The 227,255-nt window shown below is 46.4% G+C and overlaps 1 protein-coding gene and 1 pseudogene across 3 annotated transcripts in view; both read right to left on the bottom strand.

Moving 5' to 3' along the window:
- Nucleotides 1-15,383: 15,383 nt before the first annotated feature.
- Nucleotides 15,384-172,830, bottom strand: LOC142295458 (transient receptor potential cation channel subfamily V member 6-like; annotated as a pseudogene).
- Nucleotides 172,831-209,224: 36,394 nt separating this feature from the next.
- Nucleotides 209,225-227,255, bottom strand: part of GOLIM4 (golgi integral membrane protein 4) — a 200,489-nt gene continuing 182,458 nt past the window's right edge. For all 3 annotated transcript variants that reach the window (XM_075340652.1, XM_075340653.1, XM_075340654.1), the window contains one exon: nucleotides 209,225-213,937. In XM_075340652.1, the coding sequence (XP_075196767.1) occupies nucleotides 213,791-213,937 (147 nt within the window). In that variant the 3' untranslated portion in view covers nucleotides 209,225-213,790. The remainder of the gene's footprint in view (nucleotides 213,938-227,255) is intronic.

Genomic DNA, 227,255 nt, shown 5'->3' with positions numbered 1-227,255 from the left:
ACATCTAGCATGCAGACGTGACTACATATAAAACAGTTCTACATTACATCCATTCAGTTATGTCTGTGTGTACTATCTGGCTATAGAAAGAACATGACTAATGAGTAGACAGGGGTCGTTTAGAAAATCACAAAAAGTCTTAAGTAATCCCAAAATCATTAAGGAAGGGATCATAGCAGGATAAAATAATATTGAGCTGTTCTATGGTACATTTAGCACATAAAACATTGTTAAACTAAAAACTAGAAATATATTGTCTATGTGGGGGTTCAATTACATCTGCATATAAATACGGCAAGTGCAATGCAATAAAAAGTCGTAAATGATTGTAGAGTAATAGTTTCAGAGAAAAAAAAAGCATTTGACTGGCCCACGGGGTCTGGGGGGTTATTTGTCACCGAGTCGGTGTATTTACAGGGGAGAAGAGTTTGTATTTGTGATGCCACTGTCTGCGGCTAATATAGGAGCCGCCACTGCAGGAGGCATCAACTGTGGCAGATGGTAGCGCAGCTCGGTTGGTACAGCTCTCCACAGGCAGAGCTCAGGCCCTGGCCCCAGGGATGATTGGGTGGTAGTCTTGGTGATTTTACGTTGGGGTGCAGGACTGAGGACGCCAGTAATAACTGGACAACACAGGGGCTGTTGTTTCCTTTACCTTTACTTGGCAGGTGTTATTACAGGCCCGGGAGTCTGGTCCAGAAGATAATGAGGGCCCAGTTAGCCTGGAAGCAATGAGGGGATTCACCTTGCCAGGTGGGTTGGAGGCCTTCCTTGTTGCGCTAAGTGTGTGAGTGTCTGTGGCTTGCAGCTGCAAGTGGCTCTCTTCCTAGTTGTTTGTCCTTTCCCTTTTGGCAGGCAGTGCAAGCTGGTCACGGGTACCACCTGTGTAGCTGCGGCCCCAGGCTCTAACTTGCTGCTTCACCTTTGGGTGTTCTTTTGGGCCAGGGGACATGAAATCTCCTGCCCTCTGGGCTTCACTGATGGGGTTTTAGCACCCAACAGTCTAAGGGCCGGGGTCCTGCTTACTGCGCCTGGTCCTGGGAGAGCTATATGAGACAGCTCTCTTTCAGCCACCATCTGTACTGCTGGTCTGATGGTAGGAAGTGTTTCACTTTCTGTTTTCCTGTATGTGTGACTGTAACCCCAACTCCAGGCCAGTATACAGAGGGCAGCTCCCCTCAAAATGGGTCCTTGAGCTCCCCCTACTGGTCTGGAGTTAGGAAATGTTGTGTATTAGTGGACCTAGCATGGGAGACCACCTCCTTGCCTCAAGGCATGGCATCACCCCCTGTGAGGAGGGCAATACCACTGTGGCTCCCAGACCCCTGGGGTGCCACACATTGTGTACGGATAACATACAGATTCTAGGAAAGAAAAACATTGCACACTTGCATAACGCTCACATGACAAGGAATGCCAAATTCATTTAATTTATCCAATTTGAGTGAACCCTAATTATGTAAGTTCTTTGTCTACAGTTAGGCTTAAACTGTTATTTTCAAATTGTTTCTTGACAAGCCCCTACTTATATCACTATGTTTACATATAGATTATAGGTCAATCAAACAAGCACATGGCTCAGGAAAATGAGAGCAGTGATGAGAACTGCTCTGGAAAGTCACAATGCTGGGGACCAAGGGAATATGATTATGCAGGACTGATACTGATAATAGCAGCTCCATCATGTGCTGTGAGAGAAATGGGAAAGAATTAGACAGCAAACTGTTGTACAGAAATCAATGGGCTGGAGAGAGGTGACTGGGCTCACATGAGTTAACTCCTCAGCTTAGAATGTAGTTACTGCAGAATCTCAGTTTCTCAGGTACTGGTGTTCAATCTTCTTCTAAACAAACTGCACTCTAGATAACGTAGGTTTCACAACAGGAGTATGAAATCATATAGAAAAGCAAGTTTGCAAAGGACTTACTTTCTTTGCATGTTGTCTAACTAAAGCAATTTAATAACATGAAAATACCCTTTTAATCAAATCAACCTCTCAAAAAATCTGGCTCTAGTTTTCTTTGCTATGTATTTTAGACACATTGATGTTGTATACAAACAAAACAAGTTTCACATTCAAAAGAAATGCTGAATGTATTTTTTTGATATTTCTTTTTCACACATTTGCTTACCAGATTTTTCGGACTATAAGACGCGCTTCCCCCCCCCCCAAATATTGGGGGAAAGTGGAGGATGCGTCTTATAGTCTGAATGTAGGGCTGCGGGGAATGAGGGTGCTGAGGTGGAGCGGGTCATCGGCGGCACAAACAGGCTGTAGCAGCCTGCCGTGACCATGTGGACCCGCTCATTTAATATGCACGCCCATCCTTCCGCCCATCATCTCTCAGCGCTGAAGCCAGCGCTGACAGGTGGGCACGGTGATGGGTGGGGAATGCGCGCATACGAAACAGCCTGCCCGCATGATCACCCCTGGCAACTACAGCCTGGAGTGATCATGTGCGGCTGTATTCACTGCCCCCCGCGTATCATCATCATCAGCGCGGGGTGCAGTGAATTAGTATAACTCACCGGCCATGATCCTTGCAGCACTGTGATGTCCTCCTGCCTGCCGGCGGCGGCTGTGTGAGGAGACTAGCGGTGCGCACAGCGATGACGTCATCGCTACGTTCACGTGTCCACATGCAGCCGCCGCCGGCACAGCCAGGAGGACATTGCGATGCTGCAGGGATTGTGGCTGGCTCCACACTCCAGTGCTGCTGCTGACACAGACAGAGGAGGAGCGATGCTGCAGGGAGTAAGGTAAGGTGAGTATGAACGTTTATTTTTTTTATGTGCCACAGGATGCGGGCCATATACCAGGATGGGGGTATATGAGCAGGATGGGGGTGTATAGCAGGATGGGGGTATATTATGAGCAGGATGGGGGTATATGAGCAGGAAGGGGGTATATTATGAGCAGGATGGGAGTATATGAGCAGGATGGGGGTATATAGCAGGATGGGGCCATATGCCAGTATATAGCAGGATGAAGCCATATGCCAGGATGGGTTATATAGCAGGATGGGGCCATATGCCAGTATGTAGTAGGATGCGGCCATATGCCAGGATGACGGTATATAGCAGGATGGGGGCTTTACCAGGATGAGGGACATATACTGTATATACAAGGCAGGAGGATTATTACCAGGCTGGGGTACCTTAGTAGAGAATTTCGGGACATTACCCCCATAACAGTGTCAGAAGCAGATCCTCGCCCCTTAACAGTGACTCATGACCACATTTTTTTTGCTTAAAATTTTATTTTCCTCCTCTAAAACCAGGGTGCGTCTTATGGTCCGGTGCGTCTTATAGTCCGAAAAATACGGTAATATGCATCACGCCAAAAGGAGGGGAGCCAGCACTGCTTATGAATGGCATGCAACAATGAAGAAATAAAAAGTGTAATATTCACAAATTCATTCCTACTGTAACAATTCAATGAGATTTTTTGCAAATGATTGATCAATGATTTGAGCCCCCCTGCCCCGTCACGGCAAATCTCTATAGGGGGGTCCCTACACTATGTAATTAATTATTATCGTACCATAAGGTCTCATATAATGAGCAGGACCAAATAATTTTTTTATTTTTTTTATTTTTGTTTACCTCCCCTTGACCCGTCCTTGTTAACTTTACATTTCCCAAGAGGTAAAGCTCTAGTGCTTTGTAAGTGGAGTGAGATGGAATTGAGGATAGGAGTGAATGAGCTATTGGACAGATAGCTATAGACCTTCCATACAGTCTTGAGATGAATAGAGTAACCTGTCATTCAGAGACTGGAAGCCGGCGGTGGGTGGGGAAATAAGTGTGGCGCCCCTGAGGCGTCAGGTGCCACAGGGTATTGCATCCAGTAACAGGTGCAGTGCTAACCCCAGTTTCCTGGAGGACCAGTGCCAGTAAATACCATTCAAACACAAAATTCTGCCCTTTTTCCCAGACTGGGTAACAGGCTAGAGATGGATCTGATGGATGGCCACCTATTGGTCGGGATTTATCCAATCCGCTAGTCAGAAATCCGGGAGTAGGATGAGCTAGTCAGTGCAGTTGACAGTAGACAGACATCTTGACAGTCAGTCAGAAGTTGGCGTTCAGACACAGAGAGTAAAGTGGCTTGCTGGGCTAAAGGAGTACAGTCGCCAGGAAGAGTACGAAGTGAGTACACATGGGACCAGGCACCGGCAGGGTGCAGAGCCCTAGTTCAGGAAGACGCTTCAAGCTCACCTGATAAATCTGCCCGGTGAAGTAATCATCTGGGTTCCTCACCAATGTTAGTGTCCAGGGCACAGCAGCAAAAAGGGAACCCGGGAACGGGGACAGAGGTCCAACCCAAGAGAGGTTCAAGCTGCCTGCCATATGGGCCAGGACTGTGACAACAGGAGGGGGGCCCAGAATGCTTCAGGCCATGAGGACCCACCAATTACAGGCAGGTGCATGGAAGTAAAGCTCACCAAGTCACCACACCAGCACTGAGATCAAGGGAATACTGGATTACCTGAGGCCCAGATTGGTAGAGACCAGCACCAGCTGAGTTGCAGCTTCACAGAACCAGTGAGTAAAGAACAAGTTAAACCGCAGTGTTGTCTGAATTCTTCCTGCACCTCTGCATCACCAACTTTCACCATACTATAACCACCATCATTCTCACCTGGGGCTTAGCTCTACTAGTGGAGAGCGATAACATCCAAGATGCTCAATACTTCCAGCCCCAGCAGTGAGAGATTTTGCAGCAGCGGCTTTCCCCACCTAGCCGCATACCGCAAGTGGCGACATGAAAAACATTTTCCTTTTATTTCCTCCTTTTTTTTAAGCGACCCCCAGGGTCATGGAACTGGGCACCAGCCATCCGTGATTCAAAGCCCAGGACCAAGTTCCCCAAAGGCCCTGGGGTGTGTCATAAGAGAACGAACAGCAGAGCTGGCAGTACAGTGCCTGCCCCTCTGCACTTACAATTAAAACTTCAAGAATGGATTTCTCAAAAATGACCCAACTAAATGCTACAAAAAAAGTACAAGTGTAATAAGTCTTAAAGGACCCCTAGGGGTCAAATTTCCTGCTAACAGGTTCTCTTTAAGGAATGTATTAGATGGATCCGATCCTTTACCCTAATGTATAGATTACGCTTTTCTCCCAGTACCAATTTATACATCTCACTGCGATTGTGTATGTGGGTTTTCTTTTAATGCATAACTTTTATTCAATAAGAATTTAAAACAATCCTAAATGTTAATATTAAAGTATAAGGGATCTTGCAGCTCGCCATTCAAGTGCCTCATTAATTAGTCTGTATTTAACACATAGGCGGGCACGATGAGCCTCATACTATTGGAAAGCTACTTTCCAGCCCATCCATCACATCCTATGAGCAATATGAAGACTAATTAAGGCTAGAATGGCTAGCTGCAAAACACCTTATACATTAATAATAATATTTAGGAATGTTTATTTTTAGTCCTAATTTCTAGGTTACTTTTTTTAAGTGATTTTAACAAATTAGTATGTATAATTTCATAGGGACAACTAAAATGAACAAGTCTCTCGTCCCACTTTCTTATAGCCTTACAATAATGCTACTGGAAAAGAAAGGTCAGACATTGGGATTCTTAAAAACACATGTTACTGTATAATCCGAGACACACACACTGGACTGTTTTTTATTCTAATATCCAGACAAAAAAACTTGAAAATCAACAGCAAAACATTGCACTTTAAGGAAATTCCATATAGTGTGACGTTTCCAACTATTTTACAAGCAGTATGAATTCTATTGTATATATTGTATATTTCATAGATATTAACCCCTTAAGGATGAGCCAGTTTTGTACTTAATGCCCAGGCCATTTTTTGTAATTTTGACCAGTGTCACTTTATAAGGTTATAACTCTGGAATGCTTCAATGGATCCCGGTGATTCTGAGATTGTTTTTTTCGTGACACATTGGACTTCATGTTAGAGGTAAATTTAGGATGATTTTTTTTATTTTATTTGTGAAAAAATCTGAAATTTGAAAAAAAATTAAAAATTTAGCAATTTTCAAACTTTTAATTTTTATGCCCATAAACCGGAGAGTTATGTCACACAAAATAGTTAATAAATAACATTTCCCACGTCTACTTTAGATCAGCGCAATTTTTGAAACAAAATTTTTTGGGGTTAGGAAGTTAGAAGGGTTCAAAGTTCATTAGCAATTTCCCATTTTTTCAACAAAGTTTACAAAACCATTTTTTTAGGGACCACATCCCATTTGAAGTGACTTTGAAAGGCCTGGGTGAAAGAAAATACCCAAAAGTGACACCATTTTAAAAACTGCACCCCTCAAGGTACTCAAAACCACATTCAGGAAGTTTATTAACCCTTCAGGTGCTTCACAGGAACTAATGTGGAATGAAAAAAAATAAAAATTAACATTTTACCTAAAAATGTTGCTTTAGCATTAATTTTCTTACTTTTTCAAGAGGTAACACCAAAAATTGGACCTCACACTTTGTTACCCACTTTCTTATGAGCGCGTCGATACCCCACATGTGGTCAGAAACCTTTGTTTGGGTAAATGGAAGGGCTTGGAACGAAAGGAGCAATATTTGAATTTTGGAAAGCAAAGTTGGCTGAAACAGATTGTGGGCACCATGTTGCATTTACAGATCCCCTAAAGTACCTAAACAGCAGGAACCCCCCTCAAGTGACCCCATTTTGGAAACTAGACCCCTTAAGCTTTCTATTGAGGGGTATAGTGAGCATTTTGGACCCACAGATTTTGATAACGTTATGTTGTCATATTGAAAATTGTAATTTTTTTTCTCAAAAATGTTGCTTTAGCATCAATTTTCTCACTTTTTTAAGAGGTAATTCCAAATATTTTACCCAAATGTTTGTTACCCACTTTTTTATGAGCGTGGTGATACCTCACATGTGGTCTGAAACCTTTGTTTGGACAAATGGGAGGGCTTGGAACAAAAGGAGCAATATTTGAATTTTGGAAAGGAAATTTGGCTGAAAAAGATTGCGGGCACCATGTTGCATTTGGAGGACCCCTAAGGTACGTAAACAGCAAAAAAACACCACAAGTGACCCCATATTGGAAACTAGGCCTCTTAAGGAATTTATCTAGATGTTTGGTGAGTACCCTGAACCCCCAGGTGCTTCACAGAAGTTTATAACGTTGAACCATGAAAATAAAAAAATAAAATTTTACCACAAAATTGTTACTTCAACCAGGTAGCTTTTTTTTCACAAGGGTAACAGGAGAAATTGCACAATACATTTCATGGTGATTTTTTTCCTGAGTTTTTGGTGATATCTTATATGTGGTGGAAATCAACTGTTTGGGCACACGGCAGGGCTCGGAAGGGAAGGAGTGCAATTTGACTGCAAAATTGGCTGGAATCAATAGCGGACACCGTGTTGCATTAGGAGAGCCCCTGAGGTGCCTAAACAGTGGAGGTCCTCCACAAGTGACCCCATTCTGGAAAATAGACCCCTCAAGGAATTTATCTAGATGTTTGGTGAGTACCCTGAACCCCCAGGTGCTTCACAGAAGTTTATAACGTTGAGCCATGAAAATAAAAAAAATACATTTTTACCACAAAATTGTTACTTCAACCAGATAGTTTTTTTTTAACAAGAGTAAAAGGAAAAAAATTAGCATAACATTTATTGTGCAATTTCTCCTGAGTATGCTGATACCTTATGTGTGTTGGAAATCAACTGTTTGGGTGCACAGCAGGGCTCGGAAGGGAAAAAGTGCCATTTGACTGAACGTTTGGCTGGAATAATTAGTGGACGCTATGTCGCATTTGGAAAGCCCCTAAGGTGCCTAAACAGTGGAAGTCCCCCACAAGTGACCCCATTCTGGAAACAAGACACCTCAAGGCTTTTATCTAGGTGTATATTGAGCATTTTGAATCCACGAATACTTCACAGAATTTAATAAGCTTAGGTTGCCATATTGAAAATTTTTATTTTTTTCACAAAAATGTTTCTTTAGCATTACATTTCTCACTTTTTCAAGAGGCAACAACAAAATGTGGACCCGACAGGTTGTTATCCAATTTCTTGTGAGTGCAGGGATACCCCATATGTGGCCAAAAACCTCTGTTTGGATAAATGGGAGGGCTTGGAATGGAAGGAGCACCATTTGAATTTTGGAAAAGTTGAAATAAATTGCGCGTACCATGTCACATTAGCAGGGCCTCTTGCGTACCTATACATCAGAAACCCCCCACAAGTAACCCCATTTTGGAAACTGGACCCCTCAAGGATTTTATTCAGGAGTATAGTAAGTATTTTGAATCCACAGGTACTTCACAAAAATGTTGCTGTAGCAACAATATTCTCACTGTTAGGCTATGTGGACATGATCCAGCGCCACGGCGTCTAGTACACAGTGTCAGCCTTCATGCAGAGATGTGAGTGTTGTCCACGGGAGAACGCAGCTGCCCATGCCCAGGATTTGGATTCAGGCTGCTGTGGACTTTAGTTCTATTCTACCTGCAGAGAACACTTATCTCCGCAGCATAAATTGACATGCTGAGGCTCAGGAAGCCGCGCCACAGGTCGGTTTATGCTGCGGAGAAAAGAAGCAGTGGGCATGAGATTTCTAAAAATCCTTCCACTGTGCTTCTACTGCACAACGCAGCGCTATGGATGCAGGGAAAACACTGTGCCCAAAACGCTGCAAACCCTGATTGTGGGCACATAGCCTAAAATGCTGCAATGGATGAATGGATAGATGTCAAACATATATAACGTCCCACCCCCTGCATATTCTAAGCTGGCGCCCTTCAGTGCCTTTCATGTGGCACTAATGGATGCCTAGCCTTGTATTTAGCCCAAAAAGAAAAAAAATAATTAAAATAAATGACGTGGGGTCCCCCCTAGTTTTGATAGCCAGCTAGGGTAAAGCAGATAGCTGTAGCCTGCAAACCACAGCTGACAGCTTCATCTTGTCTGGTGATCAATTTGGATGGCTCCCCAAGCTGTTTTGTTTTTTTTTAAATTATTTATAAATAAATAATTAAAAAAAACAAACAAACGTGGGGTCCCAACAAATTAGATCACCAGCCAAGGTGAAGCTGACAGCTTGGGTCTGGTATTCTCAGGGTGGGAAGAGCCATGGTTATTGGACTCTTCCCAGCCTAAAAATAGCAGGTCGCAGCCGCCCCAGAAGTGGCGCATCCATTAGATGTGCCAATCCTGGCGCTTCGCCCCAACTCATCCCGTTGCCCTGGGGCGGTGGCAAACGGGGTAATAAATGGGGTTGATATCAGATGTGTAATGTCACCTGGCATCAAGCCCAGCAATTAGTGATGTCACGGCGTCTATTTGATACCAGACATAACTGACAGTAATAAAAAAAAACAATTGACAACAAAAAAAAAATTTATTTGAAAAAACACTCCCCAAAATATTCCCTCTTTCACCAATTTATTGAAAAGAAATAAAAAAATCAGGTCCCCTGTAATCCATTTTGGATGTCCCGCGGCGATTCTGGACCTTCTAGAATATGGGGGGCACGTTCAGGGAACATATCCCCCATTTTCTAGGAGTGCAGACCCTCCATTTGAGGAGTGTGGGTGCAAAGAATTTGCACCCACCCTCCCTGGGTCACAGCTGCAGTGTGCCGAGCAGCAGCAGCCAGCATCTCTGAACATGGAAAGCTGAGCTGTCAGCTGCTCTGCACGTGTGACCAGCGTGCACTGTGAAGGAGGAGGGGGCCGTAGGCGATCAGAGTTGAGACAGGTACAGGGGACACCGGGGAACACCGGGGGGATATAGGGGGTGACCTGGCAGGGTCTGGGGAGCAGTTTTCTGTCATATGTGTCATAGCACATGCAACAGAAACCAGAGGAAAAGGGTAAATGCGGCCGGCGCGCTGCTGTGCGCGCCCGTGTGCGCACGGCCATCTTGGATTTTCGGGAGGGGAGAGGGTCGGGGGGGGACACTTTGGCGACACCGGGGGACTGGAGGTGACCGGGGAGGAGATTTATCTCCCTTCTGACATGTTTGTTTATGCCAGATAGGAGATAAATAATTTTTTACTGGCGCAGTCATTTGCTGTAACCTGATCATTGGTATACAGTGTATACCTGTGATCACGTGAGCGGGGACTGGAAAAACCGGCCCGAATCATGATCACCAGGGTCTCAGGTACCCCCGGCAGCTGAGACCCTGGAAATTTTCCAACTCTGAAGGGCGCTAGACCCTTTTTTCCGCCCGCAGTTAAAAAGCAGCGGATCGGAATAAGTACCCTAATTTGTCGCCGTTAAAGGGCGTATCGGTGGTCGTTAAGGGGTTAAAGGGATTTGTCATCAACAAAAATAGGTAAAAGTGTAGTGTCATTGTAAAAAGAAGTAACTTCGCAATTTGACTTTTAATAAAATGTCTTCTTCATTTTCATGAATAGAAGGAATTTTTTTTTTTTAACCAACTTTATATTTTATTGATTTTGATTAGAAAAAGAACAAATCATATTACATATCTATTCCATATATGTTTTACATTTGCGTTTACATAAACATTCACATAAAGTTATCAGTGTTTCTGCAGGCTCAAGAGACAAAAAAAAACCGAACCCAGGAATAGGAAGGTAAATATGGGGGGATAAGAGTCCAAATACAATTAGGTAGGACACGTTGTTTAACCATCTAAAAGACATGAAGCCTACAAATAACTTTATCACATATGAAGATTTTCTGCACCACAGACCCTGCAATTGCAAAACCAATACAAAAGCATCCCAATCGCTCCATACCTGTAAGAAAGCATCAATGGTATTATGAAGGGAGGCTGTCATTTGTTACATTGTATGTACATCTTTGATACGTGCATATAGATCCTCTTTAGAGGGAAGTGATACCTTTTTCAATGATAAAGAGATAAGACATTTAGCAGCCATGAGCATATGTAATAGACACTTTATTTTATATTTAGTCAAACCCTGAGGAAATATGTTTAATAGGTAAGTTGCTGGGTCTAAAGGTGGCTTTAACGATATCGTAGCGTGTAATGTTTTATGGTCGGGGTCACGTTGTTAGTGACGCACATCCGGCGTCATTAACGATATCGCAGCGTGTGACACTGACCAGCGTCCTTAAGTGACCTCAAAAATGGTGAAAATCGTTCACCATGGAGAGGTCGTCCCAAACTCAAAAATCGGTAAGGGTTGTTTATCCATGTTGTTCATTGCTCATGCGGCAGCACACATCGCTATGTGTGACACCGCAATAGCGAGGAACGTCTCCTTACCTGCCGCCGGCCACAATGAGGAAGGAAGGATGTGGGTGGGATGTTACGTCCTGCTCATCTCCGCCCCTCCGCTTTGATTGGCCAGCCGCTTAGTGACGTTGCGGTGACGTTGCTGTGATGCCGAACGTCCCTCCCCCTTGAAGGAGGGATTGTTTGGCAGTCACAGCGACGCCGCCGACCAGGTAAGTACGTGTGACGCTGCCGTAGCGATAATGTTCGCTACGGCAGCGATCACAAACAATCGCATGCGCGACGGTGGCGGGTACTTACACGCTCGATATCGCTAGAAATTGCTAGCGATATCGCTACCGTGTGAAGCCCGGAATCGCAGAAGATAGGACTGTCCCTACCAATGACTCCACTTCTTTCTAGTACCTTTTATGCTTGGGCAGGTCCAAAAATTATGGAATATTGAGGCTCCTGGGTTGCCACACAGCCAGCATGTATCTGGGATAGTAGGATTACATTTATGCAGTAGTTTCGGGGTATGGTACCAGGACATAACTATCTTAATTTGATTTTCCTTATAAAAGGCATTCTCTGATGAGTGATGCATTCTCTCCCAGACCACTCTCCACACTCGTTCTGGAAATCTTCTACCCAGCTAACCCTCCCATGTCTGCATGTATCGATGTGCAAGAGCATCTATTACTGATTCCCCATTGAGCAGTGCGTAAGTGTGGCGCCCCTGAGGCTTCCGTCGCCACAGAGATATTGCACCTCAGCCAGAGGTGTGATATCCCATCCTGGGTAAGAATGAGCTCACCTACCGGTCCACAGACTAAACTTGCACACACCCTTTGGTAGGCAAAACACCGGGTCAGGGATAGTGGCAGCAACCCCCATAGATGCATGGGGCCGTAAGTCCCATTTCTGGTCCCAATAGTGTGGGTGGGGCCTAGTCAGTGGGTGTGTGGGAGGAGTCAGAAAGTGAGAGTAAAGAAGGGAACTGGGAAGTTCAAAGTTAGTCAGAAAGGCAGACAGAGGGAGAAGGAGAGGGAGGTAGTTACCTCAGGAGAGTGTAAAGTTACCTCAGGAGTAAAGTCTGAAGAGGTGACAGAAGGAAGTTCCTGGTGGAGATCCTGGGGTCTAGTTAGGCCCAGGTGACACCGAGAAGAAGGGATTCCAGGGCCACGAAAGGGCATATTGGCTCGTGCCCTGTTCCACTGAAAGATCGTGTGAAGGGATCTGGCTGCATTCAGGGACGGTCCCTAGACTGAGGGAAGAAAGACAATTCCTCAAAAGTAACACCGAAGGCCCGGGGGTGGTTGTAAGCACCCAGGGCCACAACCCACCACAGATTCCCAGTGAAGGGGCAAGATACAGCTGCGGTTAGCCCCCTTTGTACAGGACCTGTGGTGGAGGCCAAGACCAGCTCATTTAAAACAGTCAAGGCTAAGACGTCAGTCAGGAAAGAGACACAGGAGGGGTGCACCGGTATTGACCTCTGAACTACCTGGGATCGGCGAAGGCCCTTGACAGTGGATCCCAGCATACTGTGGGCAACTGGACAGCTGCCGAATTGAGACCAAACAGTGAGTAAAGACCTTAACTGCAAGCCTTGTGTCATCTCCTTTATCCTGCATCCCTTCTACTGCGTCCACAAACACCATAGACTTTACCAAGTACCAAAGGTTGCCCCGGGGTACCCGCTCTACCTGTCGAGACCAAGCAACATCTCTGCTGCTATAACATCAGCCCCGGAGGTCCCTTCCAGCAGCTGCGTCCATAACGAGCTGCAATTTACCACAGGTGGCGTCACGAATCTTTCATAAACTTTATTATAATCATCTCCCCAATATCGCCACTTTTAATTGACTCCACCAGGGTCACGGAGTCGGGCCCCGCCACCGCTGGCTACCCCGGACTAGTCCGGCCCGACACCAAGTTACCTAAGGCCCTGGGGTGGGCGAGTCATATATATCTGAGATCAGGCCTCTAGTAGTAGTACTGTTCATGCATATATACTCAAATCGGGTTGGTTTAGGTATGTTCAATAAGCCCACCAATGTCGTAAAGTAGTGTGTGATTTGTTAATAGAAGTATTGAAGATGAGGTGGGAGCTCATGGTGTGTGGGTCAACTATATCTCTGAGGCAGAAAAGGCTCATCTTCTAATTACCTCAGAGCTCATTATTTTCGAAAAATTGGGTGTGAATAAGACCCTCAAGGACACCCCAAAAATAGAGCAGGCAGGAAGGACTCCAGTCGGGGATAGGTAGAAGGTCACCTCCATACAACAGTCGTGAGTACCAGGCCAAAACTCTAGAGAAGATTCTCGGGTTGCAACTGACTCCAGTGGAATAAGTTCTAAAGTGGGGGTTTGGTATTGTTCCGGGGCTAACAGGTCAGCACAGAATCACCAGAAGATGAGTCTTGTCCGACAGTGGCCGAAACAGTTATACAGAATGGGTCCCTGTGGGTGGGATGAGATCATAGTCATGACTTTATTGTGTGAAACTATAGTGTCAGACAGTGAGGAGAACATACAAATAGCAGTAATAGCATCAGGAACTATGGAGCAGCCTACAGTAAAATGATGCCTTGAATTTAAATGTACTGTACCGAAAATGTTCAAGTGTTTTGCTCGCAGCAATGGTGTGATAGAAGTACTGCATGTAACTGTTAGTAAAAGAATGTTGAGAAAGAAAACAGAATCTGTGTCCTTGGCTCCTCAGTGGGAAAATCCAGGTCTGCATGATGGCCTAGTTACAGGTATGGCTTGCACACGAAAACCACACACCCAGCCAGGACCACCAAGACCAATAACTTTTTCCTTGCACTGTGGATGTTGCTGGGGGGCAGATAATCGAAGGAGAACTTCCAATAAGCAGTATCACCTCCTCACCAAAAACTAAATCCCTGCACCACCCCCACACTTTCAATAGAGGTGGCTGTACTGGACTTTCAGTCCAGTTTCCTTAGAAAACTACAAGTGGGTTCTCTTACTACTCAGCCAATGGAGGACAGCTTTTTACTAACAGGGTGCCCTGCCTTGATGCATACTAGCGCTTGGGAAAAACAACCCTTAAAATCATGGTTCAAATCATGTAGGGCTAGAAAGAAATGCAAGAGGCACTTTAAAGAGGTTGGCCACAAATTTAACATTGATGGCCTATCCTTTTGATAGGTTATCAATGTCTGATTGACCGGAGTCTGACAGACAATATCCCCACTGATCAACTGTTTTTGGTGCAGTGGCTGCCCTATTAACTGATAGTGGCCACGGCAGGATACTGCACATCTGTCGCGTATTGATTTGAATAGGAGACAGATGAGCAACACTTGACTGCTGCAGAAGACAGAGCATCTCCAAAACAGCATTTCCGGCCATCAGCTGCCACTGAGAACAGCTGAATGGCAGGGGTGTCGGGCGTCGGACCCCGGCTAATCAGACATTGATGGCCTATCCCTATGACAGATCATCAATGTAAAAGTAGTGGCAAACCTCTTTAAATATGTTGGCCCATATATTATTAGCACTGGTGACTGTACTTCCATATTTTGTTCTTTATCATAGTGGGATTTCTCCCATCTATATTGGGTGTAATAATGCTTGGACCCGAGTTCCTTGGGCTACTAAGAGAGATTATGCTGGTAGCCACTATTCAGTTATGTAGCACATATGGGTGTTCACTTCACTTCTAAATCCATCATGTACTTTGTCGTTATCATTGTGCAGGCAGAGACAATGCAAAATAACATCTGTGAAATCTGCAGAGACAAAACTATTGCTTCTACAACACATTTAAATAGATAGAATTAATTAAACCTTCATAATAATTTTTTATTTGAAATTCCTCCAATTTCCTATGATAAAGAAATATTTCCTCCTTAGGCACTGATATCAAAAGGCAGAATATCAATGACTTAAAAGTACCATGTCTCAAAACAAGAAGAAAAATCAATGTGCTGTAGACCAATTGTTCTACAGTTTTGTCTAATTGTCTAGCAAGATGCCCCAAATCTATCCCATGACATCAGCCACTGTCAGACATTTGGCACATCTTCTGCCTGGTCTAGGTTGAAGCTGTCCAAATGTAAGACAGTAATCAATCTGCACAGTGTGTTCACATATACCAATAAAGAGAACAATGTGTCAATGATATGTTATTGTAATAACCAGGCTTGTAGCCAGGCGGCTTATAATGCGGTTATTTCCGAGATATCGTGCATGCTGATAATCAGAGAAATGTTCTTCCTAATCATATCCCAGCATAACACAGACTTTTTACACAGTTTCACTGGAAGTTTCGTTTTTTCCATCTCATCCTCATTTAATATTTCTTCTACCCTAAAAGAAAAATAATAAAATATTCTGAACAAAGGATTATGCCATTATTGTAAGAAACAGTAAATACATGAAAAAAGTTCCTATCACTTACATGTTTCTATATAGATACATATTTTATATAAACATGCTGAAGATTGATGGGGGTCTGGTTCCAGAGATGCCCACCATCCATAAAAAACTGCTGCAAAGCCTTCATCAAGCAGAATTGCTCAGCTCCCGCATGTGTGTGCAGACAGAGCAGTGTACGGACCCATAGATCTTCATTGCAGCCCACACACTGCTCTGTACATGTGCCGATGCAGGAGGCCGGTGATTCTGTGTGATTTGGCTGCGCACTTCTGAGCCATCTTTTGAGCAATCAATGAGGGTCTCCGGAAATGGACCCCATCAATTTGAAGAGCAAGATGTAACATATCAAAAATCTTAATATTTTTAGAATTTAATGGTTTTATATAGGATTAATACTTAGGCTCTGATACATTAATGTGTAAAGCACTTTAATAAGTCACAATAAAGTTGCGCAAAAATAATGTGATATTTGGCATTTACAAGTCAGTCTTGGCCCATGTACCCCAACATGGATGTAGCATTGGTGGGAAAGGCATGGCTATACCCGCCCATCAAAGTCCTAAAACAATAAGCCACTATAGCGGCGTAATTTACTTCAGAAATGTACTCCAGCCTCTGACTAGTGTATAGTTGTGGCAGCGTTGCGCGGAAGTTAACAGATGCATTAAATGGTGCTTGCTACTTAAAGGGTTGTCCAGTCTAAAGGGTGCTTTACACGCTGCGACATCGCTAACAATATATCGTCGGGGTCACGTTGTTTGTGACGCACATCCAGCGCCGTTAGCGACATCGCAGTGTGTGACACCAATGAGCAACGATTAATGAGCGCAAAAACGTGAAAAATCGTTGCTCGTTGATACGTCGCTCCTTTTCCAAATATCATTGCTGTTGCAGGTACGATGTTGTTCGTCGTTCCTGCGGCAGCAAACATCGCTATGTGTGACACCGCAGAAACGACGAACATCTCCTTACCTGCGTCCACCAGCAATGAGGAAGGAAGAAGGTGGGCGGCATGTTCCGGCCCCTCCTCTGCTATTGGACGGCTGCCGTGTGATGTCGCTATGACGCCGCACAAACCACCCCCCTAAGAAAGGAGGTGGATCACCGGCCAGAGCGACGTCGCAGGGAAGGTAAGTCCATGTGACGGATGTTAGTGATGTTGTGCGCCACGGGCAGCGATTTACCCGTTTCGCACAACCGAGGTGGGCGTGTACGCTCGCTAGCGATATCGGTACCGATATCGCAGCATGTAAAGTACCCTTAACACCACAAGTGTGAAGCGACGCTATGTGACTGCAGATGTGAATCCTCACATCACATGAACTGCGCACTCTGAGGATATTCAAATGTCAGCACCGGGAACGGCGGACACTGGACTGCAAATATATGATGTGCATACTCCCAGTCAAAATCTGACTAGACTTTTTCGAGCATGCTCAATGCAAGTGTATGACAGAAGGCCGGAAACAGTCAGATTCTGGCCAGCAGTATACATATCGCATACGTGCGGTAACGTAACCACCGTTCCCGGCACTCACAAGGGAGAATCCACACAGTGTGCAGTGCACGGCAATGTGACGATTTACAAACCTGCAGTCACATAGAGTGACTTCACACTTGTCGTTTTAGACCAGACGATCCCATTAATGATTTTGACACATCATACTCCAGTGAGCCCCTTCATTAAGACCAGCATCATGCACAATGACAGTTTTAATGAATCAGCCCTACTTGTATAATGTCAGACACTTTGAAATGTAGACATTTGGTATTATAGTCTATAGGTTGAGATCTTAGAGACAAAGTAAGACCATTAGGATGAGCCGTACACATTGATTTCTACATACATAATCATACTCTGTCTATAGAGTAAGTTACGTAACTATAGCGCAACACCTGGATGGAAAATGTGGGTTTCTGGTACGTTGTATTACATTTTATTATTTTATTATTATTTATTATTACATTTATTGTCTGGAACAGAAAATAAGGACATGCTAGAAAAATGCAGAAAAAGTAATAGGGAAATTGTTCAATCGTTTCAGTAAAATGTTGAAATTGTGCTTAGAATTACAGCAAATATAAATAAAATTGAAAAAAATACTCACCCGATGAACCACTTTTCATCATCTAATCCCAAAGAGCTCCCAGATATTCCTGTCCGTACTTTGAAAAATCTTGGGACGCGACGTTCTATCAGTAGAATGGTTGCAGCAACCTAAAATTAGTCAAAATTTAGGTTACTAATTTGGTTCCAGCTCAGCATGTCTTCTATGAATGTTTTAGTTCATCAGTGTACTATACTTAGTAATTACTGGTAATTAGTGGTAAGTCGGCATGAAATCTTAAAGGCATTAAACCAATGATAGCACTATGTTGTGAAACATCTTCAGGATGTCAAGTCCAGAGAGTGGCATAACTTCAGTCTCATGGGCTCCCATGCAAAATCTCCAACAGGGCCCCCAACTATCATGGGTCTTACAGTATTGGTCTTTTCATATGGGCCAAAGGGACTTTTGGAGTTCCCAGGGTCCAGGTGTAATTGCATCTGACATGCCCGAGCCGGGGCTTGGGATGAGACGTCGCGGCGGAGAGTCCCGGTTCTGTGACCCTGGCGGTGTCATCAAATAAAGATGCAAGGGAAGATGTTAGGTTCATGACTACGCCACCTGTGGTGACACAGCTTGGGTCTTGCAGCTCTCCACAGGTAGAGCTAGGCCCCAGGGAGGATGTGGGGAGTGATAGTCCCCCTGCTGTTATGCAGTTGTGGCGCAGGAAGGATTAGACGACACAGGGGGTAGCACTTTGGACTGCTGGACCTCACTCTCATGGGCTCCAGCCAATCGTGGATAATTCAGAAGTTAGAACCGGTGGGTTTCTCTGAGTCCTTCCTCCCTGCGCTGTGTTATGTGAGTCCCTGTGGCCTGAAGCTTCGCTGGGACCTGAGTCCTGATTCCGCTCCTGCCCCGTATAGCAGGCAGCGCGAGTCCGTCGCTGGTGCCATCATCCATTGCTTGCAAGGTGGGCCAGAAGACTTGCAATCCCCTGCTCGGCAGATTCTGCTGGCAGGCCGTGAAGTGCCCACCAGCCAGGGGCGCCGCACCCTGAGGTGTGCACTGGTCCTGAGGGAGCTATGAGCTCTCTCCTCAGTGACAGTGTTCTCCTGCATCTCACATATCTCATGTTCCTTGCTATTCTGAGTTTCAGTGTCTCGCTCTCCCCCTCTTCTGGTCCTGGGACAAATTCCACCAGCCACCCGTCCCCAGGACTAGTCTCCTGCAACTCTCTTTCTCCCTCTCTCTCCTAAGACTGTCACTTCCTGTGTCCTGTGAGAAACTGCTCACTGGCTGTGTGTGTGTGTGTGTGTGTGTCACCTTACTCCCCGTATCCATCCCCTGCCCCCTGGGTTTCTGACTAATGACTACATTAGTGATGGCCACCCTCCAATGCCTCTACCCCAGCCCAGTCTTGGTGAGAGGGCAACTAACTGTATATAGTGGTGAATTGTGGTAGTTTACCAGTGATGATCTCCTACGTATCCGAGATGAATACTGCACCTTTGGTGAGGTGCAGTACCCTGTGGCACCTGAAGCCGCAGGGGTGCCACACATCCCTTGCACCCACTATAGTTACACCCCTTTTTTGCAGAATTGATAGGTGTTTAAAAGGAATTTTTTTTAGATATGTCATAATAAATGTTAGGCTATGTGCGCACTTTGCGTTTTTTCATGCGTTTCCGCAGCGTTTTTGAACTGCAGCGTTGTAATGCCAAAATGCATACGTTTTAATTTTCCAGCAAAGTCTATGGGAAATGGAGCTTTCTTGTGCACACAATGCTGTTAAAAAATCAGCGTTTCAGTTGCAGAAAATTTGTCAAAATCTCTGCGTTTAAAGAAGTAACATGTCAATTGTTTTTGCTATTTTGGCAGCATTTTGCTAACATTAGAGTCAATGAGAAGTTTCAGAACACATCCTAAATCAAAATCCCAGCGTTTAACATGCTTTTTTGACAAAATAAACGCATGCGTTTTTGACTTTATAATAAGGGCATAATATGTTCCTTTACACACACACATAGTCCGACAATTTAATTAATGAAAATCCATAATTTAACATTATTTTATGCATAAATATTATAACACAGTTATAATTTTAATAAAATTAGCTATTTTGTGTATGATCTTAGGGGTACTTTGCACGCTGCGACATCGCTAGCCAATGATAGCGATGCTGAGCACGATAGTCCCTGCCCCCGTCGCAGATGCGATCTCTTGTGATAGCTGCCGTACCGAACATTATCGCTACGGCAGCTTCACACGCACTTACCTGCTTTGGCCGGCGACCCGCCTCCTTACTAAGGAGGCGGGTCGTGCGGCGTCACAGCGACGTCACACGGCAGGCAGCCAATAGAAGCGGAGGGGCGGCGATGAGCGGGACGTAAACATCCCGCCCACCTCCTTCCTTCCTCATTGCAGGCGGGACGCAGGTAGGAGATGTTCCTCGCTCCTGCGGCTTCATACACAGCGATGTGTGCTGCCGCAGGAACGACATCGTACCCGTCGCTGCAGCAAAATTATGGAAATGACCGACACTACACAGATCACCGATTTTCGACGCTTTTGTGATCGTTTATCGGTGCTTCTAGGCTTTACATGTTGCGACGTCGTTACCCGTGCCGGATGTGCGTCACTTTCAATTTGACTCCGACGAGATCGCAGTAGCGATGTCGCAACGTGCAAAGTACCCCTTACTCATGATATTTGTTATCAATTTTTTCCGTTTTTTTCATAGTGTTTGAATGTGTAAACTTTATTTAGTAGTGTATTTGTATTCAAAACGCATCTGACTTTAAGCAATGAAAAAGCATTAAAAACGTGGTAAAAACGTAAGTGTATTTTTAGCATTTTTGTGGTCAAAACCAAATTTGACAAAGACAATTTCTGCCAGAGGACGCGTTTAGAACTGCAACTAACTCGACGCAAAGTGCGCACATAGCCTTAAAGATTGTGGAAACAACTGATCTAGAAAATGGGGTTACGTATACCTGAATTTTCCATAATTCTTCTCTTTCTTGTGCTACTCGCCAATATGTGTTGTCCATCATTGCAATCAGCATGTTCAGCAGTAGGAGGTAAACAAAAACCATGTACACCGAGTATGCAACATAAAACAGAGGGAAAGATGTGTCCGTAGGAATCTGCAAGTCAGTCAGTCCCATCATCATTTCAATGGCAGAATACAGCATCAGAGAAAAGTCATTCAGAAAGGGATTATTTTTTGTTTCTAGTGTCTGGTACATAATATAAAAAGCTGTGGAAAACAAGATTAAATTATATCTATGGATATTTATTTGCAAAATTATAAATCATGGTGAATGACTTGGAGAGAATATGATATTCCAGTTTTCTGATATTGCAAAAATTGGGATAAATACCAAAAATCTAAAATACCATTAGCCATGAAATCCCAAACTAGAAAAACATTAGGTACTTGATATTACCCCTGACACTCCTGGGATGCCAATCTATTGTTCCTCAGTCTCTATCCACTTCTTTCTTGGAGTCATGAGCCATCTATGCACCAAATGGCACAGGTTGTTAAGACCACTGATTGGTTTTAGCTATTATATGGATAATTGCTACATAACAGCCATCAAGAGTAAACAAAAACCACCAAGGAGAAACAGATCGAAAGTGCTGTAGGACCGATTGTGTCAGGTACAGTGTATCACAAAAGTGAGCACACCCATCACATTTTTGTAAATATTTTATATCTTTTCATGGGACAATTCTGAAGATATGACACTTTGATATACACCGTGTGCAGAGTTATTAGGTAAGTTGTATTTTAGAGGAATTTTTTTTTCTTATTGATCAACAACTATGTTCTCAATCAACCCAAAAGACTCATAAATATCAAAGCTTAATAAAAACCAAATATATTCCCATCTCACTTGTTTATTTTCACCAGGTAAACCAATATAACTGCACAAAATTTAGAAATAAACATTTCTGACATGCAAAAACAAAACCCCAAAAAATTAGTGACCAATATAGCCACCTTTCTTTATGATGACACTCAACAACCTACCATCCATAGATTCTGTCAGTTGCTTGATCTGTTTACGTTCTGTGGTGTTTGCGTGCAGCAGCCGCCACAGCCTCCCAGACACTGTTCCGAGAGGTGTACTGTTTTCTCTCCCTGTAGATCTTACATTTTATGAGGGACCACAGGTTCTCTAAGGGGTTAAGATCAGGTGAACAAGGGGGCCATGTCATTATTTTTTTATCTTTTAGACCTTTACTGGCCAGCCACTCTGTGGAGTAGTTGGATGCATGTGATGAAGCATTGTCCTGCATGAAAATCATGTTTTTCTTGAATGATACCGACTTCTTCCTGTACCACTGCATGAAGAAGTTGTCTTCCAGAAACTGGCAGTAGTAGGACTGGGAGTTGAGCTTCACTCCATCCTCAACCCGAAAAGGTCCCACAAGTTCATCTTTGATGATACCAGCCCATACCAGTACCGTACCTCCACCTTGCTGGCGTCCGAGTCGGAGTAGAGCTCTCTGCAATTTACTGATCCCGCCTCTGGCCCATCAAGAGTCACTCACATTTCATCAGTCCATAAAACCTTCGAAAAATCAGTCTTAGGCCCTGTGCGCACTAGGCCGTTTTACCCGCGGTTTTACCCGCGGTTTTGCTGCAGAAATTTCTTGAGAAATGTTTGTAATCTTCCTGCAGACATTTCCCAGCAAAACCTATGGGGAAAAAAAATAGCTGTGCGCACACTGCGTTTTTTTCTCAAGAAAATTCTTTCTGAAGATTTTCTTGAGAAAATTTCTTGAGAAAATGTGCATGTCACTTCTTTTCCGCAGGTACCTGTGGTATACCCCTGGTATTTCACTCCATTCACTGTAATGCAATCGCGAAATACCGGGGGTATACCGCAGGTAGCAAATGGTGTGCGGTATACCCCCGGTATAGCCGCGATTTACCTGCGGTAATGCTCATCACTGCCTGCTGTTTTGCAGGAAGTGATGTCATTATGACAGAAGAGGAAGCGGAGCAGAGTAAACACACAAGTCACACTCCCTGGACGCCGCACAGAAGCACTTCTGTGTGACCTTCAGGTTCCCATGCAGTCTGTGTCCCGCTCCAGCCCCGCCGCTACCAGCACAGCAGTGTCAGTGTCTGCCTGCAGTATCAGCAGCTTGTCACGCTGCAGCGCAGGCAGACACTGACACACAGCAGTGCGTGCAGCCGTGGGGATGCCGAGCGCTGCTGTCAGGAGGTGAGATGAGATCATTACCTGCTGTGACGATCTCCTGCCTCCTGACGTCACCGCGGTCACTGCTGTCTATGCCCGTCTCGCAAGCGGCCCGAGACTGTCACTAGCGGTAACATCACGGGCTCTCGTGATACTGCTGACAACGCGGCGGGCATAGAAGTCAGTAACAGCGCTGACATCAGCAGTACAGGAGATGATCACAGCAGGTAATGATCTCATCTATCCTCCTGACAGCAGCACTCTTCATGCCCTGCAGTGACATGGGCTGACCTATTGATGTTAGCTCAGGTAACTGCATTACTCTCCCAGCCAATGGGGAACATTCTGTTCTTCATTGACTGGGACAGTGACTATGGTATGGATCGCAGTGGAACCCCCCCCTTTATTGGATTACGCCAGACATGGAATTAATTGTTCTTTTCAATAAATTGGTGAAAGAGGGAATGTTTTGGGGAGTGTTTTTTCAAATAAAACTTTTTTTGTTGTCTATTTTTTATTTCTTACTGACTGGGTTTGTGATGTCGGGTATCTGATAGACGCGTGACATCACGAACCCCAGGGCTTGATGCCAGGTGACATTACACATCTGGCATCAACCCCATATATTACATTGTTTGCCAATGCACCAGGGCAACGGGATGAGTTGAGGTGAAGCGCCAGGATTGGCACGTCTAATGGATGCGCCACTTCTGGGGCGCTGTGGCCTGCTATTTTTAGGCTGGGGAGTGTCCAATAACAGTGGACCTCCCTAGTCTGAGAATACCAGACCACAGCTGTCCGCTTTACCTTGGCTGGTGAGCCAATTTGGGGGGAACCCCACGTTTTTTGTTTTAAATTATTTATTTAATGTAAAATAACAGCGTGGGGTGCCCTCTGTTTTGGATTACCAGCCAAGGTATAGCTGCCAGCTGTGGTTTGCAGGCTGCAGCCGTCTGCTTTACCCTAGCTGGCTACAAAAGATGGGGGGACCTCACGTTGGTTTTTTTTTAATTATTTATTTATTTTATGGCTAAATACAAGGCTAGGCACCCTTTAGTGCCACATGAAAGTCACTAAAGAGTGCCAGCTTAGAAAATGCAGGGGGGTGGGACATTAAATATGTCTTTCTCATCTATCTATCTATCTATCTCTCTATTCATATATCCATCTTTCCCTCTATCCATTATCTGTCTATCGATTATCTATCTATTATCTATATTATTTATTGCAGTTACAGCATTAAAAAACCGCGAGGACCAACCTGTGGAAAAAACACGGCAAAACAGCGGAAAAAACGTGGCAAAACCGCGGGATAAACGCATGCGTTTTTCCCACGGTTTTGCCGCGTTTTTTTACTGCAGGTGCGGTAATCTTCAACTCCCAGAAGTTTCTCAAGAAATTTTCTTGAGAAAAATCAATTTTCTAGTGCGCACATAGCCTTAAGATATTTCTTGGCCCAGTCTTGACGTTTTATCTTATGTTTCATGTTGTTTTTCAGCCTTCCTTATCTTGGCCATGTCCCTGAGTATGGAATACCTTCTGCTTTTTGATACTCCAGTAACGTTGCAGCTCTCAAATATGGCCAAACTGGTGTCAAATGGCATCTTGGCAGCTTCACGCTCGATTTTCCTCAATTCATGGGCAGTTATTTTGCGCCTTTTTGCCCAATACGCTACTTGCAACCCTGTTGGCTATTTGCCATGAAACGCTTGATTGTTCGGTGATCACACTTCAAAAGTTTGGCAATTTCAAGACTCCTGCTTCCCTCTGCAAGACATCTCACAATTTTGGAGTTTTCAGAGCCCATCAAATCTCTCTTCTGACCAATTTTGCCAAAGGAAAGGAAGTTGCCTAATAATTAAGCACACCTTATATAGGGTATTGATGTCATTACACCACACTCCTCCTCATTACAGAGATGCCCATCACCTGATTTACTTAATTGGTAGTTGGCTCTCAAGCCTTTACAGCTTGGAGTTGGACAACATGTATAAAAATTATCATGTGATTAAAATACTCATTTGCCTAATAATTCTGCACACAGTGTAATGTAAAGTAGTCAGTGTAAAGTTTATATAAATAGTGTAAATTTGTAGATTTACAGGGTAAAATGTGTAGCGTGCCCGCTAAATAACTCAACACGAGACACATGTATTAGTGTCTAAACTGCAGTATTCCAACAAACGTGAGTACACACCTAAGTGAAAATGTCCAAATTGTGCCCAATAAACCATTTTCCCATCCCTTGTGACCCATGTTATCACAATCTCTCATACTAGTCAATGGAAGATCACCAGGGTATTTCATGGCAAACAATTCTCTGAGGAATTGAAAAATGAATTGTTGCACTACATAAAGATGGCCTAGGCTATAAGAAGATTGCCAACACCATGAAACTGAGCTGCAGAATGGTGGCCAAGACCATATGGCAGTTTAACAAGGTAGGTTCCACTCAGAACAGGCCTTGCCCTGGTCGACCAAAGAAGTTAAGGACACATGTTCAACATCGTATCCAGAGGTTGTCTTTTCAAAATAGATGTATGAGTGTTGCAAGCATTCCAGAAGGAAGACTGTTTTAAAGATGATGCACAGTTTGATGAAGACATTGATTACTGGAACTCTGCTCTGGGGTGTGATGAAACCAAAATAAACTTATTTGGTTCAGATGGTGTCAAGCGTGTGTGGCTGCAACCAGGTGAGTAGTACAAAGACAAGTGTGTTTTGCCTACAGTCAAGCATAGTGGTGGGAGTGTCATGGTTGGAGGCTGCATGAATTCTGCCTGCTGTGGGGAGCTACAGTCCATTGAAGGGACAATGAATGTCAAAATGTACTGTGACATGATCACCTCCATGCGGAAGCTGGACCACAAGGCAGAATTCAAACATTATAGACCCCAAACATCTTCAAGATAAGCCCTGCCTTGCTAAAGAAACAGAGTAAAGGTGCTAGGCTGGCCAAGCATATCTGCAGACCTAAAACCTATTGAACATCTGTAAGGCATCCTCAAGTAGAATGTGGAGGAGCACAAGGTCTCTAACATCCACCAGCTCTGTGATGTCATCATGGAGGAGGGAAGAGGATTCCAGTGGCTCCTGTGAAGCTCTAATGAACTTCATGCCCAAGAAAGTTAAGGCAGTGCTTGACAATAATTGTGGCCACACAAAATATTGACACTTTGGGCAACATTTGGCCATTTTCACTTAGGATGTACTCACTTTTGTTGCTGTGGCGCCCCTGACCTGGTCAGGCACCACTGAGTACTGCACCCACGCTGGGTGAGTACAAACAGGTAATCCCAAAGGCTTAACAGGGTGTGGACACACAGACACACTTTAACCAGGTCTCACACACACCTTAGAGGGGACCCCTGGGCAGACCCAGGAGGGGGCATGGCCTCCACTTCTCAGCTAGTGGTGCGGTGGAGAAGCTGGAAGGAGTTGAGCAGCGGTAGTGAGTGAGAGAAAGCAGTAGAGGAGGACTCACAAGCCGAGTCTGAAGCGGAGAGCGGGCACGCAGACACACTAGTCAGACCCTGCAAGTGTAGTGGCTGTTTGCGGGGGAGTTCGGTTGCCACACAGTCAGCCTGAAAGACATCTCAGGAAAGAAGCAAGGTAGTTGAGAACGGGGATTTTCTGGTAGACCAGGCGCGTAGGGGAAACAGGTTCCCGAAGTAGGCTCAAGTTTAACTACCTGCTAAACCTGCCAGTGAGGGCACTCCAAGTGTCTCACCAAACACACAGAATCCGCAGCATCAGCAGCAATGAGGGGGCCCATAAGTGAGATAGGGCAAGAAGCCATCTTTACTTGGTCCACGCTGCCAGCAAGTGCGAGAGTGCGAGGTACTGAAGTAAAGGGAGGCGACTGAAGATAAGTGTGGCATAGTTTTAACACAATCTCATAGTGGTGATAACTGTAACTGTTTAATTTCATTAGGGATTTGTTGTCTGTGTTTGTCTGGGGTACTGTGAAAAAGCAAAAAAAAAAAAAAGTGTGTCTAGTGATTTAGTCAGTAGTATTAGCCACACCTGTTTCTAGAAGCCTCTAGCAGCTTCTAGTAGTCCTTGTAGAACTATATAAACCAGCCAGAGCTAGCGAGGTGCTGAGAGTGCGAGGTACTGAAGTAAAGGGAGGCGACTGAAGATAAGTGTGGCATAGTTTTAACACAATCTCATAGTGGTGATAACTGTAACTGTTTAATTTCATTAGGGATTTGTTGTCTGTGTTTGTCTGGGGTACTGTGAAAAAGCAAAAAAAAAAAAAAGTGTGTCTAGTGATTTAGTCAGTAGTATTAGCCACACCTGTTTCTAGAAGCCTCTAGCAGCTTCTAGTAGTCCTTGTAGAACTATATAAACCAGCCAGAGCTAGCGAGGTGCTGAGAGTGCGAGGTACTGAAGTAAAGGGAGGCGACTGAAGATAAGTGTGGCATAGTTTTAACACAATCTCATAGTGGTGATAACTGTAACTGTTTAATTTCATTAGGGATTTGTTGTCTGTGTTTGTCTGGGGTACTGTGAAAAAGCAAAAAAAAAAAAAAAAAAAAAGTGTGTCTAGTGATTTAGTCAGTAGTATTAGCCACACCTGTTTCTAGAAGCTTCTAGCAGCTTCTAGTAGTCCTTGTAGAACTATATAAACCAGCCAGAGCTAGCGAGGTGCTGAGAGTGCGAGGTACTGAAGTAAAGGGAGGCGACTGAAGATAAGTGTGGCATAGTTTTAACACAATCTCATAGTGGTGATAACTGTAGCTGTTTAAGAAGAGAAGAGTCGCCGTAAGCTGATCGATTGCTGGGACTTGCCGGGTCTCGCTGTTTGAGGACTTTCGCCTGTCATACGCTACATCAGCATTATGGAAGAGAAGAAAATCCACATGGTCACCTGCAACACATGCTACATGTTTACGGATCTGCCGCACAAGAAATTCAACTTCACCTGTCAAAAGTGCAAACTTGTTGCCCTCTTAGAGGAAAAGGTGCGGGGACTGGAAGAAAGAATAGCAACTTTGAAGCTAATTAAAGAACATGAGGACTTCTTGGACGAGGCAGAAGCAACAATTCAGGATATGGAAAGTGAGAAAAGCTTCAGAACACATACAGAGGCTGAAAAGTGGACACATGTGACCAAAAGAAGCCAGCGGATCAAGTGGTCGGCACCACCCACACAGCTTAGCAACCAATATGAAGCCCTCATGCTGGAGAATGAAAATGGCACAGCTCAGGATGATACCGTCTCTACAGGAGAAGACACAGTATCATCAAAAGAAGTTACTTTGTCAACAAAAGCAGAAACAAAAGACACTCAAAAGCACTCAGGAGCAACAAGCAGTGCGTCCAGAAAGAAAAGAAGAGTGGTAGTTATGGGCGACTCACTACTAAGAGGCACGGAGGCAACTATCTGCAGGCCGGACATAACCGCACGAGAAGTATGCTGCCTCCCTGGAGCAAAAATCAAGGACGTGGCCAACAGGATACCAACTATCCTCGGATCCAAGGACGAATACCCGTTCCTATTGATACATGTAGGAACAAACGACACGGCAAGAAATGATCTGCCAACTATTTGTGAAGACTTTGAAATTCTGGGGAAGAAAATAAAGGAACGGAACGTACAGGTTGTTTTCTCATCAATCCTCCCAGTCGATGGCCATGGTGTCAGAAGATGGAATAGGATACTAGATTTGAACAACTGGCTACGACGGTGGTGCAGGCAGCAAGGATTTGGATTCTTAGACCATGGAGTGAATTACCTCTACGATGGACTTCTCGCAAGAGACGGGATACACCTCACAAAACCTGGGAAACACACGTTCGCCAGAAGGCTTGCCACACTCATCAGGAGGGCTTTAAACTAGAAGAAGAGGGGATGGGAGAAAAAACAGCAGACAAGAACATGCAGCAGAAGGACAAACTAATCAAGGATACTAGATGCCGTAAAGAGGACCCAAGACAGGGTACTAAGAAGGAAGCTGAGAAAAGGGGAGCAAAACTTCTTTCCTGCATGCTGACCAATGCAAGAAGCCTGACCAATAAGATGGAGGAACTGGAGCTGGTAATGTATGAGGAGAAATACGACATAGTAGGAATAACTGAGACATGGTTAGATGATAGTTATGACTGGGCGGCTAACCTGCAAGGATATGAATTGTTTAGGAGGGATCGTAAAAAAAGGAAAGGGGGTGGAGTCTGTCTATATATAAAGTCCAGTTTAAAGCCCAGACTAAGAGAAGATATTCAAGAGGGAAATGAAGAGGTGGAATCTCTATGGGTGGAGATACAAGGAGGGAAAACTAATAAAATACTCATAGGGGTTTGTTATAAGCCACCAAATATAACAGAAACCACTGAAAATGTATTATTGAAACAAATAGACAAAGCAGCAAATCACAATGAGGTGATTATTATGGGGGACTTCAATTACCCCGATATAGACTGGGAAACTGAAACCTGTGTATCTCAGAAAGGAAACCGGTTTCTGTCAGTAACTAAGGATAATTATCTGTCCCAACTTGTGCCGGGCCCAACTAGAGGGGCAGCCCTTCTGGACTTAATTTTAAGCAACAGGCCAGATAGAATAACAGACATACGAGTGGATGGGCACCTAGGGAATAGTGACCACAATATAATACAATTCCACTTGTCCTTTAGTAAGGTGCCTTGGAGGGGGGTTACAAAAACGCTGAATTTCAGGAAAGCAAAGTTTGATCAACTTAGAGAAGACCTTCGCCAAATTGATTGGGACAATGTCCTCAAAAATGGGAGCACAGAAAATAAGTGGGAAATTTTTAAATCGGTATTAAACACCCACTGCGAGCTAGCCATACCATACAGAAATAAAAGGGCTAGGAACAGGAGAAAACCAATGTGGCTTAATAAGGATGTAAAAGGGGCAATGAATAATAAGAAAAAGGCATTTAAAAAGCTAAAACAAGAAGGCAGCGAGGAAGCATTAAAAATATATAGAGAAAAAAATAAAATATGTAAAAAACAAATATATTTAGCAAAAGTAGAAACTGAGAGACTCATTGCTAAGGAAAGCAAAACAAATCCCAAACTATTCTTTAATTATATAAACAGAAAAAAGATTAAAATTGATGGTGTTGGCCCTTTAAAGAATAATGAGGGTAAAATCATAGAAAGCGATGTGGGAAAAGCAAATGTTTTAAATACTTTTTTCTCAACTGTGTTCACACAGGAAAAGCATATGCCAGGGGAAATGCAGAGTGATCATGTAAATGCCCCATTAAGTATGACCTGCCTAACCCAGGAAGAAGTGCAGAACCGACTTAGTAACATTAAAATTGACAAATCACCAGGCCCTGATGGCATTCACCCTCGGGTATTAAGGGAGTTAAGTAATGTGATAGACAGGCCTCTATTCCTTTTATTTAAAGACTCTATAGAAACTGGGTCTGTTCCACTGGATTGGCGGCTAGCAAATGTGGTACCAATATTCAAAAAAGGGTGCAAAAGGGAACCTGGAAACTATAGGCCGGTAAGCTTAACATCTGTTGTGGGTAAAATGTTTGAAGGGTTTTTAAGGGATACTATTATGGAATGTCTCAATGTTAATAACTGTTTAACTCCATATCAACATGGATTTATGAAGGATCGCTCCTGTCAAACTAACCTGATCAGCTTCTATGAGGATGTAAGCTCTCACATGGACCGAGGAGAATCATTGGATGTCATTTATCTCGACTTCGGTAAAGCATTTGACACTGTCCCACATAAAAGACTGCTAAGTAAAATGAGAAAGCTTGGGCTCGGGGAAAATGTGTGTAGATGGGTAGGTAGCTGGCTTAGTGGTAGAAAACAAAGAGTGGTTATTAATGGTGCATACTCAGATTGGGCCAGGGTTACTAGTGGGGTGCCACAGGGGTCTGTATTGGGCCCCCTACTATTTAATATATTTATTAATGATCTGGTGGATGGTTTACAGAGTAAAATATCAGTATTTGCAGATGATACAAAACTATGTAAGGTAGTTAACACAAAGGAGGACAGTTTGCAACTACAGATGGACTTGAGTAAATTGGAGAATTGGGCTGAAAAATGGCAAATGAGGTTTAACACAGATAAGTGTAAGGTTATGCACATGGGAAGGAGAAACAGATGCTACGATTACTTACTAAATGGGAAACTGCTGGGGAAATCAGACATGGAAAAAGACTTAGGCATCTTAGTGAATAAGAATCTAAATTGGAGTGCCCAGTGTCAGGCAGCAGCCACCAAAGCAAATAGGGTGATGGGATGCATTAGAAGAGGTCTGGGGGCACGAGATGAAAACATCATTCTCCCTCTGTACAAATCACTAGTCAGACCACACTTGGAGTATTGTGTGCAATTTTGGGCGCCGGTGCTGAAGAAAGACATTACTGAACTTGAAAGGGTTCAGAGGCGGGCTACTAAAATAATAAATGGAATGGGTGCATTACAATACACGGAAAGGTTATCAAAATTAGGTCTATTTACTCTAGAAAAGAGAAGACTTAGGGGAGACCTAATAAATATGTACAAATATATCAGAGGGCCATATAGAGATCTCTCCCATGATCTGTTTGTACCAAGGACTATGACAAGAACAAGGGGGCATTCTTTTCGATTGGAGGAAAGAAAATTCCTACATCAGCATAGAAGAGGGTTCTTCACGGTAAGAGCAGTGAGGCTCTGGAACTCTCTTCCTGAGGAAGTGGTGATGGCCAACTCACTGAATGAATTTAAGAGAGGAATGGATGCATTTCTTGTTAGCAAAAGTATAGAAGGTTATAAATAGCATAATCTTACAGGTAGATAGAAGAGCGACCAAGATTATTAGAGGAATGGGTGGGCTGCAATACCAAGACAGGTTATTAAACTTGGGGTTAGTTAGTTAGGAAAAACAAAGGCTTAGGGGGATCTAATCACAATGTATAAATATATGAGGGGACAGTACAGAGACCTTTCCAAAGATCTCTTTACACCTAGGCCTGCGACTGGAACACGGGGGCATCCGCTACGTCTTGAGGAAAGAATGTTTAATCATAATCACAGATGAGGACTCTTTACTGTACGAGCAGTGAGACTATGGAGCTCTCTGCCGTATGATGTTGTATTGAGGGATTCACAAGTAAAATTTAAGCAGAGCCTGATCGCATTAATTGAAAAATATAATATTACCAGTTATGTATATTGGATTTTATGACAGGGTGTTGATCCAGGGAACTAGTCTGATTGCCGTATGTGGAGTCAGGAAGGAATTTTTTCCCCCATTGGAGCTTATTTGACACATTGGGGTTTTTTTGCCTTCCTCTGGATCAACATGTTGGGCTACGGGTTGAACTAGATGGACTTAGAGTCTCCCTTCAACCTTAAAAACTGTGAAACTGTGAAGCAAACGGGCCAGAAAGGGGAGAAAAGGCAGATGCGACTTCCCTGGATGAATCCCATATACTTCAAGTCGGGGGGTTATCTGAAACAAGAAGTGCTAGGAGGGCGAGCTTGCAGTCACCTCTATTTCAGCCTGAAGGATACCTGGTTCTCTCTGGTCTGTCTCAGTATCGCCCGGGTACCTCCCAGAAAACAACTGAAGGTGAATAAAAACCGTGAAAGACATTCTGGACTGTGTTTGAGTTATTCTGCGACCTGTGGTTCCACACATATATGCCCGAGCCCCTGGGGCCAGCCTCACTCTCGGGAGGCCACAGCATCTAACTGCAAATACCATCAGCCCCAGACACACGCTAAACTGCAGTGGCGGTCATCCCTCACCCTGACCGCAAAACAGAGAGTGGCATCATGACTCCTATGAAAGTGAACCTGACATACCTGTTGCCAGAAGGATCCCTACAGAGAAGTCCCCGCAGGCGAGCGCTGCAGCGCTGTGGTGGGCGACTCATTCTTGTGTCACGAACAGGATAAGGACTAGACCTGTTAAGACAGGTGACCGTGCGAATTGGAGGTCCGTTTGAAATGCCGCCATATTGCCACCTCAGAAAGCGCGCCAAAGAAACAACAGCCCTGCGCAAAAAGAAGTAACCGCCCACAAAGGGGTGTGGCTATCCTAGAACCCCTGGAGCGTTCTAGCTCCGGGAGAACAAGTGATGCGGGGGGATCAGACCCTGAACGTCAGGAATGTCACAGTCGGGTGTAGGAAACGAAACTGAGAGGGTGTGGAGAGAGAACCTGGTTGAGCAGTCTGCAAGGCAGAATGGAGCCATCGCCGAGCGTCCGCGAGGAGCCGGGCTGGACCAGGCGATGACCGCCGCTGAGCTAGAGGCTAAAGTCAGGAGAATGGCCGACAGAATGAAGGAGCGGAGCAGGCGGGAGATCGCCATGTGGAGGAAGGAGACGTTGCTGGCCATAAGGAATCTGTAGATGCTGGTGCGGCGAGGCCCGCGTGGAGGTGCCGCCCACACCGAACTGGAGTCGTCACCGGTGATGGCTGCCCTGCTGCGAGAGATGTCTGGCCTAACCCAGGGTAAGTCACATGCTGCCCCTGCCCGATCGGGTGTGCTGACCCTGCCGGCGCTGTTACTGGAGGCTGAAGCGAACCCTGCTGCGACATCGGATGCAATCCCTGCTGTGATCCCTGCTGCGACGTCCCGAACTCTGCCGACGGCCAGACCAGACCAGGCCGCAGCAACGCCGCGTCCGGCCAGACCAGACCAGGCCGCAGCAACGCCGCGTCCAGCCAGACCAGACCAGGCCGCAACGTCTTCTACCCCTACCTGCAGACCAGAAGCGGTCACAGCACCCCAGTCGCTGACTGGGGATGCCGCCCATAGGTTCCTGCCAGAAGCGACCAAAGAGGCAGCTCGACTTAAAAGGGACTTAAAAACCCAGTTCCCAGCCCACCTGGTGGACATGTACCTGGTCCCCAGGCAGTTATCTGGACCTGGAGCGGTCCCAGCAACCTCTATGCTAGGGAGGAGTCCACCACCACCCTGGCCAGCAGATGAGAGCTCTTCCCCGAAGCCGCTGCCAGAGCAGTCGGAGGAGGACGCAGCACCCTTTGTGTGTAAGGGAGGCCCTGAGGTCGCGCTGTCGCCCCCCCAATGATGGAAAGAGATTACAACACCCCCTGCCGAGGAAGAACTGGCCATCTTTATGCCCAGCATGCATGTGACCTGGGAACCTGCAGACGACCAGGTGATGGTGATAAGGAGGCCAGCCCGCAGAGGACAGTGGCGTGCAAAGGCAAGACACCCCCTTGTGCTGCATACCGCAGAAAAAGAAAGAGTGGAGGCCAGGGGTTTGCAAGAGAAGAAGTCCCTGCGGCAGACCGGGTTCCAGGTCAGAGGTCCTCTCCACCGTGGGGTAGTCGAAGAGTTTAATCTACGCACAGGCTACCGCTTTATTGTGGAGGCTGGCGTCAAGGAAGGCATCTTTGTCTCCAGGAGAGTTGTCCAGTTGCACCTGCCAAGAGGACACCCGGATCGAGACCTCTATATGGGAGACGTCGTTGAGTACACCAGGCACATGGGTGAAAGAGGTTGGTTTGCCCTGAATATGGTGCCCTGCCCAAAGAGCTCAAGCTACAGCCCTGCAGCTTCCACCAGGTCCCCAAAGTCACCGCCACCAGGGGATGCTCTAGATACAGACGCAAAAGATACAGAAGCTCAAGGTGTTCATGAAGTTACCACAGCAGGTGAAGCACAAGGTGACACTCGAGGTGCTACTGAAGATGCAACACAAGTTACAGTCCAAAGCATCCAAGACACTACTTCCCAGGAACAGAGCACTGCAGTGCCAAGCACCAGTGAGAGAAGGAAGTCCATCTAAGTCCTGCAATAGAAAGAGTTTCCGGGAAATGTTCTGAAAGTTAAAGCAACGTTACCTGTTCAAGAATGTGCCCACAAAGACTCTTGTGAGAACTGTTTTGATACCCACATGTTTTACGCACCTGGTTTTTGTGCACTTTAACAATGGACCATAAGATTATGAACTGGCTATAACCACAAACTCTCGCAGTGTAAAAAGTTACCCCAGTGGTACCAGCCCAGAGCACGCCTGTTTATGGGGCCTGGCTCTGCACCACCAGGAAGCACGCCTGTTGATGGCGCCTGCTGTCCAAAAGCCAAGAGCACGCCTGTTTATGGGGCCTGGCTCGCCAACAACAAGGGAGCACGCCTGTTTATGGGGCCTGGCTCTCCACCACGCGGAAGCGGGCACGCCTGTTAATGGGGCCTACCTTTAACTACCAACCCCAGAATAGGAAGGTTGGAGGAAAGGCTGGGATAGAGCTGACCCAGACCTGGTTACCAAAATGACCGGTGACCTGCCTTCTGAGAGGTTTTTGGGTGGGTTACAGACTTGTGGGAGGAGGGTGGTGAAAAATGGTACCTGGTATGTTTTATAATGTTTTACGATGTTTTATGTGAATGACTTCCCTGTGTGGGAACTGTTGTATTAAAGAAATTTTATTGTCTTTGCAGCCCGAGGACGTGTTGATAATAACTAAGGGGGAATGTGGCCCCCTGACCTGGTCAGGCACCACTGAGTACTGCACCCATGCGGGGTGAGTGCAAACAGGTAATCCCAAAGGCTGAACAGGGTGTGGACACACAGACACACTTTAACCAGGTCTCACACACACCCTAGAGGGGACCCCTGGGCAGACCCAGGAGGGGGCGTGGCTTCCACTTCTCAGCTAGTGGTGCGGTGGAGAAGGAGTTGAGCAGCCGTAGTGAGTGAGAGAGAAGCAGTAGAAGAGGACTCACAAGCCGAGTCTGAAGTGGAGAGCAGGCACGCAGACACGCTAGTCAGACCCTGCAAGTGTAGTGGCTGTTTGTGGGGGAGTTCGGTTGCCACACAGTCAGTCTGAAAGACACCTCAGGAAAGAAGTGAGGTAGTTGAGTACGGGGATTTTCTGGTAGACCAGGCACGCAGGGGAAACAGGTTCCCGAAGTAGGCTCAGGTTTAACTACCTGCTAAACCTGCCAGTGAGGGTACTCCAAGTGTCTCACCAAACACACAGTCCGCAGCATCAGCATCAATGAGGGGGCCCATAAGTGAGATAGGGCAAGAAGCCATCTTTACTTGGTCAACGCTACCAGCAAACGGGCCAGAAAGGGGAGAAAAGGCAGATGCGACTTCCCTGGATGAATCCCATATACTTCAAGTCGGAGGTTATCCGAAACAAGAAGTGCTAGGAGGGCGAGCTTGCAGTCACCTCTATTTCAGCCTGAAGGATACCTGGTTCTCTCTGGTCTGTCTCAGTATCACCCGGGTACCTCCCAGAAAACAACTGAAGGTGAGTAAAAACCGTGAAAGACATTCTGGACTGTGTTTGAGTCATTCTGCGACCTGTGGTTCCACACATATATACCCGAGCTCCTTGGGTCAGCCTCACTCTCGGGAGGCCACACTATATAACTGCAAATAACATCAGCCCCAGACGCTTGCTAAACTGCAGTGGTGGTCACCCCTCACCCTGACCGCAAAGCCGAGAGTGGCGTCACGACTCCTATGAAAGTGAACCTGGCATACCTGCTGCCAGAAAGATCCCTACAGAGAAGTCCCCGCAAGCGAGCGCTGCAGCGCTGTGGTGGGCGACTCATTGCCAGTGGTTTAGATATTAATGGCTGTGTGTTAAGTTCTTTAGAGGGCACACCAAATTTACACTGTTGTACAAGATGTACACTGACTACTTTACATTGTATCAAAGTGAAGTATCTGAAGTGTTGTCTCATAAAAATATATAATAAAATATTTACAACAATGTGAGGGGTGTACACACTTTTGTGATAAACTGTAAGTAATGTTTTTCTGTTCATTTACTCCCTTTAGCCTAATTTTTGTCAATCTTGGGAAACCACATTCAACTGATAAATACTTATTAAATGGTTATAAGGCCAAATAAAATACATGCAAAATTACACACAGTACTGCTAATGATTAGGCCTGATAATAGAGAAGAGGCACTCCCAGATTAAAGTGAAAAACTTGGAAAATTTATTAAACATTCAGTCTTAGTGCATCAGACGTTTCGGCCCAGAACATGGCCTTTGTCAATGACTAGATATGTGCTGCAAGAAAAGCCTCTATTGAAAGCGGTATCCACCGCTGTATATTTGTAAATCGCTAGTGAGTTGACACAATCTGTGTGGGATCTCTGAAGCAGCGATATCCACCCCTGTGCTAGCCTGGACAGTGGATATCGCTGCTTCAGAGATCCCACACAGCCTCGGTGAGTACACTGTGCGTGCTTCTACCCCCCTATCCCTTCCATCAACGCTTTTAATCTCTGGATTCTGGTCCCCATAGACTCTTATGCGTAACAGATTCCGGACCGGATCTGAGTTGTTTTTTTTTTTTAAATTTAGCAGGGACCCGCTGGTACCATTTTTTTTAAAAGTTTGACCAGCTCCTTTAATGATACCTCTGAGATATATTAGAATTTGATTAATAAAGCGTAACTATAGTTTTAATTTTTATTTCATAAATCAGTAGGGCACATGAAAATAAACAACTTTGTAATATATCTTATTAGACAAATTTCTTTCTTTGTCTGCCAGAATTGATCAGTCATTATCAAAATTCTCACTTCTGAGGTGAAAACTATATTCAGTGAAGACTTTCCCCTTACAGTGATAGGACATGGCAGTTAGTACTGATGAGATTCTATGTAGGTAGAAGTGGTAGGAGCTAGTGGCAGAGGGAGGAGCTAGAGAGAGCTCCACCCCTCCTACCTACTCTATCTACATAAAATTGTATCCATAGCAACTACTATGTCCTATCTCAGTAATGGGAAAGGCTTCACTGAATGCAAATTTGACTAAGATTTATTACAAAGTTGCTTATTTTCATGTGTACTGTTGATTTATGAAATAAAAATTAAAATGACGTATAGACTTTAAGTATACAACTGTAAAATAATTTACAAAGTTTAATTTATGAGAATACTTTACTGAGGAAGGCTGAATCTTTCTCACCTTTACCGGCAGACACACTGGGCAAGTCTGGAAAATGGTGTTAGGTCATATACTTTAGCATTTCCATTTTAATTGAAAGAGAGGTAAATGGAATCTGTCAGCAGGTTTTTGCCATGTAATCTGAAAAAAGCATGCTGGGATTAAAACATAGAATTCAGGGATGCCTGTCTTGTCAAGGTCAGATCTGTTGTTTTTTGCAATGTTTGTTTAAGTATCAGGACTTCTCCTTGCCCAAAGTTCAATGTCACATGAAGGGCAGTGCTGTGATTGACACCTCACTGTCAATGCTCAGTCTCTATTGTGAACCTGATGTGGGTGGAGACAGCTCTCTCAGCTCTCCTGCATTGCTAAATCTAAAAATTCTGATTGTGTCAGAATGGCTGCAGCCAGTAATCTAAGTGATACACTGTTGGATTCAGAGTCTCTTTGCCTACATCATGCTGCTCTCAAATGAGGTGGTAAAAACCTGTTGACAGACTTTTAATAGTTCAGAATTCCAGCTCAGTCCTGCAGGTGCTTATCTAGCAGGCTTCTACTCTCTGTATTGTTTGCCTATAAACATTATTGGCACATGGGTAAAAAAGAATAAAACTAAAATGCTCTAATTAATTTATCAAAATATATGTAAGTGACAATTTTTATCTAATTAGTACTAGATAAATAATATCTGCTATTTGTTGTGTACACAATTGTAACAATACAGTATTCCTATTCTACCTCTTCTCTACTCCATGTCTGGTATAAGTGAAATAGTAAATCATATCAAAGTTTCACATTGAAATAAAGTATATTAAGTATAAAACCAGTCATCCCTTACCAGAGCTAAATCCGATTATAATAATGAACACTAAGCAGAACCAACACAGAAGATCCGCAAAGATTATCTGCAAGAAGGAAGATGTAAAAATAAGACTGTGCCAGTAAACTTCAAGACTAAGCAAACAAGCTGTTACTATTGGATTATCCTCATTAGTTGACTAAGGAGAAATATTTTTTAGGGCTTTAGTCTGTAAATAGGAAAGCCAAGACTAACATTTGCCAAGTCAATTTTTTTTTAATTAAAATTATTTTTAGCCTTTAATCCTAAATATTAAAACATTACATTTTATTAAATGTTCTACAAAGAATTTTACTTTTTTTTGAGAAATTATTTATACTATGAAGTTGCCCTTCCTAAATTTGGAGAAACAGTTGCAGTTATAGCATCAATTTTGGAAGTTATGGAGAACTCTCTTTGGTCACTTTGTCACATAGGGTCTAGAGATGCATTATGGTTATACAGGTTCTTCTTGGCTTTTCTGCAATGTCTGCCAGTCTGGTGTATACATGATGCTCCAAATTTGTGTACCAGATATAGGTTATTGATGGCAAAATAAATAGATAAGTAGAAGCTATTTGTTACAACTGGAGTATGAATGGAGCACAGAGACCTTACAATTTAAGATTCCTAATCAAGTCATACACCTTAGAGATCTTTCAACTAAACATGGTAGATGAATGCTCTTTCTTCTGGCCACACCATACATATAGATGAGCCAGAAGCTCATCTCCTCTGAGAACAAAGGTCTGAAATCTTGAATTAATAGTTGAGGTATTCCACACATTATCCATCAGTCAGTCGGTCTCAACAAAATGTTTCTGACCCAAGGGGTATGAGGAGCTATATATGTGGCACCCCAGTGGTCCTGGGAGCCACAGTGGTTTTGTTCTCATCACTGAGAGCAATGCCATGCTTGGAAACAGTGAGGAAATCTCTGCCAGGTATACTAACATACAAGGGGGAGCTGATAACCTGTGTTGAAGGGAGCCTCTCTGGACATACTGACTTAGAGGAGGGATTAGGGAGTAACAGGAAGCCAGACCTCAGAACAGTAGTACAGAGCAAAGAGAATGGTCGCTGTCTGAGAGCTGCTACCCAGCTCTCCAGGACCAAGTGCATAGAGCGGGATATCGGCATCCCAGACAACTGGGTGCTAACGGCCCAGTAGTAAAGCGAGAAGACAGAAAATTCTATCTCTTCTGGCCCATCTGAAATCCGGAGGCGAAGTGGCAAGAAAGAACCCGGGGTCACTGCTACAGAGTGGTCCCCAGTACCGGCTCGTGCTACCCGTCAGACGGAAGATACAGACACACATAGAAGAGGAAAACTGTGCAGCTTCAGGCCACAGCGACCTACACCTGCACACAGAAGGAGGCTTACAACTACCAGGCAGAGAGAAACCCCTCCCTGCTGCTTCCAGGCTGACCGGGCCACTAATTCCTGGACTACACCGAGTGTCTGTAAAAGGTAAAAGGAGACTCCAACCTATGTCATCCAGTTCTTGTCGTCGCCCTTAGCCCTGCACCCCCAACGTATTACCGCATTCTACCATCATCGTATCCCTGGGGCTTAGCTTCACCTTCGGGAAGCAAGACCACCCTAGCTGTAGTGACATCTTCCCCAGAGGACAGCGACAGCAGCGGCGGCTATAACTTGGCCACGTACCGCAGGTAGCGTCATGATCTAAAGAGACCTTCCTCACCGTCAACCCCATCCTGCACCACCTCCATACTTCCCATCACCCTCACCTCCCCATCCCTGTACGCCTTGGAGTCATGATACCAGGCCGGCCACTCCATGACGGCGCAGAGAATCTGCATCCCCGACCTGGCCACGAGATGAATTAACCCCTTTGACCCCAGGGTGTTACATATATATGGTAAATTGGTGAGGGATTGGGATTAGTCAACTATTGCTGGGTTGACTTTTTCATGTGATCTTTAGCAGCACTGAAAGTATAATATCGTAACATTATTTGAATGATTATGTAAGCTTATCCATTAAAACATTGTATATGTGTGACGCCCTGGACCCCAGGAGTCACAGGTAATTACATCAGCCACATACACACACCCCCCGCCCCCTGTGAGGTCACACACATGTCACCCGAAAGGGAGACCTGATGCCTCCCTCAGGGCTAGTAGAGCACACCAGGTGGGCGGAGTCAGGCAGAAAGACACGCCCACCGAGGAGACTACTGTCCTGGGGCAGGAAGTTCAAGCAGATTAGTTTGTACAGTGACATTGAGTGGTAGTGGAGCAGCTGTCAGGAACCCGGGTAGGAGCCTGGGCCCCTTGGAGAATGTCAGGCAGGCAGACGGTGGTGGTCGTCTGCAGGAGTACCGGTACAGCAACCGGCGGAACCGTACGGACCGGGCCTGGGTTGGAGCCCGCTTGGTCCCGAACCGGGGAGTCAAACGTGTACCGGAGCACCAAAAGGAGGGTACTCAGACCCCGTTCTAGCTTAGAAGCCACTGAGTATAGGCAAATTGACTAATTGCTGGCCGGACCTCAGGGGTTCATCAACAACTAAAGTCCCGAAAGAGGGCAAAAGCCCACCGAGACCGGGTGAGCGCCACCGCCAAGGGCCAAACACCCGACGGGCCAGCGCCTGCGGGTAACCAAGGGCTCCTCTGGCATCTCAACGCCGGGGAGCGGGCTACCACTGTTCAGGCAGGGGGGAGCTGAAACACAACATCTAGAGGTGCATGGGAAAAGGGGCCACCATCAACCCCGCAGGGGGACATCAGCAGCCGGCCACTGGAACTGACCAGACCCGAACTTTGGTTTACCAGTGACTCAGTGTGAATTAATTGTGAGTACACCAGTGCCATCCGGGCACGACACACTACACCGCTGCACGGCGCCCTGCACCCCGACAACAGCATCAAATAACCCTTACAGTCCCCCACCGGGCCCCGGGACACACCGCCCCTACCCACGGAGGGGCTAACATCTCGGCTGCGGCCGCAACACCGATCCTGGACGAGCCCGCCATCACTTCAGCCGCAGCGGTGGTGCGTCTCCTGTCACCACGACCCGTGGGTGGCGTCACGACCCGTTACACAACCACCACCCCCCACCGCCTCCCCTTAACAAGAGAGACGTGGCCCCCGGTCTGGAGGCGCTCGTACCACCGAGAACCTGAGCCCGGACCTCGAGCGGCTCGGCCCGAGCAAGAAGAGGAAGCGGCCCGGCCCCTCTCAGGGCGGTACATATGCAAATCAGGGTTGCTAAACTACTCAACATTTTTTTTTGTGGACAATGTAGCCAAAGCTTACAGAAAGCACCAAATTTTTATGCCCCTTTATGGACCCCACTTTCAAATTAAACCTTCAAAATCCCTCCCACAAAAAAAGAAGTAATATGCCAACCTTAGTGGCACAAGAGTGGTGTGATGCGTGTGTTTATGTCAGCATATGTTCATGTGTATAGTGTGTAGTGTGTTTATGTTATAATAGAATATACCAAGCCCCAAGTATTCTAAGCATAAATGTGTCTGTGTGTGTGTGTGTGTGTGTGTAGGAAGTTCAAGAGACCTGCAGTGCTACTGCCAGGCTGCATGGACCTTATGATATATCTACACAGACTATACCACTGTCTGTCCATCCTCCATGCTCTGGAGTTCTTCATCCACTAGTCGACGCCTTCTCCTGCCTTGTCAGTGTGCTTGTACTGTGCACAGCCTATGGTGCATGCGCAGTACAAACTTTGGGGGGAAAGAAGGCACGAACGGTGCTTTTCTGGGCTGGACACTTTGAAAGGCAGAAAGCAGTACCTGTTTTTTTGTAGACAGTCTGTGAATTTATAGACTGGTGGAATCCAAGTGAAAATTAATAATGAGAAATCATTATTTTTATTTTTCTAGAGTAATATTGTTATACAGATATTAAAAAAAATACCAGTGACAATAATAACGAAAAAAACAACGTGCAAGACAAGATTAAAGGGTTTGTTCTATATCCACACGTCTGCAGTCACTCTATGTCTCACTCAATGTGACTGCAGGCTTGTGAGTTTTCCCATCACATGTACTGTGCAGTGTGAGGATTCTGCAGTGTCAGAGTTAGGAACAGCGGTGATTTAGCTTCAAATTGTGATATGTAGACTTTCGCCCAGAATCCAACTAGATGGTCGAGGTCTCGCTCAATGTAAATGTATTGAGCAAGGTCTCTGCCCTCTAGTCTGATTCTGGCAGGGATTACAAATATCACATACTCGCGGCCATGTGACCACTCTTCCTGGCTCTGACACCAGAGAATCCTCACAGCACACAGTACATGTGATGTGAGGACTCACAAGTCTGCAGTCACTCTGTGTCACTGTATGTAAAGGGTGCTTTAGACGCTGCGACATCGCTAGCGTTTGCTAGTGATGTCGAGCGTCATAGCACCCGCCCCTGTCGCTCGTGCGACATTTGGTGATCACTGCCGTAGCGAACATTATCGCTACGGCAGCGTCACACGCACATACCTGTGCAGCGATGTCGCTATGACAGTCGAACAATCCCTCCTTCAAGGGGGAGGTGCGTTCGGCGTCATAGCGACGTTACTGCGGTGTCATTAAGCGGCCGGCCAATAGAAGCAGAGGGGCGGAGATGAGTGGGACGTAACATCCCGCCCACCTCCTTCCTTCCGCATTTCCGGTGGACGCAGGTAAGGAGATGTTCGTCATTCCTGCGGTGTCACACATAGCGATGTGTGCTGCCGCAGGAACGACGAACAACATCGTACCTGTGGCAGCAACGATATTAAGGAAAGGAGCGATGTGTCAACGATCACCATTTTTGGACAATTTTGCGATCGTTGATCGTCGCTCCTTGGTGTCACACGCTGCGATGTTGCTACCGGCGCCGTATGTGCGCCATTAATGACGTGACCACGACGATATATCGTTAGCGATGTCGCAGCGTGTAAAGTACCCTTAACTCCAGACTTGTGAGTCTTCACATCACATACTTGCTGCCAAATGACCACTCTTCCCGGCTCTGACTCCAGAGGATCCTCAGGGCACAGTGCATGTGATGTGAGGACTCACAAGTCTGTAGTTACATAAAGTGACACATAGGCTGAATGCAGACTTGTCATTTTAGACTGGACAACCCCTTTAAAAATGAATTAAACTTGATAAGTATACTATGATGAGCCAAGGCCTTGATTTCAGTAGGAGAGTAGCATATCACTCCTGCAGAAGACGAGCAGATCCCTGTGGTATTCCTGTGAATTGATTCTCTTGTTGTCTAGATGGTTCCATATATTTCCTGTGTATTGTATACAGTCATATATATGATGCAGACAATTTTGAAACTCCATTCAGTTTATTTCCAGGAAAACGAGTTACATTCGTTATTTTCTGCTGTTTCCATTACATATACAAGCTCCTTACCTTTTGAATCATTATTGAAAATTGGCCCAGCATTTTAAATCCTCTGGCAAAGTAGATTGAATTGCACCATCCAATTATTAAAGCCAGAGAAAGTGGAATTGCTTCTCCCTCATGTCCTAGTACTCGCAATATTGCTGCCGAGAAAATTAACAGCGAATATCCCACCCTATGGAAAACAGGAACTTAGTTATTGGGCTGGATGATTCTGCAGGCATCAGATAGCAATACACAAAGCCATTGACCGGAGATGTATGTATTTGATCTATTTCTGATTCCCGTTTTGAATGGTGCTTTATGTGCTGCAATATCAGGATTGCTGTATAAATTAATCAAAACTGATGGAAACAAATTAATCTAACAGGCCGCGGCCTAAAGACCTTTGAGTCCCCCAGGCTGCCGATTCATAACGCAGCCTGTCAATTTGGAGTCTATTAAGCTCCGGTGACAGAAACTTGCCACAATGACAATGTGCCAGACAGCTTGTCGTTCTGACATATTTATAAGCAAAAGGAGATGCGTTACTTTGGATTAACATAGTAATCAATTGGATTGCGGATGCTGGCAGACACCGTGCGCTTTATTAGGGTTAATGGTTTCGACTCGATTGAAAGACAAAGGAGTTGTGTGAATTTCCATTTCATTGCTTTGAATGTGCCGAGCAGAATGGGTAATCCCGCGCATAAGGGAGATGATAAACATAGCTCGTTTTGCTCGAAAAAACATAATGCTCCTTGATGATTGGAATAAAACATGTTTCTTTTTTATGTAAAGCTGGCACCACAGCAAGCTACGCAGAAAACTCATTGGGAAGTTGGCTAGACAGTATTGCAGCACTGTTCACCGGGAGCTGAAAATATTCCGAATATCTCCGTAAATCCACTTATAATGGTGTAACTGAAGCCAAACAGAAATGTAGATACTTAATGCAAACTTCATTTATATCCTCCCGAAGTGCAAAATAAAATTGTCAATCAGATCATGGTATAATTGACATCACCTGACTTGTGACTATCTAATAATATGTATTTTACCTATAGACAGAACAACATCAAAGGGAACTTGTCATGTAAAAAACGCCATTTGCCTGCAGATATGGGGTTAATCTGCAGGTAAATTAAGTTTGAAACCTGCCTGACGCCTGCACATCAAACCCCGCTGCCGGGAGGAAATGGTTATGACCACTGCTGTCCGTAAGCAGAGCAGTGAATGAAGCCGCGCCATTGCCTTCCCATAAATGAAACCCAAACACTGCCAGGAGGATTAAACTTTCTTTCTTCCCGGCATCAGGGTTCAATGACCAGACACCGGGCAGGCTTCAAACGCTATGAACCTGCAGATTAATCCCAAAGTATGTAATTACGAACATACAGGGTCCAACACCAGGGCGGTATCCCTATGTTGGTAATTACTTTCTTACCTCATTTTCTATTGATTTTTAAATACTCACAGAGAAGATAATGTAATGTCTAAATACTGTCATATATTTTTCCTTATCACACTTGTGAGTATTGAATTTACACTGTATGTATTAAATTACTGGAATGTTGCCCATATGACAGACTTCATAATTCACTTATTATTTTTTTTCCCAAAATATAACTTTTTGGTATCAACTGCACTCGCCATGTTTGGAGGAAGAAGAAGGATGAGTACAACTCGAAGAACATTGGAAAAACCGTGAAGCATTGGGATGGAAATATCATACTTTTGGGGTGCGTTTCTGCAAAAGCGACAGCTTGACTGCACCGTATTGAAAGGAGGCTGGATGGGATCATGTATCGCAAGATTTTAGCCAACAACTGCCTTCCCTCAGTAAAAGCATTGAAGATGGGTCATGGCTGGGTCTTCCAGCATAATAATGACCCGAAACACACATCCACGGCAACTAAGGAGTGGCTTCCTAAGGCTATGTGCGCACGTTGCGTAAATACATGCAGTTACGCTGCGCTTTGTAGCGCAGCATAACTGCATGCGTCCTGCGTCCCCTGCACAGTCTATGGAGATTGTGCAGGGGCCGTGCGCACGTGGCGTTTTAGAGCGCAGCGCTTCGGCTACTGCCGAAGCACTGCGTTCTAAGAAGTGACATGTCACTTCTTCCGTGCGCTTTGCCGGCAGCTCCTGCTCTGTCTATGGCAGGAGCTGCAGGCAGAGCGCATGGAATCGGCTTTTTTTTTTTTTTCACTACGGACATTTCTGCAGCGATTTAAAGAGCACATGTGCTCTTCAGATCGCTGCAGAAATTTCTGCAGTGACTGTACGCAACGTGCGCACATAGCCTTAGAAGCATTTCAAGGTCCTGGAGTAGCCTAGCCAGTCTAAAGACCTGAACCCAATAGAAAATTGAGCTGAAACTCAATTTTGTCCAGCGACAGCCCTGAAACCTGAAAGTTCTGGAGAAGAATATGTATGGAGGAGTGGGACAAAATCCCTGCTGCAGTGTGTGCAAACTTGGTCAAGAACTACAGTAAACACTGACCTCTGTAACTGGAAACAAAGGTTTCTGTACCAAATCTTAAGTTCTGTTTTTCTATTGTATCAAATGCTTGTTTCATGCAATAAAATGCAAATTAATTATTTCAAAATCATACAATGGGATTTTCTGGATTTTTTTAATCTGTCTGTCAGAGTTTAAGTGTACCTACGATAAAAATCTATCCTCTCTCATATTGTAGTAAACATTAGAAAAAACGAGTCTTCTGTTACCGTACATTAATAAGGAGAAAGGGCCACCAGTTGATGCATTTCCAATATATTTTTTAGGACCTAATTTAATAAGCAAAGGGATCTGAAAAAAAAAGAAAAAGTAAAAACGTGAAATGAGGCTTCATAGGACCTTGACATTTTTTACTTCTCTTGTGTCTTGCTGCTATATATAGCCAATTAAGAAGTCAGAAGTATACCTCACTGACAAGAATAAAGATCGCTCCAAAGAGTGTAATTATCTCCCCCGCCAGTCTCACAAAGTCTTCTGTACTTTCATAGGCTTCCTTAAAGAACACGAAATGCATTGTGTTACATGAGCAGACATGTATTGTATGGAATAGATTGGCTTCTAATGTAATAATTAGTTATAATTAGTTCAACAAAATCTTTTACAACTTACGCATATATCCCTTTGTTTCATTACAGTTATATTATCCCCTTCTCCAGGTGCCAAGGGCGTCAAAGGTCGATAGAGGCTGACGGTTGTGAATATCACCATGTATGCAAGATAGCTGAGCATCCACACCAGAAAAGTCTTATAGCCAAATGAATTCCATTTCTGACCTAGCAGTTCTTTAACTGGTGTAACATCCACAAGTTTACGTACCTAGAATAAATGCAAAGACATATACAACTTATATATATATACAACATCGGTCATGTCCCAGACACTTTTTAAGGCCCACCATACACATTAGACTAATTTGGCCGAACCCGCCGATATCGTTCGGATTGGAAGACAGTCTTATGTATGGGGCACCAGCCAACTGATTTTACGGGAAATGTTGATTAGGCTCATCTGATTTTGGACTGCAACAATCATGCAGCCAGGATTCGTTTCATTGCTGTACACATAAGGTCCCCTTCACACGTCAGTGATTTTGGTACGTATGTTGCAGTTTTTATGCATACCAGAATCACGGACATACGCTGACCCATTAAAATCAATGGATCTGCGCACACATCAGTAATTTTTCACTGACCTGTATCCATGCGGTGTATCCGTGTGCTCCGCATGGAGACAAGTCAATTTTTTTCTGGTATCACTGGTGTCCCACAGACCACACAGTGGTGTGATCCATGAAACACGTACCAGAAAAACACATACATTTAAAATAAAAAGCTTTTTAAACTCACCCATCTCCAGAGATGCTGTCTTCAGCCACTGCTGTCTCTGCTACCAGGCCAGCTAATTATGCTCATGCATATGCACGGCCAACCGGGAAGTAGCTGCAGAGGGGAAACAGTGGCGGCTGGAGACAGCTTTATGGGAGATATCAGCACCAAGGACAGCAGCGGTGGGGACAGGTGAGAATAAGTGTCGGATATTGGTGTATTATCATGGATAGCACACTTATTACTCCTAAAATATAGCGACACAAAATCTGTTGTTTTTTTCACAAATGAGAAATGTTTGATTAAAGGTTTTAAAGCTGAATATCAGGCTTAATAAGAAATTCTGAAGAAGTGATAGCATGTAATATACCGTATTCATGGAAAAAACAAGTCCATTGTCTAAATAGGTGCAATAGTTGTGTACATTTTAATTTTAATCTTTTTGATGCTCTGGAATAGTTATGATATAGTAAGAACTAATAATTGGATGTTGTAAAGCAACCACAAATGTAACAGAATAATTCCTCACCATCCATTAACTATTTGAGTGTTGCATGAGATTCAACAAAAACCTTTTTTTACAGTTATATTTTGCTGCAGCTTGAAAGCCTCTTGAATGACTCAACTTGAACTTTGAATGACACTATCCATTTTATCATGTGATGAACTGCAAAGTGGGTAAAAAATTTCAAGTATAGCAAAATAGCAAAAGAAAGCGCAATTCCGCAATTTTGTTTTTATCTACATCATTCATTTAATTGTAAAAGTGACCTGGCAATATGATTCTCCAGGTTAGTATGATTATGGTGATGCCAAACATGCATAGTTTATGTTTTATTTGAGTGATGAAAAAAATAATAAGAAATTTGTAAAAATAAATAAATACATTTTGCTTGTATTGCCATGTACTGAGGGTCGTAAAGTTTTTAATTTTTTTAGATATTTTGAGATATAGAGCTGAATAGAACAATTTTGAGTTAAAGTAACATTTCGTTTTCATGGCCCAATATTATTAAATTCTCTAAACTACTGGTAGGTTCAATATGCTCACCACTGCAGATGTATTATATACAGATACAAGCAAAAATGTAATCATTTTTATTTTCGTGCATGTAATAAGAGAAATAGGATGGGCTTTTTTTCATAGGTCCCTAAGTTGGACCCCAGCTATTAGCTGAAATTTGAAACTGGGAGCAATTGTTAAGCTGTTCTTCCCTACCACCACATTGGAAATTAAGCTTTCTTTAGTACCAATTTAAATAATGTATAATTTATGAACCTGCAATGTAATCCTGAGTAAAGAATGATCTTTGCAGCTCCTTTTCACTCTCCTTGGGCTAACAGACGAGGGTCATGAACTTTTTACTTCTTAAAAGGGTTGTCCATGCAGTCCCTAGCAGATGCAGAAACTAGGTTGATGACTAACCCTACTGGAGAGGTAAAAAATAGCACAAGATGCATTAAAAGAACACTTAAGGTCAATAGCCAAGGGCATGTATTGAAATCATGGGACCCCATAGTAAAAGTCTGAATGGGCTCTCTCCCCCCTCCAAAAAAAAAAACTAAGTGAAATAATTAATGGGCTTTCTTAAATCCAAGCATGCATGTATTACTTAAAGGCCAATCATTGCCCAAGAAAGAGATTGCCCTGAAATAAGAGTTCCACAAAACGTCATGGGATGTGCCATTATATAAGGTACCATGTGCCATTATTTATCATGCCAGAATACATTGTGCCATAATATATCATGTCATTTGCCATGACTCAACTGGGCAACCAATTTGCCATCGCTGCCACCAGACGGGGAACTACGCATGAGACTGTCCTTTAAACAGGCAGAACCTGGGGCAAGGGGGCCATCCCTTAGGTGTAAGAAGATCCGACCCACCTACTTGGTGGGACAAGTATGTGAAAGGATGACTGGTCCTTCATATCGTGCTTAATGACATCCCGATGACCGCCTTCTAGGACACTGGATCCCAGGTAACAATGATCCCATATATCCTTTACAAGAGATACTGGGCTGATTATGACATTACCCATGGCCCAGATGAAGACCTCACCATAGTCGCCAGTAATCGTCAGCCCTTGCCTCAAGTGGGGTATAAAGAGGTGACCATTAAGATGAGATGAGTAGAATTAAAGTCACAAGTAATGATAATTTGGATATTGATCGTCGAGAACATAATCCACTGATGACTATGGGTACCAATGTAATAGAAAATTGTTTTGCAGAAGTAATTGTTTTGTTACAACAGGTAGCCAAAACTGCCAGCTGTGGGCAGCAGTGTGTTCTGCAAAAGGAAATTAATGCCCTGATGCAGAGGCAACAAATAGAACTGTCTGGGGGGTGAAATTGGCAGTGCAAAGGTAAGTGACCCCTTCCCCATTGCAATAGGGCCACTTTAGACACAGCGACATTGCTAGCGATGTCGCTGCCAATCGCACCCGCCCCCATCGTTTGTTCGTCATGGGCAAATCGCTGCCCGAGGCGCACAATATCGTTCGTCCCCGTCACACATACTTACCTACCTAGCGACGTCGCTGTTGCTGGCAAACCGCCTCCTTTCTAGTGGGGCGGTTCGTTCAGCGTCACAGAGGCGTCACTAAGCGGCCGCCCAATAGAAGTGGAGGGGCGGAGATGAGCAGCCCGAACATCCCGCCCACCTCCTCCCTTCCTCATTGCGGGCGGCCGCAGGTAAGGTGATGTTCCTCGTTCCTGCGGTGTTACACGTGGCGATTTGTGCTGCCGCAGGAACGACGAACAACCTGAGTCCTGCAACAGCAATGATAATCGGGAAAGGAATGATGCATCAACGATCAACGATTAGGTAAGTAATTTTGATCGTTAACGGTCGTTCGTGCGTTTCACACGTAACGACGTCGCTAACGAGGCCGGATGTGCGTCATGAATTCTGTGACCCCAACGACATCTCGTTAGCGATGTCGTTGCATGTAAAGCGGCCTTTACCTCCAAGAAGTGAAATGTTAATCTGGTGTCGGGCAGCAATAGACCCGAGGGGTCAAGATTACCAGGCCCTAGTAGAATCTGTATACTCAGACAGTAGGTCCACTGTCCTGACAGCCAAAGTGGTAGTCGATGTCCACAAGGGAAGGGTACCCATCCGTGTTCTGAATTGTGGGGAGAAAGAGGTGTTCTGAATTGTGGGGAAAAAGAGGTCAAACTACCCCAGTATGCCACTGTGGCAAAGCTATTCACTGTCAAGAATAACGCCATAGAGACAGTGGAATCCTTGACTCCATCTGACCAGGCGGAGGAAAACGGTGCCGAGAGGCAATGGAGGATTGGTGTCAAAAGTTGCACATAGGCACTGACTCCACCCCTTCGCACCAAAAGCATGGGGTTTACAGGGTAGTCCAAGAATATGAGCAGGTCTTTAACAAACACCCTCTAGATTTTGGGCAGGTAAGAAGGGTCAAACATCAACTCCCCACTGGAGACCACCCCCCCATTAAAGATAATTACCGCCCTGTGCCCCTGGCTCACTACTAACGTGCTAAGGAGATATTATGAGAGATGAAGGAGGCTGGGATGATCAGAGATAGTTCTAGCCCCTGGGCAGCTCCATTAGCTCTCGTGAAAAAGAGGGGTGGCACAATGAGAATGTGTGTTGATTACAGGCAGGTTAACCGCCTTACACATAAGGACGTCTACCCATTACCCAGAATTGAGGAGTCACTAGCAGCCATGAAATCCGCTAATTATTTCTCCACCTTAGATCTCACCAGCGGGTATTGGCAGGTTCCCGTGGCAGACAAGGAGAAGACCGCGTTCACGACACCCATGGGCCTCTGCGAGTTTAACTGCATGCCATTCAGGCTCTGCAACACACCAGGGATGTTCCAGTGGTTAATGGAGTGCTGCCTAGGACATAAAAACTTTGAAACAATGTTATTGTTCCTGGATGATGTCATAGTCTACTCGAAGACCTATGAGGACAACCTGGAGAACCTGGCCGAGGTGTTTGAGGCCTTGTCCGTGTTTGGCCTGAAAGTGAAGCCGTCCAAGTGTAGTGGGTGGGCAGACCCCTACAGGAGAGACATAGTTATCGGAAATGTTAATGTTAATGCTGTTTTAATAAAAGTGTTTTACTGATATTGTATTGTGTTAGGGCACCCCCTAGTGGCCGGGTGGGACGGCTGTCACCACAGGGAAAGAGGAGGAGCCGGCAGAAACCAGGGGAAGATAAAAAGTGTGTGTAGGGTAGAAGGGCAGTCGGGTCCGGGAGGAGTGAGTGAACAACTAGGGGGCAGAGTGTGGGAGCTGATTTGATCGGGGACGCCGGAGAAGACAGGAGGAGACGATACGTCAGCAAGTGAAGCAGCCGGTGTGGGTCCGGCTTGTGGGTAGCTGTTAGTGGGAGCCCGGCGAAGTGGAGTAACCGGTCACACCCCACCAGAGGGAGCGTTAGGGCAGGTTGTCCCCCAGCTCAAGCAAGTGTACCCGGTATCAATAACTGCACTGTTTCTGGAGGAGAAGAAGTGTGAAAATAAAACATGTCGTTTATTTGCATTGAACCCTGCCTGAAGCGTGTTTTTGCGCCGGATGATCGTTGCACCACCGCACTCTGCCCCACCGAGTCATCTCCCGACCTTGAAGTAGTGATGGAGTCAGGGGAGAGCCTTGAATTGACAAAGGCCACGACTACAAGGCCGGAGGCGCCCCTGGCCCCTCACTACATGTGGCGTAGTCAGCAGGATGCGAATTCCCTGCCAGGGACCCAAGAAGCCGGAGATTAAGTGGTGCCTGGGGCACAGGATCCGGACTATGAGAGAAGATTTCCAGTCCCCTGGTGGGAAGAAGATACAGTGCCTGCAGCGTTGGACCGGGCACAAGATGGCAGCAAGATGGCCGTCGTCCGTGAAGACGAAGAAAGGGCGCGAAAAGTTGGCGCCAAAAGAAGAGCCTGGGGCTGGCCGGTGCAGAAAAAGAAGTTCGGAGTACTCCGCCCAAAGAGGGGAGGTGCCAGTCCCAGGGCACGCAGAAGAACATGTACAGTGGGCGGTGTTTTGAAGGAAAAGAAGAACCGCCGCGGAGGGGTCAATATGATGTGGGAGATTGGGGGTGGAGTCTGCTCAAGAGCGGGAAAAATAAGCCCGCCTCCACTTCCTTCTCCACTGATCCCGCCGCCATTACTAGAGACGCCGCAAGCTCACGAGATGGAGACCTCCGGACAACAGCAGGAAATAGTGACCGCTATGGCCCGCGCTAACCTGGGCCGAGGGCGTCCCAAACATGCTGCTACAGAAGCGTCCCCTCTCTATATCCCGGCCGCGTCAGGAGGATCAGAACGTCCGGCTAAGGTGACCTGGCTAACCACCTGGGACGCTGCAACGGGAGGCACTACTACTGAAGTACGGGTGACCTACGCCACCCAGCTACCAGTGGGGAATCGGCCCCTGGGGATCTCCTATCCCGTCCTGGAGACACCCCTGCCTGTGGCCGCAGCACCAGCCGTCCCCGTGCAGGCTCCGGCAGAAGAAATCGCCCAGAAGCTGGAACAAGATCCCTGGGGTTTTTTCTGGGACCCCGTCCAGCCATCTACCATACCTTACTCAAGGGCTCCGTCTCCGGTACCAGACCCCGTCCGGGAGCGGCTGCTTGCAGAGACCATCGCCCGGGAGATGATGGCCGGTCCCCGAGGCGAAGAGCTGGCGCTACAGTTCACCACTGGTATAGTGGTAAAGTTCAATCAACAAGAGGGCTACGGCTTTATCCGGGAAGAGACAACCGGAGACAACTACTTTTACAACCGGGTTCATCTGGATGTGGAAGGTCTGCCACAACGCCTCCACACACTCTATCCGGGCGAAAAAGTCCAGTTTTTACCTGAGGCAGGAAGCCGCGGCCTCTTCGCGGTCGGCGTGACCAGAATGCCGACCCCACGAGAAGCCGCTCAATGGCAACAGGAGATAGAGTGGGAGGAACATCAAAGCCGGCGGCGGACCCAGGCAAGACCGGTGCCGGCTGAAGCCTCTCACCCCCGACGTACCCTAGCGGTGGCTCCGGAGATGATGCCCGGACTGACTCCTGGCCCGGAAAGAGAGACCCCGGCGGTGCTGGCGGTCAACCAGAGCATAACCAACCAACCGGTGATTGTTCTGGACGTGCCTCAGCCACCCCGGGGAGCGACCCCATCACCCCCGCCGGGGAATGAAGAGATCGCGACATCCAAGGCCGCCGTCGCTCCTGAACCTTTTCGGAGGTTACGTCGACAGCCCGGGCAGTCCCTGTCCGACTACATTCAGGCACAGAGGGCCGAGTGGAAGCGAGCCTGGCCTCCAGCGTAAAGCGTCCTGAACGGCGCGTGCGAAGACCGGTGTTGTTGTTTGACCGGCAGAAGTTATGTTAAGTCCGGAGGGTGTCTGTGGCTGGACTGAGCCAGTGGCTCCTCCGCGTTGCCGAAAGGGAGAAGTGCTGTTTAAGTGTTGTGGTTCTCTTGTTTAAACGACCAAGACCGGGAGTGCCACGTTGGCCTCCGGGCACACCAAAGACCGGGAGCATTACCAAGCCTCCGGGCATCACCAAAGACCGGGAGCGCTGCTCAGCCTCCGGGCGCCACCAAAGACCGGGAGCTCCTAGTTGAACTCCGGGCGCTGAACTGGTTCGTAGTTTAAATATGTGTGTTATTTTATGTGGGAGCCGTGCCGGGAGGCTCGGGTTTTAAGAGGGGAGGTGTGTAGTGGGTGGGCAGACCCCTACAGGAGAGACATAGTTATCGGAAATGTTAATGTTAATGCTGTTTTAATAAAAGTGTTTTACTGATATTGTATTGTGTTAGGGCACCCCCTAGTGGCCGGGTGGGACGGCTGTCGCCACAGGGAAAGAGGAGGAGCCGGCAGAAACCAGGGGAAGATAAAAAGTGTGTGTAGGGTAGAAGGGCAGTCGGGTCCGGGAGGAATGAGTGAACAACTAGGGGGCAGAGTGTGGGAGCTGATTTGATCGGGGACGCCGGAGAAGACAGGAGGAGACGATACGTCAGCAAGTGAAGCAGCCGGTGTGGGTCCGGCTTGTGGGTAGCTGTTAGTGGGAGCCCGGCGAAGTGGAGTAACTGGTCACACCCCACCAGAGGGAGCGTCAGGGCAGGTTGTCCCCCAGCTCAAGCAAGTGTACCCGGTATCAATAACTGCACTGTTTCTGGAGGAGAAGAAGTGTGAAAATAAAACATGTCGTTTATTTGCATTGAACCCTGCCTGAAGCGTGTTTTTGCGCCGGATGATCGTTGCACCACCGCACTCTGCCCCACCGAGTCATCTCCCGACCTTGAAGTAGTGATGGAGTCAGGGGAGAGCCTTGAATTGACAAAGGCCACGACTACAAGGCCGGAGGCGCCCCTGGCCCCTCACTACACAAGTGTCACCTGTTGAAGCCAAAGGTGTAGTACCTAGGTCATGTGTCAAGCGCTGAAGGTGTGGCACCTGATCCTGAAAAAGTCACAGTCATCAAGGAGGGATCCACCACGATCAGGGACGTGCGGCAGTTCCTCGGGCTGGTAAGCTATAATGGGAGGTTCATCAAACGTTTCACCAAGATAGTGGTGCCTTTCAAAGACCTCCAAGAAGGCCAAGAACCAGAGTCCTCCATTCAAGTGCAACAGCCAAGTAGAGAAGTCCTTTATCTGGTTGAAAATGGCTCTTATGGGAGAGGAAGTCCTAGCCTATCCTGACTATGGCCAACCGTTTATACTCCACACGGATGCCAGCAATATGGGATTGGGAGCGGTACTGTCTCAGGTGCAGGGAGGCAGAGAAAGAGTGAGCGCATATGCCAGCAGGAAGCTCCGTCCGACTAAAAGGAATCCCAAGAATTATAGTTCCTTTAAACTGGAGTTTCTCGCCATAGTCTGGGCTGTCACAGAGTGATTCAAGCATTACCTGGCTTCAACAAAGTTTACAAGCTTTACAGACAATAATTAGAGATGAGCGAGCAGTAAAATGCTCGGGTCGAGCATTTTGAAATGCTCGGGTGCTCGACCTGAGCACCGAGCCCAATGTTAGCCTATGGGATACCCGAGCATTTTTCCAGCGGAACCCCCAGCTGTCTGGAAAAAGCTCAAAAATCTCACAAATGTAGAACAACAGTGCTCAAATGACATGGGAGCAGTATGGGGAAGACCCCTGTAAGCATTTCTGACTCCCATGTCACTGTTGTGGGCAATGTTGTCTGAGTATTTGGGGGGAAGAATCCTGTGTTCCTCCTCCCGTGTGACATGTGTGACATGCACTTTCGCTTTGTAGCGTATGTGCGGCAGCTTCTCTCTGCCTGTATATTTGCTGCTGAGCAAAAACCAAAAGTGAACAGAAGAAAAAAATAATAATATCATATTCACCTGTCTGCAGACTCACGGGATACGTCTGATCGCTCCAGGATCTGCCGGTAATCAGCTGATGCGGTCACCTGACGGCATCAGCTGATCGTATAAGTCCAGCAGTGAAAAGCCGACTTTTTACCGCCCGGCCGGTTTAAACGATCAGCTGATGCTGTCAGGTGACCGCATCAGCTGATTAATGGCAGTTCCTGCAGCAATCAGACGGGAGTCTGCACAGAGGATATAGTTTTTATTTTTCTACTGATGCATCAGCTGAGCTGCTTGCATAAAAGTGGTTTATACAATCAGCAGATGTGTCATGTGATTCAGGTCCTTCTGGTAAACCGATCAGACAATATTGGGTTCGGATTGGACATCGCGGGACCCTGGACCCAGGACTACGGTGAGGGGGGGTTCTTTAGTTCAGTAAAGATGGAGTCACTAATTGTGTTGTTTTATTTCTAATAAAAATATTTTTCTCTGTGTTGTGTTTTTTTTTATCTTTACCAGAAATTCATGGTGGCCATGCCTAATATTGGCGTGACACCATGAATTTCGGGCTTAGGGCCATCTGATAATACCCAGCTGTCTCTAACCCCATCATTACCCAGCGAGCCACCCGGCACCAGGGCCACTGGAAGAATTGGATACAGTGTCAGAAGATTGCGCTTCTATGAATGCGCCATTTTTGGGGTGGCTGCGGACTGCAAGTCGCAGAAGGGGGGCCCAGAAAGGTTGGGCCAACCTGTGCTGCGGATTCCAATCCCCAGCTGCCTAGTTGTACTTGGCTGGATATAAAAATTGGGCGAAGCTCACATCGTTTTTTTTTAATTATTTCATGAAATTCATGACATAATTTAAAAAAAGGCCTTCCCTGTATTTTTGGTTCCCAGCTGGGTACAAATAGGTAGCTGGGGGATGGGGGCAGAATTTTTTTTTTCTTTTTTTTTTTTTTTAAATCATTAAAAAATAAAAGAAAAAACACAAACACATAACCCTAACCCAAGAGTTAGAGGTAAAAAAAAAATGCATGTGCTACAGCTGCATTTTCTATTGCTAGCTAAGGGTAACCCAAGCAGCTTCTGGCTGTTAACCCCCACTGCTTGGTGTTATCTTCACTGGCAATGGAAAATCCAGGGAAGCCCTTTTTTTTAAGTTTTTTTTCCCAAAAAAAATGACGTGGGCTTCGCCATATTTTTGTATGCTAGCCAGGTACAGCAGGCAGGAACTGGCTTCCCCCAACCCCCAGCTGCCTATTTGTACCCAGCTGGGAACCAAAAATATAGGGAAGCCCTTTTTTTAATTATTTAATTATTTCATGAATTTCATGAAATACTTTTAAAAAAAATGACGTGAGCTTTGCCCAATTTTTGTATCCAGCCAGGTAGACCTAGGCAGCTAGGGATCGGAATCCGCAGCTCAGGTTGGCCCAAGCTTTCTGGCCCCCTCCTGATGTGAATTGCAGTCTACAGGTGCCCCAGAAAATGGCGCCATCTTCTGGTGCTGAAACCAACTCTCCCAGCGGCCCTGGTGCTGGCTGGCACGCTGGGTAATAAGGGGTTAATACCAGATTTGTTTTACCAGCTGGTATTAAGCCTGAGATTCTTAATGTCAGGTCAAGTTTGACCTGGCCATTAAGAATCTCCAATAAAGGGTTAAAAAAAGACACCACACAGAGAAAAAATACTTTATTATAAATAAATACACAGACACATTAGGGACTGCATGTTTATTAATCCCTCTCACCCCTCCATTACCTGAAGGTCTTCTGTTTTCTTCAACCCATGCAGGTCTGCTATATCATACAGCACAGGGAGGAAGAACGCTGCTCTTCCCCGTGCTGTGTAATCGAGCAGAGGCTGTGGCGGGTTGGTAGGCGGTGACATCAGCGCTGCCACCATTGCCATATTAACTTACTGAGCGGGTTACTACAGCAACGGTGATCTCCGATCAGCTGATTCCCGTGGCCGCTATGCACTGGCTCCTGCATAAGCCGCTGAATAGCTGCGTCGGTAATCAGGGAGTTAACTCCTGCGGCTCCTGCATTAGCCAGTGCATAGCGGCCCTGGTAATCAGGTGGTCGGAGATCACCGATGCTATAGTAACCCGCTCGGTAGGTTACAATGGCAACGGTGGCAGTGGTGACATTATGTCTCCTAGTACCTACACTACCTACACACTAAATCTGTCCCTGGCTCAGCAGCACCTCCACCTACACTAGCTGACTGTGGATTACACTGCCAAGCACAGAGCTGTCAGCCGTCATATAGAGCTGATGATGCTGTGCGGCCAGCCAATCACTGTAATGTCACAGTCATGTTGGTTGTGGCATTACGGTGTGTGACAGCCAATCCCTGAATGTGGGCTGACTCTGTAAATACCGCCCACATGTAGGGAGGGGGAGCCGAGCATGTGCCCGAGCATCTTGCCGGTATTTGGAGCTCGCTGAGTATACCGAGCACTGAGATGCTCGGGCAAGCACCGAGTAGCGGCGAGCATGCTCGCTCATCCCTAACAATAATCCATTGACTCACTTGGAAATCACGAAGCTAGGTGCGCTGGAACAACAATGGATATCCCGGCTGTTCACTTGTGAGCTTACCATCAAATACAGAGCAGGCCGGAAGAACGCTAATGCAGACGCACTTGTCCAGGATGCCCCACTTGCCTGAGGCAGGAGAAGACCAGGATGAGCTGGAGGAAATAGATCTGCCGGCCTCCAACCAATACGGTCTTTCCCAGTGCTTGCATTACATGAGAGAAAAGCGCTCAACCGTACGTGAGGTCTTTTTCAACCCGTTGCCCCACCATGGATGGGAAGAAATGCAAGACAGTGACCCGGCCGTCCGCTTAGTCAAAGAGCTGCTGACACAAGTTGACTCCCACCTCGGTCAAGATGCTTCACAGGAAGTACAACAGCTGTGGAAAGAGAAGGGTAAATTGTTCATCTACGGAAGTAAGCTGTGTAGAGAAGCGTCAACCCGCGAACCCATGAGCTGGTCTGGCAAATAGTGGTTCCACAGAGGGATGCCCCTATGGTCCTAGAAGTGTGCCACGACAGAGCAGAACACTTCGGGTGGAAGCTGGAGTTCCTACTTCGCAACCATTTCTAGTTGTTTAGTATGAGAAAGGCGATCGAGAAATAGTACCGGAAGTGTGGTCCATGCAACCTAAGGCGGAAAGACTATAAAAGCCAGAAGGCTCCCCTGCAGCCAATCATCACGAAGCAGCCGCTTGAACTAGTAGCCTTGGACTATGTGAACCTAGCTCGAAACCGGTCAGGCTATGTCTACGCACTCACCATTGTAGACAATTACTCCCATTTCCTGGTAGGGGTTCCAGTGAACGATCAAAAGGGCAGAACACCAGCCAAGGCATTCCAGTAATACTTTTGACACCCTCATGGTTACCCTTAAAGAGTGCTCACTGACCAGGGCCCAGCCTTTGACACAGAAGTGTTCCGAGAGTTTTGTCATCTGTACGGCTGTACACCTGGTCTTTTGTAGAAGATAAACCAGGTGGTCATAGACTTGTTAAAGTCTTTGCCCCTTGAAGAGAGAAATCTGAGACCAGAGAAGTTGCCGGATCTGGTAGACTTGTATAACCATATCCCGGTGAACTCCACCAACTGTAGCCCGGCCTACTTGATGCGGGCAAGACCTGACAAGTTACCCGTAGACTTAGACATGGGAGTCTTAGCGCCTGAGGGAGTGCAACCAGATGCAGATTAGGATACTGAGCGGCAGCAACAGTACCACAAGGTCCAAGAGTGCGTGGAGAAGAGCCTATCCCAGGCAAGGTTGAGACAGGAGAAAAATTATAACCTGACGGCCCCAGGGACTCCCTTAGCACCTGGAGAACAGGTTCTCAAATGGAAACGGAGGATGCACAAACTGGACAACCAGTGGGAGGCTGAGCCATACACCGTCATGCCCTTGAACTTTGACAACCACAAGGTGTGCCTCATCAGTAGAGATGGAGGAAAGACTTTAAGAGCGATTTAAAGGGATCACCTGAAGGCATGCCCTAACCAATTGAAGATCAGGGAGGAAGATCAAGAAGTTCCCCAACCCGCAGAAAAAGTGGTAGAGACAGTTCAAACCATCCTTGGAGAGTTTCCCAGGACCTAGACACAGGTGGACCAAGCCATAGTGGTACCGGTCTTGACCTTTCCTCAAGTTATCTTACCTGAAGCGGCAAAGACTCAAGACCAACCTGAAGACCAGTCGGCTACGGAAACAGATGCCACACCAGCTGTGGAACTAGAGAACCTACCCCCTGCCAGCAGTGAATCTGTCATGCTCGTGGTGAGTCTAAGAAGTCATAGGAGACTGCCCGTCCTACCAGTAAGACCTAGGCCTGCTTGCAACATAGACATAGGAGACCAGAACAGGCCAGTAGACACATCAGGCAGTGAAGGGACACTACCAGCCCTACGTATAGTAGGTCACAACGTAGTACCCATGGTCAGATCCCTGTCTGTTTCTGAGAGTGAAGCAGTGTAAATAGAAATATAAAGAAGTTAATGTTGTAAATGTACATAGTTGTGTATTGATTTATGGACAATTGGGCCGCAGGCCTATGTGTGGTCAGGACAATAGTTGTACATGAGTTATGTTTATTGTTGGCCTTGAAAAATAAACCAACGATGTGGCAGCAAACCAAGCCCACTGTACAACAGAGTGCCCTGTAGCCACGCCCAGGGATGAAACACGCGTATAGTGTACGAGGGGGACGGGGTTTAGATCAGTGCTGAAAGAATGGCGATCGTCATTTATTTTTTTTAACCGCGCGTACAGTGTGGTGGGCCAGGCTGTCAGCCAATCACAGACACACACACAGCAAAGTGGATTTTTGACAAACAAGCAAGGGCATGTGTCATTGGCTGTACATGTTGTGACGACATGGACTCTCATGGGTTAAAGTTTCTTAAAATCCAGCCAGACAGCATGATAGATTGTCTATAGATGGGGGAGAAGTCCCTCATTGTTTTTACAAGACTCTTGTTGACTCAATGTAATTGTGTTGGCCACTGAAAGCCAGACGTATTGTTCTCCAGACATTTCCAGTAACCATTGTATTGTAGTTGTGTATTGATAATGTAATTACCTTAGTAGCCATTGTCTAGTCGGTGACTTGCCGACTCCATGTAGATATACTGAGTCTTTCTATGCGCATCATTTAAATGAACATTATCCATGCAGCTTGAAATTCATCCAATGGGAGAAGCAATCTTGTCCAACCAATCGATGAGGACGCAGTGTGCCGCCCAGAGGGAGGGATGTGGCTATAAGAGAGGACTTCTTTAAGCCACCAGGTGGATAAAGGTTGATGGATGCTGATGGATCCAGTCTAAGCTCCTTGGAGCTGACTAGCGGATCAGGATATCTTATGGCTTCAATCTAGGGGCTCCGGTTCCGGTTGGAGACCATATCCACAGCCTAGGGATTTCGACTCCGGCTGCCAGGATTGTAACATCATACCAGGACTACCTAAGGAGGACACTCAGGTTGGGACAGTTCAGTCACCTGTTACAGACTTTGCAGACCTCACACAGCTTCCTGAATCTGGCATTATTCCTTTCTCGGTGGGTGCCCGCCAAAAGCGGGGTGCTGCTAGACTGGAGTAAGCGGCTTTGGAAGCTATGAGGCATGGACATTCTAAATCCCTGGTGAGCCAGCGGAAGGGTGAGACTCTGTTGCCTGTTACATTTGTGTGTTTTGCTGGTTATGTGTTATGTGCCGTTAATTGTTTGGGGATCCAATAAAGTCTAATTATTGTGGTTCCCTCACCCTGTGTTGTCTGAGTAGTGTTACGCCCACGGTTAAGGAGGCCGGCGTTCAGTTGGGATGAGCCCTGAGCCACGCTTTCTTTCTAAAGGTGGCGGGTTTTAGTGGACGAGAGCACCCACTGAGCCCCGTGTCTCCACACATGTCACATGTCCTTGCCCTATAAGACCCGGCCATTTTCCCCATCGCCGCCATTATCTCTCTGCTGTGGGTGTGTGACAGTCACCGCACCCGCTGCTGCTGCTGCTGTGTGCGCTATAGACTTATACAGTGCAATAAACACATCAGTTTAGGGATTATGGACTACTTGTAATTTCAGCCCTTTTCAGGGCTACATTAGAGCAGTTCATAGCCATTTTTGCTAGGCAGGTCTGTGCTAGCGCTGTGCAAGGGTTTATCACAGCATTTGTGTAAATCAGCTCAGACAGTTCCTTGGGGCATAGTTTCATTGTCTGGGATAGTCAGTGAGGGTTCCTCTGCTGACAAGAAAGCTAGACCACCTCTGCATTCTACACCACCTCTCCATTTTTGCTACGCAATTTTAAGGGCAAAAAGTGCAGGCAGTTTTAAGGGCATAGTTTCATTGTCTGTGATAGTCAGTGTGGGTTCCTCTGTTGACAAGAAAGCTAGACCACCTCTGCATTCTTCACCACCTCTCCATTTTTGATACGCAATTTTAAGTGCAACAAACAGTGTCCAATTTGTTCACAATCAAAATGAGTGGCAAAAGGACAGATGCTGGTGGAAAGGGGAACAGACGTGTTCGAAAGGGAAAAAAGTTTTTGTCCGTGGGGTAGGTGGTAAAGCAACAGTAACATCTGCTGAAGAACGGCCATCTTCCAGCAAAAGTAAGATGTCTACTACTTTCCGTGGACAATCTGATATGATCCCTTTGTTACAGAAACGACCATTTCTAGCAAAGGTAGATGATGCACAAAAACAGCAGATGCTTGAATGGACTTCAAGTGCTCCATCAAGTGGCCTCTCCTCCACCTCTACTTCAACAACCCAAAGACTCCAGTCCTCTGAGTTGTCACCCCAATCGCACCTGCTTTCTACCAGCTCTCAAGTCTCCACCCGCCCTGCAGAGTATGGGGTAACAGAGATGGTTGAGTCTGCAGAGCTGTTCAGTCAAACTATAGCCTGGGAATCAGAGGTCTGCTCCAAAGCTACAGTGAGTCCAGACAAGGAAATGATCTGCAGTGATGCCCAGAAGCTTTGTGAGTCAGATTCAGGCCCAGATGAAGAAGGTTCTGAGCATAATGTAGACCCTCATTCCCAAACTGTAACTCCTCTTGGTGGAGACAATGAGGAACATGCTGATGACGATGAGACTCAGATACCTGATTGGAATGACAACTTAACTATTCGGTCAGGGCAAGAAGAGGTTGGCTCTGAGGACGAGGGGAATGCAAACACACAGGGTGATGATGAGATTGTAGATCCCACTTACTGTCAACCCAAAGTCAGGAACTCGATGAGTAGAGATGAGCGAATCGGTCGTGGTTCGGCTCGAGTTCGGTTCATCGAACGGAGGTCCCGTTCAAGTTCGGTTCGTCGAACGTTCGACGAACCAAACTCGAACCTATAGGATATAATGGGAGGCAATAACAAACACATAAAAATGCATGATAAATGTACACAAACAGTTAATAAACATTGCCATAACACTTACCGGTCCCCGCGATCCCTCCTGCACTCTGTCTCCTGCCGCTATTCCATCCGATGATCGCTGAATCCTCCCGGTGACCAGCACTGCCAGCAGTGATGCAGGACCTATCGTGACGTCAAAATAGCCATGTGACCAGTCACGTGGCTATTATCTCATTGGCTACAGACTGGTCACATGACTATGACGCGTCATGTAGGACCTGCGAGTGCATCTCTCCGGTACACGGTGCACATTTGTGTATCGCCGTGTACCAGCGACATGCTCTAGCACACAGTCGACTCCCCGTTCCGTTAGGGACCGGCTGACACAACCGGTCATTAACGGAGATCACCGTTGCCATAGCAACGCAGTTAGCGGTGACGTCACCGCTAACCGCGGCTCCGGGAGCACCGTTGCTATGGTAACGCGTCTGTCAGCGTTACCGCTGACAGCCAGCAGCACTGATCACTCACGGAGTGAAGGCTGCATGCTGCTTCCCGTGCAGCCTTCACGGAGCAGCAGCTTCTTCCCCCATGCAGCAGTGATGGAGCAGAGCTGCATTTGTTGAACGAGAAAGACAGAAGACCATGGATTGTGGAGGGCTGACAGGGGGTAATAAAGATGGAGTCTCTAATGTGTCTGTGTATTTATTTCTATTGAAGTATTTTTTCTCTGTGTGGTGTTTTGTTTTAACCCTTTATTGGAGATTCTTAATGGCCGGGTCAAACGTGCCTGACATTAAGAATCTCTGGCTTAATACTGACTAGTAAAACAAAGCCAGTATTAACTCATGATTACCCAGCAAGCCACCCGGCTCCAGGGCTGTTGGAAGAGTTGGATACAGCGCCAGATGATGGCGCTTCTATGAGAGCGCCATTTTCTGGGGCGGCTGCGGACTGCAATTCGCAGCAGAGGCGCCCAGAAACCTCGGGCTAACCTGTGCTGCGGATTCCAATCCCCAGCTGCCTAGTTGTACCTGGCTGGACACAAAAATGGGGCGAAGCCCACGTCATTTGTTTTTTAATTATTTCATGAAATAAGTGAAATAATTAAAAAAAACGGGCTTCCCTATATTTTTGGTTCCCAGCCGGGTACAAATAGGCAACTGGGGGTTGGAGGCAGCCCGTGGCTGCCTGCTGTACCTGGCTAGCATACAAAAATATGGCGAAGCCCACGTCATTTTTTTGGTGGGCAAAAAACTTCTGCATACAGTCCTGGATGGATATACCAAGTAGTCTACAGACAATTGTTAGCGCTTGACCCCAATAACCATTAAATCTGCAGCTAGGTTTGTAGGCAAAAAATCCCCTTTAATTTGCCTGGAATCAGAAATGAATTTTAATTGAGATTTTTTAAAATAAAAAATCCCCAATAAACCATCGCTGATAAGAGGTTTTTTTATTAATATTAATATATCAATAGAACAAGGAAAAAGAAAGAAGAATAAACCACATATGGTAGAAATAAAAATAAAAGTGAAAATAAAGAATAAGTAATTGATAGTGCAGCAAACAGATACCAGGTGTCTGGTTGCAGTACCACGGCCGGTAGTAGAGAAATTATTAAATCTAGTATAGCATATTAAGTGATGCTTCAAGGCATATGATATTTAATGCCAATTGAAACTATCACTGCAATATGATTTTTCAGATACCTGGAGAGTTTTTTTCAATCCATAAGCAAAAAGGTTTTTAATAGAGGCTTAAATTCTAAGCAGCAATTTCAGCGTTCCAAGTGCCTTTAAATGAATTTGAAGAAACTGCACTTCAGGATTGTAGTGAGGATGAGGTGCCCCAGCTCATCAAGTGTTCCAATAGGAGTTTACCTCATCCTCACTACAATCCTGAAGTGCAGTTTCTTCAAATTCATTTAAAGGCACTTGGAACGCTGAAATTGCTGCCTGATCTTGACTGCAGGTAAACTCCTATTGGAACACTTGATGAGCTGGGGCACCTCATCCTCACTACAATCCTGAAGTGCAGTTTCTTCAAATTCATTTAAAGGCACTTGGAACGCTGAAATTGCTGCTTATAAATTAAGCCTCTATTAAAAACCTTTTTGCTTATGGATTGAAAAAAACTGTCCAGGTATCTGAAAAATCATATTGCAGTGATAGTTTCAATTGGTATTAAATATCATATGCCTTGAAGCATCACTTAATATACTATACTATATTTAATAATTGCTCTACTACCGGCTGGGGTACTGCAACCAGACACCTGGTATCTGTTTGCTGCACTATCAATTACTTATTCTTTATTTTTACTTTTATTTTTATTTCTACCATATGTGGTTTATTCTTCTTTCTTTTTCCTTGTTCTATTGTGTGAATTGTTTTGAATAAATTTGTGTATAAAACAAGGATAGCAATAAAAAGTATAAAATATTAATAAAAAAACCTCTTATCAGCGCTGGTTTATTGGGGATTTTTTATTTTAAAAAATCTCAATTAAAATTCAGTCCAGGATGGAGTATGCTGAGCCTTGTAGTTCTGCAGCTGCTGTCTGCTCTTCTCCATACAGACAGACAGCAGCTGCAGAACTACAAGGCTCAGCATACTCCATCCAGGACTGTATGCAGAAGTTTTTTGCCCCCTGAAAAAATTATGTGGGCTTCGCCATATTTTTGTATGCTAGCCAGGTACAGCAGGCAGGTACGGCTGCCCCCAACCCCCAGTTGCCTATTTGTACCCGGCTGGGAACCAAAAATAAAGGGAAGCCCTTTTTTTATTATTTCATGAATTTCATGAAATAATTAGAAAACAAATGACGTAGGCTTCGCCCCATTTTTGTGTCCAGCCAGGTACAACTAGGCAGCTGGGGATTGGAATCCGCAGCACAGGTTGGCCTGAGCTTTCTGGGCCCCACTGCTGCGAATTGCAGTCTGCAACCGCCTCAGAAAATGGCACTTTCATAGAAGTGCCATCTTCTGGCGCTGTATCCAACTCTTCCAGCACCTGCCTGCTATACCTGGCTAGCATACAAACATATGGCGAAGCTCACGTCCTTTTTTTTGTAGTTTTTTGGCAAAAAAAATAGAAAATGCTTCCCTGGATTTTCCATTGCCAGTGAAGGTAACACCAAGCACTGGGGGTTAGCAGCCAGTAGCTGCTTGGATTACCCTTAGCTAGCAATACAAAAAATGCAGCGGGAGCCCATATATATTTTTTTTAATTATTTATTTAAATAACTAAAAACAAAATGGGCTTCCCTGTATTTTGATTGCTGGACATCACAGTGCTGTAAAAATAAATCTTTAAAAAAAATGACGTAGCGCTCCGCGGTATTTTTGATTCTCAGCGCAGATAAAGCAGAGAGCTATGGGTTGCCACCCCCATCTGCCTGCCGTTACCTTGGTTGGCAATGAAAATACAGGGAAGCCCATTAATTTTTACTATTTAAAAAATAGTTAAAAAAAAAAATTATGTTGGGTCCCCCCATTTTTGATAGCCAGCTAGGGTAAAGCAGATGGCTGTAGCCTGAAAACCACAGCTGGCAGCTTTACCTTGGTTGGGGATCCAATGTGGAGGTCCCCCCAGGCTCTTTTTTTATAATTATTTTATAAATATTAATAATTACACAAAAAAAGTAGTGTCCCCCCCAAATTGGATCACCAGCCAAGGTAAAGCGGACAGCTGTGGTCTGGTATTCTCAGGGTGGGAAGGTCCATAGTTATTGGGCCTTCACAGCCTAAAAATAGCAGGCCGCAGGCACCCCAGACGTGGCGCATCCACTAGATGCGCCAATCCTGGCGCTTCACCCCAGCTCATCCCATGCCCTGGTGCAGTGGCAAACGGGGTAATAAATCGGGTTGATACTAGCTGTAAGGTCACCTGAGATCAAGCCCAGCAGTTTGTGATGTCATGGCGTCCATTAGATACCCAACATCATAAACTGTCAGTACTAACAAAAAAAAATCGACAAAAGAAATTTATCAGAAAAAACAGTCCCCAAAACATTTCCTCTTTCACCAATTTCTTGTAAGAAAAAAAATAAAGGGGTCCCACGACGACTCTGGACCGTCTAGAATATGGGGGGGGGGACACTCACTTCATGTGAGGAGTATGGGTGCAATGAATCTGCACTCACTCTCCCCGGGTCCACAGCAGCAGAGTCCATGTCGTAATGGTTGCTACCAAAGCTGCAATGCCCTGCTCATGAGGTAAGGGCATGCCTAATCAGGAGAACTATTCTACATTTCCAAATATTGGTATTTGCTGATATTATTGCTATTCCACCTACTATATATTGGGGATAGGATCTGGGAGATGGAATACCCCTTTAAGTCCAGTTATCCAGCTGAATGAATACTTAACAACAGAGCTCGCTATTTAGATTTGTTTTCTTGTGGCGTATATCGGACTCTCATGTTTGGTAGTCTTTCAGCAGGGAAACTATAAAAGCAAATCCCTCCATTTGGAAATGTAGTATATAGCTCTCCTGATCAATTATGTTCCGTACCTCATGAGCAGGGCATTGCAGTAATAATAATAATTTATTCATTTATATAGCGTTATTAATTCCATAGCGCTGTATGTCTTTGGAGTGTGGGAGGAAACCGGAGTACCCGGAAGAAACCCACGCAAACACGGGGAGAACATACAAACTCCTTGCAGATGGTGTCCTTGGTGAGAATTGAACCCAGGACCTCAGCGCTGCAAGACTGCAGTGCTAACCACTGAGCCACCGTGCCACCCATTTAGCTTACAGATGCATAACCACCACTCACTGTGTCTGAACACAGGAAGCTGAGCTGACAACCGCTCTGTCCATGCGGCAGCGTCTATTGTGAAGGAGAGGGCCGCGGGGGATCAACGCTGCACAGGTACTGTGGGACTCCGGGGAACACCGGTGGGGTTATAGGCGGTGACCTGGCAGGGCCTGGGGAGGAGTTTTCTGTCGCATGTGTCATGGCACATGCGACAGAAATCAGAGGAGTAGGGTGAATGCGGCCGGCGCGCTGCTGTGCGCGCGGCCATCTTGGATTTCTGGGAGGGCATCAGGGGGGGGCACTTTGGCGACACCGGGGGACCGGAGGGGACCGGGGAGGAGATTTATCATGTTTGTTTATGCCAGATGGAAGATAAATAATTTTTTACCGGCGCTGTCATTTACTGTAACGTGATCATCGGTGTACGGTGTATACCTGTGATCACGTGAGCGGGGACCGGAAAAACCATCCTGAATCATGATCTCCAGGGTCTCAGCTAGCCCTGAAACCCCGGAGATTTTCTGACGCTGGGGGGAGTTATTCACTTATTTCTGCCTGCTGTTTATAAACGGCAGATCAGAATAAGGCTACATTAACATGACCGATCCATTTTTGCGGTCTGCAAAAAACAGTCCGTTTTTTTTCACGGGTGCATCCGTGTGGCATCAGTTTCCGTTCCGTAGACGGTCCGTATGTCATCTGTTTGTCATCCGTGTGCCTTCCGTTTTTTTTGTGTACTGCAAAAAAACTGAAGGAGGGTAAATGCACTCCAGTGCCATTTTCTACTGCTTTTCACAGCGTAGAGCGCTCTGGTGATTTTCTTGTGCTTGTGCACTTCATATCAGTCTTTTCTGTCATTATAATGGCAGAAAGACACATAATGTCCCAGTCTCCTGCATTTTGTAATTTTGCACCCTTTGGTGCCTTTCATGTGGAACTAAGGGGTGCTTAGCTTTGTATTTAGCCAAAAAAATGAAAAAAAAAATGACGTAGGGTTCCCCCTATTTTTGTAGCCAGCTAGGGTAAAGCAGATGGCTGCAGCCTGCAGACCACAGCTGGCAACCTCACCTTGGCTGGTAATCCAAAACTGAGGGCACCCCACGCTGTTATTTTAAATTAAATAAATAATTAAAAAAAACAAAACACGTAGGGGTCCCCCCAAAATTGGATCACCAGCCAAGGTAAAGCAGACAGCTGGGGTCTGATATTCTCAGACTAGGGAGGTCCATGGTTATTGGACTCTCCCCAGCCTAAAAATAGCAGGCCGCAGCCGCCCCAGAAGTGGCGCATCCATTAGATGTGCCAATCCTGGTGCTTCGCCCCAGCTCATCCCGCGCCCTGGTGCGGTGGCAAATGGGGTAATATATGGGGTTAATACCAGATGTGTAATGTCACCTGGCATCAAGCCCTGGGGTTGGTGAGGTCAGGCATCTATCAGATACCCGACATCACCAACCCAGTCAGTAATAAAAAAAAATAGACGACAAACACATTTTTATTTGAAAAAATACTCCCCAATACATTCCCTCTTTAACCAATTTAATAGAAAGACAAACAAATCCAGGTCTGGTGTAATCCAAGGGGTTGCCATGACGATCCACACTGTCCCAGTCAATGAAGAGCAGGATGTTCCCCATTGGCTGGGAGAGCAGTGCAGTGACCTGAGCTAACATCAATGGGTCAGCCCAGGTCACTGCAGGGGATGACAAGTGCTGCTGTCAGCGAGGTACATTACCTGCGCTGATCTCCTGCACTGCTGACAGCACCTGTCACTGAGTTCAATGACCGCCGCCTTCACAGCCAAGTATCGCGAGAGGCCCGTGACGTCACCGCTAGTCAGTCTCGGGTCGGAAGCGAGAGAAGGTGATGTGACAAGCGGCGGCCATGGAGGACAGTGACAGCGCTGAGGTCGGGACTTCATCACCGCAGGTAAGCCGAGCGGGACCATGTGTGCAGAGTGCCAGGAGGACATCAGTGTCGTGGACTGCATGGCTGGGGACGTGTGTGTGTGTGTGTATGTATGTATGTGTAAATGCCGCGTGCAGGAGGGGGCGGAGTGAGCTGAGCGAGCTGAGCGGGGAAGTGTGGGATTCCTGCACGTAACTAGGATAAACATCGGGTTACTAACCAAAGCGCTTTGCTTGGATACCCGATGTTTATCTTGGTTACCAGCTTCTGGCAGGCTGCCAGCAATGGCTCCTGCACACTGTAGCTGTAAAAAGCCCTGCTTTTTGCTGCTAGAACCGTTCTCTAACGTATCTAGAACTATCGAGCTTTAGCAAAAAGCTCGAGTTCTAGTTCTATCTAGAACAGCCCCCAAAATCACTCGAACCGCGAACTGGAGAACCTCGAACCGCGAACCGCGCTCAACTCTATCGATGAGGTCAGCAGAGGCAGTGGAGGAGGATGCGACTGACGACGAGGTTAGCTTGCACCTTCCTGGACACAGACGGAGTACTGGAAGCACATCAACAACTGCATCCTCAGCCACAACTCTGCCTCTGAGCACAAGTCGGGTTGGCTCTACAGGTCACATGGGCTCTAAGCCTTGCCCAGCCTGGTTCTTTTTTGACATCGTAAAGGATCTCCCAACTCATGTCATCTGTAAGATTTGTCGGCAATCTCTAAGTAGAGGCCAAAACCTCACTAGTTTGACTACTTCATCCATGAACTGTCACATGGATATGAAGCATAAGTTGCAGTAGGAAGTTCACTGTGCTACAATACGGCCTAGCGGAACGGGCCAACCACCGTCTGCCCCTTCAAGTGCATCCACGCGCTCTTCATCCTTTATGACTGTGGGGACAGACGTCACACATGCTTTTCGACGCAGACCTTACACCTCTTTAACCGCAATAGGCAGTGTGATTGGCAGGTTGTCAGTTGTTTTGGAAGTGGAAACTGCTGGTGTTGAGCTCTCTCTGACATCGAGAGCACCACCTTTGGATGAAGTCAACATTATGTCTCTGCCTGCACTTTCCTCACAGACCAGCAGTTTTCCAGGGACACACTACTCAACGCCGTCTCAGCACAGCAGCCAGCCATCGGTCCCTTAGATGTGGACAAGTAAAAGACCATTTCCTCCCAGCCATGACAAAGCTAAGAGGTTGACTTTCACCATCTGCAAGCTGTTGGCTACAGAAATGCTGCCTTTCCGCCCGGTAGACACAGAAGATTTTTGAGACCTTATGTCTGTCGCAGTGCCCCAATACCAGATGCCCAGTCGCCACTACTTCTGGAAGGTGTGCCTGCGCTACACCAGAATGTCGCACACAACATCACCGCTTCCTTGAGAAACTCTGTGTGTGACAGGGTGCATTTCACCACAGATATTTGGACCAGTAAGCATGGACAGGGGCGTTACATGTCGCTGACTGGGCACTGGGTAACTATGGTGAGAGATGGAGAAGGGTCTGCTGTACAAGTCTTGCCGTCCCCACGAGTTGTGCGTCAATCCTCTGTACGTTGAAGTTCCTCCACTGCTTCTGCCTCTTCCACCTCATCTAGGTCCTTCACCTCCGCCCAAAGCCTGTCTGGTCAGGCCACCCGCATTGTAACTGCGCACAAAGAATCCCGCACACCTCCTTACTATGCTGGCAGCAGAGCTCAATGGCATCAGGCGGTCTTTACGTTGAAATGTCTGGGAAATGTGAGTTACACAGCTGCCCAGTTGTGGTCAGCTCTGAAGACCGAGTTTCATCAATGGTTGTCTCCACTCAACCTGCAGCCAGGGAAGGCCATGTGCGACAATGCTGCAAACCTGGGTGCGGCCCTTCACCGGGCCACGGTGACACATGTGCCTTGTATGGCTCACATGTTGAACCTTGTTGTCCAGCAATTTTTAACCCACTATCCCAGCCTAGATGGGCTTCTGCAAAGGGCACGGTCACTATGTGCTCACTTCCGCCATTCACACGGCACAGCTGAACGACTTGCATCACTCCAGAAGTCTTTCGGCCTGACGGTTCACCCACTGAAATGCGATGTGTCGACACGCTGGAATTCGGCTCTCCACATGTTGCAGCGACTGTGGCAGCACCGCCGAGCCCTGGTGCAATACATTATGACATATAGCCTGGGCCACCGAGATGCACAGGTGGGGCAGATCACGCTGCAGGAGTGGTCTCAGATCAAGGACCTATGCACCCTTCTGCACAGTTTCGACATGGCGACAAAGATGTTTAGCGCTGACAATGCCATTATCAGCATGACAATTCCAGTCATTTACATGCTGGAGCACACTCTACACAGTATTCAGAGTCAGGTGGTGGGACAAGAGGAAGAGGAGGAAGTACAGGAGGATTCATATGTGGAAGGGATACCAAGATCTACAAGGTCCAGGCGTTCAGCATCACCAAGGCGGCAGGCATGGGACGGTGGGAGAGAGAGATTAACAAGGGCGCATGGTAGCAGCCAAACTGTTGAGGAAGGTGTAGGAGCCCAGGAAGAAATGGAAGACGAACTGGCGATGGGCATGGAAGACTCAGCAGATGAGGGAGACCTTGATCACATTTCTGTTGTTTGAGGTTGGGGGGAGAGGTCAGAGGATGGAAGCTTGATTCTCACCTCGCCGCCACCAACAAAGCAAGGACTTGGTCCTCCTGGATGCGCAAGACACATGAGCGCCTTCTTGCTGCACTACCTACAACATGATCCTCGGATTGTCAGAATTAGAAGTAATACTGACTACTGGGTTGCCACACTCTTAGATCCCCAGTACAAGTCAAAATTTGGCGAAATAATTCCAGCCATAGAAAGGGACACAGGAGTATCAGCAGAAGCTGTTACGCAATCTTAGCTTGGCTTTTCCACCAAACACCAGTGGTGCACAGAGTGAATCTCACAGTTCTAACTTGCCAACCATCAACCATGGGACTGTCGAGTCATCAGCAATCAAACCGTACCAGCAACACCGTATCTGGTGGTAACAGCAATTTTATGGAATCCTTTCATGAATTTTTTAGACCATCCTTTGCAAGGCCACAAGACACAAGAAGTTTGACACATAGTCAACACCTGGAGAGGATGATACGTTAGTATCTCCAAGTGAATATCGATGCCATGACTCTGCAACTGGAGCCTTGCTCATTTTGGGCTTCCAATCTGGAAAAATGGCCTGAACTCGCCATTTACGCCTTGGAGATCTTGTTGTGTCCCGCAGCCAGCGTTCTCTCGGAATGTGTCTTCAGTGCTGCTGGGTGTGTGCTGACAGATAAGCGCACGCGTCTGTCCAGTGACAATGTGGACAGACTAATGTTCACTAAGATGAACAAATCATGGATCCACAAGGACTTTTCTACCCCTGTGTCATCCTGGGAAGAGTAAAGGCTTGTGGATTTTGATTGTGCTTCATGCAAATCAACATGTCAAGTTTGCAACTGGGGGACAATTGATGCCACTTAAGTGGTGTCTGTGGCCCAGTTTTTGGAAAAAGGGAGACTCTAGTTGGAGTCCCCTTGCTATGTTTTAGATGATCGTTCATCAAGATGAACAAGTCATTGATCAGCAAGGACTTTTATATCCCTGAGTCATCCTGGGGAGAGTAAAGGCTTGTGGACTGTGATTGTGCTTCATGCAAATCAACATGTCAAGTTTGCAACTGGGGGACAATTGATGCCACTTAAGTGGTGTCTGTGGCCCAATTTTTGGAAAAAAGGGAGACTCTGGTTGGAGTCCCCTTGCTATGTTTTAGATGATTTTAGAAGGGCATGACATGCCTATATCTGCATCTCCTCCTCTTTTTACTCGTCCAGCTCTTTTGTTTTCGCATGAGTATATGTACTTGTCACTTTTCCATGTGTTTGTGGTGTCTTGTGAGTTGTTTGTCACCTTTTGGACACCTTAGAAGGTGTTTTCTATGTGTTTGTATGTGTTTTTGTTTGCCTGCCATTGTTTTCAATGGGGTTCGAAGGTGTTCGTTGAGCGTTCATCGAACGTTCGCCGAACACACCCGCCGTTCGACGAACCGAACTCGAACACTAGGGGGGTGGGCTCATCTCTAGCCATGTACTACACAGGGGCCCAGATCCATTCAGGGGTTTCCCCTTTGTGCCAGGCCATCCAGAAATGCCCCCACCAACAGGGGCGCACTGACCTTTTCCATGAATGAGGGCTTCTTTTGGTTCCTGCTAGCAGACACCGACGCCAAGCCCCCGATCAGCCGACTAAACCCCTCTCTCTGGGGGATGTGGCTCCACCATCAGTACAGGATCCTGTGTGTTGCAGCCGTGGTGGTGACCCATAGGGTCAGGATTCCTTATTTGGGGGCTCATCCCTCTACATCTTCCTAGGGACTCTCCTGTTTCCTTTTCTCTGTCACTTCCTTTTATACCTCTATCCTCTTCCTACTACTACCCTCTCCCTGCCTACCCAGGTGCCAGGACAACTGTGCTGCAACACTGCCACTTGGTGGTCAAATTACACAAGCAAGGCATTTACACTTACAATAACATTTTACAGTTACTACACAGGGCATTATTGTGCTGGGTACAGATGCAGTGGTGGGCCTACACATTAACCCCCCTATACACCCTAAATGCAATATACAAAATTTATAGGAAAATTAAAATAACAATGTGTGGTAATGAATATTACATAAAGGTAGATTGTTGCTCTTACAATGTGTAGCCTAATAAACTTTTATTTATGGTAGTCCTTCAAAAGTACTAAGGGTATTAAAGGGAATCTGTCAGCAGCTTGTACTTGCTTTATAATCTGAGAGCAGCATAATGCAGGTATACAGAGCCTGATTCCAGGGATGTGTCACTTTATTAGGAGAGATTATCACTGAAGGAGAAGCGAGTCCAGCTTATGCGTAACCTGCTCCTCCACCACTGACAGCTTGCTGTCAATTTACAGTGTATATAGGAAGCTGGAGCTGCCAATCAATAGCGTGTGTGGGGCTATTCAGTATTCTGACCATCGGTATACAGTATCTACAGTAGAGAAAACTGGGATTCTATCAAAACAGACAAACCGTTTTTGAATCATTTGGTGCCAATAACCCCATTGGAAAAGGAATTATTTCCTGGCTCTATTCCTCCTTTAATGACCCTCCAAACCCAGTAAAATTGCCCTTCATGACACAATAGGAAAAGGACCTGAGTATCTTATACCTCCTGGAAAAATAGCACCACTGCTGTAGTACACTCACTAAAGGCAGATATCAATCCTCTCTCACAGGAAGGCAGTTAAATTGCTCCATAGAGCATATTATGTCCCGGCTAGGCTAATGCGGGTGTCACACGGTACGATATATCGGGCGATATGTCGGCGGGGTCAATTCGTAAGTGACGCACATGCAGCATCGTTTGATATATCGTAGCATGTGACAGCTACGAGCAATGGTGAACAAGCAAAAATACTCACCTTATCGTTGCTCGTTAACATGTCGCTCATTTTCAAAAAGTCGTTTCTTCTTCTGTGCTCCAGTTTTCATCGTTTCCGGGGCAGCACACATCACTCCATGTGACACTCCGGGAACGATGAACACAACTTACCTGCATCCCGCCGGCAATGTGGAAGGAAGGAAGGAGGTGGGCGGGATGTTACATCCCGCTCATCTCCGCCCCTCCGCTTCTATTGGCCGGCCGCTGTGTGACGTCGCTGTGACGTCAAATGTCCCTCCCCCTTCAGGAAGAGGATGTTTGCCGCCCACAGCGAGGTCATCCGGGAGGTAAGTGTGTGTGACGGGGGTTAACAACTTTGTGCGCCACGGGCAACTAATTGCCCGTGACGCACAAACGATGGGGGCGGGTACGATAGCTCGTGCGATCACACGACAGATCGTCCCATGTGACGCCCGCATTAGACTCTTTACCCAAATGTATCAGATCAATGCTTCAAAGGCTGTGGCATGATTGGAGATATAAAATACATATGGTGGGAATGCCCAAAAGCTCAAGTCTTCTGGAACAATATAAAGCAGCTAATCCACAATACCTTGAGAAAGAACCTACATCTAGGCCCATCCACCCATTTATTAGGAGATAAGCCAGTGGGACTACCCAACAAATTATTGTCTCCTTTGCTACATTACTATTGCGGCAAAAATTCACCTTGCCTCTAAATGGGAAATCTTTCATTTTTCAATTCAGGCAGTGAGGAAAAGGCTTGTTAAGATAATGTTATATGAGCGCATAGATGCAACATAGTCCGACAACTTGGAAAATTTTCTAGCCGAATGGACCCCTGGGTAGATTCCCATCAGGATTGCGGCAACAACCTATCTCAAGTACTGCAACTATCCCCATGAGCCACCTCCGCTTTGAGAGGCCTATGAATATGTAGCTTTGACCCCGGTGAAATGGAATAGGTGCAGGTCAATTCTCCCCCCTCCCCCCTCTTCCCCTCCCCCTCTTTCCCTATAATGTCTATGTCAATCTATTCTCTTTTTACGTCTCCCTACGTAAATTGTATTAGATTCTCTGTTCTTTTCTCTCTCTTTTTTCATTTTTTTCTTATTTTCTTGTTTATTTTTCTTATAATAAGTACTTTCACTCATAGTAACCCAGATAGGGGAAAGTATTATTTGAATTATTTGTATTGTATTGTTGAAAAATCAATAAAATATTTGAAACTAAATACAAGACCAACCAGTCCAGTAAGTGATACATTGCTGGAATAAGACTCTCTGCCCCTAAATCAAGCAGCTTTCAGATTCCATAGCAAAAACCTGCTGACATATTCCCTTTAAATCCAGGGCAGTGGCGTAGCAAAGGGGGGGCAGTGGGGGCGGTCCGCCCCAGGCGGTACGTGTCAGGGGGGCGGCATTTTGGGAATAAAAAATAAAAAATAGAAAAATATAGAATAAATAATAATTGTTGATTAACCTCTTAACGACCCATGACTGGGAACGTCATGGTGACCTGGTACTTAACGACCCATGACGTACCCAGTACGTCATGGCGAAATCGCGACCCCGGAGCCTTGGTGGCTGCGATCAGTGTGCAAAAACCTTAGATTCGGGGAGGAGGGGTGGTGTCTCCCCCCCGGACCTACGGAAGCTGTGATTGGCTGACGAACGCCACTCAGCCAATCACAGCCACTGTGATATTTCAGCCATTGAAAACGTCTGACACATTGAAATCCAGCCATGATCAGTGCAGCTATAGCACTGATCACTGGCTGGAGCTGGGTGAACTTTGTTTTACCAGCCCCCAGCTCTGATTAGAGAGATCGGCCTTGTGACCGATCTCTCCAATCACCTTGGATCTGGGGCCGGTGACCTGTAGGTGACCACTTCCCTCAGCTTCACTTCATCCGTGAAAGCTGAGGAGAGTGATCCCTGCAAGTGCCATTTGGTAAGTGCCCCCGATCCATTGCTGCCCCCGATCAGCCCCCGATCCATCGCTGCCCCCACCACTGCCCCCTTTCAGCCGTGCCGCAGTAGCAGTAGTCTCTGCCCCCGATCCACCGCCGCTACTGCCTCTGATCTGCCACCGCCCTCCTCCATTTGCTGCCCCCTTCCATCCGCCACTGCTCTCCCCATCAGCCGCTCCCCCCTTCATACGCCACCGCTGTCCCCATCAGCCGCTGCCCCCCTTCATACGCCACCGCTCTCCCCATCAGCCGATGCCCCTCTTCATACGCCACCGCTCTCCCCATTAGCCGCTGCCGTCCTTCATACGCCATCGCTGTCCCCATCAGCCGCTGCCCCCCTCCATCCGTCATCTGTCCAGCCAATACCCAAGATACCCAAGTTATATATATTCTGGATTATCGATGGCCAACGGAGGGGGGCAGCAAATTTGACAACCACCCCAGGCGGCAAAAGCAGTTGCTACGCCACTGATCCAGGGGTGTAAGAACTCATTCTGTGTATGAGCACAGTGTGGTGTACACAATCAATTGAACATCTATGGTTCTGTACCCAACATCTATTTCATTCCTAATATATATATATATCTAGAGGGAACTGTGATATGTGTGTGGAAAACCAGTCTTAAAGGGGTTGTCTGTTCTTAACTAATATGACTTATGCACAAGGTAGGTCATCAGTATATGATTGGTGGGGCTCATTCATCTGGCACCCCCACTGATTAGCAGTTATTTGCTTCATTGCATGGCAGATATAAAAACTATAAATAGGAGCTGTTCTGGAGTATCTGACAGCAGCTGCTATACATTCAATAGAGCTGTGCGGTGCATATTTGTTCCATGTGTAGACATCCAATGGTCACCGGAGAAAATTACAGCAGACCAGAAGGGATAACAGGTGTAAAAATCTCCATCAATCTCATGTTGAAGACCTATCCTATGGAAGTGGAATGGGTATTCATAGTTATCCCCCTCCCCATGTTACTTATGCTAATTCTATTATAGAACCGTTTTACTTTATGACTAAAAAGACCTGTGCTGATGTCATATCCATGTGATAAGAAGGGGTGGGGCCTCAGCCAACAGAACAATGTTGCTTCCTGTTATAAGCTATGTTGGCAGAGGCCCCACCCCTTCTAGTCACATGGGTATGACATTGGCACAGGTCCTTTTAGTCACAAAGTAAAACAATTGTATAATAGAATTAGCATAAATAACAGGGGAAGAGGATAACTATGAATATCCACCCCATCTAACAGCTGCTGCAGCTGCTGTCACTCAACAAGCTGCTCATTTTACAAACTTTTCTTGCTTGTGTTCAAAACCTATACATCCTAGCTAACCACTAAAGGTATGTATAGAATCAGCATGATAGTGCCAGTATAGGTTATATAGGAAAATCCGGCTGATTGGTGCACTTCAATATGTCATTAATAATAATATATAATACTTATTCATTTATATAGTGCTGTTAATTCCACAGCGCTTTACATACATTGGCAACACTGTCCCCATTGGGGCTCACAATCTAAGTGCCCTATCAGTATGTCTTTGGAGTGTAGGTGGAAACTGGAGTACCCGGAGGAAACCCACGCAAGCACGGGGAGAACATACAAACTCCTTGCAGATGTTGTCCTTGGTGGGATTTGAACCCAGGACCCCAGCGCTGCAAGGCTGCAGTGCTAACCACTGAGCCACCATGCCGCCCTAATTAATGGACAACCCCTTTAACTGCTATTTTTCATTAAAGCACATTTTAACGCTCAGTGATTCACATCCATTAGCCAAACCTTTTCAATGTATAGTGTAATAAATAATGTAAATTTGGCTTCCTATAATCATCTACTCATTATGTTTTAGATTCCACGGTCCATGTCCGATCTCTTGTGACCTTCTACGCTCTCGGTCAATAATGACACACAGACACCAAAATGGCACAATTTCTATTACTACACTGTTTTTCTATTTTGCCGGCTATAAATCTCCCACAATGAGTTGTTAATCTTGAAGTCATTAAATAGAAATAATGAGCAGGTGTCCAATAATGTAACAAGGTTACTGGAAATTAGGCTGAAAAGTCACACCGTCTCTCCGCAGTCTATTTTTTTCCCTCCAAATATGAACTAGTTAATTGCAGATTTTTAGAGTAATATTAAAATTCATATTTAATTCATTTGGATATTATTAACATGGCTTTTAGCTAGAAATAATTGATGACACAAACTGTTTTACTTCAATATAAAAAAATAAATATTTATGATGTACATTTATGTTCGTTCGGCGCCTTCTGAGAATTTTGGATCCTTTTAGTTAATGGTGTCTTAGGAACTGGTGAAGGAAATTATGCATAAAGCGTGGCTCCTTCTAAGAGTTCTACTATTGCTAATCCTCTTACAAGAAAGTATTTTAATCCTATACTGCTCATACAGTGCAGGTACTCGAGAAATGAAAATACCAATTAGGTGTGAAGAGAAACACGAGGGCAATGAATTGCAAGCAGCAAACATTGGAGTCAACATGTCGCAGGTGAAAACTAGCCAATAATGGCATTCTGGGGGAATAATGGAATTGGATTATTTACAAAGACCACATGTTCATTCTTCTTGGTACCTAGCGAAAGTAAGAGGCAATAAAGGGATAATAGAGAGCAAAATTAAAGAGCACCACGTCGTCAGAGCTAATAGGATGATATTAGCAGACGAGGGGAAAAATGACTCTCATTTTAGTTTTTCCGACCAAAGTCATAATTATACTTTATGGACAGACACAAAATTAGATTTGCACGTAAGGAATAATATACAAAACATCACTAAGAGGAAAATCACAAACATTTGTTAGAAATTGCTCAATGGACCAAATGTTTTTAGAGTGGTCCCCAATGTGCGACTGTAACTATAACTCTCAGCATGTTCTCTCTTTTCTATTAAAGTTTCAACTTCTGGCATGCTGAAAATTGGAGTTCTGTAACAGCTAATGTGTAATTAAAGGAGTTTTCCCATGACAAAAAAGACATATTAATTAATTGATCTTAAAACACTAATAAGTTCCACAAATTAATGTGTTAAAACAAATGTTCCAGTGCTGAGATAATCTTGTATTTGTGTCCCTGCTATATACTGTATAATGGCTGTGTCTAACCATACAGGGGCATGGTCTGATCATGCCACAGCTCCTGGGCTGGGGAAAAAGCACAAGTCACTTTTGATAAGGGCTCATTCAGACGACCGTTCCGTCTGTCCTGTTCAGTTCCTATTTTTTTGCGGTTCTACTGACTGGACCATCTTTTCAATGTCTTTTGTGTAGGATCAGATGGCACACGGAAGTACGTCCGTGTGCATCAGATCCTAGAAAAAAACTAATCGGATGCCATATGTCCGTTCCGTTATTATGGAATATGTCCTATTCTGTTCTGTAATAACGGACCGTGACTCAATACAAGTCAATGGGTTTGCAAAATCCCCGGAAGCCGCACGGAAGCAATTCCGTGTGACCTCCGTCGGGTGTCCCAGCAGTCTGTGTCCCGCTCCCGTGCCAACCTCACAGCTGCTCGCACTGCAGCGTGTCAGCATCTGCCCGCACAGCAGTGTTAGCAGCTGCGGGGATGATGAGTGCTAACATTAGGAGGTTAGCAAAGTTCATTATCTGCTGTGATGAAGACTGCTGCACTCCTGATGTCAGCGCTTGTCACTGACTTCCATGCTTGCCGCTTACTCACATCAAGTCTCGCAAGTGGCCAGAAACTGTGACTAGCGCTGACGTCAAAGGCTCACGTGAGACTTCGCTTGTGAACGCGGCACACAATGGATATCAGTGACAAGCGGTGATGTCAGATGTGCAGCGGCATCCATCACTGCAGGTAATGTACCTCGCTAACCTGATAAAGTCAGCGCTCATTATCCCTGCGGTGACCTGTGCTGACCTATTGTGTTATGGACATGGTTATGGACTGTTGTGGTCAGTATTCAGTATTATATAAAGATATTCAACAGGACTCAAAATGGCGTTTGAACTGTACTCCGATATGGGACTTTCTGGTCATAAGTGATTCATGTTGACTTAGCTTAATATAAAATGATGAAGCATATATTGTATACATATATATCTCAGAATAAGCTCTTTTTGCCTTTTACCAAATAGGAGAAATGTTACTTATTCTTGGATCCTAGCCAACTGATTTCTTTAAATATATCTGAACTTACGTAATGAAACCAGTCATATTTCCTACCCTGATCTGTGGTCATCTCTGATCTGTCTGGACGAATAGCATGCATGCTGACAAATGACTCATGATGGAGTGGTTTTTCAAATAAAAATTTGCTTGTTGTCTATTTTTTTATTACTGGCTGGGTTAGTGATGTCGGGTATCTGTTAGACGCCGTAACATCACTAACCTCTGAGCTTGATGCCAGGTGACATTACACAGCTGGTATCAACCACATATATTACCCCATTTGCCACCACACCAGGGCATTCGGGATGAGCCGGCTAAAGTCCCGGGACTATCACATCTAATGGATGCGGCAATTCCGTCCGGCTTCTGTCTGATATTTTTAGGCTGGGGGGGCTCCCAATAATACGGGCCTCCCCAGCCTTAGAATACCAGCCAGCAGCTGTGAGGCTTTATCTTGGCTGGTATCAAAATTGGGGGGACCGCACACCAGGTTTTTTTTTAATTTATTTCTTGTACTGTACAATATAGACCTGCCCACTGGCGGCTGTGATTGGTTGCAGTCAGACAGCTGTCACTCAGCATGGGGGCGCATCTGACTGTAACCAATCACAGACAGGGGGGAGGAGGGAATATGTATGAGCCTAATGAGAAGCCAGCTCGGGAAGAACAAAGAGCTGCCGCGGGAGCAGTGTGACAGCCGCACCAGTGATCGGTGAGTATGTAGCACTTGCTCCTACCCCTTTGCACAAGATTCTGTTTCCCATAGTCTTTATATAGGGACCAGAATCTGGCCAGATAACATTGACTGTATGTAACTCTCCTTCCGTTTTTTTTGCGATCCGTAAAAAAAGACGGAAGTCACACGAATGTCTCACTGCCCATATACTGAACGGGATGGATACGGTTGTCACACGGATGCCACACAGATGCATCCGTCGAAAAACAGGACCTTTTGCGGACCGCAAAAACGGAATGGTCGTGTGAATGTAGTCTAAGTGAGTATACAGATAAAACAGCAGGGACTCTCAATTACAACTTTCTCAAGTAAAGGCCCCGTCACACTAAGCAACATCGCTAGCAACATCGCTGCTAACGAACAAATTTTGTGACGTAGCAGCGATGTTGCTAGTGATGTTGCTGTGTGTGACATCCAGCAACAACCTGGCCCCTGCTGTGAGGTCGGTTGTTGCTGAATGGCCTGGGCCATTTTTTAGTTGTTGCTGTCCCGCTGTGAAGCACAGATCGCTGTGTGTGACAGCGAGACAGCAACAACTAAATGTGCAGGCAGCAGGAGCCGGCTTCTGCGGACACTGGTAACCACGGTAAACATCGGGTAACCAAGAAGCCCTGTCCTTGGTTACCCGATATTTACCTTCGTTACCAGCCTCCGCCGCTCTCACTGTCAGTGCCGGCTCCTGCTCCTTGCACGTGTAGCAGAGTACACATCGGTAATTAACCCGATGTGTACTGTAGCTAGGAGAGCAGGGAGCCAGCGCTAAGCGGTGTGCGCTGCTCCCTGCTCTGTGCACATGTAGCTACAGCACACATCGGGTAATTAACCCCATGTGTGCTGTAACTAGGAGAGCAGGGAGCCTGCGCTAAGCGGTGTGCGCTGCTCCCTGCTCTGTCCACATGTAGCTGCAGCAGACATTGGGTAATTAACCCGATGTGTGCTGTAACTAGGAGAGCAGGGAGCCAGCGCTAAGCGGTGTGCGCTGCTCCCTGCTCTCTGCACATGTAGCTGCGTGCGCTGGTAACCAAGGTAAATATCGGGTTGGTTACCCGATATTTACCTTAGTTACCAAGCGCAGCATCGCTTCAGTGCGTCGCTGCTGGCTGGGGGCTGGTCACTGGTTGCTGGTGACAGCTCACCAGCAACCCGTGTAGCGATGCTCCAGCGATCCTTGCCAGGTCAGGTTGCTGGTGGGATCGCTGGAGCATCTGACTGTGTGACCTCTCACCAGCAACCTCCTAGCAACTTACCAGCGATCCCTATCAGGTTGTATCGTTGTTGGGATCGCTGGTAAGTTGTTTAGTGTGACGGTACCTTAACACAGGACAGAGGGAGTGACAAGTTTTCCATTATCTGCAGCAATTGTTAGTAAGACATTTATACCACTAGATCAAATAGTACATCATGACAATTGTTAGTTTTATTTTCCTTAGGGACAGAACTAGGTGAAATAAATATATTTTTACATCTGAACTCATTTATTTGCCTGTAACAGGTAACAGTGTGTTATGACATGAGCCAGTGATTATCCCTCGTTTCCAGCTCTCTGATCTCATCATAAATTATGTCATAGACACAAACTGTGCACTATCTGGAGCTCCTACATCAGTGACTTTATTTATGATGAGGTCTGAGGGCTGGGGAAACAGAATAAACACTCCCTCCTGTGATAAAACAGGCAGAGAAATGTGTTACTTATGAAGATAGCAGATGTCATTCTCACCTCTTGTCTGCACATTCAATTATCATAAGAAACTTATGCTTCTTCCCCTGACCAGGAGCTGTGGTTTGTGCTGACCATGACCTGGAAAAGATCTGCATAATCAGACAACACAATTAAAAGTACATAGTAGGGGCACATTTATAAAGATTATCTCAGCACAGGAAGATTTTTTAAAGACATCCAAATTGTGGAAATTATTATTATTCCAAGAGCTATTGAATAAAATGCACTTTTTGTTTGTGGGATAACCACTTTAAAGCAAACCTGTCATCAGGGTTATGCATAGTAAACTAAAGACATGCCCATAATGGCTGTTATACTGATTTAATACATACAGTCATTGAAACAACACGCAGCCTGTTTGTTTGTTTTTTTAAAAATCATCATTGGAGGTTTTGATCTCCATACACTAGAGTGGGACAGGGGTAGAGTATTTGGCTCTGCCACGGCCTATCCCTGCCTTTATCACCTTATTCCTTTAAATTATGTACTGGCACCCTCTTAGCTACTTGTGTAGATTGATCTCCTGGCAGTCTTCAGGAAACTGGCACCGACAGTAGCATATGCTTGGAATGACCTCCCCACAGTCTTCAGTAAAATGTCGCCGGTGGCAGTGCATACGCAGATTGAGATCTCGGCTCGTCTTTGATATCTCCATCCAATAGTGCCACTCTGATGCATGGATACCAAAACATCTAATGATAAAAGAAAAAAACAAACACAGGCTGCCGATTTCTTCAATTAATATATGTATTAAATCATTTTAACTGCACCATTATGGGTATAACGTTAGTTTACTATATATATATATATATATATATATATATATATATATATATATATATATATACCTGATGACAGGTTCTCTTTAAGTGTCATAAACATTACCACTAAATAAGACAATGCATGATATTAACTAACATGGTGTATACAATGAAAATAATAGAGATACTCATTTAACTGACTATAGGGCATTTACCTGAGGTTTTTGGCTGGAGGCAATAATATCCAAAACTGATTTCTGAGTCATCCATGTATCAATATTTGTCAAGTCATATATGCAGTATGATATAGTTCCTATTGTCCAATATACCTTCTTTTGCCGCTTGACAAGATAGCTGAACATCTGTGATAGAAATTATATTTAGCATTAAATCGGTAACATTTGCTGATATATTGAAGGGAACAGCCACAATTTATTAGGAGTTGATCCAGACAAAGCAATTTCATTTAGAATACAAATTTACTAATAGCTAATTAATGATTAACCTCATGAAGACATATGTCACCTTTCCACCAGATAGTTGAAAAGCTAAAGAATGTTAGGAGCCCCACCACTGGGATCACCCATCAATCCTGATCCTCTGTTCTACCTCACTTGGACTGAAAACATGAAGATATAAGGGAAGGAACACAAAAGGGAGCTTGAAAGAAAAGATGGGGACAGCATATACTGTATATAAGTTGTTTGATCTCTCCGATACACTACACTCCCTTACAGAAGTTCTGTCACTTATCCATGTTATGTAAATAAAAGCTTATAACCTGACTTTAAAGTTATCCATTGGTTTTATAAATTACTCTTTTGAAAGCTGAAACCCTTCCAAATTTGGTTTAGGCTATGAAAATAAAGTTGCTGCAAAGCTGAAATATTGATCATTTAATGAACACAAAAAGGTCAGATTTTGGCAAGACAGAAATTCTGCCAGGGAGTGTATGTGGTGTGGTGCACCACTATATCATCATAGTATGCTATGGTGGTGTGAATGATCATTATATCTGTAGAATGGGTAGATGTCGAATAAATAAGATTAATTTTAAGGAATTATCAAACTTGTAGACTACCAATCAGGTATCTAGTTCCAATGGTTCAAAGAAACTCTTAAAAATGAGAGGTAGAATAGGTGTGCTTCAGTTTTCCTTTTAGCCAATGTATATACATTGTCTCATTTTCTCTATTATGTTAAAAAAGTTACTTGCGGAGTTGAGCAAATTAATTTTCAGGACCTTGGTCCACTGACCACATCAGTATTCCTTGGTTGTCTGACAAGAGCCCTGTGAACCTCCTCCTACCTACTGGGATTCCTAGCTCCTTTTCTGATTACCAGACATGGCGTGACATCATGTGTGCATCAAGATGCAACAGTGCCGTTGTATACAGTGTACTATTTATAAAAGGAACTGAGACATCCAAATAGGAAGAAGTTCACAGGGCTACTGTCCATCAACCACCGAATATTGACTTAGCCGCTAGACTTGTTTTCCTGTTAAAGAAAAACGGAAAATATGTCCATCATATAGACCACGAGTAGAGTTGAGCGAGTAGCTAACTATTCGTACTTGCTATACTCATAATGAGTACTGTCTAAAGGCCCCGTCACACACAGAGATAAATCTTTGTCAGATCTGTAGTTGCAGTGAAATCATGGACATATTGTTCCATTTGTACACAGCCTCAAACCTGGCACTGATTGTCCATGATTTCACTACAACCACAGATCTGCCGCAGATTTATCCTTGTGTGTGACAGGGCCTTAATACTCTCATATTCATTCCAAATAGTGTATGCAATGCAAGTCAGTGGGGCAAAACTCGCAAAGTAATGAGTTTTTCCTACAGATTTTATAAATCTTCTTCCTACGTCTAAGGGCTACTGCACAAGATCACATCGTAGCTTTGACAAAGTTATAAGTTGTACATATATCTGCACAGTCTAGGGGTCTATTTGGTACATGTTTAACCCTCGAATTCCATTTGGAAGCATACTGAGGTTTTTCCAGTCTAATACTTTCCGAATTTAAGAGAAAAAAAATACAAATATTTGATCAGATGCCACATTAGGAATAAATAAGTAAATAACAGTATTACAAAAATAGGGCCATGTAATAGCTAAATATCAGGTGCAATCATGACTAAAGTTGTATTGTCATATAAAAAAAAACATAAAGCAACATACAGTATATATGGATGGGAAGACTTCTGACAATATTAAAGTGTCCGGGAAGTGAACACTTCACTGCAAACAGTTTGATTTTTGCTGCTGCCAAAACTCCAATGTAGGAAATACTTCCAATAATGGGGAAAAAACCTAGGACGGAGAATGATTGTAACAATTGGGTATTTGGAATTGCACTAAATCTTTTTTTTACACATTTCCCTTAAATCTCGGAAAGAAGAAATGATGGTTCTGAATTATAAATAAGTATTTTTAAACATTTCTCAATGTCAAAATCATTTTCTTTCCAGACATGCAGCACACATCTCTCATATGTGTTGGCACACTGCATAATTTATGGTCTCACAAGAAAATGGGATTTCAGAAAGTTAACAAAGTAAGAAGACAGCCAATACTTATAGTCAGGATAGCAGATCAGATGAATAATTGAAGAGTTTAGTGACTAACTTCAATGTTTCCTTCATTGGCTGCCAGCTTTAATGGAGTAAAGCCATCATTATTTTCTAGATGCTCTGCACACTGAGAATCGTTGAGTGGCACAAGGTCTAGGATTCGGTGGTACATGTGACAAGCCAGCGCTTTATTCTGCTGCAGGACTAGCGTATGAAACACAGTGTTCCCTGAAACAAATGAGTACAGATGTAAAAATATACTTATTTCACCTAGTGCTGTCCCTAGGGAAAATAAAACTAACAATTGTCATGATGTAGTATTTGATCTAGGGGTATGAATGTATTAGTAGCAAGTGCTGCAGATAATGGAAAAACTCAAACTTGTCACTCCATCTGCCATATAGTAGTAGTTACACGGATTCTGTCAGCTGGTTTTTTGCTATGTAATCTGAAGACAGGATGCTGCAAGGGTTAAAACACAGAATTTAGGCATGCCTGTTTTGTCAAGGTCCGATCTGTTGTTTATTTGCTGTGTTTGTTTAAGCAGCAGGACTTGCTCGTACTACATTGTCTCGTGCACAGCAGACCAGCATGCCCCCTCCCTGATTGACAACTCACACTCAATGTACAATCTCTATTGGGAGCCAGGTTTGTGCAGGACAGCTCTCTCAGCTCTGCTACATGGCTAGATCTAAAAATTCTGATTGTATCAGAACGGCTACACCCAGTAATCTAAGTGACACATCATTGGATTTAGGATCTCTTTCCCTACATCATGCTGCTCTCGGATGAGGTAGCAAAAACCTGCTGACAGATTCCCTTTAAAAATTTAGGACACTAAATCCTCTTCCATCACTTCACTTTATACCTTTTAGTTACATAAAGCTGAATATATGTCACAGATTTTACCACTACAATTTTGGAAAAGCTTTACTAGTTTTGCAATTTGCAAGTTAAATAAGTATATTTTATCAGCTGTGAAAAAAATCAGTACTACTTAGAATAAAGTAAAGAAAAAAATGTACCGAGCGAGTCTTGAGCAGTAACAGGTGCACCATACTTTACAAGCAGAAGTTTTGTGATTTCTTCATTCCCTGTGCATGCTGCAAATGATAATGGATATTCTCCTGGAGAAGTAAAGACCTATGTAACATTATTTATAGAAATATAAACAATATACAACATAGTCAGTATAAGCTACATGCAAAATCCATAGATTATTAATATGTTTACAACTATGCACTTGTATCCAAATTGATACAGTATATTTTGTGCATAATCATTTTTATTGCTTAAGTTAATGCACACAAAATATGTCAATCAGGATACAAGTACATGGCTGCAGAATTATTTTAATTCATCTACATAAAATATGGTTTTAAGAAGACATGGTTGGCCCATCAGTAACCATTATGGTCTCCTGACATGAAGGCCCATGGCTCTTTTACAAGTAGATTCCACACCCTGCATATGCAATGTATTTTGATTTCTGATTTAAAGAGAAACTCAATTAGTTTCCCATTTTAAAGAGAACCAGACAGCAGATGCGTGCTGCCCGAACCACAAGCAGCATGGGTGAGAGTCTAGTTGTATGATATCAGTAGAGTTGAGCGGATCGGGAGAGATATATATATATATCCGGATCCGCTCAACACTAGATATCAGCCATGTATGTTTGACTCAGCCACGCAGTTAAAAGGCCATTCACTGGAGGCTTCTCCTCCCTTGAGTGATGGGTTTCTCACCAGGCTCGTGTATAGGGAGAGATCTATCAGTCACTGGATGAAGGAAGCAGCCAAGGATCAGCCTTTTTGACTAAGCACCCATGCGGCTTGGTCCCCAGCAGCTTTCAAAGTATGTTTTTTCCTGAAACGCCGCAGTGTTTTAGAGGCAAACACACCTGGCTGAAATCATGCCGTCAGTGTCTGATAGATATTGTTCATCACTTGGCCAGCACATATCAGCTATCAGGTTCCCCTTAAAGCTAGAAATGCAATTTAGAAATTATATTATATTTTGTAATAGAGTTAATAATTACCCTATTTTACTGCCATTTTTCAGAAAACAGATGATGAACTGTGCTGTAACAACTGCTAAGATTCATGCATAACATCTTGTTTATGGATCTACTAACTTTGAGTGGAGAACAGCAGAGTCTTAGGGCGGCTTTGCACACTACGACATCGCAGGTGCGATGTCGGTGGGGTCAAATTGAAAGTGACGCACATCCGGCATCGCATGCGACATCGTAGTGTGTAAAGCCTAGATGATACGATTTACGAGCGCAAAATCGTCGTAATCGTATCATCGGTGCAGCGTCGGCGTAATCTATAATTACGCTGACGCGACGGTCCGATGTGGTTCCTCGTTCCTGCGGCAGCACACATCGCTGTGTGTGAAGCCGCAGGAGCGAGGAACATCTCCTACCGGCGTCACCGCGGCTTCCGTAGGATATGCGGAAGGAAGGAGATGGGCAGGATGTTTACATCCTGCTCATCTCCGCCCCTTTGCCACTATTGGTCGCCTGCCGTGTGACGTCGCTATGACGCCGCACGACCCGCCCCCTTAGGAAGGAGGCAGGGCGTCGGCCAGAGCGACGGTCGCAGGTCGGGTGAGTGCGTGTGAAGCTGGCGTAGCGATAATTTTCGCTACGCCAGCTATCACACAATATCGTACCTGCGATGGGGGCGGGGACTATCGCGTGTGACATCGCAGCATCGGCTTGCGATGTCGCAACGTGCAAAGCCCGCCTTAGTGTGAGCGCTCTACCTCCTAGGAGCTACAGTGAGAGAAGTGAAAGAGCTGAGTCTGAACAACGCCCTCACTGTTATTGTAATGATGTTAGGCCACAGAGAGCTCTCTAGGAGTAACTCTGGGCAAACCAAACCTGAAGTCCGTGGTCCCAGTGATAAATGTGTGGTGGAGGGCAAGGTGGGATTGAGAGTTTTCACAGTTTTTGCTCTTTTTCTTTATAGCAGCCACAATTAGAAGAGATCAGGAGTCTACACAGCACTCTCTTGAAGTGTGGCGCCCCTGAGGCTTCTGTCGCCACAGAGATATTGCACCTCAGCCAGAGGTGTGATGTCCCATCCTGGGTAAGAATGGGGTCATATGCCGGTCCACAGACTAAACTTGCACACACCAATTGGTAGGCATACACTGGGTCAGGGATAGTGGTAGCAACCCCCATAGATGTATTCATGGGGCTGTAAGTCCCATTTCTGGTCCCAATAGTGTGGGTGAGGCCTAGCCAGTGGGTGTGTGGGAGGAGTCAGAAAGTGTGAGTAGATAAGGGAACCAGGAAGTTCAAGTTCAGTTAGAGAAGTGAAGTGGAGTCGGTCTGTAGCAGCAGAGCAGTGAAGAGGAAAGTGTGAGAGGGAGGTAGTTACCTCAAGAGAGAGTGAAAGAAAGAAGTTCCTGGTGGAGATCCTGGGGTCTAGTTAGACCCAGGTGACACCTAAAGAAGGAAAGAAGGGATTCCAGGGCCACGGAAGGGCATATTGGCTCGTAGCCTGTTCAACAGGAAGATCGGGTGGAGGGATCTGGCTGCATTCAGGGACGGTCCCCAGACAGAGGGAAGAAAGACATTTCCTCATAAAGTAACACCGAAGGCCCGGGGTGGTTGCAGGCGCCCAGGGCCACAACCTGCCACAGCCCCCCTAGGAAGAGGGCAAGAAACAAGTGAGGCAAGCCCCTTGTTCAGGTCCTGTGGTGGAGGCCAAGACCAGTTCAACTAATAGAGTCAAGGCTAAGAAGTCAGTCAGGAGAGAGGATACACAAGCAGGGGTGCACCGGCATTGGCTCTTGAACTACCTGGGATCGGCGGAGGTACCTGACAGTGGATTCCAGCATACTGCCGGGCAACTGGTTTGTCGACACCTGGACTCAGAAACAGTGAGTAAACATCTTAGCTGCAAGCCCTGTGTCGTCTGATTCATTCTGCACCGCATCATTCACCAACCCCATAGACTCTAACAAGCACCAAAGGTTGCCCCGGGGTATCTGCTCTACCTGTGTAGAGCAAGAAACACCTCAGCTGCTTCCATAATATCAGCCCCGGAGGTCTCTTCCAGCAGCTGTGGCCCTAAAGCTGCAATTTACCACAGGTGGCGTCACGAATATATATTATAAACTTTAACATCACCATCTCCCCCATCCATACCGCCACTTTAATTGACTCCACCAGGGTCCCGGAGTCAGGCCCCGCCACCGCTGACTACCCTGGACTAGTCCGGCCCCCCGACACCGAGTCACCTAAGGCCCTGTGATGGGCGAGTCAGTAGCATCATGTACTGTCACATTAAGAGCGCTGTGAAGAACTCACTCCTACTCCTGGTCACCTGCTGGCTATAAAGAAGGTAAAGTGTGCTCTATAAATCTCCCCCTTCTGCTTGCCTATCACCAGAGTCATGGACAGCTGGTCTGATTTGCTCGGGAACGCACTTAGATAGTGTTCTCTGTAGCTCTAGCGATCAATGACAATGAAAGTGAGCTCATAACTGAGACCTAGTTCCAGCATTGCTCTCATTGTGGCTACTGGGAGGCAGAGTGTGCACTCTGTACTCCACAAACTCAAAATAGTGAGATCCATACCAAGCGTGGACACAGAAAGCAGAGGGTCCCTGTGCAAGAAAAGCCTATGGGACTTTTGTAGTCCCATTAGGGCTCTTTGTAGTCCAATAAGTCTATAATAGATGTTGCATTCTGCTTTGGAGGTGGAAGGGGCCCCCTTACCTTTTGGGCCCTAGTGCGGCTGTACAGGCTGCACCAATAGTATATCCACCCTTGATCCATACAACTGATATTGTGTACGGAGCTCAGCAGTTGGTTCAGCACAGTTCAACATCCGTTTTACACAAGAAAGCAGTAAACTAAAGTAATGCTATTTGAATATTTTTGCATATTACATATCCAGCATTATAATGACCAAAAAAAGTTTATTACTCTTTAACATTTGAATTTTTGGTTCTAGATGAAGCCAATATTGAAACAAACTCAGACAAGTGGAAGATCATTGGTTTTTATGTGCTATTTAAACAGAGCTTCTTGCCAAGGTGACTCTTCCCGCAGCCCAAGGGACCAAGCAAGTCCAGCACAGATGTAAGTCGTATGGCAGTCTGTTTCTGGAAGTGTATAATCAGTTTAGCTTTTTATTGTAACCATCCCATTGATACAATATCACAGCTTGGAAACAGAAACTCTGAAAATTGCATTTGGCATTCATCCTATCAAAGACATAACTTTGACCATCATTCTGTCACAGCAGAGAGAAAGACACCTAAATCAAAAATTTAGCAAGGGCTTGAAAGCAGTAAATGGCACAATGATGAAGAGCGTTCTACACACTAATGAACAATCATTTGGACAAGTAATGTGGGAGCTGATTGCCCGGGATCTGTGGAGCAATGATCTAAGTATATCTGAATGGCTGAAATTATTGCGCACTTTACTCTGAATAAATGCAACTCATGAACTTGGCACAAATGCAGAAGAGACAGAAGGCACATTTGTATGAATATTTATGGTGGTTGAAAAATGAGACGAGATTGCCAAAGTCATTTTTCCCAGAACAGGGAAGACTTTGAACAGTTTTAATATGGTCTCTTCACGTACATTTAAAGAACAGGTTCGTGACACTTCCTGGGGCAGAAAAGAGTGATCACTTATATGGACACTATCATATGTGACATTTGAGAAATCTTTTTTTTCCAGATGATCAATATGTTGTGTGTAAATATAGTGCAATTCTAACATAAAATAACACTTTCCATTGTGACTTACAACTGCAAAGGTGAGGACAGAAATAGTTTTTATAATGTCACCCACATACTGTCCGGATGTTAGCAAGATCTGTTATAAGTATGCCCCAGCCAGAGTGGGGCTAGGATAGCTTTGGCCCCCTAGAAGACATTATTCTGATGGTCCACCATGCATCTGTTTGGAATACATGTATTTTCCACTTTTTCTGGGATTACCACTGATCAGGAGAATGGGAGCCTCATTCACATGTTCCTTGGCCCTCATGATAGCTGGGTGTTTCAACCCTTGGGTTCCCTGCAATCATACATTTATAAGTAATCGTGCAGATAGGTGGTATATATTTATGGAGCAACTCCTTTAATTTATACAATGTTCATTTTCAACCAACTTCTAAATAATTTCCCTGGCAATGGCAACAAGTGATTGTTTTCTGCTAAACCTTCAGGGCAAGGGCGGACATATTATTAGTGCAGCTTTTGCAGCCACAGAGGGGTTTAAGAGGTTGGGGGGGGAGTTCTTGGGCTGTAAAAGGCGCATATATTGTTCTTGCACTTGGGCCCTTTTCTGTCTATGTCCGCCAGTGCTTCAGGGCCCTAATTCTCAGTACATTTGTTCAGCAAAGGATATCTTATAATATTTTGGTAATGCAAAACCATTTCCAGTACAATATGGGAAGTAGTGGTGTGGCTTTTCTAATTAGCTAATCTATAGCTGTGATGCCACTGGACTAGTCAGGTCGTCACAGGGTACTGAACACTCTTTATCTCACAGTGCAGGACTCAACCCCCCATAGTTCTGGGTTCCCAACTTGCACCACTGCCTCTACCAGCATCTAAAAATCCTAATCACACTTCGCACCACACCCTGTCAGGCACACCAGTTGGCTGCTGAGTTGGAATAGGGCCGCCCACCTAGGAGTCAGACAGGGAGGCGGGAGGTGACAAGTCAGTTCAGTGTTAGCCCTCGAGCAGTGAGGAGCTCGAGGAAACTGGGAGTTGGAGCTCCCAGGGGAGAAGCAGATTGGATTGCAGACGGTGGTCTGGACCCAGAGGAGTCGGAGACCCGGTCGCGGGATATTGGGACTGGGTGCCTGACTAGTCGAGGAGGACGGTCGGCAGCTGCAGTCCAATAGCTGGTCTGGGGCCGAAAGCATGCTGTGGTACTGGACCCTAAATCGGGGAAAGGCTTCAAGCAACCCGGCAATTAACCTGCGGAGGACAAGGCCTTTATGGACTGTTCCCACTAAGCTCAGAGATCGGGGGCACTAGCACAACGAGGGGGATAGGGCTTTCCAAACAAAGCAGCCCACTGAAATCCCAAGCATGAGCTCCTGAGAGCAAGTTCTTCTACTACCCATAGTAGGGAGCGAGGCCCGGAAAGCTTCAAGCTTACGGGCCACTTGGACACTTCTAAAATTCTGTGCACGGAGGCAGGCACCAGACCATGAGGCTGTGCTGCAGGGGACGGAACCCGGACGAGATCCTCAAGAGGACAGCGGCACCCAGAGACTTGGTTTACCATGTTGTCAGCATTTGCTTTCCTTCTGAGTGAGTACCTGATTAACACCTGCTGCCAGCGAGTCTGCGCTCCCCTGCAATACATCCCACCATTCAGGGACCCGGGGCCTTTCCTTACTCGTGGAAGGTAATGTCATCTGGCTGCCCCACTCCATTACCCCGGGTACTCCATACAGCAGCGGCGGTACTCCCTATTACCGCACACCACGGGTGGCATCACGAACTACCTAACTCCCCTGTAAATAACCCTGTGACACCCTGGCCTAGCCAGGTCGTCACAGATAACACACAAACACCCCACCCCCACCAGACAGGGACAACAGCCAAACAAAAACCCTTGTTGCCTCCCTCTAGTGTCTGATGTCCACACCAGGTGGGGCGGGGCTAAGTGGTTGGCTCCACCCACCGAGGAGTTCAAAGGCCTGGAGGCGGGAAAAGTGACAGAACAGTTTAAGAGTTTGAGGAGTGAGGAGTGAACACTTGGGTGTCTGGGTTTGTGGCCCTGGCACTGACAGCAAGGTTGGCAGACGGTGGTGGCCGTCTGCAGGAGTGGTGGAGCAACACGGAACCGTAGGACCGGGGATGGGCGATGGCCCGCCGGTACCGACCGGGGAGCGAAGTGAAGCAAGCACACACAGGCAGGGACATCGGACCCCGACCAGGCTTGGAGCCGCCGACAATAGTCAGATCTGAATGTGACTGGAACCCCAGGGGTTTCACAACAGCAAAAGTCCCGATTGAAGGCAACCGCCCACACCGTGAGGGTATACAGCTACCACCTAAGGCTAGAGACCCAAGGGCCAGCGTCTGCGGGCAAACGGGCTCCTCCGGTACCCATACACCAGGGAGCGGACTACCATTGGGAATCCATAGGAGTCAGAAAGAGAACATCAAGGTGCAGGGAAAGACAGCCGCCATCACCTGTCCGGGGGAGACACAGCAGCCGGCTGCGGGACCCGTCCATCCAGCTGTTTGGTTTACCGAGGACTTTGTACCTTTCTTGCTGAGTGAGTACACCCGTGCCATCCGGCACCGCGCCGCGCTGTCCCTGCGACCCTGCACCTCACCAACCCTGCCTCCCCGTCGCAACATCCCCGGGCCCCGGGACCACTGACCCCTACCCGTGGAGGGGGAAAACAACATCTCAGCTGCTCACTACCATCGCTCCCGGGATCCCGGTCACAAGCAGCGGTGGTGCCCATCTTCACCACGACCCGTGGGTGGCATCATGGACTAAATCCCCCAAACCAACCACCCCTTTCACTCACGGGCGAGGAGCGCCGCTCAAGTCCCCGGATCCGGCCCACCGCTCGAGCCACCGAGCAGTCGCAGCAGCGCCGGACCCAAGCGTTAGCGAGAGCGCAGAAGCGACGGTGTCCTCCCCGCCCGTGACAACCCCCCATCTCGTTTTGGAGTGACCCCAAGCCCCCGCATCCGGAGACCCTCGAGCCACGAGTAGCGACACCCGGATCCGAGCGGTTCAACATAGCCACTTGACATCAACGAGGATAATAGGAATTTGTTAAGAGATTAAGGGTGTGCCCACACTGGCATATAGCCAGGGTATAACTCGGACAAGTGATAGCCAATATTTTACTAAATAGCATGCTGCCCAATGTTACAGTATATAACAAAAGTGAGTACACCCCTCACATTTTTGAAAATATTTTATCATATCTTTTCATGGCACAATACTGAAGATATGACACATTGATAAAATGTAAAAGTAGTCAGTGTACAGCTTGTATAACAGTGTAAATTTGATGCCCTCTAAATAACTGAACACATAGCCATTTTCTAAAGCACTGGCAATAAAAGTAAGTACCGTTTGTGTTACCATTTGGGTCCAGTTCTGCTCTAGTTCGGGTCCAGGGACTGTAAAAAAAAACCCTCCAACATAGTTAAAAGGCAGTTTTGTTACATCTGTGCGACGAGACAAACACAGGTCTGCTCACACAGACGAGCAGGCACATTCAGCTGTGCCCCCGGGTAACCTCCACTGACTACAGGACCTTCCATGAGACCAGTCTGGTATGAATGAATATTGCTACCTAGTGGGTTACAGGACCCTCCATGACGTCATAGCCATGTGACCACAGTCTGAATGTTGTTACCTCATGGGTTACATGACCTTCCATTATGTCACAGACATAGACATGTGACCAGTGTGGTGTGAATGTTGTTTTGACGTCCCTGCAACACTGCCGAAAGTGAGCGCTTTTCGGAGGTCAAAGTGTCCAATATAGTAAAAAGGAAAAGTACTTGGATATAATTATGATTTCTTTGTACTATTCTAATTCCCAAATATCTGTGATTGGTTGTTTATTGACTACTTTACATTGTATCAAAGTGTCATCTTCAGTCTTGTCCCATAAAAAGATATAATAAAATATTTACAAAAATGGGACTGGTGTACTCACTTTTGTGCTATATTGTATACTATGGTGCAGCGCCAATCAGCGATTTTTTTTCTCATACCGATTCGGCATGAGAAAAAAAAACCCAGCAAGCTACGATTGGCGACCTATCTTGACTCACTAGCACCCATACAAGTTTATGGGTACATGTGAAACATCGGACTGCTCTCAGATGTCATCTGAGTGTAGTCCAATATACATAGTGACAGGCAGAGGGGGACGCCAAGTTGCTCCAGGCCACAGGGACCTTAATACCAAAAAGTTCAACGAGGAGGTTTTACCGGGTCACCACGCCAGCACTGGGACAAAGGGAACCCGGGACCCCGAAACCAGCAAGAAGCGGGCTGCTACTACCCAGTTAAACCGCAGAACCCGTGTCGTCTGACTCATTGCTATACCTTCCTCAGCACCAACTGCTACCCATAACATTGATCCCCTGGGGCCTAACCCTACTTGTGGAGGGTTCAACATCTATACTGCACCACACCAACAGCCCCAGCAGAGGACATTAAGCAGCGGCGGCTTTCCCCTAAATAGCTGTGCACCGCAAGTGGCGTCACAGACGTCACATTTTGTACATAGTCCCTTGTAAATATCCCTTCTTTTTAAAGCAACCCCCGGGGTCACAGAACCGGGCACCGGTCACCTGAGTGAAATTGTCCCCCTGTATCCAACACCCGGAGTATCCTAGGCCCTGGGGCGCGTCATATGCACAGTTCTTTGTTGAAAAGACATTGACCATTTAAAACTCTGCTTGCCCAATGCAAACAACAGGAGTTGGCACCCCAGCAAGAGCCACTAAATTATGTTAAAGGCTGTCACTAAGATTCCGTTGTTCTGCGGATGAAACCCCACCCACCAGAACAAAACCCCGCCCATGCAACAATATAATTGGCCTGTTGCAAGTAGGGGGGGGTTTAGCAGTGGGTGGTCAGGGTATCGGCTACGTTAACATAATCTTAAATATGTGTTCACCTGGGTTGAACACATTTAATAGAGATCTATTTAGGATCTAAAAGATCCAGATGTTTTTGGTGAGGGGAGCCAAGTGAGTCGGACCACCAAAAAGAGCCGGACTGCCCATCAGTAGTGTCCACTAAAATATTGGTGTCTTTGTCTGTTGTAGCAAGGCTTTAGGGCACCACTTATCTCTCAGTGCTCAGATTCACCTTCCACCTCTGCTTCTAGTAAAGCTACACCCCTGAATATAAAGAGTTATTAGCATTGGTTTGAAGGCAACACCAAATTCAAACAAATGGGAAAGTTGCAAAAACTTCTGCAACTCATCTGCTGCATCTTAAGACAGATATGGCATTAGTCTGTACATTGTCAGATTTCCATGTATAAAACAAGTATATAAGACAAAGTTCAAACATTTTCACTTTTTAATATTTAATGCTCCTTACCAAAGTAGTACAAACATTCAATGCCCGGGACACTGTAAGTGCACGTGGCTCTGGAATTACTGACATCTGCTCCATTTTTTAACAGCAAATGAACAATGTCTAGATCCTTTTGCAGAATTGCTATATGAAGAGCGGTTTCACCTGATAAGAAATAATGACTTTATAAATTATTATTATTATTATTATTATTGTTTATTTATAGAGCACCATTGATTCCATGGTGCTGTACATGAGGGGGTTACATACAGAATACATGTACACGTTACAATAGACAGACTAGCACAGGGGGAAGAGGGCCCTGCCCTTGCGGGCTTACATCCTAAAGGATTTTGGGGAGGAGACAGTAGGTGGGGTGTAGGTGGGGCGGCAGCTCCGCACGGTGGTGGGGCGGCAGCTCCGCACGGTGGTGGGGCGGCAGCTCCGCACGGTGGTGGGGCGGCAGCTCCGCACGGTGGTGGGGCGGCAGCTCCGCACGGTGGTGGGGCGGCAGCTCCGCACGGTGGTGGGGCGGCAGCTCCGCACGGTGGTGGGGCGGCAGCTCCGCACGGTGGTGGGGCGGCAGCTCCGCACGGTGGTGAAGCAGTGAGGTCATTGAAGGTTATAGGCATTTCTGAACAGATGAGTCTTTAGGTTCCGTTTGAAGCTTGCGAGTGTAGTAGATAGTCTGACGTGTTGAGGCAGTGAGTTCCAGGAGACTGGGGATGCTCGGGAGAAGTCTTGGAGTCGGTTGCATGAGGAGCGAATGAGAGAGGAGGATAGAAGGAGATCTTGGGAGGACCGGAGGTTACGTTTTGGAGTGTAGCGAGAGATTAGTTCAGAGATATATGGAGGAGACAGATTATGGATAGCTTTGTAGGTCAGTGTTAGTAATTTGAATTGGATACGGTGGAAGATTGGGAGCCAGTGGAGGGACTTGCAGAGAGGAGAAGCGGGGTGGTATTGAGGAGAGAGGTGGATCAGTCGGGCAGCAGAGTTAAGGATGGACTGGAGAGGGGCGAGTGTGTTAGCAGGGAGACCACAGAGGAGGATGTTGCAGTAGTCGATGCGGGAGATTATGAGGGCGTGCACTAGAATTTTTGTAGATTGGGGATTGAGAAAAGGGCGGATTCTGGAGATATTTTTGAGTTGAAAACGGCAGGAGGTGGTGAGGGATTGGATGTGCGGTATGAAGGACAGGGCAGAGTCAAAGGTCACTCCGAGGCACCGAACTTTGGGTGCTGGGGAGAGCGTGATGTTATTAATTGTAATGGATAGATCAGGTGGAGAGTGCAGGGGAGATGGAGGAAAGATGATCAGTTCAGTTTTGGCCATATTGAGCTTTAGGAAGCGAGAGGAAAAGAAGGAAGATATAGCAGATAGGCACTCTGGGATTCTGGACAGCAGAGATGTGACATCTGGACCAGAGAGGTAGATCTGAGTGTCATCAGCATATAGGTGGTACTGGAAGCCATGGGACTTTATGAGTTGTCCCAGGCCAAATGTATAGATAGAAAAAAGTAAGGGTCCCAGGACAGAGCCTTGAGGGACACCAACAGAGAGAGAACGGGATGAAGAGGTTGTGTGGGAATGGGAGACACTAAAAGTGCGGTTGGAGAGGTATGAAGAGATCCAAGAGAGAGCGAGGTCTCTGACACCAAGGGAAGAGAGGATCTGTAGTAGCAGGGAGTGGTCAACAGTGTCAAAGGCTGAGGATAGGTCTAGAAGTAGGAGTACAGAGAAGTGGTTGTTAGCTTTGGCGGTAAGTAAGTCATTTGTGATTTTAGTCAGGGCAGTTTCAGTGGAATGATGTGGACGGAAGCCGGACTGTAGGTTGTCAAAGAGAGAGTTAGAGGAGAGGTGGGAGGAAAGTTCAGCATGGACATGCTGTTCCAGGAGTTTTGAGGCAAGTGGGAGTAGCGATATGGGTCGATAGCTGGTAGTAGAGGTTGGGTCGAGGGAAGGTTTCTTTAGGATAGGTGTGACTGTTGCATGCTTAAAGGCAGAAGGGAAGGTACCAGTTGTTAGAGATAGGTTGAAGAGATGGGATAAGGCGGGAATAAGGATAGTGGTGAGGTTGGGGAGGAGGTGGGATGGGATGGGGTCAAGTGCGCATGTAGTGAGGTGCGCTTTTGAGAGAAGATGTGCAAGCTCTCCTTCGGTGATAGTGGGGAGGAAGTTTATGGGGGAGGGGCAGTGGTCTGTTATATAAAGGGGTTGTGGTGGTTCAGCAGAAAAGACTTGTCTGGTTTGGTCGATCTTTTCTTTGAAATATGTGGCAAATTCTTCTGCGGAGATGAGGGAGGTTGGAGGGGGCAGCGGTGGGCGAAGGAGGGAGGTAAAAGTGTTAAATAGCTGTTTGGGGTTGTGTGTTAAAGAGGATATGAGGTTTTTGAAGTAATTCTGTTTAGCCGAGGTAAGGGCCAAGCGAAATGTGTGAATTGCATTTTTGAATGTGGTGAAGTCTTCCTGGGAGTGCGTTTTCTTCCAGCGCCGCTCTGCGGCTCTAGACACTTGCCGCAGTTTTTTAGTGAGGCTGTTGTGCCAGGGTTGTCTATTGATTCGTCTTGCTCTGCCGTTCACAAGAGGAGCGACTGAATCAATAGCTGATGTGAGAGTGGCGTTGTAGAAAATGGTGGCACTGTTTGTGTCGTGGAGTGAAGATATGGAGGACAGCGGTAGGATAGAGTCAGAAAGGGTGTGTATGTTGATGTGTGCAAGGTTTCTGCGGGGGTGTGATATGTGCTGGACAGGGGGGGCAGGTGAGGAGGACAGGGCTGAAAAGGTCAGCAGATGGTGGTCAGATAAGGGGAGAGGGGAGGTAGTGAGGTTAGATAGAGAGCAGAGACGGGTGAAGATAAGGTCTAGTGTGTGGCCATCTTTGTGGGTGGCAGAGGCGGACAACTGAGTTAGACCAAAAGATGAGGCGAGGGAGAGGAGTTTGGAGGCCGCTGACTGGCGGGTGTCAGTGGGGATGTTGAAGTCACCCATGATGATAGTGGGGATGTCAGCAGAGAGAAAGTGTAGAAGCCAGGCGGAGAACTGGTCGATAAAGGCAGTGGTTGGGCCCGGGGGTCTGTATATGACGGCCACTTGGAGGTTGGAGGGAGAGTAGATGCGGACAGAGTGCACTTCAAAGGAAGGCAGGACAAGGGAGGGTAGAGGTGGCATTGGGGTGAAGCTGCAGTTGTTAGAAAGGAGGAGGCCCACTCCTCCACCCTGTCTATTGCCAGGGCGAGGGGTGTGGGTGAAGTGGAGGCCGCCGTAGCACAGCGCAGCAGGGGAGGCAGTGTTGGATGGTGTCAGCCATGTTTCGGTGAGGGCCAGAAAGGATAGATTGCTAGAGATAAAGAGGTCGTGAATGAAGTGCAGTTTATTACAGATGGAACGGGCATTCCAGAGCGCTCCAGAGAGAGGGGGCTGCGGAGTGGCAGAGAGGGGAATGGATTTTATGTTGGAGAGGTTGCGGTAGTTACTACTAGATGGGGAGCGGTAGGGGGGTGATAGAGAGGAGTGTCCCATCTGTGGGGGTCCAGGATTGGGAGATATGTCGCCAGCAGCGAGGAGAAGTAGAGAAAGGGAGAGCAGGTGGGAGAAGGAGAGTGGACGGCCTGGTCTGCGCGATACTAGAAGCGATCTGCGGTTTAGGAGCAGGTCAGCAGATGAGGACAGGTGGGGAGGTAAGAGGGAAGGGGAGATGAATATTTGTTTGGAGAGTGCTGGGGTTTGGGGATAGCGAAGGAGAGTGAGGAGGAGTGGAGCAAAGACTGTGAGGGCGTAAGTGAACATGGTGTGAATTGGGTTTTCAAGTGGGAATAAGGGGGAAGGAGCAAAATGCAAGTGAAAGACACAGTTAAAGAAGTAGAGTTCACCTTCTGGTCACTTCTGGGACATTTCTGGTATATTTCTGAGCACTTATGAAGCACTTGTAGAAGTACACAGACCAAGGTGCACAGACCTAATGGCCTAAATTTATACCAGTCTCATTACACAAGATGAACAGCAGGTGAGCAAGAGAAAAGGAAGCAGATCAAAGAGTTACACCATGTATGGAAACAACTCACAGGAGAGAAGACAACACATAACTAATTACACAGCAGAGATAGGTCAGTTTAACATACCAATATCAGAGACAGTATCATGCGGATACTGAAGATATATTCTACTACATATATTAAGAGAAAAGCGTGAGACCTTACTGGCATGATATGTAGATGTGTGCACATATACTGTGAGTATAGAGAATTCATTACATAATGGGGAAGCAATGATATTAATGTAGATGTCACAAAGCATTTTCAGAAGTGAAATTATTTAGATGGAGAGAGATATCTTGGTGAGTGATATCATTCATCCCTTTAATGCAGGCTTTCTGACAAGGAAAATAGAATATTTTCGGAAATATGTCTTAGTATAGAGAAAAAGAACATCATCACATTCCATATAAGATTTGGTTGAGAATTTGGGGAAGTATATCATGTATAGAAACCAAAAATTTAAGAGCAGATGAACATAGCATTTTGTAAGGAACATCTTGCTTACTACAAGGCAGAAAGCAGCGAGAAGAGAAAGTGGCTGCCTGAAACACATGGCACTTTCCCAAGTCTCTCCCAAGATTGGATATTTGGTTCGTCCAAGACTACAATTTTAAAAAAAATATATATATATACAGTATATATATATATATATATATATATATATACACAGTGGAACCTTAGATTAACAGTAACTTGGTCTGAGAGCGATTTGCAAGACAAGCAAGGCTTTCTAAAAATGTGTAACTTGGTTTAAGAGCAATGCTTTGCAAGAAGAGCAAATACTCACCCTGCACACTTCTGGTTCTGTCATTTCACCGAGCTCTGACCTGCTCTGCAGGTAACTTTCTGTCTATATGTACGACTGTGCAGAACAGTATATACTATGCAGCATGTCTATCAATTTGCATTTGTGGATAAAGTATTGTACTTTCTTTCTGCTAACCAGTATAGCACATTACTTGTACTGTACCCCCCGCACACCAACAATTCTATTGTAAGCTAAAGTGCAGTTTAATTTGATATTTGATGTATGTGTTTTTTACTGTATTGTATAGTGTTTTGTATTAGTGTACTGTAATAATTTTATATGAATACAGGTCATTATTTTGTATTACTGTAATAAGTTTCTATAAATACAGTAAATATTTGGGGGTTGTGGAACGAATTGTCTGCGTTTCAATTATTTCCTATGGGAAAATTTGCTTTGATACAAGAGTAACTTGGTTTAAGAGCTCACTCCCGGAACCACTTATGCTCGTAATTCAAGGTCCCACTGTGTGTATTATATATATATATATATATATATATATATATATATATATATATATTTATTAGCTCAATGCTTAAAGAGGTATGATAGGTTGGGTTTTATCAATCCTGATGGGGGCTCATCCAGCCGGCGGGGCACAACAGTAGAAGAAGAAACCAGAAGAGTTCCAGCACATTCATTCATTCATTCATTCATTCAGGTGACAAAAAAATATTTTCTTCAAAGAAATGATCTTTTATTTGGACATCATTAACAGAAAAAAAAAAACAAATCCATGGAAAAATTAAAATAGCATGATGCGTTTTGAGCAAGATTGCTCAAACTAAATGGCATAAACTGAATGGTGTCATATTTAAATGATATTAGACCAATCACAAGCGTATAGAGATACAGCCAATAGGAACAGCAGGACACAAGTGAAAACATAAACTGATCATTACAAAATATGAAAAAAATATATATACATATATACAAAATGGTACATTTGAATACAAATTAGTAAACATAATAATGATCATTCTTTGAGTTTGTCCCATACGGATGTTTGCTATTTAGATTTATGATTCAATATGCTTCATGACAATGGAGGTTTTATTGACAATTTCCCCATCATTTTGGATATTTATCTTTTTTCCAGGGTAAAAAATGTGAGATTTAATATTTGTGAAAACAGACAAATATATTAAAAAAAAAGTATTTAGAGACTATTTTAGCAATGTCATTATATTGCATACTAAAAGACGTGGAAATAGTTATACCAAATGAGGATTGATTATTCTTTTTCTTACTTTGAAATTGATCTTTGTATAAATATTTTTCTCGGGGTGGCTTGCTAACTGTCCAATGCTGCATTAATGAGGGATTTAATATATCCTCTTCCTAACAGTCTATTAAGTATGACTGTGCTTACTTTAAAAAAGATATCCTAGTACAAGCAAATATTCATTGCTCTTACTAGTTCCCCATAGGGGATAGACTTGATTACATGTCATGGATGGCAGATATTGGATAATAATAAGGTATTGCCTTCTACCTCTTTTCTATATAACAATCTGTGTACGTTGCCCGTAAGGGGATCACCCTGCAGCCATAGATCTAGAAACGGTATACATTAACCAGCAACCCCAGAAATATATTCCACTTGGAGATAATTGTCATTCATATTTTGAATGAAAAGTGGTATGGCAGATATGTTGCTGCGCCACAAAAAGAGTAGGTCGTCAACATATCTGCTAAACCAAAGTATATTTTCATTAAAAGTGTTAACATGCAAAAAATCAAGAGAGATAATAACAGTGGCTATTCAGGAGCTGCCAAACATATTTTGTTTGTTTTCACAAGGGGGATATATCAAATGTAAACATTTTTGTCCTGTAAACAGTTACATTTCCAAAAACAGGGGGCAATTGGAAAAAAAACATCCTCATTCGTGAAGCATTTTGGATCTTAAACCTAAATACCAAATTATCCATATGGGATGAACTCAAAGAATGATCTTTTTATGATTACTAATTTGTATTTAAATGTACCATTTTTTATATATGTATACGAGGGGCTGCTGATAAGTCTTTGGCTTTGTGATCTTGTTTTGTTTCTATGGTAACGAATGTTACATCACATGAAAGCCTTATGTGTCTAATATATGTTTTCAAAAGTTTCTGCCTGTTGTTTATGGCAACAGTGTTCTACGCACGTGGGAATACAAAATGTCGAAGTCTAATGCGATATTCACTGCAACTGAGAGCAGAGGAGAGATAAAAATCGTGTTTCTGCAAGGAAAGTCCATGAAGGATATTGATGGTGATATCTCGCAGACATTGGGGGATCAATGCCCTTCATATTCCATAATTAAGAACTGGGTTGCCAAACTTAAAACGGGCCACTTCAGCACCAATGATGAGGAACGTCCTGGATGACTGAGAGTGGTTGTTCCAGAGATCGTCGATGCTGTGCACAACCTCACACTGGAGAATCAACGAATTTCAACTAAAGCAATAGCAGACATCATGGGGATTTCCCGTGAACGTGTTTGTGTCATTATCCATGAAAATTTGGACATGAGGAAGCGATCTGCAAAGTAGGTCGCCAAATGTCCGAAGGAATCTTATTCCTGCAAGACAATGCCTCCGCTCACACTGCAAAGGCGACCATGGCAAAACTGTGAGAGCTGGGCTTCCAGCTGGTTGACCACCCACCTTATTCACCAGATCTAATAAGAGCAGTCTTGCTTGAATTATACTATTCAAGGTTATTAGTGCATGGCATGAAGTGGTGGATAGCATTTTCATATACTTGCAAACACTTGTGATAGAGCTCTAGTGGAAAAAATGTTTATCACATGGAGTACATCTTTGTTGTAGTAAAACATTACAGTATTAATACAATAGAGCCACTGATACCAATTATTGGATACCAATGTCACGTATGCTGGAGACAAGACATCCCCACTCTGACCTCAATCACCGGGAGCAGCGGTGGAGACATCATCACTCTAGCCTCAATCAACGAGAGCAGCAGTGGAAACAGCACCATTATAGCCTCAATCTCTGGGAGCAGAGTTGGAGACATCCCCACTATAGCCTCAATCACTGAGAGCAGAGGTTGAGAAATTATCACTTTAGCCTCAATCAATGGGAGCAGCGGTGGAGACATCACCACTCTAGCTTCAATCTGCAGGAGCAACGATGGAGACATCATCAGTCTAGCCTCAATCACTGAAAGCAGTGATGGAGACATCATCACACTAACCTTAATCATGGGGAGCAATGATGGAGTCATCACCACTCTAGCCTTAAGGCCCAGTCACACACAACGACTTACCAGCGATCCCGAAAACAATGCGACCTGATAGGGATTGCAGGTAAGTCGCTGGGAGGTCGCTGGTGAGATGTCACACAGTCAGATCTTACCAGCGATGCAGGAACAATACAGGTCACAGTAGCGACCTGTATAACGATCTCAGCAGTCACTGTGACTCTGTCACACAGTGTCAAACACAGCGATGTGCCCTGCCCAGCAGGACATCACCTTTGAAGAAAATGGCCTGGACCATTCTGCAACGACTAGCGATCTCACAGCAGGGGCCTGATCACTGGTTGATGTCACACATAACGAGATCGCTAACGGGATCGCTGTTGCGTCACCAAAACCGTGACTCAGCAGCGATCTCGCTAGCGACCTCGTTATGTGTGACGGTACCTTTAGTCAGCAGGAGCAACAGTATAGATATCACCACTCTAGCCTAAATCAACAGGAGCAGTTGTGGAGACATGATCACTCTAGCCTCAGTCACCAAGAAGAGCGGTATAGAAATCCCTACTCTAGCTTCAAGAACCGGGAGCAGTGGTGGAAACATCACTGGAGCAGGGAAGGGTGATTAGGTTCAACAACCACAAACCTATGGGCTGAGGAAAATTGAGAGGGGGAAAATCCCTTTAATATGAAAGCTAATATGATACACCTACAGCATTTAGAACAATTCATGTTAGATAGCCAAGAAGGTGATGTAGAGTAAAAGATAATGCAAACATACAATAAGATAGTTTTCAGTAATAGAGTAGGTTTTATTCACACACCTTTGTACATGTCAGACATCATGGGCTCATTAATTATCTATGGTACACAATCTAATATGACTTTCACCATTTCCTTTTGTCCATGCAATATGGCAGAATGTAAGATTGTCTCTCCCAGGTTGCCTACAATACAAATTAACTTGAGACAGGGAAGAAAGAATCACCTTAACATAAAGTCATTACACAATGATTGTCTTGAAATCTAATATGCAAACCTCTTTGCGCTTTCACATTTTCTAAATAGCGGTGGTGTACTAGATCGTAACTCAGATTAATATGTAGACAATTTAGTGGTCAACACCAAAATCTGATCTAAATATTGATGAAAATCGGTTCGTTTTTGGCATAGAAGAAAACTCCCTGTCTGAATAGTCCCTTAAAGTTGTTGTCCACTACTTAAACAACCCCTTCTCATTCCCCATTTTCACCCCCATAAAAATAACAAAGCCTATACTCTTCTCCAGGGCTGGCACAGTTCCATCAGTGTCGGAACTGATATTCCCAGGGTCCACGTGACATTGTTATGACACGCAAGCCCCAAGAACAATCAGTGCCAACTTCCATTTAAGTAATTAACAGGAAGTGAGCACTGCAGCTGCCACTCACTTCATGTTAATTACTGAATTACTGTACATAACCATACAAGGTGGGGAGAAGAAAGCCGGCGCTGATTGTCTGTTTGCGGTGCTCGCGTGTCATAACAATGTCACTTGGGCCCTGGGAACATGAGTTCCAACATTGTTGGAACCCCGCCAGTACAGAGGTGAGTATAGACTTTGTCATTTTTATGGGCCGCACATGGGGAATGAGAAGGGGTTGTACAAGTAGTGGACAACCCATTTAAACAGCCCATTTTTCCATTTATAAGCATCTTCTTCAATGGTGATATTTTATAATGATGCCAATATATATCACACCACCTATCTACCCACACAGGAATTCAAATGTTTTACTTATATAACCTTGAACAGTTTGTTATTTATCAAACCAATCCCTATCTGCTTCCTTGGGCCACTGGATACTGGGAACACCACACCAGACCTATAGTTTTGGAGAGTCCCTAGTCCAGTAATGTAGGCATTACAATGTAATCCTCATCAGAATTGAGTACATCTATGCTCGCCAATTTTTACAATTCCTACAACATCAACACCTGGTTGTTCACTTGTAGCCGAATATATCCCATCCTTTGCTAAGTGCCATTGAAACAAGAAATTTATTTTTTATTTATTGGGTTTTTTTCATATAGCGCTATCATTTTCCACTGTGCTTGATTTACAATGTCATCACTGTCCCCATTAGAGCTCACTATTAGAGATTAGTAGACCTGAAGTTTAAAGTTCGGTGTTCGTACAGAACACAGACTTTACCAAAAAATCAGCATTCGTGTTCAGAGTTTGGGCGCTTTGCATATGTAAACCACTCAAGCGAGCATCTCTGTGCTTGGGCATGCTCGGTGCTCAGCACAGTGCGAGCTGCTTGCAGTGTTTCAATGCCTTACACTGGGGGTAACAACAGCGTTATCGGATGTAGTGTGTACAAAAAGAACCTAGAAAATCCCGCCCTCTGTCCTCCAGAAATGTTCGGTTTATGGCTGGCTTTATGTGAGCGAAGAGCTAAACTGCCCTATCAGTGACTTCCAAAGAGGTTCAAGTCCAGAACAGAACTTTATCTAAATTCCGATTGAACCAGCAGAACCTTAACTTCCACTGGTCTGCTCATCTCTACTCACAATACTCACTATTAGGATAACTGGAGTGTAGGAGGAAACTTATGCAACATGGGACGAAGGCAAAGGCAGCACAGTAGCCTGGCAACACTGGGGTCCTGGGTTCAAGTCTCACCTAGGAAAACATCTGCAAGGAGTTTGTACGTTCCTCCAATGTTTACATAAGTTCCCTCTGGGTTAGGCTACTTTCACACTTGTGTGGTGCCCTGGACTAGCCAGGTCGTCACAGATAACACACAAACACCCCCACCCCCATTAGACAGGGACACCAGCCAAACACAAAATCCTTGTTGCCTCCCTCCAGTGTCTGATGTTCACACCAGGTGGGGCGGAGCCAAGCAGTTGGCCCCACCCACCGAGGAGTTCACAGGCCTGGAGGCGGGAAAAGTGTCAGAGTAGTTTTTGGAGTTTAGTCCAGGAGGTGGAAGTGAGAGGAGTAAACACTGGAGTGTCTGGGTTTGTGGCCCAGGCACTGACAGCAAGGTTGGTAGACGGTGGTGGCCGTCTGCAGGAGTGGTGAAGCAACGCGTAACCGTAGGACTGGGGTCGGGCGTTGGCCCACCGGTACCGACCGGGGAGCGAAGTGAAGCCAGCACACACAGGCAGGGCCATCGGACCCCGACCAGGCTTGGAGCCGCCGACAATAGTCAAATCCGAATGTGACCGGAACCCCAGGGGTTTCCTAAAAGCAAAAGTCCCGATTAAAGGCAACCGCCCCCACCGTGAGGGTATACAGCTACCGCCTAAGGCTAGAAACCAAAGGGCCAGCGCCTGCGGGCAAACGGGCTCTTCCGGTGCCCATACACCAGGGAGCGGACTACCGTTGGGGATCCATAGTAGTCAAACGAGAACATCAAGGTGCAGGGAAAGACAGCCGCCATCACCTATCCGGGGAGAGACTTGGCAGCCGGCTGCGGGACCCGTCCATCCAGCCGTTTGGTTTACCGAGGACTTTGTACATTCCTTACTAAGTGAGTACACCCAAGCCATCCGGCACCGCGCCGCGCTGTCCCTGCAACCCTGCACCTCACCAACCCTGCCTCCCCGTCACCCCTGGGCCCACCGACCCCTACCCACAGAGGGGGAAAACACCAGCTGCTCCCTACCATCGCTCCCGGGATCCCCGTCACCAGCAGCGGTGGTGCCCATCTTCACCACGACCCGTGGGTGGCGTCACGGACTAAATCCCCCAAACCAACCACCCTTTTCACTCACGGGCGAGGAGCGCCGCTCGAGTCCCCGGATCCGGCCCACCGCTCGAGCCACCAAGCAGCAGCAGCCACAGCAACGCCGGACCCGAGCGTTAGCGAGAGCGCAGCAGCAATGGCGTCCTCCCCGCCCATGACACATCCGTTGTATTGCGTTGTGTGATGGATGCAACGGATGCATTGTATATAATGGCACAACGAATGCAACGGATCGTACAAAACAACGGAAAGCTTTTTTTTTTTTTTCTTCTTTACAGTTTACAGTTGCCGGGCGGTCAGCTGAGAGCTCTCAATAGCCGGCGGCCAGGCGCTCAGCTGAGAGCTCTCAATAGCCGGCGGCCGGGCGCTCAGCTGAGAGCTCTCAATAGTCGGCGGCCGGGCGCTCAGCTGAGAGCTCTCAATAGCCGGCAGCCGGGCGCTCAGTTGAGAGCTCTCACATGCCGGCGGCCGGGCGCTCAGCTGAGCGCTCTCACATGCCGGCGGTCGAACGCTCAGCTGAGCGCTCTCACATGCCGACGGCCGGGGCGCTCAGCTGAGAGCCCTCACATGCCGGTGGCCGGGCATTCAGCTGAGCGCTCTCACATGCCGGCGGCCGGGCGCTCAGCTGAGAGCTCTCACATGCCGGCGGACGGGCGCTCAGCTGAACGTTCGGCCACCGAGAAACAAAATAAAGTTTCTGTGATTTAAAAAAAAAAAAATGAGCATGCGCAGTGAAAAATAAAGGTTTCCGCCTCTCAAAAAAACATTACATGCTGCGTTCCTTCCGCCCGACGCAGCATCAAAATAACGACACTGCGTCGTCCAGCGGATGCAACGCTGACACTTGTGTTACAGTGCGTCGTCCATACAAGTCTATGGAGAATAGCGCAGTGCGTTAACGGACTGCGCTATTCTCCATAGTGACGGACTGCGCTGAACGCGAGTGTGAAAGTGCCCTTATCTGGCTTCCTCCCACACTCCAAGGATATACTGATAGGGAATTTAGATTGTGAGGACAGAGATGATAATGTCTGTAAAGTGCTGTGGTATTAATGGCACTATATAGGAGAGTAAAATAAATCAATAAATAAAAACATACAAATTCCATGCAGTTGTTTTTGGTGGGATTTGAACTCAGGAGTCAAGTGCTGCCCCTAATCAACTTTATCCATTTTACCCATGGTTTCAATGTAATGGTTGATAAGTGTACTGTGCATTTGTTCAATGGCTTCAAGCTAACTATCCCTCTCCATGGAAAAGTTTACAAAGTACTCCATTTCTGGCTGGAGCAATTCTGGTTTGGAATAATGGATAGAGATGAGCAAACCTGAACATTAAAGTTTGATTTTCATACCGAACACAGACTTTACAAAAAAAACAAAACAGTGTTTGAGTTCAAAGTTCAGGTGCTTTATGTATACAAACCACTTGAGTGAGCCTTGGTGTGCTTGGGTACGCTCGGTGCTCTGCCCAGTGTGAGCCACTTGCAGTGGTTGAATGGTTCACACTGGGGGCAAAATCACAGTTAGATGACGTAATCTGCACAAAAAAAAAATTGGTGGCTGTATGTGGGTGGAGAGCCAAACTGCCAATGAGTAACTTCCAATGAGGTTCGGGTCAAGTTCGGTTCCAGAACAGTACCTGAATTTCCATGGGTCCGCTCATTTCTAATAATTAAAGATGGTTGAACCCGAGGTTCGGTGTTTGTACCAAACACTTACTTTAAAAAACAAACAGAGATTGGGTGCTTTACGTATCCAAACCACTCATGCCAGAATCAGTATGCTCGGTGCTCAGCCCATTGTGAACCGCTTGCAGTGTTTGAACAGCTCTCACTGGGGGTAACAACAGGATGATCGGATGTAGTGTGCACAAAAAAGAAAAATGGAAAACCCTACCCACCCGCCACCAGATGTGATCTGTTTATGGCTGGTTACATCTGAGTAGAGAGTCGAACTGCCCAATTAGTGACTTCCATTGGGAGTCAGTTCAATTCCGGGACGAAAACCAAACTTTATCTAAAGTCCAGCTGAACCCGCAGAACCGAACTTCCATGAATCCACTCACCTCTACTAATAATGGATGATTTTGCTGCATGTTATCTTGTTATTTGGTTTTCAATAAAGAAAGGAAGGATAAACAGAGTTAAATGTTACTTGTGGCCTAGACGCTGCTCACTTGTGTGGTCTAGGCATCACCACCATGTTCTTGTTGCTGAGGACCAACTTATTTACCACTATTTACAGCAGAAGTAAATCTCATTCTGACCTGAAAAGTAACTCTATAGACCTTTTGTGTGGGCAATGAATAGATGTCATGGACAGGACTCTTTCTGTTGCCAGGCATCTTTCTGCAGGTATCGAAAGCTAGACTTAATCTCTGTTTTATTCATTAGAACACTGCGATATTATGAGCTAATTCCCAGAGAATACTTATGACAAGAAAAACACAACAACAAGCTTATTTCTAAACTAATCTCCATTGCTCCTGTTACCTGATGTATACCTAGTCATGCTAGTGCAGGTTATTGAAGGCTGGGAAATGGTCTTATAAAGTACTAGCATCTGGAAAATGAAAGCCATGAAATAAGAACTTGCATGATTGGTTTTAGAATAACATTGAGGTGCCCTGGATTGTTTATAGTTCCCAAAAGTTGGTAATAGGTAAGAAATGATTACACTATATCACTCTCTTGTGTATTTCCTTTATCTTGTCCATTTTCACTCTAGGATGTATGTAATGCTAGAATTACTTTCACCCAAGGACAGAAGTTACATTTATGATTTACAGTTCAGCACCTAAATATCCTCATTGGTATCTCCAGAACACATGTTCTGGTTTCTTTCCTCCTATCTACTCAACACCTGTTGTAAGGAAACAGGAGTACGGGTGGGTTCTGGCTATAAGAAGTCTCCACTGTATTCAGTTCAGTGAAAGTATCCCTGAAGCTGGCTATATACATAAGAGACACCGATTATTTGGCCAGGAGCCATCTAGGTTGGTTCTCCTATACGAAGAAGCGCTAGTTTGGCCGAGAGCTCCTACGTTCTTTATGAGAAAGGCACATCCAGACATGGCTAGCAATAGCTTATCTCTGGGAGAATAAGCAGTCAACAGTCTGAAATAGGATATGCCCGATCTCCCCAGACAATCAGTTGTCTGAGTCTCCCATACACATTAGAACATCGGCTGAACCAGTTGACCATGGCCGGCTTGGACAACATGAGTCTAATGTGTTTGGGGACCTTTAGATTCTGCAGCATTCAGACTGTTCTCCAGGTATAGAACATTCACGTACATCAGATTTCATATTGCACAGCAGGGTCCAGGAAAAAGAAGAGGAGGCTATATTACAATCCCTTAGTGAAAGTGTAGAAAAGAGTGGATTATCGCATTGTAGATGACCAGAAAATGCTGTAATCCATGGTAGTAAGAATTAACAGGGTGACAGTGACTACAAGCAGAGATCCTGGACACTACAAATAATAATATAAAAAGCACACTGGAAAATGGAAAAATGGAAATCATTTTAACATGAAAAGAATAACATTTTTGGGAAAACCTGAATACACTTAGCATATTGTAATGGGGGTTTTATGTTTATATTGTATAGTTGTACCACTTGCAATTTTTTTTATCTCACATGTGTATTTGAAAATGCAGGTAAAATAACTAACCAGGTATTTATATACCGTGCCTGCAATTTTACAGCTTTATACACCACTGGAGACAAAACAGTATGTTCTATGTCAAGGCTTACCGTAGACTAAAGACCTCAAGGAATATGTAGCCTTAGTTCGTTTTTTCATGCATTATGCTTTATTCTGTATGTACGGAGCCATGAAGAAATAAATGGTTTTAGCCATATTGAATACAGTCATTGAATTTTTATTGAAGTGAGTGGTGTGCTGGTTGACTTTGTGGAATATACTGATGATTTGGAGTGATATTGTCATGAGCCTGACAGGTGAGCTGATCGACTTCCAGTATAATCTGTATGAATATGTATCAGAACATTGGAAAAGGAAATACAAAATGCTAAAAACGTGCACCGCTACATCATTGTGAATCCATCAGAACAAGAATGGGGTAGGAGAATAAGCTATTCAAGTATTCAGCCTAAAGTGTCCTTGTAGTTTCAGGTACCTTATCAGAATAAGCAACAGCATGGAGGATAATACAGTGGGGCACTGAGCAGTGTACCTGTGAAGTCAGATCTGGTGTGAGATAAACACTTACAAGAAAGCAGCAATACAGGTCTTTGTGTGTCTGTGTAATGGAAACTATATCTAGGTATACAATAGATAGAAAGTTATTGTAACGCCTGGTCCCACCAGACCCCGGGGGGGGGGGGGGGCGCTGTCCCTCACATCTGCCCAGTCCCAGCAGGGCTCTCACATGCACTCCTGGTCCCAGTCCCAGGCAGCGAAGGCCTTCCTCTCACCGGTCCCATGGCTCTGCAGACGCTGCTCCTACTCCCAGGCCTGCTGCAGCCTCTTCCTGTCTCCCGTCCTCACACAGAATTGCAGTAAGTGACTCTAGGCTGCGCGCGAGGCCACGCTCCCTTTCTTAAAGTGGTATGCCCCATTTTCTGGAAGTGACCTCAGAGGTCACCTGTTATCTAATAGGTATTTAGGTTCACCTCCCCCGGCAGCAGGCGCCCAAGCAACGCTTCTACTTGAGCTCTGCTAGTGTTCAGGCCCCTTTGTACTTCTGTTACCTATTTGTTATCTGCCCGTTACTAATACTCTATCTCACCGTAGTGCCGTCTGTACCTTCCGGCCATACCCGCAGTGGACGTCACCAGCCATACCCGCAGTGGACGTCACCGGCCATACCCGCAGTGGACATCACCGGCCATACCCGCAGTGAACATCTCCGGTACCACACACGTGTTCTGCCTGCTGCAGACATCGTGCCCGAGCTACGCCTGGTCGTACAGAGACTCCTACCACCGGTTCCTGGCTGCCGTGCATTTAGGACTTCTGGGGAGGCGCCGCACAATCCCTGTACAGGGGTTCGCTGTTGGTCGCCTTCTCAGGGGAGTCCGGTGCACGGTCCAGTGGGTCCACCTCCGGACACTCGACGCTCCCCGGTGAGCGTAACAGTTTGCTCGGGCCATGGACTCCGCCGGAATCAAGACTAATCCCCTGACCAACTTGCAACAGGAGCTCTCACACCAACGTGAGACCCAAGCAAGATTAGTGGCTCACATGAAGTCCGTGGAATCCCGTCTGGCATCCATGCAAACCTCCGGATCCTCTGACGCTTCCCAACTAGTGGAATTACAGAAGGAGCTTTCCCGCCAGCATGAGGCCCAGAGACGCATGGCCGTTGACATGGCATCTGTGGATTCCCGTCTATACGCCCTGCAGAACCCGGCCTCCTCAACAACCACCGACACTACGGGTTTGTCGACATGCATGTCTCCTTCTCGCCTGGCCTCCCCACCCATGTATGGAGGGGATCCCAGTTTGTGTCGCGGCTTCTTAAACCAGTGCTCCCTGCACTTTGAGCTGTCGCCGCTGCAGCGAGCGACTGATCGCTCGAAAATCGCATTTGTCATGTCTCATCTGACTGGTCAGGCTCTGGCTTGGATGAATCCACTCTGGGAGAGGAATGACCCGACCGTTCAAGTCCTGTCCGTCTTTTTAAATACCTTCCGTAAAGTGTTCGAGGAGCCAGGCCGTCTCTCGTCTACTGCCTCTTCGCTCATGAGAATCCGCCAGGGGAATCTCACCGTGGGACAGTATGCAATCGAGTTCCGCACTCTGTCCTACAAACTCAAGTGGAACAATGACGCCTTGGTAGCTGCCTTCTGGGAAGGATTATCTGGAAAAATCAAGGATGAACTGGCCGGCCGGGATGTACCTACCACCCTGGAAGAGCGGATCTCTCTGGCTACCCGTATTGATCTCCGCTTCCAAGAGCGTGCCAGAGAAGTCACCTGGGCGAGAAGAACCCCGCGCCTTGCGCCCGTCTTCCAACTGCCGATGTTACCTCCCTCCACCAGGCCTACTGCTCTGCACGAGCCCATGGAGGTTGATCGCGTCACTGAGTCCAGACTGCGGCAGAGGAAACGGAGAATGGCAGGAGAGTGCTTCTACTGTGGAAGTGCCAAACATCTGATTCAGGACTGTCCAGTAAAGCTGGGAAACTACAGAGCCTAGGGTCCATCGGAGAGGCCACCCTAGGTCACACCAAGTCCTCTCCTTTTCTCCATGTACCCGTATCCCTGTCCTGCGGTTCCATCCGGTTGTCAGAGCATGCGTTCCTGGATTCCGGCTCTGCTGGGAACTTTATCCAGCAGTCTGTGGTGGACCTACACCAGATTCCCGTCCGATGTCTTGCTACCCCCATCAGTCTTTCTTCCGTGGATGGAAAACCGCTTTCCGAACCCATCCGGTACATCACGGAGAACTGTACAATGCAAGTGGGGTTGCTGCACTCTGAGACAATCGCCTTCCACGTACTCCTTGGCATGACGCATGCCCTACTACTGGGAATACCCTGGCTTCGGTCACACAAGCCAGTGCTGGACTGGGATTCCGGAGACATCCTGTAATGGGGTGCTTCTTGCCACACTAACTGCCTGAAACCAGTGCATCCTCCGCACCCACCAGTCGAACTGGTCAGCCTTCCCGGGTTACCTCCCGCCTATTGGTCCTTTGCCGATGTCTTTGACAAGAAGGAGGCTGAGACGTTGTCGCCACACAGACCCTACGATTGTCCCATTGACCTGCTCCCCGGGACAGCCCCTCCTCGTGGCCGCATCTACCCACTGTCGCGAGAAGAGACCCAAACCATGTCTGAATACATAAAAGAGAATTTAGCACGAGGCTTCATCCGAAAATCCTCCTCTCCCGCCGGAGCGGGCTTCTTCTTTGTGGGAAAAAAGGATGGGGGTCTACGGCCTTGCATTGACTACCGCGAATTGAATAAGATCACGGTAAAAAACAGGTACCCGCTACCCCTTATACCGGAACTGTTTGACCGCTTTCGAGGTGCCAAGATCTTTTCCAAGTTAGATCTATGGGGTGCGTACAATCTGGTCCACATTCGATCGGGAGACGAATGGAAGACCGTGTTCAACACTCGTGACGGGCACTACGAATACCGAGTGATGCCCTTCGGGCTCAGTAACGTTCCGGCGGTCTTCCAAGAGTTCGTGAACGACGTCTTCCGTGATCTTCTGTACACCTGTGTAGTCGTGTACTTGGACGACATCCTTATCTTCTCTCCAGACTTGCATACCCATCGAAGACATGTCCGTCTTGTCCTGCGGAGATTGAGGGAGAGTCGTCTTTACGCCAAACTTGAGAAATGGCTGTTTGAGCAGACCTCGCTACCCTTCCTTGGCCACATAGTCTCTGACACCGGTCTGAAGATGGATCCAGATAAGTTGTCAGCAGTACTGAAGTGGCCCCGTCCGGAAGGGTTGAAAGCTATCCAGCGATTCCTGGGATTCGCCAACTATTACCGGCTGTTCATCCCACATTTCTCGTCCCTGGTACGCCCCATATCCTCTCTCATTCGCAAAGGGGAGAACCCAAAGAAGTGGACCCTGGAAGCTGAAGACTCCTTCCTGTTCCTTAAACGAGCCTTCGCTTCTGCTCCAGCCTTACACAGACCTGACACTGACAAGCCGTTTATCCTTGAGGTAGACGCCTCCTCATCCGGAGCCGGTGCAGTCCTTACACAGAAAACGGCCGAGGGTAAGACAGTAACCTGTGGCTTCTTTTCTAAGGTTTTCTCCCCAGCAGAACGAAACTACTCCATTGGAGACTGTGAGTTGCTGGCAATCAAGTTGGCCCCGGAGGAATGGCGATATCTGCTGGAGGGGTCATTGCATACAGTTACCATCTATACCGACCACAAGAACCTGGCATATCTCCAGACAGCCCAAAGGCTAAACCCCCGACAGGCCCGATGGTCATTGTTCTTCGCCCGCTTTGATTTTGTTCTGCACTTTCGTCCAGCCGAGAAGAATCTGAAGGCCGATGCGCTGTCTCGATCATTTCTGTTAGTGGATCAGGAGGATGAACCCCGGCACATCATTGAATCTTCCAAGCTAATGGCGGCACCGATTGACATGCTCCACCTTCCTCCCGGTAAAACGTTTGTTGCTGAGGCCGATAGGGAACGTGTACTCCGGTGGGGACACTCTTCCCAAATAGCAGGTCATGTGGGTCAAAAGAAATCTCTGCAATTGATATCCCAGTATTACTGGTGGCCAGGGCTACGTCAAGACGTCCAGGACTTTGTTTCATCCTGTTCCTCCTGTGCCCGGAACAAGGTCCCGAAGACTCTTCCAGCAGGCCCTTTGCTTCCTTTACCCGTACCATCCGCTCCATGGCAACATATCGGCATGGATTTCATCACAGACCTGCCAAAAATCGTCTGGCTGCACAGTCATCTGGGTGGTGGTGGACCGGTTCTCCAAGATGGCCCACTTCACACCACTCACCGGGCTACCGTCCGCTCCGGTTCTTGCTGAACTATTCATTCAACACATCTTCCGGCTTCATGGCTTGCCTCTCCATATCGTATCCGACAGAGGGGTCCAGTTCACCGCTCGGTTTTGGAGAGCAGTCTGCAAGATGATGGATGTGGAATTGGACTTTTCTTCTGCCTACCACCCTCAGTCCAATGGGCAAGTGGAGCGCATTAACCAAGTCTTGACTAACTATCTCCGCCACTTCGTGGATGAACACCACAGCAAGTGGGTCAAACTGCTTCCATGGGCCGAGTTCTCCTACAACAATCATGAAAGTGAGTCCTCTGCTAAATCCCCGTTCCAGGTGGTGTATGGACAGCGACCCAAAGTGCCGTGCCCTGTGACATGTTCTTCAGGCAACCCTGCAGCTAATGACCTCATGAGGTCCTTCTCCGCCGTCTGGGCTGAGACCAAGTCGACTCTGGAACGGTCCTCTGTCCGCATGAAGAAACACGCTGACAAGAACCGTCTGGATGTTCCTTTCTTTCAAACCGGAGATAAAGTCTGGCTCTCGTCTAAGTATGTCCGCCTGAAACAGCCGTCTTACAAGCTGGGTCCCCGCTTCATTGGTCCCTTCGAAGTGCTCCGACGGATCAATGAGGTGTCTTACAAGTTGAAGCTGCCGTCTACACTTCGCATCCCGAACTCCTTCCATTTGTCCCTCCTCAAGCCAGTGGTCCTGAGCCGTTTCCACAGTGATCCTGGGGCTTTGCCTCCGCCTGTTGGTGATGATGACGTCTATGAGGTAAAAGCCATCCTTGCGGCTAAGGAGGTCCGAGGTAAAACCTACTATCTGGTAGACTGGAAGGGGTTTGGTCCTGAGGAGAGGACGTGGGTACCTGCGGAGGACGTGGATGCTCCTCGTCTCCTACGGAGCTTTCTGAGAAGGAGGGGGCTTCAGGGGGGGGGGGTACTGTAATGCCTGGTCCCACCAGACCCAGGGGGGGCGCTGTCCCTCACATCTGCCCAGTCCCAGCATGGCTCTCACGTGCACTCCTGGTCCCAGTCCCAGGCAGCGAATGCCTTCCTCTTACCTGTCCCATGGCTCTGCAGATGCTGCTCCTATTTCCAGACCTGCTGCAGCCTCTTCCTGTCTCCCGTCCTCACACAGAATTGCAGTAAGTGACTCTAGGCTGCGCGCGAGGCCACTCCCCCTTTCTTAAAGTGGTATGCCCCGTTTTCTGGAAGTGACCTCAGAGGTCACCTGTTACCTAATAGGTATTTAGGTTCACCTTCCCCGGCAGCAGGCGCCCGAGCAACGCTTCTACTTAAGCTCTGCTAGTGTTCAGGCACCTTTGTACTTCTGTAAACTGTTTGTTATCTGCCAATTACTAATACTCTATCTCACAGTAGTGCCGTCTGTACCTTCCGACCATACCCGCAGTGGGCGTCACCGGCCATACCCGCAGTTGACGTCACTGGACATACCCGCTGTGAACATCTCCGGTACCACACCCATGTTCTGCCTGCTGCAGACGTCGTACCCGAGCTACGCCTGGTCGTACAGAGACTCCCACCACCGGTTCCTGGCTGCCATGCATTTAGGCCTTCTGGGGAGGCACCGCACAATCCCTGTACAGGGGTTCGCTGTTGGTCGCCTTCTCAGGGGAGTCCGGTGCACGGTCCAGTGGGTCCACCTCCGGACGCTCACCGCTCCCGGTGAGCGTAACAGTTATTATACAGCTCCATCAACAAAAAATGTTAAAAAGTTATTTTTCTCAGAAAATGATGACAAAAAAGATCATGTCTTTTTATAAAGCAACTAAAGTTATGAAAAAAAAATATATAAGTTTCATTTTTGTCAGGATTGTTCTGATATGAAAAACTTTCCAGGTTACTTTTACTGCGCAATAAAAATGAAACCCGAAAAACAATTGGGGCTTTTTCACCAGGTTAAATCCCTTTTTGTTCTCATTTTTTTGTATATGATATGGTGAAGAGAATGGTGTCATTCAAAGCTATATCTCATTTAAGTCCTCATACGGCTATGTTGACAGAACAATAATAAGGTTATGACTCCTAAAAGAAGAGGAAAAAAACGAAACACCAAAATGAAAAATTGGCTACATTTATATTTGTGTGGGGTTTTTGGATGCAACACCAGTGGTGCTAATGTGCCGCCCCCGTGTCAGCAGCCGAGCTGCTCAGATCCGGATCCGCGGTAGCTCGCGGGGCGTCCAGACCTGGGGGGGTCTCGCGGCCATTCGAATGAAGGGGGGTATTTACAGGGGGTTATATTCAGAGTTTGTGATGCCACCTGTGGTGTGTGGTAAGGTGGAGTTGTGTCGCCCTGGGCAAGCCAGGGGACACAGGTCACAACACCACCACACCCCACACTCCAGGTAGGCACATCAATGCTAACCAGAAATCCTTGTTGCCTTTCTCCAGAGGCTGATGATTCACACCAGGGGGTGGGCCAGGTGGTTGGCTCCGCCCACCAAGGAGGTCACAGCTCTGGAGGCGGAAAAACCAGGCAGTCCAGTGAGGGACATGGAGGAGTGAAGTTGAGATAGCTCAGGGAGGAGCAGGAGTGAGGAGCTAAGTGAGAGAGCAAACAAGAAGTGAAAGTAGAGAAAGTGGTAAAGGAGGAAAGCAAGTGAAGTGGCAGTAGAGAAAGAAAGCCTGGATTGCCCAGCTTTGTGTAGGGCCAGATCAGCAAGGTCAGCGACGGCGGTGACTGTCTGGAGGGGGACCGTTTGGAAGTTCCTGGAAGGACCCCGTTGGCTGTGTGCCCGGTGGTCTGGAGCAGTGTTCCGAAGGACAGTCAGCACCAGGGCAGGGGCCTCTCGGACCCCGGCAAGGCTAGGAGTCGCCAAATTTGCCGAATCCGTCAGTGAAGGGGACGTAGATCCCCCAACAACCAAGTCCCGATTGAAGGCAACAGCTCAACCATTACAAGAGAGACACCGCCACCGCCACGGCACCAGTTTCTCAGGGCCAGCGCCTGCGGGCAAAGTGTAGAGCTCCTCCGGCCCAGATTGCAGTCGGGGAGCGGGTAACCGGAGGGAATCCACCGCTACCACAAGTCAAACATAGGTGCAAGGAAGAGGGACATCACCGTCACCTACCGGGAGTGCAGGTGCAGCCGTCTGTGGGACCGTCCTACCAGCCGTTTGGTTTACCGTACAAACTGTGTCCATGTCTCAGGCTGAGTGAGTACCACAGTGCCGCAAGGCACAGCGCTGCCCCCCGCGTCCCTGCGCCCGCCAGGCCCCGCACCTCCTTCTCCACCACCGGGCCCCGGGATCACCAACCCCTACCCACGGAGGGGCAACACAACACCTGGCTGCTCCGCATCACCATCCCCGGGACCCCCGAATTGAGCAGCGGTGGTGAAATCACCACAACCGTGGGTGGCGTCACGAACTATAACAATCCCCCACACCCAACCACAATCCCCCTTTCACTCACGGGCGAGGAGTGTCGCTCGAGAAACCCCGGGATCCGGCCCACAGCTCGAGCCACCACTGAGCAGCTGCCGGACCTGAGCAGAAGGGGTGAGCGTAGTGTGCCGACACCCTCCTCCCCGCCCGCGACAACTTGGCGTCACGAACAGGATCTTACCGCTCTGCCGTCTGGTAGAGGTGCGCCTTGTTACCGCCGGAGGTATCCGGCAGAAAAATTTCAGAAGCCGCCATCTTTGGCGCGAAGAGTTCCCGCTCGAGCGTCGTCTCGAGCAGTAGAGGCGCGAAGGCCAAAACCCCGCCCCGAGAGAGAAGGGGCCGGAAAGAGCTAAGGGGGACGAAAACAAGATGTCTGCGCCCGACGGAGCCGCTGGAGGAGCGGTGGTCGCAGCCGCAGCGGCACCCGCGGATGGGAATGGGCCTGCCCAAGTCCCGGCTGTACCGGCGGGAGGTGCCGCGGCCCCCGCGCTCGCTCAGGTCATGCCGTTCTCCTTGCCCTATGCGCCCGGAGCTGCCTGGCTACCGCAGTATGATGGGAAACCGGATGCCCTACAGGCCTTCCGGAAAAAGCTTAACCCGTTGCTAGAGCTGTACCCCCTGACTGATAAGCAACGAGCGGCGATAGTGCTAGGCCAGCTAACCGGTGCGGCGGAGCAGGAAGCGGAGACCTGGGCCGAGGGGGACCGGCTCTCTGTAGCCACCATCTTTGAGAAGCTACAGACTGCCTTCGAGACCCGGACTGAAGCTGAGCTGAGGATGCAGTTTTACCAGTGCCGGCAACGAGCCGGGGATAGCATTCGGGACTATGCTCTACGTCTGCAGACCGCCCTCCGCACGCTGAAGCGGGTGAACTCTATTAATGAGGCGGATAGCAACAAGATGTTGGTGGAGCAATTTGCGCAGGGGATGAGGTCCCCTGAGGATCGTAAACAACTCCGGCTGTGGGCCCTGGAACACCCTGATATGGACTTTGCTGTGTTAAAGGAACGGGCTATCAAAGCACTCCAGCCCCCGGCTGCTGAAGTTCTGGAACCCGTCCCGTGGCCCGTCGAGACAGCTCCTGTTGTGGCGGCCTCAGCCAAACCAACCTCTGTAATGCCTGCAGCCCCGAGCAACACAGTCGAAGAGTTGGCAGCCCAGGTCCGTCGCATGGACGGAGACCTTGCCAAAATCCTTGCTGCACTGCAACCTTTGACTAGATCTCAGCCTCCAGCGCAGATACAGCTTGCTGACAGTCCCGAGGATGTTCCCTGGATGCAGCAGAGAAGTGCTAACAACCCGCGGAGCAGACCTCCAATTTGCTACAAGTGCCGTAAGCCGGGCCATTACTACCGACAGTGCCCGTTAAACGAGCAACCCCTGGGGCCCCGGGCCAATCCTCAGGAGTAGAACATCGTGGCCCCCCGGACTGGCGAGACCGATATGTCGGGGCCCGCCCTATCATCCCCGTGGCTGTGGACGGCATACCAGTGATGGCTCTCTTGGACACCGGATCACAGATAACTACTATACCGCACAAGTTGTACCAGCGGTATTGGGCCATAGACAAGCTGGCGCCTCCAGACAATAGTATAACGTTGATAGCCGCTAATGGACTTCCATTGACCCAGGTGGGGTATAAACAAGTGGCTATGACAGTGGGGCAAGCTGAACTACAACACCAGGGTATGATTGTGATCATGAATGAACCCAGTGATCATAACCCGAAGATAGTGCTGGGAACCAATGTGATGGAACACTGCATGGCTGATGTGTTGACCCTATTGCAACAGCTGGCCGCCACAGCGGCGGGGAGCCGGCAGAGGGCTGTGCAGCGTGAAATCCGTGCCCTGATGTACTGCCAGCATGTAAGCTCAACAGGAGGGGAGATTGGTGGAGTGAGAGTGATGGATGTTGCTCCATTGACTGTGCCCCCTAGGAGTGAGATGATGATTTGGTGTAGGGCAGCAGTAGGGCCTCAGGGGCGTGACTACCCCGAGATGATGGAGCCCATGCCTTCCGAGCACTGGCCCACTGTAATGGCCGCCCGAGGGGTGGTGGATGTGAAGAAAGGGAGAGTACCTGTGAGAGTGTTGAACTGTGGGGAGGAAGAAGTCAGGCTTCCCCGGTATGCCACCATTGCCAAGCTGCTTACCCTGGACCCTCACACTATCCATGAAGCCAGTCCATCCACACTCCAAGCTGCCACCAACACTCCCCCACCCCAGGGGGACATAAAAGAGTGGCACCAACAGCTACATGTAGGCACTGATGATACCCCTACACATCACAGGGCAGGGGTACACAGGGTGGTGCAGGAGTACGAACAGGTTTTCAGTAAGCACCCCCTAGACTTCGGGCAGATCAAGGGGGTCCAACACCACATTCCCACAGGTGAACATCCCTCTGTCAAAGAGAGGTACAGACCTATTCCCCCTGCACATTACCAGTGTGCCAAGGATATGTTGAGGAATATGAAGGAGGCGGGGGTTATTCGGGACAGCTGTAGTCCCTGGGCCGCTCCGTTGGTACTGGTTAAGAAGGAGGATGGTACCATGCGGATGTGTGTGGACTACCGGAAGATCAACCAGATAACCCATAAAGATGCCTATCCATTACCGCGTATTGAAGAGTCTTTGGCCGCACTTAGGACTGCAAACTACTTCTCGACCCTTGACCTCACCAGCGGGTACTGGCAAGTGGCCGTGGCTCCAGAGGACCGGGAGAAGACCGCCTTCACCACCCCGATGGGGCTCTGCGAATTCAATAGCATGCCGTTTGGGCTATGCAATGCCCCTGGGACCTTCCAACGGTTGATGGAGTGCTGTCTGGGACATTTAAACTTTGAGACCGTCCTGCTGTATTTGGATGATGTGATTGTTTATTCCCAGACGTATGAAGCCCATCTGGAGCACCTGGCCGAGGTGTTCGCGTCCCTTGCCAAGTACGGGATGAAGTTGAAGCCCTCAAAATGCCACCTGCTGAAACCCAGGGTGCAGTATCTAGGGCATGTGGTGAGTGCGGATGGTGTCGCCCCTGACCCTGAGAAGATCACTGCCATCCAAAGCTGGCCGAGACCAACTACAGTGAGGGAGGTAAGGCAGTTTCTGGGTCTGGTGGGGTACTATCGGCGCTTTATAAAGGGGTACACGAAGATGGCTGCCCCCATGCAAGATCTCCTCGTGGGACAGACCAAAGGTGGTAGACCCATCGGAGCCCCACTGTCGTGGGAGGACAAGCATGAGGAGTCCTTTTGCCAGTTGAAGGCGGCCCTGACCGGAGAAGAGGTCCTGGCGTACCCTGACTATGGGTGCCCGTTCATCCTCCACACGGACGCCAGTAACGTGGGGCTAGGAGCGGTCCTATCCCAGGTCCAGGATGGAAAGGAGAAGGTGATTGCCTACGCCAGCCGAAAACTCCGGCCGACCGAAAGGAACCCTGAGAACTATAGCTCCTTCAAGCTCGAGCTACTGGCGTTGGTGTGGGCTATCACGGAGCGGTTCCGTCACTATTTGGCGGCAGCAAAATTCACCGCATTCACGGACAACAATCCGCTGACTCACCTGAACACGGCCAAGTTGGGCGCGCTGGAGCAGCGGTGGGTAGCCCGGTTAGCCAACTATGATTTCACCATAAAGTACCGAGCTGGTCGTGTCAACATCAATGCAGATGCACTCTCCCGGATGCCCCATTTGTCAGAAGAGGGGTGCGAGGATGACGACCTCAAGGAGATTGAGTTGCCTGCGTTCCACCAGCCGCCTACTGAGAGGGTACAAGTATGTCAGCAACGGGTGGATCTGGACCCGCGGCCCAGTCAAGAGTGGCAGGACGCCCAGGACCAAGCGCCGGCTGTCCGCCTTGTCAAGACCCTGGTGGAACAAGGTGCTATGGGAATAGACCCTGCCGCTCCAGCCGAAGCCCAATGCTTGTGGAAAGAACGGAAACGGCTTTACCTACACCAAGGGAGGCTGTACCGTGAGCTGATCAACCCGAAGACCCATGAGAAAATATGCCAGTTAATCGTTCCTCAAGCTGATGTCGCTACTGTCCTACAGGCATACCATGATGGTGCTGGCCACTTCGGGTGGAAGAAGCTGGAGATGCTGTTGAGGGAGTGGTTCTATTGGAGTGGGATGCGTGAATCGGTGGAAGCCTGGTGCCGAGAGTGCGGTCCTTGTACGCTGAGAAGAAAGGACGAGACTAGCCAGAGGGCACCGTTACACCCCATAGTCACCCATCAGCCGCTGGAGCTGGTCGCCCTAGACCATGTCAAACTCACCCCTAGCCGAAGTGGGTACACCTACGCATTGACTATGGTAGACCACTACTCAAGATTTATGGTGGTAGTCCCCGTTAAGGACCTGACTGGTCGAACCGCTGCTCGAGCGTTCCAGGCCTATTTTTGCCGACCCCATGGGTACCCCGAGAAGGTGCTGACTGACCAAGGCCCGGCTTTTGAAGCAGAAGTGTTTCAAGAATTCTGTCAGTTGTACGGCTGCAAGAAGATCCGGACCACTCCGTACCACGCCCAGACCAACGGCATGTGCGAGAAAATGAACCACTTGGTCCTGGGGCTCCTCAAGACGCTACCGCTGGAAGAACGGAACATGTGGCCAGAAAAGTTACCCGACTTTGTCGACATGTACAATAATATCCCGTCCAGCTCGACAAAGTGCACCCCAGCGTATCTGATGAGGGCTCGTCCTGGCCGCCTGCCGGTGGATCTGGAGATGGGGTTGGAGGCCCCGGAAGCACTCCCTTCAACGGCAGAGTGGGAAAGTCGGAGGAGGGCCCAGTACCGGCAAATCCAGGAGTATGTGGAGAAAAACCTCAGTCGGAGTCGAGAACAGCAAGAGCACCGGTTCAATCAGAAGGCGCCCGCAGGTCCTTTCCAGCCAGGAGATGTGGTGCTGAAACGGAAGAGAAAAGCCCACAAACTGGATGATCAGTGGGAGCAAGTCCCTTACGTCGTACAACCCACAGAGTGGGATGATGGGAAGACCTACCAGATCAGTCGTGACCAAGGGGGCACCCTGGCCACCGTTTCTCGGGACCATCTAAAAAAATGCCCCCCAGCGTTGAAGGCAGAGGCTGAAGTACCGGTTCCTCCACCAGTAGAAAAGGCGGCAGAGGTAATCCACACTGTGATGGGTGACTTCCCAGCAAACTGGCCTACACAGAACGGCGCGGTGATACTTCCAGTGATACTGTTCCCACAACCCGTGGATGAAGAAGTAGTGGAAGCGGTTAACCGTGAGCCAGAACCAGTGCCAGTGCCCAGGGACGAACCTGTACCCAGTCCCCCTACACCTCTGCCTGCCCCACACTATAGCAGGGAGGAGGAACCGATTGTTCCCTCTACCCCACTGTCTAGCAACACTGACACCGGGCCCCGAAGGTCCACCCGTTCCAACCTAGGTAGACCCCCGCTTAGGTACAGGGAGACCGTTCTATGAGTAAAAGGGGTCCGCAAAAGTGAAGGAGTGGTTGTTAGTTGTGTTTGTTTAAAAGTTTTGAAAAGAATGATAAGGAAAATGAAAATTACCGAAGTTTCACCTGATTTGCTTGTGATTGAACCGGCAGGAGCCGGCACCGTTGTTCCTGTGGGGACCGTTTAAAGTTTTGCATGGGAACTATCCATGGACAAGCCCGTGAACTTGCAGGGCACCACAAACGTTAAGTGGCTTGTAAATATGTTGGTTACCGTTACCGTTTCCGCAATGCCGCCTCCGGAGAGGCAGGTTGGAGGGAGGGCCCTGAGCAGAGCAGGCTAGGGCCCAGCCACCAAAGGAACCGGTGGCTACCCTCTGGAGGGGAAGGACAGATCCCGCTCGGGTAACTTGTGCTGGACTGTGGGTCAAGGGGTGCTGCCTGGGCTTTAGGGGCAGCATCAGGGCCAGGTTGCTTGGGTGGGAGAGAGCGGAAACCGTAGCCGTAAACCGTTGCAACGTTAAAAGTAATGTGCCTCCCGTCTTGGGAAGAGTTATTAAAAATGTTATTCATGTTTTGCTTAACCTTGTTACCCCCTTTTTCAGAAAAAAATAAAACCGGTGTAGGACGGCAGCCCGTGGACGGTCTGCATTTTGCTAAGGGGGAATGTGTCGCCCTGGGCAAGCCAGGGGACACAGGTCACAACACCACCACACCCCACACTCCAGGTAGGCACATCAATGCTAACCAGAAATCCTTGTTGCCTTCCTCCAGAGGCTGATGATTCACACCAGGGGGTGGGCCAGGCGGTTGGCTCCGCCCACCAAGGAGGTCACAGCTCTGGAGGCGGAAAAACCAGGCAGTCCAGTGAGGGACATGGAGGAGTGAAGTTGAGATAGCTCAGGGAGGAGCAGGAGTGAGGAGCTAAGTGAGAGAGCAAACAAGAAGTGAAAGTAGAGAAAGTGGTAAAGGAGGAAAGCAAGTGAAGTGGCAGTAGAGAAAGAAAGCCTGAAAGGCCCAGCTTTGTGTAGGGCCAGATCAGCAATGTCAGCGACGGCGGTGACTGTCTGGAGGGGGACCGTTTGGAAGTTCCTGGAAGGACCCCGTTGGCTGTGTGCCCGGTGGTCTGGAGCAGTGTTCCGAAGGACAGTCAGCACCAGGGCAGGGGCCTCTCGGACCCCGGCAAGGCTAGGAGTCGCCAAATTTGCCGAATCCGTCAGTGAAGGGGACGTAGATCCCCCAACAACCAAGTCCCGATTGAAGGCAACAGCTCAACCATTACAAGAGAGACACCGCCACCGCCACGGCACCAGTTTCTCAGGGCCAGCGCCTGCGGGCAAAGTGTAGAGCTCCTCCGGCCCAGATTGCAGTCGGGGAGCGGGTAACCGGAGGGAATCCACCGCTACCACAAGTCAAACATAGGTGCAAGGAAGAGGGACATCACCGTCACCTACCGGGAGTGCAGGTGCAGCCGTCTGTGGGACCGTCCTACCAGCCGTTTGGTTTACCGTACAAACTGTGTCCATGTCTCAGGCTGAGTGAGTACCACAGTGCCGCAAGGCACAGCGCTGCCCCCCGCGTCCCTGCGCCCGCCAGGCCCCGCACTTCCTTCTCCACCACCGGGCCCCGGGATCACCAACCCCTACCCACGGAGGGGCAACACAACACCTGGCTGCTCCGCATCACCATCCCCGGGACCCCCGAATTGAGCAGCGGTGGTGAAATCACCACAACCGTGGGTGGCGTCACGAACTATAACAATCCCCCACACCCAACCACAATCCCCCTTTCACTCACGGGCGAGGAGTGTCGCTCGAGAAACCCCGGGATCCGGCCCACAGCTCGAGCCACCACTGAGCAGCTGCCGGACCCGAGCAGAAGGGGTGAGCGTAGTGTGCCGACACCCTCCTCCCCGCCCGCGACAGAGTACCACCGCTGCAGCTGGGAGTACCCGGTGGCGATGGAGTGGGCAGCCAGGTGTTTAACCCCTCCACGGGTAGGGGGGAATGCCCCGGGACTCGGTGAAGGTGTTGGGTAGTTGGGGAGGTAAGGGTCACTTGCGTACTCACGGAGTCCAATAAAGCTGACACTGACAACTTTAGTAAACCAAAGTTCTGAACATCGCTGCCGCTGAGGTTAAGCACGTTTGGGTCCCGTTTCTGCATGGTGTTGCCTGGTGATCTGTGACCTTTCCCTTGGCACCTTGTTTCCTTCTAGTTGGTCCCTGTGGCTTGAAACTAGTCGGGTCCCGCTCCCCAGTGTAGCTAACTGAGGGAGCTTGCTCTCAGGGTTCACGCTTGGGATTTCTTGGACCGTTTTTGTGGAAAGTCCTATCCCTCTCGTTGCACTAGTACCCCGATTTTGGAGTGAGTGGATAGCGGATCTTGAAGGCTCCGTTCTCGTCGGGTGAATTCTCAGGTTGCCAGAAGCTTCTCCCTGACCTAGGGTCCACGTACCCAGTCATGCCCTGGTCCCAGCCCAGTGATAGTACAAGGCCGCCGACTGTCCTCCACGACAATACCGTGCCCCCTTGTCATGATCCCCTGCGACTGGGGGTCTAGCTGTTACCAGGCCCAGACCAATGTCTGCTACCTAGTAGTTCCAAGGAGCCCAGCTCCTGACCTCCTCTCACTTTCACCTCCAACACTACACTCTTCTTTTCTCTGACTTACTCCTGACCTCCCCTTTACCCACCCCCCCAAGTGGGCGACCTATTCCACTCAGGCCGTCCACTGGTGTGTCTGGTTGGTGTGGTGCAGAGTGTTTCTAGGATTTTGATTAGCTTGTTTTGGCAACACCATTGGTTAGGGACCCGTAACCAAGGAGGAGGTGGATATTGCACAGAAGGGCAGATTGCACAATACCCTGTAACAACCTGATAGGCCAGGGCACCACACTAACACAGCAGAAGGCCGAGGCCACAGGGGGATTTGTGCGTGTGCTCGCATGACACTCGGCACACGCTCGCAGCACAGCAGGAGCCAAGTGTCATGCGAGTGTCATGCGATTGTGGTCCAATTGTGCGATCAGACCACAGTTGCGAAAGGGGGAGATGGCGCTGCGGAAGAGAGGGAGGGATTTATCTCCCTATCACCTCTGTTGCTGGCTGATGCGAGAATCGCACTGCACTTGCGTTACACCAGTGTAATGCGAGAGCAAAGCAATGTTTTTCTCACCCCATAGACTTGTATGGGTGTGAGTGAAACAGGATCACATTCCACCCACAGCATGCTGCGACTGTTTTCTCGGTCCGATTAGAGCTGAGAAAATAATCGCTCATGGGTGCTGCCCTATAGACTAATATTGGTCCGAGTGGAATGCGATTTTTTTTATTGCATTCCACTCACACCGTTTTTCTCGCCGTGTGTCCTAGGCCTAAGTGTCCAGGGGGGCCTTATACCTCTTTTTTCTGTCCCACTCATAGTTATTCAGTTATGCACATTCAGTGGTAACGTTCCATAGATCCTCAATGTCGAGAGTATTGGAGGAAGGAGATGGTCCAATCTGCCACTTCTAGTGACCCTTCTTTTAATACTATACATTGCAATATGCCCAGTGCCATGTCATATAGTCATATCTATCCCCATTTTTAATATGTTTATTATAAACTAAGGAGATGTTTTTCCTTAGTCCTCGCTTCCTTAGGAGATGCATTGGCAGAGTTAATGATTTCCTCATTACTCTAGAATAATGGATGATAATATTGCACAAAATAACCCAGTAAACAAACATCGCTCAGCCAGATTTGTGATTTCAATACTTGACAGAATGACAAGACAAACATGAACACATGGCCCAAGCTTGGAATTAATTCACAGCCTCACTACTTTAAGATAACCATGCACATGATACAAAAGATAAAGGTTTAGTTCTGCTGCATAACCTTACTTTAATTATGTTAAAATAATTCACAATTTAATGCTTCAGAAGCCATAGCACATCATCTATAGACAATAAATGTCCGTACATCACAGAGGGCTGTGGTTAAGGTTCACTCTTTGGGGAATATGAATGTGAATATCTTGGCATCAGCTTATACCCTAATTATAGAATATTCGCTTACACGCCAAAAAAGTATATTTATCTATAAAGAGAACTGTATGCTGCATAGTCACCACATTATGATTTCTTTATAAGTGAGGGTGTTGCTAGGGTCTTAAAAGATCAGGGGCTTTACCCCTAAGTCCCCCCACCCTAAAAAAAAAGGATTGATATACTTTGCAGATATATTATTGTTATTATATAAACACTATTACCATCATACAGTGAATAAATATTAACTCCATGTTGTTATTGAACAAAACATAGCATGCAAAGATCAATATTGTGATGCTAGTCACTACACGCACAAGTCATGAGGCAGGGTAGTTAATCGTTCTGAGTTCAGATACCACGAGAGCACATCAAGAATTTAGGGGATAGACACAGCGTAGTCAGGTAATGGTCGGGAGTCAGAATACCAGGAGCATAATGGATCAGAGCAAATGGACAAGGCAAACGGAAGGTCAGAGAAGGTCCAAGGCCTGGCAGCAAGACATCAGATAGCAGAGCACTGATAAACTTGTCCAATAAACACCACGAAGCAGAATGCCCTGACTGGCAGTGTTCTGGGTTTAACTGCTCAGCTAAGTAGCTGGGTAATTACAGAAAATAGGGAACACCTAAGGAAACTCCACACCTCCCAGTATGAAATTGGACAACTGAGCTGTTACTCAACACAATGACAGCTCAGCTAGCCTCTGCGGCCGCCACAGAGCGTGCCGGAACCCAAGATCTCTCCTCAGGTCCATATTTCCTTCAATGATCCAGATATTGGAGGGAATTCTGGACTTTCCAAATATCCACAATCTTGTGCACCTTGTACTCTAAGTGGCCACCAATGAAAACAGGAGGAGGCAGGGATGAAGGAGACAACACTAAAGGGACAAATTCTTTTAACAGCCATCTATAGAAAAAGTTAGGGATCCAAAGAAAATGAGGGAGTTTCAATTTGAAGGTAACCCAATTGACCACCTTAAGAATCACATATGGGCCAATAAATTTAGGACTAGGGAAGAAGAGTGAACCTGAATAGTAAAGTTTGGGGTTTGTATCGGACATCAGGTGTCTGGAGATCAAATGTGAACATGCAGACATCATTTCAGAACGGACAACCCCTTTTAACATTTCCCGATGGCTTGCTTGCTTAAGGAAATATCGAGCACAGCAACAATAGAGGCAGAGTCCAATATTGCGTCGATGCCTCTTCTCAACAGCCCTTGAGCTGACTCTTCACCCCTCACCATACCTTACTACCTTACTTTTGTGGAGTAAATTATATTGAATTCCTTGTCTGTGCTCACCTGAGATTGCTTTCAATGGAGCATTGCTCTCTTTTTAAAAAAGTCCCCTCCCCCACATTTAGCATATATAGCCTAGTCCCCCTCCCCCACATATAGTCTATATAACCTAGTCTGCTCTCCTTGACATATAGTATATATAATTTAGTCACCTCTCAAATACAACAGCATATGTAGCCTAGTCCCACTTCTCCCACATGTAACATATATAGCCTAATCCCCCTCTTACACATTTAGCATATATATAATCTAGTCACCCCTCTCCCATTTAGAGCATATATAACCTAGTAGCCCCTCTCCCACATATAACATATATAACCTAGTTCCCCATTCCCATATATAGCATATATAGCCAAGTCCACCCTCTTCCACATGTAGCATATATAGCCTAACCTATCTCCCCCACATATAGTGTCATGTCCAACAACTTGAGAATTATTCAATGTTTCCATTTCTGTGTATTGTATTTCTGTTCCTAGGTAGAAGTTTTGCCTTTCCTTGTATTTTGTCCCTACTTTCTCCCTGTAGCTCTGTGATGTCAGCATTCCCCACTTTTCATCTCCATGTAGTGTGTTGTACCAGCCAGTATATGTTCTATACTCTCCGGAGAAGAATTACTCTTCTTGTCATCAATGCAAGATTTCAGTTAAAAACATTAATATTTTCTTGGAGTCTTCTTGCAATGAGATTGTGGCCGAGTTAATCTATGTGAGGAACCAATATGAATGTGAGTTCAGGTCAATACAAATAGCCCAGGAAGAAGCGGTCTGTTCAGGCACCATAACGTTCTACATATATAGCATATCATATATAGCCAAGTCGCCACTCTCCCAAAATTTATGCATATAGATACACTTTTCTATTGCACATATCAGTTTCATGTAAAAATAATATTTAAAAAGGGAAGCACCTTCTCCTACCAGTCTTCTGAGCTCCAGGAATGAGTCTTGAGGATAGCATTAAGAGAGGAGAGGAGAGGAGGAGGTCCAGGCTCCAATCACCCTGCACCAATATCATCACAGCCTCACTAAGCCCCTACACAGAGGTACAGAGAGTGCATACTGCACAGCATTGTAACCTCACCCACAGTCTCATTATGTCGGGGAGGGGGAAGGGATGCCAGATAATGGAAGCGGGTTAGATTGGCACCTCTGCAGGAGAGGTGTCATCTAGTCACTGCTCTGCTAATCTGCATAATGTGCACTCTCTCCTTCTGCTGTGCTGGAGCAAGGTGTTGGAGTCAGACACCTGTGCAGGAGAGGTCACGGCCATTCTGGTGTGTGCATGGACTGTGTTGCACAGACATCTGACAGTACCCTTACTGTCAATGCCACTTCTCCTGCACAGGTGTCAATCTGACTCCAACACCTAGTGCCACCATAGCAGGAGAAGTAGGGAGTGCGCCTCTATGGATGCAGATTACCAGAGCAGTGTATAGCTGTACTATAGTAGAAAGGGTAAGAGCCTTCCATATGTTTCATTGTCCTCCCTGCAGCGGGACCCACCGACAAAGTCTAGCAGGCGTTTGAGCTGTAAGACAGGCAGTGATAATCTTCTTGAGATAAAACAATAATTGTAAGTAAACAGCAGAAGTAAGTAACAAATCGCAGAAATCTGTATTCTCAGCCCCTATCTCCTGCTGTTTTCAGACTACATTAAAAAAAACCTGCTGACGGATTCCTTTTATTGTACTTGGAACCTTTTAAGCTGTAGTAATAATGTGCCGCCCACGCGTCAGCAGCCGGGCTGCTCGGATCCGGATCCGCGGTGGCTCGAGAGGGCTCCGGACCCGGGGGTCATGCAGCTCCTCAAACAAAGGGGGTTATATACAGGGAAGTGGTGTGGAAAGTTTGTGACGCCACCCGTGGTGCGTGGTAAGGCGGAGTACCACCACTGCGACTGGGAGTGCCCGGTGGCGATGGTGTGGGCAGCTAGGTGTTTAACCCCTCCACGGGTAGGGGGATGCCCGGGACTTGGTGATGGTGACGGGGATGTGCCGTTGGGACGGTAAGGGTCACTTGCATACTCACTCAGTGCAATAACGCTAACACCGACAACTGTAGTAAACCAAAGTTCTGGACACCCCTGCCGCTGAAGGGGAGCACGCCTGGGTCCCGTTTCTCTTGGTGTTGCCTGTTAGTCTGAGACCTTTTCCCGTGGCACCTTGTATTCTAGTTGGTCCCTTTAGTCTGAAACTAATCGGGTCCCGCTCCCCAGTCTGACTAACTGAGGGAGCTTGCTCTCAGGGTTCACACTTGGGATTTTCTGGACCATGTGTGTGGAAAGTCCTATCCCCCTCGTTGAGCTAGTACCCCGATTTTGGAGCGGGTGGAGAACGGATCTTGAATGCTCCGTCCTCGTCGGGTAAATTGTCAGGACGCCTGAAGCTACTCCCTGACCTAGGGTCCACGTACCCCGTCGTGCCCTGTCCCCTGCCCGGTGATGGCACAAGGCTGCCGGCTGTCTACCTTGACAGTCCATGCCCCTTGTCACGATCCCACTGCGACCGGGGTCTAGCTCCTACCAGGCCCAGACCAACGTCTGCTACCTAGTAGTTCCAAGGAGCCCAGCTCCTGACCTCCTCTCTCCTTTGTGACCTCTCCACTTGAGAGTCACCGCTCAACTGACCTGACTCCGGACACTCCTGACACCCCTTAACCAACCCCCCAAGTGGGCGATCCTATTCCACTCAGGCCGTCCACTGGTGTGTCTGGTGGGAGTGGTGCAGAGTGTTCCTAGGATTTTGATTAGCTGTTCTTGGCAACACCAAAGGTTAGGTATCCGTAACCAAGGAAGAGGTAGATATTGCACAGAAGGGCAGATTGCACAATACCCTGTGACGACCTGATAGGCCAGGGCGTCACAATAACTTGGTGAAGTTTTATGTACAAACAACAGGACACATTTTGATGTACCCCTTAATTATTTCCCATTCTCTTTATGTAAAGTTTTTGTATTTTTCTGACTTGTTGAATTTATTCTGCAGTTCAAAAACAATAAAAACAGTACATAGCATAATACAAAAAGTATAATGTATGATACAAAAGTCACTAATACGAACAGCTCAGGAGAGATTCCTACCTCTGACAAAAGGATCAATACCTTCTTTTTGAAGAAGTGTCCTCATGGTTAAGCAGTCATTTGAGGCGGCGGTTTCAAACAAAAGGCAGTTGTCCCTATGAAATAAAGCAAATCATATGACATCCCTGACACATCCGTAATGTAAGTCCCTAATAAGATGTGACACAAAATTCTACAACTCATATCAAATGGAGAAAGCTAAGCCGACTCCTTTAACATGTTTGATCTCTGCCATTCTACAGGGCACTGAAAACATATTTGATTCCAAGACCTTTCTGAAAAGATATTTGAGATTTAGCATTGAGTCACAGGTAGTTCTGAATAATAACATCTACCGAAAATCCAAATAACATAGCTTGTTACTTGAAACCTTAGAAGACAGTAAAGTAGAAAGGCAAAGATCACAGCATCTCCAGTTCTTATAGAAAGTCATATTCATTTTAGTGAAACATGCTATCTGAAGATAAAATGTAATTTCCAGCATACAATACAAAGTACCATATAAACTTAGTGATGAGCAAGCACTAAAGTGCTCATTACTCAAACCGACCGACCCTCTAGATTCGAGTAAGAAGTATAATGAAAGTTTATGGTGAAGTTGAGCATTTTTCCGGCAGACCCCACGGGAGGGCTGGTGAGGCCGGAAAAATGCATTGGAAAGACACCTTGGTGCATCTCTGACTCCCACGTTGCTGCTGGGAAGTGAAGAATTAAATAATTAGAAAAAAAAGAGTGGGGTCCCCCAATTTTTGATAACCAGCCAAGATAAAACAGACAGCTGTAGGCTGATATTATCAGGCTGGGAAGGTCCATGGTTTTTTTCCCTTCCCAGGCTAAATATAAAAGGCTCCATAGGTCACTCCTGCTCAGCACCAGACCAGTAATTTCTTGCATGCTGTGACATTACTGAGTTACTAATGTTACCATGTGTCAGAAATTTCGTATTTGTCCTCACTTCCGGTCATGGCCAGACCCAGAATTTCTCAAGCGCGGTGACATCACTGATTTACAAATATCACCATGCATGAGAAATTGCAATTCTGGCGCTGACCGGAAGTGTCCCATGGAGCCTTGTTCTCTGAATGATGCTCTATAAATTGGAATAAGGATTCGGGGTAAGTCATGGCACTGCTACACAATGGATTATGTCAGATCTTCATTGTTTTTTGTTAAATAAATTGTTGAATGAGGTAAAGTGTGAGGGAGCCTTTAAATAAACATTTTTTTCCGATGTGTGTGTGTTTTTTTAACATTACACTTACTGGGTTAGGAACTAGGGTGTCTGATAGACATCTCTCCATTACTAACCACTTGGCTTGATGTCAGCTGACATCAATCCCAAAAAATTTGACCTCAATTGCCAACGCACCAGGGCAATTGGTAAGAGCTGAGGCGAAGCTCTAGAATTGGTGCATCTAATGTTATGCGCCAATTGTAGGATAGTTGTAGGCTGCTATTTTTAGGCTGAGAAGAGCCAAAGAATCATGGGCCTTCCCAGCCTGATAATACCAACTTTCAGCTGTATGCTTTACTTTAGCTGGTGATCCAAAATAGGAGGGGACCCAATGCAGTTTCTTTAAATGATTTATTTTTTATTAAACCAGACTAAAAACACCATTTAGTGCCACGTAAAAGGAACTAAAGAGTGCAAGTCTAAAGGTCCAGTCACACTAAGCAACTTACTAGCGATCCCAACAACGATAGGGATCGCTGGTAAGTTGCTAGGAGCTTGCTGGTGAGATGTCACACTGCAACGCTCCAGCGATCCCACCAGCAACCTGACCTGGCAGGGATCGCTGGAGCGTGGCTACACAAGTTGCTGGTGAGCTCACCAGCAACCAGTGACAAGCCCCCAGCGCAGCGTGGAAGATGCTGCGCTTGGTAACTAAGGTAAATATCGGGTAACCAACCCGATATTTACCTTGGTTACCACCGCACGGAGCTACATGTGCAGAGAGCAGGGAGCAGCGAACACTGAGCGCTGGCTCCCTGCTCTCCTAGCTACAGCACACATCGGGTTAATTACAGGATGTGTGCTGCAGCTACATGTGCACAGAGCAGGGAGCAGCGCACACTGTGCTTAGCGCTGGCTCCCTGCTCTCCTAGTTACAGCACACATGGGGTTAATTTCCCGATGTGTGCTGCAGCTACATGTGCACAGAGCAGGGAGCAGCGCACACTGCTTAGCGCTGGCTCCCTGCTCTCCTAGTTACAGCACACATGGGGTTAATTTCCCGATGTGTGCTGCAGCTACATGTGCACACAGCAGGAGCCGGCACTGACAGTGAGAGCGGCGGAGGCTGGTATCAAAGGTAAATATCGGGTAATCAAGGACAGGGCTTCTTGGTTACCCGATGTTTACATTGGTTACCAGCCTCCGCAGAAGCCGGCTCCTGCTGCCTGCACATTTAGTTGTTGCTCTGTCGCTGTCACACACAGCGATCTGTGCTTCACAGCAGGACAGCAACAACTAAAAAATGGCCCAGGACATTCAGCAACAACCAACAACCTCACAGCAGGGGCCAGGTTGTTGCTGGATGTCACACACAGCAACATCGCTAGCAACGTCACAAAAGTTGTTCGTTAGCAGCGATGTTGCTAGCGATGTTGCTTAGTGTGACGGGGCCTTAAGACCCTGCCTTTATGCCTCCTGTAATCTAAGCTCTCCCTATAATTACATCAACACTCCCTGAACTGCAGTGTGCCAATTATCACACCCCCAGGTCTCATGTAAGACCCGATTATGTGATGCAGCCGGACAGTCACAGTAATGCCAGTAAGCTAACATTACTGTTGACAGGTAATCTCCACATTTTCAATGGCTGCAAAACAGACACAAAACATACTGGTCAGATATTCATGCGGGCTAGGTGCTCGTGCATGGTGCTCAAGCACTCAAGATACTCAGCCATCCAACGAATGTACCCAAGCACCCCAATGCTTGGTCGAGTATCAAGCAGTGCCAAACAAACTTGCTTATCAATAAATGTACATATAAAAGTCAATTTTTGTAATAATATGCAATACATAACTATCCTGTTAATATTTTGCATTGTTTCACAGTAGATAGATAACTGGATTAAGTATTGTCAAACTTTCATATTCAAAGCAATTGATATACAGTTAGATCCAGAAATATTTGGACAGTGACTGAATCTTCTTGATTTGGGCTCTGCATGCCACTAATTTTAATTTAAAATGAAACAACTGATATGCAATGGAAGTGTAGATGTTCAGGGTTAATTAAAGGGGTACAAAGTAAAAATAATGAACAAAAGGTATAAAAAAAAAAAAATGAACATGATGAGTTATTGGTCCAAAATTATGGACATGTATAATAGGTTTTTTCCGGTATCAGAGAAATGGAATGAACATTGAATATACAGTGGGTACAGAAAGTATTCAGACCCCTTTTTCACTCTTTGTTTCATTGCAGCTATTTGGTAAATTAAAAAAGTTCATTTTTTTTCTCATTAATGTACACTTTGACAGGGAAAAAAACAGAAAAGTAGTAATTTTTGCAAATTTATTAAACAAGAAAAACTGAAATATCACATGGTCATAAGTATTCAGACCCTTTGCTCAGTATAAGCACCCTTTTGAGCTAGTACAGCCATGAGTCTTCTTGGGAATGATGCAACATGTTTTTCACACCTGGATTTGGGAATCCTTTGCAATTCTTCCTTGCAGATCCCCTCCAGTTCCATCAGGTTGGATGGTGAACGTTGGTGGACAGCCATTTTCAGGTCTCTCCAGAGATTCTCAATTGGGTTCAGGTCAGGGCTCTGGCTGGGCCCATCAAGAATGGTCACAGAGTTGTTCTGAAATCCCTCCTTTGTTATTTTAGCTGTGTGCTTAGGGTCCTTGTCTTGTTGGAAGGTGAACCTTTGGCCAAGTCTGAGGTCCAGAACACACTGGAAAAGGTTTTCTTCCAGGATATCTCTGTACTTGACCGCATTCATCTTTCCTTTATTTGCAACCACTCGTCCTGTCCCTTCAGCTGAAATACACCCCCCCAGCATGATGCTGCCACCACCATGTTTCACTGTTGGGATTGCATTGGGCAGGTGATTAGCAGTGCCTGGTTTTCTCCACACATACCGCTTACAATTATCACAAAAAGTTCTATCTTCCTCTCATCAGACCAGAGAATCTTATTTCTTATAGTCTGGGAGTCCTTCATGTGTTTTTTTGCAAACTCTATGCGGGCTTTCATATGTCTTGCACTGAAGAGAGGCTTCCGTCGGGCCACTGTGCCATAAAGTCTCTTTCCCCCTCTGTCTCTTTCCCTATCTGCCTGCCTCTGTCTGTCTCTTTGACTGTCTCTCTCTCTGTCTGTCTCTTTCCCTGTCTGTCAGTCTCTGTCTGTGCTTATGTCTGTCTGTCTCTTTCTGTTTCTCTATCCATCTCCCCTCCGACATCTTATTACCTCACACATAAGCTTCTTATACTAACAATTTATTTTGTTCCTATAGTAACCACTCACAGCTGCTATTAATAAGCTGTAGCTCCTATCTCCATTGACTTTAATGGAGACAGGTGTTTTGAAGAGTAACTGTAAAGCACGGGTTTAAATTTTCCTGTCAAAACATAGTCTACGATGTTCCCTGAGTCTCATGGGGTGTCTGTGCAAAATTTCGTGATTGTAAATGCGATGGTGCAAATTCCTTTAGCGGACACACACACACACACACACACACACACACACACACACACACACACATATATACATACATTCAGCTTTATATATTAGATATAGCAGAGAAATTAGTACATATCCTTTATAACCACAAGTATATTATAATCCCTGTGCTTTTTAAATGGGAAATGAACAAGGAATATATGTATATAATAGGGAGAGGAACACATATTCCATATAAGCATATAAGTGGGTGAATATTTATATTTTCTTCTTTCTTCTCTTGAATATTTTATTCCTTGTCCTTGATAGGTGGGGAATGAACATCGAATATATGTACAGTGGTGTGAAAAACAATGTGAACCCTTCCTCTTTTCTTACTCCTTTGCATGTTTGTCAGACTTAAATGTCTCAGTTCACCAAGCATATTAAAATATTAGACAGGTAAACACAGGTAAACACAAACACAGGTAAACACAAAATGATAACACAGGGAAGCACAAAATGCTGTTTATAAATGAAGGTCTTTATTATTAAGGGAAAAAAATCCAAACCTACATGGCTCTGTGTGAAAAGAATGATTGCCCGCTAAACCTAATAACTGGTTGGGTCACATTTTGCAGCAATCTGCAATCAAGCATTTGTGATAACTGGCAATGAGTCTTTTAAAGCTCTTGAGGAATAATTTTGTCCCACTCATCTTTGAAGAATACTTGTAATTCAGCCATATTGGTGGGTTTCTGAGCATGAACCGCTTTTTAAGGTCATGCCAAAAAATGTCAATCAATTAGGATCAGGTCTTTGACTAGGCAACTCCAAAGTCTTAATTTTGTTTTTCTTAAGCCATTCAGAGGTGAACTTGCTAATGTGTTTTGGATCATTGTGATGTCACAAACAGATGTCCGGACACTCTCGTTCAGGATTTTATGTTATACAGCAGAATTCATGGTTTAATTTACCACAGCAAGTCTTCCAGGTCCCGAAGCAGCAAAACAGCCCCAAACCATCACACTACCACCACCATATTTTACTGTGGGTATAATATTACTTTTCTGAAATGCTGTGTTACTTCTATGCCAGATGTAATGGAACATACACCAGCCAAAAAATTCAACTTTTGTCTTGTTAGTCCACAGACTATTCTCCCAAAAGTCTTGGGGATCATCAAGATGTTGTCCCAATGACTTTGGGAAAGCAGGGAACCGGGGCTACTAAGCTGTTCCTCAAGCTAGGGGGCCCTATGCGATCCCTATTCTCAGGGATACGTCTAATGGTGGAGAGGCCTGATTCTCCTTCCTGGCCATGCTCCTGAGCAGTCCTGATCCAATTCCCCCTCCCTTTCACCCAGGGAGAGACATGACAGGAGTGTGTTGAAACTACAGAACAAGACACAGAAAGGAAAAACCAAAACTCTGTAACACAGCTTGCACACACATAGGATGAGACAATAAGATATGATATAAAAAGGTGTATAATATATTCCTTGTGCTTTTTAAGTGAGGAAGGAACAAGGAATATTTGTAGATAATATGGAAATGAACACATATTCCATATGTCACTGTGTCACTGTGCTTGTTAGATGGGGAAATGAACAGGGAATATATGTAGATTACGGGGAAATGGAACACATATCCCATAAAAACAAATCTATATTATATTCCTTGTATTTGTTATATGGGAAATGAACATGGAATATATGTAGATAATAGAAAAATGAACAAATATACCATATAAACAGGTGTATATTTTATTACCTGCGCTTGTTAGGTGGGGAATGAACTTGAAATATATGCAGAATGCAAGGGAATGAACCCATATTCCATATGAACAGATGTATATTATACTCCCTGTTCTTGTTAGATAGGGAACAAACATGGAATATATGTAGATAATAGGTAAATTAACATACATCCTATTTAAACAAGTGTATATCATATTCCCTGTGCTTCTTAGGTGTGGAATGAACATGAAATATACTATATGTAGATTACAGTGAAATGAATACTTATGCTATATAAACTGGTGTATATGATATTCCCTCTGTTTGTTCATTGAGGAAAGAACATGGAATATATGTACTGCATATTACAGAGAAATGAACACATATCCAATATAAACAGGTGCATAATATATTCCTTGTGCTTCTTAAGTGGGAGATGAACAAGGAATATTTGTAGATATTAGGGAAATGAACACATATTCCATATAACCAGGTGAATATTATATTCGCTGTGGTTGTTAGATGTGGAGTGAAAAAACACTGACCTGGTGGATTTTTTATGATAATAAAAAGACTATTGTTTAATTTAAAACTTTGAACACCCCCATATAAAGGCAGCAAGTATGAGACAGTGATCACTACTGGTATCTTGGTGTGAACTTGGTATCTTGGTGGTGAGGAATGAACTTGAAATATATGTAGAATGCAAGGGAATGAACACATATTCCATATAAAAAGTGTATATTATATTCCATGTGCTTGTTAGGTGCATATATTCCATACATATATGGAATATATGTATATAAAAATGGAATAAAACACAACTTCCATATAAACAGGTCTATATTATATTACCTGTGCTTGATAGGTGGGGAATTAATAAGGAATATATGTAGATAATAAGGAAATGAAAGCATATTCCATATACGCTGACAGGCAAAAGGGTAACAATGCTTTGAATTTTTTGGTTTTCAATCTTCATATTTCACCATCCATTACAGATTACCATCATTTTATAGACAGTCATCTTGGCTCTCATATACAGTGTGTCCACCCATGTCCTGTCCACCGCCATTAACTTGAGAACGGCGGCAGCTATAGGAATAGAAAGGTGTCGATTCGTATTGAATTGATGATCCCTACAACTTTGTAATTCACTTTTTTTCTCTATCTCGTTCCGTTTTCAAGATAAAAATGCTAACTCCATTGTTTTCCACCAGTTGGCGCTATAGGTGGTTTCATTCCGTAGCGCATGCCTACTTTACTATACCTAGACACCACTTCTATGCCTATAGCTGCCGCCGTTCTCAAGTTAATGGCGGTGGACAGTATATGGGTGGACACACTGTATAAATTTGACTTGCAACAATTTAGCATATGTTGCAAATTCTTGTCCTGTTGCTCCATTGTTGCTGTTTTTCTCTTAAAAATCTGAATTTAAATTATTATTATGTTAGTACATTGTATATCCACTTTTGGCTTTAAACACTGCCTGAATCCATCTGGGCATGCTGTCCATAAGATTCAAGTATGTCTTGACTGAAATCTGATCCCAGGTCTCTCCTACATGGTCCGAATGTTGGCGCATACTGGTCGATTCACTTGAGTATCTATACAGTTTTTCTTCAACTTTACCCATACGTATTTGATTGGGTTGAGGTCTGGGGTCTGTGGGGGTCAATCCAGCACCTCTACTACATTGTCAATTAACCATTTCCTCACCAATCTCAATGTATACTTTCGGTTGTTGTGCTGCTGGAACACTAGTTGTCCTTCTCATACCCATAGTACTCAAGTGTATGAAGTAACTTGTCTTGAAGGATACTCATAAATAGCTCAGCATTAAGACCACCATCAATCCTGGTTAAAAATACAACACTTTTAGTTATTAACAACCCCATATCATTAGGCTTCCTCCACCAAACTTTACAGTTCCTTCACTTTCTCGATCAGTTAGCCAAATTTTATCTAGTTTCTTTCAGACTCATTTGTAGCTATCAGAATGTAGTTTATTAACCTTGGTCACATCCCTCCAAATCACCCGTTTCTTATCTTCTACTGTCATGCCAGAACTGATAGACTTTGTGATGAGCCAACTTGTTGACTAAGATCTTTTTCCTGTGCGTCCACCTCTTGGCTTTTGAACGGATGGATGGACTTCATTTCATATTCTTGCAACTGTCATGGCACTCACATGATTCAGTTTGGCAATTTTCTTGTCCGAGAGACCACTGTCGATTAGCTGGATTATGCTGTTTCTATTTTCTTGGGAAATCTTCTTGCTCCACCATTCAAAACAGTGACCTTTCACTTGAGAATCATCCTAATAACACACTAAGCTATTAAGCTGGGTTTACACACTGCAACATCTCAAACGACATCGCTGTAACGTCACCGGTTTTGTGACGCAATAGCGATGTTGTTTGCGATGTTGCAGTGTGTGAATCACATCAGCGACCTGGCCCCTGCTGTGAAGTTGCTGATCGCTACAAATCGTTCAGGACCATTCCTAGGTCCTTTTTTTCCCGCTGTGCAGCATACATCCGTGTGTTTGAAACCTTTACAACGACATCACTAGCAACTTCGAGCCCAGCCTGTAGGCGTGCTATAGCGTTCCCTTTCCCGCCCCCTTACCTCCGATTGGTGGTCGCTGTAGCGTTTCTGATTGGTGGCTTTGAGTGAATAGAAGGCAACTTATTTCTGTTCTGTAGAACAACCTTGCTGGTCTTTGGGGACGTGCGGTGACTCTACACTGGTTTATCTATCAATACAGCTTCTCTACAATACTCACCATCTACAAGGTAAGTTACTGGGTCTCAAATATGTATGAATTTTTTTAGCGATTCCTTTTTTTCCCCCTTTCACATTTGAGGTCTCTGTAGTGATTCCGTTGTTGCTACTTTTTTTTTAAATTCTTTATTTTTAAGTGAAACCCTTCAACATAACATAATACAGTTCTTATGACCAATCAGGCCAATTTGCACTACAATACATATATCATTAACAAGATGCCAAACGGGAAATATATATTTGTATCTTGCTGAATCACGTTCCTTCATATATCTCCTCCCGGGTTCCTGATAAGTCTAGGTTCCACCACATTTTTGCTTTAATACAGATTCACATTAAAACAGATAACGAAGGTGACTCACAAATACATGTAAAACAAGAAAGATAGAAAGGCTAGAGAAGAAAGAGAAGTTATTAGGCAATCAGTGTGAGAAGAATAGAAAAGTAGGAAGAAAAATGGGAGGGGGAGGGGAAGAGAGGGGGGGGAGAGAGGGAGGAAATCGGGGGGGGGGGGTAGGGAGGGGAATTCAGCTAAGTGTTGCAAACTGCGGTTCCATCGGTAGCCACATCGCCCCCCACCAGGACGCTATATTCCTCTGAATGTTGGAAGTCCAACCATTCTCGCCAAGTGGACCAGAATTTCTCATATGTATCATGCAGCGAGGAGGTTAAATCCTCCATGTACATGAGGTCATTGACCTTATTGATCCATTGGACCAACGTGGGAGGGGTCGTGCTCCTCCATCTTTCAGGTATGCATACTCTCGCAGCCATAATAAGGAATTTCCTCAAAGAATTCTTATAGGTTTTTTCAGGGACCCCACAGTGATGCAATAGGGCAGCAGCAGGTCCCAGCTCCTCGTCATTGCCAGTAACCTGGCGAATGGTGTCGGACACTCCCTTCCAGAAGGGCCGGATCGCCTCACACCCCCAAAACACATGTAAAATGTTACCCTCTGCTGTGCCACATCTCCAACATGTGGGGTCTACTGTTGGAAACATGACATGTAACCTGGAGGGTACTCTGTACCATCTGGATAACAGTTTATAGCTAGCCTCCTGGAACCTGGAGCTGATGGAAGATGTGTGTGCCAATCTGAAGATCCGTTCCCACTGTATTGGTGTCAGCTGAATACCCAAATCACATTCCCATTGTGAAGCAAACGGGGGAAGTTGTTGGTCAGGGGACGAAGACAAAAGTGAATAAACCACTGAAAGCGAATGTCGTATTGTGCCTGAACCCATACACAATTTTTCAAACTGTGTCTTAGGACGTTGAAAGTGGGTCCTAGCTGGGAGACTACTGAAAAAATGCGTCAATTGTAAGCATCTCCATAGACCCAGTGGGATGGGATCCTGTCTAACCCCCAAACCCTCCACCTGCGGCCAGTTGTCCCGAATCCCAAAGTCTTCCACCCGGTCCACCCCGCCCCGAACCCATGCCTGAAATACTGGGTCTGTTCTACCTGGTTCAAAAGCAGGATGGCTCAAGATCGGTGTCAGGCTCGAGTGTCTGGGTATCAACTCCGATTGCACCTTCCCAGTATTGCAGTATGTCACGGTTGGTCCGATAGTTGGATGTGATTTCAATCTTGCAGGGACCTCAGAGAGTACCCACGGTAATTTGTTGAGGGGTATTGGGGAAAAGGACTGCTCTATCTGTACCCACGCCTTCTGAGACCCGTTCCTGCACCAGTCAATCATTCTAGTAAGATGCCCAGCTAAGTGATATCTTCTTATATCTGGCAACCCAATCCCCCCACCCCCCTTGGTCCTGTGTAAGATAGCTCTTTTTATGCGTGCCGATTTACCTCCCCAAATGAACGAAGACTGAATGAATTCCAGAGATTTGAAGAATCCAGACGGTATTTTGATTGGGAGCGCCTGTAACAGGTAAAGAATTCTGGGTAGGACATTCATTTTATATATCTGGCATCTGCCAAACCAGGAGAATAATAATTTCCCCCATCTGTCACAGTCTTTCCTGATACTAGATAACAGAGATGGGAAGTTCTGTGAGTAAAGTAGACCCAAGTCACTGGTCAGACGTACCCCCAGGTAATTTAGGGATTGGGCTGCCCATCGAAAACTAAACGATGTTTTCAACTCTTCCACTTCTTTAAAAGTAAGATTTATGTTGAGAGCCTCAGATTTTGTGAAATTTATCTTAAAGTTTGATAGGCTGGAGAATTTCTGAAACTCCCTCATTAAGTTTGGGAGCGAAATCCTTGGTGCCGAAACGAAAAACAGAAGATCATCCGCATATGCAGCTACTTTATGTGTTGCCTGGCCAACCCCAATGCCTGTAATATCAGAATTGGCTCGTACATGTCTGAGGAAGGGTTCTAGCGTCAGGATGAAGATTAGCGGAGACAATGGGCATCCTTGCCGGGTGCCGTTAGATATTTTAAATGGGTCGGACAGAATCCCATTTACCCGGACTCTTGCCGAGGGTACCGAGTATAAAGACATGATCCAATTCATCATGCCGCGTCCCAACCCAAGACAACCGAGCGTGGCTTCCATAAAGGTCCAGTCTACTCTGTCGAAAGCCTTTTCGGCATCTGTTGACAGAAGCATAGACGGTAGACCCCCCATTTTAGCTTTATGTATCAGATTAATGGCCTTAACAGTATTATCCCGTGCCTCACGGCCCGCCATGAAGCCCGCCTGATCTGGATGAATTATTGAAGAAAGAAAAGGAGCCAACCTGTTCGCTAAGATCTTGGCAAATAATTTTGTGTCCACATTCAGCAGGGATATCGGGCGATAACTGGCGCATTGTGTTGGATCTTTCCCTATTTTTGGTAATACCGTAATATGTGCTCTCAACGAATCTGCATTAGGGGTTGAGCCCTCTGAGGCCCTGGAATTTAATGCTGACAGGAGGTGTGGAGATATCATCTCTGTAAATTTTTTATAGTAAATCAGGGGAAGGCCATCCGGCCCTGGAGCTTTTCCCGGTTTTGATGACGTAATTGCGTCCACCAGTTCTTGCTTTGAGATTGGAGTTTCTAACATAGCTATGTCAGAATCTTCCAACCTCGGCATTTTTGCTTCTCTGAGGTACTCTGAAATTTTTCTTTCAAAAGATGATTTTGACTTCGCAGGGTCATTTGTCTCTAGATTATATAAGGACTCATAGAATTTTTGGAACGCCTCCGCTATTTCTACCGAAGAGTGTAATATTGAACCCTGGGGATGTGATGGGGATATTTTTGATATAAAGGTTGTCGCCTGTTGTTGTCTGAGTGCTCTCGCTAAAGTCCTGCTGCACTTGTTCCCGTATTCATAGAAGTGTCTACGGCATCTATTAAGGACCCCCTTTGCCTTGTTGTTAAGTAATTTCCGCAATTCATCCCGAACTTTAAATAAGGATCCCCCCAACTCTGCTGAGGGCATCTGCTTATGTTGTGTCTCTAAATCCCTCAGCTGTGTGAGCAACCTGTTAACCTCCAATTCCCTTTCCCTCTTTCTCCTTGCCCCTTGCTGTATGAGCACCCCCCTAATGACGCACTTGTGAGCCTCCCAAACCGTTGTTGGTGAAGTGTCCCCACCCGCATTCATTGTAAAGTATTCTGTCAAAGAATTCTGTACCATCTGCAGGCTTCCCGGGTCCTCCAGCAAGGAAGTGTTCAGCTTCCACTGCCACTGCTGTGGAATCGGGGACTGCAACAAGACCGACACTGTGCTGAGTGCGTGGTCAGAGAAGGTTATGTTGTCTATCTGGGCTTTAGAGATCCTTTCAAGGTCTTTGTGTTTCACAAAAAAGTAATCCAGTCTGGAGTACACTCCATGTGCATTTGAATAGAAAGAGTAGTCTTTATCGGACGGGTGCAGAAGTCTCCATGTATCCACAAGCTGCTGTTCATGTAACATGCACCGCAGCCTGCGGAGAGCTGATGTAGGATGTGCCGAAGTGCCTGTCGAAGTGTCCTGCGCTGGGTTTAGAGCAATATTGAGATCCCCCCCTAGTATGAGTGTCCCCTCCACGAAGTCCTCCATTGACTCCAGAAATCCCGCCAGGGTGTCAATCTGCCCTATATTGGGAAGGTATATGGATACCAGAGTGTAAATATGCCTGGCGATCCTGCCCTTCACCATTAATAGTCTGCCCATGTCATCACTGCGAGAGTCCATGAACTCCCAGGGAATTGCGCGAGCGATGAGGATGCTAGTTCCTCGGGACTTCGGGTCTGGTGAGAAGCTATGGTATGCCTCAGGGAACCAGCGTGATGTTAGTTTGAATGGTTTATGTTTGCATAAATGCGTTTCCTGCAGAAAAGCAACTTGGACCCCATTTTTTTTTAACGAGTTTGCCAGGATAGACCTCTTACCCGGGCTATGTAGTCCTTTTACATTTAGTGTCCCATATTTCACTTCCGAGACCCCTGATCTGTGCATAGTTATGTCAAGAGCTGTGGTGTACCCCCTACGGGAGAGGACGGGATATGAGAGAGTGGGATAGGGGATGGAAGGGAAGAGGGGGTCAGAAAAGTCAGGAAGGAGAGAGAAGGGTTCAGACCCTACAGAGAGAAAAAACGCAGAAGAAAGAAAGAAACCAAGAAGGAGAAAAGGATAATGAGTTAGAGAAAGAGTACGTTAAGAGTTAGACAAAATATAATTATAGACCGTACCGGCTGGCCTAAAAGAACGACCAGTACAATTATACACTCTAAAACTATACAGTCTCACTGAAACTTTCGGAGACCTGGTGTCCTCCTAACGGGAGAACCACCCTTGGGGTGCGTGGAAGACCAAGGGCAGAAGCTGAACAGGCTCTAGGCAAAAATGACATTGCTATTTTAAACTACAAACCCACATCTCACCCCCCCATACTGGGACAGGGCGGTGAGAGGCACAGAACTTAGATGACTACCAAAATTTCCAGACTATCCTCAAAACTTAACAATTCAAGGGTCCTTATAACCCACATGGAGAGGAGGGGGGGAGAGAGAAGGGGGGGGGAAGAAAAAAAAAAAAAAAAAAAAGAGCGAAAAGCATGAATACTTCAGGACATTTCGCAAGACCTTAATACAATATTATGATGACCACACCAGGCCTAAAAATATGGCCTATCTCCCGCTCCTCCCACCATGAGACAAAAAACCATGATCAAACCCGAGTCATCAATCTGGCTCCTCCTGGGAACAATAACCGATCGGCACGAAGTCCCTGGAACTTTTCTGATATCTCGCAGGCAGACGTCTACTTCCTCTTTTTCTTTGGGGTAACCCGGCAGGTCTGTCCATCAGTAGCCAGTTAGGAATTTCCACCGCAGGCGTATCAAGAAATTGGAAGAGACTTTCCACTTCCTCCGGACGCTTCAGCAGGAATTGGTCCCCTTTGTGGCGAACTATTAGGTGAAATGGATGTCCCCATCTGTAGGATGCTCCTTTATCTTTGATCTTTTGCAAAATTGGCATAAGTTGGCGTCTCATGTACAGGGTTCTGGATGATATGTCAGGAAAGAGCTTGACTTCAGACCCTTCATATGAGACAGTTCCATAGGTCCATGCATTTCTCAGTATGGCTTCTTTATCGGTGTAGTAATGTAGTCTGCACAGAACATCTCTTGGTTGGGCAGTATCCCCCGGGCCTTGGCGGAACACTCTGTGGACCCTATCAATCACATAAGTGGTATCCTCAGCAGCCCCCATCACCTTGTTGAATATTAGAGTTACAGACTTGAGCAGGGCATTGGCTGTTATCACTTCTGGAATGCCTTTCAATCGGATATTATTTCGCCTTCCCCTATTCTCTTGATCACCTAATAGAATGGCGACATTTTGCAGGTGTGTTCTGGAATTGGAGAGATCTTGCTCCAGTGTGTTAACTCTTTCAAATAATGTAAATACGTCTTTTTCCACTGCTGTTGTGCGTGTATCCAGAGCGTCAATGTCCCCTTTCACAATAGACAGGGCCCTTTCATGTGCCGCCTCCATTTTGGTCACTAGTATGTCTAGATCATTTTTGGTAGGGAGAGCTGACAGTAATTGCAATATGCGATCTGTTTCTGCAGAGAGACATCCAGGGTTAACTATAGGTGTGATTTGGCCTCCAGTTTGCTTCCCCTGATTGTTTGGGGATGAGTTTTCCTGGGAACCTGATATCCCTTGAGAGTTCATGCTGTCTGTGCTTACAGGGTTAATTCCCTCAGCACCCACGCTCCTGTTCTCTGCATCAGCCTGACTTCCTGATCTTTGCTGTGAGGTTGGAATTCCCCCTCCTCCCTCCTCCTGTATATGTCTCACAGCGGGCTCTCCTCCTGTATTCCCCTGCACCGCTGGTGTCTGGAAAACACGTGGAGACAGGGCCGGATTATAGGCAGGGCAGACGGGGCTCCAGCCCAGGGGCCCCCACCAAAAGAGCTTCTAAGGGGGCCCCCACCATACTTGGCACCTGTCAGCATTTTTTTTTTCTTCCCACCCTCTCCCCCTCCGTAAAGACAGTCTAATAAATCAGCTGTGTTTTCGGGGGGGGGAGGCGCGGGCTGTTGAAGCACCGCTATTTATTTGTATCTGCGTCTTTAAGACGCAAAAACAAACTGCGGGCACAGGACGCTGATTGACACCGGAAGTACCAGTGGCCGCTTGTACTTCCGGGGTCAGGTGTGCTAATGCTCCCTGCTATGTGCTGCGGCCGTACCCAGCGAGGGGCGGGCAGCTTCGCTTCCCCCCCTCTCCCCCTCCCCTCCCCCTCCCTAGAAGCAGGGGCACGGTGTAGTGCGCCGCTGTATCTGCTGTCCCCGCTGCGCTCCTCTACACTGTGTGCATGCCAGGCACACTAGCAGGAGGCAGCGCGCTGTGCTCTGTCGGCTCTGCTGTGTGCTGTGCTCGGCATGCACCCAGTGACATGTAGAGGAGCGCAGCAGAGCCGATGACCGCAGCTTCCTCCTTCCTATTCAAATGTATTTGCATCTTTCAGACGTAAATACATTTGAACAGCGCGCCGGGACCCGGCCCCGCCCCCGACGTGCAGCAACGTGATGAGATCAGCACCTTGCTGACGTCATCACAGTGCTGCAGGCGCCACACAGAGGACAAGAGGAAGCGAGCGCTCCATGAAGGAGCTGAAGAGACAGGTGTAATTAATGGGGATGAGTGAGGAGGGGCTGAGGACACAACGGTGAACATTTGTGAAGGAACACAGCTCTGTGACAGGCAGAGGATGAGTACTGTATTCCGAGGGAGGGAGGGAGGAGTGTGTAGTGATGGGGCAGTGTAATTTGTGTGTGTAGGGGGTGATGAGGGTTGTATTGTGTGTGGGGGGAGGGGTAATGGAGGCTGCATTGTATCGTGTGTGTGGGGAAGGGTAATGGAGGGTGCATTGTATTCTGTGTGGGGAAGGGTAATGAGGGGTGCATTGTATTGTGTGTGGGGGAGGGTTAATGGGGGGTGCATTGTATTGTATGTGGGGGGAGGGGTAATGGGGGGGTGCATTATATTCTGTGTGTGTGTGAGAGAGGTGATGTGGGGTGCATTGTGTGTGTTTGAGGTGATGTGGGGTGCATTGTGTGTGTGTTTGTAAGGTGATGTGGGGTGCATTGTGTGTGTGTGTGAGGTGATGTGGGGTGCATTGTGTGTGTTTGTGAGGTGATGTGGGGTGCATTGTGTGTGTGTTTGTGAGGTGATGTGGGGTGCATTGTGTGTGTGTTTGTGAGGTGATGTGGGGTGCATTGTGTGTGTGTTTGTGAGGTGATGTGGGGTGCATTATGTGTGTGTGTGTGTGTGTGTGAGGTGATGTGGGGTGCATTGTGTGTGTGTTTGTGAGGTGATGTGGGGTGCATTGTGTGTGTGTGTGTGTGTGTGTAGGAGGTGATGTGGGGTGCAGTGTGTGTGTGTGTGTGGGGGGGTGCATTGTAGTGTGTGGTGATGTGGGGTGCATTGTGTGTGTGTAGAGGGTGCATTGTAGTGTGTGTGTGTGTGTGTGTATGTAGAGGGTGCATTGTAGTGTGAGTGTGTGTGTCAGAGCTGTGTGTGTAAGAAGCAGTACTGTGTGTGTGTATATATGAATTAGAGCAGTCTGTGCGGCCCCCCCCCAGAACTATATGGGTCCCCCAGAGCGCTATGTCACCCATCGCAGTAATGAGTATACCACCAGAGCTGTTTGCCACTCCAGTAACGTCTATGCCCCCTGCCCCTCCTGTGATGTATATACAGCAGTGCTGTCAGTGTGCAGTCATGTCTGTTAGTGACAGCCATCGTGAAACACAGCCACATGTCCTGAAGGAGCTGGACGGAAACAAGCGGGAGAGGTGAGTGAGGCTGCTGGCGATTTCCCCATATTAATACCTGTAAAGGCTCATGCACACGTAACTGCTGAATATTCTGCAGCGATTTGACAGCACATGTGCGCGTCAAATCGCTGCAGAAACACTGCATAATGGATGCAGTTTTTCAGTACAGAAAATCCGATTTCATGCGCTATGGCTGCTTCCCCGACCATAGACAGAGCGGGAGCTGCATCCATAGCGCACGGAATAATTGACATGCTCATTTTATGAACGCACGGATTTGGGTCAACATTTTAGCACCCAAATCACTGCGTTCATAAAAGCAAGTTCATAGATTGTACAGGGGACGCAGGACGCATGCATTTACACTGCAGTGCTATATGCAGTGGAAATGCATGGAATTACGCAACGTGCGCACGACCCCTAATGCGTCTGTGTCTGCATATATGTCAGTGTATATGACTGTGCATATATTTGTCTGTTTATATGTATTTTTATGAATTTGTCTTCAAATATGTATATGTATGCCTGTATGTGTATGTGCGTGTCTGTGTGTGGATGGGGTCCACTGAGACTCTTTCACCCGGAGGCCACAAAAACCTGGAGCCGGCCCTGGCTGCCTTAACATTGGGATCAGTAAAAAATGTGAGTAAAGCTTTACACGCTATAATATATCTAACGATGTGTCACGTCGTAAGTGACGCACATCCGGCATCGTTAGTGATATTGTAGTGTGTGACAGCTACGTGCGACCCTGATTGTGCGTTAAAACGTTGATCGCTGACACGTCGTTCATTTTCTAAAAATTGAACGTCTGGTTGTTCATCGTTCTTGAGGCAGCACACATCGCTCCGTGTGATACCCCGGGAACAATGAACTGCAGCTTACCTGCGTACTGCCAGCAATGCGGAAGGAAGGAGGTGGGCGGGATGTTTACGCCCCGCTCATCTCCGCCCCTCCGCTTCTATTGGCCGGCCGCTGTGTGACGTTGCTGTGACGCCGAATGTCCCTCCCACTCCAGGAAGTGGATGTTCGCTGCCCACAGCGAGGTTGTTTGGAAGGTACGTGTGATGGGGGTAATGGTTTGTGCGACACGGGCAACAAATTGCCTGTTCCGCACATACGATGGGGGCGTGTGTGATCACATACGAGATCGAAATGTGTAAAGCAGCCTTAACTCTACTTTCCGTGTATAAGTGACGGCTGTGAGTGATCCTGGACTGTGTCTGTATTGTAGTACTGTAAATCTGAATGTGGCAGAACAGGATAAATGTTCATTGGATTTCTATCTAAATGCTACAGTTCGCGCTCTACTGTTATGGCTAAAAATGTTAACGTTATGGGGCCTCCACCAGATTTTCTGCCCAGGGGCCCCCACCAACCTTAATCCGGCCCTGCGTGGAGAGCTTGATCCTGTCAGCGCTGCACTGACACCGCTCTGTACCTCTGTGATGTGAGTCTCCCCTGCCGCTTCCACACCATGTCCTCTGCTAATTCCTCCTGCTGCAAGCGTCTGCCTCGTGGTCGAAGGTGCCATGACAGGAGCAGGCCTGGGACCCGGGGACAGCTTCCCACTTCTGAAAAAGTGATCCACCGCTGTGCTGCCGCTCCTCAGCGCTGGTGGTCTGCTTGGTTTGTCTGTGCCTTTCTTTCCAGGCATGTTTGGAGGTGCCTGATGGGTTGTAATTTGTAATCTGCCGCCTCAGCCTGCGGAGCTCTTAGAGAAAGCGTCCGCCTGCCATCAAGCTCAAGCCACGCCCCCCCGTTGTTGCTACTTTATAGGAATCTGCGATCAGGCTGCCAAATCATTTGAGGTCTCTGTAGCGATTCCGTTGTTACTACTTTTATAGGAATCGGCGATCAGGCTGCCAAATCATTTGAGGTCTCTGTAGCGATTCCGTTGTTACTACTTCAAACTACTTAATTAACTCTGCGATTATGCTTAATTTACTGTACATTTCGCATGGGCGGCCATTTTCTGACACGTCCTACAAACACTAGTGCGGTTTGACTTGTTTTTTTTGGTACTATGAAAAGGAAATGGAGGCCTACTGTACATTCCCTTTAGCGTGGGCGGACATTTTAGCATGGGCGGCCATTTTCTGCCTAGCATTTGAGCGTGCTGGTCTGCAATACTATACAGTCAATATATATTACGGTATGCATCTTTTTTTAGCGATCACATTCACATTTTTGTAGCGATCACATTCTGATTTTTATAGAGTTTCCATTTTATTTTAGGACATGTGCAATCCATAACTCCTATTGTGTATTGTTGTCATGCTTCTACACTGGCTACCAAATGGAGGGCTTGCCTTCTGTGCAAACACCCATACTGGAGGTCCGTGCAGTATCTGATCTCAACATGGAATACAGTTGTCATTGACATTTAACATGTACATGTGTAATGATTTTGTTGCAACTTCACTCATCTTTACATTGTATTTTTGCAGTTTCCACATCATGACCGATGCAGAGCGTGCTGTTGTTGCTGCATTGCTGATGGAAGAATCACGGCGACGAGATAATGCAAGGATGCTTGAGAGGCGTTCCAAAAGAAAACGTCGCATGTGGACCAGAGAGTGGTTGCTGAAGAGGTCCGAAATATCCCACATCCAACTTCTGCGACAGCTTCATGGCAAGGATCCTCAAGATTTTCGAAACTATCTGCGGATGACAGAGGAGTCCTTCAAAATGTTGCTGGAAATGGTTACGCCACTCTTTCAGCGGAAAGATACACTGATGCGTGCTGCTGTCCCTGTAGACGAAAGATTGGCAGTCACGCTGAGATTCCTAGCCACTGGCCGCTCACTGCAGGACCTGCATTTTTCAGCAGCAGTATCAAAATCCCTTCTGAGCGGTCTAATTCCAGAGACATGCAGAGCGATTGTTGAAAGTCTACGTTCCTACGTGCGGTTTCCAAAAACACAGGATGAATGGAAAAAAATTGCTTCTGATTTTGAACAAACTTGGCAGTTCCCGAACTGCGGTGGGGCATTGGACGGGAAACATGTGCGCATCACCCAACCCCACAACTCCGGATCCTATTTCTATAACTATAAAGGATATTTCAGCATCATCCTGATGGCCCTTGTTAACGCCAACTACGAATTCATAAATGTTGATGTTGGCATGAACGGTAGGGTTTCCGATGGTGGTGTTTTGGAGCACACACGTTTTGGAGAGCGATTGCTGAACGGTGACCTGAACTTGCCTCCAAACTCTCAGACTACTGGCAACCTTAATTTTGTTTTTATCGGCGATGAAGCCTTCCCGCTTCTTCCAAATCTAATCAAACCATTCCCCCAGAAAACTCTTACGAATGAAAGACATATTTATAATTATCGTTTATCAAGGGCACGACGTGTTGTAGAAAATGCCTTTGGTATTATGGCAAATCGCTTTAGAGTGTTCCACACATCTATTAACTTGAAGCTAGAGTCAATAGACTCTGTTGTGCTGGCGTGTTGCGTGTTGCACAACTTTCTACGCCAGCGCGATACTGTTGCGTACAGTCCACCAGGCTTTGGGGACTCTGTGAATACAGCCAATGGGGCAGTGGAGCCCGGTGAATGGCGTCAAGACACTGCTGCTATTGCAGACCTGCAAACATTTGCACACGGCAGAAACACGCATGATGCGAAGACCTGCCGTGAAAAGTACTGTGAATATTTTAATGGTCCAGGTGCTGTGACTTGGCAGCAGCAGATATTATAGTTTGCGAAGCATATGTTATAGTTGCCTACTGATACCCTACTTTTTATTTTCTGTATTGATACGTGCAATAAAATTTTTGTTTTACTTTACCACTGCTTTTTTTGTCATTGTTTCACTACTAAGCAGTTTGTAAATATGTATACACATGCGTGTTCATCTCCATAAATATATATACACCGACATGCATATACATCCGTGTACTCTTATGTAAACATTCATTCATGTACACATAAATATTTATATGAATATGTATATGCACACACAGAAACCAAAACAGATATATATTATACATTACATTACATATCCCCTGGACAGTCAAGATCATTGAAAAAAAAAAAAAACCTTGTTGCCACTCTACAGTCTTGATGTCCTCCCGTTTTCGTGGGGAGGGGGTGAGTGGGGTCTGATTGGCTGGTGTGTGTTTGTGTGTGGGAACCTCCCCAAGGGAGAGTGAAATCAGCATCAAAAACATGGATGCAGACCTCTGTGACACCCTGGTTTTGCCAGGGCGGCACAGTGCTCTTTGTGCTGCCAACTACTGCTCAGGGTGATGTATGTGCCCCATACTCTTATGGGATGTATATGACGCAGCCTCTCCTGGGATGTATTATTATTATTATTTATTATTATTATTTATTTATAGAGCACCATTAATTCCATGGTGCTGTACATGAGAAGGGGGTTACATACAAAATACGTATACAAGTTACAGTAGACAGACTAGTACAGAGGGAAGAGGGCCCTACCCTTGCGGGCTTACATTCTATAGGATTATGGGGAGGAGACAATAGGTGGGGTGTAGGTCAGGCGGCAGCTCCGCACGGTGGTCGGGCGGCAGCTGCGCACGGTGGTCGGGCGGCAGCGAGTTCATTGTAGATTGTAGGCATTTCTGAACAGGTGCGTTTTCAGGTTCCGTTTCAAGTTCGCAAGAGTAGGGGATAGTCTGACGTGTTGAGGCAGCGAGTTCCAGGAGACTGGGGATGCTCGGGAGAAGTCTTGGAGTCGGTTGTGTGAGGAGCGAATGAGAGAGGAGGAGAGGAGGAGATCTTGGGAGGACCGGAGGTGACGTGTTGGAGTGTAGTGGGAGAGTAGTTCGGAGATGTACGGAGGGGAAAGATTATGCACAGCTTTGTAGGTCAGTGTTAGAAGTTTGAATTGGATACGGTGGAAGATTGGAAGCCAGTGGAGGGACATGCAGAGAGGAGAAGCGGGGTGGTATTGAGGAGAGAGGTGGATAAGTCGGGCAGCAGAGTTAAGGATGGACTGGAGAGGGGCAAGCGTGTTGGCAGGGAGGCCACAGAGGAGGATGTTACAGTAGTCGAGGCGGGAGATTATGAGGGCATGCACTAGCATTTTAGTAGATTGCAAATTGAGGAAAGGGCGGATTCTGGAAATATTTTTGAGTTGAAGACGGCAGGAGGTGGTGAGGGATTGGATGTGTGGTATGAAGGATAAGGCAGAGTCAAAGGTCACTCCGAGGCAGCGAACTTTGGGTACTGGCGAGAGCGTGGTGTTATTTATTGTAATAGATAGATCAGGTAGAGAGTGTAGGTGAGACGGAGGAAAGATGATTAGTTCAGTTTTGGCCACATTGAGCTTTAGGAAGCGAGAGGAGAAGAAGGAGGATATAGCAGATAGACATTTCGGGATTTTGGACAGCAGAGATGTGGCATCTGGGCCAGAGAGGTAGATCTGGGTGTCGTCGGCATATAGGTGGTATTGGAAGCCATGGGACTTTATGAGTTGTCCCAGGCCAAATGTGTAGATAGAGAAAAGTAGGGGTCCTAGGACAGAGCCTTGAGGGACGCCAACAGAGAGATGGTGGGATGAAGAGGTTGTGTGGGAGTGGGAGACACTAAAAGTGCGATTTGAGAGGTATGAAGAGATCCAAGAGAGGGCGAGGTCTCTGACACCAAGGGAAGAGAGGATCTGTAGTAGGAGGGAGTGGTCAACGGTATCGAAGGCTGAGGACAGGTCTAGGAGTAGGAGTATAGAGAAGTGCTTGTTCGCTTTGGCAGTAAGCAAGTCATTTGTGATTTTAGTCAGGGCAGTTTCGGTGGAGTGATGTGGACGGAAGCCGGACTGTAGGTTGTCAAAGAGAGCGTTAGAGGAGAGGTGGGAGGAAAGTTCAGCATGGACATGCTGTTCCAGGAGTTTTGAGGCAAGTGGGAGTAGTGATATGGGGCGGTAGCTGGTAGTAGAGGTTGGATCGAGGGAAGGTTTCTTTAGGATAGGTGTGACTGTTGCATGTTTAAAGGCAGAGGGGAAGGTTCCAGTCGTTAAAGATAGGTTGAAGAGATGGGTTAAGGCTGGAATAAGGATGGTGGTGAGGTTGGGAAGGAGGTGGGATGGCATGGGGTCAAGTGCGCAGGTGGTGAGGTGCGCTTTTGAGAGCAGACGTGCAAGCTCTCCTTCGGTGATGGTGGGGAGGAAGTTTATGGGGGAGGGGCAGTGGTCAGCTACATGAAGGGGTTGTGGTGGCTGAGCAGAGAAGACTTGCCTTATTAGGTCGATTTTTTCTTGGAAATAGGTGGCAAATTCTTCTGCAGAGATGAGGGAGGTTGGAGGGGGCAGTGGTGGGCGAAGGAGGGAGTTGAAAGTGTTGAATAACTGTTTGGGGTTGTGTGTTAGAGAGGATATGAGGTTTCTGAAGTAATCGTGTTTAGCGGAGGCCTCCGTGTCTCCTGTGATGTAGATGCCCCAGCTTCTCCTGTGATGTGTATGCCCCCAGCCTCTCCAGACCAAGACAAACCTGGAAAAGCAGTTGTGAGCAACAAAATGATCAATATCACCGAACATCACAGTCGCTACAGCCACCACTTGAGTGAGTTAATTAATTCATTGACCAAATATAGCCAGGTCGTTTTCAAGTTGAAAATTTTTAGTGGTCCCCGAAGGTTGGTAAAAAATTACAAATGTCCCCCGGCAGTAAAAAGGTTCCCAACCCCTGTTTGAAAGGTTTTTCAAAAAATTGACACAACACCGAATATAAACTTGAAAGATTTATGTGTAATAAAAAAAAAAAACAAAAAACTGTTTACAACAAATAATAAGAAATTTAGTGGCCCTGTGGTTGGCTTGCCACAAACTGGTTCAACAAATCGCCTTGTCGGCGTATGGCTTGCGACAGACGCCTATGTGATTCCAGGATCTGTGTGTTTGCCTCGATCAGGTCCTGTAGTGTGGGGATTTCTGTGGAGGGAATGGTAAAAGTTAACCAGGCTTGTTCAAACATCGAACTAATAGGTATATGTTTTTTGTTGACCACTTACGGTTTTGTGGTTCATCACCTTCATCCTCCGAGGCACTGATGGCCCAACCAGATCCTGTGGCTAGGGAACACAAATCAATTATTAGTACAGGACAGCCCACCATCATTTTAACATCCATGTATCCTTTCCAACTTGTAGGGACACCATGTTATGTGCATAAATTACAGGAAGGGTAGCCTGCACCAAACTCACCAACTGATGCGGGGGAAAAGGCATCGGGAGACAGTGATTGATGAGGAGACAGGGTGAAAGGTGGTGATGGGGTTGATTGAAGTGATGGGGTTGCAGCGGGTGATGGGTTTGGAGAAGGAGAGGGTGGCCCAGCAGGAGATGGTGCAGCAGGTGGAGGTGGGGTAGACGCAGCTGATGCTGGACCGGGAGATGGTGGAGCCGGTGGAGGTAGGGGATCCGCATCAGATGCTGCACCAGGAGATGGTGGAGCAGGTGGAGGTGCCTGTGCAGCTGGAGGTGGTCCTAGGTATAGGAGAAAAATTTTATTGAGTGCATAGCTCCAGGCCTCCATGGCTACGCCTGCTTTAGACCATACAATTCTGCAAGTTAAATTAGTTAACCATGTCGCACCTATGCTTTGTTCCTGTCACAAGTACTTACCCTTCCAAACGACCATTCATAAGAAAGAAGCGGGACGCAGGTAAGCTGCAGTTAGTCGTTCCCGGGGTGTCACACACTGCGATGTGTGCTGCCTCTGGAACATTTAACAACCAGACGTTCCCTTTTTAGTAATCAAACGACGTGTATGCGATGAACGGTTATTCGTTCAATCGTAGTCGCATGTAGTTTTGACACACTACAATATCTGTAACGATGCCGGATGTGCATAACTTACAACGTGACCCCGCCGACACATCGGTAGATATATTGTAGCTTTTTTATGTATGTTTGACAAACCTTTTTCTCGGGGTACCAGACACATGGGGACCACTTGCCTCAAAGCAACAGACATGCTGCATTCATTGAAAAAACAATGCACAAAAATCAATCACTTAAAATTCGTCTAGTTTATACTGTTCGGTAAATAGTTGTACTCAAGGCTTCTAATGTCACTCTGATATGCACCGAGATAACAATGATAATCAGGGCAATGGACAATACTCCAAACGCGATTACCCAGCATGTTTTTTGCGAAATGGTTTATGCAAAGACTGGCACAGTGTTGATCAAATGCTAATATATGCAAAGAGAAAATAATCCCATACCCCAGGAGCATTGAATTTGATCAAGTTTGCATACCATACCTTTTACAAAGGATAATTAGATCTTTTTCGCCACCTTGTCCCTCTGATATGCACACTAGATATCTTGGTATAATGTTATTATTTTCTTTGGAATATATTGCATTTGAACTACACTGTGCTTTCCAAAAAACCTTGCTGTAATCGCGTTTGGAGCATTGTCCAGTCATCTGACTATCCTTCTTATCTCGGTGCATATCTGAGTGAGCAAGTTTAGAAGCCATATGTGTGTGTATTTTTCTAGTAGATATCTTTCAGAAATAAACCCCCTCCTTTGGGTCCTCAATTCCTTTTATTTTTCTAGGCCAGGGGTGGGCAATTAATTTTCCCATGGGGCCGCATGAGAAATTGAGATGGTTTTAGAGGGCCGGACTAATATAATTAACTCAGTTTTACCCAATACTGTATATAGCATATATACTATCCCTTCAGATACAAACAGTAAGTTATGGACTGTGTGACCCCTCATGGACCTGCACGCACACATATCCTTTTTTTCTCTGGCAGCACACAGGTGTCACACGGATCGCACACTGATGTGATCTGTGTGACATCAGTGTGACAAATACCAGAGAAAACACGGGTCTTTTTAATAAAAAGATTTTCTATATTTACCTCTCCAGCGCTGCTGTCTCTGACTCTGCTGCCTCCCGCTCCTTATCGCTTGTAAGTATACTCACTGAATATTCACTGGAGTGAGCAGCTGGAAGAAGGGACAGTGCTGGGGACCGCATCGCTGGGTGAGTATACAGGTGTGTGTGTATGTTGAGAACCTGGAAGCCGTAGAATCTCGGGGACTTGTCACAGTTCCCAATGAACTCTGATGAACTCGACGACGTACTGACGACATCAGGGCGCGCGCGTGTGTGTCACAGAGAAAGTGCCGGCAGGAAACAGAGGACAGATTCCTGCGTTCCGCTGCTTCACTGTGCGGTGCTGCAGTATCTGTCCTCTGTTCCTTACCGGCACGCAGCGTGTGATGAGGGCAATCTGACCACGGGCCGGCCGGAGCCTGGAGCTCCGGACAACAGGTCAGATTGCCCTCATCAGTGACCGGCCAGCAAGGATGCCCAGAGCCAGGCGGGCCGGTCACAGAGAGTAGGCGGGCCGGATGTGGCCCGCGGGCCGCCCCTTGCCCAGGTCTGTTCTAGGCCATAAAAGGTGATCCTACAATATAATTTTGGGGATATTATATTTAACATGTTTACTAAATGGTAACACCGATGTTTCGATCCATGATCCATGAACCATAAAGTCATGGGTTGTTCATGGGTAAACAAAACCGAACAGGACCAAAGCCGCTAAACAGCACTCACCATGACGCCTCTCGACGTCTGCTCGGATGCTGGCGAGGAGTTCACTGGACTTATAGCGCAGGTCTGCCAGTTTCTTCCGGATTTGGGTTGTGGATCGCTCCACCCCAAATCTACGGGCCAGGCTTCTGCTAATTAGCCTCAGCACAGCCTGCTTGTGAAGCATGGGATGTTCATGCTCTGCCTCACAGAAATAATCTTTTTTTATCATCATCCGAATCAAATAATGCACCTCAACAGGCCCCCATGGAGAACTGCGTCTCCTGGCCGCCATGTTCCCGCCTCTGAGCATGTACGCCGCCCAACAGACTTCAAAGGCGACGTGAGTAACGTCATCACGTCACGTTCTGAACAACGTCGCAGTAGCGATCCCGCTAGCGGTCTCGTTCTCAACAAGCCGCTGGAACCGCGTCACAGTAGCGTTCCCGTTCGTGAAACTAGCGGTCTGAATAAAGCTAGCACAGAATCACAGTAGCGTTCCCGTCTGCGATATCGGCTGTAACCGAGTCAGACAGCAAATTGCATAGATAGCACTTAAATCATTGATTTATGTTTGTGTATTGGATTTTTATGTTAGAAGGACTAGTATTAACAGTGCCCACACCAGCGTTCACTTCTGGCCGGCGACGCTACTGCGTTCCCGGCAGACGGAGGCGCAGCTGTGCTGACGCGGTTAGAGCGGGCTAGCTGACAATGAGATCGCAAGCGGGATCGCTACTGCGACGCTGTTCATAACGTGACGTGATGACGTTGCTCCCGTTGTCTTTGAAGTCTGGTGGGCGGCGTGAATGTTTTACTATGCCCAGAGGCGGGAACATGGCGGCAAGGAGGCGCTCTTCTCCCTGGGGGTCTGTGGAGGTTCGCTATCTAGTGAAAAGGGTGGTAATACTCGATTACCTTTGTGAGGCCCCCCGTGAGCATCCCATACTGCATAAGCAGGCAGTGCTGGAGAAGATCAGGAGAGGCCTGTCCCGTCGATTTGGGCTGGAGCGGTCCACAACCCAAATCAGAAAGAAGGTGGCGGACCTGCAATACAGGTCAAGTGATCTGTTCGCCAGCATCCGGGCAGACATCATGAGGCGTCGTGGTGAGTGTTGTTTTGCGGCTTTGGCCTGGGTTGGTTTTGTTAACCCCTAAACAACACCAGACAAAAAACAATTTATATAACTTACCTTACGGTCGCGCTACAGTGGAATAGGGTCACGGAGGCGTGTACGTTGTTCAGTTCCGCCGGCGCCTCTTTCAGCCATCTCCGTCCTATTCCACAGCAGCGCGACGGCTAGGTAAGTTATATAAAGTATTTTTTATGTTGTCACAGCGGCCAGGGCTCTTATATACAGCATGTTAGAATGCAGTATATAATGGCAGTATATAATAGCCTTAGGGTTACTTTGCACGCTGCGACATCGCAAGCTGATGCCGCGATGCCGAGCGCGATAGTCCACGCCCCCCTCGCAGCTGCGATATCCTTGTGATAGCTGTCGTAGCGAACATTATAGCTACGGCACCTTCACATGGACTCACCTGTCCTGGGACGTCGCTCTGGTTGGTGACCCGCCTCCTTATTAAGGGGGCGGGTCGTACGGACCCACTGCGACGTCACACGGCAGGCTGCCAATAGGAGCGGAGGGGCGTAGATGAGCGGGATGTAAACATCCCGCCCACCTTTTTCCTTCCGCATATTCTACGGGAGCCGCGGTGACGCCGATAGGAAATTTTCCTCGCTCTTGCATCTTCACACACAGCGATGTGTGCTGCCGCAGGAACGATGAACAACATCGGACCGTCGCGTCAGCGTAATTATGGATTACGCCGACGCTACAACGATGATACGATTACGATGCTTTATGCGCTCGTTAATCGTATCATCAAGGCTTCACACACTGCGATGTCTTAAAATCTGAATAGTTATGTCTGTTTAAAAAATGAAAGGGAAAGTAATGTAACTTGTCGCACATACGATGGGGGCGTGTCACATCGCATACGATATTGTATGCAGAATTGTATGGTGTAAAGCGGAGTTAAGCCATGGAGGCCTGGAGTTATCCGCTCAATAGAAGTTTTCTCCTATACCTAGGACCACCCCCAGCTGCACCACCACCGCAACCGGCTCCACCATCTCCTGGTCCAGGATCAGCTGCGTCTACCCCACCTCCACCTGCTGGGACCATCTCCTGCTGGGCCACCCTCTCCTTCTCCAAACCCATCACCCGCTGCAACCCCATCACTTCAATCAACCCCATCACCACCTTTCACCCTGTCTCCTCATCAATCACTGTCTCCCGATGCCTTTTCCCCCGCATCAGTTGGTGAGTTTGGTGCAGGCTACCCTTCCTGTAATTTATGCACATAACATGGTGTCCCTACAAGTTGGAAAGGATACATGGATGTTAAAATGATGGTGGGCTGTCGTGTACTAATAATTGATTTGTGTTCCCTAGCCACAGGATCTGGTTGGGCCATCAGTGCCTCGGAGGATGAAGGTGATGAACCACAAAACCGTAAGTGGTCAACAAAAAACATATACCTGTCAGTTCGATGTTTGAACAAGCCTGGTTAACTTTTACCATTCCCTCCACAGAAATCCCCACACTACAGGACCTGATCGAGTCAAACACGCAGATGCTGGAATCACATAGGCGTCTGTCGCAAGCCATACGCCGACAAGGCGATTTGTTGAACCAGTTTGCGGCAAGCCAACCACAGGGCCACTAAATTTCTTATTATTTGTTCTAAACAGTTTTTTTTTTTTTTATTACACATAAATCTTTCAAGCTTATATTGGGTGTTGTGTCAATTTTTTGAAAAACCTTTCAAACAGGGGTGTCACAGAGGTCTGCATCCATGTTTTTGGTGCAGATCTCACTCTCCCTTTTGGCTCGAGCTGGGTTCGCCGAACGGAGCTCCCGTTCGAGTTCGGTTCGTCAAACGTTCAACGAACCGAACTCGAACTGCATAGGAAACAATGGCAGCAAACACAAACACAGAAAACCACCTAGAAAACACCCTGAAAGGTGTCCAAAAGGTGACAAACAACTCACAACACAACACAAACACATGGGAAAGCACTACCTACAACAAGACCCTCGGATTGTACGAATTCGAAGTAATGCTAGCTACTGGGTTGCCACACTGTTAGATCCCCGGTACAAGACAAATTATGGCGAAATAATTCCTGCCATAGAAAGGGACGCATGTATACAGGAGTATCTGCAGAAGGCGGTACGGATTCTTAGATCTGCTTTTACAGTAAACACCAGTGCTGCACAGAGTGAATCTCAATGCTTTGTCATGGATAGAAGGAAATGGGCTTTTACTTGTCCACATCTGAGGGACCGAGGGCTGGCTGCTGGGCTGACCACGAACCGCGCTCAACTCTAGTGGGAAGAGGACCTTAGAAAGAGCAGAGTTTGAGCTGTAGTCAGTCTGCAGGAGGAGAGAAGTCTGGAAGCAGCCCTTGTGTGGGGCTGGGGAGAGTGGTAGTCAGAGCCTCAGGAATAGGCCAGCCGCTTGGGGTACCCGAAGTGGACCGGGAGAGGGGAGTGGCCACCCTGGTGCCAGCTGTCGGGACCGAGTCCGGACCAGTGTGCAAAGGAGACACAGACCTCGTGCAGGAAAAGAGCACCTGAATTACACAGCAGCCGTCCGTTGGCACCAGTTACCAGCAACTTGGTTAATTCCTGGACTCGTGTCAGTTATTGGTTTATACTGTGCGTATAGTGGATCAGTCCTATATACAGTATATAAGGCCTCAGTCCTATATACAGTATATAAGGCCTCAGTCCTATATACAGTATATAAGGCCTCAGTCCGATATACTGTATAGAAGGGCTCAGTCCTATATACAGTATATAAGGGCTTTTTGAAGGTATGTGAAATAACGTGTGAATTTATATACACTATTGTCTGAAGTTCTTATTCACCCCCATAAAAACATCTTTCATCACTCTCAACCATTATTTAATTCATGCCCACAGGCCACAATTTTGAAACAAAATAAAATGTTTTATTTATAACAAAACACATATGGTAAAAATACAATCAATAAAGTAAAAAAACAAAACAAAAAAAACAAAAAAAAAACAACAACATATCAAAAGAAGTATGAAAACCAGAAAATTTACAATACAGCTACAACTCTTGGTAGTAGCCATCTGAGCTTCCATATTGTTGGCTGGGCGTTGAGCGTAACAAGGAAGAGCTTGGAAAGAGTGGAAACTGTGGGGGGCCAGGATGCGAAGGTGGCGGAGGCTGCATTACATGCATGGGTGTGCTGTTGCTGTACTGTGGGTACTGAGAATACATATTTTGCGGAATGCTGTCAGTTACAATGGAAGTGTCTTTTAGTTTTCCTGCTGCTGCTTTTGCCAGTGCATCAAGGACGATCCTTTCCAGGTGGTTCCTTTGCGTCTCTTCGAGCTTGGACATTCTCTCGTCCATAAGTTTGGCAAAGCAGCCTACAGTGGGGCTGTTCGGCACACTTAATATTTTGTTGGCCAAACCTATGAGATCTGGAGATGGTGGCCGGCCAGCCTTTCGTTTGCGCGATGCTATAAGGCGTTGAGGTAATGGACATGGTGGAGCTTTGTCAGGAGTGTCCTCGCTGGAAATTTGCGTGCTGGCTATGTCACTAATTTCAGAAGTACTTGTGGACAATTCCTCTACCGCATCTTGCATATGCTCCTGCGTGAACAGAAAATTCATGTTAACGCCAAACCAAAATATTACTTCACATCTTTCAACACCAACCCACCACAGAAATGTGTTTGCATTGGATATCATGAGCAGCATTCACAAGGGTACACGTGCACTGGAAATCAATGGTAGGCTGGGATTAGTTCTACGGGATTTGAAATTGTAGTATAACGGGATATGGAATACTACTCGTACGGGCTATGAAATGGCATTTAACGCTTTGATAACTGAGTGGGCAGAAACTAGTGAAGGGGTATACTTTTAGTAAGTGAAAGGGATAACTTTAGTAATATGCATAATTTATCATTGAAACCCATAGTTCAAAATCTTCTAGTAAAGTTAACCATATACCTACAAACTTTTTTTGGAATTAGTTTGAAAAGCTGTTTCAAGGTCTAAAATAAGGTACTTACATCACCCGCAAGGGGCAAACTCCCCGTGTCAGGGTTTTCATCCATGAGGTCTTCCATTCTCCGTGGTAGCTCTTGGTCTCTGGTGAAGGAAAGGAGCTCATAGTACCACAACGTTGGTGTATAAACGTCCTCCGTTCCGGTACCAGACTTAATTGACTGCTCCACCCTTTTTAGCTCTCTCCTATAAACTGTGCGTAGAGCTTGAATTTTTCGTTTCACCAAATTTTCATCAACGGGGGTATCAGGCTGGTGTAGCTTAAAAAAGGCTACAAGCTTCTCATAGGCCTCTTTTTTTTTATATTGATTTGTATAATCGGCCGATTTTATCCTCCAAAGACAAGGTAGTGAGCGATATAGCTCTATAAGTTCTCTGGTAAACTCCTGAGAAGAGGGCATCTGAAAAAAATAACAATAAACATTGAGAACGGAACATACTTATTACATTTTCCAAAAGTGCAGAAAATGCCCATGGCCGCCCACGCTAAAGGGAATGTACAGTAAAGTCAAGGCCTCCATTTCCTTTTCATAGTACCAAAAAAACAAGTCAAACCGCACTAGTGTTTGTAGGACGTGGCAGAAAATGGCCACCCATGCTAAAATGGCCGCCCATGCGAAATGTACAGTAAATTAAGCATAATCGCAGAGTTAAGTAGAAACAACGGAATCGCTACAGAGACCTCAAATGATTTGGCAGCCTGATCGCAGATTCCTATAAAGTAGTAATAATGGAATCGTTACAGAGACCTCAAATGATTTGGCAGCATGATCACAGATTCCTATAAAGTAGTAATAATGGAATCGCTACAGAGACCTCAAATGATTTGGCAGCATGATCACAGATTTCTATTAAGTAGCAACAACGGAATCGCTACAGAGACCTCAAATGATTTGGCAGCCTGATCGCAGATTTCTATTAAGTAGCAACAACGGAATCGCTATAGAGACCTCAGATGAGAAAGGGGAAAAATAGGAATCGCAAAAAAAATTCATACATATTTGAGATCCTGTTGCTTACCTTGTAGATGGAGTTGAGTATTGTATAGAAGCTGTATTGATGCTATATAGATAAACCAGTGTGGAGTCACTGCATACAGAACTCTACAAAGATCCGCTTAGCAATGAGAAGCTCAGGACCAAGCTCAGGAGAACGCCCTAGCGTTAACCAATCGGAGCTGAGGGGGGCGTGTAAAAAGGACTCCAGCACGCCTACACATAGTTGGGAGTCGTCAAGTACCTGCTGTGTGACACGTCCCCTAACGACCAGCGAAGTTGCTCAGCAGGTCTGTATCGCTGCTTAGTTGTTGACCAGGTTTGCCTGTTTGACAGCTCACCAGCGACTTAGCAGAGACTTAGGGAGGTCGCTGTTACGTCACCAAACCGGTGACGTTACAGCGATGTCCTTTGCGATGTTGCAGTGTGTAAACCCAGCTTACGGGAGTGTAGAACAGGTTGCATACAAGAAGATTAAGATTACAGGAACAAAAAGATTTTTCCACCACCAAGAGCAAAAAACTAACAATGCAGTGACATGAAAAGAATGTGCATAACTAATTTTATTCAAAATTGTAGCAACTCAAATTTATGTATGAAATAGCCAAGATGATTGTTTATAAATATGAAGATAGTCTCACATTCGAAGCTGTAGTGAATAGGGAAATATGGAGCCTGAAAGTCAAAAGTTCAAAACATTGTTACCCTTTGGCTCACCAGGGTATATTTCATATTCACTCCCCATCTAAAAAGCACAGGGTACATAATATACACCTGTTTATATGAGATATGTGTTAATTTCTCTGTAATCTATGTATAATATGTTTATTTGAAACATAGCAAGCACAGGGAATATAATATACACTTGATTATATTGGATATGTGTTGATTCTCCTGCAATTTACATGTATTCCATGGTCATTTCCCACCTAAGAAGCACAGGGAATATAATATAAACAAGTTTATATGGGATAGATGTTCATTCCCCTTTAATCTACATTTATTCCATGTTCATTCCCTAGCTATCAAGCACATGGAATATAATATACACCTTTTTATATGGAATATATAGTAATACCCTTGTAATCTACATATATTTCATGTTTATTACCTACCAAACAAACACAGGGATTATAACATACACCTATTTATAAGAAATATATGTTCATTCCCCTTTAATGTATTGTACATTTATTCCCTATGAAGCACAGGGAACATACTATAGACCTGGTTATATGAAATGTGTACTAATTTCACTGTAATATACCGTACATACCGTATATTCCTTCTTCATTCCCCATCTAACAAGCAACATGAATAAAATATACATCTGACTATATGGGATATGTATTAATTCCCCTGTAAGATACATAGATTCCTTGTTCATTCCCTACCTGTCAAGCACAGGGAATATAATGTACACCTGAATATATGGGATATGTGTTAATTTCCCTAAAATCTACATATATTAAATTGTCATCGCCTACCTAACAAGTTCAGTAAATATAATAAACACCTCTTTATATAGGACATGTGTTTATTTCATTGTAATCTAGATATATTTCATGTTCATTCCCCACCTAAACACAGGGAATATAATATACACCTTTTTATATGGGATATATGTTAATTTCCCTATTATCTACCTATATTCCATGTCCATTCCCCACCTAAAGTCTGCTTTACATGTTACGATTCAGCATACGATATTGTATCCGATCGTAACCGCCCCCATCGTATGTGCGGCACGTTCAATTTTGTGGAATGTGCCGCACAAACGATTAACCCCCGTCACACGTACTTACCCGTCCATACAACCTCGATGTGGGCGGCGAATGTCTACTTCCTGGAGTGGGAGGGACGTTCGGCGTCACAGCGACGTCACGCAGCAGCCGGCCAATAGAAGCAGAGGGGCGGAGCTGTGTGGGACGTAAACATCTTGCCCACCTTCTTCCTTCCGCATTACCGGCCTGGAGCCACAGGACGCAGGTAAGATCTGTTCATCGTTCCCGGGGATGTCACACACTGCGATGTGTGCTACCCTGGGTACGATGAAGAACCTGACGTTCAATTCATGAGGAATGAACGACGTGTGTGAGATGAATGTTTTACTGTTCAATCGCAATCGCACGTAGCTGTTACACACTGCAGTGTACCTTACGATGCCGGATGTGCGTCACTTACGACGTGACCCCGCCGACACATTGTAAGATACATTGCAGCGTGTAAAGCGAGCTTGACAAGCACAAGGAATATAATATACATGTGTTATATGGAATATGTGTTCATTTCCCTGTAATCTACATATATTACATGTTCATTCACCGCTTAACAAACATAGGGAATATAATATACACCTGTTTATATGGAATATGTGTTTAATCCCATATTAGCTACATATATTTCATGCTCATTCCCCACTTTATAACTAATAAGCACAAGGAATATAATATACACATGTTTGTATGGGATAGATGTTCATTCCCTGTAATCTTCATTTATTCAATGTTGATTTCCTTGCTATCAAGCACAGAGAATATAATATACACCTGTTTATATAGAATATGTGTTAATTCCCCTGTAATCTACAAATATTTCATGTTCATTCCCTACCAAACACACGTAGGGATTATAATATACACCTGTTTATAAAAAATATATGTTAATTCCCCTTTAATCTACATTTATTCCCTATATATCAAGCACCAGTAATCTACATATATTCCATGGTCATTAACCACTTAACAAGTACAGGAAATATAATATACACCTCTTTATATGGGATATGTGTTTATTTTTTTGTAATCTACATGTATTGGAAATTTAAATCAATGACCAGATTGTCATGGTAAGTTCACCCATAATATTTTCCTTAATTTCATCTGTGCTAGTCATTATATATTTAAAATGATTACAGACTATGTGGACAAAAAAGAGAATTTGTTGTGAAATGTTACTCACTTATTTTGTAGAGTTTCATCCATAATGATGAGAGTCTCATCTATCATCTAAGAAGCAGAAAATAAAAAAAGGTCATGGCCATTCCAACTCTGAGATACTTTCATTTAAATGGAACTGTACTTTCAGCAAACTTTACATAAATCAATAGTTATACGTCAATATAGTAAACTTTGTAATGTATCTTGAGAAATCTGCTTCTTTTTCACTCTGGAAACACGTATTCCCTTCCCAGATCAAATAATCATTCACACTCAAAAAAACAGTTTATATCCATTTTGCTCAGATCGGTCTTGGCCAAGACAAGTGGCAGCACAGTGAGGTATGTCAGCTTACACAACATTTTACAGTTTATGTAGAGGGGAGAGAAGCAGAGTGAGAAAACAGGCAGAGGGACAGAAACCATGCTGCAGATTCATTTAGTTTATCCTAATGCAGAATTTACAGCTACACTGCACTAAACAGCTGTAAAATATCCTTCATGACTCTGCTGTCTTGGTTTGCGTAACACCCATACCGGCGTCACCATTGTCCTGCCCCCTCTCATGGCAGGGACGTCAGTTTCCCTCACCTGCCTGGACTTCCTGCTGTGGCTACCCTGGTCCCGGTGCATGCCGCTATCTCCCAGAGCTGGTGTGCACATTGCAGGCTTCCTGGTTCTGCCTAAAGGGTGTGTGCGTGGCCACCCCCGTTTTCTTAAAGGACCAGCGTACCCTAACCCGGAAGTGCCTCTCAGGTCAGCTGATAGGGGAAAGGTGCTTTAAGTACCTGCAACCTAAGGGCGGTGCCTGGGTAACGAGTTACTTACGTTGCTAGTTCTCAGGTCCTCAGTGCTGCTGCTGCTGACAATGTGTTTTTGTCTGCTGCTGACTTGCACCTCTGTTACAGTGTATTCCGTATCTGATGTTTCTACTATGACGACCTCATGTATCCATGCTGGCCGCTGCTGCCCAGATGGATCCACTACTCTGAATGCTGCGGCTGCTTATTCCAGAGACTGTACTGTGTTTGTGGCGTCAGCTGCCGGGGTACTGCAGATCCCCTGGTGCTGTTTCTCTGCCAGCTGCTTACCAGCGCGTGTACCTGCTGTCATTTTCGGTGGCAGTAGTGAAGACTCGGCGGCCGGTCCAGTTTGCTCCCCCAGGGAAGTGAACTGTACCCTTGCTCCAGTGAACCCACTACTACAGTGCTCACTGCATGAGCATAACAGGTAGTATGCCAGTTAAGGGGGAAAAAAGAGAAGAAATAACTATCTATAATATCTGTCTGTGTGATATGTGTATAATAGACATCACAATAGCTTGTCTCCACCCAGGAGTTCAGTGTCATTTGCAAATAAGAGATTTTGCAGTATAAAAAAAAATGGTGAAATATGCAGAATACAAGTCATATGCTAGAAGAAATGGTGTTATTTTTCAAGTACACACAACAGCTTATGCTTAAAACTTATATATATAAAAAACACCATTTAAAATAATATAACAGTGACCTATTAATTCATCATAGTAACCATAACCAGTCCTTTATGCAGATCTGAGCATTGGTGTTGGCAGTATTGCCAGTTTCATATGGCTGGAGCAGAAATATGAGTATGAGCTCTAATTTGTGGTATAAGTGGTACAATGACAGTATATTTGTAACTTGGAGCAGGGTGGCAGCTGTGGGGAAGTACTCGTCTCTTGCATCCCAGCACGTTACATGGAAAATACAGTCATGGCCAAAAGTTTTGAGAATGCTACAAATATTAATTTATACAAAGTCTACTGCTTAAGTAAGCTTTTTCTAATGGCAATTTGCATATACTCCAGAATGTCATAAAGAGTGATCAGCTTAACAGCAATTACTTGCAAAGTCAATATTGGCTAAGAAAATTAACTTTAACCCCCAAAACACATTTCAACAGCATTGCATTCCTGCCTTAAAAGGAGCAGCTAACATTGTTTTAGTGATTGTTCCATTAACACAGGTGTGGGTGTTGATGAGGACAGGGCTGGCGATCAATCAGTCATGATTAAGTAAGAATGACATCACTGGACACTTTAAAAGGAGGCTGGTGCTTGGTATCATTGTTTCTCTTCTGTTAACCATGGTTATCGCTAAAGAAACACGTGCAGCCGTCATTGCTCTGAACAAAAATGGCCTAACAGGGAAGAGTATCGCAGCTACAAAGATTGCACCTCAGTCAACAATCTATCGCATCAAGAACTTCAAGGAGAGAGCTTCCATTGTTGCCAAAAAGGCTCCAGGGCGCCCAAGAAGGACCAGCAAACGCCAGGACCTTATCTTAAAACTGTTTCAGCTGTGGGATCAGACTACCAGCAGTGCCAAGCTAGCTCAGCAATGGCAGCAGGCTGGTGTGAGTGCTTCTGCATGCACTGTGAGGCGGAGACTCTTTGAGCAAGGCCTGGTTTCAAGGAGGACAGCAAAGAAGCCACTTCTCTCCAGAAAAAACATCAGGGACCGACTGATATTCTGCAAAAGTTAAAGGGAGTGGGCTGCTGAGGACTGGGGTAAAGTCATTTTCTCAGATGAATCCCCTTTTCGATTGTTTAGGACATCTGGAAAACAGCTTATTAGGAGAAGAACAGGTGAGCGCTACCACCAGTCTTGTCTCATGCCAACTGTTAAGCATCCTGAAACGATACATGTGTGGGGTTGCTTCTCAGCCAAGGGAATCGGCTCACTCACAGTCTTGCCTAAAAACACAGCCATGAATAAAGAATGGTACCAGAATGTCCTCCAAGAGCAACTTCTCCCAACTGTCCAAGAGCAGTTTGGCGCCCAAGAATGCCTTTTCCAGCATGATGGAGCACCTTGCCATAAAGCAAAGGTGATCACTAAATGGCTCATGGAACAAAACATAGAGATTTTGGGTCCATGGCCTGCAAACTCCCCATATCTTAATCCCATTGAGAACTTGTGGCCAATCATCAAGAAATGGGTGGACAAACAAAAACCCAACAAATTCTGGCAAAATGCAAGCATTGCTTATGCAAGAATGGACAGCTATCAATCAGGATTTGGTCCAGAAGTTGATTGAGAGCATGCCAGGGAGAATTGCAGAGGTCCTGAAGAAGAAGGGTCAATACTTCAAATATTGACTTGCTGCATTAAATCATTTTAACTGTCAATATAACCTTTTGGTACTCATATTATGATTGCAATTATATTTCTGTATGTGATGTAAACATCAGACAAACACAATTAAAAACCAGAGGGCAACAGATTATGTGAAAATATAATTTTGGTGTCATTCTCAAAACTTTTGGCCATGACTGTAGAGTTCTGGGGGTGCGCATTGGTACTAGGTAAAATGACTATGACTCTCAGGTGGTTTACAGCCACATCTTGGGACAAGTTGGACCCCTTCATTTTCCATAGGAATGAGCCAGACGTTGGTAATAAAACTTGACCATCAGAGCAATATACAGTCGGTAGTATGTTAAAAACTTGCAATCTTCATCTGTTAAACATGTTAGAGGCACATATACTTCATGGTTTCAGGTGATGGAACATTACCTAGATAGGACACTACAGTGGTAAAGCAGGGTTTACTGAGAAGCTCCGTCTTCCTGGTACAGGGTGGCACGAGTCAATGTGTTTCACTGTGACTACTATACCGAAACTGCTTGCTGTGGTCTCCATAAGGGCCACTTGTAGAGCCGTTGCCCTATCTGACGTGTCCTCAGCCGGGCTGATCTTTCCCTCTACAGGGTTCCGTGAAGCAGGCAAACAATGGACTCACAACTTCCAAGTCTGTTCCTAACAGGTGCCCAACTTGACTGTTCTGTAGAGTTCAGTCACCACTATTACTGTTACTATGCAAAGCTATATAGATTACCTGCTACGACACTTTACATGGTCTATGCTGCACACCTGTATGCCAAATGCATCTCTTGGGATGATAGACCCCGTCAACTAGTAATGTAATAAAATCTAACATATTGGGAGGTTTGCATATGACAGCTCTGTGTCTAGGGCAAATTGCTCATATCAAAAATGGAGCAAACAGGATTTACAGTCTTCAAAAAAATAAATAGTTCCAACGTCATGTAAAATACCAGAATATTGGTATTCTGAAGAAATATATGTCAAGATGAAATTTTACATGGCACCATGAATTAAAGATGTTGTGTTGGGCCAAGACAAATATTAGCTTCAGGCAAGATTATGTCCCACTTTATTTCTTAAACAATCCTACATGGTAATTTTATGGTGGAAACTGAAAGTTTGTATCTTATCTATATAAAGGATAGTTGGAATATGCCCACACATTTTTTTAACACAGAAAAAGTGCTGATGCCCCTTTAGTATATGCTACATAATTTATTATGGATTGTAAATCGAGAAATTAACCTTTCAGGATTCACAACATGTAATCTATAAGCACATGTTCTATAAACCCAAAGGCTGCAAATGCATCTTGCATTTGTAAGTCTAGCATGGTGCAGGGCAGTAGTTGTGGGTGAGGTCTGAGTCTTCTGTGCTTCGGGATGCTACATAAAAGAGGGGGTCCTGGCTTGGCTTGTGGGCTTGTGTGAAGGAGGCAAGCAGCATGATGCCGATGGATTCGGCTGGCTAGGACCAGATATTAGCCAGTTCATGTGGAGACCACCAAATTGTTAAAAACGAGATTTTACTCAACAGTAACTTTATAACAACTGTGCACATGAGATATTGGGCACATGTCTTTTTGAACATTTCATTAGCACAGCTCATCTCTAAAAACACTCTCTTCAATTCATCCAATTGACCTGTTCCAGCCTTCACAAGTCCTGTCTGCTTCACCACAACTTAGTCTTGCACTAGATTACAGTCCATGAAAGTCATATTTTCTTCCTGCAGTTCTGCATCTTATTCTCCATCTTGAAGGGATAATTTGTCAATATGGCTGGACTCAGTTTCACACTCCCAGACACTAAGGTAACTCCTGCCTGGGGCTCTCACTTCACCTTATGTTCTGCTCTGCCCTGACCTGTTTCCTCTTTCCTCAGAGTAGTAAACACCTCTGGGCCCTCAATGTTACGCATCCTGTCTCAGGGCTTATCTCCACTCGGTCACTCAATCGTTCTGTCAAACCTCTGACCAGTCGCTTATAAATTGCTCTGTACTCGGTCCCTGTCTATCCTTTGCCCTGGTCTCCTCTCACTACATGGACATCCACATCATGGGCTCTGCTAACTAACCAAGCCTAAAGTCTGTCTCTGTTGCACGCTGGACCCTATCCGAACGTCTAAGAGGAGACCGTCACGGTACCTTTTCGCTAGCCTCTCCCACTCTGGGCTAATCCCAAACATTAACTCTATCCTACTCACTGCCTGTTGCTTGGCAGAACACAGCCCCATCACAGTAGAGTGCAAAATATTACAATACATCACAAATTATCACAGTAATACATGACATAACTCACTGTACATTACAAACAGTTATCACATTATAACAATAATATTGGTATCTTTAAGGGGTAATGGGACTGTATGTGCATCTCCTTACATTACAAAATAAACCACATACAAGCAGTATGAACACACAGTGAATCAAAATATACCATAGAGTCAATTGAATGCAACTAGGAGAATGTAAAAGATAGATAAATATGTGTTCTATGGGATAAATAACATAATAGAATAACATAATGTACAGTATATCAAAAATATTTCCCAGATCTGTACATTCCTTGACCAAGATTCTGAAAAAACAATAGGGCATGCCCTCATTATCTCCTGCCTCGAATATTGCATTCTCCTGCACTGTGGCCTCCCTTCTAACACTCTTAGGGTACTTTCACACCTCCGGTTTTTCTTCTGCGGCACAATCCGGCACTTTGCAGGAAAATCGCAACCGTTTTTTTTTGCTGCCGGTTGCGATTTTCCTGCATAGACTTTAATTAGTGCCGCATTGTGCCGCATGGCCTTGCGTTCCATCCGGTTTTTGCCGCATGCGTCAGATTTAGCCGATGCGGCGGCCGGATGGAACGTTGCCTGGCACGTTTTTTCGTGCGGCAAAAAAAACCGCATCGCGCCGCATTCGGCCGATGCGGTGCATCTCTCAATGCATGCCTATGGCGGCCGGATGCGGCGCGATGCGGCAAATACCGCATTCGGCCGCCGCATGCGGTTTTTGCCACTGCGCATGCTCAGTAGCATGCCGCAAGCGGCAAAAACCGGGCGGGCCGCATGGGAAAAACTTATGCAAAGGATGCGGTGTTTTCACCGCATCCGTTGCATAGCTTGCACAGCCGGATTGAGCCGCAGGGCTCAAGCCGGATGTGTGAAAGTAGCCTTACTCCCCTCCAATCTATCCTAAATTCTGCTGCCCGACTAATCCACCCATCCCCCCACTATTCCCTGGCCTCTCCTCTCTGCCAATCTCTTCACTGGCTTCCCATTGCCCAAAGACTCCATTTCAAAACACTAACCAGGACTTCCAAAGCCACCCGCAACCTGTCTCCTCCATACATTTGTGATTACCTGCAGGTAACCTCTGATCTTCACAAAATCTCCTTCTCTTCTCCCCTCTTCCCACAATCGCACACAAGATTTCTCCTGTGCATCCCCCATGCTCTGGAACTCTCTACCCCAACACATCAGACTCTCGCCTACCATGGACACCTTCAAAAGGAACCTGAAGATCAACCTCTTCCGACAAACCTGCAACCTTCAGTCCACCATAGCGTGGCATAACCAGCTCTGTCCTCAACCCCTTCCCTGTAGACTGTTATCCCTCGCAGGCAGGGTCCACTCTCATCCTGTACTAGTCTGTCTCTTGAAATGTTCACGATTGTTGTAATTGCCTATGTATGCCTCTTTTTCACATGTAACGCGCCATGGAATAAATGGCGCTAAAATAATAATAATAATAATAATAATAATAATAATTGGCATGCCCTGTAAATAATAATCACTGGCCACTTCCTTACTGTCTTACTGTGGATATGTCCTATCCTTGACGGCTCTCCCTATCCTTTCATTAGTTCACCCTAACAGGGCCACAGTCAGGGCATTACAACCATGACTGGTGTAAGTGACCCGATAAAGAAGGGGAGCCTGGGGTAATTACTTAGCTTTATTTATCCCCAGACCAGCTGGGCCTCCTGCTTCACTGTGCCCAAGTCACAACTGCAGCAGAGGGTCCCGGCAATGTTGCTTCGGCTACTAAACACGGCTAATTTGCATGTGAAGGAATGGAGCATGCAAATTAGCCATTTGCTGGACTGAAGGCAGGGTCAGTGGGCAGTGGGGAAGAGCAGGGTGTGGAGGGCGGCACGCTAACCCCTGTCCCTGCCTTGATTCAGTTGGATGCACGTCGGAGGACGCACCCAGTGAGCAGAAGCAACACAAGGGGGCCTGGACACACTGGCATCTCGGGACCCTCCTCTTTCATTCTTCTGCTCACTGGGCCCCAGGGGCAGGGGGCGAGGACCAGAGCTGTATGTAGAGAAGGCAGGCAGGCGCAGCTGGCAGGGAGGGCATCTGGTGTCTCCCCAGCGGCTGCATGGGAGTCGGACATTCTCTGAGCCGCTCTCCAGCTGACCATGACTCTGCAGCACCGGCTCCCATGGATCAGTAATAGCGTCTATTAGACGCCAGTACAAGGCCTGACATGGTGACGTCGGCAGTGTGAACCGGTCAGCTGGTCACGCTGCTGACGTCACTCCTTGGTGCCACAAAGCACGCACAGAGCTGGTGGAAAGTACTCCAGTGGAGCTGAAGACACCAAAGATTGCTTGTAATGAGGGTAACGGGGAAGAAGTGTGTATGTGGAGCAAACAAGGGCCATTGAGAACCGAGAATGGGGATGCAAAGCTGTGATAAGTGAAGACACAGTATGGCGACGAAATGGAGGTGAGTATGGGGTGTCATAGGTTAAATTTAAAGACACAGTATGGGAAGCATGAGGGTAGGATGGGTGTGGCTACAGTATGAAAAGTGAGGGTGGATGGGTGCGTACACCGTATGGGAAGTGAGGGGGATGGGTGTGGACATAGTATGGGAAAGAAGTGAGGCAGAATAGGTGCAGATACAGTATGAAAAGTGAGGAGGGATGGGTGCAGACAAAGTATGAAAAGTGAGGGGGGATGGGTGCGGACACAGTATGAAAAGTGAGAGTGGATGGGAGCAGAAAGTATGAAAAGTGAGGGAGGATGGGTGCGGACACAGTATGAAAAGTGAGAGTGGATGGGAGCAGAAAGTATGAAAAGTGAGGGAGGATAGGTGCGGACACAGTATTAAAAGTGAAGGAGGATGGGTGCGGACACCATATGGGAAGTGAGAGGGATGGGTGCGGACATAGTATGGGAAAGATGTGAGGGGGAATGGTACAGACACAGTATGAAAAGCGAAGGGCAGATGGGTGCAGACAGTATGAAAAGTGAGGGGCAGTGAGTGCGGACACCGTATGAAAAGTGAAGGAGGATGGGTGTGGACACCATATGGGAATTGAGGGGGAAGGGTGCGGTCACAGTATGAAAAGTGAGGGGCGGATGGGTGCGGACACAGTATGAGGAGTGGGGGGATGGGTGCAGACACAGTATGAAAAGTGAGGGGGTATGGGTGCAGACACAGTATGAAAAGTGAGGGGGATGGGTGCAGAAATAGTATGGGAAGGAAGTGAGAATGCGTGCGGACACAGTATGAAAAATGAGGGGCGGATGGGTGCAAAAACAGTAGGAAAAGTGAAGGGGATGGGTAAGGAGACAGTATGAAAAGTAAGGGGGGATGGGTGCAGAAAGCATGAGGAGTGGGGAGATGGGTGTGGACATAGTATGAGAAGTGAGCGGGGTGGGTGCAGACACAGTATGATGAGTGAGGGGGATAGGTGCAGACACAGTATCAGGAGAAAGGGTATTGGTGCGGACACAGTATGAGGAGTGAGGGGATGAGCGTGGACACAAAATGAGGGGGATGGGTGCAGAAACAGTATGAGGAGTGGGGGAATGAGTGTGAACACAGTATGAGGGGGAAAGTGTTGGAATGCAGTATGAGGAGTGAAGGGGGATGGGTGTGGACACAATATGTGGAGGGGGATGGGTGCGGAGATAGTATGAGGAGAGGGATAGGTGTGGACATACTATGCGAAGCAAGAAAGGAGGTAATGACTACAGAGGTCATTATGAGTCCTTATGGGATGAGAAAAATGGCACATAATAAAGACTGGGTAGGGTGGGGGCAAGATGGATTTTGTGCAAGGAACACAGTGATGAGCAATTATTTATTCAGGAATGCAGTGTAAGGCAGATATTTTTATTCAGGGACATTATAATGACTTTTATTTGTAAGGCATCGTGTCAGGATATGCTGCAAAAAACTATGTACAGTTTCCACCAATTTTGATACCAAGGCAATATAAAGCCCAACACCTGGGGGCTTTTATTCTCAGGCTGGGGAGACCCCCCCCAGCCTAAAAAAGAGCAGCCTGCAGCCCCCCAGAATTGTCGCATCCTTTAGATGCAACAATCTCAGCACTTTACCTGGCTCTTCCCAAATGCCCTATTGTAAGGGCAATCGAGGTAATAAGGGGTTAATCACAGCTGCTACTAAGCCCTAAATTAGTAATGGGGGGGCACCTATGAGACCACCTCCTATTACTAATCTGTAAGTGAAATTAAACACAAATACCAAAAAGATCCTTTATTTGAAATAAAATTTCAAAAATCACTCTCTTTCACCACTTTATTAACTCCAAAAATACCCCGTGTAGGTCTGATGTAATCCACACGAGGTCTCATGATGATTCCAGATCTGCTACATCTGAATTCAGAGCAAGCACCATAGAACATGATTGCCCTCTGTGGGTTTCAGGCAGAAACTGAGTGAGCTGCGCGATTAGCAATGATGTCATTCAAGTAAGTTGTGGTCACAGCTGGAGCTTCCCACGGCCCTCCACCTGTGTCCACTGGTATCCTGACCTCAGGTGACTTCAGTAAAGTCAGTGACCTTTTACAGTCTGGGTCTGCCCATCACTAGATAAGATCTTGAGGATTGGAACACCCCTTTAACTAAAAATAGTGTATAACAACACAGCAATGAAGAAAATAATGTGTGAAGAAAATAGAATAGTGTCATATACAGTGTGTCCACCCATATCCTGTCCACCGCCATTAACTTGAGAACGGCAGCAGCTATAGGCATAGAAGTGGTGTCTAGGTATAGTAAAGTAGCCATGCGCTACTCAATTAAACCACCTATAGCACCACCTGGTGGAAAACTACTGAGTTAGCATTTTTATCTCGAAAACAGAACGAGATAGAGAAAAAAAGTGAATTAAAAAATTGTAGGGCATCATCAATTCAATACAAATTGACACGTTGCATGCAGAAATGCTATGATAGGAAACCCATAACCCACCCGAAACATTGAATGCTGGTCACGCGTATGGCGCTCATTTAACTTTGATGCTCAAAGTGGCCACCGTCAGCTGCAATGCACATCTGGACTCTGGACAGCATACTGTATCTTGCTGCACATTGTGCAATATGGTAGGTGACACGTTTGCTCAAGCATCTGTGATACGTCATCGTAGGTCCTGCAATGTTGGTGCAGGGGTCGCATACACCTGCTGTTTGATCTGACCTCACAGAAAGAATTCCAATGGGGTCAGGTCAGGTGAGCGTGGAGGCCACTCCACGCAGCTACCATACCCAATGACTTGTAGGAAGGTCTCCATGAGGTATCGCTTTATGTCTGCAGCCTTATGAGTGTTATACATTCTAATCATAGCATTTCTGTATGCAAGGTGTCGATTCGTATTGAATTGATGATGCCCTACAACTTTGTAATTCACTTTTTTTCTCTATCTCGTTCCGTTTTCGAGATAAAAATGCTAACTCCGTTGTTTTCCACCAGGTGATGCAATAGGTGGTTTCATTGCGTAGCACATGGCTACTTTACTATACCTAGACACCACTTCTATGCCTATAGCTGCCGTCGTTCTCAAGTTAATGGTGGTGGACAGGATATGGGTGGACACATTGCATATTAGGGCTCATTCATAAATCCGACTTTCACATGTGGTTTTCACGCATGGCACTTCCACCTTTGATTGACTATGGGGCCATTCACATGTCCATGATTTTTTGCATGCTCAGAGGTTCATGGAAAATCGCTGAGAAATAACTGATTAGGATCCGAGAGTTGGATCAAAATTGGCAACGCGAGTCATTAGGTCTGTGAAAAAAACCGACTGCACTCGGATAACATACAATTTTCACAGACTGTCAGAATCGATAAACTTTTGTTTCTTTTTTCACAAAAGTGAAACCGGATTTCCATCCTCCTCTGACCCCCTTCACTCTCATTTTTGTCCTCTTTTTTTTCTGGATTCATGATCTCTGACTTTAGCTCAAATCGAGAAGTGTTCACTCCTTGATTGATTGTGTTACACTAAGTGACTATGGTTGTTGAATTGCCGACTATACGAAGACTCCTGTCATGCCTGTGACTCGCATGGCTTGTAAGTGTGCCGCCCCCTTGCCAGCACCCGGGCTGCTCGGATCCGGATCCGCGGTGGCTCGAGGGGTGTCTGGACCCGGGGGTCGTGCGGCCACTCAAATGAAGGGAGTATTTACAGGGCATTATGTTTAGAGTTCGTGATGCCATCCGTGGTGTGTGGTAATGTGGAGTACCACCGCTGCAGTTGGGAGTACCTGGGGGCAATGGAGTGGGGCAGCCAGGTGATAGAACCCTACACTGGTAGGGGGGATTCCCCGGGACTCGGTGATGGTGTTTGGGGAGTGCCGTTGGGTGCGAAGTGGTAACTTGCATACTCACTTAGTCCATTAAGCTGACACCGACAACTGGATAAACCAAAGTTCTGTATACCGATGCCGCTGAGGGGAGCTAGTTCGGGTCCCGTCCCCAATGGTGCTGCCTGGTGATCCGTGACCTGCCTCCTGGCACTAAGATAACTTCTCTGTTGGTCCCGGTAGTATGGAACTAGTCGGGTCCCGCTCCCCACTATGGCTAAGTGTGTTAGCTTGCTCTAAGGGATTTTCTGGACCGTTTGAGTGGAAAGTCCTATCCCCCTCGTTGCGCTAATACCCCGATTTCAGAGCGGGTGGAAAGCGGATCTTGAAGGCTCCGTTCTCGTTGGGTAAATTGTCAGGTTGCATGAAGCTACTCCCTGATCTAGGGTCCACGTACCCATCGTGGCCTGGTCCCAGCCCAGTGATGGTGTAAGGCCACTGGCTGTCCTACTCGACAGTTCTGTGCCCCTTGCACGATCCCCTGCGACCGGGAGTCCAGCTCCTTCTAGGTCTAGACCACCGTCTGCTTCCTAGATGGCTTCTTACGAGCCCGGCTCCTGACCTCCTCTCTCCTTCACTTCCAAACTTCAACCCTTGACTGACTGACACGCCTAACCTCCCCTAACCAACCCCCCAAGTGGGTGACCCTATTCCACTCAGGCCGTCTACTGGTGTGTCTGGTGGGTGTGGTGCAGAGTGTACCTAGGATTTTAATTAGCTGATGTAGGCAACACCATGTAGTTTTGGACCTATAGCCAAGAAGGATGTGGATATTGCACGGGAGGATAGATTGTACAATACCCTGTGACAACCTGATAGTCCAGGGGAATCACAAAAGCACCGCTCTACTCAGTGTGGGTACCACTCTGCATCTTGTGGTGTCTGTCCTTCTGCTGAGCTGCCTTTTGCAACTCTTCCAGCACTGCTGCATTCTGCGGTTGCTGGAGAGGATCCACCCAGCTATAGGGAGGCACAGCAAGACTGCAGGAATTTAACCACCTGTGCTCTGCTTCCCTGGCCTATCACCTGCATGCAGTGGGTATATTAGTCAGCTCCTCCCTTCACACTTTGCCTGATCTTTGGTCTTTGTCAGTTCACCTCCAGTGCTCTGTTTGGTCTCTCCTGTTTTTGACCTGGCTTGTTATCTGCTTGTCCTGACCTCTCCTTTCCCAACCTTAGCTACATATTCTGAACCTGTGCTGCCTGCCCAACATTGGACTGTGTGACCCGATTTCGGAGTTTTGCCCTATACATCTCCTACACCTTGATAACCAGCTGCGGCAGGCCTGGGGACTGCCCTGGAGTAGCACCTGGTAACTCCTTGCGTCCCAAGTCTATCCTTACATACAGTGGCTCTTGCGGAAACCAGATAGCCACCTAGTTACACTTCTCCAGGATTAAGGGCACTTTACACGCAGTGATATCGCTATGGATATCGCTAGCGAATGTACCAGCCCCCGTCGGTTGTGCGTCACGGGCAAATCGCTGCCCGTGGAGCACAACATCGTTTACACACGTCACACATACCTGCCTAGCGACGTCGCTGTGGCCGGCGAACCGCCTCCTTTCTAAGGGGGGCGGTTCATGCGGCGTCACAGCGGCGTCACTAAGCGGTCGCCCAATAGAAGCGGAGGGGCGGAGATAAGCCGGACGAACATCCCGCCCACCTTCTTCCTTCCTCATTGCGGGCGGCCGCAGGTAAGGTGATGTTCCTCGTTCCTGCGGTGTCACACGTAGCAATGTGTGCTGCCGCAGGAACGACGAACAACCTGCGTCCTGCAACAGCAACGATAATTGGGAAAGGAACAACTCGTCAAGGATCAACGATTAGGTAAGTAATTTTGATCGTTAACTGTCATTCGTGCGTTTCACACGCAACAACGTTGCTAACGAGGCCGGATGTGCGTTACAAATTCCGTGACCCCAACGACATCTCGTTAGCGATATTGTTGCGTGTAAAGCGGTCTTAAGCCCGGCCAGTGGTGCAGTGGGCCCATACCTACCGCCATCACAACTCCATTTATTAAAAATACCTCCTACTTCATGGTTATAAATGTTAACAATATTATTTCATATGTACATTGTACTAAAACCAAGAAGTTTGTGCACAAATTATTTGCAAACAATTATGTAATAAATGGTCTGAAAGTATAAGGAATTCTTTAGAGCGCAGTAAGCGGTGCATTGTGCTCCTTGCTAAGAATGTATGGATGACCCTGTCTGTGTTTGTTCTGTGGGATTCCATCGGAATAAATGATCTTTTCTTTCAATACCAAGACAGGAATTCATGATTTTTTAGTTGTTGTTTTTTCTACTTACTAACAATAGTTTTTTTCTAAGCACTTGTTTACAAGCAAATTATTTTCTATAGGCACAAAACAAAAACAAAATAATCTGTCAACTTCACGCCTGCAAATTTAAAAAAACTAGCTGTAGTACCCGGCATTCCCCGGGATAGTAACTGTCTCTCTGTCTTTCTCCCACCCTCACATTCTGTCTGTCTGTCTCTTGCTCTCTCTCTCCCATTGTCTGTCTGTCTCTCTCTTTGTCTGTCTCTTTCCATGTCTGTCTCTCTCTGTCTCTTTCCCTGTAACTGTCTCTCTGTCTTTTTCCTAGTCTGTCTGTCTCTATCTCTTTGTCTGTCTCGGTCTCTCTCTCTCCCTCTGTATCTTTACCTGTCTGTCTCTCTCTCTGTCTGTTTGTCTCTTTCCCTGTCTGTATGTCTCTCTTGCTCTGTATCTTTACCTGTCTGTCTCTTTGTCTGTCTCTCGCTCTCCCTCTATTCCTTTCCCTGTCTGTCTCTCTCTCTCTTTGTCTGTCTGTCTCTTTCCCTGTGTCTGTGTGGCGCCCCTGACCTGGTCAGGCACCACTGAGTACTGCACCCATGCTGGGTCAGTACAACACAGGTTATCCCAGAGGCTGACTAGGGTGTGGACACACAGACACCAGTAACCAGGAACACACACACAGCTAGAGGGGACCCCTGAGCAGACTCAGGGAGGGGGCGTGGCCCTCGCCTCCCAGCTAGTGGTGGGTGGTGAGACTGGAGATGAGGAGTGTGCAGAGGCAGGCACAGAGGGGAGGTTGTGGTGAGCCAGTTGGCTAGTGGAGCTGAGAGAGCAAGGAAGTGGAGTGCAGAGAAGCTAGCTTGACACTGCACTTGTAGAGGCTGCTGGCGGGGGAGAACGGCTACCGTGTAGTGCTGCCTGAAATCCATCTAATGCAGAGGTGGCTGAGTAACGGGACTGCTGGTAGACCGAGCCGATACAGGGTTACAGGTCCCCAGAGCAGGGGCCCATTCAGTTGGCCTTCCAAACCTGCTGGTGAGGGCACTTTATGCACCTCACCAACCTACACAGAGTCCGCAGCTACAGCAGCAACGAGGGGGCTCATAAGTGACAGAAGGTAAGTGTGGCGCCCTGGCCTAGCCAGGTCGTCACAGATAACATACAAACACCCCCACCCCCACTAGGCAGGGACACCAGCCAAACAAAAATCCTTGTTGCCTCCCTCCAGTGTTTGATGTCCACGCCAGGTGGGGAGGAGATAAGCGGTTGGCTCCACCCACCGAGGAGTTCACAGGCCTGGAGGCGGGAAAAGTGACAGTTGAGTGTAGGAGTGTGAAGTGAGAGGAGTAAACACTTAGGTGTCTGGGTAGTGGCCCAGGCACTAACAGCAAGGTTGGCAGACGGTGGTGGCCATCTGCAGGAGTGGTGGAGCAACGCGGAACCGTAGGACCGGGGACAGACGACGGCCCGCCGGTACCGACCGGGGAGCGAAGTGAAGCCAGCACACCCAGGCAGGGCCATCGGACCCCAACCAGGCTTGGAGCTGCCGACAATAGTCAGATCCGAATGTGACTGGAATCCCAGGGGTTTCACAACAGCAAAAGTCCCGATTGAAGGCAACAGCCCACACCGTGAGGGTATACAGCTACCGCCTAAGGCTAGAGACCCAAGGGCCAGCGTCTGCGGCCAAACGGGCTCCTCCGGTACCCATACACCGGGGAGCGGACTACCGTTGGGAATCCATAGTAGTCAGAAAGAGAACATCCAGGTGCAGGGAAAGACAGCCGCCATCACCTGTCCGGGGAGAAGCACTGCAGCCGGCTGCGGGACCCGTCTATCCAGCCGTTTGGTTTACCGAGGACTTTGTACCTTTCTTGCTGAGTGAGTACACCCGTGCCATCCGGCACCGTGCCGCGCTGTCCCTGCAACCCTGCACCTCACCAACCCTGCCTCCCCGTCACAACCTCACCGGGCCCCGGGACCACCGACCCCTACCCACGGAGGGGGAAAACAACATCCCAGCTGCTCCCTACCATGGCTCCCGGGATCCCCATCACCAGAAGCGGTGGTGCACATCTTCAACACGACCCGTGGGTGGCGTCACGGACTAAACCCCCCAAACCAACCACCCCTTTCACTCACGGGCGAGAAGCGCCGCTCGAGTCCCCGGATCCGGCCCACCGCTCGAGCCACTGAGCAGCCGCAGCAGCGCCGGACCCGAGCGTTAGCGAGAGCGCAGCAGCGACGGCGTCCTCCCCACCCGCGATATAAGCAGCCAGAATTACTTGGTCCACGCTGCCCGCAAATGGGCCAGAAAGGGGAGAACGGCGTATGCGACTTCCCTGGTTGATCCCATCAAGACTTCAAGTTGGGGTCACCTCAAAACAAGAAGGGATGGGAAGGCGAGTCAGCAGTCACCCCTACATCAGCCGAAGGGATACCTGGTTCCACCTGGTTCACCATAGCATCGACCGGGTTGACTCACAGTTACCATCTGAAAGTGAGTAAAAACCCTGAAAGACTTTGCTGCTTGTGTATGAGTTCTTCTGCGACCGGTGGTACTACACACTTATACTGGGCCCTGGGGCTAGCCTCACTCTCGGGAGGATACAACATCTGACTGCATCTAACATCGGCCCCAGGCGTCCCCTAAACTGCAGTGGTGGTCACCCCCTGACCGCAAATACAGAGACTGGCGTCATGATCCCCATAGAAGTTAACCTGACTAACCCGTGGCCAGAAGATTCCCTGCACTGTGGCATCCCCGAACAGGACCAGCGCTCCTGGGGCGGCATATCTGTCTCGCTCTGTCTCTTTCCCTGTGTCTGTCTCTCTGTCTCTTTCCTTGTCTTTCTGTCTCTATCTCTTTGTCTGCCTCGTCTCTCTCTCTCCCTCTGTATCTTTACCTGTCTGTCTCTCTTTGTCTGTTTGTCTCTTTCCCTGTCTGTCTCTCTCTCTTTGTCTGTCTCTCTGTCTCTTTCCCTGTGTTTGTCTAGCTCTGTCTCTTTCCCTGTGTCTGTCTCGCTCTGTCTCTTTCCTTGTCTGTCTGTTTCTATCTCTTTGTCTGTCTCGGTCTCTCTTTCTCCCTCTGTATCTTTACCTGTCTGTCTCTCTCTTTGTCTGTTTGTCTCTTTCCCTGTCTGTCTGTCTCTCTCTAGCTCTTTGCCTGTCTGTCTCTTTCCCTGTATCTGTCTCTCTCTGTCTCTTTCCCTGTGTCTGTCTCTCTCTGTCTCTTTCCTTGTCTGTCTGTCTCTCTTTGTCTGTCTCGGTCTCTCTCTCTCCCTCTGTATCTTTACCTGTCTGTCTCTCTCTCTTTGTCTGTTTGTCTCTTTCCCTGTCTGTCTGTCTGTCTCTCTCTAGCTCTTTGCCTGTGTCTCTTTCCCTGTATATGTCTCTCTGTCTCTTTCCCTGTGTTTGTCTCTCTGTCTCTTTCTCTGTGTCTGTCTCTGTCACTTTCCCGGTCTGTCTCTCTATCTCTTGGATGAACAAGTCAGAAATGGAAGTTAAACCACAAATTTCTGACTAATATTGGAATTCATACATAAAAGTCAACAACTAAAAGGATCATGATTGTTTTTAGGAGTCATGTCACATCTTCTACAAAGCTCGTTAGTTCGTTCAGCATTTCATTCTCACCTACTCTAGAGGTGTGCCAAACTGTGAGTGGCACTGTTATTTGTGAAAACTTGACTGCTTTCCTATAAAGTACAGAACCATGCGACAGAAGCATTGACGCTTTAAACATCTGTATATGGATAGAAATGAAAAAAATATAAAACAACATTTTCTAACATGCAGATCAGTCTTGCATATTAATCTTCAATCAGCAGGAAGGATTCTACCATTACTACACAGGATGAAAAATTCTGCATAAAATGAACCTAATCCACTTATCTGGGCATATAGTCGTTCTTACAATACACTTTACTCTTGCATCATTATTAAAGGGGACCCGCCAAAGGGGATTTACTCTTATAACGTATTGGGAGTGCATTATTATCCTCCTAATAATCATTTTTAAAGATTTCTTTATTACAAATAAATGTTGCTGCAGTCTCTGTAAAAATAATGTTTAATCTTCGAGCTCGTATACCTGGACTAGTCCGGGAGCTCCATCACTCATCCCTGCAGTTCTCTAGAATCACTCTTACAGCAGCATGATTGACAAACCAGTATGTGCAGGGAGGAATCAAAGAATGGCTTCTCTTCTTTGGGAGGAAGCAAAGGGGCTTCTCTTTTTAGACAGAACAGAAGAGGGCCTTCTCCTCCTCCTTACTCTCATTACTTTTCAAACACACCACTATGGATGATATACCAGCAAACTGGTATGGTGGACTACCCTGGGTTGCATGTGCCCAAAGAATAAACATTTTTTTTACATGCACTGCAGCACTCAGTGATAACAGATCATAAAAATGTTACTAACAGGCTAATTGATAAGCTCCCTTTAAGGCACATGTTCTGTTTATGTCCCAAAACACTATTAACCTGTAGATATGGACTAATAGTGTTCCAAAGCTGTACTGCCTCCATACTGAGGAGGAAAGGAACTTTACTCCTCCAGCTTTCAGTCTTGAGCCTTTCAGTCATGAGGCTTTCAGTCGTGAGGCATTCAGTCGTGAGGCATTCAGTCGTGAGGCATTCAGTCGTGAGGCATTCAGTCGTGAGGCATTAAGTCGTGAGGCTTTTAGTCGTGAGGCTTTCAGTCGTGAGGCTTTCAGTCACTGCTTAATACATAGTGAGTGGGGGCTGTAACCACACCCTGGCACAAACTGACAGCTGGCTATGCAATGTATCAGTGCAGGGACAGCTGTCAGTCAAAGTTTCAGGCCGTGCTTACAGCCCCATTGATATGCAACTATGATTGATATCCAGAAGCTGCCAGGAGTAATAAAGTTAATTATCTCCTGGTAGACGGGCTTTAAGCTTTAGAACACTAGTAGCTTGCAGAATAGTCTCATATCTACAGGTTAATTTAATTTTGCAACATGAACGGTTCCCTTTAAGGACACTTTTACACAAGTCGATCACTGGTGGAATGTTCCTTCTGATCCTTGCTCTATGTAAACATGTCAGCAATCAGCCAATTGATCACATCTTTTATCTGTACCTAATAATGATGGCTGTCTTGTAATAGGGATATGTTTTTTTTTATGCAGTGAATTAATAATAAATATGATCACATTTAATAGCTACAAAATCATTTATTCATTCATTCATGCATGAATACACTTTGATTTCTCTCTTATCTGAAGTTTCCGTAGTGCTGCAGTTTCTTGTGCATTACTGAAATGCAGGTGTCTTTTCCTGGAATGGTTTCGGTGTCAGGCAGAGTACAGCTACTATAAACCCTCATTTAAACTGCACTAACGCTAAGGGATTTACTGGCTCACTATGTACTTCTTATTGGAACTTTCTCAAGATAATGTTATTGTTGCGCTGGAACCAGATATCATAAATCACTATAATAATAAATGCTGAAATGAGCAAAAGCAAACAAACCGCTGCTTTCCAGGACACTGTAAGAACAATGCTATCGAACTTGCTGTCATGGCCCTGGCTAATAGTATATATTTCTGTATTTATCAGTTAAAGGGGACATAATGCTTATTTAATCACACAGTGTAAGCTTATTTCACTATTTTAAGGAATAGCTACTTATACTGTTCTATATATGTTCAAAAGTTGTCAGGTTCAGTTACGCAATGCGTAGAGATGGGCGAACCTGCAAGTGTTCAGGTTTGGTGGATCCGGCCGAAGAAAAAAAAAAAAAGTCTGGTTCGGGACCGGAATTCAACCGAAACTTGAGCCCAGACCCCGAAAGCCATATAGGTCTATGGGGACTCGAACTTGTGTGTTGTAAAATGGTGTTAGTAAGGGCTAGGGTCTGCAAAAGGGAGCAAAGCAGGAATGAAAGCAGGATAGTTCTACTTACTGAGTTTCCGTGTGGCTGTCACACTACCTAAGGGTTCACCCATTAACTCTTATGAATATTCACTGCTACCCTCACACACCCTCTATTCCGGCATCTGTGATTGGTTGCTCTCAAACTAGCTGTCTGGGACCCCGAAGCAGAGTGTCAAAGATAAATAAATAAAGAAAGAAAATGAAGTAGGATCCCCCGTATTTTGTGAATGCATGCTCTGGGCATGTTTTCACTCCGGCGTGTCCTGCCCATGCACACGCATGCATGCCATTATATACACTCTTGGCATTTTTTCTTACTAGCGCACTACTTATGTGCCTGTACAGCTTATGTAAATGCCAATGTATGATTGTTGCTAGGCAACGCACCGTCATGCCATTATAGCGGTCATCACTTCCTTTATTTGGAGCGCACAGTATGCGCTTGACGCGCACCTCATGTGTTCATATGCGTCAATCATATATATCTTACTTTGTCACGTCCACCCTGCCCCTTCCGTGCATGTGTTTTGTCTGTGGATAACTCCATCTTGTTGTGCGTCGCCTGACGCGCACAACATTGTTTTACCAGTAAGTGCACTTACTATATATAACTGACCAATCATAATCTTTCTGCTGCAGACAGGACTACCGCAGACAAAGCTACACAGGTAGTGATACGCGTTGGCTATAGGGTGCTATTGGGCGCCTTGCATAATTATTATTTTGTAACACTGTGGTCAGCATATCTTGTGGCTTTGTGCATATTAATCCTTATTAGGGATGATGGAATACCTCAAATATTCGGCTTCGCGAATATTTGACGAATAGATCGTCGCTATTCAACTATTCGCAAATAGTCGATGCGCAATATAAGTTTATGGGAAACCCAAACAACTATTCAGAACTATTCGGGCTTCCCATAGACTTACATTGCGCATCAAATATTCGCATAGCGGCGACCTATTCACTGGATATTTGCGAAGCTGAATATTTGAGATATTCGATCATCCCTAATCCTTATGTTTGGCTCTATGCCTTTGATTCCAATTGCTTTACTTTGTAATTTTGATATAATAGTAGTCATTTAACATCTTTGTATTACCTGTTGTTAATATAGTATCATACAAGCAAAGATTGATATATAACATCACTTTGTGGTGTCTATTGCTTTTGATCCTTCAACGTGCACACTGTGTATTTAAATATTCGTACCCAAGTATCCTATTTGGGATCATTCTAGGATTATTATATCCTTCCCTTACTCTAGTCACTGCCTGTTCTTGTCTTTGGTTTTAACATTTATTTAATTAGTGTGTTTTTGTCAGTTTTGTATTTTTTTTCAATAAAATCCATGTTTACACATCATGCATTGGGAGTGCACAATTCTTTCTATGCTACTTTTTTCTCTATATATTAGCAGTTGTCTCTTAGCAAAGCTTATTGTCAGCACCCCTAGATCATTTTTTTTATACTGCCTATTTTGTAGTGCTTGCTAACATTGCTCTACAATGGCGGTATTTTGATACCCAGTACAGATAAAACAGACAGCTGTAGGCTGGAGCACCTGGCTATGTGCATTATCTTGCCTGTGTATCAAAATACAAGGGACCCCAAGTGGCTTCTTTTTTTTTTTAATTATTTAAATAAATAATTAAAAAAACAAACCTGTGTGCAGTCCCCACAATTTGGATACCCAGCCTGATAAAGCAGACAGCTGAGTGTTGCTCTCAGTCTGGGGAGGCCCATGGTTATTGGACCCTTCCCAGCCTAAAAATATCAATCCTTTACCCGGCTCATTCCGATTGCCCCAAAGCAGAGGCAGTCAGAATAATGTGAAAGGTTAATTTGTAAAAAAAAAATAAAAAAAAAATCACAGCTCTCATCAAGTCTGAGGTTAGTAATAGGTAGGGGGTCTATAAGACCCCCCATTACTAGTCCTGTAAGTAAAAAAAAAATAAACACAAATAAAAATTCTTTATTCACCTAATACCTTTGTTAAACTGAAAAACATTGGAGTTAAAGCAACATTATAAAATTCTGTGAAGCACATGTGGGTTCAAGGTGCTCACCAAACATCTAGGTAAATTCTTTGAGGGGTATAGTTTCCAAAATGGCATTATTTGTGGGGGGTTTCCACTGTTTGGGCACATCAGGAGCTCTGCAAATGTGAATGGTGTCCACTGTCTAATCCTGCCAACTTTGTGCTCCAAAAGAAATACTGCTCCGTCCCTTTCGATCCCTGCCATGCATCCAAACAATAGTTTTCCACCACATATGGAGTATCCCTGTACTCAGGAGTAATTAGGCCATACAATTTGTTGTGCTATTTCTCCTGTTATCTTTGTTAAAATGAAAAAATATGGCTAAAGCACGATTTTCACTTTTATCCTTCCACATTGCTTTAATTGTTGTGAAGCACCTAACGTGTTGATAAATCTACAGAATGCCGTTTTGAGCACTTTGAGGGGTGCAGTTTTATAAATGGTGTCATTTTTGGGTATTTTCAGTCACATTGCACCCTCAAAGTCTTTTCAGATGTGATGTGGTCCCGAAAAAAAATTGATTTTGTAAATATTGTTGGAAAAGTTAGAAATTACTGACAAACTCTTAACCCTCCTAACTTCCTAATAAAAAAAGATTGAAAAAATGGTGCTGATATGATTTTGTGTGATATAACTATCTGGTTTAAGGGCATAAAAATTAAAAGTTCAAAAATTGCAAACTTTTCTAAATTTTTTGTCACATTTTTGATATCTTCATAAATGCAAATGTTATCGACCAAAATTAAAGAACAACATGAAGTGCAATGAAAAAAAAATCTCAGAATCACTGCGGACCATTAAAGCTTTCCAGAGTGATTGCCTTATAAAGTGACATTAGTCACAATTGTAAAATATGGCAAGGTCAGGAAAGTGAAAATAGGCTGGGTGGTGAAGGGGTTAAATAAAAGTTAAATAATAGTGTTAAGGCAGTTAATTGGATAACCCCTGGACAATATAGCAGTAAAATATCTGGCTTTTCTAGTTAATTCAACCACAATGTAATATTTCAATATAATCACTTAAAGGGAATTTGTCACCAGGTTTTTGCTACTTCATTTGAGAGCAGCATAATGTAGAGACAGAGACCCTGATTCCAGCGATGTGTCACTTACTGAGCTGTTTGCTGTCATTCTGATAAAATCAATGTTTTCTCTACTGTAGATCCAGCAGTTATACAGAGCTCATGAATATGCTGGACTATCTAGGAGCAGGCCAAGTAGTCTTCTAATGATAGTCTCCTGCTGATTACACAGTGATTTTATCAAAACTACACTAAGCAGCTCAGTAAGTGACCCACCACTATAATCAGGATCTCTGCCAATACATTATGCTGCTCTCAGATTAGGTGTTAAAAACCTAGTGACAGATTTACTTTAAGGAAACCATATTTACACTGAAAATCTATGTGGTCTTATGGCAGTTTTGTATATGGTAATGTGAAAAGTTCTCCAAAAAACACCAAGGTTATATGCACCCCCAGTATTTTCTTTAGCACTGGTGATACCCTACTGGGAATGGATGCTGTACCTGTATCCGCAGGCGATATCCTCATCTTGAGTCACAGTCCTTTGCTAATGCAACGCTCATTTTATTTCTTCACTGTGAATTAGCATATCATTTCCTCAATTAACTGTATAGCAAAAGAAGCTCTTTGGCTCTAAATGTCTACCACATTAATCTTCTGCCAGACTAATGGAGTGCTCATAATATGAAAGAACATTTTTAGACATAGTTATGGACTAATCAGAAAAACCCCACCAAATTATAGTTAAAAGGGTTTCCAAACCTCAAAGTACTTGTAGATGTGAAGAAAAAAACTAATCTAACTCATATCGATATACTATATTACAATTTGGTCCTTTCCTGAAGCCTCCTATTGTAATGGAAGTACAATGCCACTGAAGTCGGTGGTTCACAATGTTGCTTTGCAGCGCAGGGATATTGGTTTCAAATCCAACCAAAATTAACATCTACAAGGAGCTTATATGTTCTCCCCATGTTTGGTGGGTTCCTCCCACACTCCAAAGACATCCCTAACAGGAACGATGAGAACGTCTGTAAAGTGCTGAGGAATATCATGGCAAAGCAAAGCAAAAGAATAATATTTTTCATGACCAACTTCCATCTGCAGGCAATTAAAGCAATATGCAACATGCACCTAGAACCACGAGCAATTCTGGGTGCATATTTCTAACCCCTGCCTAACTGTCCCTGTATCTAGTCATATACATAAAGAGATCTTTAGAAAAAGTATTTTTAAAGATCCTTTATCATCTGCTAATGAGCACAGGGACCAGTTGCAAGGGCATTAGTTTCTGCACCCATTCCACCCTCTTAGTACGTTAGCATGCCCACAGGGGTGTACTAACATGCTATTCAATGCCCATGGCCCAGCATCATCATCGGCAGTGATGTGTGAACCGGTCTCCATTGCCCTGCCTGAGGCGCCGAGCTTAGAGTCAGTGCGAATGGATCATAAAGTCTTCTAGTCATGCGCACTAGACCTCTCTGAAGCCAAGACGCGTACATCTGGCTTCCTAGTGCGCATGATCGGTGTTCTGATACATGCGCATTGACCCAAAGCCCGGCATTCTGAGGTGGTGCAAAGGACACAGGTACGAGTGTCTCCGCTGATGACGCTGGGCCATGGGCATTGAATAGCATGATAGCACGTCCACAGGGGCATGCTAGGAGGGTGGAATGAGAGCAGGATCCAACGCCCTTGCGCCTAGTCCCTGGCCTCATTAGCTTATCATAAAGGATCTTTAAAAATACTTTTACTAAAGAGCTCTTTATGTATGCTACTAGATACAGGTACAGTTTGTCATGTACAATATGCATCCACGAGCAGTTCTGGGTGCAAATTGCTAATCCCTGCTTGTTTCCCTTTAATATGGCTTGTATCCACATCAATGCTCCTGTGATATATCACCAGAAACCACCAAATTTAAAAGGGAGTACCATAGATTTTTAAAAAAATGTTTAAGCACATTATAAGGTCAATTAAAGACACTGGTAAAATATCAATCCATAAATGTATATTGCTAAGTTTTTCGAAATCCAGTAATAGAGTGATCACATCACACTTGTGGAAGCGGTAATATTACTAATGTGGAAAGGTTGGTGAGGTTGTGCCAGGCACCGCACTGCGCAGATGGTAAACAGGTCTCCATGAAGGCCTCGTGCTCTGTACGGGGTGTACGTTTGCCTCTCCTAATTAAGTGAAAGTTGAAAAAAGTTTTTATATTTATTTAGCTTTTTTTAAATGAGGTCACATTCGCCATCCATGAGAAACGCAGGTATTCTAAGTGGTGTTAGAGATGTTCTTAATTCTACGGTGTCTTTGTTCTCCACTTACATTTCTCATTTCCAGAGAGCTTTTCATCACCTACCAGAAAGGATGAATAGAGTTTGGATATAAAGGTGTGCTTCAATGCCATCCTTATTACAGCCGGAGTTATTCTTCTGATTCTATTATTTTTATTCACATTCACCCAATTACAATGAGTCCATCATCTACAAGACTGTGACACAACTTCTTCTGTTTCTTTCCACAATATAATAGTAACCACTGAAAATAATTCATTTCATCACTCCCCATTAAATGTATCATGAATTTAGATGTGATTTTGACCTTGCAGGCCAATTGCCGTAGCTGCACCATCTGTCAATACTACGTCCTCATTCCTTACAACATCATAGCCCTATACACCGTCGCTATTCAATCTGGAAACACTTGGTTACGCATAACATTCTTTGTCAGCCATATTCGCTGATAAAAGTGAAGCCTCGAAGAATAGAACGGCAAGGGCTAGATACAAGAAATGTTTTCTTGCATGAAAAAAAATGTAATTGAATGAAACCTTAGAGTAAGCCCTAATATAACAATTTCCATGTCTTTTATATAATACCTACAGTAGTTCTGCCACAATTTATGGTATTTCTTTAAAAATTGGATTTATATTGTGCCAGGGACATATAAGGCGGCAATTTTAAGTGAAATTATTGTATCAGGAAAACCTGGTCTTAGATTTCATCATGTCATAACTAGTACGTCAAAGAGTTATTCCGTCTACAAGATCTTATCCTAATATGTAGTAGGTGTAAGACTAATAATATTAGCAAATACCTCCAATTAGAAATATAGTAGAGTTCTTCTGATTAGTTATGTCTATTACCTTATGTGCAGGGCATTGCAGCTTTGGTATCCATGGTTATGTCCTCCCATATAGTGAAAGTTTTTGTGGCCATAACCATGGATACCTAAGCTACTGCAATGCCCCGCACATGAGGTAGGAATCATGGCTATATCAGGAGAACCATACTATGTTACTAATTAGAGGAATTTGCTAATAGTTTTATTATTACACCTACTACATATTAGGATAGGATCTTGGAGATGGGAATAACCCTTTAAACATGTTGCAATAACAAAATGGTTAGGACTAGAATAAGAAATTCTTACTTGCCACAATAAGCTTCAAGGTGAGAACTTGCTGCTGCTTATTCTCTGAGATTCCAGCTTATATTTATGCCTCGAGATACCATCTGTGGAGAAGATGACCTGCCTGATCCCTCCTGGTATAGCCATTTATCTTCTGCTTCAAGCAGTAGACGACTAGTTGACACAACTAAGTATAATTTCATATATATACTATAGACTAAGGGTACCTTCACACTTAGCGATGCAGCAGCGATCCGACCAGCGATCTGACCTGGTCGCTACATGGTCGCTGGTGAGCTGTCAAACAGGCAGATCTCACCAGCGACCAGTGAACAGCCCCCAGCCAGCAGCGACGTGCAAGCGACGCTGCGCTTGCACGGAGCCGCCGTCTGGAAGCTGCGGAGACTGGTAACTAAGGTAAACATCGGGTATGGTTACCCGATGTTTACATTAGTTACCAGCGCACACCGCTTAGCTGTGTGTGCAGGGAGCAGGGAGCCGCGCACACTGAGCGCTGGCTCCTTGCTCTCCTAGCTGCTGTACACATCGGGTTAATTAACCCGATGTGTACAGCAGCTACATGTGCAGAGAGCCGGAGCCGGCAGCACAGGCAGCGTGAGAGCTGCAGAGGCTGGTAACTAAGGTAAATATCGGGTAACCACCTTGGTTACCTGATGTTTATCTTGGTTACAAGCTTACCTCAGCTGTCAGACGCCGGCTCCTGCTCCCTGCTCGCTTCATTTGTCGCTCTCTCGCTGTCACACACAGCGATCTGTGTGTCACAGCGGGAGAGCGCCTTTGAAGAAAACGAACCAGGGCTGTGTGTAACGAGCAGCGATCTCGCAGCAGGGGCCAGATCGCTGCTCATTGTCACACACAGCGAGATCGCTAATGAGGTCACTGCTGCGTCACAAAAAGCGTGACTCAGCAGCGATCTCGGCAGTGAGCTCGCTGTGTGTGAAGCACCCCTAAGAAAACCTAATGCAGGTTATCACAAAACCTTCTTAGTGGGATAGAGACAATATCAGATAAAGTCAGGTGGAGTGCACTAGCATGACACTATCAACATTAGAACTACCCCCCACTGTTTCAGGCTATCCGAAAAATCGCTGTTTGTGAATTATACCAGTATAGTAATCTGGGCACATCACTCGCAATGTCTGCATGCTGGACAAGCGAGGCTGCTGGTACGGTGACTGCTGTACCATCTACATTTTCGGCATTTTTAAGAATACATTGAATATAATCCCATTTACATAATATATTGGTTCTCATGCAATTCACATACCTATATTCCTGTCTGTTCAAACACAATGTCATTAAAGTGTGTGGACTTTATAACCTCGTCACAAATCGCAGATTCTCACATAGTGTTATGTACACAAGGATATGCAATCGATGGGCTGTTTTCACAACATAGAAGATCTCACTAAAGAACATGACTTGTCTTGTTTGTCCTTTTAATTGAAGGTAAACAACGTCCAATAATAGAAGTGAAATGTATACAAACACTTAGGAAGATCTTATTTTATGAATGTTGGCGGACTTTTTGTTTTCCAGGAGGGTAATTTGTAGTATTTATCCTTGCATCTGGACTCTACCTTTCTTATTTCCCTTTTTTTTCCCTGGTGCAGTCTAAACCCATATCTTCCTATGTGTATTCTAAAATAAGACACCTATGCCTACAACATACACTTCCTATTAATTTCCATAAAGACAATCCTGTCATTCAGTAGTGAACCTCAAGCTTTCTCGCCATCCGCCAGCAATATCCAGTATCTATACCTATGTAACTACCTGTAATACCATAACATACAAATATCTGTCTATGCACATATCATCATACAGTGTGTCCACCCATATCCTGTCCACCGCCATTAACTTGAGAATGGCGGCAGCTATAGGAATAGAAGTTTTGTCTAGGTATTGTAAAGTAGCCATGCGCTACACAATGAAACCACCTATAGCGCCACCTGGTGGAAAACAACAGAGTTAGCATTTTTATCTCGAAAACGGAACGAGATAGAGAAAAAAAGTGAATTAAAAAATTGTAGGGCATCATCAACTCAATACGAATCGACACCTTGCATACAGAAATGCAATGATATGAAACCCATGACCCCCAAAAAACATTGAATGCTGGTCACGTATATGGCGTTCATTTAACTTTGATGCTCAAAGTGGCCACCGTCAGCTGCAATGCACATCTGGACTCTGGACAGCATACTGTATCTTGCTGCACGTTGTGCAATATGGTAGGTGACACGCTTGCACAAGCATCTGTGATACGTCGGTGAAGGTCCTGCAATGTTGGTGGAGGGGTCGCATAAACCTGCTGTTTGATGTGACCTCACAGAATGAAGTCCAATGGGGTCAGGTCAGGTGAGCGTGGAGGCCACTCCACGCAGCCACCATACCCAATGACTTGTAGGAAGGTCTCCATGAGGTATTGCTTTACATCCGCAGCCTTGTGAGTTTTACACGTTCTAATCATAGCATTTCTGTATGCAATGTGTCGATTCGTATTGAATTGATGATGCCTTACAACTTTGTAATTCACTTTTTTTCTCCATCTCGTTCCATATTCAAGATAAAAATGCTAACTCAGTTTTTTTTCCACCAGGGGGCGCTATAGGTGGTTTCATTGCGTAGCGCATGGCTACTTTACTATACCTAGACACCACTTCTATTCCTATAGCTGCCGCCATTCTCAAGTTAATGGCGGTGGGCAGGATATGGGTAGACACACTGTATATTACTTTTTGGAACTTTCTTGTCAAAGCCCCTTGTGGGTATTTACCAGCATCACAGAGCAAAGTAATAGTAGCATACAACAAACTCAATATGTAGGCCCAGTCTTAAAAGGAAATCTGTCAGCAAGTATTTGCTATGTAAGCTGAAGTCAGCATGCTGCATGGGTTATTACAGAGAATTCAGCGATGCCTATTTTGTGGATGTCCAATCTGTTGTTTATTTACCATTTTTATTTAACCAGCAGGACTTCTCATTGCTCGGACTATAAAGTCAGGCGCAGGGCAGTCTGGCATGCCCCCTTTTCTGATTGACACCTCACTGTACAATCTCTATTGAGAGCCAATTGTGGGCGGAGAAATTCACTCAGCATTGCTAGATGGCTAAAACTAAAAATACTGATTGTGTCAGAAAGGCTGTAACCAGTAATCTAAGTGATAAATTGCTGGATTCAGGAATAGAGATGAAGGAACCTGCAGATATTAGTGTTCAGCGGGTGTGGGCAGATGTTAAAGAAAAAAATCCGATTTGGAAATACTGATGTGCGTTGACAGCTGAAGTCACTGATCATCGCGTGCAGCTCACTTCACTTATGGCCTTACCCTCACAGCGAGCAGTCATGTTCAATGGACGCTCGTTGTGATTGTCAGATGTAACAGAGCTGGATGCGCCGTGGGACCTCGTGTGGATTACGTCGGACCTGGAGGGGTATTTTAGGGGTTAAAGTGGTGAAAGAGGGGACTTTTTTGTTTTATTTCAAATAAAGGATTTTTTGGGTGATTGTGTTTATTTACTTTCACTTACAGCTTAGTGATGGGGAGGTGGGGGGCTCGTAGACACCTGCCATCACTAAGCTAGGACTTAGTGGCAGCTGTGGGCTGCTGCCATTAACCCCTTATTACCCCGATTGCCACCGCACCAGGGCAATCGGGATGAGTCGGGAAAAGTCCCGGGACTGTCGCAACTAATGGAAGCAGCAATTCCGGGTCAGAGTGTAGTCCCTCCACAGTGACTGGTAGATGGTGAGTTTCTGGGAATTCTCTAATTCATTTTTCCAATTGTCTATGTATTGCATCTTGCAGCTCTGAGATCTCTTGTTTGGGCTTTTGTCAGGGTGTGTTGCTGACTTTGGCTGTACTGGCTACCGGGGTTCCTGGTTTGCTCTGGCTCTGCAGGGCTTTATGATGGTAGGAGCTGGGGTTGCTGTTGTGGTTCTGTATGTGCACCTGCTGTGATAGCTCCCTCTTGTGTATACTGAGCCATAAGGGTAATTGGCCCAGTTCTGCCCGACAGACTATATTTGAGGTGCTGCGATGGCCTTGGAGAAGATATTTGCAGAATTCCAGATGGAAGACATCAGTTTGGTTGGAATCCCACTTTGTCTGGTCTGGATAGGTCACTGGGCCCCATACCTTGCTGCCATGCAGCAGTATAGGTGTGATGTCGCTGTCAAAATATCTTGAGCCAGACTCTCACCGGTGGTTTGAGGTGGTACAGTTGTCTTCTGATAGCATAGAAGGTTCTGCATGCTTTCCCTTTCAGGGTCAATGCTGCTTGCTTGAGGCTCCCGGTTTGGCTTATCTCCAGAACGAGGTAGATATAGCTGCTGGTCTTCTCCAGCATGGAGCCATTGAGTGTGAGGGAGTGAGGGATTTGTTATAATTCCTCTTCTGAAACACCATGACTTTAGTCTTCTTTTGGTTGATGGGCAAAGCCCATGTGGTGCTGAATGTTTCTAGCACAGCCAGGCTATCTTGGAGGCCTGTCTCGGTTGGGGAAAGCAGCAGGAGGTCATCTGCGTGCAGCAGGATCTTCACCTCTCGGTTGTGCAGTCTGAGACCTGGGGTAGGGGAGGATTCCAGGGCTGAGGCCAGTCCATTTATGTAGATATTGAATAGAGTTGGGCTCAGGCAGCAGCCCTGTCTTACCCCGCGGCCCTGCTGGAAGGAGGCCATCCTCTTTCCGTTCACCTTCACACTGCATCGGAGCTCTTGATCACGTAATAGGTTCTGCCACCTATTCCGCTCTCCAGGAGTTTAAGGAACAGGCCTTGGTGCCACACTGAGTCAAAGGCTTTCTTGAAGTCCACAAAACATGCAAATATTTTCTCCTGTTTTTTGCCCTGTCTCTTTCCCTGTCTGTCTCTCTCTTTCCCTGTCTGCCTCTTACTCTGTCTGTGCCTATGTCTGTCTCTGTCTCTCTCTCTATCCGTCTCCCCACGTACATCTTATCACCTCACACATAAGCTTCTTATACTAACAATTTCTATTCAATTTCTATTTCAATTACTGTCACAGCTTCTATTAATAACCTATAGCTCGAAGCTCCATTGACTTTAAAAGAGGCAGGTTTTTTTGGAGAGTAACTGTAAAGCGTGGGGTTAAATTTTCCCATCAAAACATAGTCTGACGTTCCCTGATTCACATGGGGTGTCTGTGCAAAATTTCGTGATTGTAAATGCAACGGTGCGGATTCCTTTAGCAGACAGACATACATACATACACACACACTCAGCTTTATAATATAAGACTAGCTGTAGTACCAGGGCATTGCCCGGGATAGTAACTGTCTCTCTCCCAGTCTCTGTCTGTCTGTCTTTCTCTGTCTGTATTTGTATCAGTCAATCTGTCTCCATCTCTGTCTGTCTCTCTATATGTGTGTCTGTCTGACCCTCTCTTTCCCAGTCTCTTTCCAGGGCTCTCTCTTTGCCAGTCTGTCTCTTTGCCAGTCTGTCTCTTTCTGTCAGTCTCCCCACCGACATCTTATTACCTCACACATAAGCTTCTTATACTAACCGTTTATTTAGTTCCTATAGCAACCACTGACAGTTTCTATTAATAGCCTGTAGCTCCTGTGTTTAGTTTAAGGCTGCTTTCACACCTCCGGTTTCTGCAATGCGGCACACTCCGGCACTTTGCAGGAAAATCGCAACCGTTTTTTTTTTGCTGCCGGTTGCGTTTTTTCTGCATAGACTGCGTGTATCCAGTGACAGCGGGTAACCTCAGTGACGGCTCAGCTGATCGCGCGGCTGTCTTCAGTTGCTGTGTGGAGGTGACAGGAGCGGCGGTGTCTGCTGCAGCTCCGGTCACCTCCATGCAGCAGCGCTGGATGCGACGCTGGAGCATCCTGGATTTCGCCGGACATGGAGGGCTTTTTTGGGCTGATTAAAGTGGTTAACCAGGGGTATATGTTTGTGTTTTTTATTTCTAATAAATTATTTTTTCGGGTGTGTGTGTTTATTTACTGTAATTTACAGATTAATCATGGAAGGTATCTCATAGACGCCTGACATGATTAATCTAGGACTTATTGGCAGCTATGGGCTTCCAATAATCCTTATTACCCAGATTTGCCAATGCACCAGGGCAAATCGGGAAGAGCCGGGTACAGTCCCAGAACTGTTGCATCTAATGTATGCGGCAATTCTGGGCGGCTGTTGGCTGATATTGTTAGGCTGGGGGGGGCTCCCCATAACGTGGAGCTCCCCATCCTGAGAATACCAGCCTTCAGCCGTATGGCTTTATCTGTCTGGTTTTAAAATTGGGGGGGACCGTACGCCGGTTTTTTTAATTATTTATTTCACTACACAGTATAGACACGCCCACCGGCTTCTGTGATTGGGTGCAGTGTGACACCTGTCACTCAGCGTGGGGGCGTGTCTCTCTGCAACCAATCATAGGCGCCGGTGGGCGGGGAAAGCAGGGAATACGAGATTGTTTAATGGGCGGCCGGCTTTTTCAAAATAGTAAAAGCCGCCGGAGCAGTGTGAATGCAGTGCCGCGCCGGTGATAGGGCTGCTCAATTCAGTTACTCAGGAGTTTAGTGGTCACCGGTGAGTCCTTCACAGGTGACCGCTAATCAGGGCGCGACACAGACAGAGCCGCAGCATGACAATGAAGTCGGGTGAAGTTCACCCGAGTTCATTCTGACAGTGCGGCTCTTTCCGTGTCTGCTGTCATCTGCCATTCAGCTCTGCTACATGGCTGTCTGTGTCTGCTGTCAGCGGCCATGTAGCAGAGCTGAATGTCAGATGACATAGTAAAAACGCATCCCTACACATTACACACGCTTGGCAAGTCAATAAAAAAAAAAAAAGAAAAAAAGGGTGCCCAATGCATACGTCACAGAACACATGATCTAAAGGAGCGCACACAAAATTGATCAATTTAACATAGACTACTAACGCTCGTGTGACAGCAAATGAACGACCTACGTGCAATCTCATAAGATCCCGTATGCAACCTGGGCGTGTCACATCACAAATGCGATTGTACAACTAATTGCAACGTGTAAAGCAGGCTTAACACTAAAGCGCGGTGTTAAATTTTCCCGTCAAAACATAGTCTATGACGTTCCCTGAATCACATGAGGCTGTGCAAAAATTTCGTGATTGTAAATGCGAAGGTGCAAATTCCTTTAGCGGACATACATACACACATACATACACTGAGCTTTATATATTAGACTAGCTGTAGTACCCGGGCGTTGCCCGGGATAGTAACTGTCTCTTACCCCGTCTGTCTGTATCTCTCTGTCTCTTTCCCTGTCTGTCCCTATCTGTCTGTGTCTATTTCTCTATCCATCTCCCCACCGACATCATATTACCTCACACATAAGCTTCTTATACTAACAATGTCCTTTGTTCCTATAGCAACCAATCACAGCTGCTATTAAAACCAGTAGTTCCAAGCCCCATTTACTTTAATGGAGGAATATTTTTTGGAGAGTAACTGTAAAGCACGGGGTTAAATTTTCCTGTCAAAACATAGTCTACGACGTTCCCCGAGTCATATGAGGCGTCTGTGCAAACTTTCGTGATTGTAAATGCAACGGTGCAGATTCCTTTAGCGGACATACACACGCACACACGTACACACACACGCACACACGTACACACACTGAGCTTTATATATTCAATTTAATTTACTGTACGATAGAACCGCCCACCGGCATCTGTGATTGGCTGTAGCCAGACAGCTGTCACTTAGTGTGAGGGTAGGTCTGCTTGCAACCAATCACAGCCACCGGTGAGCGGGGAAAAGAGTGAATATGTTATGAGCCTAATGATCGGCTGGCTATGGAAGATGAAAGAGCTGCCGCGGCAGGAGTGTGTCAGCAGACTGGTGATCAGAGAGTATGAAGCGCTTGCTCCTACCCCTTTGCGCCCAATTCTGGTTCCCATAGACTTTATATGGGGAGCAGTATCTGGACAAATACCAGCGATCAATCCCCGCCGACCTGGAGTCTAGTCAGACAAAACGCATGTAAAACACACTATAAAGAAAAAGACATGGATCGCACATCCCAAAAAATATAATGATCTAAAGCCGCTAGGCAAAAAATTAAATAGAACATGAGGTTATTTTGTTACCATTCTGATCAGATTGTATTAAGCCCACTGCCACGTCACGGCAAACTTCTTGAGTGGGTCCCTAACCTAAACCTTTTTGTGCGGCACTGTGCACTAACCAATGCTGCGACAAAGCGCCAGCAGGGCAGGCGACCTGGTGCCTCACAGCACCCATGCTGCAAGGCGAAGCCCCCAAGGCTCCAGGCCGCGCCACCCCAGTGACACGACACCACCACAACAGCAGCCACCACACAGCACCAGCACACAGTGAGAGGAGCTGTGCACTCACCTCCCACTGGCTTTCATATGTGGACTGGGAGCAAAAAGAAGGCATGTAAAATAACTTGCATTTTTCATTGCAGTTTTCCATACCTAATTGAATTCAATGGGTGAAAAACACCAAAAGAATTGACATGCTGCATCTTTGTGGTCACCACAAAGACGCAGCCAAAAAAACCTGCAATGTGCGGACATAAATGAAATCTCATAGACTTTGCTGGGGAAGGAAATTCATGAAGTTTTGAGACCAAAACTGTACCCAAAAACTTGGCAAAAAACGCAGCGTGCGCACATAGCCTTACATGTGAGGATCAATGGGTCAGACCCCTATGAATCAAATACGGATAGTCTCTCCTCGCAAACATCCTTCAGAAAGAATTCAAGTAATTTGTGTGCAGAAGGAACTTACAGCAATTCTCAGGTGCCTCCTCCTAGTAATATAAAATATCTGGAGGAATATAAATCTGTTTTTTCCAGAAACAAAATGAAAACAAAATTCAGATTTATTAACTTCTGGCAGAAAATTTATTGATGAAAATGAATTTATTGCTTCACATGTGAGCAACATTATACATGGACCACTGAGCTACTTTAATGCCAAGGATCCTTGAAAATACAAACTAAAACATGAAAATAATCTTTGTTTTCCAAAATACTTATATACATATCATACATTTTACAAAGGAGATGGTTTTTACACATAGGAAGCTGACCAATGGTAAATTACATTCATCCTACCTGTCATTAAAAAACAGTGAAGAAAAAAAACAAAATCAGCCGTAGTCTTCCCATGTTTATCAGCAGCACCTGTCGATTGAATTTGCTTCCTATAAAGTAGGCTCAAGAATCATTATATTACATTCATAGAAACGTAACAGTTGTACAAGTATTGTCTGCTGTCCATTGCTCAAGAGCACTCGGAGGCACAAAAAGGCGACTGAAGAACTGGCAGCAGCTCTGGGCATCCAGCTGCCAAATACAATTTACTTTGAAAAGAGGTTTGCTTTTTTGCTATAAATACAAAAATGTAATTTTTTTGCAAAAAAGCTATATCCACCAGGCCACCCAGGAGCTACTTAGGGTCTGATGAACTGGTGGGAAAGAAAAAGGAGCCAAAGTGCAAGGGCTTCACTTCCTATATACAGTACCACAATGTCTCCAAATGTGGAGAGGACTGGCCATAGGGTCCAGAAGACCATTTATTTTCCTCCCTTCAGGAGCAGTAAAAGTAAATAAGCCCTTCTTTACATCACTTGGCATAGGAAGCAGTCGGTGGTCTAACTTTGATCACATCCTTACATTACATTTCCACGTTATCAGACAAAAATAATTGCTTTCCTGGATTGAATGGAACAAATGAACTGTAATGTTTGGAAAAACTGATGTGGAAGTATCTTGTAGGTCTATATGCACAGGATTAACTTGTTCCTAAGGACAGATATATGTAGGGTAAAATAAATAAAGATGCAAACGTTTTACCTGCAGCGTCACATTATATACAGTATATGTAATTGTATGTGGCCGGAAAAAAACCCCACTCTCAAACACACCATCATCTTCAGTTCTAGAAAATCAAAACGGTCAACTTCTGTGTCTTTGTTGTCCATTGTTAGCGCTATATATAGGACAGAAGATGATTAAGTATCTGAGAATTTATTTACGGCTACAAACAACTTTAGAGTAAGGGTACCTTCACACTTAGCGATGCAGCAGCGATCCGACCAGCGATCTGACCTGGTCAGGATCGCTGCTGCATCGCTACATGGTCGCTGGTGAGCTGTCAAACAGGCAGATCTCACCAGCGACCAGTGAACAGCCCCCAGCCAGCAGCGACGTGCAAGCGACGCTGCGCTTGCACGGAGCCGCCGTCTAGAAGCTGCGGAGACTGGTAACTAAGGTAAACATCGGGTATGGTTACCCGATGTTTACATTAGTTACCAGTGTGAGCAGGGAGCCGCGCACACTGAGCGCTGGCTCCTTGCTCTCCTAGCTACAGTACACATCGGGTTAATTAACCCGATGTGTAATGCAGCTACATGTGCAGAGAGCAGGGAGCCGCGCACACTGCTTAGCGCTGGCTCCTTGCTCTCCTAGCTGCTGTACACATCGGGTTAATTAACCCGATGTGTACAGCAGCTACATGTGCAGAGAGCCGGAGCCGGCACTGGCAGCGTGAGAGCTGCAGAGGCTGGTAACTAAGGTAAATATCGGGTAACCACCTTGGTTACCCGATGTTTATCTTGGATACAGCTTACCTCAGCTGTCAGACGCCGGCTCCTGCTCCCTGCTCGCTTCATTTGTCGCTCTCTTGCTGTCACACACAGCGATCTGTGTGTCACAGCAGGAGAGCGGCTTTGAAGAAAACGAACCAGGGCTGTGTGTAACGAGCAGCGATCTCGCAGCAGGGGCCAGATCGCTGCTCATTGTCACACACAGCGAGATCGCTAATGAGGTCACTGCTGCGTCACAAAAAGCGTGACTCAGCAGCGATCTCGGCAGCGAGCTCGCTGTGTGTGAAGCACCCCTAAGGTCCCTTTACCTAAATTATCACTGCCACATAATGCAAATTTTTCATGTAATAGCCCTCGAACATATCAGTTTTGGTGAACACTTGTAATTAAATAATTCTTTGCACACTTTACTAATGTTATGCATTCATTCCTTTTGTAAATATAACAAACTGACAACCAACTGTTCCCATTGCTCTTCAGTAGGGTGTGTCACTATAGAGGCATACGGTCATCACTGTGTTGGAACATGGATAACAATGGAACGTCAGAATACAGGAGTTTACGGAAGGTTCTCCACCATTGTCTTATTTTGGGTAACGCATGCATTTGTTGAAGCAGCTATGTCTGCACATTTGCTTGTATTTTGTATGACCTTACAGTATACCAAGAAGGAAAACAACTATATACCTGCCAAATACAATACGTGAAAAGAAAACACATTAAAAGGGAACCGGTCATCTCTTTCACACTCCACAAACCTAGGGCAGCATGAATCAGAGTACAGCTGCCTTACTGCAGCCACATATGTTTGACCCTAAAATGCTAATAAGTTCTAGGCGGCACTCTAGTAGCGAAAGTTCACGAGTCAATGGAAGGCAAGCACAATTCATATCATGAAGAATAGAATGGCATTCCAATCGAATGAAGAATAATAAATCAAGGAATTTTATTACATTATATTCATGCACAGGAATATAATGACAAATTACGTGTTTCAGCTTGGCACAAGCCTTTGTATGGTTTCAAAAATTATTTGTGCTAAGCCAAAACGCGGCATTTGTCATTCTATTCCTGTGCATAGATATCATGGAATAAAATTCCAGGGATTATTCTTCAATTACAGTGCCTGTCTATTCTTCATGTTACCCTAAAATGCTAACAGGGAATTATGTGCCTCAGATGACTAGTCTGAAGCAGGTTACCAACAGCTTCTCCCTGCGAGTATTCCCTTGACTGACAAGTCTCCCCCTAAGAGGGCACATAGGGAGAGATTTGTCCGTCAAAAGGATTGGGGCAGGGAGAAGCCCACCAGAAAATCAATTTTTGCTTTTCCTAAAACGCCACAGCAATTTAGTGTAAAACATACACAGCCGCATTAAAAGAGCCAGACTCTGATTCATGCTTTCCATGGTTCGGGGAGAATGAATGATGGACCAATACGTTTACAGACACCACCCTGACAGAAAATAATTCCCATTTATCAATAACTATTAATCTTATGACATGTATCCAGAATCTACTCAGAACCATTACTGAAACTGCTTTGTGCAAATACTGTGGAAGACCGTAAGCAGATAATTTTAGAAACCACACTCCTGTCTGGTGACGGCCTCATACAGTATGTAAATATATTTACATAATCTGAATTGCTGCTGATTAGGCAGTGCTATAGTCAACATACAGCACAGTAATTACCATTTGCAACCTTTTTACCATCCGCAGAGCTGTATGTACTCATTTAAAGCATTGACACTCTTAATAATAACTATAACACATTAACACTTCTAGGGGACTGTAGTTTTGGGCACAAACAGGAACGTGTCACAGCAAAGGTAAGAAAAGGATGCATAGCCAAAAGAAAAAGTTATTTCTTTTCCCTCTGATGTCATTTGTTTTTGGAGAAAAAAAATAATTTATCTTAAAAACATTTGGGAAAAAAATCTTTCACCAAAATTTACAATTGTGAACACAGCCTTACAAATTATTCTGCCCCATGGATAATTCTCCCATAAAGCACAGCCGCAACGTTCATTTTTGATTGGAGTTTTCGACACAGAGATCACATGTACAATTTCTGTACCATAACTGGCATCTTGGCATCCATAACCACAGCAGCTGGTTCTTAAACTTAAAGAAAAAATGTTTACTGTGCCGCTACTGGTGCTGGATTGACTGCTGTGTATATATACTATGCATGTGTGTTTATGGCCCACCAATGTAGCCAAAATGTATACAGCAAGTAAATGAAATTTAAAGAGAATCTGACACCAGAATTTTGATACGTCATCTGAACGCAGCACAATATAGGGGAAGAAGCCCTGATTCCAGCAATGTGTCACTTATTGGGATGCTTGGTATAGTTTTTATAAAATGTCTGTTATCTGCAGGATATTTATCAGTAAAAGGACTAGTAAACCAGCTGCTAGGTAGACCAACCACACCCCCACCCAATTGACAGCTATGTAAACTGTGCCTAGGCAAAAAGCAGCCAATCAGTGGTGTGGGCGGGGTTATACAGAGCTCAACATACAGAGAACTGGTAGATCTGCAACACAGAAAACAGATTTTAATCAAAATTGCTACAACCAGCCCAGTAAGTGATATAGCATTGGAACCAGAGTGTCTGCCCCTAGATCATGCGACTCTTAGATGGGGTAGCAAAAGCCTGGTGACAGATTCCCTGTAAGAAATAATAGTCATATTTTGTACGGTTGATCTGATTGTGCTTGAATACAAACATATAATGGTTTTGTGCATGAGCTATATATTTTGAGAAGATCACATTACCGTCTTGTAAGATTAGAAGAGCTTGTCTATGGAAGGTTTTAAAGCCCATGAATACCTTTAGGTGCTTTTTTTTCCCTTTACAATATACATATTTTAAGCTAAAAATCATTTTTGCAATTAACTTTCGTTAAATATTTTGCAGCGTTTGACTTTTCCAGGCTTTTTGTTTCCCTGCACATTGTTGGCTGCAGAATGAATGAACTGAGAATCAGTAAGTCAGTTCGTTCTAATGGAAGAAATTGTAATTCTATATCTTTTTCTGAGCTCCTCTGAGCGGATTTGTGACCACAAGGTTCAGTTCAACTGTCAGTTTTTCTGTGGTCCTAAATCAGCAGAGAGGAGCTTAGAAAAAGACAGATAAAAGAATTACAAACTTTCCCATCAGAATGAATACTCTGACGGATTCTGCAGTTATAGGCTGTGCAAAACAGAGGATTCAGGAGGCAAACTGTGCAAAATGTTTAATGAAATTAAATAGTATGATTTGTAGCCCAGAATGCATACATTTAAGGAAAATAAATGCCCCCCTCCCTCGTGTCCATAACTTTTAAATAAGCCTCTTGCAAAAATTAATTGCTTAGGTGCTTCATCCTCAACATTGGCATTCGCCAGTATACAATGGAGCAGGAATTGTTAAATCCTCCTTTGTTAAGTGAATTCATTATTATCTTTTTGCTCGTAACAATAAAAATGTATAAAAATCCTATCGAAAACATGACAGGTAGAAATGAAAAAGCATAGTTTTCTGCCAGTTAGCAACTGTAGATTACAGACATCCAAAGCCGCATTTGTTTGGTATTTTTGGGACCCTTTCTCACCTCTGTACATAATGTGTGGCTGCAGCTGTCGAATCACAGGAACACAGAAAGACCCTTATGACATTGTGTTGAAAGTGTGAAGTCTGAAGTCAGAAAGCTACTCTTTGGAGGATGTGAATGATCTGAAGGTGATGGAAAACTGTTCCCTCGTGAGTATATGAAGAAGACAAATTGTAACTTCAAGACAGATTTTCCTTGAGGAAAACGTATTACTTGCATAACATCGCATTGACCATATAATTGTGGATGCTGCTTGCCAGCAAAATAAAAAAATACATGCTATTAAAACAGAAAATATACTCCTGGGAAAGCTATGAAAACAACAGGGCTCCTCGGAGGAGGTGCATATAAATAGTGCAAAGAAAACAATGGATTCACTAACGATCAATCAGCAAATAGAAGGCATTTCTCAAAATGAGAAACTGATCACAATTAATACCATCTCCATTTTTCCTTTGCACAATTTTTATTCTTATGTTCACCCCATCAATTCTTTGTTGAACCTCAGGTTTAAGCCTTTTCAAGCTAAATTATTTTTCTACACGTCACTATCAATACCGCAAAGATTACAAGACATTACCTTGATTACCGCATGTATTATAAATAATAAATATCGCAGATGAATGTCTGCACTCCCTCTCATAAAAAGGATTGTAAGGCACAAATTCTAGGTCCTGGTCTATTTATTGGTAATACGCAGTACTACCATGTTTTTATATATAGGAGAACTTAATCTTGTATCTATTAGTTCTCCACTTAGAAAAAAAGCTGCTCGACATGGCTTTTATAAGGTGGTGCATTAACAAGTATTTGCTAAAGCTTAAAGTTAATAAAAGAAGCATCATCATATAATAAAATACAGCTTTATATAAATGTGTCATTGTTTCTAATACAAAAATACAAAAAGAATATGACTTAGAAAGGCCAGCTTGGAATTTGCAACGGAAATCGCACGCTTGAGTCCTATGCATGCGTCACATCTCAGCTCGCCTCTTTTTTGCTCCAGCTGCTCCTTCTTCCTCCTCTTCCTCTTCTTCTTCATAGTTTTCATCATGATTATCTCCCTGATCTCTTTGTGGCGCTTCATGTTCCCTTTCCACCCCAATCTGTTTTGCTCCAGCCTAGAAAGCAATAAATAATTTTAAAATTAGTATATGAAATTACGTTAAAATGTATTTACTATATCTAACCTGCCGAGAGTCTGTTCCACCCATTTTTGTAATAAGCCGAAATGGCAGCCTTCACATACTCAGCAAAGCCTAAATAGAGCTTTTGGCTTTGGCCTACTTGGCCGCTGACTGCTTCTATAACTTTGCTTCTAGCCAAACAGAAGCGAATGGGAAACGTTGTACAGCCGACAACATTCATATTCACTTCAATAAGACTACTGGCGTAGATTTTCCATTTGTGTAGTAGTTGCATCAGATAAAATGATAATACAATCTTGAGTATGTGATCAAACTCAAAAGCTCACATGGAAGACACCTTGTAGACATTAACAAAGAAGGGAATTTTGTTTACTTACCGTAAATTCCTTTTCTTCTAGCTCTAATTGGGAGACCCAGACAATTGGGGTGTATAGCTTCTGCCTCCGGAGGCCGCACAAAGTATTACACTCAAAAGTGTTAAGCCCCTCCCCTTCTGCCTATACACCCCCCGTGCTCCCACGGGCTCCTCAGTTTTGGTGCAAAAGCAAGAAGGAGGAAAAAGAATTATAAACTGGTTTAAAGTAACTTCAATCCGAAGGAATATCGGAGAACTGAAACCATTCAACATGAACAACATGTGTACACAAAAAAACAGGGCGGGTGCTGGGTCTCCCAATTAGAGCTAGAAGAAAAGGAATTTACGGTAAGTAAACAAAATTCCCTTCTTCTTTGTCGCTCTATTGGGAGACCCAGACAATTGGGACGTCCAAAAGCAGTCCCTGGGTGGGAAAATTAATACCTCGTAAGAGAGCCGTAAAACGGCCCTTTCCTACAGGTGGGCAACCGCCGCCTGAAGGACTCGTCTACCTAGGCTGGCATCCGCCGAAGCATAGGTATGCACCTGATAGTGCTTCGTGAAAGTGTGCAGGCTCGACCAGGTAGCCGCCTGACACAACTGCTGAGCCGTAGCCTGGTGCCTCAAGGCCCAGGACGCGCCCACGGCTCTGGTAGAGTGGGCCTTCAGCCCTGAGGGAACCGGAAGCCCAGCCGAAACGTAAGCTTCGATAATTGGCTCCTTGATCCACCGAGCCAGGGTTGATTTTGAAGCCTGTGACCCTTTACGCTAGTCAGCGACAAGGACAAAGAGTGCATCCGAGCGGCGCAGGGGCGCCGTACGAGAAATGTAGAGTCTGAGTGCTCTCACCAAATCTAACAAGTGCAAATCCTTTTCACATTGGTGAACTGGATGAGGACAAAAAGAGGGTAAGGAGATATCCTGATTGAGATGAAAGGGGGATACCACCTTAGGGAGAAAATCCGGAACCGGACGTAGAACCACCTTGTCCTGGTGAACACCAGGAAAGGGGCTTTGCACGACAATGCTGCTAGCTCAGACACTCTCCGAAGAGAAGTGACTGCTACAAGAAAAACCACTTTCTGCGAAAGTCGTGAGAGGGAAAAATCTCTCATTGGCTCGAATGGTGGTTTCTGAAGAACCATCAGAACCCTGTTTAGATCCCAGGGTTCTAACGGCCGCTTGTAAGGTGGAACGATGTGACAAACCCCCTGCAGGAACGTGCGTACCTGTGGAAGTCTGGCTAGGCGCTTCTGGAAAAACACAGAGGGCGCTGAGACTTGTCCCTTAAGGGAGCCGAGCGACAAACCCTTTTCCAGTCCAGATTGAAGGAAGGACAGAAAAGTAGGTAATGCAAATGGCCAGGGAGAAAAACCCTGAACAGAGCACCATGACAGAAAAAATTTTTTCACGACTTGTGGTAGATCTTGGCGGACGTTGGTTTCCTAGCCTGTCTCATAGTGGCAATGACGTCTTGAGATAATCCTGAAGACGCTAGGGTCCAGGACTCAATGGCCACACAGTCAGGTTGAGGGCCGCAGAATTCAGATGGAAAAACGGCCCTCGAGATAGCAAGTCTGTTCGGTCTGGTAGTGTCCACGGTTGGCCGACCGTGAGATGCCACAGATCCGGGTACCACGACCTCCTCGGCCAGTCTGGAGCGACGAGGATGGCGCGGCGGCAGTCGATCCTGATCTTGCGTAACACTCTGGGCAACAGTGCCAGCGGAGGAAACACATAAGGGAGCTGAAACTGCGCCCAATCCTGAACTAAGGCGTCTGCCGCCAGAGCTCTGGGATCTCGAGACCGTGCCATGAACATTGGTATCTTGTTGTTGTGCCGGGACGCCATGAGGTCGACGTCCGGCACCCCCCAGCAGCAACAGATCTCCTGAAACACGTCCGGGTGAAGGGACCATTCCCCTGCGTCCATGCCCTGGCAACTGAGATAATCTGCTTCCCAGTTTTCCACGCCTGGGATGTGAACTGCGGATATGGCGGATGCCGTGGCTTTCACCCACATCAAAATCCGCCGGACTTCCTGGAAGGCTTGCCGGCTGCGTGTGCCGCCTTGGTGGTTGATGTATGCCACCGCTGTGGAATTGTCCGACTGAATTCGGATCTGCTTGCCCTCCAGCCACTGCTGGAACGCTTTCTGGGCAAGATACACTGCCCTTATTTCCAGAACATTGATCTGAAGCGAGGACTCTTGCTGGGTCCACGTACCCTGAGCCCTGTGGTGGAGAAAAACCGCTCCCCACCCTGACAGACTTGCGTCCGTCGTGACTACTTCCCAGGATGGGGGAAGGAAGGATTTCCCCTTCGATAATGAAGTGGGAAGAAGCCACCACCGAAGGGAAGCTCTGGTCGCCTGAGAGAGGGAGACGGTCCTGTCGAGGGACGTCGTCTTCCTGTCCCAATTGCGTAGGATGTCCCATCGAAGGGGACGCAGGTGAAACTGCGCAAAGGGAACTGCCTCCATTGCTGCCACCATCTTCCCCAGGAAGTGCATGAGGCGCCTCAAGGGGTGTGACTGGCCTTGAAGGAGATATTGTACCCCTTTCTGAAGTGACTACTGCTTGAACAGCGGAAGCTTCACTATCGCTGAGAGGGTATGAAACTCCATACCAAGATATGTCAGCGAGTGGGCCGGTGTCAGATTTGACTTTGGAAAATTGATGATCCACCCGAAACCCTGGATAGTCTTCAGGGAAGCGTCGAGACTGCGTTGGCATGCCTCTTGAGAGGGTGCCTTGATCAGCATCCAAGTACTGGATCACCGAGTGACCCTGCGAGTGTAGGAGCGCTACTACAGTAGCCATAACCTTGGTAAAAACCCGTGGGGCTGTTGCCAGGCTGAACGGCAGTGCCACGAATTGCAAGTGTTCGTTTCCTATGGCGAAGCGCAAGAAGCGCTGGTGCTCTGGAGCAATCGGTACGTGGAAATAAGCATCTTCGATATCGATCGATGCAAGGAAATCTCCTTGGGACATTGAGGCGATGACGGAGCGGAGGGATTCCATCCTGAACCGTCTGGTTTTTACATGTTTGTTGAGCAGTTTCAGGTCCAGGACCGGGCGGAAAGACCCGTCCTCCTTTGGGACCACAAACAAGTTGGAGTAAAAACCGTGGCTCAGTTACTGAAGAGGAACCGGGATCACCACTCCTTCTGCCTTCAGAGTGCGCAGCGCCTGCAGAAGAGCCTCGGCTCGCTAGGGAGGCGGGGATGACCTGAAGAATCGAGTCGGGGGACGAGAGGTGAACTCTATCTTGTAACCGTGAGACAGAATGTCTCTCACCCAGCGGTCTTTCATTTGTGGCAGCCAGGTGTCGCAAAAGCGGGAGAGCCTGCCACCGACCGAGGATGCTACTAGAGGAGGTCGAAAGTCATGAGGAAGCCGCTTTGTTAGCGGCGCCTCCGGTGGCCTTTTAAGGACGTGACTTAGACCGCCATGCATCAGAGTTCCTTTGTCCTTTCTGAGACCTTTTGGACGAGGAGAATTGGGACCTGCCCGCGCCCTGAAAGGACCGAAACCTCGACTGCCCTCTCCTCTGTTGGGGTATGTTCTGTTTGGGCTGGGGTAAGGATGTATCCTTTCCCTTGGATTGTTTGATGATTTCATCCAGACGCTCGCCAAACAGCCTGTCGCCAGAAATTGGCAAACTGGTTAAGCGCTTTTTTGGAAGCAGAATCTGCCTTCCATTCCCGTAGCCACAAGGCCCTGCGGAGTACCACCGAATTGGCGGCCGCGACCGCCGTACGGCTCGCAGAGTCCAGGACAGCAATAATAGCGTAAGACGCAATTGCCGAGGTCTGTGTGGTAATGGATGCCACTTGTGGCGCGGCCGTGCATGTGGCTGCTTCAATTTGCGCTTGACCTGCTGAGATAGCTTGTAGCGCCCATACGGCTGCGAATGCTGGGGCAAAAGAAGCTCCGATAGCTTCATAGATGGATTTCAACCAGAGCTCCATCTGCCTGTCGGTGGCATCTTTGAGCGAGGCCCCCTCTTCCACTGCAAGTATGGATCTAGCCGCCAGTCTGGAGATTGGAGGATCCACTATGGGACACTGAGTCCAACCTTTAACCACGTCAGGGGAAAAAAGATAACGTGTATCCTTAAGGCGCTTAGAAAACGCTTATCTGGACAAGCATGATGATTCTGGAGTGCCTCTCTGAAATCAGAGTGGTCTAGAAACATACTCGGTGTATGAGAATCTGACTCCTCCGCCGGAGGAGCTGAGGGAGAAATATCCAGCATTTGATCGATGGACGCAATAAGAACGTTCACTATGGCGTCCCCGTCTGGAGTATTAAGATTGAGAGCGCCCTCAGGATCAGAATCCTGATCAGCTGTCTCCGCATCATCAACCAGAGATTCCCCCCGCTGAGACCCTGAACAATATGATGTCTAGGGAAACTCTAAGCGAGCCCACTTAGTCGGTCTGGGGCTGGGGTCTAAGTCAGAACCCTCAGCCTGGGATGTATGAGATACCCCGGGAGGACTTGGTCCAACTGAGGGGGGCCAGGGAACAATGATTCAACAGAGTCCCTTTGCTGAGATACCGGCCTGGACTGCAAGGCTTCTAGTATCTTAGCCATAGTCTCAGAGAGTTTTGCAAACTCCGTCCCAGTCACTAGGACAGTGTCAACAGGTGGCTCCCCCTGGGCCCCTCTTAGCAGGGGCCCTGGCTGAAGAAGTGTCACAGGGGCCCAACAATGCACACAATGAGGGTCAATGTAACCTGCCGGCAGCTGGGTCGTACAAGTGACGCAGGCAGCATAATAAGCCTGTGTTTTGGCACCCCTGCCTTTTGTGGGCGCCCTGAGTAACACAATAGGGTATATAGCCAGAATGAACTGTGCTCATACAGTGTAAAATATATACTATAAACAAATAATGTATCAATACACTACAGCACCATGGGGCTAGCACCACAGGTGCTGCTTACCATCCGCCTAAAGCGGTTATGAGGCTACCAGAGACCGTGTCTGGGTCTCCCAGGGTTTGTCCCTCTCTGCAGCGTCGTAGGAGCTGACAGGAAATGGCTGCGGCGTCCTGACGAGAGGAGGGAGCCGTGGCCGAGGTGCTCACACTGTGCACAGTGAGGGGGGTGGAGTATGGAAATCATACTCCAGCCCTCAGTGCTGCTCGTTCCGTGCAGCGTCCCGCCCTCCCCCTGCCTGTCAGGGCTGAGGGCGGGAGAAAGGGAAACTAGGCCGCAAGCAAGCCGGGGACTCGAGTATAAGCGTGGCCGCCGTAAAAGCGCGGCCGACGCCGAAGTCCCCGGCGAACTACAAGTCCCAGCCGCGCCGCAGTTTCCCATGGCAGCGGCGGTTAGCGCGGTAGCCCCTACATATAAACACACTCAGCGACGCTGAGTGTGTAATGGCACAGTTTAACCCGGTCAGTGCCACGGTTCCCGTTGCACTAGCACACCCAGCAAAGCTGAGGTGTTGCCGTGCGCGGTCCCCACAGGGATACAGAGTACCTTCACGTAGCAGGGCCATGTCCCTGAACGGTACCCGGCTCCTATCCAGCAGGCTCCACAGGAGTTGTGGATGAAGCACGGTCTCAGTGCCTGGAGACCGATAGGATCCCACTTCACCCAGAGCCCTGAGGGGGATGGGGAAGGAAAGCAGCATGTGGGCTCCAGCCTCTGTACCCGCAATGGATACCTCAACCTTAACAACACCGCCAACAAGAGTGGGGTGAGAAGGGAGCATGCTGGGGGCCCTATATGGGCCCACTTTTCTTCCAACCGACATAGTCAGCAGCTGCTGCTGACTAAACTGTGGAGCTGTGCTGTGCGTGTCTGACCTCCTTCGCACAAAGCAAAAAACTGAGGAGCCCGTGGGAGCACGGGGGGTGTATAGGCAGAAGGGGAGGGGCTTAACACTTTTGAGTGTAATACTTTGTGCGGCCTCCGGAGGCAGAAGCTATACACCCCAATTGTCTGGGTCTCCCAATAGAGCGACAAAGAAATCTTCATACTATTTTCTGCACCATGGTTCGGTAAAACAAACTTAAATGAGGGCATGTATTATGGATTATGTCTACATTGACTAGTGCTACTATTGGGCATCAATTGGTGTACCAGCAATCTATGAATCACCCTTATCTGAGGAAACCAATTCAATTTTTTTTTTTTTTTAACAGAAAATAACTGAATTAAAAAGAAACCGTAAACAACTTTGGATACCTGTACAAATAGCTTTTATTCCAGTCCAACACAATATGCAAATCCCAATCAAGAGATCTAATACCGCCTTGTAGTCTACATACATAGTCTTTGCCGGTCACCAGGGGTTCATTTGAGAGTGCGAAGTAACAGACAAGGAATTAACTTGACATTAATCCATGAATAAAAAAAAAAAAGAGAAGAGACAGCAATCTAAAGTACAGTGCAAGAACACCTTCACTTTATGCTTCCATCAATACTAAGTCTGCAATGCGTTAACCAACATTGCAAGTCTTTATCTAGCATGCCTTTTACATATTAATGTCAGGAATATGTATTTTATATACAGTGCCTTGCAAAAGTATTCTTACCCCATGAACTTTTTCACATTACACCTACAAACTTAAATGTATATTATTGGGATTTTATGTGATCCGCAAACACTAAGTAGCAAGTATTTGTGAAGAGTAAACAAAATGATACGGGGCAGCTAATAAGTCTTTGGCTTTAACCAGAAAGAAATGAGACTGGATGATGAAACTTTACTTTTATTCCACATACTCTCCACTGATGACAACACACTTTTGTCACGAAAAGGGGGGTAGGAAGAGGAAGGAACAGCCCCCTTTTACACTAGACAGACCGATCAAGCACGAGACTCGCTCTCTAGCGCTCCTCTTATAGTCAGGCCAATTATGGAATTGCCCGACAATAAGCCAGGAGGCCACTATTCTACTATGCCGATGATTGAAGGGTTCCCGGTGAGAGTAAGGTATATATTCCATCGACTCCTGCGGCGGAATATATCTAAACCTCCCCTGGTCTCACTGGTTGCCCCACAATGATCCTTGGCATAAACTCGCTGCCACCAATCAATTACGATAACTATTAAGCCGAACCCAGAGACGTGAAATTCAGGATCGAGATAACAGAACAGCCCAAGATTAAATTATATATTTTTAATTGCTATAAGGGCGCACTAGATACTACAATATATACAATATGAAATTTACAGACTATATAAATATAGGTCAGAGTACATTTACAGGTAAGTTATGGATCACAAACAGGCATACAGATGTATCAATTACCTTAGGGTTGAGGGTTTGGCCGATGCAGGGGGGTACTGTGTGGAGCCAGGGACGTTTCAGGTATCCCTCCACTACATGAATGAAGCACGTGACCCACAGAAGAAATACAAAGCACGGACCTTTGCCCTTAGCTTTTATCTGTTCTGTCCTGGGCTCATACGGCCCCCCTTGTGACATCATCCTGGCTAGAAATTCGCTCGCCCTGCTGTTAGCTGAGAGTAACCTAACATTTTATTTCCCAGCATAACTCTGCCCCTGAACTTCTGAATTGATCTCCGTTTTGATAGGAAATACGAGTGTTCTGCGGGCTTCCTGTGGCCAGTTATTAATTATTGAGGGCTATGCACATCATACAGGTTTGCCGAAATATGTATTACGTGCGTCTGGCCCTCAGGAATATGAAAATGTGCTTGTCTTGTCTGTGGGGGCGATATACCCCCAATATCGAAACTCTACTGACTGTTCCGAATTGTCTGGAGGAGACCTTTGAAGTTAGGTTATAAACCTGGAGCTTCCCTGACACCTCCTGTGTAGGACAATTCACTCCGCAGGGGGTGTGCTGGATCAAGGCCTGTCCTAATTGGATTTTGGCACCTTGAGTTTTACCTTTGCTGGGTCTCCAAGCAGCAAAATAATGGAGGGGGTGACATCATGGAGTAGCTGACTGACATGAATAACTGTCATAATTCTCATCGTCTTTTAGCATACTCCTCACACATCCCCCCTTTAGAGGGTGCTAGGGGGGCAGCACATTCCTGTGTTCCCCTGCACGTCAGTCCACGACCTCTCCTTGTCGGGACAGCCCGTTGGCATTACCGTGGTCACGGCCTTTTTTATGGCGAATGGTGAAGTGCAAGGCTCCATCGCAACAACCTCCCATTCGCCCCGGAGACTGTGTGTAACCAGCTGAGGGGATTGTGGTCCGTCTCCACGATAAAGCGGTGCCCGTATAGGTAGGGTTGCAGACGCTGCAGAGCCCACACTATGTCCAGGCATGGAGTAGGCCTCCTTCCCCGGCAACAGCTTACTGCTCAGGTACAAGACTGGGTGCTCTTGGCTCGCAGAGTCCACCTGGCTGAGCACCGCACCGAGGCCGAAGTCACTGGCGTCGGTTTGTACTACAAACGGCCGCGTGAAGTCGGCTGCCTGGAGCACCGGGGAGCTGGACAGGGCAACCTGGAGAGCCCGGAAGGCTGTCTCGCAGTCCATTGTCCAACTGACTGCGGAGGGTAGCTTCTTCTTCGTGAGGTCCGTCAGGGGCTTTGCTAGGCTACTATAGTGTGGAACAAACCTCCTATAGTACCCGGCGGTCCCCAAGAAGGACATCACCTGCTTCTTGGTCCTGGGGGTGGGCCAGGATGTGATGGCCTCCACTTCCCCAGGCTCTGGCTTCAGAGCTCCCCCGCCTACCCAGTGACCCAGATACAGGACCTTACTCATGCCCAGCTGACTCTTCCCCAGCTTGATAGTCAAACCTGCCTGGTGGATCCGCCTGAGCACCTAAGCTAGATGATTTAGGTGATCCTCCCAGGTGGGACTGAGGAAGGCGATGTCATCCAGGTATGCGGCCGCGTACCCTTCAAGTCACTTGAGCAGGGTGTTTACCAACCGCTGGAAAGTGACAGGAGCATTCTTCATTCCGAATGGCATCACCGTGGACTCGTACAATCCAAATGGGGTAATAAAGGCAGAGCGTTCCCTGGCCTCGCGAGTCAGGGGGATCTGCCAATATCCCCGGCTCAGATCCATGATGGTCAGGTACTGAGCCCCGGCCAACTGATCGAGCAGGTCATCGATGCGTGGCATTGGGTACGCATCGGCGACCGTGACAGCATTGAACCCCCTGTAGTCCACGCAGAACCAAGTGGTTCGATCCTTTGGGACGAGGACTACAGGCGAGGCCCAAGCGCTGTTGGATGCCTGGATCACCCCTTCACCAGCTTCAGCATCTTGTCAATCTCCTGATGCATGTGCTGCTGCACCTCCAGGGAGACCAGAAATGCTGAGCGCCGGATCGGGCGGTGACTCCCAGTGTTCACGTGATGGATGGCCAACTCAGTCCTTCTGGGCTGGTTGGTAAACAACTCCTGGAAGAAGTGTAGGGTGGCCCACAGCTGGGACCGTTGGTCCTCCAAAAGCTGGTGGCCAGCCTCCACATCCTCGATGGATCCACCCGCCCTAACCTGGGCGAGCATATCCAAGAGGGTTTCCGCCTCTCCCTCTTCGGGCAGGTTGCACACGGGGAGTGCACATACCTCCCCGCTCATGAAGTGCCTTCATCATGTTCACATGGAAGGTCTTCCGCCTTCCACGGGCAGGGTCGATGCTGACCAGGTACGTTATAGGGTTGAGCTGCTGGTACACGAGGTATGGGCCTTCCCAGGCTGCCTGAAGCTTATCCTGTGGTACGGGGATCAGCACCCACACCTTTTGACCCACTTGGTAGGTCCTCTCACAAGCATTCTGGTCGTACCAATGCTTCAGATCGGCCTGGGCTTGAGCCACATTGTCATGCACCAGCTGCGTCAAGGCCTGGATTTTTTCCCGGAAGCGCACAACATACTCGATGACCGACACTCCAGGGGTGGCCAAATCCCCTTCCCAAACCTCTTTCACCAGAGACAGCACAAGTCACCCGTACAGGAGCTCAAAAGGTGAGAATCCCGTTGAGGTCTGTGGAACCTCCCGATAAGCAAATAACAGATGTGGGAGATACCGCTCCCAGTCACGCCCGTGAGAGTTGACCAACATCTTAAGCAACTGCTTTAAGGTGCCATTAAACCGCTCACACAGCCCATTAGTCTGTGGATGGTACGGGCTGGCCACCAGATGTTGCACCTGGATTTGCTTACAGAGGGACTCCATCAGCTGTGACATGAATTGGGTCCCCCTGTCAGTGAGCATTTCCTGGGGAAAACCCACTCGGGAGAAAATCTCCAGCAAAGCGGTGGCCACCTTGTCAGCCCGAATGGACGACAAGGCTACCGCTTCAGGGTACTGGGTGGCATAATCTACTAGTGTCAGTATGAAGCACTTCCTGGAGCTGCTGGGGATGGCCAGCGGGCCGACCAGATCCACAGCCACCCTCCTGAAAGGCTCATCAATGATGGGCAAAGTTACCAGTGGGGCTTTGGGGCGTGGCCCCGCCTTCCCCACTCTCTGACAGGTGTCACACGACCGGCAGTAGGCAACCACATCGGCCCCCATTTTTGGCCAGTAGAAATGCTGGGTTAACCTGGCCTTGGTCTTAGCGATCCCTAGGTGTCCGGCCATCGGAATCTCATGTGCAATCTGCAACAACTACGTCCGGAATGGATAGGGTACCACCAACTGTTGGTCCCTGGGCCACACCTCTGGTGAACCCTGCTGGACCGTGACTCGGTACAGCCGTCCTTGGTCCCAGACCACTCGCTCCGGGTCAGAGTCCGAGGTCGGCTGTGCCGCCTGCTCCTTAAGAGCTTTCAAGCTGTCGTCAGCTTCTAACACTGCCTGAAACCCCTGACTAGATGTGGCCAGAATCGTCGAGACTGTCACATCTTCGGTCAGTACCCAGGGACCTGTGTCCTGGCCTCCGCCTGACTCTGCTGCCACTTGGTTAGAAGGGGAAGAGCTATCGGACCTCCGGGAGGCCCCTTGTGTTCTGGCACTCCTACTGCGGGTGACCGCGGCTACAGCCGCTGTTACCGTGGGTCGTGCCTGCTTCTCCTCCGTTCCTGACCAAGTCGCCGGTTCAGGCAGATCTACCTGGCTTCCTGACACCCCGGTGGGGGGGGAACCCTGCACAGAGATCCTACCTGGGAGCACTGCCGCTCCTGGGCTAGCCCCAATCTCACCTGCCTGTTCCCTCCCCCCCTGCAGCAACAGAACCCCGCTGAGAAATCTCTGGGGACCCCGCATTTGCTGTGGTTGCCCCCACCTCATGCACTGGCTCTCTCCCTGCAGTATTCTGCTTTCTGCTTATCCCTCCAGAGGGCAACAGATCCCAGCTCACTGGCTAATTACTTGTAAAGGCATTGTCACACCATTCTCCGACCCCCTCCCCTCCTGTCAAAGTTGCAGCTGTGTGTGTGTCTGTGGTGTCAGTGTAAGCAGAAGACCCAGAGCTCACTCCCTCCTTCCTTACATCATGTACAGATAACACAACATCGCCAGGGGGTATGTCAGTACTGGCTGAAAGATCAGCCCTTGGGAATTCGGGGGCCTCAAACTGGGAGGTTATCCACCCCAACTCTGTCCCAAGTAACACTTTTGCGGGAATCCTATCAGTTATTCCCACTTCTCTCACCCCTCGTCCTTCGCCCCAATCCAAATAAACCTTGACGACGGTCAGCGCCGGTTCAATGCCTCCAACCCCAGAGGCAGCGAGGGTTTTTCCGGGTACCAAGTCTTGGGGGAGGGGAAGGGACACCATCTCAGGCCGTACCAGAGTCATCTTAGCGGCGGTGTCTCGCAGTCCCATGGTCATAGACCGGCCGATGGTGACGGGTTGGAAGTTGTCCAGGGACCTACCACCACCCCCACCCACACACACACATCACCGTGGGCGACCTTTGGGACGGGCACGGGGCCTTGGGGTGCTGAGGGCACATGGCCTTGAAGTGTCCAGTTTGGTTGCACTGGTGGCACCATCTTGGTTCTGCCACTGACCTGGAGAGGGGAGTCGAGGGGGACACCCCCTGCAGTCTAGGGGCAGGTGGGGCAGTTGCAAGATTCATCTTACCCCCCTCTCCAGGTGCTGCTGGCGGACGCTCTCTTGGCCTCAGGGGCCCGATTGTTGGTGTAGTCATCTGCCGGGGCGGCCATAGCAGTGGACCCCTTTGGCTTCTGGTCTTAGATGAACTGGCGGAGATCCTCAGGGCAGTTCCACAAGAGTTGTTCCGTGATGAACAAATCCAGGATCTCCAGTCCGGTGGTAAGCTGCAGGCCTTGGGTCCAGTGGTCGGCAGCTCTGGAAAGGGCCCGCCGGTGGTCAGCCCAGGTGTCCTTTGGTCCCTTCTGCAGGATCCGGAAATTCTTGCGGTAGGACTCCGGAGTAAGGTTGTACTGTTGGATCAGGGCCCGCTTGATGGTGTCATAGCCCTGATCTGCCTCAGCAGGCAAGTCCCTAAGGATATCCAGGGCTTTACCCCTTAAACGGGGGGGGTCAGGTACTTGGCCCACTGGTCCTTGTCCAGATGGCCTTTGAACGGACTTGCCTGCAGCCCCGTCAGAAAAGAGTCCAAGTCTCCATCCTTCTCCAGCACTGGGAAGTCCTCAACACAAACCTTTGAAAGCTTGGTGTCTCGATTGTCACAGGTGGATGATGAGGGTTGGAGCTGAGCTAGCTGCAGCTGGTGGTCACGCTCTGCCTGTCTATCTCGCTCAGCAGCCTCACGCTCTGCCTGTCGATCTCGCTCCGCAGCCTCACGCTCTGCCTTGTGCTCGGCCATGAGGTCCTGGTAGCCCTCCCGGTCTCCAGCCTGGAGTAGGGCCATAGCCATTTGTAGAAGGGCATCCGAGCCTGCCAGGTTCGGTGGATTGGCAAGTGGTTATCTGCGGCACGCTGTAGAGCCAGAGGATGAGCGACCCACTGCAGTGCCTGGTGATTCACTTTCCACTGCAGGGTGGTGGACTGGCATCTGGCTCCTTAAGGACCCTTGGGTGGGCTCCTCCTCGCCTTGTCCAT

The sequence above is a fragment of the Anomaloglossus baeobatrachus genome, chromosome 3, assembly GCF_048569485.1.
Source record: "Anomaloglossus baeobatrachus isolate aAnoBae1 chromosome 3, aAnoBae1.hap1, whole genome shotgun sequence".
Lineage (NCBI taxonomy): Eukaryota > Metazoa > Chordata > Amphibia > Anura > Aromobatidae > Anomaloglossus > Anomaloglossus baeobatrachus.
This window is presented reverse-complemented; position numbering and strand designations above follow the sequence as displayed.